This window comes from Nyctibius grandis, chromosome 10 (assembly GCF_013368605.1).
Source record: "Nyctibius grandis isolate bNycGra1 chromosome 10, bNycGra1.pri, whole genome shotgun sequence".
NCBI lineage: Eukaryota > Metazoa > Chordata > Aves > Nyctibiiformes > Nyctibiidae > Nyctibius > Nyctibius grandis.
This window is the reverse complement of record NC_090667.1, coordinates 33,942,720-34,231,077: the sequence shown is the minus strand read 5'-3', so window position 1 is coordinate 34,231,077 and position 288,358 is coordinate 33,942,720. Positions and strand designations below refer to the sequence as shown.

The 288,358-nt window shown below is 44.2% G+C and overlaps 1 protein-coding gene across 1 annotated transcript; it reads right to left on the bottom strand.

Moving 5' to 3' along the window:
- Positions 1 to 52,621: 52,621 nt before the first annotated feature.
- On the bottom strand, positions 52,622 to 282,280 carry GRM7 (glutamate metabotropic receptor 7). Its single transcript, XM_068408860.1, has 10 exons — positions 281,708 to 282,280; positions 194,848 to 195,064; positions 147,036 to 147,177; positions 145,999 to 146,153; positions 123,741 to 123,881; positions 111,490 to 111,690; positions 105,506 to 105,645; positions 85,510 to 86,445; positions 57,507 to 57,753; positions 52,622 to 52,692 (listed from the first exon to the last, which is right to left on the bottom strand). The coding sequence occupies exons 1-10, from the start codon at positions 282,278 to 282,280 to the stop codon at positions 52,622 to 52,624; spliced, it is 2,823 nt and encodes a 940-aa protein (XP_068264961.1).
- Between the last annotated feature and the right edge of the window lie 6,078 nt (positions 282,281 to 288,358).

The following is a 288,358-nucleotide window of genomic DNA, read 5'->3' as shown; positions in this document are numbered from 1 at the left end:
GTTTGCTGGGGTTAGTGCTCTCCCGTGCCCTTGCTCTGCTGGGGGTAACGCTGGCCCTTGAGACTTGGGGGTACGAACAGACAGGGGCAAGCTGGAAGTGTTTCCTTTGTGCTGTGAATTATAGAATGTCCTTTCTTTATTTGTTTGAATTAGCATGCTCCAGGCTGGCTGCCACATGGCTTGGTGTCGGAGAAAGAGCCCCAGGCTGCTGGAAGGAGCACTGAGTAAGTCCTGAGTAGTACTGGGATGCAGTGAAATTCATTGCGCTCCCTTTCGCCTGACACCGAGCAGGACCACGCTGCTGCTGGGGAGGCAGTGGGGAAACAAGGTCTCGCCTGCATCTTGCAATTACAAACCACACAGCACTTTTCACACCGTGTTAAAGATGTTAATTGGGGTGTTCTGGCCGACGTCCAGCTGGCTGGTGGGAGCCTCTGTGCTTCCCTGTGCCCTCCAAGGGCTGCTCTGCCTTGCCACCTCAGAGTGGCTTTGGCACGGAGAGCGGCTGCCCGTGTCCTCCCCGGCAGCTGAGCTCGGGTGTGGGCTGAGCAAACATCACTGCCTACACTGCAGTTAGTGTTCCTCTCAGCCTGGTGTTACAAATATTAATTGCACAAGACCCTGAGAAAGAAAGAAGGGGTGATATTGCAAAGCACCGTCCCTCCAGGGCTCGGTCTGAGGAGGCAGCACTGAACACGGGGTCACACGCCGGGTACCTCTGGGGATCAGGGAATGACACCATCTTCCCCTTGCTGTGCTGAGAACTTCGGGGTGACTTTTTAATTGCTGCCTTTTACTTTCTGAACCTTTAGACTCTTTCTAAGCTTTCCTCGAAAACCTGGAGGAATAGAAACGTTTCTTTTCATGGGCAATGTTGACGTTCTTAAATATACCCCGCAACTCTATAAGGTGGAGATTAATAAAACACAATTGCAAAGTCATCTTTTAATTTTTTAACATTATTTTGCTGTACATACCACTTTATACTTATATTCGTTATGTTCAGTTGAAGGTTAATAACCCCTAATTTCTAGATAACAAAAATCCCCAAAACCCTGTATGACTTTGTTAGGGCTGATTATTATATTTTAAATACATGCTTTGGAATTGCAGCGTTTCCATCCATGTGAGTCCCTCCTGCTCCTCCGCCCAGTGAGGGCACAGATCCAGGATGACTCCCAAGTCCTGCTCTGTGGAGGGGCCGCTGGGGGTGCAGACCTGGGGATGTTCCAGCTGCTTCTTGCTCGGGCTCTGTGGCTGCAACCCGGGGCAACTCCTCACTCCTCTTAGCTTAACGTTTGCAAATGTAGTAAAAGGTAATACTTGATGTCTATACTTTATTTTTCATTTAGGTTTTTATTCCCAAAGCAATTCTATTCTTCTGCAATTTAAAGTTATTGCGTTGCTTTGAAGATCTTTTAGCCAGTTTTGTTTTAATAAATTTTAATTAATTCTACCTTCTCTTGTAGGTCTCTCCTCAGGAGCTAATCTTCCTGTGCTTAATGCGTGCTCAAATGAGGTGTTTGCAATAACATGCAGAGCGCGTAGTAACCAAAGGTGGTATCGTGCTTGCTAAAGATCTTGCTGTGCTGGGGATGAGGCGGCTGGTTTGTCCATGGATTTATACTGCTGATGTTGCTGTGTGGAGCAAACCAAACCTTCTCACAGGTTTAGTTTTTGGGGACGCAGCAGCTGTGGGGCTCCCGTGACGCCTCGCCCTGAGCCGGCCCCTGCACTCGGGTGGGTGTATTGGTGGGCTTTGCTTGGTTAGACAGCAGAAAACCTTCCACACTCACAGGCGTGGGCTCTTCCCAATCCCATTTCCAGAAGAACAGGGTAGTTGTTGCCGGACACGAGTGCTGCTCGTTGAACAGCAGCTTTCTGCACTTCTTTTAGAACCTAACCTGCATAGATGCAGAGGTATTTAGCCCTTTAGCTCTCTTTTCCTTGGAGGATCATTGGGATCCTTCCCGAGGATCATCTGTTCCTCTCTCTGTTGCCATCACCCATCTGTGGTGCCACCTTCGCTCTCATCAAGAAGGCAGTAAAGGACCCCGAGCAGCTTCCCTGCTGTCCCAGAACTAACCTGTGTGTGGGTTCCCATCATGATCTAGGCCAGCTCTGGGCATGTTGCGAGGGAAATGGTATTGAAACGCCCGTTCCTTCAGTTTTAGGGAACACACACGCTAACGTTGTGCCTTTGTGATACTCAGTCCCTTTGGCTTTCAATCAAACTCTCCAGATCAAGGAGGTCTTTGTGTTAAAGTGGGCCATTTGTCCAGCGCTGCGGTATTGATTGCTGCCCCGCAGATATGTGTGAGGAATTTCTTTAGGTCTGAGAATTGACTCTAATTAACTAGACTGCATTTATGAATCCCCCTTTCTGCCAGAGAATGTGTGCCTGAATTGCCTTTTTTTCTTTTTTCCTTCCACTTCTGTCAATTTGTAAGTAAAGCTCATCATTATTTTAAGATCTCTTGGCTTTTCAGGCAAAAGACTATGTACTGGGTCAGTCTTGTCCTCTTGATTGGTGGCTCAAATATTGGGTGGTTGTAGGTGATATAGCGCTTGTATGAGTCGTGGCACTTGCACCTCCCTTACTCCTTGAGATGCTCGCTGGCTTTAATAGGCTGTGCTTGCTCCTGGCTGGGTTAATAACAGGATTAACTTCTCCTCAGTGTAAAATTTTTCTTCTGAATGATGATGCACGGACCCACAAAAAGGAGACCGCTTGCCCTCAGGTTCCCTGGCGTGTTTGTGCCTACCACAGGGTGCACCATCCCGTATTTAATCTCGATGAGAAGCAAGGAGTCCCAAAGTGAAGAGTCAAATGTTTACACCAGGTTAACTTGCTCTTTTTTTTCTACACTTTTTGATAATCATGGATCCGTACCTGTTGGCTTACCTGGTAACTTCTGGTGGAATGAATGTTACTCTTTGGGTTTTGTGGAGTCATAGAATCATAAATGGGTTGGGTTGGAAGGGACCAATTGAAAGTGAAAGGTGGAGACAACATGAGACAGTTCATTTTCACATAATTATTTACTTTTGAGGTCATGTTACTGTGCCAGCATTGCTCCCTGCGACAAGACACAACAGAGGACGGCTGTTTGCCTGGGTGGGCTTGATCTAAGGGATCTCCTGCATTGTATATGGGCATCACTCAGTACACCACCAAAACCCCAGTTACAAATTAACCTGTAAACAGCCTCAAAAATGGGCCTTATTAAAATAATGATTTGTCTGTAATTTGTGTAACAATAATAATAGAAAATTTCAGCAAGTAAATAACTGGGCTGGTCTGGGGGGGTTTGTTGCCTGTCCCTGGGGTCACCTGGCCATCGCTGACGGAGCAGGTGGCCTTCCCTGAGGAAGATGCTCGTGTTGGCCATGAGGCCTGAAGCTGGAGGGGACAGGCAGGGCTGCCCGGCCCTGGGAGCATCCCGCTCCTGAACCCAAACAGCTTCTTGGGAGCACACGGGACGTTGTGGCCAAACCCAGGGATGTTGTAGCCAAACGCTCAGCAGTGGGCACCCATGAGATGGGTACCAGGCCCAGGGGTGGCAACAGGGATGCAGGGCAAGAAAAACCTGGGGGGAATTGCAGGTGGAGCCTGTGCTTTTCAAACGAGCTCTTGCAAAGCAGTGCAAGTATTTTAATATTATTATAAATATTGAAATGTGTTAAATGAAAGCGTATGTGGGTGTTGGTTCATTGAGCATCTTTGAAATGAAAATAATGAAACAAATGACCTCTGCTAAATAAAATAGCGTCTCCAAAGGCTTTGCAGTGCACGGTTCAGCTGTGGAGCCTTTTGATAGTTAACACTAGCCGAAGGAGTGAGCAGCAGGGTCAGGGCTAATCCTTGGGCACACGGAGCCCTCGGAGTTTGAAAGTGCATTTGGTTGCTTCAAAGGCAGCTCTTGAAGTTAAAAAAAAATAGCCCTCCTCCTCCCTCCACTGTCTTTAAATGTATTTTTCAGACTCAGTGTTGCTGCCCCCAGCAGCTCTGCTGCAGCCCGGGGGGAGGCAGGTGGAGGGTGCTCCAGAGCCCAGCACCTGGGGAGGGATGGAGGGATGGAGAGATGCTGGGAGGGAGGGAGGGATGGAGGGATGGAGTGAGGGAGGGATGGAGGGATGGAGAGATGCTGGGAGGGATGGAGGGATGCCAGGATGGAGCGAGGGATGCTCTGCTGTCCCATGGCCCCTCCAGACCCAAAGTGGTGGGACAATCCTGAGGTTTTCATAGCTGTTAGTCATTTGTTGGGCAAAATCACTAATGCCACCAGCTCCTGTCACGCACGGTGAGATCTGCGTTTGTGCCGCCGTAGCCGGGGTCTGTCCCAGTGGCCCCCAGCCCTGGGCTCCCCTCTCTGCAGCCCCTCGCCTGCCACCCTGACGGAGGGCATGAGTTAGGAGGGACACAAGGAGCTGCTTTAACGGCCTCGGCTCTGCTGTCGCTGGTGGTTTTGCCTCTGATCGTGGAGCTCGTATTGGTTCAAGCTTGTTTCATCTCAGCTGTCTTCCCCTGATCCAATTACGTTCGATGTGTAACTTGTACCATTTAAAAATTACCTCTGTGTCCTCCCCAGACTTCACTAACCAGTAATGAATTATAATTTTATTGTACTTTGGACCATAAAAGTGTATTGTATCTTGCCATGAAGGATCTTTATAAGCCTCAGCAGCTGTTTCATGTCCCCTTTTTGCTTTATTTTATTTCGTTTCAGCTCCAATCCGTACAGAACGGGCACACCGAGGAGGCAGCACAAAGCTGTTTTGTCTTTCACCGGTAAATACTTCTTAACTATTACTTTGATTCCTCCTGGAATTGTAAAGCAATAACAGAAATTAAAACAAAAGCCTGATTAATTAGAGGATAAATGGCAGCGAGCCGCGAGGAGGCAGCGAGGAGGGGAGAGGGCTGCTGGCAACTGCCACGGACCAGCCTGCTTTGGTCAGTACAGGTGCTCTAGCCCCTTCTTTGTTCTTTAAGTGCACCTTAGAATTATCACACAGTCGTTTTGGTTGGAAAGGACCTTTAAGATCAAGTCCAACTATTAACCTGGTACTGCTGAGTCAAGACTATTCCTTAGACTTGTGCCTTTCCTAACTTGCTGCAGAGTGTACCTATCTCCTCTCTCGCTCATTTAAAGCAGTCTTCCCAAACTCAAATGTCTAGATTTAAATGTAAACGCACTGTAGATCAATTAAAAGATAAACCCACCTTTTATGTGGGAGTACAGAAGGAATAAGCTCAATAAAATGTAGTTCTCACATCCTGATCTTTGTATACAGTGATGAGAAAGCAATTAATCAGGTTATTTTTATCCCCCAATAATAATTTCCCACTTTCTGGTCATTTTTTGTCTATAATTTGTAGCTATAAAATATACAGGGGGGACGTGGGGGCGGGGGACTTCATTTGCAGTTATTAGGATGCCTGGGCTGTAGCCAGCGAATTGCCTTTGCTTTTCAGGGGTGGTGTGGGTTTGTGCTGTACTGAAATAACATCGGAAATAAAAAAAATCCATATCTCATCACAGTATAATCACACAACTACCTCTTCTTGTGATGAGGAGTCCTACAGGCACGATAAACTTTTCATTATCCTTGAACTTTACATGTGCCACACGTCCCAGAATTCAACTTTGGCCGAGAGGTGCAGCCTAACCTTGGCTTTCTGTAAGTGCCAGGGGGTTTAATGCCATAGCACAGGGGTCACCTAGTCTGTATGTAGCAGCAGCATTTGAATAAAGGTCTCCCAGGTTGGGTCCCATCAGGCAAGTCGACATATCTTAAAAATAATATAGGTATTAACATCTGGTGTGCTTGAAATAAGGCGCTGGCTCTCCGGGTAATTGGCAGACCTGAAAGAGTGCCTCATCCCAGGCTGTGCACCCACCTGCAAGGGACAGGGGGGGGACTTCATGGGTACAGCTCGTACTTCCCTGGGCAGGTAAGAAATCAACGGAGAAGAGAAGGACACGGTGTATAAATGAAAAATAAGCAGCAGCAAAGAAAAGGCTGGTAAGGCAACATTTCCCGGGAGGACAGGGAAGAAGAGGAACTCACGTGGCCAGTACTTAATTTAGGCATCTGGGGGACTTCTCTCGCACACATTTAGATCTTTGTGAGTGTTGGCTGGAGGATTTTTGCCAGGTTCTTGCCAAGTCGCCATGGCAACGGCTGTATTGCAGACGCTGCGGCCGCTGCCCGGACGGTGCAGCCGCCTGCCCGGAGAGACAGGGATCCGCTCAGGTTTTGTTGTTCTGCTTTGTAGCTTGAAGGGTTGGAAATATTTGCTAGTTCTACCCCTGAGCCCCGCGTGGTTCCCAGGGGGTTTGTGGACGCCTCTGCAGCAGTCCCCTTCCATCTGGGGCAGGGCAGCTGCCCGAGGGGAGCAGGACCCGCTCCGTACCCCGCGCACCTGAGCCTGGCAAAGGGCGACAAATAATAGAGACCTGGGAAAGGGAATTTTCAGTGTGAAAGCTGAAATAGCATTCATTTTATAAACCCTAATGACAGGCATTTGGGGGAATCAAAGGGTTATATAGATTTTTTTTCCCCTCCTTTAAAGCGGGGGGCACAGAGGTGGTGTGTGATTTTTCACGTGCTCCATAGAGGAGCAGAAGCGGCCAGCCGGGTGCTTGTGCTCCCTGTCCATTTCCCAGGTGCTTTGCTGTGCCAAGCAGGGGTGTTCCCAGGCCTGAGAAAAAGGTGATATGGACACAAAATGTGAGACTGAGATCTGTGATGTCTTGAGAAGCTGCATTTGCAGGGGTGGCCCCGAGAGGAGCGAGGGGTAGGTTGCCAGCAGGTGCCTGAAGACAGCCAGCTCAGGCCTTGCCTTCTGCACGGTCTGGCCATCAGGGCTGGAGGTCCCCTTTGCTGGCCGGGGTCGAGAGGAGAAGTGTGGCAGGGTTGGCCTCGGCCCCCAGCTCCGGGAGGAATGGCCAGGAGCGCCGGGGCAGCTTCAGCTCTTCCACCCACCCTCGTGTCCTTTGCAGAACCACTGAGGCTGCTGCAAGGACTCCGACACTGTTAGACTTTGGGTAAGGCTCTGAATTACTACATCAGCCCAGTTTTCCTTCCCTTCCTCTGCAAAATAGCCAAATACACCTGGAGGGGGATGTCCAAGATGTCCAAGTTCTCATCTAATAGCAGCTGCGGGAACAACCCCACAAATTCCCCAAACCCGCTGTTGTTTAGGTGTTGGACTGTGAGGGCGAGAAATGTTCCTCTTGGCTTCAAAGGTGTTGGAGCTTTTTGATCCCCACTCTTGATTTGTATTTCAATTTTCAGAAAAGTCCACTTCAGCTACTTATTTTAATGCAGAAAAAATTGCTAAATGTTCATTTTTAGTTTCTTCTTATCTGCTTCAAAAGGCATTTTTTAGTACTTTTAAAATGTGCAGTTTGTGGAAGTTGTAAATAATTTTTATGGTGGTCGTTAAAAATAGGTTTTTGCTTTAGTTTTCAAATCACCACATACATATCTTGTATTGGTATGCAAAAAACCCCCAAACCCCTATTTTTGAGGAGTTGTTTTGGAACTCAATAAAACCACATACATCAAACAACTACGTACAGATGGTGGTTCATTTGCTTTCCTTTCATTCCGTATCAATCAAACCCACAGAAGTATCTCGGGTGTTAGGAACGCAGCGTGTTCAACTGTAGAAACACATTTTCAATTAGATCATGGCTATTGATCAAAACTCAGTAATGTGTATCTCAGAAGATATTAAGAGTTCAATCTGAAGATGAATCAATTTTCTTAATCTTAATTGCTCACCGTAGCAAAGGGGTTCACTTTGAGCACACTACGAACGTTGGTCTAAACCTGGCAGCAGTGCTGCCGGCCGGGGTGTGGAGGGCAGGCGAGCTCAGGAGAGCCTGTGGGCCAAAAAGTTACTGGTTTGTCCCGTTTTTTGGTTGGACATCTTAAAAAATGCTGAGTGATGCTTCATGCAGGTGGCCGAGCTGGCCCTTGAGGTGTGCCCTGTCCTTATCGGTCTACTGATGGGTTCATTTTTGTTGTGAACTGTGGTGATGGCATTTTGGCCAGGAGCATATCCCTCTGAAGGTGTTGGAGATGTTTAGTCTGGAGAAAAGGAGGCTCAAGGGAGACCTTACTGCTCTCTACAGCTACCTGAAAGGAGGGTGTAGCGAGGCGGCTGTTTGTCTTCTCCCAGGTAACAAGCGATGGGATGAGAGGAAACGGCCTCAAGTTGCACCAGGGGAGGGTTAGATTGGAGATCAGGAACAATTTCTTCCCCGAAAGGGTTGTCAAGCGCTGGCACAGGCTGCCCAGGGCAGTGGTGGAGTCCCCATCCCTGGGGGGATTTAAAAGCCGTGTAGATGTGGTGCTGAGGGCCATGGGTTAGTGGTGGGCTTGGAGGGCTGGGTTAAGGGTTGGGCTCTGATCTTAAAGGTCCTTTCCAACCAAAATGATTCTGATCTTATGATTCTATGTTTACAAAAGCAACTGTAACTCCGGAGTTGCTCCAGATCGCTTAAGACTTGCGCTAACGCGTATCAACGTTTTGAGCTTCATCTTTACTCAGGCGTTAGGCAATAACTTACAAACCTGAGTCACAGCTTGTGTCTTTGTTTTAACCATGAAGCATCTAGAAGGGCACTTGAATCAATTTCCTCTAGAATTGCCTTCACAGGGTACTGTGTATTCAAGGCTTTGTGTGTGTGTGTGTGTGTGCTGTGGGATGGGGTTGTTGGCCCCATCCATCACGTGCCTTCTCAAGGCTCCCTTGGCCCTGCTGGGTGCATTGTGGTGGGTAAAGCCATTAAAATTGAATGTCAGGGACGTCTCTTTGTAGAATATAAATTTGCAGCGCTCAGGGAAAGCCTACGTCGCTGGTCCTTTAGGATCAGGAGGATTGCAGAAAGGACCTCTTTGATCATTGAATAGTTTTTCGGGCAGCCATAGCAGACAGACATAAACTTCTCCAAAATCCCATTGGTTTTGCTCTGTAAGACCATTCCAGTCCCACCCAGCAACTCCTGCTCTGAACTTGTGCTCGGCGGTGTTCCCCGTGCCCTCTCCTCTCGCTGCTTTGCTCCCAGCAACGGGAGCTGCCCACCAGAGCAAGATGAAGTTGTGCTACGGCAGCTTCTGAGTTCTGGCTCATCACATGGTGACCTGGATATAACAGACCAGCACGTAACAGAGTTGTCTGTGCAGCCTCCAGCCCTGCCTTGGTGCGGGGGCGTTGCTTCGCTCCCCTTCTCAAGCAGTTTGGTTTAGAGCTCATTGGTATTCCCAGGGACGGCGGCAGGAAAGCGTTCATTTATCATGAGTTGTGCCTCTAATGAAATATCCATTTCCCAAATCAACTGCTCGAATCTCCTGTCACTTGAATGACTCGGTGCAGCACTGGAAGGATTGCTGTCGAGTGCTAACCGCCGCTGAGCACTGCTGCGCAGAGGAGAGGCTCGGAGCCTCGAAACGCTGAGGCTTCTTGACAAAGCAAAGCACACGACTGGCAGGAGGGGTTTTTCTGAAATCTGTGCGCTCTGAATGGTGTCACCTCTGTGATTGTGCTTGTAGGTTAGTACTCTCCTGCCATAATTTTTGCTTGAGAGGAGATCTAAGTATGGGAAGTGCAATGTTGGCTCATGCTGTTGATGAAAGGAGTCCCTTCCACCTTCTCTCCTGGCTTTTCCACCCCGGGCTGCCTGTCCCTGCCCTTTCCCCTGTGCTGACATTAACCTTTTCCTCGGCTTGTTTGTACTCTGGTTTCCCCTCTGCCTGCTGTCCTCTGTGCTACCGGAGCCAGAGCCTTCTGATGAGCGCTCAGTAGCGTTGAACCACTGTAATGGTCATGGACTTCTTCCGTTGCCTTCCTAGAGCTACTGTGTTGGCAGTGTTGTCTTAAAACCCTGTGAAACGATGCGTCATCCCTCTGACCTGATGCTCAAACGCGATATTTTCAGGATTTTATTTAAAATGTGGGGCTTTAAGCCACGTCTCATTCTGTCTGGTCGTTGGCTTAGTTACGTTGAGCTCACTTTAGATGGTGATTGCAGGTTGTGCCATCGTGGGCAGGGCTGGCCATGAGCTGGGAGCGGCGTCAGGGCGGTGGCTGTGGCCCAGGAAAACCTCTGGCAACGGGTATCAAAGGTGTTTTATAAGAGCAATATCAGTTCATGATGAGGATGCAAAGCCTAACGAGGTATGTGGGCAAGCTACGGAAACCAAAAATCAGGTAAGATGCATTCGGTTTGGAGGTTGGAGGCGGTGGAGAAGTAGAAGAGATGGTTGGTAAGGGTTGAGTTCTAAATGATGGAGGAGGAGAGGAAGAATAAAGCTTTACCTTGAAGAGATATGTAAGAGAAACGGGAGGAACTGCTGTGCAGCATGCTTCCTTGTGGTTCCTAGCAGTGATAATATTACTAAGAATATGAAAAAATAATAATTATTATTAAATAAATAATTTACTATTGTGATTTATGTTGTTAATTTAAACTACATTTTTCTTGGGTGTGAGACTGCAGTAGATTATCACGTTGGCAGTGCCAAAGGCTGTGTTATGTCTTTTACAGAAGACAAAGTCCTGGCCTATGTGTTTTGTTATTCAAGTCCCAAATTACATTATTCACCTCTGCGGTTTGATACCGTATTCAGGATGTGTGCTAATGGTGTGTTCGTGTATGCCAAGAAGATGTTTTGTTTTTTTTTTATCTGTGTGAATGACCACATTATTTATTTGGAATCCACCAAACGCCAACAAGCACTCATGCAAGCAGAACCTCACAGCAAACAGTGTGACACTAATCTGTTGTTTGTGCTAAAATACAGAAAGGAAATTACTGCTTGGCTGTCAGGAAGCTCATAAAGAAAAAAAGAAAAATGCCACCAAAAAAGAATAAGCTTCAAAAGAAAGTTCCATTATCAGTTTGTTTCATGCCTTGTAGCTCCAGCTGCAAACAATCCCTTTCATAAATACACCCTCAAGATAAATGGCAGCACAATTGTGGTGGTGGCAGGGAGATAAAACCCCGAGTCTTCTCCGGTTGGGGGAGGGAAGATCTGCCGAGACTACTGCTTTATTTTGTTACATCTCCTCACCATCTTGGGGGAGAAAATGAATATGTATCATCTGTTATCTTGTCGGTTTTGAGCCAAACATCTTAAAATACATTTTCTGTGAAATAACCCTGGGGATTTCAAGACCAGAATAAATTATGAGAACAATTTGAGCTCGGAGTCCCTGCACTTGCTTTAAGCACGGCAAAAGCTCTTCCCAGTGTACGAGACTTGCTTTTGCTTAGTAACCAAAGGAAAGGAAAAAAGAGGAGAAACAAATGCTGAAGCATCCTTAGCCCTAGGTGCTTCTGCCAGAGCAGGTGACTGTGGGCACTTGAAATGTCCCAGCTGGTGAGAGCATCTAGCGAAGCTGAGGGCTTGGACCGCACATCGAGGAGGTGTGGTGGGCAGCTCGGGGGCCGAACGCCCCTGCAGACTGCAGCACTAATCCTCCGTTTAATAATTGGTGCTGGAATTTGTTAACGCTTTCTCTGGTTTATGTTTTCCTTAGGCTCAGTCACAACTTCACAAGGTGTCTCCCAGGGAGGGGCAGCGGATGCCCCTGCCCAGCCGAAGGATGCCCTGGCCACCTCCAGCAAGTGGTTCTGGGTGCAGCTCGTTATAAAAACCCATTTTGGAGAGATCCATTGTTCACCACTGCATTGTCTCATTGCTGAGAGACAGTTTCCATTCTGAAAGCACTTAATGACATAATTTGCAGTGAGCTTTAACGAGTTCCAGTCATCTGTTGGCTCACTCCCACCACCACAGCGCTGACTCCCTGCAGCCGCTTTCACAGGTAGAATTTGGTCCTAAAAATGGCATGTTTTTTTTTCAAAGCGCTGCAGTCTAAATCGTGTCATATTCTCAGTGAAACATTCAAGAGAGTAAATGTAGAGTCCTGGAGAGAAAAATGTTATTCTCAATTTTCACATAATGGAGCTGCAGCATAGAAATGCCCTGTGCTGAGTAACTCTGAAAGCAGAGCCAAAAATAAAACCCGGGTTCTTTTCCCACAGTGAATTTCAGTCTCCCATGTCCTCAGCAAGAATAAAAGTTTAATTTCCATCAATATAAAAGGATTTCAGCTTAGATTTGCATGGATTGTCATACTGCTTGGTGACACCCGCTGAAGCTCCCGGGTCCCGCCGCGGTGCAGGTTAGCCTGTGCAGGCAGCTGTAACAGCGTGAAAGGGTAAAATCTAAAAAAACCACTTTTTTTTCATTTGTTTTGTCCTCCAATGTGCACATTTAGTGTCATTTTAGATAGAAATTACAGGTTTATTAAAGGATTTCTTTCTTTTTCTTCCAGTGGCAGTGAAAGAGATAAATCTTAGACCAGAGCTGCTCCGAGGGAGCTCCCTGGCCATGATCCAGCTGGGAGATGCCTCCTCTGACCCCCTGCTCCATGGTTCATGGGTACGTTACTGGCCTCAGGGCTGGGGTGACTGTCTGTACATGCAAACTCTTCAAGATATATAAATTATATAGGATGAGAGATGCTAATGGTACAAGGTCCTTTGATCAGAATCTACCCATGGCATCGGAGCACAAATAAAGGTGACTACTGAGGGGCATTGCACCAGCCAAGGCTGCTGTAACCCCACGCCAAGAGGTTTGAAATGCTTTTAAAACGCACTTAAGTGACTGATGTTTATGTATCTCCCCAGTAGCAAATGAAATGTTCTCATAGCAACTATTGAGCGTTAGTCATAAACCGTCCTTAGCTGAGATGTGCAGTTCAAGGGTGTTACAGTAATGGGTGACATTCAGATTTATTTGGAAAAAAAATCCTTGTTTCTAGGAAAGCTCCTGAATTTAGAGGGGGCTGTGAGTGCTGGGAAGTAAAATATCTTTTTTTTTTTTGTGTGTGTAGGTTATTATATCTTAGGTACAGGTCTCAAAGCCAATGGTATTTATTCTGGAGGACTTTTGGGGATGTTTGCTGTGAGTGGCTGGGACACGGACAGGATGGGGGCTGGAGAAGAACTAAAATTCATTTATTCTGAAGTGTCCCAGTGACACTGCTGCCTCCGCAGCATCCCTGCTTGCCCTCTGGGCAGTCAGCCACCGCGGCCCTGCTCCTCCCCAGAGATATTTTTCACCCCTCTATTTAGGAGTGACTTTCTGAATAATGTAGTGCATTGGAAATCTTTGTTCTGTACCTCCAGACTGATGTGGAAATTTGTCTCAAACTTGAAGGCTATCTGAAATCAATAATATCATCAACTTTACCCGCATTTACAAAGATAACATTTCCATAATATTGCTGATTTCAAAGGGGAGAAGAAAGGCTGTGCAGTAGAAAAAGTCATAAAAAGTATTGCGGTGAAGCAGCATTAAATTTTAGAAAACTTTTCCAAGACCATTAATTGAACTCTGTTACAAGATTTAAATGAGATATTGAAAATCAAACACTCTGGCCTAGTTTTAATTGCCTGCTCTCCGGTAGAGTGTAATCTTAGAGATGTAGTTTCTGGTTTGTATCTGTAAAGAAAGATTCAGTGACCCCTCGGAGAGCCAGTGTCTCTGTTTACTGCTTCAGAGATCAACACAGCATTTAAAGTTATTTATCTTATATAAATAACTTTATTATTAACACTGGTTTCTCAGCCAACCTCCCGTGTGCCAGCACACTTTGGGGAGCATTTGTTGTTGGTACTTAAATCCGGTTCCATGGTGCTGCTGAAAGCAGGTCTTAATGTAAACATCATTAGGAGTGTCTTAAAACTATTGCTTGTCGCTGCTCTGGTTCAGCCCTGCCATCTCCCTCCCAGTAGCTTCCAGCCTCTCGGTGTGTGCCTGCCCCTCGGGTCTCTCTCACCTCAGGAACTGGGGCAAGGCTGGGATTTCTGCAGCTCCAGAGCTTTGGGTATGTAAAAGCAGCTTCACCTCCCAGCCTGGTCCTGTCCCAGGCCACTGTTTCTTGTCGTGAACGCGGTGTTTAATGTTATTGAGTTTTTTATTATTCTTGTGCTACGTGACAGGCAGATACCAATAATAAATATATTCTAAAAATGCACTTGTTTAATGGTATTACTGCCACAAAACCTTGGATGAGGCGGCTGCCAGCTCAGCTGTGTGTCTGCAGGGCTGCCCTGCTGTGTGCTGGTGCACCCGTGTCCCCCCCAGAGACCCCCACCCGGAGCCTGGGGCTAACCCGGGGTACGGGGGTGCCCAGGCAGAGAGCCAGGTGCTACCCTCTACCCGCATGAGAACGGACTCTCTTTCAGCAAGGAGGTGTATCGTTTGCTGGTACTCACTGTCTTTAAAGAAATCTTTAAAACCAGAGGATGGGGATATTCCCAGTGCTTGGGCTGAGCTGGCAGTAAGGGGAGTTGCAGCGATCTGGTGGGCATCCAGCCCCGTGAACACGCTGGCACATGCAGACAGGGCTTGTTGGAGGAGGGCAGAGGCTGGATCCAAGTCAGCACCAAACTACAGTGGGGAAACGCTTAACCTGGTATGTTCTGTGTCCAGAAACTCCGCTTCTTGCCACCTTACACACACTACACTGCATTTCTGTGTCAGTCTGTTTATTCAGACAATAACTTCTGAGTATTTTATCGTCCAGTATCTGGCTGGTCCACCAGGAAATATAATGAAACCAAGCGTTAACATGAGAAATTTTTTCTTGGTTATTTTCATGTTTTAATCCAACACCTTGTAGCAAAGGAGGAAAACATGAACTTCATAATGTTCATGTTGTAGAAGGAAATAATGGTAGGAACCATCCTGACCTGAAGCACAGTCGGTGTGTTGCACCATGACAGCAATCCCACCCCCTGGAGCACGTGGGAATGTGGCAAATTGGGAAGGGAGTGGAGTATTTTGCTCAGCTGGGTAGTTCTGTGCTCGGTGGCTGCACTGCTGCTTGTCCCCTTCCTCACACAAATAATTGTGGCCGTGTAGCCGGGTGTTTTGAGACAAGGACAATCCAAGTGATAAAAATATACTCTGTATATAAGCTTCCACTGTTTCCCCATGTGTTCAGCAGCTAGTTTCTCAGCTTGGTCGCTGACACTTCAGAGCAATTCCATGATAAATGTTCAAAATTGTTTCACTGAAGCAAAAATCGCTGCAATTTCCCGCTGTGGCATCTGCTGGGAGGACGGCTGCTGCGTGGTGAGAGCCCGTGTCCCTCCCTCGGCTGCTGCAGCAGCGCTGAGCACCCTCCCCTACGGGCTGGGGAGGGGTGAAGGTAAGTTTTACTGTATAATTGGCCCAAGTTTTACTGTCTAATCGGCCTCACATCAGTAGGACAGTTTTCTTCTGCATGTGTTGTCTCCCACTGGTGACAGAAGGTGCGTCTTTGTAGATATGTTGTAGACAGTATGTTTGAAGCAACTGAAAACTGTACTTTTATATTGTGAAATAGTAGCAGGGAAGTGGTAAACACAGCTTTAACTTCTTATTAATGAGAGTTAGTGGCTGGCAAGAGGGGGGAAAAGCAGCTTTCTGTGTCTGCACAACCAACTGTGCTGTCTTCTCCTGGGCTGCTGGTCTGACTACGGGGAGCTGCTCACCCTGGAGGTCCGGTAAGGTGTGCGCAGTGCAGGATTCAAGGCTTGTGCTTAGGAAAGTTATACCCTCAGACATTTTTCTATTTTAAATTTTCATAAACTCTTGAATATTTGATGAAAACAAAACCAGTCCTTTCTGTGCGTATCAGTGAACGGCTTGCTTTGGGGTCTTGGGGTTTCCTTACAGGTCTGCATTTAGTGTTTATTTGAAAATAAATGCACCTAAAGAATGCACTTAATCCTATTTTTAAGTATTGTAGAAGAAACTCCCAATATTGGGAATGTGGTTCATGGTAGAGAAGGTTTAAGGCAACTCGGTAGAAGTGAATTTTTGATGCAGCCACAATCCAGTAACAGCCATAATGTTTCGCTTAATGGGGAAGTAAACAACTCCGGAGAAATTAAAATAATCCACTGTATTAATGCTGCAGGTTGAGCAGTAAACAGGACACGTATTCATGAAAAAGAGAGCAGTTTAAATCCAAAGGGTGTTAACTCTGTCCCTTCAGGCAGGTGTACAGCTCCTTGTCTTTGCAGCTCCGGTGGAGGGGACCCTCCGCGCCGGCACGGCAGGGCAGGCGCGATTTCCATCTGCTTTCTGTTCCCTGCAGAAGCAGGAGCTGCTTATTTTTCCTCCTGGAGTCAGTTCAACACCACGGCAGTATTCATTGCCTCCGCTGCGCATCGGTGTTCATCACGGCTGGAGAACAGGCTGATACACATCCCCGTCACTCTTGAGGAACTGAAACACACCCTGGGGAGACTCAGCTCTCAATTTATGGGGCACATGCACGGGGCTTCGTATTGACTTCTCTAAATCTGTTATCTCTGCATGAATCACATCCATACAGAAACGGGAACTTCTGACCCAAACTTAAACACACACTTGAAAGCCCCAACCAGATGAGAGCGATAAATTGGCTGGCTGAACGCTGTGTGTGTTGGAAATGGCAGATGCACAGATGGCAGGAGAGGCAAAACGTATATAAATCAGACAGCTTGGAGAGCTGTGATATTTACACCTGGTGAATGCGTAAAGAGAGCGGCTGTAACGATACATCGATGTTCCTCACTGCTGATGCCTTTTCTTCTTTTTAGGTGGGAGAATGCATTTACAGAGAAATGATAAACCTGGACTGCTTCCCTAGAGCCTTGCTGCTGGGGAGCCGCAGCTTCGTTCCCAGGGGATGAATATGTGAACACACAGTTTCAGAGGTTGCGTTGCCTGTAATATAGAATTTGCCACATTCGCTCGAGGATGGATGAGTGACGTGTCCCCTGGTTGTGTTTCACCCCGGACAGTGTTTTCTCTGTACCTTAACTTCATCGTACTGGAATTTTTGTCTCCTTACATATTTATTGATGTACCAGAACGTGTGTACTTATGCTTGAAGTTTCCTCACTTCATAGAGGGTGGAAAAGAGCTTGCATAGTCATAAAGACTGGAGAAAATTCACAACAAGGTGGGTACTCATGCCTGAAGTACGAGTAGAGAAGGGTCTTCTCTGCTGAAGTGCCCAGGCATGTGTGCCCCACACTCAGTTCGGGTGGTGTGGTGGTGCCTTTGTCCTCAGAGTGGGTCCTTGCCAGCCCCAGCCCCACCAGCCCCGGCTGTGGAGGGGGTTTGCTGCCAGGGCAGGTGCTGAACCGCCCTCGTTGCATCCCGCAGGTTGCGGTTCAGGGGAGGATGGACAGTTATTGCTGTCCTACGCTGTAGGTAACTCTATGAATAATTACAATTATCCAGCCCGCTGCTGTACACCAAAGGCTGTCAGATAAGGGCTGTTTCTGGTGTGTGTTCTTTTGAAAGCTGTGTGTGATGTATCTCTCCTGCACCGAAGGCTGTAGCTCCTGCGCAGGATAACAACTCCATCGGCACAGCCACGAGCTCCTCGTTCAGGCCGTGTCCAGTGAAATTACTGCTTAATGTGCATCAGCCTAAAACTTAGCTACCACAGTAGAAATCCGGAGTGACCAAAATAATCTGGTCTCGGAGAGTGATTTCTCCAATGAGAAAATATTTTACTGTGAAATTGCATTAGATGCATGAAGGATCAGGGTCTTTATCGGAGGCTGTGTTATCTCTTCCACCGTACGCTGAGCCCAAGAAGCTACAAACAGTTCTTTTACAGACTTCTAATGGCCTCTGGGCTTTTACTACCTTGAAAACATTGAAAAAAAAAAACCCAATGGGAGTTTTGAAGTGTGCTGTCTGACTGGTGACCCCGCATTCATAGCCCAGAACCGTGAGGCCAGCGCTGTGCGCAGAGCAGGAGCATCCTGAACAACTTTAATACTGAGTTAGCCTTTTCTTCTGATTAATTAAGTCGTTGTTTGAATACTAATCCCTATTCATTGCTCACCAGCGTTGCCATAATTTTGTCTCCTGAGTTATAGAAGATTAAAATGCTCAGGAAGCAGCCTGAACCATTGGAGATACCAGTGGGAACTGAGTTACTCTGTAAGCATAATGTGAGTCAAAACACTTGTCTTCCCCCCTGATTAATAATAAATCAGGCCTTTTATGACTCCTACTTTAGGTTTTAATTTTAAACAATCTGTTGAATACAGTCTGTGTGCAAGAAAGGGTTCATAACAGGCTTTGTTTGGATTGAAAACAGAAGTTTTGTACTGTCTTGGAAATTAAAAAAAAATGCAGCTCTATAAAAGTTCAGCCTCGTGTAATAACATATGGTCGCTTTCTGGATTTGTTGAAGAGGAAAACTTCTGTCTGCAATCACGCTGTGACTCTTAACGAATGTACAGAGATGAGAAACATACTGTATGGATAAGAGTGCCCCAGTCAACAGGGCTTGCAGATTTCTGCTTGAATGGGACAATATTTTACTTTCTGAAAAAAAAAATATATATATATATATATATACACACACATATATATATATATTTTCAGGCTGTTGGTCAAGGTGTTTCCATGGTAACTGATACAGTTTCGTTTTAGTGATGGATTACAGAGGAAAACTCCAGGAGGTTTGAGATGACGGAGTTTCCCTGACAGAGCCCAGCAGACTCTTAATTGTTCCGTGTTCCTGGCTTAAAGGTGTTCCAGTCGTGGATATATTCTCATCTAAGGTAATTTTTTTTTTTTCTTTCCTTCCTACTCCTAGTTTCAGTGAGGGAAGTAGGAACTTTGATATACTTTTTTCTTGTGATCTGCCAGATCTTGTTTTCACTCAGTACTGGGGTCTGTGGAGTTGCTCCAGGCTTGTACCTGGGAGCAGAGTTTGCCCATAAAATGTGTCTGTGGTGATTTTTGAGTTTTGAGCCATTTTCAGGCTCAAAAACGCAGGACTGATGGCGTTGGTTTTGTAAAGAATCAGCCAGCAACAACACCAGAGATCTTTGTTTTCAAAGGTTAGCTACTTCTCCTGCAGGTAGAAAATACAGGTACAGATGTAGCAGAGAGAAGAAAGCTAATTTTCTTTTTTTTTTTTGAGGGGATCAATAATCCACGGTAGGGAAAGATACCTATTCCCAGCTATAGTTCTGTACACATTTCATTATGCCTATTATCATAACAGCCCTTTTTATCTTCTCTGTCAATATTTGGCTCTATCGGGCAATGTCTTATCTTTAAAGTGAAAAATCCATCATTGTGGCAAAAGGCAAAAAATACATTAACAGCCCACCTGCTAATTTATATTTGAAGCTTGAGGCACGATAGTGTTTCAAAGAGCTCCTATATTTTTATTCCATTTTGACACTGTACACACACTTAGATACTGCAGTGGTAACTGAGCCCCCAAAATTGCACATAATGTGTGTAACACCTGGTGTTAGAAGAGAAATAATTATAGTGCTTAAACTCTGTGGCAGGTGTCAGGGATAAATATGAAAAAATTAATTGAAATCAAGAAAAATGTCTTTAAAACAATCCGTGTCAGTACATAGCTCATCGACGCAGCGCATGGGCAAACTGTGTCCTTTTAAACAGGTCAACACCTTGGCAGAGGTAATCGCTGTTCTTCCTCCAAATTCCAGTGTAATTTCTGATTTCTTACTCTGTTGTTTATCTTTCAGCTAAGTAGATTTTAAGTAAAACAAATATTTATGCCAGTAAAGCACCATAGCTTAAATATTTAAGGGAAGCTAAGCAATCAAAACATACTAGCACAAATATTTAAGGAACGCAAAGCAAACAAACCCAGAAGCCCACAAGGCTGAAGGAAACTGCCTTAAAAACCTGAGGAAGAAAACATCATAACCAAAAAATTGTAAGTTATTTAATCACCCAGTTGAGTGATTTTGTGCATTAAAATTTTCCCTTCGGATGTTGGGGTTCTTTGTCCTCGCTTTCTGCTGTCGCCTCCCTCTGTGTTTTCCTCCTGTGCACGTACAGAGTGGATTCTGAAACCCAGGATTTTCCCTCGGGAGTGTGAGATATTCGTACATCCTTGCAGAGTGTCGTGTCTCTCTAATATTTATGGTACAAGATCCATCTAATACATGCTCTATACGCAGGTAATGTGGTATTTATCATCCCGGCAGTCCCAGTGTCCTCCTCCCTCAGGTGCAGAGCTGTGCTGGTGTGACAATATCCCCCGGGTCAGAAATGTCACCTTACATCCACGGCACCCCACGGTGCAGATCAGAGGCTGAGGCAGCCCGGCCGTGTGTGTTCAGCAGTTGAGGTACAAACCGATGGTGATGTGGTCGGTGCCCCCGCGTGGTTCAGAGACACACGGTGATTTACAGCTCTCAGTGCTCTTTTCCTCCTGGTTGTGTGGAGGAGGCTGGAAATACGCAGGGCTCTGCCTCTTGGCCGTGAACACACATCCCTTCCCACATCACTTCTTTATTCTTATTCCATTTACATTTGCTTTTGCTGGGCGGAATCATGAAGGCAAGCTCAACCACTTTGAAGGAGCATACTTGGGGGAAAATCATCTGCTTTTCATCTTGCCTCGTTTCTCCATGAGCCTTGACAGGCTTTAAAGTCCTGGACTTCAGGCGCTTTCCTCGTGGCACATCTTCCTCCTGGCGCGTTTTCCCCATGTGAACGAAACCTGAGGGTTTTTTGTTGTAAATAAAAACAACCTCCGTCGAGTTTGAAGTGCGTTGGCTTTGAAGTTATAGTTGTGTTAAGCAGGGTATTGTGGAGGAAGCACTGTCACGTTACCTTCGGGGTGGTGAGAACAAATGAGTATCTGTTCCTGCAGTTGGAGTGATTCTTGGAGAGATGTAGCGATAATCAGTTTGGGAGAGGGGAAGGACACTCATCTTTCTAACGCTGCTCTAATCAAACAGAGAAAGAACTACAGGAGAGGTAGTTCAACCTCGACTTCATCGAGTCCAACCATTGCCCTGACACCACCATGCCAACTAGACCAGGGCACTGAGATGTTTGGTGTAGTTACGTGTGTGGCAGCCCCACACATTACTACTTACTGTTGTTGTTAACAAAACAAACCCTTGTTTTCTGTTACAGCTGTACAGTGTCAGCAGTTTCTCCTGTCGTGCTGGAGCAGCTGTTACATCTCTGCCCTTAGATTCTGTTCCAAGATGACTCTTTTAGAACTTCTCCTTAGTTTTTTTTGCCTCGTGTATGTCGTATTTATCTTTTTTTGGCCAGATAGAAGCAATTCATCAGCCTCAGTTACTTTATCTTTGTAAGGGAAGCTTTTTTTATTTTTAATGGATTTACTTTATAGCTCTCCTCTACTCATCTTGTGAGTACCGTGGCTGCTCTGATCCCTCCCGATTCCTTCTCCTGGGCAGGTATGAAAAGGCACCAGCTGTGAAAATTGTTACCTGCAGCTTTGCAGACAACAGATTTCTGTGTGTTAGGTGTACCGATCGCACGTGCCTGCATTTCAGACAGGGATTTTCTCGGGGGCAGCGAGGGGAGGGCTCCCCAGCAGCCAGCCCTCACCTGTGCCAGCAGATCGGGTCACGTACCTCCGCTGTGTTCTCCTCCACGTAACCCCTGTGCGCATGGAAAAAGAGTCTTAACTGTCTACTGCTGCGTTAAAGAGGCTCATTTGTCCCGTTGGGGTGATGGGCAGCTTTTCCAAGGCAAAGAAGGGACCCTACTGCTGTGTGTAAAACACTCAAACTAGAACAAAGAACACTGAAATGCTTGAAGAGGAAGTTAATAGTTTTATATGAGTTATTTAGTAGTGTATTAGGTAGTTAGTTATTAGGTAGTGTATTATATTATATGGATGGTTATATTCAGAGGAGGTTTTGTGCAGGTCACAGCAAATAAGGCCTGGGGCTCATGCTGGATGACTAAAATGAAATGTGGGAAGCTTGCTAATTAAGTAATATTGCCCTGCTAGAGTCCCCTGGGGAAAAAAGAGTATACTAACATCTAATGGAAATTAAAGGATGTCTAATACTGTATTAAGGGGCCACATTAAGGTTGTACAACCAGCCTTCAGCCACTTCCAAAGCTCAGTGTGATTCCTTCACAATATTAGCATCCAGGGGTGAGGTGGGATGGGCGTCTCTGAGCGTGTGTGTGTCACTCCCAGGGTCAAGGACTGACGGCTCTGTGTAAGGCTGGTGTTCCACCTTATCCCAGGGGCAGTGCCCAAGGTCTGTGCCCTCCTCAATAAATGTGTATACATCCTTGCCCTCTAGTGTCTGCGTTTTGTACGTCACCCTTGCTTAGCCTGAGTAAACATTCCTGTCTTGGTGTGTGTGTGAGGAAACAACAGTTCTGGATTGTTTCATTGCTCGGTGTGCTGCTTGTTCCCAAATAAGCAGATAAGGACCACACAATGGTACAGTGATGAAAAATAATGGAGAAGTTTCTGAAAAATTCTCCTGTCTGAATTTATTCCTAAATTACACTTTGTTTTGCTTTCTCAGTCTCTCATAGCTGACCTTTTGGTTTCTGTGTGTCACTACAGGCAGATGTTACTGGACAGGTAACTCCATGTACAGCTTCTCCAAGAAAGTATGTGTGGCATGGTCCTCCTTGGAGGCAAATAGCATTGGTGGTGACCTCTGAACCGTGAAAGACTTGAAGCTTAAAGGCTGCAGTCCTTTTCCTTACCAACTGTGCTGTAAACGTCATCGGTCATACATGGATGTGGAAGACCTTGTCATCTGAACGGTGCCTGTGAATTTAACTCCAGATGTGGTGTGGATCCCTGTCTTGGGGATGCTCAGTACTGTTGGATTGACACTGGCCTGTATTTGAGAAGAACAAAGATTCCTTTCAGGTTGTAATTAACCCCTTGAAAAGGCTGCAGAATACTTCTGACATCAGAACTTTGCTGCAGAGAGGAAAAGCAGGTCTTTCCAAAACCAGACCTCCATAGAACAGGAGGACTTAGAGAGTTGTAATATCGCCTTTGGAAGAGTCAAAATTTCCCTCCTTGCTGGCTTGTCAGCTCTATCTATGGAATTTCACCTTCTGATCTAAAGAAGTAGGTATGTTTGTAGAAGAAAAGGGTGTAAAAAGGGCAAGAGAGGGATGAATTGGTCTGGGTGGAGAAACTGAAAAGCTGTGTGTGTAGGAAGTGGGTTTTGTTCTGACGTAGATCCCCCCAAGCAAGTGCTTCATTGTTAAGAAATCCAGAATGTTTGTGAAGAGTAAAGGTAAATAAAACCCTTGCAGCTGCTCGGTGTGATTTACTCTGTAAACAGATTGATCAGTGTATTTTCCTCCAATGACATAAACCAGGTAAATTTGGATATCATTGCAGGGCTTCCTGTTGGTTTTACTTCCTCATCTATGCAAGGTCCCAAGAGCAGCAGAAGTGTTTTCCAGTGACTTCTAGCATGAGAGGGCACCAACCCAAGCAAACCCTTCCTTGGACGTCTTGCCCTGTCATTCAGTTTTCCCTCCTCCACCATGTGAATATCGTAGATCTTAATCTTCTTTGCTGCAGTTTCGAATCATGTTTGCTTGACAGCACATCATCATTTGCTTAATCAGCAGACACCGTCTTCCAGCCTTCACACAAGAGATGAAACTGAGGAGTATTTTTAGGACAAGGAATGCTTCTGAAGCAGCACTTAGAGTGTTGGGATCAACTTCACAAAATAAACGAGTGAGCAGATTGTTACATGAAGGCAAATACACTTGTGAAGAAATACATTTGTGCTTTACATGCTTCTGTGTCTCAGAGTCGTTCCGTGTCTACAATGAGATTCAACACACGAAACAAATCTCCATCATAGAGTGATACATGAGGAGAACGTGTCAGACATCCCAGTGGCTCTGGCAGTCCTCTTGTACCCAGACAAAGCTTTGGCCTGATGAAGTCCCAGTAATTCACTGTATTGTTTACAGCCGTTTCGGTTGTCTTTTATTTGTGTGTCGTTCCAGTTTTCCTCTGTAAATAATGTCTTAAGCTGATGCAGGGCTAAGAAGGCTTAGCCTGGCTGTGGGGAATTCTGGCCACTCACCCTTGTACTGATGGGGTCCCAAAAGGGTACGGCAGCACCAACCAGGCGACATGATGAGGTCAGAAATCCTCCCCCTGTTCCTCCGCAGTGCTCTCCTGCCTGGCTTTTCACATCCAATAATCTCTACCAATTCACTAACCCTCTTTTCTGGGCACTGGGAACACACAGTATAGTTTGTCTGCTCCAAAGCCACACGTGAGAGAGCAGCTGCAGGATTGTACCAGCTGAGAAGTTAGAGCACGCCTCTCTTATCATGATTTAATATAGTAGGAAACAGTCATTTTTATAAGTTTAAAAGCAATAGATTGAGATACATTCAGCACAGCTTCACTGAATTCCTTCCTTGAAGGGGCTCATTGAAATGTATGTGATGTTCAGTTGTGTGAGATGCTGTTTAAAACTTTTAACAACAAGATAAAAGGTGGTGACTAGGTGAAAGAACTGCTGTCAGTGCTGGGTATCATAAATCTTTGGCTGGGACAATAAGCCCGTGATAAAGCCAGAAAAAAACTATTGCTTAGTTTTTAGAGACAACAAAATAGTTGTCATCTTTTTTTAGTCTTCCCATGCCCAGCAAAACTGTGCATTCTTCAAAAGAGAAATCATATTTTTTTATAAATAAACTGGGTTGCTTCAGACACCATCTCACTGGTTTATCCTCTAATGCTGACAATCTAGCCACATACATCAAAAAAGTTGTAACAATATTTATCCACCTGATAAACTAAAAGCTCACAGATGATGTAATTTGAAGGTGAAAGAACCTGAAGTTTCTGGAATCTAAGCATTTAGGTGGAGCATTTCATGATCAGGTAAAATTCTTAAACTTTTAAGTGCCATCAAAAATCTCCAGTTTGCATTGAGACTGTTAGATACAGAGAGTTAAGAGCTGATATTAAATTGAGATCATGAGTTGTTCAGGAACGTTTCTGATTTGTCTTCAGTCCCACTGCAGCTCTGAGGTGGAGCTGTGCAAGAGGATGGCTCAGGTAGTGCTTTAGCACTGATTGTGAATTGCACCTTATTGTAGCACAGTAGCTGTGCCAGGAGTTTGGGACACAGCGTTGGGCCTGATTTTAAGACCTTTCCCATGCTGATTAATACTTCACAAATCATCTGTTTTCAATTTTATAGGACGTCCTATCGGTCAGATAAGATGTTGAGATTCGCCTCTTCCAATAGTTAAGAATTAGGGAAGAAAATTGGTGTTTGGCAGAACATCTGTACCTGCACATGAGTTGTAAAGAGGCCACTGAAGGACATCCTTGCTCATTGTCCATGCGTCAAGTGCAAAGGGAATTAAAAATGGTATAAACTTTTCTTTAGGTGAGGGTTGAAAATAAGAACTAGGAGCTGCTGAAGTCCACGGGACAGAGTAGGTGACACTTTATGATGGATGGAGTCATAAGATGAGGTTAAATAAAGATTTTCATAGCAGCTAATGGGTTCAGAAAAATAGCTAAAGCTGCTCAAATACATTTTGCACAGACCATTAGGCTCCAAGAAAACCCATTTGCTCGCTGGATAGTGTCAACAGTCCACGTGTGAGTCACGTTGTATGAGTACTATGAGATGAATTATATATAAAATTAATTTCAGTGCTGAAGAAGGAACTGGGACAAGAAGTCACACTTGGTAAGTTATTTCAGTAAGTTATTGCTTGTATTTGTAAATGGAAGATAACAGACAAATACATTTTCTACTGTAAATGAAACAGTTCTTCAAAGAAGCTCGCCTCCTTAATAAAGGCAGCTTGGCTGGATGAAGAGTTCTAGCTCATTGGAAAGCAATTAGACAAGACACCAACAAAGTGCTATTTTGGAGGAGTTTTATATTTTACGTACAAGTGTTAGAGTGGTGAGTTCCTGCTAACGCTTGGGTGTGATGAATGGGGAAGATTATTGCATTTGCCTTCTGTACTTCCTACTGTTCTATTTTATTCTATTCATAGGAATTAGTTGGTAAGCGTCCTCAGGATCCTCCCATCTTAAAATTTTGTAAACAGAATAAAAGTTACCACTGAGTCACTTATCCATGAGTTTATGCTTTTCCGTGTGTTATTGCTGTGCACAAATTTGTGCTTCCCTAAGCCCTACGCACTCATCCCCCAAGGGTTCATTGTTCCTCTTTCACTAACACGTGCTCAACAGCTTGGGTCAACATGGAAAAAAATGTATAAAAGAAGCTGTGGTCTAAAAACCCCAGTTGTTAATGATAGACCTTTAATTTATTGTTGCTGAATTGATGCATCTTTGTCAGCGGGGACTGAACCTGGCGCTTTGGAGCTGAAACTGCCAACACAGCCAGCAAGTGCTCTGTCTCCCAGTGTGGTGAAACTGGGACCTGGTGCAAACACTTAGCTCTACATTGCTGTGGCATCACTAGGTCGGTGCGTGGTGGAGCAGCATCGTTTGTCTCCCCATCACCACGTCAGGGAGAAGCAAGGATTTGGTGTGCAGGGAGCTGGCGTGCGCCGCCTCGGTCCCTGACCCCACATTCGTATGTGGTGGAGTCCCACAGTGGCCTGAAATAAATGATCTGTGCTTAGGAGAATTCCTGCTGGCTGTAAGTAAACATTTACTATTTTAGCTTTAAATAATGCCAGAGTAAAGTCACGGTCATTAATATTCGCTATATGATTTTGCTGTCTACAAAATGAATAAAATGAGTATAATAATCCAGGCAAAAAAGGGGTATAGATCATTTTTATGAATTATTTTCAAAAGGCAAGCTTTTATGTCAGCATCCTATTAAGGAGAGGGCTGTGTATGGAAGCATATAGTCCTTTATGTTACACACTTAGTGGTGAAGGTACAGGAAAGAGGTGGGCAGCATTTAAGACATCCTGGCATCCAGAGAAGAACAGACAGAGCTGTTTAAGTCTTAAAGCTGAAGACCAGGATCTCTGGCTCCCATGACAGGGAAATTACTCCCAGACAGATCTTGCACCCTTCTTTTATAGCACAAGTCTTCCACGCTGTCCCACTTACGCCATGGAGAAGACCACTGAGGCCAGAGGACGCTCATGTCTGCAGCACTGTCTGACGCTGGTTGGCCACACTGATTTCATGGGCCATTTGTACTTGTGGTTCTGCTATGGAGACCCTGAGAAAGGACAGTGTCAACCCCAGGAGTTAGTTTAGCAGCTCTGCAGACCAGATTTTTGTCTCCGTGGGCAGGAGGGAGCAGAACCTGCTGTCTTCCACAGCCACAGGGTTTTGATGTTCTCCTGCCATCACCAGTGTAGGATCTTGGCTCTCCGTGTGAGCTCCTTCCAGAAGGGTGTCATCTGACCCACAGCTACCAAAGGGCACGTGATACTTTCCTTTCTCTTCTTTCTTTTGCAGTTATAACAATTCTTAACACAAGCAGGGCTCAGATGCACCTTGTAATGCATGCACTTTTTACCCCCTATTTCTAATGAGCCCTCGGCTACCCCACCAGGGAGCCCCAGGGTCAGGACCAGCCGTTTAAAGCTGCTCTTTGATGACGGAGTGGCAGTGGAGCAGCAGTAAGAGCCGTGCCAAGCAAGGGGCTCGGGACTGGGGAAGGGCTGATAGCACTGAGATTTCACACCGTGTTGGCAGAACAGCCCTGCTGTGCTCCTGTGTGCTGTTGGCAGGTTTCTGGAATCCAGCAAGATTTTGCAGGGAGCAGTCACTTCATCTCAAGAAGACTTTGGCTTAAAATGATTCCCCTGTGCCCATGGAATAAAGCTAAGATCTGCTCAAGGTTCAGTCAAAACCTAAAGATATAAAATAAAGGAATGACCAGAGATAGACAAGAGACCACAGAAAACCCTGGGGTTTATGCCATGATGTTCTAGCAGTTTTATGCTACGGTATTGCAGAGCCTGAGCATTTTTTTTGCATCCTTGCTGAAAATGGCTCATTTATAATTTCATTATATTGCTTCATAGTATTTAAGGGCTACCAAATCTGATACATGCAAGCAGTATTGTATGCAGATTATTACCTGTTCAGCCATCTGTCCACAGACATCCAATCCTCTGGTCCTGTCTACCACTCACCTCCCTACATCACTTGTGTCTGTCCAGACTGACAAATGATGTCTTTTTTTCTTACCTGCTGCCATTGCTCCAGTTCTTTTACACCCACGTTGCATAGTGTGAAAATGATGGCAGGAACATGTACTTGTTTTCTCTCCTGATCCCAAGAAGCAGAATTGGACCTTATGTTTCATGGATTTCAGGGACTGTGTGAGTGTGGGACTAATAAAATGATGGCGAGGGAGACAGAGGAGACAAAGAGAGATGTAACAGACTGGTGACTAAGTATTAATCTACAATGAGATATTAATGAACTGCCACAAGTCCCTCTGCTTTCCAGGGAGAGGAATAACGCTGGCTCTGTGTCCCCTCTACCCCACATCCCCACCGCTCAGGTGCCTGTGCCTGCAGCACCTGAGGGTCTTTTGAAGCCTCTTTCCTTACAGCACCTAACAGCTTAAATTGGGACTTTTTTCCCTTGGTCCTGATGACCAAGAGAGGATTAAAGGCCTTGCTGTATGCTGCTCGTCGGCTCTTCTGCTGAGCAGTGTGACACGCAGCCCAGCTCTTCTGAGTGAGGGAAAGCTGACGCTGTTCCCTGTAGGTCCATTTTCTACACAGGGACTATTTTTGGGTTTGTACGTTATATGCAGCCAAATTTACAAATATAGGCATCAAAAATCTAGAGAAAAAATAAAGTTGAGATCATTCCCAAGGGGGGAAAAAGAGAGTAGTCTCCTTGGGCAGTAAAAAGTGAAAAAATAAAACAGTTACTGAAAATAAATGTGTGATACAAACACAAAGCTTGGTGGCTACATTGAGACCGAACAGCAAACAGACGCTTGGAAAATAAATGCACTCCTGTGCACAAGGAATTAACAACAGGAGTTAAGGCAGCACAACCCCTGCCCCGGCTGCAGCTCTTGGATTTCCTGACCATGACGTAGGGTGACAAAACTCACAGACATGAATAACTAATCAACACGAGCCCATAGGGCAGAGGGCAAACCTGGGGGGACGCAGCTTTGTACCCCCAACAGAGTCAACATTCGCCTTTTTGAAACAGTTTTGGGCCAGGGGAGGGATGCTGACAGCTGGGGGTGCAATTCTGTCTCCACGGGAGTCAAAGGCAAAGCATCCACCGAGCTGGAGGGAAGCAGCGTCTCACCCTTCAGCTTTTATTAATTTGTTATAAATAATATTAATTATGCCTGTAGCACAAAAAGCAATTATCAAAATATTTTGCTAAACATCTTATCAAAAAGACTGTTTACCAAAAAACACTCAACTGTATCAAAGCCTTTACAAAAAGCTCTCAGAAATTAATAAATATGTTTGATGAGCACTTTCATGGATGCACAGATTCTCTATGTGGAAGCATTAAAGTGCATTTAATTATATATAAAGGCAATTAATGTCACAAATGAAGACTAAGCTCTGACTCAGCCTAAATAATTGTCATTATCTATCATATAGCATGCCCAGAAAGCTTAATTTTTGCAATGATATTTATGAACAATAAACTTGGCATTAACGTACCAAAACAATTTGGGTAGAATTCAGGCTAAATAATAAATGGCAACAAAAAAAAAAAAAAAAAAAATCACTTTAATTCTTCATGATTTTTTTCCTGGCATAATCACACAGGCATTTTTCACAGTATGTTCATCATGATGAGAAGCAAGTGGAAAAAAATTTATTCTCTTGAGCATGTGCTATAGATGGGAGATATCAAATGTGAGTATATGTGCGAGTAGCTGCTCTCCCTCCCCGTGTCGGCAGCACCTCGGGGAGGTTATTCCTGTGACTTGGGTGGCTGAATCTCTTCCAGCTGAAGGAGAGCTTGCCATGGGCTTCTCTTACTCCACACACACTTACCTCAAGTAATCATCTCTCTGCTCTGTACACCCTGAGCTCTCCGTGCTTTAGTTTTACACTTTTTTTTCAGCATGTACTAAGACAAGCTCATGTTTCTTTTTTGGGGGGCAAAAATCCCACCAGCTGTCCTTGTCCAAGCTACGTCCTTCTTACTCATGCAACGCCCCATCATTGACAGCTGCCATTTACCTGACACAAAACTCGTCGTCTTTAATGCAAAGGACCAGCTACATTTGCATCTGTTCACGTCACAGGTGTAGCAACACCCTGACAGGGACCAAAACCAGTATTGTAACACCACTGGGTAGTCAGTGGGTTGTAAGATGATGTTATGAAAGCAATGGTAACAGTGCACTGATGCCAAGTACCTGCAGTTGTAAAATAAAGGACTCTAAATGCAGCTAAAATGGCTCACTGGTTTTTGTTTGAAAATGTGCTGTGTGGGCATAACAGCATGGTGTAGTTTGTGGACTCAAAAAAAATATGATCACCAGTCTACAGTGCAACATCTCCTTGTAGCGTTGCTCAGTGACTCGTTTTAATACATTGATATAGAGAGGTGGAGGTGATTCAAACATTTACTATTGCACTTATATTATTAAGTATAAAAAAAAAAATCCATAAATATTTTACTACAACCATGAGTGCATATTGTATGATTATAAATTACGTTTATATATATGTATATAACATACAGTAGCTCTCTATATATGGAGATCCAGCTATAGAGCGAGCTATTAATGTACTCTATCATATAGTTAAGGTATACTACAGCTGTACGAGTACAGGTCTGACCTATTTAATTCTACACTGAGTGGAGAAGCCGGTCCTGTGCTGCACTTCTGTACCCACAGGCCCTTGCCTGCACCACCTTCACCAGTGATCTGGCTGTGGGAGACACCAGTGCATGACACAAATCAAAGCGAGCATATTCCATGTCGTACTTTGATATATGGAAATATTTTTCAGGGTTTTCCTGCCTCCTCCATTTACTTACTTTCTCAAGCAGTGATCAAACTAGAAAGCCGTTCAGGATGGCTAAATCATTTAAGACTGCCTCTGTGTTAACCTGAAGTAAACGAGTCGAGAACTTTGATGTCGAGGCTGTGCATGTTCAGAGGAAATTCAGCCCCGACTGTAGTCAGATGTATAAAACATCAGCCAGCTCCAACGACCAATGCACATCATGAACCGGAGGCTTGTGGGTGCTGTACATACTCTGTGTGTGTGTGTGTGTGTGTGCCCACGTGTGTGTGTCCATACACACCTATAAAAAATAAAATAAGCAGGAAAATGAAAGGCTCAGGTTTTATTCTCGTTGGATCTAATACAACATGACCTGGGAGAAGAAATTAAAAATACAAACCCCTCACATCACTGCCTCCCAGCAGCACTCTCCTCCTTCCGCTTCATTGCCCCCTTCTCCAAAAATGTGAAAAGGAAACAAACCAACAAACTGGGTTTTTGCCCATTAAGAAAAAAAAATAAGGTCTTTGAGCAAGAATCGCTGTTAGATGGTAACATACTGATTTAGCCCAACGCTGGCTCTGTTGTGTTTATGGACAGTGTAGAGAATGATGTTGCAGAGCCTCTGTCTTCATTATTTGTAGGGCTGATAATTCGTTTCTTGCTGACAAAGCCATTACTTGGTTAGAATTTCATCTTTGACTGCTGTAATTCATTATTATATCTATGAATATTAAAACAACAACGAGAAGGCCTTGCAAACGTCTATCCAGCCCCCATGCTTGCACGCATAAAGAGTCAATCAAGGTCTGACACGGAGGTCTTCATCACTATGCACTGTGGCCCATGTTGCAGCTGTCAAATTTTCTTTTGACGCTGATTAACTTCATCAGTGTAATTGATCAAGTAGTCTAGAGAAAATGGGAGGCTAAATACCTTCCAAAGTAATCGTCACATTGCACCCAAACCGCTGCTACTGTGCCGAAGGCAGCACACAGGTGCTGTGCTGCAACTGCAATGAGTTTCCTCTCACCTCTTGCCTAAACTTTTCCCTTTTCCCCCCAGCTCACCCAGCAGATTGACTTTGATGAGTTGTTCATTTAATTGCGTTCTGGTGTGCTGTTGAACACAACATCCTTCAAAGTCATAAAGAAGCCTCAACAGTTGATGACCGCTTTGGAGACCATCAAACGCAGACAGGAGGGCTTTCTCTGCGTGACTGTAACTGGGCTTTTGGGGGTTGTTAGAGTGCTTGAAAAGGCACTTTGTTTTAGTTGCACTCAGCTGCCAGCTCCCCCAAGACCTCTTCCAGACGGGCTCTTTGTGCACAAAGCCTGCAGTACCTCTGTGTCGGCTTTTTGGATGTCCACGTCTGACAACGTCAGGAAATAAACTTTAGTCACAAGGGGGGAGGGGGAGGGAACAACTGAAAAAATATATTTATTGGAATAAATAAAAAAAAGTTAACCAAAATCCTTTATTGATACATTCTTGGATAATATCACAGGATCGAGAGAATGGAAAGGAAGGGAGGAGTCTGCGGCAAAGATTGGTTTCACTAAATTGGCACATAAGCAGCAAGATTAACGAAATTACTTATTACAAACAGTATAAAACATACATGCTTTTTTTAAGTCCTTATCACACTGGTCAATCATGGTGGGGCATCAACAAAGAAAAAAAAAACAAACCTCAAGACATGTAAAAGCCATATTCTTTCCTCCAAATATCATAAGAATTATTGAAATTATTGCAAAATAGTCATATACCTTAAATAAAATAACAAAATAGAACACAAATACAAATATCAAACATAAATTATTAACATGTACCATAAAATACATTACTGGCATGCATTCCAAATATCAAGACCTCTACTAAAACTCAGCAAAAAATCCTTTCTGCTTCCTCTGCAGCCCATCAGAGTTGTGAAGAGGGGGGACTAACCTCGCCAGCACAGTTTTTGGTCTTTAAATTCTTTTTTTTTGTTTGTTTAGTTAAAAAAAATAACGTCTATGGATTGCGGTGATACAATAGTAATCATACAAGGCATGTACACAGGTCTTGTAAATCCTTAGTTGGTGGGTTTTGTTAGATGTGCTAAGGCTGGGAGAACAGGGCCTCAATGAAACTGTGCATTCAGAAAACAAACAGTGAACTCAAAACGTGGATGGCCATATGCAAAAATCCTCACAAACTGTACAGAAAGTTCAAAAACTTGCGGTCTGGAAGTACACAGAAAGACAGAATTAGCCCCTTGAAGTCCTTGCAGCTGAAGGCAGCCCGCCCCGGGGAGCCGGGCCTCCCGCGCCGCGGCCGGAGCAGGCCCAAGGCCGCGGCCGACGGCAGCGACGTCCCAGGCCGAGCGCGATGGGGGTGTTTCGGGGCGCGGGGGCTCCTCGCGCTCTCCCGCAGCGTCGCCGTGCCCCGAGGCCCCCCGGGGGGGGGTCTGTGCCCGCGGCGGATGGACGTCCTCACCCGGCCTCCGCCCCGCCAGCCAAAACGGACTAGATAACCAGGTTGTTATAACTGACGTACTTCTTTTTTGCAGCAGGGCCTGAAAGAAAACCGGAGAGCGGTGAGAAGGGCCGGCAGCCGAGAGCCCTCGGGCAGGGCTGGCACGGCGTGGGGGCTGCGCGCCCGCGGACCCGACCCCAGGCTGGGGGATCAGCCGACGCGGTGCCTCAGCTCCAGCTATCACTATAAACAAAATTACCACTGATCGATTTTGTTATACTCTTGCTGTCTGTATGACCTCACTGCTGAGGCACCGTGACTAGTTCCTATTAAGATTTATTTTTTTTTAAATAAAAACAGCAACATTCTCTCCAACTTCTTAAATCTTCCGGGCTACACTTGGTTTTCCTCATGGATTGTGATTCTTATTCAAGTTTTATGACTTCTGAGAATTCTTCACTGTGGGGATCAAGGTACCAGCTTTCCTAATTATGACCTTCATATTAAATCTGTTTGCAAGCAGAAATAAATACAACCAGTCAGTAACCACTTTGTGAGCGATGCTACACGCTCCTGTCAGTAAAAATTGCAAATATTTGCAGCTGAATACAAAGCAAAATATTCTGCAACACTGACAGATGAGGGACATAGCAACTGATAACGTTCTCCATCAGGCATGTTAACAAAAACGTCACTATTTGTATGCAAATTCTGTAACTAGCACGTAACTACTTGTACTGGGCTTATGAGATTTTATATTGAACTGTGTTCCAATGGATACAGAAAAGGCCTTTCTCCCCTTATTCACTTAAAAAGCGAGTGTATGAAGTATGTATGCTCTCGCATTAGGATTAAAATCCAACATTCTGAGTTATCACGAGAGCAGTCTAAGCTAACAGATATTCTCAACAGGTTAAAATGACCAAGCATTGCTGTTATTATCAACCAATTCTCATTCAGCATTTGTAGTTTTTTGAGTAACTTGGATTCAACAAAATACACTAATGTGAATCCTAGCCAGCCACGCACAGAAAAATTCAGAATATTTTGAGAGTACAATGCATTAGAGTGCAGTCGAATGTAAATATTTTTCATGGTGCTCACTATCTTTTTTACTCACAAAGAAACAATTCTACTCCTAGGTATTTCCAAGACTGTCATTTAAGACCCCCCTGTGTAACTCCAGCGCTTTGCAGTATCATTCTGAACCCCTAATTCAGCTGTTTCACCACGATCCATACAAGAGTCAGAGCTGTCTGTTCAGTCAAGCCCTGATCCTACAAAATGCTGATCATCTTCAGTTCCCATTAACTTCCCTTGGACACGAAGGTGTTCAACACATGGCAGGATAAAACTCATTATCCTTCAAGGCTAGACTGCAAATATTCAATAAACTGGTACGCTATTAAATGCTGAACAGAGGTAAAATGCAGCTGGAAAAAAAAATATCATCATGAAATAGGTTGTGAGTAATTATGTGTATTACTTTGTGATCTACTTCAGCTTTATCCATTACATGCTCCAATTTCACACAGCAGCAGAGCTCCTATGACAGAGAAGAGATGTTGATACTCTCCAGTGCTGGCTCATACCATGTCAACCCCTCTAACGCTTACAGAGGTTTTACTCTGGGTTTCACACCAAACCTGTGTTCTGCTTGATGATTTTTCTCACCAAGTCAACCACAGTAGCTCATTTCTCATTTTTAATATGACAATGAAGCCCCAGTGCCAAATGAATTCAGCCCAGAAATACTGTTGATATTCTTCTGTAACCTCTCTGGGAAAAGACGGGCTCCACGCATCTGAGCCTGAGACAGCAAAGTTCTCTTTGGCAGTGCTCTGCTTCACAAGGATAATGTAGTTGACAAAAGCATCATCCATAATTTAGATAAAATGATCAATAAAAGCCTCGTGGTTATTTGAGGAGAGGAAAGAGAATCATCCCTGGTTCTAAAGGCTGTTAGGCAGAGAAGATCATGTCTCGTTATGTTGCTGTGCATTTCACAGCTCTGTTCCTGCACTAACCCAGGGACCTGGAGCTCGGCTGATGTGTAACTCCCAGAAGTGCTCCAGTCTTGATCTGAAGACTTCAGGAGGGAGTCTACCTCGATAATGAATCTTTACTGAGTCTCCTCTCATCGTTAGCATTGGCAATTAGCACAGGTATGGATTTGATTTTCCTCAAAGAAATTAATTGACATGAAAATGGGGAATGCTAATGAGACACCAGCATTACCAGAGTTCATCGTGCTTTAATCCAGGATACACGAGCATTCCCTGTTCTTTAAATGGAAAATAGACACAGATCTCATACGCTCTGTTGCTGTTAGTGTTAACGGATGACAGCTTCCCGACAGTGAAAACAGATTGTCCTCTTGCAAATAACATATACATGTTAATTAATATACATACAATTATGAGAACCTCAGCTGGCCATTGACTTGGGCGTATTGGAGGCGAGCCAACAGCTGTGGTGTGCAGAACCCGAAATGCTGGGCTGTACCTTCTGTACAGATATACAGACCAGCTGCAATCTGCTCCCTGAGGTCAGTGCAAAGAAACAAGCAAACTGTGGGGTACGTGTGGGCTGCCAGATATTTTTAAATCCAGAATACAGATACTGACTGCCTGCATATTGGCAAAGAAATGTGCTCTTGAAGATGTGCATTGAATAACTTGTTTGAGAAAAGGGGACCTTTCTATTTAAAAACAGGCTACATATCACCGTTAGTGACAAGTGCCCTTTTCCACTAATTAGCGGTGAATAGCAACATTGTTAGCAGGAGAAGAAATTAGCGTGAGGAATACCTGGATACAATTTCACACCTACAGACAGAAGCACTGTACTGGAAACAATCAGCAGCGATAGTCTACGCCTGTCCCCTGCCAGGAGTGAGTACCAGGGTTTGAAACAACCGCATCCCTGTGCCAACAACATATTGAAGACAAACACACAAAGCAAAAATCCTCTTTAGATATGTAAGTTTCATCACTTGACTGGTTTTCATTATCTTGAGCACGGGCCACAAAGAAAGAGGTTCCCACAGCATCCAGCAGCAAGGCAAGATCTGTCAATACTTGCTCAGAGTGCGATTTAATCACTTTCGCTTCAATTTTATGCACATTTGTAACCTCTTCCATGCTTAAAGAGAAAAGATTTACAGGGCAAGAAATGAATTTTATCACAGCCCACAGGCAGCTCGAGCTATCAAATGTATGAAAGATGACCTGAGTATTCCCAGCACTGAGCAAGAACTGACATCGTAATGGCTACGAGTCCACAACTTCTGCTCTGCTTTCCTTCGCAGCCACTCTGGCACGTTATGCTTACCTCCCCTCTTTCATTTTCTTAATTCTTGCTTAGGAACCTGTATCGTTCATGCCAGGCAAAGCAGAGGCTCATTATTAATCCTGCTTCTAGTCCATCTAAAAGGGGAATGGATGCACGTGGCTCCCCGCCTGAAAGCCAAAGCTATCCACATGCTCTGTTGCCCTTAAATTGGGGAATATATCTGAGAAAGAGATGAAAGCCACAGTCCTAAATGATCCTACATTTTTGCCCAAAACCTGACAAGTGGAATGAAGCTTGGAGAAAATAATATAATTTTAAATTTAGTATCTAAATGTAAATAGATTGTTCTATCACATTTTCATCTCTCTCCTGTTGTGCTCCTCACTGGAGTATATTGGCAACTTATCTTGTCTATAAATGCCTACAGTTGTATAAAAGTATTTAATTTTATTGCAGGTGTTGGTGGGAGGTTGCCTGTCTCTGAGCTGCAGCCTGAACTGCATGACTCTTATGCAGATTAGCACACAGAACCTCATGTTTTAATAACAGAATATGAATATATTAAATTACAAATATAACATTAGTAGAAAGTGTGTTCCTCCATAATTGCTCTACAGCCTTCTCTTCTCATAAATTATACCATCTTCAGCTGTCACATTTCCTTGCCACTCTCCGTAAAGCAGCAACAATTAGCGCCTCAGCGCCGAGGACACCCATAAATATGCCTGAACCACACTCGTGCTGAAGCACTGAGGAATGAACTACCCAGATAAACTCCTCTGATCATCCCTGCACCACTCCTATGGGCATGGCCCTCGGGATTCTCCCCGTGGGATAACGGGATTGATTGTCCTTAGCAATTACTGAAGAACCTGGTGGAGGGGGAGCCGGGGGGCAAGGGCTGCTTATAAAGAGTAAACACGCTTCGAAAACAAATACAAAACCAATTATGTAATAGAATTGTATAGATTTACACAGTCATCACTCACACTTCTTTAGCTACTCTTGTGACACACGGTGTATTATGGCATGTATTAGTAATATGCTGCTTGTAATCTCCATGAAATGCTAGAAAAATCCAAACCAGAATGAAAGTGGGTGGTGTCAGTTATATTTTAAGTTTGTCTTTTCCTTACCTTTTTTTTTAACATATGTTTCAAATTCCTCGACAAGATTTCATCCCTCTGCTTTGCTATTGTAAATTCCTCCTTATTTTTGTCCACTACTGAGAGGGATGTCACCACAGAACCCTGATAGGCATAAGGGCAAAAACTATTTCCAGACAAGCGCTAGCCCATGGCAAGGATCTTCTTGGGGGGTCATCCAGAAGAAACTCAGGACACCTGGAAACCCCACCCTGTCACAATCTCTTTGTGAGTGATGCAAATGTTTGTCTTTATAAAAAAAATAAGTTTTCTCTAATTCAGTTGGGTATCACACCTTGTCAGTGCTACCAATTTCATATCCTCCTTTTGCGATTGCCTCATCCCTCCCACCCCGCTCTGCCCCATCGGTAATTTCACCTGACCAATACTTGGAAAATCTGGGTTCAGATGTTGAAGGACGTTCTGCTACAACAGCAGCAAAAACACATGGAGAGAGAGAGAGGCCCAAGGCTGGTTAATTCTCTAGAAAAGCCAGAATCTGTGACCAGTGTAATTAATCCACTCAATGCCATCAGAGAGCACTACAGGAGGATGGAGGGCACGTGAGGGGAGATGACACGTTAGGATGGTACAGCACGGGCTTGGGAACGCCTCTCCGACACAAAACAAACCCAAGTTTCCATTTCAGTTTCACCAGCTCCAAACCCAAATGTGATTTTCAAGTGTGACGACTGGTACATTCTGTGTGAATTGGTATCCAAGGCACAAGACCCTAAATTGTCACTGCAAACAGGATCAAATTAAGCAGCCCCAGACACAGAACATAAAGCTGAGATGGAACTAAAACGGCATAAAGAGAGAACGGGGCCGCGTCGCTTAGCAACCACCACCTCTTCGGGTGGATCGTGCGAGCCCGGACACGTTTGCACCGTTGACAGTCGTTGCTTGTAATGTAAAGGAGCTTTTCCATATCGCCGTGTGACACGTGCAGTAGGTGCTGTGGTGGTGAGGACCACGAGACCGTGTCAGGCGAGCACCAGCCTGAGCATGACCAACATCTTGGTTCTGGCAGGGGTGACCTGCTCCAGCACAGATCGGCTCCAGAGCTGGGTTTGCAAGAGGACTGAGGCTGCTTCCCTGAGGTTTCTGATTCATTCTCCCAGAACTAGTGCAGCTCACGGGACTAGGCTGTTCCCCTCTGGAGGAAAGTCACAAGAAAAGCCGAACGCTGTGGAAGCCTTAGTCATAGCTGGAGGCTATGTCCTCTTGTCCTATCGCTAGATGCCTGGGAGAAGATATCGTGCTTAAGGTCAGAAGTCTAATGAGCTGTGACAAAAAATGCCAAATGTTGCAAAAGAGAAAACCAAAAAAGAACCTCCCCCACATGTGCACACACGCTAATTTAGGAAGACCAGGCCAGACTCTCTATTGGCTCAACCCTGCTAACGTGAACACGGCGGCTGGAAGCCAGACGTCCAACCAATCTATCTAGTCCCATCACTGAATGCCACTCAGATGTCTTTGCTTCCAATCTGCAAAACGCCGATAATGTTCATAAGCTCCTACCTCAGAGGGAGATCACAAGGTCCCAGAAACCTTGAGTAAGTGATTAACGCCAGGAGAAAACCAGCCTAAGCAATCCTGCACTTCAGTGCTGCTTTAGATACACTTGATAACCTGCATTCACCTGGTTCACCTCTGTTGCGTTCAGAATGCAATTAATAATGAAACGATTACTTCAAATTATTAGAACAATTATGCTTATGCATATGCATGCAAATGTACTGTTCAGAGCAGGGCTGGGCAAATGCTGCAGGTGTAATTCTACCTAAAGAGCGTTCACGCCTGTCACTACCCAGCTTCCACTCCTAAATTCCTCATATTCTGACCAGGGCTACATTTTACCTTTAGGGTTTTCTTAGTATTATCCCTTTTAGAAATGGATATTTACCCTGTCTACCATGCAGCCCCTAAGCAAAGGCAGCCCGCACAGCTCGTGACGTGAATGAACTACACTGGAGAGCCTTGAACGCAGGGCACTGGCAAAATATCACACAGAGGAGGGCCAGGGCCATAAGTAACAATTACAAATATCCAGTATAATGGGTTCTTTTAACGAGGATTGCTTTGAAGTTCCCAGAAGGATTTAATAGGAGGCAAGAGTGCGACCTTGCCAGTTCCCCAGGCACCCTAGGATTTGAAGTAGGTTTTTCTTTAAACAAAAGTCCATTTTAGCTTATAAGGCTTTCAAGCAGTAGCTGCTATCAGAAGTGTATGTTTTCTATTCATCAGGTTTTTTTTACGATGCACTTTTTGTGAGAACAGAGATTGTATCCGATAGGCAGAATAATAAAAGCAGTTCTTAGGTCAGATAACGGCATAATGCTAGAAATCAGTTCAGGTCAAAGTGGCAGCGACATGACATTCTTACAGCCGAAGATAGATAGTTAGGGCTTGAGTACATAAAGTATGTGTTTGCTTTGTCTTTCTGCAAATATATTAGATTGAGACCAATCTGCTGTTGAACTTTTATCTCGACAGGGATGAAGAAGCTCTAAGCTCAGACAACGCAGGGAAAGCGATTGTATTAGACAGATACTTGCACTACAGTACAAAGCTAGAAAATCCTGACTTCGAGTAGAATGATACCCATTAATTTCAGTGAAGCAGGCTTTCCCACAATGGATCCAGAAAGGATGGGAAGCTTATCATACCGATCACCCTAAACCCCACAAAATGATGTACAGATTATTCTGCAAAGTCAGTGTGCACCATTGCACGTGGCACTTACCTCTCTGGAGAAAGAAACAAAGAATGAATTGCTCATGTGAAAGCTGGGCACGTTTTCGTACAGTGTACGAGATAAATCATGAACTCTAGGTCATGCACTGACTTCAAAGCCACACTTCTCTAGCACAAGAGGAAAGAAATACAGCTGTATGTGGTTGGAAGTTTTGCCTGATGGCACAGGGTAACCAATACACTTCTCTAACGCTGCTCTGTGGACAGCAAATTTAAGCTGTCTTTGTAAAGATAAGGAAAAACCCTACAGAATGTAGCACAAAACATACACTTCCCATTTTTAAGCCAGTGTAATGGTGAACTCCCCAGTTAAGCTCCAGCTCTACAGACCGGAGTGATGCTGCGCCCTGTGGCTGAAATCCCACTGCCATAAAATGGCCTCTGACAGGAGACATGCCCATGGGAAGGGCAAAACTGAGTGTCGGAGGAAATTCACTCCTCTGAAGAATATATAAAGATATGTACCTGTATTAATTCTTACAAGCTCTAAAAATAAGGCACAGATGGGGTGTGTGATACATGCTTCCCCTTCGCAACGGCGAGCTATGGCCTTCATCATTTATGAATATTTACCAAAGAAAGTGATAGTTTTCTGTAAACAAACAAAAAGTGTGTCATTTATTTCTCTGCCTCTGAACTGCTTACGCTGATAACTCTTGTCAGCATCAATAAACTCCTTTTGCTAAGCTGGAAAGATGATCTAAGCCACCTGCGGTGACAGACACTGCTTTCAGCCTCCTCAGGACTGAGCTAGAAGATAATTTTTATCAGCCACACCTCGGACTGCTTTGCAACGTGTTATTAAGGTAGGTGCCTTCAGAGACAAATTCAGAGGTTGTTGTCAACATGAATTTTCCCATCTCAGCCAGTAAAAGAAAATGTGACTTTGAGTCAAACAACAGAGCCAGACACATACTGCTGAGGGCCTGAAAAAACATCATGTTTTTGCCTGAAAGATAACTATAAGATTGAGATTTTGAGTCAGGTAATGAGATTGCAATAGCAAAGGATTAGTTTTGCCCTCCTAAATAAAAGCTAAAATCAACCAAGTATTGTACTGCTGGAGAACACCAATCTGAGCACGTTTGGCTGCATCTTTCCCCTATCTCCTCCTGTCTGCTTTGCAGATAAAAACTTCTGGGTCAGGTGGAAGTCTCTGCAGCACTGGGATCACAGGATAAACAGCAGAAAGTCTTATCAGTGTTTCCAGCAAACGCCAGATTGCAGAGAGGCTTCAAGGAGAGCTGGCACGAGGAGCAGCCGTGTCGCTGGCGGGGCGGTTGTGCACTTTGGGGTGAGATGCAGGGAGGGGATCGGCAGAAATCCCCGCACCGAGCTGGGCAGAGCCCATCCTCAGCGGGCAGCGGGCGCTGCACGGACCTTCCCATCAGCTAAACTCACGGTGCTTCGCTGCGGGCAGAAGCGCGCGAGAGAAGTGCACAGGATCTCAGGAAGTGTGTTTCCAAATCTTTATGAGATTATGGCAGGGAAGAACCAAAACCAACTCACATTACTCCTTAATTGGAGCCAACAGTACAGAAAGCACACCAATTTAAACTACTTTTAAAATGTTTCCATTTGAATGCTGTGGACTGGGAGTCGGCGTCTTCTCCCAGGCAACTAGCAACAGGACAAGAGGACACAGCCTCAAGCTTGGCCAGGGGAGGTTCAGGTTGGACATTAGGAAGCATTTCTTCTCAGCAAGGGTCATTAGCCATTGGAAGGGGCTGCCCAGGGAGGTGGTGGAGTCACCATCTCTGGAGGGGTTTAAGAAAAGCCTGGACATGGCACTTAGTGCCCTGGTCTAGTTGCCATGGTGGTGTCAGGGCAATGGTTGGACTCGATGATCCCAGAGGGCTCTTCCAACCTGACTGATTCTGTGGTTCTGTGTGACTGGAAAGATAACAAATAGTAGCAAATTATCTTCACCTGCTTAAAACAAAGCAATTAATAGCATTTTGGTTATCTTACCTGGGAAGCCAGGCTCTGTTGAGAGCTGTTAAAGCCAAGTGTGAAAACAGTTTGCATGAAACATTAATTAAAATTATGACCTGAGTGATCTTCCAAAACATCCCAAAGGAGTCCTGAAGTCAGAGCTGTAAGAAAATGATTCCTCTCCACCTCCTGACTTTGTTTCTGAACTGGCTCCTCGATGTCCCCCACGGCCTTGTACTGCTGCCCGTTCCACACCGCTGCTGCCCCGTGCCCTCCCTGCTGCCACCACAGCTCTCCAGCATTTCTCCTGGAATCCTCCATGTGTTATTCCCATCTCTCCAGCTGCTGAGGACTAATACAAATCTCCCCCCCAAACCCATTGCTGGCACTGCCCACCCAGCACCTTCTTCCCTCAGTCCCTGTCCTAGCAGTACCCCTCACTTCTCCATGCAGATCCCCAGGTTTTGACCCAAGCAGACCTACAAGTAACACATGGTTATCAAGCAATCACGCAAGTCAACATTTTCTTACTTACTCCCACATTCAGTAAATACAGCTCTACATGTCTAGCTGGTTTATCCATTCAGTTATCAAAGATCCTGATCAAACTTCAGGAAGGAGGTTTTGGTGCAGTGTAAGTACAAGCCAGAAGGAGACCTAGCGTGGGTTGGGCCCCAGTGAGAAACGTGCTTCACAGAGGACAGTCACTGCCCGGATCAGTCGGGATGTGCTGGGGTATGCAAAAAGTCTCCATAAAAACTGTACCATAAAAACTGTACCAAATGCAGCTCTGTACCCAGTGTTTGTCAAGGCAAATGCACCTCTTCAGAGGAGAGGATGTACCGAGTAGAAACCAGGATGTTGAAGTGTTTGTGCAGTCTTTTCTATCGTTATGTTTTCCTGGAAAGAACAAATGAAGCCATAAATGTGTCACTTATTGTTATTTAAAATAAAACCATGACCTGTTTCTCTAACACGGGGAGGTTGTATTGGGTGTAACCTTGTCATTCATGGCCGATGATGGCTTCGGATGAGCAGTCCTTGGGCGAGAGGTTGTTTTTCTCCCCGTTGCCTGGTTCCCTGTCATGCATGTCGGAAGCAGAGCTGTGGGTTGCCCAGAAACATGACTGATGGCGTGAACAGGCTGTTTATGGACGGGGAGATTGACTCAGACACATCCAAATCCTGCAGAAGTTTTCTCTCCAGGTGTCATCTCGGTTTCTGTTTTCTATTGAAGAATAGTGTGTGTTTCCAAACTGAGAAATCTGAATCTGGCTCTGACTCTGTGAGTGCTTTATTTCAGTTGAAACAGAGGGATTTGTTTGAGCCCAGGTCCTAGCAAGGCGTTTGGTTTGGCACTGCTCAGAGATACAGGGGCTGTTTGGAGGGTAAGGGGCCAGCTTGTAGGGGAAAAAATGGAAGTAGAGTAAATAATGGAATTGCTTGTAATTCATTAAATGAGTAAACAGAAAATACCTTTGTAATGTAACTCAGGGGGAAACCCATAACTGAATAAAGTTGGGAGAAAAAAAAAAACAGAAAAAAAAGTTGTTCAATCCTATGTCCCTGTTGTTCAGCAACTGCACAGGATTTTCATTTCCTTGTTTTTTTTATGAAGTACAATGATGAATTAGAAAATGTCTAATGACCCTTGCTGAGAAGAAATGCTTCCTAATGTCCAACCTGAACCTCCCCTGGCGAAGCCTGAGGGTCATCAGAGAGCAGTGAAGATGCTCTTTCAACATTAGACGCTGCTGCACATGTAAAAAAAACATTTTAAACTGTATTCCCCTAACACTTTATAACTTGGCACACCAGCTTAAAACAAGAATAATACAGCATAATACGGTTCCTCGCCTGAAAGGAACTCCCCTCCTTCTCTTCAAGTTGGCCCGCTCGAACTAGTTGGCAATGAGTTGCAAGTAACAAACATCTTAACAGGAAAATCAAGAATGTTCATGAAGTGCAAAGAGGCTAAATTCACTGGAAAATTTATTCACGGTGTGTAATTCTGTAATACAGCATCTCACAGAATCACGCTCTGAGCTGCGTGTTAAACAGCACAATTTTGCTGCAATCAACATTTATTTTTTTTGCAGAAAGTCTTGATTTCAAATATCCTGGAAATATTTAACAGCTGATATTAATAAGAGTACAGATTTAATATGAGCCTCTTTATTCCACAGGCATGATAAGCATCATGACAAGTGGTGTAACTATGGCAACTATATATTTTTTCTTCCTTTTTCCACTGAAAAGCAAGAGCAGACACCTCGCTGGGTGCAGTGCCAGACTCTTCTCCCAGGTAAGACTCAGTGCTCTGAGCTACAGAGCAGTAACCAAGCCAAGCACCAGAACCCGGGACTGGAACGCCTGCCTCTCCTGTTATGTGTGGCCATTGTGTTTCAGGGGCATTTACATGTATTTAGCCATTAACCTAATTCCCTTCCTTTTTTTTTGCACTATGGCTAGAAAATACAAACATGCCTTTGCTCCTTGCTGTCAGACAGAGTTCAAACACAGCAATCTCACCCCAAAGTCAAAAATCCTATTTTCATGAACAAAAGGATGCTCTCCTCTTTAATGTATCACCATAGGTCACTGGAAGAGATGCCCACATTGCCTTTCCTGAAGCCAATAAAGAGAAAAAACAAACAAAACAAACCAACCCCGTAGTGTTTTCCAGAGATGCTGGCTGTGAAAGTGGTGCCTATTTACAATAAGAGAGAAACACTAATTTCCTATGTACCACGGGCAGCTGCGAGAGGGTGTTTGGTTTTGGGACAGGCACCACTCTTTGCTGACCCTGGGGACTGTAGCACACCTCAGCACACCGTGATTTTGTACCACCGAGGGTTTTTCTCTGTTCTTATCGACAGTGTCTTTGAAGAGTTTCCTTCATGCTTGTAATCACGCACGCAGAAAACTGCATGGATCCACGCCTTAGTTTTGAGAACTTCATTCACCTGTAATATTGCTTATTTTGAGTTTTCCTGGCCTTTTCACTCCATTATTACTATGATTAGCATCATTTGGAACTCACTTACCAAATTTTCAATAGCTTTGGGAACAAATACGCTTTCAGTAACCCATTGCCACTGGTTCTGCCCGCTGGAGGAAACACTTTGTACCCACTTGCCTGTGGGCTGTTCCACTAAAGACCGGCCTCCAATGATTGCAAATATCATTAACCTCAGAAAAACACACAACAGCAAAAAAGAAAATAAAAGATCTTTTGTTCTGAGTGAAAACGCAGCAAAGTCACCAGGTCAAACACAGCACTGAAATCCCAACAGACAAATCCAAGAGGAGGGGGCTGCGCTTATTATTAGATATAAGAAGCAATTCTTTGCTGTGAGGGTGGTGAGAGCCTGGCCCAGGTTGCCCAGAGCAGCTGTGGCTGCCCCCTCCCTGGCAGTGTTCAAGGCCAGGTTGGATGGGGCTGGGAGCAACCTGGTCTGGTGGAAGGTGTCCCTGCCCGTGGCAGGGGGTTGGAGCTGGATGGGCTTTAAGGTCCCTTCTGACCCAAACCCTTCTATTCCCAGCAAGCCACGGTTCCCTTTTTCTGCAGGGAAAGGGAGAAAGGGAGCATTCCCCTTCTGATCTGGGGGGGGGGGTGCTGTTGACTGAACTTCACTGCCCAGTATGTTCAATCTTGGTACTTCAGTGGCAGCTATAGATAGACCTCCTTTATACCCAAGGGGAAAAACATTTAAGTCACTCATTTCATACAGGTTTTGCACCTAACCTTATCACCTGTATAGATTTCATCACAAATGTAAGCTGCTCACTTCTAAATCAGATGTTAGATGTCCTTAAAATAATTCCTTTCGCTGTCCTTTGCTCCCTGCAGTGTGACAGCTGTCATGGTGCTGATGGCTGCAAAACCACTGCACGGGAACCAAAGCAGAGCTTCCTCAGAGATGTTTTAACTCAGCACAGAATTTTTATTTTTTTTTTTAAATTAAAAAAAAAGAAAAATTATACCTTGCTTTGACAAACAGCAAAATAAAATGTGTATCTGAAGGCATGTGTTACCAGCTGCTGCTGGGCAGAGCTGAGCAGGACGATGGGTGTAAGCAAAGAAATCCCCCCCTGCTCTCACTGAGCTGAAGGTACCTGGATTACAGCAGGGAACATCCACCGAGCAGCCCATTTAAGCACAACCACTGCACTTCACAGCCCATTAGAAATATTTTCTTTCCCAGAATATTGCGTCTCAAGCATGCACCGAAGGTCTTTCTCTTCTGTCCTGGCTGCATATCAAACCCGAATATTTAACTGCCCTGGGGCCTTTCTGCAGAGGCAGTGTAGTGAGATGGGGAGGACTCAGGGCTTACACCACATGCACTGCCTTGAAAAATCAATCTGCAGCATCAGGGGGTGACAGCTGCTTGTCTAGCTTAATAATTTAATAAATTCAATTAATAGATCGTAATCACAGAATCAACCAGGTTGGAAGAGCCCTCTGGGATCATCGAGTCCAACCATTGCCCTGACACCACCATGGCAACTAGACCAGGGCACTAAGTGCCATGTCCAGGCTTTTCTTAAACCCCTCCAGAGATGGTAATAACCACAGGCAAACTAAACTGGCTGCAAAACAACTTTCTAGCAGTCAAAAAATCACCAATTGTGAACAAGAGGAAGAAAATCTGCCAAGACTCTAAATTGTAAAACCTTCAGTTCAGCTTCTGTACTTCCTCAGAGGCCAAAACGTGGTGCAAAGGTTCACGTAGCTTCCTTCGGTCTTTGACTTAAAGGCCATTAGTTGTTCCCTCCTAAAACCCCTCTTCTAGCTGCTTCCAGTCCAACTGCCCACACGTTCAACCTCAGTGGCCAGACAACGCTGTGCATCTGAGTTTGTTGGGCTTGGAAGATTCCTGACTATATCAGGTCAGGTTTGGCACCTGAGGTTACAGCTCACGGCTGCCCTTGGGGACGCTTTCGTTATAATTCTAGCAGCAATAACAATTAAAAGAGCACAAAATGCCACTGTAATGCTTCCTGTTGCTTGGGCAGAAACACCAAACATTGCCATGTCCCAGCCTGGGGCGATTCCAGCGATCTCAGTGAAATTAAGCTGAGAATGTCAGGTCTGGTTTCATAATCCTACAACTCTTTATCTGCACCACCTCATTAACAGAGAGGAGGATGTGAGCGCACGTAAGAGACTACAGCGAGTTACCGCGTGTGAGCAGCACCAAGTGAGTCCTGTCAAGGTGACATTTACGCTGCTTGGGAAGAAGAGAGTCATTATAAATATATGGAAGACAAGCGAGCCAAAAGTCTTTGTCTTCTCCTCGGTATTACAATTTATGAATTTGACAGATTCTCCCTGAGAGGATGTAAGGACTGATAAATTAGTCAGAGGGAGAACTCAGCGCTACTAAGAGTTTATTAGGCAAAAAAAGTGAGAGAGGGGCTGGTCGATGAGGTATAACAATATATGCAAAATTAACAGCTCACTCTTTTTCCAAATTTCCTAGGAAAAAATATCACATCAAAAGTAAAAGAGAAGCAATGGAAGAAAAGAGGAATACTAATATTAATATATTAATTAATACTCATTTGTGCCTCCAAGACTTCTCTCTAGCTACCTAGCTTTTAATATCCAAAGCACTTGCAGCCATGAACAAGGTGTTTTAACCAGCATTGTTCAAACCTCGGACTATAAGGTGATCGTTTAAGTGCATAAAGAATTCCAGTTTTTAAGTCAGTCTGACACTTTCCTGCATATTTACAAGTCTCGTATCATGTAAGTCATGAAAGATACGACAGTCTGAAAAATAATGAATATGGGAGCATGCAGTTACGTGAATGTATTAAAGTGTATCTAGTTATTTTGAGATGTAAAAGGAAAGTAAGCCAATCCCCAAACGTTCAGGCAGGAGGGGACCTGGCACAGGCTCCAGGAGGAGCCGTGCTGCATCTGGAGCTGTGGGCTCCCCAGGCTCTCATGGCATCTCCTGCCTTGTTACTGGCACACTTAAAGAGTTTTTCCAGCAAAATTTCCTGGCCATATAATATTTAAAAAATAATAATAATAATCTCTTAATCAGCTGGAGTCCAGCTATGCTTAACAAAGTCAAAAGGACGAAGACTTGGCTTCCCGTGACCTACCTTTAGGTCTCATTTAAGCAACACTTGCAAAATACTTATTTCTGAGAGGGTTTGAATGAAGCTTTTAAACAACACATATTGCTCTGAACCATACAAAGTGCTGTCACAGTTTAAAAAAATGTATATCCATTGGGAGGGATATATCCTTCACAGTTTGACATGTCATGAGAAGAGTCTCACCTTGCACTGCCACCTCTCTGGGCAACCTGCTCATGGTCCTTTGCACCATGTCCAAAACAACTGGAAAAAGCAGTTTAAGTGTCACTTGAGAACAGGGAAGATGCTCAGTCACCCCCAGCGTGACTCATCCCATGATCAGCCAAACAAAGTGGTATCTACTGTGTCAATAAAATCATTTACAATTTGGGAAAGAGAAAAAATATGTATTAGGGACTAATTTGGGGTGTTGCACAGGCTTATTTGGATATATCTCTGTGCAAGACTTTTAAAATAAGCATATCATCATTTCTAGAATAAAAACAGATGCAGTGAAGACCTGTCGAAGCCTTTTGCTTACCAATTTTGACTGCAAATTCTCATTTCTTAGCAGTCTCCACTGAACAGAAAATCCTTCAAGTGAGGTTAAACACAGAGCACTTCCTCAGGATGAAACTAGCCAGATTTAAAATGAAAATGACGCTTCAATCCAGAAAATAATTATTCTACACCACATACTCTAAGGCATGAGGAGCTACAGAACGTCACACCCAAAGCCTTCAAAGAGCTGCCGCTGCTGGGTGGCGCAGGTGGCCCTGGGGGGTGCGCAGGAGTAGGGCAGGCACAGAAAATCCTTGGCACTAGAGGGTAACTCCAACGATTTCTCTCTTTCCACATAAGCCCAAGATCAGTTTGAAACCATGTCACGATTCATATCGCAACAGCTTCATTATAGCATAACCTAAGTAATTGCACATATATTCTAGGAGAGATATGACCAAGAAACGTAACGACTTCCCACAACACGGTGCTGCACATACCTTACAAATGATCCCAACACCTTGCAATCACCACGGCAATTCCTCTGCATCCAGATCAAGTGAAAAAATGACTTGTAAAGCAACGAAACCCTTTTGGAAGCAGCACAGTGTGCGCAAGCCCTGGGAGGATAACCCCTGCCTCGGACGGTGGCTGAGCTACCCTCACCCCTAATAGGGCTCTAATTGTTTAACAGCCTCCGTGGCGTTAATGACCTGCTCTGTGCAAGAGCCAACCCTCCCAGCTCTGCCCTCGCACAGAGGTAGTGACTGGCATTTTCAGATTAATTCAGTCAGTACTGGAGATCTGCTCATCGCCCAAAGCAGCGCACAGGACCAGCTTCAGGGAAGCCCGACGTGGGTTCAAGAGGAAAGCCAAGTTCAAGGATGTGCCGGCTGCAGTACAAAGCTCAGAGAACATTTCTGCTGAGGAGGTAGCAGCTCCTCTTTGTGCTCTTAATCCCTCGCAGCCGAGCACTGCGAGCAGCTGAAGTGGAAAGGTTAGCTGCTGCTCAACAATCTGAGGCCAGAGCCTCAGCGAGTATCAACGGACGTTTCTTCTTCAAAGCAATGGGACCACTGTGGTTTAGACATGCTCAGTGTCTGGCCCAGACTGACTTGAAGTACAGCAGAAAAGACAGACAAATGATAAAAGGTTGCTGATGAATTGCCATGTTTCACCATTACCCCTGCCAAAACTGCTTTAAGGGTTGGAGGACCATCAGTACCATCTTGTTGCAAAAAACAACCGAAATAGTAATGTTCAGTAATAATAATCCAACCCAAAAAGCAAGGGGACACTCTCCATTTAGCCTCTCCTTGGCTGCTTTCATAAATGTTATGACAGACTGCAGAGCACACAAGCTCATGGGCATCGCTCAGGTCCTTCCCAGAGCAAAAAAGTAACCCATGCCATGGTTTTCTTTGGCCTCTTACACTGAAGGGAATCCCTGATAAACAGCATGGATTGCTGGAGGGTGGATCAGGAGAAAAGGGCTGCAGACATTTCCACAGTACCAACCGTGAGTCTACAGCTCTACAAAAGCACTTGATGTTTCTTCGTCCTGTTCAGGTGACGGACAATATTTTCCCCTGACCCAGATACCACGTAGAGTTTTTCAAGCCTTGTATTTTCATCAGTCTCAACAGTAAAGAAGTCCTGTTTGTCACTCACAGGAAACAATTTCAAAGCTTTATAAACCCACCTCTCCGTGCATCACACAGCAGAAACTGATACAGTCGAGTAATGGCTTAAGCGCTGTGTTCAAACCTACATACAAATATGTTACTAGCAAAACAAGTGTCAATTTACAACTAAGTTGATGTTTTCTTGATACCATTACTTTACTTTTAATACAGTATATTGTTTCTTGCTGGTTTTTGTTTTGTATTCCTGGAAGAACAAATCAAAACACGGCAACCAGAGCTACAGCAATCAGCCCAGCTGGAACAGAAACACTCAACACTACCTGATGCACAAGAGCACTGGCATGGGCGAGACCATCGCAAGCCCAAACCAGCCTTGACTGCAGCATTTTTCATGGCTTTGTGTGGCCCAAATTTTAAAATCTGCTTAAACAATCTGAATGGCCAATTGCTTTTTATAGGACTTGGATGACAACATTACTGTATGCCTTTGCAGGCAGCAATTCCTTACATTATACAATAACATGACATGGAAAAAATAATTTTTAGGTATCTGTGTGAGCTCCTACTTCTTTAAATTTTAAATCTTTTAAAAATTTTATAAAAAAAGTGATTTCTCCTGAGATTTAGGGTCTCTTCTATCTCCCTCCTATTCTTCTCATCTCCTTCCTTTAGCAATTCCATCATCACGGAGCTGCCCTTTACTCTTTCACATTTGATTTGCAATAATACCTTGAGTGGCCCCTTCTCTCCAACTACTTCGTTGTATTTCCCTTGACACCAGCCACCGCCAACTTTTCTGCCTCTGGCCCTCCAGCGAGGCAGGTCACCCTGACGCTCGTGAAGAGCTTCACACCTTACAGAAGGCTTTCTGCCTGAGCTGTGCCAGTTAGGATAACGGGCATGATTCGATACAATAAAAAGCAATTTGAACACTTCACAAGAACTTGAGTTGAATTGAAACTGGAGCTGGGGCAACTTACATCAGCTAAAGATACTAGTATTTTTTTTTCCTATGACTTGGAGACTCAATTCAAGCAACATTCCTCCCTTCGCTGCTGTAAGCTCTCACCTATGAGGCATCAGCTAACCATTCTGCAGGCTGTATACAGCAATTTCTTCTAGCACCCACTGCACAGAACCAGCACCCTTCGCACCTGGGCAAAGCCCCACAGGAGAGGGCAAAGCCACCTGAGCACACACACGGAATTGCAGATAGGAGAAATACTTATTAACAGTTGTTAGTTATTTGTCTCGAATATCAAACGCCTTCTCGTTCCTCTGATTTCTCTAGAAAAGCAGTAATTCCTGGCTGATGAAGTCACAAATACGAAATTAGCTCACAAGATCACCACGTAGGCAGCCACAACACTCAGAAAAAGCCAGCCCTCAAAAATTGTTCACTCGTGGTTATTCAGGAGTGGTCACTAGGATCACCCATGGGGAAAAAAGTATTTCGCAAACTTTTTTTGAGCCATTTATAATTTTAGAGTGAAAAAGATTGCTCAGACGTTAGCAAAGGTTATTTTTATGGTTGCTGGTTGCTGCCAGGCAACCCCACTGGTAAAGCTGCTAGAAATGACTCAGAAAACATTTCGTTAGTTCTTAGATCTGATTGCCATAATTAACTTTTGATCATTTGTTTGTTCCTTTTTTGAATTGTTACCAAATATCTACATCTCCAAAGGCTTTACTGGGATCCACGTCCGCTGGTGGGAAGTAGAAGACCACCAGTCCCTTATTTTGCTGGGACACAGGACTAAAATCACCCAAGTCCTGGCTCTCCCCTTTTCAAAGCAAACCCTTCACATGGGAAGCTTTTGGTAATGGATGTGTGAACAATTTTTAAGTTAGATACTTGCTGTAGCATAGCTGCACTAATGCACATTCCTCATTTATTTATGTATACAATAATAATGATTTGAGAATAAATAAGAAGCTGGATTTTTCCTTACCTTTTTGGACAGCAGGCAAAAGCTATACAGTAGGTGGAAGAGTGTACCAAGTAACAGATTTTTGAACACTCTTTCTTACTGGTGGTATGCAGTCTACAGGAAAAGTAAATACATTGGTATGTATAATACGTCCGTTCACAATCAACTCTTCAAATTTTGCCCTGTCACGGAGGCCATGACATTAATCCAGCTGAAGGGCTCAGATTAGAGCAGCGATAGTGGAAAGCTGAGAGGCGCCACTATATCAAATTAACTCTGGGTTAGAAATAAATGAACCAGTTCACAGAAGTTCAGGTACCTCTGAACATGGGAGCAGCTGCTCACAAAAGAGCCGGTCTGGTTGATTTTTTTTTTTTCCTCTCCCTGAACAAACTCTGCAACATTTTGGCTTTAGTTTCAGACTCCCCTTCCTCACCCGTGCAGTCACCCTCAGGTTCCTCGACATCACCAACAGCCATTTTAGCTTTTTTCCTCAGACAGATGGACTAGGCAACGTCATGTCCGGGATGATGGGGATGAACAGGAAAGAACACACAAACACACCAGAGCACAGCGTGGGAGCACCTGCACAGGAGGTGCTCGTGTTCCACATACGCTATCCACAGCCTGCTGATGGGAACCCACAAAGTCTATGTCCATTCTTGATGCGTGGAGAACAATGAGGATGGATGCCCACTACTCTGGCTGCCGTTGAGATAGAGAGGAGCTGACAGCGCACAGGAAAGCTCGGTTTGAAAATGGAAAGATGCAAACTCTGCCTGGTCTGTTTGGGGACAACGGGCAACGATTGCACTTCACTACTGAAAACCAAATCAACCGCCACGTAAGTTCTACTTAATGATAAATAAAGGAGAAAGAGACAAAATAGCCTTGAATACATCTGCACACGTACTGAACCCTCAAAGCACCTGCTTAACTTAAAAGTCCACAAATTTATAACCCCACTGAAAACTAGACTGAAAATTTTAAGTTTTTAGACCTTCAAGCCTTCTGGCTAGTCCATGGTGACATCTTTTCTTTGCCACTTCTCAGCAAATCTCAACTAAACTCCTCGGGGAAAGTGGTCTCCTCCCATGAGCTGTTCTGTCTTTCCAACAGCTGTTTGTCGCTTTGCCGCACTCGGTCCTCGTCACAGCGATGCTGCATGCCTCCTGTTCAATACTGTGTACTACTGGGCTACTCTGCACTACTCATCTTGCTCAAGAGCTTTATTGGAATAGCAGAGGAAAAAAAGGGGGGGGAGTGAACTTGACCACAACTATTCTCACAGACTGTGAGATTTTTCCCATGAGATTTGAACTGGGGACACTGGAAGACCAACACTCCCTGTGCTGCCAAGTCCTGAAAGACTCTACCCCAATTCCTGCATAAAGCACCTTCCCAGAAGCACCGCTCCCAGGAGGCACTGGGCAGCTCAGCTTCCTTCTCACGCCTGCCCCAAGGAAATGCAGGAAAGCAAATGCCCTTCCAGCAAGGTCTGCTTGTCCAGCCAGCAAGAAGCACAACCTCCTCATTACCAAACAACCCAGACGCTGATTGCCCTGTCGCTTTGTTTGGTAAAGCCATGAATTAAAACAAGTTGCGAGGGAAAAGGAGTAATTATATGTAAATCCCAATAGAAGTTGGATAAGGTTGGAGGTTCAAATGTTTTTCTCATCGTCTGGCACTCTGCTCTTGCAGCAGAAACACCAGCACACAACCGAGCAGAAGCACTCACTATCTGTTCAACTTCGGACTTGATGAGAAGCCGCTTCTCAAAGAGTGTGAAATTCGACCAAAGACACATGAGAGCAGAATGAACTCGTTACGTGGATGGAAGCTGCTGTGCACCCAGTTCTGCTCACCTGAACCTGCCCCGAACATGTATTAGCAGGAAAAAGCTGTTGAATGAGTAGAAGCATGCACATGCCAGATGGCAAACTGGAATGATTAAGAGAGTTTTCATCAGTAACACAGTTCTAGATTGAAAAGCTTGGCCTTAATATATCCCCTTCAGCATGAAAGCCCTGCCAGGCCATGGCTGGGGAGCTCAGCTTGTGAAACTTCTTGCTTCCCACATATCCTAACAAAAAGCTGCAACACCGAGTCCCTGTTCCTCCTGACGGGTGGGATATAAGGTCACTGCGTTTCAAGTGATTTACCTCCCACGTTAATACAGTGTCTTCTTTTACACTCACAATAAAACCCCCGTGCTTCAGCCCAGCTCTCCTAAGTGCTCTGCACATTTTTTCCAGGCTCAGATTCCTGCAGATCACCAGGGAGTTGTGTGCAGCGTTCCCACACGATGCTCAGCGCCGCTGCTGAGGACCACCTGCTCTTAGGAAGCCACTCGGGTCATTTACAGGCCTTCCATGCACACCTTCAGTTCATTACACATTCTTTTCAAGTTAATACTAAAACATGGAGGTTTTGTTCAAGGCTGTTTTTCTGTAAAGCATCCACATTTTGCTTTTGGTTTTGACTCTGGACATGGGGCATATAAGCAGGACAGGCCATAAATGTGGGCTTAGTCCCCAAATTCCCCAATGTTTGGAGGTACATGAATCCCATGCTCGTGGCTCAGTGTTAATGATTTCTTAGGAGATAGGAAATATTGGTGTATTTTCAATAGAAATGGCAACTCCAGTCTCCAGTACCTGAGCAAGCCATGAACAGCAGCATCCCCAGGAAATACAACAGAAAATCAAACTGGAAAACCCAACTGTCCTTTTGCACTTGGTAGCTAAGCCAGATCTGCATCTAAGCTAGCTCTGCACAGTGCTGATGAGTCTCAGACTTATCCTTTAATCCCTTGCAACTAATTTACTTTCAGCCTAATGCAGTGAGTTTCAGAGGAGCCTGGCACAGAACTAACAAGCAGGACTTCCCATCCCTGTGCTCCTCAGTTAGATTGCTATGAAAACATCAAAACCTTATTTAGGTTTTGGAGACTATTTTAAAAATTTCATTGAAAATGTGGAGAGTTTTGCTTGGATAACACTGCTTTTTTTTATCTCATTACTATTGTTTTCAATTTTTCCACCTAAAAATAGAACTGCAGACTTTTTTTTAAACAAAATATTATTTTTTTTTTTAAAAAAAGAGACTCAAGTATTCAATTAATTACTTGTATAGACGTCCTTGCTAAATGTTGCCTGATTAGGGGGGTGACTGACAACCTATTGAACGCTGTAGGAAAGCTCCCATTAACTGTAGTAGTAGCTTATGCTGGGGCTAAATGTACCCAAAAACTTTAAGTACAGCAGTAGTTTATTTCGTTTGATTTTCTAATAAACTTACTCTAGTATATAGTCCTGGATGAAAAAATGTTGTATTTTACCAGAAACAGGGGGGTTTAAGTGAGCAATATTTCTTTTTAATAAACATATCTCCTTCCCAGGGAAAAAAATCTGACTGTTCTTTGGCAGTGGGGAAATAGTCTCAGAAGCCTGAAAATGGCAGCAAGATGCAGCACAGGAGAATGAGCCCAGGAGGGGAAGCCCAGAGCAGGACACCTCCCAGAGGTTCCCACAGGGGTCTGCCTCTGTTTCTACATTGAACATTTCATCATCAGAACTTTTATATTTTTCTTGTTGTTGAAGTCTTTGAGTGGAAATTTTTAGATTCTGATTTTTTCTGGACGAGAAACTAATCCCAACCCATCTGACCAGAACAGCAATTAGTGAAATGCAGTTCAGCGACACACACTCACCTGCCCTTTCCCAGCTGTCCTCCTCAACCCCCTTCCCTCCTCCTTCTTTCTCTCCTGCCATCCTCAACCTGAACCTGCCCTGAGCAGCAACGCTCCCCAGACACACTCTTGCTGGGTTATACCCCAATAATAGATTTATTTCCTCGTGCAGCGAGGGCTCTGTTCAGTTTGACGGGAGGAGACACACTGTGGTCCTTAGTTTATGAGAAGCATTTCCTTACTCTCTTATGTCAGAATCATAGTTCAGACAGTTCAGTTCCTGAAGACAAATTTTGTTTTTCCAGTTAGGATATATTTTGTATACCTGCATGATAAGACATCAGAGAAAAATACTCAAGGGGTGAATAAAGGGAGGAAAAGTGCTGTGTCAATAATTTGCTGGCTGTCCCCACTTTGCTTTGACAGCAGAGTTTCTGCTTTGAGGCAGCTATTCAGGCGGCAGTTAATAGACAAGAAGTGGCAGGGATTTCAGCAGCAAATGGATGAACGGATCACGGGCGAGGAAAGGGCATTTCTCCACATTCAGATCTGGTTTTCATAAAAACTGCAGACATGCCTAAACCTTCCCAATATGCTACAAAGTTGTGCAGCTGTCTCCTTCCTCAACTCCCTCCAGATTCAAATGCAAATCACATTTGATGGCCTCAGTATGTAATTTTGTGCTGCAATATACCATGCTATGCACATCAAAGAAACTGGAAGCATCTATTCCATCTATTTTGGTTTTAAATCAGTGGCAAGTTTTGCATTCGCTTTTATAGGACTGGATAAAATCCTGAACTGGGAATCTTCAAGGATTATGAGATTCTTGCAAAGAAACTTTGCAAGAAACAAAATTATAACTCCGGTTAGCAGAGTTATCAATGAGTTTGGTACTTGACCCTCCATTCATCCTGGAAACTGTACCTGCCAGGGTTAGGAAGGCAGGAGTTTGACACAGGCTGAAGGGTCTGGTACTCAAGGATGCTGCTGATCTCTCACTCACAGAGGAGGGAAAGGAGGAGGAGTTACTCACAGCTACCAAACATTTTGCGAGGAGTTGCTGCCAACTGGCACAACTCAAAAATCAAGGTGGAAATAGAGAATGTAAAAAATGAGAGGCAGCAAAATCTTTAACTTAGAAGACCAAAGAATACAAAGATCCTAAAACTCACATATTGGTCAACACCTCCAACCCCCCCAGCCAGCCAACGAACAGAAGATCAGCAGTACTCACTGTTTGGGTCTATGTTCTCACACAGCTCTGTTTTGGCTTCGCCGTTGGGTCTGTCGCTGGGTTTGTGCGAGAGCCGTGACGACATGGTCGCTGCTGTGACCACAGCCTTGAAGCTGCGTTTCCGTTTCTGGACGTTTAGCTCCGGGTGGAAGATGATGATGTACACCTTCGGCATGTAAAGCATCCCCAGGGCCACTGAAGCACTTAAGTTCATGGATATTGTAAGCGTGGTAGTTTGTATGTAGAGCTAGGAGACACAACACATGAGACACTATTACAAATAAGATGGCTGGGAAGCAGGCTATAGTACTTCAAACATTAAGTAGCCATTTAAAAGCATTTTTTAATGAGTTTGCAACCAAAGATGTGTGAGCTGAGACCTTTGCACTGCCAACCACCGCTAGGTCCAGCACACATCAGCTACCTGCTGTATCAACAGCCTCTTCGGAGGCTCAGTGCTAGAAACTTCAGTGACCTTAACAACACAATTTCTGCTGTATGCTTATGGTGTAGCTTTAAAGAGTGAAGACCAGATTTGGATTTCAATAATGCTGGTAGAAATTTAAATTTAGGTCTACTGTAAGTTATAGAAGAGGAACTATAATAATACAGGTTAGTAAAACAATCTTACCTTTTTAAAACATTTGAGGAAGGTGGGATTTTTTTGGTTTTACTAAACTTTAGTTTTCTACAATTCATTGAAATAACATTGCAGAGAATACACAACGATTTCTGTGCTTGTGACATTCAGCTATGAGTATTATAAACACGCAGTATATATACAAGTCAGAGGACAGGTACTGTCATGGGATGAGTACTCAAAGAAACCACAAGGATTCAAAAACCTGCTCTGCAAATACACAGGGGTAGAAAAGCCTTTTCTTTTTCTTTTTTTTTTTAAATCATCTTCTCAGAGGACACACTTAATAGATAAACTAGAACAATTCTTGTGCCTTAAGAGGATTAGGCACAGTTAAAAGGCACAGAGAGCACAATACAGGTGTGAGGGAGCTGAAGAGGGCGCAAAGTCTCTGCGGATCCTCTTCAAAAGTTAAATACACAGTAAATCCATATAGATGGGAAAACCATTACACACTGAGGGTGATTTCTTCAGAACACTATTTCCTCTTCTCCTATTCAGTGCTAATCAGTCTGAATTTCTGATGGAAAAAACTCCATGAATAAATACAATGGCAGAGTAAAACGCTGACGCTGCCCAGGTATTTCCAAATTCCCATGTTTAGAAAAATATGAATGTCTCCAGACTTGTTAGTTATATCTACACAACAGTTGCTATTATCGGGATTAAGACCACCACTGGAAGCAATAAAATGTCTTACAGAAAACATAACAACCATCCTGTGCACAGGTGTGTATCCATACAGATGCAGACAAGCAGAAACTCAAGTGCTTTCTCAGTTTCTATTTACTCATTACCAGAAGGAAATGACACTGATGTTGTCAGAAATTTTGCCAAAGTCAGGACATTGGGACATAACCCATCTCAGCTGGTGAAAAGATACGCTGGGCCAAGTTACACCATTTGGGGCTGGGCGGGAGCCCGGGGGTCACCTCATCTCAACCCCTGCCCAAGAAGAAGCCATTCACACCAGAACTACTTGGGACAGACCACCCTGTCTACCCATGTCCTAAAACCACCCTCTGATGGAGGTTTCACAGCCTCCTAACCAAACTCTTGCAGAGTGCTCAGGTCTCCAAAACTCTCGGTCTGTACCTGAACGAAGCTGCTAATTGTCCTCTCCTGGTGGCACGGACAGCAGGAGGCCATCACACCCTCTGTTACCTTCTTTTATATATTTAAATAGTTATTGTCTTTTGGAGAGCTTTTAAAGACCAGCATAGCGCCATGTTGCCCCTTGGTCTTTGACAGATAACGGGGTAATTTCTCCCAACTTCAGCCACGTAGAAGACCTCAGGCCCTTCTGTCTCCCCCTAACCTGGACACTGCCGTTGACCCGTTGCTTCATCGAGATGCAACGCTCCAAAGCGAGCGCGGTGCTCTGCTGAGGGCCTCCTTGCTGGAGGATTAATTCTGAATTTACCTTACAGCACTGCTGTGAAACACGATGTTTATTTTTCGCAGTCAGGTCATGGTGTTGCCTGCTGCTCTTCACTGCAGAGTTACCACCTGGCTGGTTATTCCTCACCTTATACCTTGCAGTTGAATGCTGTTACACTACAGATATATATTCTATCCCTTTATTCCTATGTACATAAGCACTATATCTATTTATCTTGTAAGAACATTAAAAGAGAAGACAGTTTGCAATGCATTTGCTTCCTTGGAGCTGATCCTCCTTTCAGTCATGTTCCCACAAATCAGCTGTAACTCAGTCAGGGTCAAGTGCGTTGCATTGATATAAATAACACAGACTTAAATATTTATCAAATAAATTTAATAACTAGAAGTGAAATATATAAAATATAACATTTGAGGGCTGAAGGATAAACAGGAAGATACCCTCCTTATCTTCAAAGTGTTTGTAACTTACTACCAGTGTTTATCCTTGCTAAGTTAGGCAATCATTATTTCTATTTTAGGAAAAGCTCCTGCAATTGTTAGAGGAGCTGCAGGTACCACCACCTCTAAAGGCCAGGAAGAGGCTGTGACTGCATACTTGACAAATTACCTTACACCTAGAGACTGTCTGGGTCCCAGCTCTGCATTCAGACCACACATCTCTGCTAGTATTCGGGAAGAAAGTTTGCTTAAATAATGCCTGCAGCCCTGGTTTGGTCTGGAAAGGATGCGGCTCTGTAACGTGGTTAATAAGAATTACCTCTGTTTCTGTACACAAGATATGTAACTCAACCCGACAGGCACTGAGTATCTACTAAGCACTATTCCTGAACGAGATCGACATTTCCACAAGGTTAGCAAAGATCTGTGTCAGTGAAGAGCCCTGTCCCCAGCACAGGAGATGTATCGGTACTCCAAAGCGGTGCGTTGTGCAGCAGTTATCTCAAACGACCTGAACTCGCAGAGGGTCTGTTCAAGTAGCCATATGGTGAAAAATGCACGGTAATGTTTTGCAACTAATTCTTGATTCATTTTCCTAGAGAACATAAAAACCTTTATACAGAAAGCAGGAATTTGGACCACAGGGCAAAAAATTTAAAAAAAAAAAAAATAAGGAAAAAAAAGCTAATGGCACTGCATTGCCAGCGTGACACACTAATTAGTGTTTATGTTCCACGGACAGAAATAGCACATTCATGTTTGATTACAGATTTTCTCCACCCAAATCCCACTTCTTCAGCACAGAAAACAACAGCTCCCCATAGGAATGTTGACGAACTTGGCAGTTAAGCAAACAAACGTCATATCGCCACACTCATAGACACATACATCATAGACACTGTGTGTGACAGCAACAAAAACCCCCAGAAAAGCAGTTTTCCAGGGCTGGATCCCCATGGGCTACACCAGTGGGTAGTAGCCTTACTGGGAGGTGACTTACCCTGGGGATGGTTTGACCCAACATTTTCCCCTTCCTCCTGGGCTGCTGTGATTGCAAAAGCTGCAACCAGCAGAGTGCCAGTAACATTGTTATCTAGGTGCACACAGGTATTAATTTTTATTTCCTTCTGCTATTATTTAATAAATGATTATTTAGTCAACAGGGTCTTCTGCAGCACCACACCAGCGAAGTCTCCTACCTTGCAAATGCTGATGGGAGATAACAGGAAAGGGAGAGAAGCGCTTTTGTAGAACAAGGCAAGATGAGTGACACCCCACGCTTCTCATGACAAATGGGAGCTTTATAAAGATAAGGGAAACTAATAGATACGCTTATTATGCAGAGCCTTAGTTTTATGTATTTTATCTCCGCTTTGTGGTTTTACCAGTCAAACATAAAAATGCAGTTTACATGAAACTATTTCATTTCTTATTTCACTTCTTCTGATAAACTCTCTGAAAGCATTTTAGATGAATGCAAATGGGTGACTTACAATACAAAGGATACGATTTAACTGACAATGGGAGTCTAATAATTCATGCATGCCTTTTACAGCTGGCTGCTGAAACCTGGTAGTTTCCAAACCTGAGATCAAATTAAGAAATTAAGATGCAGATTTAGTGAGAGATGCTCGAACTTGACATGAATGAGAACTGGGACTGAGCTGAGTATTGCCAGTGGAAACAAAAGCTTTCTATAAACAAGGCTGTGTTGGTCTCTGCAAGCCCACTCCCACGGAGGGTTTGAAGCCACATTTGCTATGACATAAGGACAAAGTAATTCTGGGGGTCATCCTCACTCATGTCTCTCTCTTTCTCTCAAGCAGACTCTGAATTTTGACAAATTTTAACTTAAACTTAACACACCGTCATTACAAATGCATCACTTTGAAGCAGGGCATTGGAGAAAACTCATCCCTAAGGATATAATTCACATGCAAAGGCACCTAGATTTTATCATTTATTTTACATAGAGGATTTCCATTTGAATTTTAGATTTCTATGTTTTCCAGATTCTTGCTTTATTCATGCAAATGACAAAAATTACCTTCAAAACCTTGAGAGGAAATTAGACTGGTCTTGAATGCACACGTCTGAGAACCAGCAATTTTTATACAACAAATTATATCAACGGACAATTTTGCATGAGCTCGGATTACTCTCAGAAGTAAAGCACTGCAGGATCGGGCCTTTTGGTCACTGCTAACCCCGTTACTGGCCCCTAATAACTAAACTTATAGCTGCAGATCTTAAAAAAGTCTTTTTAGGAGTCAGAAATACTTTTTGTAGGCTAATGCTTTGCATTCACAGTCTCATCAGGAGCAACTGCTCCTTTTATCTAATTCAGCTTTCTAATTACGCAGGGAAATGTGTTATTTTGCAATATGGAAATAAAGTGGTAACTTGAGATATTTTCGGGCTTGTGTTATCACAAACCAATTTATCTCACTTTTATATGGGAATTAAAACAAATGTTCTTACATATGAAGCAGACAGTTTATAAATCTCCCAGAAGACTCTTCCAGGTCATCTGAAGATTTCGTCTCATTCTCTACATTATGTTGTGCAAACATAAGAATGAGAAAGATTTTTTTATAAAAATTAAAATTAGCTCCCACTGCATTATATATTTGCAAAAATATGGAGAGTAAAAAGACTTGAATATAAATGTGTTCCCAGACATTTCAGTGTCTGCTGCCCCTACCCACCGAAGTTACCACATCATTTTAAAGGCAAATAAAAAAAGGAAAATATCAGTTTTCCAGTGAAACCTGTGCTGCTTGTACTCTGACTTTAACAGGCTTTGCTTGGGAAGAACCACCGCCCTTCTGTGTCCAGCAAAGGCTTGCATCCTTCTCGGGACCCCTTCTGCCCCTCCGGCGAGGCCTGGGCAGGGAGGAGAGGCTGCGGCCAAGCCCCTGCGTGGGCTACGCGGGGGGTGAAGGTCCCCCATGAGACCCCCTCCTTTTTGTCCTCAAGTGGAAAAAAAACCATCTGTAAAAGCAAATTCCATTCGCATTTCCTTAGACAGCTTGATTTATGGGAGTTTCAGGCAACAGCAACTTTATCCAGGCAACCATGTCCTTCCACAAGGATTGTGCACTTCTGTTGTCTGAGAAATATCAAGTATTCTGTGTGAAGCAGCCCTGTCAGCTCTCTCCACTGACCTGGCTCGCTAATCCTCTTTTCAGGCCCCACAGAGGCTCTCCAGCAGCCCATGCACATCCCGGGCTCCCGCTGGCCCCCACGGGTACAGACACACACTCGCTTTCTGCACTTGGATGGGACCAGTTCAGCTGCAGATAATACCCCACCGCCCTGAAGCTTATCTGCTGGCGACTTCCAGGACCCCCGCCTCCACCCCCATCCTTTTAAGCACCGTAATCTGCTCAAGCTGTCATTTAGCAGTGCCCTTTGGAGAATAGAGCAGTCTGAAAAAAAACCCAAACTCTTTTCCTACATTAGAAGGTTTTAGCAGTGCTCTGGGAAAGCGGTTTCCCTTCCTTCTAAGCTAACAGTATTTTGGAAAGAAAAAAAAAGCCCCCGTGGACACCAGGCTCCAACATTTTGGACAAAAGGGGCAAACATCTGGCAAATGATCCAGAAGACAGAGATTTCCAGTTGCAGGAGGTCACTTAACAGCTAAGTGACTACACCACTTACCCGCTGTCCTGACCTACTGGTATAATATAATCCACACTGTATCAGCAGCTCATCATACTTTTATAGCATTTGAATATTTTATAGGCAAAAAATACCCGTGCCTGCCAACGCACACACTCTATAGTTATGACAAACACTAAAGGTTGCAACGTCAAGCAGTTAAGTGCCATAATGTCAAACCAGGGTTTCCTGCGCTGCTTTAATTCCGTCTCCTGGTACACAGACACCACGATACAGCCATCAACCCCATGACCACACGTGCTTGCTCCTCAGGACTCTCTTCCTCCAAGGGTACAAATGGATGATTATTTAATATCCTCTTTTCTCCTCACTTTTCAACCTGTTAATTCTATTGCTCAATAAATACACCCTTTGAACCCTCTTGTGAAGACATAACGCCTACTTTCTTTGTGAGATTTTTACAGAATTTTGCCTATTTGTGCAGTTGCACCGTTCGGTGTGTGCTGTTCACAGCATGTGGAAGACCACCGTGTTCCTCTGCAGAGGTGAACATCAGCGGTGCTTCAGGAACAGAACTCAACAGCAGCGTGAGACAGGCGGTGGTATGTAAATCGCGATGCTCATGAAGTTCTACAAATGACAACGGATGCTACCCAAGGGACGTGTGATAAACAAATCATAGTAGTTATGCTGATTGCAGTTATTACTGTACAAAATAGCTGGCACGCAAATAGCCTTTGTGAAACGTCTACGGGAATGTCACAGAATCAGTCATACCATTTAATTACAAATTCTGTGCTTAGTAATTACAGGAAAGGTGACACTGAAGGAACTGATGGGATTCAGGTTTCAGAAAATTTCCCCGTAATGGCTGGTTGTTTTGCAGGCTGACAGCACCAGGGCGGCTTATCAAACACTCACTGCTCACAACACCCATCTGAGCTGCTCCCGGGGCAGAGGCCAGGCTCGGCGATGGGCTGCGCAGCCCCGGCACACGGGGTACACACGGCATGGGGCACACGTACGCTTTGGGGTGTGTCTGCAGCCTCACGGCATTTTTTTTTTCCCAAACTGATTTTCAAGCTAACCCCATGTTTGTTCGACAGCTCAACAAGGAGCTTTGCGTGCCTGAGAGGAGTCATTTTACTGCTGGTTGCAGCAGACCTGAGGCTGGATGGCTTTCATCAGTGAAAATAGTTGGTCTATTAAGTTAGCGTCCTTTGGAAATTCTCACAGTATTACAGCTGGTAGGTCACAAAAACCTGCAGGTTAACTTTGTGGGTACATTTCAGTGTAATGGAAAAACAAAAATAGTTCCACGGGAACAGCAAGTACCCACAGAGTAACATCACAGTTCCCTCAGAGATATGAAAGTAAAGAAGATTAAAGTTGGGAAGTAGCTCCCCAAATTACTTTTCTTTTACACCCTGTAATAACAATCACATCTCACACTTTCAAGAGGTCATCAGCTATCTGCTGGCCCTCAGGAAGCAAGAGCTCGTATCAGCACGGCGCTGAAATCCAGCGACAGGAGCAAAAATACGAATCCTGTGGTGGCAGCTGGGCAGGAACGAGGGGATGCAGGACCCCCGGCCACGCACCCTACCACCGGCCTGGTACATCAGAAGTGGGACAGTGGAGAATATGGTAAGCCCAGAAGAAAACCTTCTCACACAGGCAGGGATATTTTGACTTTATTTTTTTTGTCAGGGCAGTTTAAGACAACTCTTTCTTCCAACAGGCTCAAATGCCTTTGAAGGCTTTTTTTTTTTTTTTTAAATTTGCTAATAATAAAATGACTAAATTTCACAGACTGTTCTGTGCTTTTTTTTAGATGGGATCTCTGTGCTTGTCCTTACTAAACAGAAATTTAGAGTTCCAAAAAAAACTACAGAAGTAATAACTAATAGATCATCACAAAAACACTGTGTGCCCTGGTGAGTTTCTTTCACGCATCTAACTGGAGACAATTATTATTCCTACTAAGAGAACAAGGAGGGAGTTGAGAAAAGATTCAGGTTTAAAGAGTTGCCACCACTGAAGCAGAAAACAAAACGTCATTAATCTCTTCAGGAAACTAGCCAAGCCTTGCATGTTCTATACACTGCAACAGGGACTCCTCAGCTAAGTTTCCACAATTTCATCTCCAAAGGTGACCAAAAGCAAAAGGAAGGATTACATTTAACGACAATCAATCAATCAGGTTGGAAAAGCCCTCTGGGATCATCGAGTCCAACCATTGCCCTGACACCACCATGGCAACTAGACCAGGGCACTAAGTGCCATGGCCAGGCTTTTCTTAAACCCCTCCAGAGATGGTGATTCCACCACCTCCCTGGGCAGCCCCTTCCAATGGCTAATGACCCTTGCTGAGAAGAAATGCTTCCTAATGTCCAACCTGACCCTCCCCTGGCGAAGCTTGAGGCATTTCTAAACAGAAGTGTAACCCACCCCCCAGTGACCTTAATTATTGAGTTGTGAAGGGTCCATGTTCACGTCCAGCACTCTGCACGCCTGTGCCCCATGGCCCTGCGCACCCACCACCTCCACCTCCATCCCCTCTCCAGCACGTGTTGCTGCAGAGGGGGGGATGGCTCTCGCCCCAGCTCACAGCGTCGAGGACGGCCACTTCTCGGGTGCACCCAAGAAGCACCAGCATCGCTCGCAGGATGCCGCACGCTGCCAACAGCAAAGGTGACCCGCAGAGTAACCGCGGCTGCCTCAGGAACGGGGGCTGCTGCCCTGCCCAAAGAAACCGCTGGCGGTCAGCAAACGCTGAAGCGAGCTTTGATGTCGGATCTGGGATTTCTGGCTGCCTGACGACAGCCTGTGATGTTCTGAAAAGTTGCTCTAAGTCACATCACGAAGCGCAGAGGTTTGGGAGAAGAACACGCCCAGAGCTGTGAAATTCCCCTTGTCACAAACACGCCAGATGGGATCTCGCTCCCTCCTTATGATATGGTAAAACACGACAGAGACCGATGCACAGGTATCACGCTGGGGGAAGGAGCGGGCGCGTGATAATGCTGATAAACCCTCAGACGTGCTTACCAACGCCGTCACGTTTGCTGCTCCTGGTTCTGACAACATCATACACCAGAGTTATGCAGGTAATGGGTGTGATGAATTATGTCTCAATATGCTTCGAGCAGCAGGAGGCTTAGCGTACTAAAGGGAAAATTGGGGTCATATTCTGAAAGATTACCACCTGCAGAGGCGAAATGCAAAGGCAGACAGTACAGCAGCAAACAGCTCTGAAAGGACTAATTTCTAATTCCCTCTGCCTGCACAATAAAACTGTTCCTTCTAATGTCACACTGCCAAAGCCAACTTATATTTTCATGTCCTAAGAGCACCCGACACATAGTTTTTCAGTTTGCATTTCACAGGCAAACGTGCAGAGTAAAGATGAAGTAAATGTATGTATTTTAAATATATTTTAGCTATTTGAGCTAAATATTTTATACAGCGTGTTCCCTTACAATAGAAACTCCCTCATGCAAGAAATTTGTGTACATTAAAAAAAAATATTTATGGATAATATCCACAACTTGTATGATAATTCAAAATACCAAATGTTAAAGCACTTACTCTGAGAGTTATGATTCAGATGCGGAAGGAGGAGGAATTTTGTCTCTCCAGCCTTTGAGAGAAACTCTAGCAGCTTATCTAGAAGGAAATTAAATTATTCAGATAATTGGACAGAGCAGCGATGGAAAAGCACGTTGCTGCTTTCAAAGGGTATCAAATGGCTAAAAGAGAAATGGAAGCAGTATCAAAGACAATCCCAGAAGTCAAATGCTTTATACAGACTATATTCGGCAGAGATCCCACATCCTCTGGAAAAAAAGAGCCGTCATCACTTCCCGTATCAGTTACAGAGGCAAGAAAGATGCCCATGAACGACTTAGAACGAATCGGGAGTTGCTCAGCCAAGAAATGAACAGTGATGGCCCTGGTTTAGGTCAACAAAAGATTGAAGTTGTTTTGAATTGGTGACTCCCTGGCCCTGACTTGATGAGGGTTTCTGAATTCTGTTGTCTCTTTGAAGTAGAAACGTGGCACAGAAGGATGTGCCAGCGAAACAATCTCGCAAGGACAGTAATGTTTGAAGCGAAGTCCGCCACTAAAACAAGACCTGCAACAGAAGTAATGTACATCCTCGACTTCTATTATTAAAATAATGGCTGTTCCCTCTCTCACTGGCTGCGCACTTCGCTTTTGTGAGCTAGAAATAATTCTTCATCTGCCATTTTTCCCAAAGATTACATCATTGGAGAAAGCCTTCATTTCATTCCTCGCCTTCACCGCTGCACTGCTAAATTGACTGACATACAACCTCGGCATTTTAGGGTATTCAGTGCCAGACTTCAGCTGCTGTTATAAATCATATTTCTCCACACTTACTGCGTTTTATTCATTTTATACATGACCAGAGATTAGAGTTCAAATGAAATAGATTTTGCTCTCCTTCTTATATTCCAAACGTCACTAGTCTAGAAATCTTTAATTTTACTCACTTCAACTACTGAATAATTCAATGTAAAAGGAGAAAAAAAACCCCTGCAATACTACTATCTTCTCTCCTCAGTTTTCAAGAGAAAAAGTGTGGAAGTGTTAAGAAGCACCCCATTAAAGAACCACTGGCCACGTGGTGGGAAGCCAGCGCAGCAGCAATGGCCACTGCGAGGCCCTGAACTTCTCAGAAGTATCTCGTGGATCAACCCTTGCTCGTAACAGGAGAGACCAGACAGCCTTACCACCACACTTCCAATTTTTCCAAATAGTTGCTGAGTGAACATGAGGCAAAGCTATCGCACAAATTTTCTTAAATTATTAAACACATTCTAGCATAGAAAATAAACTTAGATCAAGTGATTTCAAGACAATTCCTTTTATGTTAGATGAGGAATATGCAAGAGTGAATACCCAGTGAAAGGTATTGATTATAAAATTACAAAGAAACTGCAAGCTAATGTGTGTATAAGTAAATATATAGATGGGCAAGTAGAAGGGGAACTAAAAATATTATGGCCCTCATAAACAGTCATGAATAATAAAACAATTTTAAAGAAATTTTCGCTCAGAGAAGCCATCTAGCTTTCTAGAATTTTACTTTGCATTCAGGATACAAGGTGCTAATTAAGAGTTCAAGAAAAAGGAAAAAAAAAGGTGTTATTTTTTTTAAAAAAAAAACAACTTAGATGCTTAATCTTATGCTGATAGCACGTTAAGGTAAACCTCTCTGATCACCGGTCTAAGAAATTAAACGTTCTTACAAGAGGTCTCTGTCAGACCAAAAGAGGTGCTGGCATTTATTACTCATGACAGGAAAACCTGAAGTAACGTTTAGGTTTATCTGCCTTCCCACACTGGTTATGCCTTTCCTTGGAGTAAAAAATTCAAAGTTCTAAGAAAATGAAGAGAAAGCATCTAAGCATGGCCACGGTGGAGACTGTCCTACACTGCCAGTCAGGATCTGTCCAACCTTCATCACTGCACTTAAACACAGAGCAAACCTCTTAAGAAACTTGCACTACAAAGTGGTGCTTGCACATCCCATGATGTACTAAGTGCAAAGACTTTTGACAAACAGAAATACAGATGTGCAAAGCATCAGTTGCCTGAGGCTACACAATGTCCTGCTGAAAGAGTGCATCAGACTGAGAGCCGAAGCCCAGAGCATTATTTTGTGATGACAGCACGGCCCATGAGCTACAGCTTCCATGGCTGGGTTCTCTGGGGAACACAAAATGACTGAAACGAGAAATTACCTGGAAGAACCACTGAAGCATGCTAATAACACATGCTAATTCCTCAAATTCTAAAAATTTAACCTGCAGAATAATAATTAGCAAGTAAATCTCATTTGCATTTCTTCTTAAATGTTACTTTTCTCTGGTGAAGCAAAAATGTTTATGTCCACGCACCACTGGCTTGGGTTAAGGTTACACAGATGCCATATTGGCATTGAAATACACGTATTTCAGCATTGCTGTGATAGTGCAGCCCCTGGGACCAACACACAGACCGTTGGTTACGTGTGGTCGGACTAGAGACGTGAGGTGCTGCAGGTCCCTCCTACCTACGGCCAGAGGAGACAGCAATCAGAGCACCACATGCCCAACTTCTCCCCTGTGGCGGACGAGCTAGCTAACTTGATTTGCCTCCATAGAAGATCTTCTTGCACCATTTCTTTCTCTACGCAGAAAGCACAAATAAATGCAGAAACGGAGCTGCATGACCTTTCTCTTCATCTAGAAGCAGATCATCTCAGTTGGGAGTAAACTTTCTATCAGCGCTGAAGTATGCATTTATTCAGCAAAACTACTGACCTCTTCAGCGAATTTAAACACGCAACTTACAGCATCAAAAAAGTGATCAGTGATCCTGTATTTTTGGGCATACAGCTTAACCTCCCCTCCCCACAGGCCACCTGCCTTCCACATCACAGCCTTAGGGCTTTCAGAAAGTCACGGCCCTTCAGAGGTGCCACACGTTGGGCACTCAGAAGCACAGAAGGACTAAAAAGCTGCAGGCACACCCCAGTGTGCACCTTCCCATGGATCTTGTGTGCTTAGGATGAAACAGACCTGCCAAGGTAAACATATTCCGACCTCATTGCAATAACTTATCACGATACACATGCCAGAAGGATCAAACGTTTCTCTTGCATCCTTTGCGTGGAGCTTCACGGAGCCTTTTGGAAGCTGCATGAGAAAGGCAAGGTATGAAGCACCTCAAAATGTGAAGAACTGTCCTCTAAGGAAAAGCAGGATGGAAAACCAGAGACAGCAGGAGCTCCTGAAACTCCCTTTAGTTCACAGGTTGGCTCTTGACACTCAGCACGCTTCTATCTGTGTGGGCAAATGAGATAACACGGTACGTATTATGCAGGTAGGCTCCTTTGTCAAGCTGCAGGTCACAACTGACGACAGGCTTGACAATGGAGAGCAGCTCATGTATCTGCACGAGGTTGTCATGGCAATGAAATGTCTGCGACTGCAGCTGATACGAACTGCTGCTTTGCCTTGACAGCGCTGGAAAGTATTGCCAAAATTATTCATAGCCTGGAAATAAGAGAGGCGCAAATGCCCTAATGGTTTTCTCCCCGCTATATGCTGTTAACCATTCTGGGTTTTGCAATTTTCCTAATTTTTATTGCACAGTAGATCAGCCAGCCTTACATTACGATGGCAAGCAGCCCTTCCATTTAATGTACTCAGGTCTTGCAGAATTAAATTTATAATCCAAAATAAATATAAGCATTTTAATAGTTTTATAATCACACCAGCAGCCTAGTAAGCTGATACTGGAAAAAAAAAGCAAAAGAAAAAAGTCAAGCCCCAACCCACGCCGAGAAGAGGGGCCAGTCTCTGCCAGCCCTGCAGAGCAGCTCTCCGTGAGAGCATTTCTCCAGGTGGGACTGGGGCTTCAGATGGAGCTGGAAAGGACAACGTGCACGCACGGTGCCCATGCTGATCCTGCTCCGTGGAGGCTAGGCTTCCCTGAGCTGTCAAGTTGGAGTCTTAACAAGGAACAAAAAGAAGGTATTTCAGCCCATGCTATGCTCCTAATGAAAAGCAGGGCTCCATGCAGAAGACTCATTTTACAGAGCAAGCTTCACATTTTTTTTCTGTCCTTTCACCTTCAATTCTGTCTGCCCCGATCCAGCCATATGAATGTTTTATTTATAGCCAGTCACTTTCACCCGGTTGGAAGGCATTCTCTGAAATAAAATTGCTCTTTTTCTGAGACAGTCCAGTTAATAGATTCCCTTCGCGTCCGCGCTCTTCAGCAACTGAACCTCCTTGATCTACCAACACACCAGGCTTACAAAAAACCCTCCCCAAACCATCCCCGCTCCTAACAAAAGTCCTCTGGCCCTCCCAGAAGAGCAAGACTTATTCTTCTCCGCAGCTGGATGTAATATCTTTAATAATTACATAATTCTGAACATACCCATTGGTTTTGATTTCTCAGAGAGATTTCTATGAGGTTGCCCCCAAATAAGACTGGAGTAACCTGCTGCCATGCTACACGACCACTGGATAGTTATTTCACCTGCATCACCAGGTCTGGTAACATTTGCTGGAGAACGTATTCGATTTCCTCATAATTCTACCAGCTTCTTGCTCGTTAACTCCTCTGCCAGCGTATTAATCCCTGGGAGCATCTATTTCATGTCCGCACTCGTTCTGTCCCTGCTTCACCTTCTACCTCAGAGCAGACCCCGCCTGGCTGGCAGAGAAGGAGGGTTCCACCTAACGCTTTCACGTGGGGTGTTGAAGCAACCAAGTATTCTACACGGGAACCACCAGTGTGCAACACCCCAAACCAATCCCAGAAAAAATACCTTGCTCAGCTAACACATCGAAGAACTGACCGATGCCAACAGCCCTGCCCGTTCCCATGCTAATTACGGTCATCTCGTTTCCTTCATCACTGTGGCCCTGCTATAAACCCCAGAAAAGTCAATGGGAATCTTTAATGTCAGTGAAGTTTGACCCAGGCCTATACTGAGAATATGTTCCATATATTTGCATACAAAGTAAGATCTAATTCTGCTTGGAGACTTCCAGGGGAATTCAAAGTGCAAGCTGGTGTCAGCAGAGGAGTGGAGAAGAAAAAGGCTAATCCTACACATATTCTCTTCAAAGACCTTTAGAGTAGAACACTGGTTATTAAAAAGGACCGACAAATATATATAAAAAGCAGCTTTTCACTGACTTTTAAAATTATAATATAATTATTATTTAAACCACAGCATTGACATATTGCTTTTGCTACTTAGAAACAAACTTGTTACTGCTGGAAGTGTTCTTTCCATTAAACAACGCTATCACAGTGCTGCACAGAGTGTATGGGACTACGCAGTTTGGATGGGCTTTGGGATCTAGAGGTTGCATCCGAGTACAAAGATCTCTCTGCACTTCTAGCCAGTCAGTTACTTTTACTGGGTTCTGACATTTATTAGCACTATATTCCTCTGTAGCTGCAGAATGGTCAAAGTGTACTGTTTTAGCAGTGGAAGCAGTGTACTGAAACCTTCCCATCCTCAAAAAAAGCCCCCAAAACCAAAACTCCAACATTCCCCCCCCCCAAAAAAAAGCGCCAACCGAAAAAAAAAAGGATTTCAGACAGGGGATGTGGGCAGCACACAAAGCCCCACTCAGGCTTCGTCCATGCGTGGCTGCTGACAACAGCTCCAGCCAATTGTGCCTGCAAGAACGATGAACCCACGATATCACAGAGCTTTCAGTCATCATAGAATCACAGAAGGGTTTGGGTTGGAAGGGACCTTAAAGCCCATCCAGTTCCAACCCCCTGCCACGGGCAGGGACACCTTCCACCAGACCAGGTTGCTCCCAGCCCCATCCAACCTGCCCTTGAACACTGCCAGGGAGGAAAGGCAGTGTTTGCTCTATTATTCCTTCAGAAATATCTAAGTTTGCATTTAATTAACTAAATGACTTGAGCCATCCGATTGTTGCTGTTACTAATGTATCACAATTAGCACAAACTGTTGTCATGGCAACTGCTCAATCTATCATAATTCATAAACTGGAGTGAGCTTGTTTTGTGGCTTACGCAATCCTTGGGCCTCTGTGGCATGCAGATGGGCGTTCATTGTTATGCTAAATTGGGAACGGGTAATCCCAGAATACAAGATGATTTAGGTGCTCGTTTAAATGAGAGTTAATTACAAAAAGTCTCTCATTTCAGGACCAGTCATTCCACTATCCCTGTGCTGTCAGGAGGTATCCACACATATCAACGCTAATCCGGAGCACGAGGAAAGAGCTTCCTCCTTTAATTATCAAGCATTGCTTTTATTTTATTGTAAGAATAAACTGAATCTCCATCTCAAATTTGATGCTGCGATGACAATTTACAGCAACATCCAAACCATTTTCCAATATGGTCCAACGAGGTGATACTGTGTCCTGCAGCACCGTATGACAGCTCACAATTCCTCATTACCAGCTTCAAGTTAACTCGGAAATTAACTCCTACGTGTCGTACCTCAGAGATAACATTACAAATCGCTATGAATTATTTAGAGCTCCTTATCAGCAGTTTCATCTGGGGTACTTATACAGAAAGCAATCTGGAATATTACAGGATGAGAAAATCCTGAGTTTTAAGCCAAGCCTGCTCACATGTTTAATTAATCCATGACCTGGCAAAAGTTAATGACCCACAGACCCTATTCTGCATCTATATCTTATTAAATATATTTTTGACAGGATAAAACAAACACACACTGTTTATTGCTGTCTTCATAGTTGCACAGATTTACTTACTGTCTTCTATCCCTTATTATGTATCAAGAAGTAAGTGTTGAGTACCTAATAGTTCCCTCAGCTCTGCGGGAGGAAGCCACAAGGAAGCTTGTAAATACAAGGCTGAATTTGTGAAAAACTAAACCTGCTGTCAGCGAACGCAAGCCCTGGGCCTCGGGGGAGAAAAAGCGTCCAAAGGAGGGATTTTTCTGTGCGTATGATTGCAATCAAATCAAGCCAGTGCTGCTCCCACAGGGAAGTTTAATAAAGGCTGTCTTACACGTTACCTTCCAAGCCCAGTGACACGGCCCTGCGCACCGAGCACCCCGCCGTGCTCCGCGGACGCTGCCTGGGCACGCAGCCAGAAGATGAGTTTATTTTTTCCCCACCAAGTCCTTGCTCAGGTCCAAGTTAGGCTCAGTCTGGTGCTGGCGCTGGGCTGGAGCACAGGGCTCTGCCGGCAGTGCCGGGCACATGGAGCAATTAGCAGCAGGGACGCTTAGGGGCCCTGACCTACCTTTCTTATCTTCAGTCATTAAGAGATTCATCTTCCAGTCAATAAAATATGCTAAAACAACATTGATTTTGAAGTTCTGAACAATCAAATCACTTGATCTTTCTGCTTAAACTTCACTGGTTCTCCAATTAAGGCACCAGAATAAATCTTAACTACTCCCTAATATCAGTTTTCACAAGCCTTTCTCTCCAGCTGTAATCATGTTTTGAGCACCTTGGCTAAACTAATTGATTTTCATTCCTTTCTGCTAGCATCACCTAACACAATCTACTGCTAAGCTTTTAAATGCATTGTAGTCTTAAACTTGCTGGTGAATTATTGTTGCTAGTTAAGTTTGTTAGCAGGATCTGTTCCACTACTAAAAAGAGCTATCTTGTCTTCAAATTATATTTAATTATCTCCATTAAACATTACAGGTCGCTCTGATGTTGAAAATGTAAATCACAGGAACAAGAGGCAGATGATGGCATATTGTTCATCACATATTTTGTCCTCCTACTCCCTCTGCATTCTTTTAAATAAGTCTCTCCTCTAACCATGAGTTCAATGAAGATCCTGTGAACGCTCAAGATACTCAATTTACAATATATACATTATTTTGTAGTTGTGATAAACACAAGAGCATTACTTAACTCATGAAACCAAATGACTCAGGGGCATGGGCAGGGTTAAACCTCAGGTTTCCCTATGGCAGAGGCAGTTAAGGGCTGAACGGATGGCATTTAATGGGCAATTAGCAGTGTAAGAAAAGTGGTTACTGCTGATGGAGTAAGGTGTTCCTCAACAATCTCTTGGTGAAGCACCTGACATCAGTAAGGGAAAAGCCTAAACCTGAAAAACCCTTCACAAAGCCTTGACAACTGAAGAGGTCAACAAGGCTCTGCTGCCCACTGCAGGTGACCCCACCAAGAGAGCCTTGGCTGGGAAACGCCTGCCAGGGCAGGGAGCTTGGCTCCTCAAACACTCTCTAGTACCACCAGAGCTCGCTGGGTACATTTCCACCTGCTGCTTAATCCTCTCCCAGCCCCACTGCTCAGTTTGGGAAAGAAAACATGGATCTTCAGTCTCTGCTGCTGAGGGAATAGAGAGATGGACACATCAGCAACAGGAAAGACAAAGTTTAAGATGGAAACGATGTCAAACCACCAAACTGCAGAAGGAAAAGGTCTTCCTTGTTTTTCTTTTCCCTCCCTGGACAGGGCATCACACTCACCTGGCAACGACCTCGGGGGTGGCTGTGCCACAGCTACGGGCAAAGGCCAGGCCTGGCTCGTGCGCCCGCACCCCTCGGCGTGGCGTTACGGATGCTTCAGGACAGCTCCAGCTCCGCTTTGCCTCCCGCAGCTCCCCTCAGGCGCGTCGAGCAGGGCGCTTCCCCAGCGAGACGCCTTCTTTAACAGGAGGGAGAAACAGTAACGAAACAACTGCTCTCTGATCTCTTCCCCTAGGTTCCCTTTTCTCTTCCAATTTGTCTCCTCGCCCGTGCATCAGAGCCGTTCCTCTTGTATACGCTTGTAGGCATCTTTGTTTGGCGCTCGCAGGCTAACCTCCTTCTCTTTGAGATGCTTTTCATTTGTCATAAGGTATCGATTCTCTGACAATACTTCTCAGCTGCTTCCTGCCCTATGAACAACGTTACGGATCTCTCAAGCTGCCTGGAAGGCAGGGCAGAGCAGGGACCGGTGACATCTCCGGCTGTTGAACTCCTCGGTCCCTCCTCAACCAGGTTAAATGGTGTCAGGGCAGCTCAGCCGCTGTGGGGTGAGCTGGCTGGGGACCACGGGACGTGTCCTGCTGGTGGCCATGACCTGCTGGTGGCCGTGGTCCTTCCCCAGCGCCCGACACCCGCAGAGCGACAGAGACCCTGCGCTGGCACAGCACAACTGGGTCTGCAGGAGCCCCCAGCTCTGTGGCGTGGTGAGGAACGATCCTCGACGGCTTTTTTGGCTGACTCCTTTTTGATGAATACGAGCACAGATTTTTAAAGAGCCGTTATTTCAAAATGCAGAAGTATAAACATGCCCCAAATCACTTTTGACGGGCTACACTTGGGACGCAAAATTTTTGCTTCAGTCTACAAGAATTCATCTTTGTTTCTTTTTAACCTTCTGGCTAAGTTTATGCCTCAAAGACAAAATACAGGCAATTTCTTTGATTGAGTATGATTGTTTCTACTTTTATTATTATTATATGCCTGCTTAAACCATTTAAAAGAAAAAATAAATCCTTCAGGTCAATATTTTTGCGTTCATCTCTGACGTATAGTGAAACCTACTTTTGCTTTGCATTAATTGGCCTTGCTAGACTGAAAATGCGCTTTCAAGAAGAGCTGTTTTCTTCCTCTTCAAATCCAGCTATATTTAGCTCACTGGCATGCACAGAGGGGCTGGCATTTTTGTGTTAGAAGTTTGTAGGCACAGGGTATGCACAGAGGACCTGACATTTTTGTCTTAGAAGATCTTATTCAGAGCAAACTGCAACCATCCCCATGCTCAACAGAGGTTTTGCTTTGCGATGGGGGAGATTTCCTTACCAGCCCCCCCAACTTTGGATTTTTCCTGATTTTGTACAAAAGTCATAGCTTGGGTAAAACTCCAGCTGAATTGCTAGCTCCAAAGCCGCACGTTCTCTCTTCTTCCCACGCTGGCTTGGTGCAGGGTAATACAATTGTACTACACGTAGGAAGTCACTGCTCTGTGGCGCCCGTCCCGCAAGCTCACTCTGACCGAATCAATGGCAATCACTTGACTGACTCTCTCCTAGCAGGTTTGTTTGCTGCTTCCATTTTATTTCTGTTTATTGTAAAATGAACAGAAGAAAAAATTAGCTCTGACTGTGTGACCCAAGCACGGGCAATAAAGGATGCTCCTTCCGTGTCGGGCTGACAAGGGTACTTGATGTGGTGCCCTCTCGCAGGCTGCTCTCGTAAGCCATTCACACGCGATGACAAAAGTGCTTAAGGACCCATTCTTTCTGCTGAAATGGTTTGATCAAATGAAACCCTGACTCCAGAATACAAGTTCAGCAAGAAAATGGAGAAACATCTGCATAACTTACATTGTATTGAACAAGCCCTTCCTGGCTCTCTCTTTGTTCCTGGATAAGCTTAGAATCAGCAGCCATTATTTCTTACTCAAAATAACATTATTATGTTTCTACAATACCCGTGGGGTTCAGAAACGGGCTGTGATCTGCTCTCACAAAATGCTACTTCAGTTCCTAGCATTTGGCTCATGTTAGCCATGATCTACAGGATTTTTCTGAAAAGATAATTAACTCTTGCTCAAACAAAGGAGCATTAATGGGAACTGAGGTTTTCTGCAGCAAAAATCAAACTGCTTTATGCATCGCACAGACCTAGCAGAGCACACCGTCCTCTGGCCACCTGCTGTGGAAAAATCCTGCGGAGTTTAGCACAGGGAATGATCCTTCAGTACAGCCCCAAATCATCCCACCTGAATCCTCAAAACAGAACTCCCCCCAAAATGCATGCTAGAGGGGAATCAGGGTTGCAGGAACATATCAGTACCTCTGGAGAGCCACATCATCTTTGTAATGTGCTTATTTCAAGCCTCACACACACAGGAAATTCAAAATAACCATTAAAATAGATTATCACCAATTGAAACTACCTGCAAAGATGTTCAAATAAACTCACCCTCCCCTGTCCTGAGCAAATGAGATAATTTTATGATTACTTCCTTGTAAACTAACTTTGAAGAGCTATTTTATGATGGCACAGTCACCCTTTATTCATGTGTAGATGGAACAGGGCTTTGCAAGGCTGAGTTTTACTGTTGCTAGCACTGAAATACAGCGAGCTTGGAAACATCCCCCACGAACACCCAACAGCGGTTGCATGGTCGGTGCAACAGCTCCGCTGGAGAAATGATGTTGTCAGCTCCAGTGAGTTTGACATTGCAGAGATACCAAAACACAAGCAAAGAGAAAAGTTTCATCAACAAAGTAATTACGATTCTGGACGCAACGGAACCGCAATTATTTCATGAGGTGTTGTCAGATAAGAACTGTTAGGTAACGCTGACGGCGCCTCTGCAGAGATCGCTTTTCAGATGTAAAACTCTCCCGGCAGCTCTACATTTTCTAAAAAAAAAAAATGAACTAAAAAAAGTACATGTCAACACCATGCATTAGACACCCCCACATTGCTCCCTTTAAAAATCACATCGCTGCTCAGCCAGAGACAGTTGGGTACGCACCAGAAACCAGAGCACAAAGCTGCCCTTCGCCCACACTTCCCTGGGCATCTTTTTGGAGTCAGTTCGGTGCCCGTGTGTGCTCCCAGGACAGGGGCGGTTGTGCACCAACCAAAGGCCAATGAAAAATTGTTAATTTATGGTTTTGCCCCAGAATATCCCCTTGAATATCCCCTTCCTCCCCCCCAGGGTGGTACCTGCAGCAGCACGCCCTGCCGTGACATGTTCTCAGAGACCTGCGGTTTCTCTTCAAGGGCGGTATTTTCAGTTATACCTTTTGGGTCTGATGGAGTGGTCCAAGAGGGAGAGCACAGGACAGAGCAGGGAATTCGGCAGCCCTGTCGCATCACGCCCCGGTCACAGAACCAGTGACTCTGTGAGGTTTGGGTGGGTGTATTTTCCCCTCTATAATGCATGCTCCTTTCTGGGTTCCATTTAATTTTCCATCTTCTGAATCGTTTTTTTCTCTCTCCTCGACACAGAAGGGAATGGAAAAGGCTAGAATTATCACAGCAACGAGATCCCTCACGTTCTGCATCAGACATCAAAGCAGCACGCTCACAGGCTTCAAAGAGTCCCTCGGAGACTGCAGACCTACCGTGGGGTTGCTAACTTAGAATAATTTCTACCTAAACGAATGCATCTCTGTTATGAGACAGCCACATACAAATTTTAACGTAGTATTATTACTCCATTATGAAGATACCGGCTTCAATAATTGAAAATTTCACAAAATGAATTGATTGTTAATTATCTTTTAGCTTTCACCTATACCTTCCTGTAAGGCTTTTACTGTATAAGCATGAAGACAATGACTGCGCCGCTTATACCTGCCTAACGGCTGGTGGCATCCCTTCCTTGGGAATGTGCACCCTCCTCCTCAGGTAATTATGTGCAACAAGATTGTGGCCTTGGGCTCTGCCTGCTCAGTGTTTTCAATTAGATTTTACTACAAAAGCACATATTAACATTAAAGGAGCATTACAATGCAGCAAATGTGATAAAACAGGTCAGTGTTAGAGGTACCTTATGCTTCTGTTGTTTCAAGAATCATAATCACCATTAATTTATGGTCTTCTGAGAAGTATCTAATTACTCTAATCATCTCTTCTTTCACCCAGAGTATGCACTTTTCCCTGTTACTTAGCTTTAAATGCCTGCCTTGACAACAGAGACCTGCAATTGCAGAGGTCCTGCTGCCTTTTACTGGCTTGGCTGAACTTTGAAGGTGCTGAACACAGCCATCTCCCAGACAGGTCAAGTGCAGGTAGAAATCCCTCTTCCAGCAGAGTCCTGCCTCGGAAATGGTATCAGCGCCGTGGGTATGGTGTGCACTTTTGAATATATTTATCACCAAAATGTCTTCATTCTTCCAGTCATTAAAGATGCCTCTTTGAGGAGCACAGGTGTCAAGTCCCACACGCTGCCCAGATCCTGGGGGATGATTTTCTGCCCCGTTGGAATCGCCCAGTCTGCCCCACCTGCTGATGCTGGTATGGATGGGGTTAACGCAGTCCTGGAGGGCACTCTGCATACCCCAGGGATGAACCCAGCCTGAGGACACACACAGAACGACACACACCTGCCCGCCTCAAACTATTTCCGAGTGCTGCTAAATTGCTACGTGCCAGCTGATACAATGCTTCTAACTTGTATTTTCTAAATCCATCTGTAAAATGCTTTAGGTTTCTTCTGCACGCAAGGAACTGTTATTACTGTTATTACTGTATTCATATCTGAAACACTCCAGCCTTTGCCTGGCTGAACATTATGCAAATTAGTGGTGGATAAAAATCCAGAATCATTATATAGTTCCAGAAATAAGTTAAAATTAAAGCTTTTAAAACACATTGAAATACACAGAGATATTTTCCCACCACTCATTGTTTTCTACCCAGTGTAGAAATGCAATTACAAGAAATTTCATGGCAACACGTATTAATATACAATTTTAGTCTCACTGCAGAGAGTAGCAAAACTTCAGGAAATATTTAATGCTTTACAAAAGCGACTCAAAAGTGCTTTTGAAATAGTGAGGGTCAGATCTGGTGTACAGAAATGCAGCTCCATCCATGAATGCAGAAGGTAATGAAATAAATCTTACTGAGAACTTTAGTGAGAAGTTATATGTTTAAGATTTTTGACTAGATCTACAGAAATTAACATTGAAACTCTATAGATGCTTAAAGGTATTCACGTGGCTTTTTATATACTTTTATGGTAGTGCTCTTATATATCCTGACAAAAATACATGCCACCGGGATCATTTTTGTAACTAAGGTTATCACAAAAAAAGAAGTCCACTGATTATTTAATTTCTGGATTTCAAAGCACATTTAATTTTCTCTCAGTTAAAATGAAACACTATGTTCTCACTGTCAATAGCCCAATACTCCACAAAAGTGGACTTCATTGTATCCCCTGTTCTCGGAGGATCTCCAGACCTTACAGCTCCAGCCTGGAATGCCTTCAGTGAAATTCAGTGAAGCTGCTTTTCAGTTCAGGCTCATCTCAGGACAACTCTAATGTCAGGTCGTTCTACTCCATGGTTTTCTCAGGGATACAACCCTGAGGCGGGATGAAATTAAGAACTCCAGCATCTGAACATGCAGATCCCTAAGATAATGAAGTGATGGGCAAACTGAAAGCATATCAGTGAGAGAAATTAATATTTATACTTAATGAGTTTCACGCAGGTGCTATTACTAGAATGCTTCTTTAAACGAAAGCTGTCCTTGTATGAGCCCCAAATTACGGCAGATTCAAAGTCACATTCCCCGTGAGCCTCAAAGCCTGATTTCCTCCACCATCCAACAGTATAAAGCTCCAACAAATGTTGCATTAAAATCCTCATAACTCCCAAATCCACATATGTAGAGTTGCTATAGCAACTGTCAGCTCAGGCCTTCCCAGGGGAGAAAATAACTGCATGTCCTACCTGGTTAATCGGTATTTGTGTTACAGAGAATTGAAGGGTAACTTAGTTTCACCAAAAAAAGAGAACATATACTGAAGTGCTACGGTGTTAATGTGACATTATTTAATCTGAATAAGAATCCACTTTGCATGTGCTTTCAAATTATAGTATTTTGTAACATTCAACACAATAAAAATGTTGCTGCCAAATATACCCGACTTGCCCTGCTTATTGACTTGAATAAAATGGGCGTTAAAAAAAAACAGAGAATCAGGAAGGGAGGTGGAAGAGTAGATGGGATTAAGGACTTCAGCCTTCATAGTGGTTGTATTACAATTAAAAAAAAACAAAACAAAGGGTCGTGCGATCTGGATGCAGAAATAAGCTGATGGCAAACAATGACTGCATGGTCAACCTGTCCCCACTTCTCTTCACTCCAGGACGAACAAAGCTCCCGAGGAGGAAGGCCACAGTGGCTGAGAAACCATCACCGCTCACTAGGAGTCAGGATTATAATGTTTTTAACTTGAAAAAAGTCTTGAAAATACCTCAAGAAAAAAATCCCATTTGGAGAATATATTCAGGAGCATGTTGACAGTTATTAGTAGCTTGTAGACGTATCCAGAAATGTATTATTTTAATCTTAGCAATTCCTAAATAAAAGTAATCACAGCTACGAGGCAATAAAATCTCTGTGAAATATAAAACTATAATGATGACATATCCCACTATATTAGTTCGGAGCAGAGGGGCAGAATCCCCTCCCTCGACCTGCTGGCCATGCTGCTGGGATGCAGCGGAGGATACGGTTGGCTTTCTGGGCTGCGAACACACATTGCCGGCTCACGTCCAGCTTTTCATCCACCAGCACCCCCAAGTCCTTCTCCGCAAGGCTGCTCTCAATAGAGTATATACTAATAGTTACAGGAAAACACAAAAAAAACCCCACTCTGAGACACATCCCCAAAACCCAGACAACAGCAGCGATTCCCAGGTGTGGAGCAATGGCTACATGACCATTGCATCAAAGCCAAAGAAACTCAAAGCACGGTGAAACACGGTAAGGAGAGCCACATGCCATGCCCACTAGGAAACAAGCCTAGAAGTTACAACTGACCATGTATTTTCTGAATTTCTAGATAGCAGACAAAGAAACTGAGCAAATGCAAGCAGTAAAAAGGTCAGGAATTTGCTTTTTCCATGTGCCACCTCCCACACACTGAATGTTTTCTCTCCATCCTCTAGCACAAACTCTGCTCTCTAGCTTTCCTCAAACCACACCGCCTCCCTCCAGTCTGCTGCAAATGCCACTGCTGGAGTTATTTGCCTTTTATGAATTACTTGCAGCATACTTCTAGTTCTTCTGTTGTTATTTTCTACACTGAACAAGGCAGGTATTTTCAATATGCTTTCTCCCAAGCAACATTATGCTTGTATTTATTGATAAAATAAAATAAATCCATACAATGAAAATCACAACATTATATATAACGCCATTTCTCAGTTTAAAAGATTGTGCTGCATGAGATTTTCAGCAGGTTGCAATTTCCATTTCAGCAAAGACCCGCGTGGCTAAGCTTAAGCACAATATTTCCAAGAGAAAACATCTGACAGGAAATCACTGGCAATCACAAAAAAGTACAATCCCCTCACCCCCACTCAAAAAAAAAGAGAGACGGAAAAGAAAGCGAAGCAACAAAGCTACTGCAGCTCGATCGCTGCGTAGTGCAGAAGGGGGGGCAAAGCTCCGGGTATCGCGCTCGGATCTGGCACAGCCGCTGGTGAGACGCGCTCCAGCCCGCGTGTGCCAGCGCCCAGGGGCTGGGGGAGCCAGATGGACCATCTACAGGGACGCCACGTAAGCAGTCACGCGCGTTGGAGGCATGTCCATCGCACAGATCCCATCGCACTGGGCAGCTGTCAGTCCACGGAGCTGCAACGAGCCCCAGCAGCACGCGAGGCATTCGGGCTGCGGCAGGCAGGGATGTCCCCTGTCCCCAACGCCGCCTTTGGGTCTTTCTATCACCTGGTTAAGTCTTTGCAGACAACAGTTTAAAGCACGTTGTCTTGGTCACCCGCGGGCCCAAAGCACTGCCAGGCAGGGAGCGCAGGAGCTGCGCTGTACTCCCTGCATCACACCGCAGCCACAAACGGGCCCAACTGGGTTTAGAGCCGCTTCTGCTGTTTCTTATCTCTCCCTCGACAGGGAGAGCAGAGGTGTCTGAAGCATTTGTAAGGCTTGGCAGACCTCCTTTCCAGTCGAAATTAATTCCCTTTTGGGATGCAAGGTAAAGCCCATCGCAGAGGTGAGATGATACGTGAAAACCTCCGTAATCTCGGCTTCCTCCTGGGCAATCCCCTCTCCCACTGGTGAACCAAGGCCAAAACCATCGCAAACCTCTGTACGACCAACCTCTGGAGCTGCAAGGCACAAAGCTCTGGTGCAGGCACCTTCCGATGGGAGAGACTTGCAGCCAAAGCTGGACCTGCCCAAACGGCACTGCTGTCCTCCTGCAATCTTACTTCAATAACCCACGGGTTTAACAACTGCAAATTTGGAAACTATATCCCTGGCCTAAAATGAGATGTGTTAGCTGGGATCTGAAAGTGGGTCACTCATTTAAAAGGTGCAGTAATTTTATCCACAGCAGTGAGCTTGCCCGAGTCTTGTGTTAAAGAACAAACATTAAATGAAGACAGAGGGGGGAAAAAACCAGCCAGATGCCAAAGCTCTTTCCTGCACAGGGAAGTTTGGGTTCAGTTAAGTGGGGATAACTGACAGCACGCTACTAAATCCACGCAAGATCCATGGGAGAACATCTGAGGTGAGGTAGATGATGCCTAGATTCAGCTGGAGTATGCTGGGGAAGGAGATGGGGTCAGGGCCGGGGAGGGTAAAACAGTCCGACAGCAGTTCAGGACAGCCTAATATTTTCATTCCTCCTTAAAGATTAGGCTTGCAGGTATCTGCCAAATCACGCTGAAATTACAGCTATCTCCAAACAAGATTCAGCGAGAAGTAAAACCTGATCTCTGTCACCAAGCATTAGCTGGAGCCACTTGGGCAGCAACAGGAATGTGCAGAAGGGCCCGAGACCCAGGAGGTAACTGGAGTTGCAATGCTCAGTCACTCACAGTCCAATTTAGCCCTACACATTCCAATAGCAGATCGATTTTTCACCTCTTGAATCCTGTATACTCAAACACACAGAGCATCTAATGTTCTCCCTTTTTAAATACTTTTAAGTGCAAATCTGAAAAGGGTTTTTCTGGCCCATAGACCTTCCGACAATATTTTGGAAAATGAATCACACTGTCCTCTGGCTCTTTATTCCCTTCTTTCTCCAGGGCCACCACCCTCACCAACACCTATAATGGGAAGAAGGGAGTGACTTTCTCCTTGTTACCTTGTGTGAGATACAAGAGAGGCTGTTAACGTTGGTACCATCCCGGCATCAGCTGCAACTAGTGTCCATCTAGTCTCAGCAGCTGGAGCTCAGGACAGCCTATATACCCTGTGGTGTAAATGTGCCCTGAGGCACTCACAGACTAAGCACTGTCCTCGCTGCTGAACTCCAGAGCGCAGGAGTCTACTTGACTATTTTTTGACAGTTTTTTTGCTTACATCTTGTATTGAAGATGATTTAGTTAAGAGATGCCTCCTTCTGGACAACATGACAGCTAATTCCCACTTATCCTACTGAACAGATATGATTGAAATGGATGCAACAATAAAACTAATGGCTAATATGTTTGTTATTGACTATTTGCCAGTTTATCAAATGAATTGCCCACCAGCTAAACGGAGAAGGAAAACAGTGCTATATATTGTATATGTCTCAGTAACGAGCCAACTGGATAGCTCATTTTAAAATCTGCATAAAGCTGAACATCAGCATGTAATTTATAACTGCAATGAATCCTGATACATCAGATGCACATTTGTTCATTTTCACCTACCTTTTCGGCTGACTGGGCAGTGCCAAAAAATATTGGAATGAAGGCAAGCCATACTATACAGGTAGTGTACATAGTGAATCCAATGGGTTTAGCTTCATTAAAATTCTCTGGGACACCCCGAGTCTTGATGGCATACACAGTACACGTAACCATTAGTAGAATGCTATAACCCAAGGAACAAATGATTTGTAGATCCGTAATGTCACATTTGAGAACTCCTCTGGCTTGATCAGGGTTCATAGTTTTCTGCTCATCATAGTCTATGATGATGTTGGGTGGGTCAACCGCAAACCAAATAAAGACACCTAGAAGCTGAACAGATATCAAACTCGACGTGATCGCCAGCTGCGACGTGGGGCTTATAAGCCTAGGTGCTGTCACTGACTTTTTGCCCTGTTCAAATATGCGGTAGATGCGGTTTGTTTTAGTTAACAGGGCTGCATAGCTGATGCACATCCCCAAGCCCAAGAAGATACGCCGGAAGGAGCACACGGCAACGTTTGGTTTGGCGATCATCAGAAACGTGATGATGTAGCACAGAAATATCCCTGTTAACAGGACGTAGCTGAGTTCCCTCCCAGAAGCCCGGACAATGGGAGTGTCGTTATATCTGATGAACGTGGCCATGACAAAAATGGTGGCAATAATTCCCAGCATAGCCAAGAAGACGGGTATCACAGCCCAGGGCGAGTGCCACTCCAGCTTGATGATGGGTATCGAACGGCATCCCGTTCGGTTCTCGTTGGGCCGCTCGTTGTATGAGCAGAGCAGACAAGTCACCTCGTCAGCCTGGTACTGATAGCCATCGCAGAGCTCGCAGTGCCAGCAGCACGGCATCCCCTTCACCATCTTCTTCCTCTCTCCTGGCTTGCAAGGCAGGCTGCAGACCGAGGACGGGACTTCACGCACTCCTTTGCCCCACTGCATTTCATCGATCTACAAGACACGTGAAATAGAAAGAGGCTGGTTACTTAGACATCACTGTCAGACAACCAGGGTGGGAATGGAGGGGGGAAGGACCAAGGGGGAACCTACAACAGAGAAAAACCAAACGGATAAACTTTATATGTGGTGGACTCCTGGAAAAGCACCAGGAACCACACAGCTAGTGTCTCGCATGGGACTCTAATGCATGACTGTATTTACTGCCTTAATTTTTATTAGTAGTTAATTCTGGTGGAACGACGCACAACATCATGTGTAAACCTCTTCCTTGTTTCATGAAAATTAGTAAGAACACTGCAATGGCTTGAGGGAAGGCAGGAGTTACATTCACAAAACTCCTTTCCATGCATCGAGAGCTTGGGGCTTCTTACCAAGACCAGAACATGAGATCTCCCCCTTGGAACTACTGCTGACCAGGTTAATATTTTAAATGAGGTGGAAATGTGTCTTATAGAGGGTACGGAATCAGTGAGAACGTGGCAAGATCTGCAAGATGAGCCATGTGAGAAATATGAAGGACAAAGAAAATAGTCATCAATGAAAAATGCAGCAATTAGATATTTCATTTCAAAGTCACATTCCCCTTTCGAAATACCATACGTGCTTCTGGGAATGCAAATTATAAATTATTATATTAAATAAGTGGAAAGTCTCACTTGTTCTGTAGTCTTAAGAAACATAAACTCCAAAGTATGTGCACAAAGGTTCCCAAGCACTGCAGAAAATCAGACTCACAAATAATTTCAAACTATTCCAGACTAAAGCCACTAACCAGTTTCCAAGCACAAGGGAGGTTTAGCATTGGAGCCCCCCTGAAACAGTCCAGACTGGAACCACTGGGAAGGTCCTGACGTTCTCAGCACCAATTCATTGCACCAACTACCAACTCAGCTGCCCAGCAAAATTTCAGTAGCTCCAATAGCTGCTCTGTGGGTGTATGCATGTATGGCTTTTCCAAATATAAAACCTGATCTCCTGGGATGGATGTGAATAAGTGTTATTAAAAAAAAAAATCAGCTATTTTTACTAAATGCTCACAAGCTCCACTATTTTTCCTACAAGTAAAAAATTGTAAGATGAGTTTCTTGAATCAGCTGCCTTGATTATTAATGTATACAGGAAGACTGGGGCTTGCAAGTCTTAAATTGAAGGATTAAGTTGCACTTTCCTAATTTAATTCAAAATAGATCCTGTATCAACTTCATTTCATATATGTGAAATAAACCCCTGAAGTCATACATGGCTCAAATCCTGTACTACCGAGAGTCTCTGCTGAGAACATTATACAAATAATCCCTCAATAACAGATATTCTAGAGGTCTGCCACTGCTTGAGAAACTTCATTAACCTTCAATATTCACAACTTATTCTGAAAAAAAAAAAAAAAATCCATGAACTCTTCTTTCATACTGCACCGAGCTGAAGGCAAGTAGCTTACAGAAGCCAAAGGAATACTGATGATAAAGGAGAATACAAACACTCATTACTTGCACTGGCAGTTTGGCCTTACTGGAAGCTCTTACGTGGAGCCAGGCATTTCTGTGCCCAACTCTGTCACTGCTCCAGCTAGGAAAGGCCAGCAAGCCCTTCCCAAAGCTGGAGTTGAATTCCTAGATCGTGCGTATGCCTTGCAAGAGAGCTGGAGTAAGCTGGGATGTGTGAGTGTAACTTGCTGCAGAGGCACGACAAAAGACATTAGCAGGAAAGAGAGTGAAAGAGAGAGTGAGCGAAGAGAACCAGGGCCAGGATTTCTGACCCATAAAGCAGGTGTGAAAAATTTCATGACAATTCCTTAAAAAAAAAAAAAAAAATCAACTGACCGACAGTTTGCATCTTCTTTTACACTTCTTAATTGCTGATTTGTATCTTGCCCTTTTAAAAAGTAGGCTGAGACAGGGTAATTATAACTTACCTGCACAGCTAGGAAGTGAGCCACATCGATCCAGTCTGGAGCCTCCGTTTTCTGTTGTAACTATTAAACATAGAAGTTACTTGACGCTGTTTTTACAGCATGGATTGGTAAGAAATGAGAAAGGCATCCTAACTGCGTGGATTTGGACCCAGTGATGAAAGGATTCTCACCGATATCTCACAGAACCACAGAATTATTAATGTGTTATCATATCCCCACCCCCTTATGACTATAAAAGGATGAATTTCCATACTCTCAAATGTATTCCATGGCACTGCCGGGTAGCTGGGACAGCCTAAAGGTACTTTCTTCTGCACAGATACCGTGTGTAAAGAGATAAACAGAAGATCAGGCAAAATTATGGAAAGTCCTTTTTCTGGTCTCCTGGGACGACACCACAATAACTCTGTACCACTGGCCTCAAAGATGTGCAGCGCTCTGCTGCTTCTGGCGAGAAAATTAACGATGGAAACTGCCTGTCAGATAAACCAGCGGGCACCAGAGCCTGGCGCTGGGAGATGGGAATCTGAGTCAAGTTAGAGACACTTTTCCCACTCAGAAAAGAATATTCTTGAAACTTTTTGTTGTGTTTGAAATTAATTATTGTTTCATAGCTCCTTTCAGAAACGCAAACGAAAGCAATAAAATGTTCACCTGTGTATCTGGCTGCTTTAGGATCTGACAATTGTGCCTGATGTACTTTTTTTTTCTGTCCCCCTTTTCCCCTCCCTTCTTCTTCCAGCTTCTTCTGCAGTTTCTTTGAAATAATTTAGCTTTTGAAAACCTGAACCTAAAAAAAACTTCTATTGTGGCAAGTAATTGTTATACTCAGCCATTTCTTGCATTTACTTAAATCTACACCTGCTTATATTCAATGACTTTTTCCCGATGCTTTTAGTCACTATGAACTGGAAACTGCTTGCTTCAAGATTTTGAGTTGAGGAGTTTCAGGATCAGGATCATAAAATCCTGACAGAACAGCAAGGATAACTTTTGTCCCCAACTACTGCAGGAGGACCTTCAGCAAAAGCTGCTCTTTTGCTGACCCTGCCCCCAGGCCAGTTTGAGCAACCTGGGCAAGGCATTTCATGTATTTTTTTTTTTCCATTTCCCCACCTATAAGCTATATTTATGACAAAGACCTACAAAACCTTTGAGATCCATGGAAGAGTGCTATATACTTACAAATCCATCTGGGAAGGATGCAAACCCCACTAGAGGCTGTAGGCACATGTGTCTCACTCTTGAATAATCACGTATCTACCTATCTACCCATCATCCACTTATCACCATGTTAATTGGCACATCTTCAACAGTACGATGTGCAGACTGATGCTATTATAGTTCACCCGTTGATGATTTGACCCGATAAATGGGAAACAACCCCCACACCTGGTTCATTGTAGGACATTCAAAACAACTGATGAAAAATGAACTTCCAAATCGGCCGTGCTCCGTGGTTCTTGGATCCAGTAGAGCCACTATGTTACAGTAGGACACTGTTTTGCCCTACCACCACAGTACAGAGGGAAAAAAACAAAACCCAAAAGCAAAGAAACAAACAAAACCCACAAAAAAGACAAGACAAAGCTCCCTCCCAGATCCAGCGCCTTCCCCACCACCACAGGGCAATGCAGCACCCATTTATTTCCCCAACTCCTACGTATCACCCAGTTCATAAATGCTCGAGCTAGAGGGATGGGATCCATTTCCAATACAAATCCTCATTATGTTCACTACAGAACAAACATTAACAAGAAATGCTTAGTCTGTCTCATAAGGCCTAACATAATTGTTCATTTTAATGAATAAAGTAACTCAATATATGTGTATAATTTAAACGTCGCTGCTTTTTTTTCTCTCACTACCACAAACATTTCTGTAATAAGCTATTTGTTCTGAACTAAATCGTTTCATGCAATGTTTGATTAAAATAAAAATCAGTACAAAAATAATTACATTAGTGATAATTAACCTACTCGGGGAAAAAAATAGCCACGTTCTCTGATACGACTTTCATAACAACGGTGCCATTAATTTCACGGACACATTAGAAAACAATTGCAGAGGATTGTGCTCAGATTTATTGCCACCTTTACAAATTGCTTTTAGACTCCAGTTACTAAGTCAGCAGTTCAAACAGTTTTTGTATATTCAACTTTACAGATAGCAATATTTGCATGACTTAGCTCTTAGGGCTTAGCTATTAATGTCTTCTAATTAGTTTCTAAATCCAGGGCTTTAACATGGTAGTGGTTTTAAGCTAAGAATATGTCAATAACACACAGTCAACAGAGCCTTCCGCAAAATATCAACCGAAATCCCTTCAACAGATAACAGCAACGATATGCCAAACTACCAGAGAAAGATGCAAGGCTACTCCAGTGACTTGCCCAGACACTGCAAATAAGGTGTTTCACCCCACACTGTAACTTATTTTAATTTCACTGCCTGCAGGGGATTGACAGAAAAGCCTTAACACGAGCGCGAAGCCTGCGAGGTGACGGAGGCAAAAAATCCCGATGGTTTTTGCTTGTGATGAACAAATCGCTGCATTCCGAGCAGCGCAGGACTAATACGTGTTCAGGATAGTGCAGAAAACCCCCAGAAACTACAAACCCTTTATTTAAACAGAATCCTTGCTTTGGCAGGACAACGTACCAGCTCTGGGAAGCCACCGGTCCCTTCCCCTCCCCGCGGGGACTGAAACCATGGTCCCACGCCAGCCCGCCCGCAGGACCCGGCTTGGGAGTCATCCCCTTCACCTGGGTGCCCTCAGCACCAGTTTGAGCCCAGTTACACCAGGACAGGGACACGCAGGGACTGTCACATTTCTGGCTATGAATCCAGTCCCCGTGGCTGAACGGAGCTCAGTAATTAACCAAACTGGTTTGACCTTCATTACCATTAGCCTTGTTACAGAGCTGCATCAAACTCCACACACACTGGCCTCGTTAGAGAGCTCGTGTCATACGGCATTTACAGGACGAAGGAGATGTGAGCAATACCCTCTGCACGCTGATGGCAAGAGATTATTTTACTTCTTTAAAATGATTGATCTGCCAGCTACAGATTTCTGAGAAAAAGTAATTGTAGGATGTGGGTCAAACCCAGTGAAGTGTTGACACAGGTTTTATCCCTGAAGAGAGGCGGGTACATTTCTTCCTGGCTAATGACTGCACGAACTCTGAGTAGGAACGAGGATTTCGATCAGAGGTATTTAGAGCAGACATGCCTACGCACATTCACAGGAATTAAAGTAAAGCAGCCCATTAAACAATAGCAAGCCCTTTTAAAAAGCTGTATGTTTTTAGCAGGCAGGACCAGGATGGCTGTGCCACCTGGCAAAGCTCAGAGGAGGTGGCACTGGCAGAACACGTAAACCACAATTCCAGCCTGAAAAATCATCCGCGCATCTCACTGCTCATAACCTTTTGCCAGCTCCTGATGTTTCTCCTGTCATATATAAGGGGATACAATTCTGCTTAATTAAAGGAGCAATTTACAGCTTGTCTGGCTAGTAACCGGGACAATGAAAGCAGGCCTATGGAAACAGCAGCCTGGACACTCCTCTCAAGCATTTAATGCTTTTTGGCATAAACTGGCTTGTCCTTTAGTGTCACAATCTTGAGTGAATTAGCTAAAAACATAGCCTGGCACCTCTCATCAGCAAGAACAGTGAGGAATGTGCTCCTTCACACCAACAACAGTCACCGTGCCCGAACGACCATGGCACTGCCACTTCACCTGCCTCTGGGTCTGCCCAGCGCTCAGGATCTGTTACCAGAGAGATGAAGCACAAGCCTGCATTGTGTCCCCAGCCACCCCATGCACACCAACCACCTCGATCTCAACAGGAGCAGTCTGACCGCAACAGGCTTCACATACACTGCCACGCGAAACAAAAAGGGAGAAGATGAAAGATTTCAGTTCAAAGTGCAGTGGCCCAGTTACATACTTACATAAGAAAAACTTCAATATTTTACTATTCTGGTGGAAAAAGCCTTAACAAAGTTCCCTTCAAATAAAGGTATTTCAGATCTTTACTGTCTTCTGCTTTTTAGGTTCGTTGGTGTCACGGTTTAAAGCTGGGCCGGCTATTAAACCTGTGGCAGACGCTCTCTGTTAACCCTCCTCCCCCCACCCGAAGGGAAAGGGAAAAGGGAGAGAGACTTAACGGTTGGAAAGTTAAAACAGTTTTAATAAACCATAATAATGAAAAAGAGTATAATAATAATATTGGAATAATCAAATATATACAAATACATACAAAACCAAGATCGAGCTCCCCCGATGTTGGCCCTGTCACCACCGGCACTGCAGGGCAGGCTCTGGGAAGGCCCAGGCTGGGCCCAGCGACGGTCGAGAACTGGATTCAGGGATGCTCGGATCAGGATCGGGGGCAGCAGGAAAACAGAGTCCTCCTTGGACACCGGCCATACCAGAAAGGCGAGAAGGGAGAAGAAAGGGCCGAGGGCTCAAGCAGGCCCAAAGGCTCAAGCGGGCCCCGAGGGCTCAAGCACCAGAAGCCCGAGACCCTCGTGATCCCCCCGCTTTCTACTGAGAATGACGTGGATGGGATGGAATACCTTCGTTGGTCAATTTTGGGTCACCTGCCCTGCCTGCTCCTCCCTGCAGGTGCGACCCCCCTTTGGCTCTTCACTCATAAGCAGTGAGGAAGTTAGCAGTGACCTTGGTTTCTCTAAGAATAAGTACAGCAAGAGCCTTTCTGCACAACATCCCTACCAGTGCCTCAGCGATAACTACAAACTTTGAGCGTTATCAGTCCTGGAAGCAGACACTGTCTGCAAAACATGCAGTCAGTTTCAGAAAGTGCAGTTACTTAGAAGAGACTGAGCTGAAAGTAAAAATCACTGAAAGGAAAATGGGCCTGGTTTAGGCCAAAGCAGGACAGTTGGGTATATAGCCACCTGCACGCAGTTCTCAGTATGTGCCCACTGACCCCACCAGAACCTCCCACGTGTCTGTAGTTCTGTACCTGCTCAGTGTCCGTCCTTGCTCAGTCTCGATACAGCATCAAGACTGAAGGGTTTCGTTGTGCAGGATGACGAGAAACCCTCAATCCAAAGTACCAAAGCACCTAAAATATGGCTTAACGTTAGGGCAAAGCAATTGCTCACACATTTAAGCAAACAAAATCAAATATTCAAGTGTTTGCTTCTAACGTGACCATAACGCTCAGCAATTGGCAAGTTTAAGCCCTAAATAACAAGACCCGATGACAATGCCACGTCTAGAAGCAAATCCAGAAATTCTGCTTTTCTCCTGAAAACTCCTTTTCTGAGTTATTTTTCACAGTATAGCCATGAATTGACCTTACCCAAGTTTTGAGAAAAGCATTAGCCCTTTATGTTTCTCTCTGCTTATGAGCTAATAACTTCTTTTTTTTCCCATTATTTATGATTGTGCAAAAGGAATGAATCTGCTAAATCTGATATACTACTTTCAAAAAGGAAAGGGTAATAACTAGAGGTGTCCCAAATGGCATGTGTGTAATTTGGATAGCATTTATCTTGAAGTGCCTGCCAACTCAAAATGATTTAGTTTATTTATCCTACTAATTCTCAAGCTGATTCAAAGACCAGTATTTGCCAGTCAAATTATTTGGTCCCAGTTTTCCCTTTTTAAAGAATCAGCATCAATGGTACAGTAATTTTCTCATCACGCCTAGCGTGCACGGCATAATGACACGCAGGCCGGGGAGGCAAGATGAAAGAAATACAAAATTCTGAGTGAAACTCAGTACCTAACTCATTTAGGCCCTAATTGGATTGCTGCAGCGTTATTAATCCTATTAAATTATCTTGCTCAGGTTATACTCAGTCAATCGGTCCCTAAAAGAACAGTAGATGGTGCACAGAAAATTAGGGTTGGCTAATGGGACTTTAATTATACTGCACTCGGGGCCACTCTTCCATCAACGCTGCAGTCACGTCGCACTGAAACAGAGCGGGGAGAGGGAGCGATGTGGCTGTGAGGGAAGGTGGCCAAGGGCTGGGGCTGGCAGCTGGCTGGGGCTGGGACACTGGTCTGGTCTGCACAGAACCAGGTGGACCGAGACAGCATGGAAAAAACAGGCAACATAGGTTAAAAATGAACACCATTCCGTTGATTTAATATCTAAATTAATAAGAATAAAAATACTGGCCCTCCAGTCACACCCTGCCTTAAAGGATAATGGTATTGGTCTAGTTGAAATACCACTAAAATTCTGGAAAAAAAAAACAAAACAGAGGGTTTTGGGTTTTTTTGGGGGGGGCAGGGGTTAAATTAACCTTGCAAAGCAAAGGAATTTTGTGCCTCATCACATTTTTTCATACTAAAGCAATAACAAAAAACCTCCTTACTTTCCCCCCTGCCCTCACTATCCCTTTCCATCTCTTCGAAAACTAATAGAAGGACTGGAGCTGGTAACTAATTCCCTCCGGTCAAACACCCTAAGTATTTAACTGTAAGACAGTCCCAGCTGTGCACTCCCCTTCCAGCACAGTGAATTTTCCTTCCCATGAACAGGTCAATGCACTCATTAAAATCATGGAGAGCATCCTGGCGCGCTCCCCTCTCCCAGGGAACGGCTGGATTCACCCTAGGTGAGGGGGGACCACGTGCAAAGATCCTCAGACCTCACGTAATGGTGATGGAGGAGAAAAGCCTGTACCACCTTTTCCAGTTGTATTTTTGAAAGGAAAAGGCATCCAAGCTCTGCTTTTGCGAAGAGGTTTAAGTCTGTACTGCCCTTCACCAGCCAGTCTAAAGGACAGGCACTGCCAGAACGGAATAAAATATCTCATGAGAGTCACCATGGGGAGGCAGATGCTTGTGTGCCACTGTAAACACCCAAACATCTATCCTCTGCACCATTAAAAGGTGCAATCTACAAGTAAACAAGGTTGTTTCATGGGAAATATTTAACGTAGCATTTTCATATAAAATGTACATTTTCAGATCAGTGGAAGAAGAAACAAATAAAAAAGGAAAACAAAGCAAATAAAGGCTTCCCCTCAAATTTTAAGAGCAGGCTAAAGACCCTTTCCAGCTGTTTATTTGGGGCTGTTATTGCCTATCCTGTGAACGATTAGCTTGAGACACATTAAAATGCAAACTATATATCCGATATTATAGTCTTGCAGCAAACCACGTCAATTTTCTATGGAAATCAGCATTCAGGGACATTTAAAAAACGATTATTTTTGACCTACTCAATACATGTACTCTGTCAGGAACCTTTATGCTTTGCTTAACTGTTGGAAACTCTAAGGACTGTTCACATGGTCCTGATGTGTGCAGAGCTTTTTAAATAGCCTTTATGGGATTTCTTTCTCCCCTCTAAAGCAAACAAGAGCAATATTATGCAATCATCATAATTTCTACTTCACTATCCTTGGCACTCGCATCTGTATGGTAGCAAAATTTCATTTCACAAAACACAGCTGGATTATGTTTTAGACCTACAAAAATAGCTTTAAACCAACAGTTCCCACATCTGTTAATACAAAACCTTAAAAAATTTTACAGGCAAATTCAATAAATAAAAATGGAGGCAAACGAGCAAGCCTTGGGGCTGCTGTTAATTGTCCCAGGACTGCTGGTGTGACTGGAGGATGCCAGCCCACACCTCCTGAGAATTTGCCAACCTCAAATCACAGGCAGCGAAAGTCCAACAGCCCGTAATCCTGCTCACTGCTCGACTTCCAGGTTTTGCACGTGGAAAGCACGCCCCAGTTCTCGAAACATGAGCATCTCAACAGAAACCACTGCGTCTTTCATTCGTCCTCTGCATACAAGTGTAATAATAAAAACACCAGAACAGCAGCTTTGCAGCACATATGTGGTGTTTTTCTCTACGTAGCTGCGTGAACTCCAAACGCAACCAAACACATCTGTCATTGAAAGGCATCTTTCCATTTTCGGGTATTAAAAGAAGAATATTACACCCTCCATAACACACAAACTGACATTATTACTCCCACCAAAAGCAACCAAACCTGTTAATTTTCCATAGAATATCCCAGCAAAGTATTTGCTCTTGAATGTATTTGCTGACAAAAGTATATTAGACTTGCAAAAAAGGATTTAAGCAGTGACGTGTAGGAGCAAAACCATCACCTGTTTTAAAAACCTAGTGATTTTTTTTTTGACCATCTATTTCTTACATTACTCATTCTCAGAGCAGAAGTCTGCCTGCCTACAGGCTCATGGATATTTAAGACAACACCACATGATAAGCAAATTCTGAAGTCACCAAGTCTTCTGCTACGTAATTTTTTTCCATTATAGCTTTTATGAGCTCCTTACCTTTCTGGTTTTCCCTGCCTTTGAAAAGGTAAGTAATACATCTCAGACATTCTCTCAGCCTGCTTTCTCTTAGCATTTATATCCCTACAAACATTTTACCTTGTGACATTCTCAGACCTGGAGGTAAATTATACCAAGGCTCAGAGCTGCCAAAAGCTGACATAGCTTAATTCACTCCGCTTTGCTCACACGGTGTACGTTACTGCCTAGGCAAAATGGGTCAATAACAAAGAGGAAATGGCATTTCACGTCTTTAATTCCAAGTCCGAGCTAGTTTTCAGAGTGAGGTGTAAGATTTAACTATTGCCTTCCTATTTTGATATAGTAAAAGTCTATATAGAAAGCTCAACTCACTGAATAACCTTTTTTTAAAAAAAATAGTTTCCATGATTTTCACATATGGCAAGTAACAGAGAGCAAAGGGGTCCACACTGGTCCACACCATATATTTTGAGGTTCTGCCCTTATCTGAATAAAAATTATTTACAGCAGCCGTTTTTAAACCTAATGCATCAAAACCATCTGCGGTGCTACAAACCACACCGGTTTTATTCTAGGAGCCTTTACCAAGTGAGGCTGTAATCACAGCTTGTGAGCAGGACCTACATGGTTCCAGTCCCGCTGCCTGTTAGGATGCATTTTGGAGACCTGCTGGAGGACTAAGGAACTAGCATATGGTCATCCAGCGGCCCAGTGGTTTGAAAAATTCCCTTCCAGTTGGCCGAAAGTTAATTCTGCAAGTCAAGATAATTAAAGGTGTTCATGCCGGTCATGGTTGACACGAGCAATGAAAGATTACAGAATCTAATGACAGAACAAAATTAACAACGTCTGTTACTACAGAATACATTGCAGCTATTGACATGTTGGGCATGGTAACTTGCTAGCCAAAACATGTAACTGGGAGGTGTTCTAGTACCACTGATGTAATTATTCACCTTTAAATTTCTAACCTGCGTACAATCTGGCTGACGGTGTAATGGAGACCGAGCTCAGAAATGCCCAGCTATGGCGAAGGGCTTTGCAAACAGGCTGTAGATGTTTCTGGAAGGACTTTGCATTTAGTGGTGCTTGTGCTGCGCGATAATTCCCAGAGAGCCAGGCACCCGTGGCCCCCTGAGCGAGACTGTTGCCGTGTGCCACCCCATGACTGTTTGATGTGACACTGAAAAGCAGGTGGAGATACAGGACCAGGGTTGGGGGAGCAGAAGATGCAGCGTCAGTAACAGTGCCACGGGGGAGAGGGGCTTCGGGCAGGTTTACCTCATCTCCACAGGGTGTAAATGGCTGAAGAAGCAACCCAGAACTTTTTTATGTAACATAAAACTAGTTATTTTGGAGCAGAATAACACTTCCAAAGAGTGCCTTGAGAAGATACGGCATGCCACCGCACTTGGCCATAGCCCCAGTTAGGACCAGGGTCAGCAGCAGTTGCAGCACACCAGGAGCAGCACAGGCTGAGCAGAATTCCCGTGGGAAAAAATAGCCTGGATTAAGTTACTTTCCAAAAATGTCAATGAGGCAACAGTGGCTAAAATAATTCATATTTTTGCAGCTATCAGAAACCACAGAATCACAGAATCAATGAGGTTGGAAGAGCCCTCTGGGATCATCGAGTCCAACCATTGCCCTGACACCACCATGGCAACTAGACCAGGGCACTAAGTGCCATGTCCCGGCTTTTCTTAAACCCAGTTCCTTCTGCATACAACTGTACCTCCATGCATGCCAACATGCTGTAATGTACAGCTAATTAGACCTAAGGGTTTAGCCAACTTCGTTAAGAATGTAAACGGTGGTAATTTTCAGCAAGTGGCTGCATCAGCTGAAAGCTCAAGGTTCTGCACTGATACATGAAAGCAAAAATCTTGCTTAATACTTAAAACCTTAATTTTAAATAACGCCCTGACCTCATTTACTGAAGTTCTTTAATGACACTGTAACACCTGAATAACGCATACCGCCTGTCAGCCCACCAGCTCCCAAGATTTCAGGCTCCAGGCTGTAACACAGATGTATTATCTTTGTACTGGCTTCTCATTACAGCCTGCAACAGGAATAGGAAATGACACTACAAGGGCCAGTTTATGGGACAATAACTGCAATGAGAAAGGAAATTGATACCAATTTTTATCTGTCTTGACAATCTTTGAACCACGATTTTGAGCTTACTCAGATGTTGCAAACCAACAGAAATCTTAAGAATTATATATTGCAAAGGTCTGTGCATGTATATACATCCATCCGTCCATGTATACACATATAAGGTGAAATTGTTTATGCTGAAGTTTTCTACATTGGGAAATGTAAAATTTCTATTTTTAAATTTCAGATAAAATACTTGCAAATACCACATCAAATAAGTTCTTTTAAAAGAAGTGTCTAAAAATCCCCAAAACAATCCCATGGTCCTTGTGGTGAAATTCTCTCACCCCTTGCTATTTGAAGCAAAAACTTCTAACTGGCCAGATACTCGCCCTTTTCCCCTCCTCCTACCAGAACTGGGGAAATCCCAGGCTTTCAATACACTGAAATTTGCACACGCTGTGGAAAGATTTACCTTTTGCTACAAAATATTCTGAAAAAATAATCCAGCTGCTCTGAACATGCTCTACCCCCAAGAAAAAACAAACCAAAATGAATAGAAATAAATTTGAAGACATTATTTTAGAAAAATACCATCTGTTGGCAGAAATTCCTGAGCATCAAACTTCGCGGAAGAGTTGCTTGGATCTAATTGCCATTCTGAGTCTTTTACCAAAAAAGTCAGGTACGTGGAGGTCTCTTGTCAGAAGGTTACACTTTTAATTACTCTTTTCATTAGCTTGCTGTTCATAACACTTATTGCCAGATTCTGTAACAGAGATGTTTATGGCATGTAGATAGATGAGCCTGAGCCCAAACAGCTTCAGTAGGTGTTGAAGCGTGCAGGATCTGCATAAATTGCAGAGACAATTACACAGTTTTGAATATATTTCTATTCGTGGACAAAAAAGACCTGCAGCATGGAAGTCACATCATTCCCTTCGTCAATGAGTCGCTTTGAACCCGTCCCTCCCTGCTGGCAGGGCCAGCGGTGGCTCCCATCCGTAGGGTGAAGGCTGACCCCCAAGCTACACGCACCCCCTGTCTGCTCTAGGACCAGATGCTCTGAGGTACAGGGATGGAACTTGCTTTAAAGTAAGACTTTTTTTCCATTTTTCATGCTCCTCTAAAATACTGGCCTGAACCCACAGCGAAGAAAACAACATAATACAGCTATTTCCCCAAGGAGGAGAGAGTTAGTAAGTACACAGCGATTTCCTTTGCACCGTATAACACGAGTCAGGATTTATAAGGGGAGTTAGATCTATAACGTACGTGTTTATGGAACCATATTGATAATTATCAATACTACTAATCTTCTAAGCGCTTGTTTATAAAGATTGCAGCAATACATCAGTTATTGCTGGAGGAAATTAATAAAAGCGTGAGGAGTTGTAAGCAGCCAGCCTTCCAGCTGCAGGCAGAAGAGCCCATGTAACCAGCAGTCGTGTTTCAAGCTGCACACTGCTTCATGGGACTAAACAATTTACAATTCAAGGCCACATCTATAAAACAATACAGATGTTTTTGTTTATCTCTGCACACAGTATATTTAGGCATCTTTAATACGTATTTGTTTCTGTTTGCAAACAAATTAATTAGAGAAATGTTTTAATTTTATCTGGAGCTTGCAGTTAACCCTGTCGGATGCTTTGGAAGTGAAACACATTTCAAGTAAGAGCTACTTGAAATCTCTACAGCACAATAGTGGACAGGACATCATGTTTTCCATCATTGCTCTTTATCAGTCAAGGATACACCTTCTTCAGCCATCCTGAAAATGTGCTGCAGTGTTTGATCAGCACCCGAGTGCCCAGTGGCACCTTTATGAGCCATAACATGGAGCTGGAACAGCGCATTTGTCAAGCTGGAGCTGCCAATGCAATTAAAACATGACGCACCCTATGAGGACACTAACAGGCTAGAAGTACAGCATTAATTAGACAATCAAAATGAAAAAAAAAAAAACAAACAACAAAAACATTAGCTTGCTCTAGGAAGATCTCCCTCTCTAATGGCAAACAAATAGGTCTCCTGTAACCATTTAACTGCCCCTGAAGATGAAAGTGAAACAGGGCGTCACGTCCGCCACCACGCTGCAAGTTGCAGAGGGATGGCACGAGATGAACACAACATCTCAGCTGGGTGCGCCACCACGCAACAGAGGTGAGAGCACTTCCCCCACGGAGAGCTTCCTTCTTGGTATTCAGCCAAGGTCTCTAGTCCATCGTGCAGGATCTCCATACCCCAACAGCTCAGTCGTTGCCAGATCAGAAAGTACAAGCAGATGCTTCTGAAGGATGTGTCTGCAGGACTGGTAAAACTCAGTGGACGGGTAGAAGAAAGATCCACCAACACTGAGCACCTCTCTTTCGGTTTGGCCAGCCAGCCAACCAGTTGTAATTCAACGACAGCCACGACACAGGCTGTAGCTTGCACAGCAAATGACATAGGGGTGTGGGAGGGAGTTCAGGCACTGCAGGGAAATTGTGGAGACAACTATGGGAAGGAGTCACAGCGAACGTGATGGAGAACGCTGCTGTGATAGGGTATGCAGAAGACAAATCCCTGGAAAAATAAGATTCAACAGTTTCACAGGGATTGTTTTCTTTATTTTTTGATTTTGACAGTTCAGGGATGCTTGCAGAGGTTTGGATGTAAAAACATAAAAAACCTGGAACCTGCTGAGTTAACTCTATATAGAGAAAGAACCAATATCACCAAATTTCCCATGAGAACCTGCAGTTCCTGTAGGAGTGATCCATTTCCCCCTCCTCCAGGCACATCAGTTCCTCCAGGAGAGATAAGCTTCTGGTTTTGTCAGGCACCTCAAAGCCTTGGAAGCTTCATTCACAGAAGCCAGCCACATATCAGAGCTTGTCAGCCAGTTCCTTGCGTTCCTACAGTGCCTCCTACTGAGCAACCTCAAAGTTCTTTACAGAGACCAACAAATAAAGGCACACATGTTAAGACAATAACTATTGTTATTGGATCTATGGTATACATGGGGTAAAACAGAGCACAAAGAGTTAATTATCTTTCTAAAATTCAAAGTGAAACATAAGGCATGAAAGCAGAACCTATGTCTCCTGGCCACTCTGCCTTCATGCTTAACCCACAGTCATCCTCACTGTTTCCTATTGCTTGAACAGCACAAGTGTTAAAGAGATCTAATTATTGCTAAAATAAAAAAAAAAAAGTTACCCATTTGAAAAATAAACCAACCAAAACCAGCTGGTACATCACACACCTCCTTCTCCCCATGGCAGATTTCCTCCTTTTCACCACCAGCACTTTGTGCTTTTGAAACACACCATTAAAGCTAAATACAGTCAAAATAGTTCTCCCTGTAATGATGCAACTGCCTTGTAATACATGAGCGTACCCTCAACACTCACACAGTAAAACCCAGTCCTGGTTTCAGATGCCAACATTACCGTGGTCAACAGTTTCATGGCCTAATTGCATTAGCTGTATCTTTGCTGAGGGGGTCATGACACTGGATTGCAATGGGGATGCAGCTGGCCAAATTTCTGATCCTAACATTCAGGGTAAAGAGTTTCAAACTGCAGGAGGACGTGAACTACAAATATTGCACGCTAAATCTGCACGCAGGGGGCCAAAAGGGGCTGACAGAGCTTGACATCATCTTCATAAAAGAGAGAAGCAAGAGGTGCTCTTCCATGACCTCTTATGGGAGGTGGGTGGGCAGCTTGTAATCACAACTTCGCTGCAGGGAGAACAAAGCACTGCAACAGCTTTTCACGGAGTGCTGGCCAAGCCATTTAAAATTAGACATCTGCTCATTTTATCCTCGTGTAGATATCTGCGAAAGACAGCCAAAATTGTCACTAAATCATCACTGAGTACCAGGCAGAGCTGCGCTAGGTTGACATCAAGCAAGCAAAAGAAAATTTGGGGATTATATTGTCCTTATATAAAAACTACATTACATCCCAAGTTTGCTGCAGTGAAAAGTCATAAAACATTGCCTTGGTTATTGACCACATCCTGACCTCCGATGCAGAAATGCAAACCCCAGGGTGAGCCACCTGCACTCAGAGGAGACACTTCACACACAAACATGCTAAGGGGCGAGCAGAGTCTGGCTCCCGTGCACGTACGGAGCAGTCACCTGCCTTTACCCAACAGTTCTGGCAGACATAAAAAGCAAAGGTGATACAAAGATGTGGAGAAGCAACCAGGACCGAGAGAAATATACAGTCTCAGACGTTTTGTAAAACCAGGTTTATAAACTCATGACAACACAAAGAAAACAAACTGATGTAGCATATTTTAAGACTTGCAAACGTGTTGTTAAAGATCTCTTCAGTCTATCTACTGTCACGCAACAGAAAGGGAAATGCAAGGAGAAGTTATTCTGCAATTTTACATAAAAAATCTGGTACAGCTATCAAGGCTAATCAGCCCTGTGCCCCCCTGCTTCTGCCTCTCACTCCAAAATACTGTGAAAGGGAAGGTGCCATATACTGTGTAGCCTCGACTGACGATAGACTGAACAGGAAAATCAAATGGCAAAATGTTCTTGCTCCATATTTTAATGAGAAAAATGATAAAGAAGAAAGTATTTACTTACCTAAGATGTTCTTCAGCACTTATTTACCTCCGCCTTTGAGATCTGGAGTGTCCTTACCATTAAGGCCTGCATAATGGGGCAGAGCAACTTTTCTCTTTGTAAGTGAGGAGATGCAGACACAGAGCTAAACCAGACTGCCCAGGATGACAAGCCTCTGGGAGAACAACGCACCGCTTCAGCATTTGCCAAATTAAAATTAGCACTCTCACCAAACGTCCTTTTGTTTCCCCTCTTGTGTTGGTATTAAAGAAAAGAATTGGGGAAATATACCCTGAAGTGTTATCTCCACAATAATTACTGAAGATAAATTGTAGCCTTTGGTAGTTTTTCCTGGGATATATTTAATAGTAGCTATTATTTTGGCTGCTTATTTTAGGGAATCCTTGACTTCTCTAAACTCCACAATTTTCTTTATTATTGTAAAAAAATACAAACAGGGACTATCATAGCAATGCTAATCCTGTGTGAGGAACTACGACCTGTAAGTGAGTAGAAGGGAAGTTACTGAGAGAATCCCAACTACTGACATAAGCCCGTGGCCATGAGGATAGGAGGGTGAGGAAAGCGTGCTTTTTATGGAAACATTTAACACAACAACAGGAATACAAATCAAGCTCCACTAATTTAGCTTTAAATATTAATGAATCAGGATGTGTAGTTTATATAAAGAAGGATTTACTTAATAAAATATTCATATTTTTGCTAAAAGAACTATAAATTGCAAGTTAATGTATTTTTCCTTAAATAGAACATCAAAAGTTGAAAACCACTGAAATAGCACATCAAAATGAGTCAAAATTCAAGAGGAGCAAAATATTCTCGTCGGTCTCAAAGACTGGATCATTGGTAACCCACATTAATTACTTTATTTAAAAAAGGTGTGTAAACATTAAAAATAGGAAGAGAAAGGGTCCTGCATTCGGTTACACTCCAAACGATGGTGCTCTGACCTACCTCGGTAGCCCACTGCTTGCGTCCCAGCTGAAGAGCTGCATCGCCAGAGCAGCAGCTCAGATCTCCCCACATTTAATGGGTCTCATCCTCCAAGTGCAGCAAGCATCATGCCAGGTTCACACACAGAGACCAAGGCACGAGCCATAGCTGCTGTGACCAGGACACGGCCACCTCTGGAGTGTGCATCGTGGCCAGACCATGCTCACACCACCTTCCCTTTCACCCTGCACACTATTTTCAAAGGAAATCCAGGGAGGAGGCAGGGAAGGAGCCATAACACACCAAGGATGGATGATGTTAGCAGAGGGAGCTGGCGTAACCTCAGGTGGGAGCTTTGAGAAAGGAAAACCCTTTTGTAGCAACTGGCGCTTCACTGCAGGAACACCTTGGGTTTATTCAGGCTCTGTTGCTGAGGAGCAAACTGAACTGAAAACACTTTGTGCTTCAATAACAACCTACAAGGAGTCAAATAACTAAGGTTAAACTGGCACCACTTCTCCATGAATCTGAGGCTCAAGCAACTTGCACAAAGTCAAGCAGGAAGCCTGAACCCAGGTCTCCAGAGACCTGTCACAGACCATCCTTGTATGGACAAGGCTGACACAAGAGTCTCCAGCTTCCTCAGCCACCAGTTGTGTTTTTTTCAACTGGGAAACATCCAAGTATCTTGGGAGTCTTTGATCACCTGCTCTTACGTGCTTGTTTTTCTTTAGGCGTCATTATGAAAAGGCCATCTCGTTCATATGGATATCGTTGCTATGTGCTTAAAAGTAACACCGGAAAAGTGAGTCACTCAAAAAACATTTAGTTACAGCTTTCCTAAAACTAGGAACAGCTGAAGAGTATGACTAGAAAAACTGAAGTGTCTGCAAATGAAAGCCCATTGGTTTCAAACTCCAACACGCTATTGCTTCATTTTCCAAGTTGGCAACTAAGGACTTCAGACACACACAAGTAATAAAATTTGCATGATCACCTAATGTCTCTATTAGTATGAGGAGATTTGGTAGTCATGGTACACAGAAAAGGTTGAAGGATAGAGCAAAGGAAGATAACATGCAAAAAAAAATACATTATGTAGCTGTGAAGAAATAGTAAAGATCCCAATTAATTTTTGCAGGATAAAAAAAACCATTTAGTGACAATACCCAACAAAAAAGAGCAAGCAAAGAATAAAACAGACTCACGTTGAGTTGGAGGTCATCTGTCCACTGGCCGATGAGGCGGTAGCCTGGGGTGCTGGTGTTGGTGGTGTGATACTGGAAGATGTCGTAGCGCCCTGGGGCATCCCCATTTTTGTTGAACATCACTGGAGTGCCAGCACTGCCTGGAGGAAGGAAACAAGACAAAATCCAACCAACGCCAAATCTTTACAATATCTATTTTACTTAGTCACAGTTGAGAGCTTTCAGACTGGCAACTGTGTTTCAGGCAAAGGGCATCTATCACCCCAGCCTCCTAAAACAGACACTTCAGGACACAGTGGCATCATCCTAGCCTTCTTTCAGAGGTTAATTATCACCGCCCAACCTACTAACTAAAAATAAAACAAAGCAAAACTAGATCAGCCTTACTTCACTCCAGCTTTGCACAACGCAAGAAATATCAGAAGGCTTTTCCTCCTGCCCTCCAGCCTCCCTCCCATCTCTTTCCTCAGGGAGTTCTTTAGTGAAAATCGCTCCTGTGAATGGAGCCTCTAAATGTTTTTTTTTTTCACCCAGAAAATGTTCCATCTGCTTCTGAGAGATACTGCTGTCAGAAGTCAGCCCAGGTCTAGTGAATCTTCACTAGCATCCAGAAATAGCTTCCTCCTCCACAATATGTTCTTATTCCCATAATCATCATGCAGTTGGGATGGAAAAGAACAGACTAAGCTATGGGAAGACTGTTGCTTGTGTACTCCCTTATTTAGGCTCTATGACACTGACACAGGCTGAAAAGTATTCTCAGTCAGGAATAATTCAGGATCAGGACCCTGAATTTGAAAACTTTATTTGCCATGTACTAAGGTGGCTAACATGGGCAAGGAAGTGCAGGGCAAGCAGCAAGGCAAGGGTACCCCCACACCCCTTCCTTTGTGCCTGGTGCTGAGCAAAGCCAGCCGGCAGCCTGGAGGTGCACCGACAGCTGAGCGACGGGACAGACGAGTCCCAATCCTCAGGTGAGTTCTCACCAGAGCATCTGCATTTCAATTACCACAGCATTAGATATGAACCCTTTCTTAGATGAGAATCCAAAGCAGCGTCGCATTTCCTCAGATCTCTAGGTGAAAACTTCAAGGGTGACATTTACTTCAAGATACATTTAAATGGGTTTCCGTAGGGTAGAGTAATATTGTGTCAAGACTGAAGATTATGACAATACTCCAGCATATCTATATTCAAAGCTTCCTCCTCCTGCGTAACTTTTATTTTCCCTAAAGCAATGAAAAATCTCTCCTGTTGTAGCACTGAACTTTAAGATTATGGTTTTCTTCATGATTCCCATTCTTCATTGAATTCCAGTGAGTGAAAAAAAGATTTGAAGGAGTGAATTAGCATAGTTTCCATCCTAGCCCTGGTAAATTATTTCCCATCTATCCTACAATCCTCTGAGATCAGATAGAGATTCAGTTCAAAGGCTGGTACAGAAAATCTTCCACTGAAATCTCCCCTCACTGGTTCCTTATGAGCACTAGGCAGATATTTAATTGTCATTACAGATTAATGTAGCCAGAATACATTTAGAGTGAAAACACTTAAAGTGAATAAGGAGAAATGGCTGTAATTCCTGGGCTCCGTCGGAAAGTCAGCACAAACGGTAAATGGGATTTAGCTCATCACGACTCTTAAAGGCTGTATATTAGCAGTTAAGCTCGGTTTTGTCAGAGCTGACAAAAAAGTACAATTCAAAGTATAGGAGCTCAAGTGAGGCTCCCAAAATGAAACGCAGACATTTGTGGATTCCCCACACCCTGACAAAACCCCAGCACGGGCATGAAGAAGGGTCCATGTCTGTAGGGCAGGAGGCAGACTGAGAGCGGACGCCGTCATCACGGCCATGCCAAAGTCAACAGTGCCGAGACAAACTCTGCTGCCTCAAAGTCTTCTATAGGCTGCAGGGAAGCAGCCAAGAGCACAGCTACTGTCACCTTCATGGGCCATCAGGAACGCCACCCAGAACCCTCCTAGCTACGCCACGGCCACCCCAGCATGGTGCATGAAGTAGAGCCAAGCGTCTCCATCCCCTGGCTGGGCACCCAGAGCAGGTTGCCCGCCTGCCTGCAGATGGTTCTGGCATTAAAAATTTAAGATCAGTGGATGCACTTGGATGCTACAGGGCTGCAGGCTCCACAGCAACGCGGCACGATAGAGCATTGTCTGCTTGGTCACCTCCAGAGGCCCCTAAAGGCCCAGTCCCTTGGGACATTGACCTCATGCATGGATATGGGTACTTGATAGTAGCAAACACCTGTTGCTATTTTCAGGTACATCGCCATTTACACGTTAAAATTACACAGGAAAAAAGCTGTAAAAAGAGTGGGATCTGCAGGGAAGGCAAATATCTACAGAAACGCAAAGAACCGATAATCTCGGGTCATAAGTCAAGCAGAAGTATCCCATGTCCTGACTTTGAAGTTGGAGTAATTGGATTCCTGGCCAAGGATTTGCTTAGTAAGTGCAAGCCTTCCTTAACCTCTGTGTGGGCTCTGGTGCATGCTTTGGTGCTCTTTTTGTACCATCGGTCTGTAGAGACCTGTCAGTCCTGGTTTAGATTGCTCCAGCATTTCAATCTCCACTTGCAATCCAAGTTCCTTTGTGCACTTATGAAAATAATAAAAGTAATGCATGAAAACATCATTACAGAGAAGAAACAGTATTGTCCTATTTGTTATTTGACTTCTTGATTATTAAAACACTTGGTGGTTTAGATGTTTTTTGATAATTTAGGATTTATTTTCCTTCTATTAAATCTGCAAGAATTTTTCTCAGCCCCACGAGCACTTCAGAAACCGAGTATTAGCCTCTAGACTGCAGCTTCTTGCTCATTCAGAGGCTATGACAATTGAATTCATCTTCAGTTCCCAACAAATAAGCTGCCTGCTCACTACACAGACACAGGGTACATGACGCCCTGTCACCTGCAGGATGTGTTCAGAGACATGATCTGACTGAATTCGTAGGATTTCAATCTCTTCACCACCACAAGATGCGAAATGAATTAACAGGAGAAGGACAGGGTGCTAGACACGTGTAACCAGCTGAGGTGCTGCTTTATTATTCAGTTCACATTTACTGCAGTTTGAGGACCTGAAGGGCTCGTACAAACAGAGCCTTTAGCTTTTTCACTGGCAAAAATACAACCACTTTGCACTTTGAGATTTTCAGAATCTCACTGCATAAGCACTTGGGGTTTTAAGTTTTCCATATCTTGGGCCTTTTTTTCCTCAAGGTAGTGTGATGATATCAAAATTCATACTCAGCTCCTAGTACAAATCCGGTCTCTCTTCATTAAAGTGTTGCTTGAGCTCTTTCTGCATGAAAGCAATTACCTTTGCAAGGAAGAAAAGACTCCAAAAGCAGGTACAGACAGGATGATTTCAGCTGCACAGTGACAAGGAGATCTGTTACACGCAAAGAGGATCCCAAGCTTACGGGTTCAGGATGCTTGAAAATGGGCGACATTTCTTCTCTCTGGCACACAGTTCGGACAAAGCACTCCCACTGCTCTGCTTCCTGATTTTACTACAAATTTAGGTAGAGTTCTCAGAGAACAGGATTTTAAGCATAGACTAAATATTGCTTTCCAGGTCCTAACCTTCACGAGATGGAGTTGCACGGCTGCACCGGCGCCTCAGGGAAGAGCAGGTTAGGATCAAGGCTAAAACCAAGACAGTTGACGCAAGCCCAGCAGTGCATTCCTCTGCCCCTGCCCTCCCAGCCATGACGTGATGGCTGAGGAACACGTAGGCACCAGCACCCGTGTCCCAGGGGCTCCCAGGCTTTATCACCAGGAATACAGCACCCAGACCAGCCAAAGCCTCTCTCGTTGCTTCTTCCATTCCCTCATCCCTCTGCATTTTTCAGCTGGCCTCATCCATTTGGTGAGTTATGTGATTGTTATTCACCCTGTGCCACTAGGAAGACTGAACCAATCCACAGCAATTCTGGGAATTTACTTTTACAGAATACTGAGAAGAAACTGGCTTCAGAGCATCTTTGCACAGCTCGAGGAATGAGCCCCAGGAGGGTCGCAGCGGAACATGGAGCCTGGGCACACAAACACATGTGCAGTTATGCACCATGATTATTACAAGAAAAAGCTAAACTCTGCCCCTGGATAATGAACCTTAAAGAGAGTTGGTTCTTTTCCCATGGAAAACGCCTACACCCAGACAGCCAAGAGAAACTGAAGAGGTTTAAAGCTGTCTCAGTTTTGCCACCGCTCTCCTTCCCATGCTCAAAAGCAAACCACTCCTTCAGTCCCTGTGCTGGACAGGAGTTCCATGGCTATAAGCAAAGAAAACCACCATATGGCCATGAAAAGCAATCACAAAGGGAGGGGAAAAAGTCATCTTTTAAAAGCCTGACCAAGGAAGCCCTAGTAAGGAAACCAAAGTTGGTGCAAAGCAATTCTTGGAGCTGGACAGTAGGCAGCATTAGCTGGACACCCAATTTCTCATAAATTATTTCCCAGCTCTATTAAAATGATTAAATGCCCGCTCACCATCTTTATATGCAAGAACTGCCAGAAGGTGACCATGTATGAGCTGCTTTCCAGCACTAAAAGGCCCAAGTGCAACACTGCACATGAATGCTGCACCACTTCTGCAGGAGCTTTGTCCTTTATAATTAACCTCCCAAAGTGAGGAAAGTAGAACTCTTCAGACCTTCTCAGATCATTCATCTCAAAATGTGCTCCTGGCAGTAGTTAACACTGCTTCAAGGAAAGAAATTACAATCTCCTCATATTCACCTTGCTGTTTATAAGATGATTTATACAGGAAGGAAAAATATTCTTGGCACAAACGACCAAGCTTGACCATGAAACACCATCTGTGTTCCTACCTTTAAATCTCTCAGGTCCTATTGGCTATGTGTGGGGTTTGTTAAGTTTATTAATAACAATGTTTATTAGCAGATCGCAGCAGGGAACGCCTCCCAGGCTGCCCACCGAGGCCGTGCCGCTTACACAAACCTCTTCCCAGGCAGCGACAGCCCTGGCTGCCTCGTACATTGCACAAGGATATTTTTTCAGTACTTCCCCAAATCTGTTCTAAATATGGATTTGGAGGTCTACCTCCTGGTTAAATCTCGGATCTCTATCGTACACACAGCTAGGGCAAGAGCAGTAAGACCTCCTGGTAAGTACATTAGCAAGGTTTATGAAGGGGAATATTATGCTGTAATATTACCTGCTGTAAGTGATCTGCTCTGGTGCCTCTGGGCTGGCTGCAGATGAATGTTTGTTAATGAAACTAATAAAATCAGAGTAAAACATATATAGGCAAGGAAATTTTGCTGATATTCACACACTGCAGTGAAGAGAAAAATACACGAATGCCCGTTGTACTGTATGAAACAGAGGGCTGGTATTGCAGCCATCACTGCCACACTTGGGAAGTGCAGGTGGGTAAACGATAAGCAAAGAGATAAAATTCTCCCATCCACATTCTCAGGATGTTCCATCTCCCCTGAAGTCCCACTAGAGGAATCAAGGTTGGAGTAACTGCTCTGCCTAAACCACTTGGTTCTGCCCTTTAGCTGTCCTCAGGGTACCAGCGCTGCAGGCAGTCAGTTTTCACCAAGTTCAGGAAACAATATAAACAAAGAGGAAAAATCATGTGTTATGCTAACAAACTTCTGGGGTTTCAACAGGCATATTTAGGCAGAGACAAGCTCAGGCTTTTACCCAGCTCTTTCTCCCATAGGAAATCAGTCTTCTGGAAGGTGTCCTAAAATAGCAGCAGCGATTGCTGTCTTTGGACAGTAGTAGCCTATTTGCCTTGGCTAAAACATGGTGTTTTCAAATAGATACTAAACAAACATGGTCTTCTGTTTAGCAAACTAACTCTAGCAAAACAATAAAAAAAGTCTTGATCTGCATTGAATGGAAAAAAGTATAAAGTGAAATTAACTGGAAAAAAAGCCACAGGGGTAAATATGCTGGCGAAGCAGCAGGCTGAGCTCACCGTTGAAGTTAACGCTGCGTATGTACTTGAGCAGCTTTTTGCCTCCCGCGTGCTCCATCTCGGGGCAGACCCCCGGGTAGTCGGCGCAGAGGTCCTTGCTCATGTGGTGGAGCGCGTGCGCCATGGCGTACACAGCGTCGATGACGAACTGCACCTTCCCCTCCTGCTCGTAGTGGGAGTCCTTGCCGATTCTCTCCTGTCCTGCACATCAAAAACAAACGCACACACATACACACACACAGAGGACAGTAAGGAAGAGTATTTTCCTGATATCAAATACAGATGAATCCTCTCGGAGCACATTTAAAGAACTGCATGTTTTAGTCAACACAACAAAACATTTCCATTATGGTTTTACCAATTAAACCAAACCCAAACCTTCTTTCTTGATAGTAGAATCACCAAAACTTCTTCTTGCAAGTTATTCTGCCGTAATCCAGAGAAACAAATCCTACCACAATCACAAACTTGAAACTCTAACCTACAGGGACCACCTTAGAGAGAGCAAACACCAGGCTCCGCATGCTCCCAAAGCACGCCTTCGGAAGAAGAAAGCAGTTAAAATAAAGCACAGCTGGTATTTTAAAGTCTGATGTTTTGTTCTGTTGCAAATCCCAGTCTCTAAGTGAAAGACAGAGCCAGACTGAGGGAAGAACGAACCACTTCAGATGGGTGCTCCAGAGAATCACGCGAACATGCCTGCTATTAACGGCACCTCGGGAAGCTCACGATGTTTGTGTTAACTGCGCACCCCCCCTTCTCCCCAACCTGCAGGGACTCAGACGTCCTTCAGAATCTGCTGATTGCCTTTAAAATATTTTAGCAGGCGAGAACTTAAGGAATCCAAACGCTTAATGTCATCCCAACTGCAACGGGGGGGAAAGCAGCGCTTTGAAAGTCATTCCTTGACTGCCGCAGCACCCAGCGTGTTCGTGGCTACAGACCCTCGGAGCTCCCCTCATCCCACAGGCCAAGGCATGAAACGCCTGAGAGAAGGGAGGCACTTTGCAGATGGAAAATCGAAACACAGAAATCAAACCACAAAGAGCCAAAATAACTCAAAAGCAGTGACAAAGGAGGTGAATCTAAATATTTTATGTGTCAGGCTCGTGCCTTAACCATTTTCTCCCTCTCAGACTTGAGAGGAAAATTGTCTCTGTTCAGCCCGCACCCAGGGCTAAACAATAACCAGTTGTTCTCTCACCCAATCTCCCCTTTCCAACCGAGGAAGGGAACTGGGAAAAGGAGGGAGACTCACGGGCTGAAATTTAAACAGATTTAATAAAATAAGAGAACCAATATCAATGCTAACACAAAACACACAAAATTATACTTAGCTCATAGAGTGGTGGCAAGTCCCTCCAGGGATAGTAACCGTTGAGAAGAGAGGAGGAAGGAGGGAGAGGAGAACAGAGCAAAGAGCCCCCCATCCCCAGCAGCTTTCCCATTTATAGTGAACATGACATTAATATTATAGAATACACCTGTGGGCCAGCCTGGGGCAGCTGCCCTGGGTTTAACTGCTCATGGCCTTGATCACCAGCCCACAGCTGGCCACACACTGAAACAGGGTGGAACAGAAAAGGGATGCTATAATTTTATCCCCATAAACCAGGACAAATATGTAACCTGGTAACGTGACTGCAAACCCAAGCAACAAGGTGGCCTTCTTGCTTTTATGGTTGCATGAACTGATAACTGGGTGCCTCTGCAATTAAGCAGCAAACCAAACAGTATTTTCAGAGCCTCAAGCAAGGCACACCAGGTGAAGAGTCAGGAATCTTTGATTGATTTTTTTTTCCTGAAATTGTCCACGAACGTCTTGTTTTACCTTGGCCAAGTAACACCTGCATGATTCAATCTGGCCAGCTGCAGAATGTCTGATTACACCTACCTATCTCAGCAGGGTTTCATGAAATGTAATTACTGCTTGTGAAGTGCTCTGAGCTGCACGATGAAAGCAGCAGAAGTGCAATCTATTATTTTCCAAGAGCAACACCACTTGCTCCACCTGCAGCATCACACCTTTCTAACATAGCATCGGTCTTGATCACCTTCCTGCAGTACCTGCAGGTCTGGGTACTGCCAGGAGCTGCAAGAAACCAGCCCTCAGAGTCATCTCTTGCAAATATTTTAGAGACCTTCAATCAAAGCAAATGCTCGGTTGGAGGATACAAGTGGGGAAAATTCCTTTGTTAACATCCTTAATTAGAAACAGGGATGAGTGAATTTAAATTAGCTGGTTGATACCAATAAGGAAAGGAAATGAAGTTGTTAATGACTGTGAGAACTAGTGATTTTCAAGAGAGGCAAGAAGGGCATTTTCCCATTGCTGCCCAGCGAACATGTTTGTACCTCTCCCTCCTGCACTAACGAACAGCAGACTTGCAGGCACCAGCCCCCCTTGTCCAGGGCCAGCCCAGGTCTCCTCCAGCCTGGCTTCCCCTGGGGCACTGTCTATCAGGCTGAATCATTTTCTAGCCAGCCTATGAGCAAAGTTTTCCAAGTTTTTTGCAGCTCGTAAAAGAAAGGCACAGTGGAGCTGCAGGCCTCTCCCGCAAGTCACACTCGGCATGGAGATCCAGACAGTTTGCAATAAATTCTGCTCATATGTCTCACCCCTTCTCCTACCCTCAAGGTGACTTCATCTAGAAAGTTTACACAGTTCTGGTGCTGGCAGCCCTTTCTATAAATACAGACACATCATGCTTTCTCTCTCAATAAATGTATAATTACATACAAATATTTATTAAATGTATATTTAAAGTATGATTATTAAATATATTACAATTAATATATTTATATAACTATAGGATTTAGTTATAAATATACGTAAAATATATACACACTTTTGTGTACATAAACAGTGTGTGTATATATACACACACAGTGTACAGTCCAACAATGTGGCTCCCAATCCACCAGTGAGGGTGTAGTTACCACCCAATGACTTCAATTAACTTGTTACAAGTCAACAAGGTCTAGGAAAAATCCCACTTTCTGTGACTTCTGCACTATAGCAGCTTATTTTCTATGTTTCATTAGACACCCACAAGAGGAACTGACCTACATCACCAAATACCCACCAGTCCCAAACAATCCTTCACCTTTGAGTTGAGAGGTGGTGGGCCAGAATTACGAATAAGCACGGAGAGATCACCACCTTCTTATGGAAATTCTACAAGCACAAAGAATGTCTAAATGTGTCTACAAGTGATTTGCTTGAAGATAAGCAAATATCTAATCCCCCTAGGTAAGCATATTTAATTATCTACACTTTTCCCCCTTTGTTTCTCTCCCTAATTACCAAACTGCACCATTGAGGTCTGATCCACTCACCCTATGAATTATGTTTGAGATATCCTCTACCAACACACCCCAATTTTAAATCTCAGCTACACTGGAAATGTTGAAATCCTGCAAATAATTCAGCAGGGTAAGAGAGCTTCCAGACGGTGAAGATCTGTGTACAGTCCTTTTCATTATTTCACTCCCCCCCTCATTAATTACAGACCTTATTACATTTCCAGGCCCTGACAGGGAAAAGGCTTTTAAGTGGTTTCAGCCCAGCTCCATAACCAAATTAGCAATGCAGCAGAGAGGCGTGCCAAGGGAAGTGGATCTGGGATTGAAATGCTGCACGCAAACAGTACTAATTAGGCATATTAAATTCCAGAAGTATGGTTGGCCAAATGCACAGCAGAAAGAAAACCTTTAGCAGTGAAGATGTCTGTGAAAGGAACACGAGCAAAATCCCCTTAAAAAACCAAGAGCAATGTTAACAGTGTCCAAGTATGAAAATAATAAAAATCTGAAAAACTTAATAGAATTTCCAGTGACAAGAATCCTTTCCCCTACTGAAAACAGCCATTTAGTTGAGCACTAAACATCGAGAACTTGTGTACAGGCAAGTCCAGGTACGGAGTCAAAAGTAGCTACCCACCCAGAAACCATGCAAGGACTTACACAAGGACAAGAGTGTGCAATCCTTCACAGAAACACAGCCTGAGTTACCTTCTAAAGAGACTATGGCAATTAGAAGTTTAGCCCAAATTTGAACTGGCAAAGAACCTGCGAAGACCTCAACACTGAAAATAAAATAAAAATATCCAAACGAATGGGCCTGACTGAACAGTGTTCCCTCTAGTTTACATCAAACTACCATTGCAGTAACTCAGTGATCAGCAAATCAGGCCTGAAGTCCATCTTCAGACAGGGGTAAACCTCAGCGATGGGCACAATTTTAATTCCAACTTCAACATTGGTGCGGCACATATTGTGCCCTCTTAGGTTTAGCTGAAGAAGCCAAGCAGAAAGTCTCACCACGTGCTTCAGGAACAGCTCCTGTATATATGCATATACACAAATTCAATTATTAATTATTCCTGGAAGAGAAGGAAACCCACCGAAGTCATGAGCTTCTCACAGATAAAAGCAGCAACACGGTGCTGCGTGCACCTCCCAGCAAAGGGGCAGCCTTGATCCTCCAGCCCAGCTGCGTTAGGACACGGTGGAGGCCTCAGCTTGGTGCAAGAGAAAGGACCAACAGGTGAACTCAGGTGCAGCAAGAAACCATGCGACCCTCCATGCTGTCAGAAGACACCAAAAGGCAGAGAAGGCAAACACAAACCCCATTTCCACTGTGACGCGTGAATCTTCTGTTCTTCTCACATGCCCCTGTTCTTTAAAGGTTGCCTTTTTTTTTTGGTGATCCTCCGGAGCCACGCAATAACATTATTTTCTGCAGCGATGAAGTAGCTGACATCTGAGAGACATGCACACAAAGAGATTTCAAGAGAATGCACTTTTGTACCGTGGGTTTGAAACGGAGTACCTTCGGATGGCAGGAGAGGATGAAACACAAAAGCAATTTATTGACATGAGCATTTTTTTTTGCTTCCAAAAGATCTGTTTGAAGGTGATGACAAATAATTTAACCTCGCTTCCTACTAGAGTCTCAAGTGCTCATCATCATGATCCCCAAGAGACTGAGCAGCTAGGTCTCTTGCTTCAGGCAAATCTTCACAAGAGAAAAATACTACAACAAAGAGAGGGAAAAAAGCCCCAAACGCAGAGCAGTGAGAATACAGAGAGAAAGAAGTCCTCTTGTGCAGGCTCCTTCAGGTGACATAGAAATGAAATGCAAGTTTAAGAACTCCTGGTCACTTTTTGCACCTCCATAAAGGCAACGTTTAACACCTCCTTGTAAGGAAAAGGAGCTGACATCATCATTTTTCACATGACATTTTCTCAACATCTCTCCTTCAGCTGATTTTTCTGGACTCGTTGATCATCACATAATATAGGGGATATGATGTATAAGTAGTGTTGCAAGGACAATTTTTATGGAATATAATCCAGACAGACATCAAAATTCCACTTCATTGGTGCTTACATTAGATGAATTCAGACATTGGTTCAGTTTCTGAAGGATTAAACACATTTTCAAAGGAACTTACATAATAGTACTGCTGAGAAGCCAGTGATAGTCATCATTAACAAGAGATTTAATTTAAAGATTGCAGAATGCCCATAGTATCAAACAAGTAGCTATTATTTGTACAAGTTAGAATTCAGCAGCTGGTTAAGTGCTGACACAAAAAGATAGACTCTTCATCCACCTCCAGCACATTTAGCATCATTAGAAGCCTGATGCCTGTGAGCAGAGAGACATCCACGATGCAACAGCTACAATTATCAGCCTATAAGTGTGTAAGTGCCCATATATCCTATTTCATAACGACACTGAAGCTTCCTCCAGCTCCATGCAGCGCAGAGAGCTCAGCCAGTGCAGCTGCAACGGCCCCACTCATGGCACTCCAGAAACATGCACAACAGCACAAAACAAATGGATCCATCTTTAACAGACACGTACGGACGTCCAGGGCTCTCCAAACTAAGATCAGAGCTATTACTCCTCGGGTATTCACTCATGGTACAGACCCTACTGTGCACACAGGAGGTGTAGTCTGAAGGCTTTCCAAATAAGCTCTTTATTTGAAAGTAGCTGAGTACCAGAGCTTGAGAAAAACTAACAATATGCCAGAGTAAATATTGTAATTTAAGCAAGCAGAGTATGACAATCAGGCCTCTTTGCGATATAATCCACGTATTGTCATTTTACAAAGAAATACAAGATCCAATAATACAGCTCTGTAGTTACAGTCATCTATCCAGCCCATCCTAATTCAGCAGATCTCGTTACAGACAAAAGCTTTTATCTCAAGACCATCAATCCAATCCCCATGGACGTTCTTGGGGAAAGCAGATGAACTTCCAAGTTTCTACTGCTAACCACACAAGAACATCCTTTTGCGCTAGGATAAAATTTCAGCCTATACATCATCTCCTTCAGGCTATGGCGAGCTGGCAGAGCCAGGGCAGCAGCACAGCCCAGGATGGGCAGAGCCCCACCGCCCTAACACTGGTGCATGCCGTCTCTGCCTCAGTTCTGATGGCCAGAGGAACCTCTCCCTGATCTCCTCTGCAGCTTTCAGTGTCAGCATAGCTCCACAGCCTCCTGCAGCTCTGATGAAGAGCGATAACTTCATATTGCACAACAAATTCAGAAATCAGACCAATTGTTCTATGCCAATAACAAGCAGGGAAGCCTTTTTTAACCAGAAATGCTTTTTCTTCTTGAGTTGGTACACACTTGACCCGCAGTCAGACATCTGCAACAGCAGACATACAGACACAGAGATACAGCTATACTGAGTGGCTCTAGTAACACCACCAAAACCCCCAGACAGCAGATGTAGTCAGCTTTAACCACATCTAACCAGCTAACACTCTAATCAAACCTCGGAAACCAGGGTCTCACAATGCTTCACAACATACTCCTCATCTAGGGGAGCAAAAAAATCCCTGTACTGTAACTGGTCTTCACTCATAAGTATTGAAGTAAAAACCTAAGGGAGCATAGTGCAGCAGAAAGTCCTCCTGAAAATTCGTTATTCCAATGCCAGAAATAACAATATTACATAGCAAGGATCATAACAATAATAATAATTCAGCGGTTTACAAAAGCCTTGATGTAATGAGCTCTGTGATGCTACATCCACTTCCATCTGTCAGACAATGTTGTTTTGTCTCAGTTACACTGATTCAATGCTCCGTAACAGGTTCTGTTCTCAGGTGTGTATGTTTATCTAAGGAAATAGATTTTAGATCAGAAAACTGACCTAATTTTCTCACCTGAGGTGTTTTCTGTGCATTCAACATTCCTATTAAAACATACGTAGTAGGTCTCATTTATATTCCAGTGCTGAAGTACTACAGCCATAAACCATCGGCACCAGGCTGGCCGCCACCGCTGTAAATCAGACACTTCACAGCTTTATAATGCTGCCGTGCAAATGGAGAAAGCTCCCTGCAGCAATAATTGCCAGCGAAGCCAGTGATGAAGCAAATGTACAGAAGCAGCACTTTTTAACGACTAGAAGGCCTAAATTGGAGCTATCTTTACATTTGAGCACTTGGGTAAATATGAGGAATATGTATGTAAATAGCAAGAAGATAGTAGTTGAATCACGGGGCTTTGTTGGCAAATCACCTTGGCCATCTAGAGATATAAGTGACTCTAAGAAATATATTTCTGAAAGATAAGAGAGTGTAGAAATCCATACAGCTGGTTTACCTTAAGAATAAACTCTTCAAGGTTGGTTTAGTGTTGGCTGAACCAACCGTTGCAGGGTTCTTTTAGGAATTTCAGGTGTACATATTTTGAAGTACTACAACGCTAAATGAAATTAACTTTTTGAAATGGAAGCATAGAGGTCATTAAGCTACAGTGCATACTTGGACAATTTGATATTACATGGAAAATATTTTGTTTAGGAAGAGTTGCACACAGCCAGTCAACTTGCAAGCTAGTGCATAACACGCTTCGTTTGCTCCTAAATGTGTGCACATCACATTTTTTCAGGAAAAAAAGTCAACTTTTCTCTCTCACGGGTGTTGTCATTGATATGTTTAGGCAGCCTGAAGATCATTGCAGTATTTACAAAATAAGATGCAATACAATCTAGTAAAAGAACAGAGAACTGAAATCCTGGGTTTCAAATTTAAGTCAGACATGGGCTAACCATGCATCCTCACGTAAGTCTTAGTGTCTCTGAGCTACAGCTGTAGCTGTATGGGCCCAGAGAAGGTAGAGGAGTCACCCAAAGATGGGCTGGACTCAGTCTAATGCAGTTTATTGAGAGCATATTGTTTCATTCATGAGATGTGCCTGGGATTTTTTTTTTCCCCCCTTGAACATTGCAATTTGAGAGGGAGCCTATAACCAAGATCATGGAAAGACAATCACCATCAGAAAGAAAAGAAAAAGCAGAAGTTGTCAACAGAAACATGCCACAAAAATACAGATCACCCACTCACTAGCAGGGAAACACTACGTAGGTGTCCTGAGAAAGGGAGGCAGAGGCAGGGCATACCACCAAAGCAGGAGAACAACTACCTAGACCACTTCTTTACCTGCATCAGAGCATGGGATGTAATCGAGAAGATAAGTTTCCCACCCTGGTCCGCCCTTTAACCTTATTCATAGCTTGCAGGGCAAGCAAAATAAGATAAATTTTAGCCCTTACCCTCTCCGCACGGAAATATTGTATACCTTCACACCACACATTAATACATATTTCATACCTTGGAGCCGGGAGGAGAAAATGCACAGAGCAATCTCTGTAACGAGAGCTAACCAAAGGCTGTTTTGCTCCTGCCTGTGTCATCAGTTGTACACCACAAAATCCTGGGTGAAAACTGCCCCGAGTCACTGGCACGGAAATCCTGCTGTGTCCAGTGGCAGCCAAGAAAGGGTATCCGAGCTGAGGATTTGACCTGAAGCAAATTATTTTACAATTTGCATACAGGATTCATGACAGCCACCATTCTGTTAAGTATTTCTGTATGTCAGCACCTTGACTAGCCACTGCTTAGGACAGGACTACAGTTTAGGACGACTGCCTAGGCAGGACTGCTTACAGATGATGAGAGTGGGCATTAACAAAAGGACTTGGTTGGGTAGAAAGATCTAATATCACTGGCCAAGATTTGGGGGGAAAAAAAAAAACTCAAACAAAAAAAACCTGCTTATCTTTTTTAAAACTTGTTGGGTAAAAAAAAAAAATAGTAAGAGGGAGAGCAACAAAGCCTGGACCTCCACAGTCTGATGGAGCTCTGGTTTCGCCCTGGCATCGTTTGTGTGAACCTGCCACCCCGAAGCCTGAGCAGCGCTGGAGCTGGAGCACCTTCTGCGCCCACAGCCCTCAACACCGCCAGCAGGAACCAGGCTAAATTTAGCCCCTCTTCCTGACGTGATTTATATGGCACTGGGAACAGTTAAGGTCTTCCGACACCCTCAAGCCCAACAGATATTCATCCTAATGAACACCCTAAAGCTGTTCTCATAAAGAGTGAATCACACACACCATGGCTCCTGGCACTTGTTTAAAAAAATGCTTTAGATATCGGCCATCTGCCATTAAGTTGCTTGAAACATCTCAGACAATTTATTTTTTCCTGAGATGAGGGATTTTGATAGCATTTTGAAAACTATTTTTCTTGCCATACGAAATTGCACTTTGCTAATCTATTAATGCACTAGATCACTTTTTGTAGTCAAATTATAAATAATATTCTGATATCCACAAGCTCTGCTATTTGCTGCGTCTTTTGTTTCTCATTATTTTTCCTTCCCTAACATATGGCTTCGTAGTACAAGCCATCTCGACTGCTGGTGAAAAAAAAGACAAGATATTGCTGTTAGCTTCCTTACACAGAATCACAGAGTCAATGAGGTTGGAAGAGCCCTCTGGGATCATCGAGTCCAACCATTGCCCTGACACCACCATGGCAACTAGACCATGGCCCTAAGGGCCATGTCCAGTCTTTTCTTAAACCCCTCCAGAGATGGTGACTCCACCACCTCCCTGGGCAGCCCCTTCCAATGGATAATGACCCTTGCTGAGAAGAAATGCTTCCTCATGTCCAACCTGACCCTCCCCTGGCCAAGCTTGAGGCTGTGTCCTCTTTGCCTGGGAGAAGAGGCTAAACGTATTTTCATTTCCTCATTCGACATCTTAATCATATCAATCAGGGAAAATTTCCCATGCTTAAATAAGTGACATTAATGTAGAAGTTCTGCGTATAGAAATCCATCAGGAAGTTGTGACGTGACAAGGTAAGGTGCCCACAGGGTGCCTTCCCAGAGCAGCCTTCCTCCTGGACGGCAGCCTGCGGCCGCGAGCACCGAGCTGCTCCCTGCTACGTGTGAGCATCTCGATTTGCAGCACGAGCCTCCCACACCTCACGCCGGTGCTCAGGAGCACTATTGCTGCCAGAAACCGATGGCCTGTAGCCTACTACCTCGCTGCATTACAAATTACCAATCAAATTTTAAAATAACGCTGATGATCACTCATAATATTATTACATCAGTGGGACATTACGACTCTCCTACTAGCAATATAACTCAAAGCTAATGCTTTTTCTGATGCACAATTTACTCCAGTTTGTAGAAGAGGGAAGGAAGATGTCGGGGCATGTCATTTGGTACAATATCGAGCCATAATGGGGCATTTCAGCTCGACAGGGTAAGTTAGCCATCGAAAACAAACGCTCCTGCTGACTCTGCGCCATGGTAGAACACCGTGTTTGTGTTCGCATCAGAACGCACGGGCTGTGAGCAACTGTGACAAAATGATGGCATAAACAACACGGGTGATAAGACACTTTTAGAAATTATCCTAAAGATCTTTTAGCAATTTTCAGTCAAATTCCAGCCTTTGGGGGAGATTCCAAACGCCAGATTTAACAGCAGCGTATTCCCAGCGGGAGCTGCACCGTTTCTAGGCACAACACTCCTACTCCATCCATGAACGGAAACCAGAAGCAGCTGATATGAAATATGGAAAGTTTTCAATCAAAGTAAAACATATCCTCCCATGAACTAATTTCCTTCCATCAAAATTCAAGGCAATTATTCAACATAACGCATTTAAACTGCTGCTGGGAAAGATGACAAGGAGAGGGAAGGAAAGGCAAAGGGAGGCAAGGGCAAGGCGGGCGTCAGACGGCGTTTTGGCTTTGCCATCTGTCACAGGAGACACGCTCTGGCCGGAGCTTCTCCACGGCGTTTTAAGCCCTGAGTAAATGCCCCAACCCCACACCACAGACGGTCACACCACACACAGCGGGAGCTGGCAGTCTGAGGGCAGAATCCCTATATTTCTGAATTTTAGAGATCCTTTTCTGGCCAAGTACCCTCAATTCAGCACAAGATCACTGAACTGGCAACGCTGCTGTTGTCCCCGTGGATCATCCGGTAGCGCTTGGTCAGGTCGGAGTAACTCCAAGAACACGCGTCTCTCCCATCGTTTCCTTTCAAAACAAACACTTCAAAGAACTGTATCACCCCATGTCATTAAGAGGGTTGAGCTGAGAAGTGCATAACTCGGTTGAAAATGAAACTGTCCCCACTATTACTTGGGCATCTCTAACTATAAATAATTCCTTGAATCTCCATGCGATCTGAAACAGGAATTCCTGGAGAATATCATATTTCAGATGGTGGGTGGTACCTCATAAAAGGAAAAAGAGGAGGAATCTGTCAGCCACCAGAAAATAACAGAGGTCAAACAAGATGCTACTAAAGGTCATCAGCCTCAGCCACAAATACAGGGTGTTTTCTGTGTTGCTGAGCTGAGGCTGCAAAAATTGATTTAACTCTAATTTTTAAACTAACGTTAGTGAGAACAAAAATCTGATCAACAACTTTATGCTGTGCTAATACTTTCCTACAGGTGCATTTCCTTCAAAAGGTAAATTCCAGCACACATGGACAGCGTGTGACCGGGAGCGGACGGTGCTTTGACACAGTAGTGGCCAAGTTGTGATTTGCAGCCGGGTGATGAAGCACAAGCTGTGGAAATATTCTGCATCTAAAACGAACCAACAAAAGGCCCCCAAGCCACCCTGCACTCAAACAAACGTACTTCTGGGTCCCATGGAAAATCCTGATTATCCTGCTGGATGGACAGCCAGAAAAAGCAAGACATAGAATAATGTATTTTTGACTCCTTCCATCTACTTCTCTTGTCCTGCAAGGCTGATGTTCCATTTTCTCTATAACCTACAAAAATTCAATTTATTTTTCAATGTCTCTGGCCAAGCTTCCTTACACCAGCTGTGCAGCCATCCCACCGCAGCCCACACCAGCAGCACGAGGAGGGTGAAGTGAACGCAGTTACCTGTGCATTTACGGTCCGTGTCTTCCTTCTTGGACCCACTGATGGTCAACTTGCAGTTGAAGTTCTCCTCCCAGTACTCTGCAAACCACACGTTCCTTCTGTTGTTCTCCAGGGTGCGGGAGGTAAAATAGGCATCGAACCCTGGAGAAGGAGACAGGCAGAGAGCTGAAGTCTGGCTCGTACTGCATGGGGGTACTGCAGCCTGGAACAGACACTCTTGGTATCTGCTTCAACACCCAGCACACGTTCACATCTCCATCCACACGAGGTGACCGGGGAAGGAAGGAAGTCTGCTGCATCTTGTATCTAATCAGCTGCATCTTGAAAGCAAATTACGCTGCTACTAATTGCGAGGTATAAAGCTAGGTAAGGTTTACGTAAAACAGGGATTAATATAAAAGAGAGTTATAAGCAAAAAGCATGGATTAGATATACACCAATACGGAATGAAAATAAATGAGATGGTGCAGCTGATATTAGGCTGAGCTCAATACAACCAATTCTGTAATTAGCCTCTCCAGACCTCCAGAGCAAGCAGCTTCATCTGACTGAACTGCCCACTATCAGTGCACATTATTGTTATGCTAGCATGTATTTTTCCCCTTAATTTCCTTTCACAACGGTACAGATAAACTCAGAGAGCAAAACTTCTGCGAGGTAACTGCGGATCACCACGATTTACCAGACGCTTGGATTAGACATCCTGCAGTGTGGGGGGAGGTTTCCTTCCTTGGACCTGAGAGATGCAGTTTGTTACTGAAGCCTTGTAGCCACAGACAGCTTAATGGCTCTTAACCATATTCTCTCTCTCTTTAGCACCTCACCCATTTGCCAGAAGAGAAACACACTTCGCTTTGGCTTTATTTTTTTTCAGAAATGTATACCTACACACAAGTGTGTGTGTACATACATATACATTTGTATATATACAGTGATTAAAGAAAAGGTATATCTGAAGGCTTACAAACCAGGAGGGCAAATAAAAGGAGTAAAAACTGTACTACAAAATTATACAGTTTATTGAATTCTGATAACAAATTAGACCTGCCATAGTACAGGGATTTTCTCTATCAAGTTTTCAAATTCTATCGTTTACAACCAAGCCACATACCCTTTACCAGCTCAGACAACACTCCTTCAAAGATCATGCTCATTTTAATGGATTTTTCTCACAATACAACACAGAACTCTAAAACAAATACTCACTTTCCCTACAAGCAATGGTAACGTCAGACCAAGGGGAACACCACATTACTAACTGCGGCGATCACCACCCTCCCACAACAACATTGCTATTTTATTACTATCCCAGTAGACTTTTGGTTTTGCTTGGGAAACAAAAGGTTTGCATGAGGACAAACGCGTTAGTGCACGTTACCTGTCTTCAGCCTGCAAAGAGCAACATCAGAGCTTCTGCTTGCAGAGACCGTTTACATTCAGTATTTCTCATGTAACCTTCCATAACTGCAATCCCAGGTCAAGTTCAGTTACAAAAGAGTTTTTCCTTTTACTACGAAGGCTGTTGAGGTATTCAAACTATGCAAATCTGAGACTTGGATAAAGCAGATCAGTCCTAAAGAGGACCTGAAAATGCTGGCTGCACACAGAGGCTCTACCTGGCATCCTGAAAGTGCAAATCCATTGAAGATACAAATCTCAGAATATCTGTTTTGTCCCTTTGCTTGGCTTTACAGCTTGTACCAGCACTGCAGAGGGTGGCAACACAGAAGCAACAAGCTCTTAGAGATACCAAACCATCTCTCTATATTGCATGATCACACGGTTCCTTTTGAATTTGCAGTTAGAAATGACAGTAAATACATATTCCATTGAAAGAGAGAAAAAAGTTCCTTGCACCACAGCCAACAATTTCTCTCGCTGAAATAGGTGGGTAAATTGTCTCAATCTGGCACTCCACACACTGAAATTGAGTCAGAGGCAAACCATATGGCATCGTTAAATTAGCAGAGCAATCCATCCACCGTGGGATAAAAATAGACAGCGTGTAAACAGATGTTTTCAAATAAGAAAGAAGATTAGGAGTGGGGTCAATCTGTCTCCTTGTATTAGCTCTGTGTACTATTGACCTAGCTATAATATATATTTTCCTAATTCTGAGTCTGCAGTTCATGACTCGCATCCAAAGCCCACTGCTCATAACCACAGCGTACACCACCTCCAGAAATCAAACCAGAAAAATAAGCGTTGGCATCTTCCAGAAACGGGCTGAAAGCAAATTAAAATTTTACCTGCAGCCTCACTAGAAAATACGTGTAGGTGTCTCCTGCAACAAACACATCGTGGTGCTTCAGAACGATGGCAAACCCTACGCAACGAGCCATCCCAACGCCACGCCGTGCTGCCTGGCTGGCAGCCAGCACCCGACGGACGGCAACCAAACCATGGAGACCTGCCAGCAGAGCCCCAAAACGGGATGGGAACCATCACCAGCCACCCACCAGCCCTTAACATGGTTTTTGCAGCTTGAAATGAAAACTTTCCAGAATAAAAGTGCATGAAGTTACAGGAAAAGAACAGACCCCTGATCTCCTGCTGCTGTTATTTATGCTAAGGCAGGGACTTAACCTGGGTTTCCCACATTTTAGGGAAGTAATTTAGTAAAACTCTCCTGCCACAAACGACAAATTAGTGACTTATGAATGTTTCTGTGCATGGCCTTCAGAAGAGACAGCACAATTTCTGCACTTCTGGGATGAAATTTCCTAAGGAAATATATTCGTGTGGATGGGTCAGAAGAAAATTTAGAAAATACTCTTAGATTTTAGGTACACACAAGCTAAATCTGTTTTCCTGTAAACCCATGTGTATTAGTTTTACTCATAATTAAAAGAGCATTTCAAAGGGGATATTAAGTCATAAGATCCGCAATATATATATGGCTCAGAAAGAGGAACACTATACCTTATCAACGTGCCAAACTAACTGACCTCTGGGAAAAGTGCTCTATAACTTAATAAGATAAAATCAATAAGTCTTGATAAAACTGTAATAGAATTCCATAAGAATTACTGTAAACCTTTACAGACTTAATAACAAATAATAACATTCTCATTGATTTTTTTTAATGATCCCTCCACATTCTCAAGAAGGAATATAGATCCCTATTAAAGAGTGTACATTCTTTATCATTATTTTCTACTGATCAAGACAAGCTGGCAAGTGTCTGACTGACAGAGGGACGCAGCGAAGCAGCCGGACAAGTTTCTGTGAATTCCTTACTGGGTGGAAGCACCGTGCACCCACTCGCTGCTTCTGGCTGCGCTGCAGACCACAGCACTGCTGCTCCCACGCAGCCAAAACCCTGGAGAAGACCTCTAGAAGGCATCACCTTGGCGAACTGCCCTCCTGCCCAACGTGCTCAGGACCAAGGAAGGTCCCCCATAGCCAGGACCAAGTGGAAGGGGTCCTGCGCCAGTTCACAGTGGATGAGATTTTCATCCAACTTAAAGGTTAGGAAAGAACGCTCAGTGGAATCCCACTGCTCCTAGAATGGGTTTTATCCTGTTTTTTCCCCTATATCATTCCTGAGAACACTGTCAGAGAAGTTATTACGATTGTCTGAAATACCCTGAGCTGAACACACACCACGCTTGTTGCTCTGGGATTGGAGCCAACAAATCACTACCACTTCATTTTTTTTCACCATTATTTTCAGAAGGGTAATTGTGCTAGATGTACTTTAAAGTAACTTTATTAAAAAAAAAGAAAACTGGAGGAAAAATATTTTTCAATTAAGAGAAAATAGTATCAATTTAAAGATCTTATTATTTTTAAACTTCATATTAGATGCATGGCTAATAAGTAAAGCAAACCCCAAATATTCAGCTCTCAGCAAATGCTGATTATTTGCTAGTGTGGCGATATTGCTGCCACACAACCAGCCCTGTCAGCAGACTAGGAAATCCCATGAGGAGTTTCATGATTTAAACTCCTCTTCAAGAACAGTTTGTCCAGGAAAGCTGTTACGTGTCTATACGATTGTATTTTGAACACTACCTGTAAAGGCTACGATGTACCTCAAATCTCACACCAGCCAGGACTATTTCTGTGCTACCCACGCACCACGGAGCTGCCCGGCAAACACAAGCCATCCTACCAAAGGTGGTTGGTGTGAGTCAGAGGGACAGCTGAAATGTAGATCTAATTTGAGATACTTTTTTTTAATTAATATGATTCATAAATATTAAAGTCGAAATACAGGCAAACGTGTTCTCTACAATGACAGACTTAAGCGTGTGCTTAAGTTTAATGTTTTTGAACCGCAGACATTAGGACGACTTACACACATAGTGCTAAACATGAGAGTTTTGGGTGAAGGGGTCAGGGAATCAGATGACCCAAACAAAAAAGCTGGATGTTGCAATGTAAAAGTAAAATAATCACCTCTCACCCTTGTGCATGGCCAAGTACCACACTTAGGTGACAAGATTTAGCCATTTCCCAGTGTTCCCCATATATCATACTTAAGAAAATTACTTTTTCCAAATACCTCTAAGAGATATAGATAGCTATTTTATGAGATTTTACAAATTAAAATAAATCTCTTATTACTTTAAATCACTGTGATTTGATTAAATCATTATTCTTACACATAGAGAGATGATACTACCTAATGGGTTCATTTATTTTCCACCCCAGGATAAATATATAAATTAACTACACAGAGATGAAACAGATTTAACAAAAAAAAAAAAAAAAAAGGCAGGTGATGGCGGGGGGGGAGTAGGGGAAAGGGACCCAATGTCATGTCGCCTGGTGACAGCCAGGCGAGGGACAACTCCCAGTACCCAGGAGGTGACCGGCGGGCGTGAAGATCCCCGATGGCGACGTGCTGCTGGCGTGAATGACCCAGGTGCTTTTTAAGAGAGACTTCTGCCACCTCTCGTTTACCAAATCACTGGCACACGCTGTGAAGTGTGTGTTTCACGTGTCAGCAGCGACTTTGAGGGCTCTGGGGTTATTTAACAAGGAAAATAATTAAGCCTAATTAAACCACAAAGTTGTTGACCTACAGCATGTCTCATGTGCCTGGAGTGCTCATTCTCAGCCCGTGTGGCTTGTGAGCAAATACAACACACTGACCCCACTCCGTACGAGCAGTGATTTTATCAGTTTAGGATATTTTTATCCTCTTTATTTTGTCCAAAGTACGTCCACACTAATGACTGCGAGTTCCACAGCTTCTGTTTACCCAGCTAGTAAATCATCACTTACTATGATTACTGATGCCAAGTGAGTTGAAAGCAGCTACTTAAATAATTTTCTGATTTTCTTATCCTTCAAGCCAAAGCAGTTTAATTTATTGATATTAAATTTGGGATAAAAGCATTAGGTGTGCAATGGTAAGATCAATTTAAGGCAGCTAGTCTTTTTTCAGATTATGTTGCTCAAGCCACCCACTACGTAGTATTACGGAGCTCTTAAGACAGGCTACAGATATTTTCTTGACCTTCTGACTCAATAAAAAGGCCACAATATTAAGTGATTTTATTAACTTCCTTCATGCCATAAAAATGCTTTGCAGCTGTTTTTTTTAATGGTTGCCAATAAGAACAGTGAAAAAGGGTATTTTAGTTAATGTCACATTTGACTTTTTTTTTTATATACATGACACAAAGCACATACAAAGGAAACTCAGCTTGCCATACTTGGGGCAAACCTGGGATTTTAAGCTGTAAAACTTCTACTATGGAAAGAGAGGTACATTGGCAAAGTATCACTGTTATCACTTCTATAAAATTATACAGCTGCCACGGCAATGGGATCACGACCTAGGTGGTGTCACCAGTGCTGCAATAGAAAGGTTAATACAGAAGTATATTCCTATTCATTATTCTACATTTTATTGCCCTCGGGCACGTCTCACTTTCACAGAGCTCCCATTCGTGTCAATATAAACAGTTAGTAGAAAACCCTGAATTTATTTCTCCGATTTGTCATTTTTATTGCCATACCAGGCAGAGGCCTCAGCCAAGGATGAGATTTTCCTGTACTGGCCACACACATCACGGAGCCCGTCCCCATCTCCAGTTTCTCTTGCTGCTGTGGTCTCCTGGATGGCCTCAGGCACATCCTCCTACCCGAGCAGGAGGCTGATGTTCTAACCCAGAGGGACCCACCGTTTCCTTTATGAACAACAAACAGACCCAATCTGTGCCTCAGAGCATCGAGAGGGTTGTTATGGGGCAGAAGATGAAGGTGGCTTGTGCTCCTCTTCCCCCGAACAGCTGCAGACTTCCTAGTGCACAAGGTTTTTGCTTTTTCAGCCAGAGGGAATTCTGAAGCTGACACCAGTACAAGTCACTTCTGATTCAAACGACTCCTGCTGCTGGAATGAATGATTTTTTTATGAGTCGCAATATGCAGAGTCCCAGCCAAGGGGGAACGCTGCTCACATAAGCCTACTCCTGTGAGCGAGGATCTGTATCTGCTGTAAAGATGATCACCAGAATCAGGCCAAACAGACCAGATTTAAAAATACATCCAGGAGCAGAACGTTTCTCCCAGTAATTCATCCTTTCCTGCTACCCAGTTACTGGAAATGGACTATTTGCCTTGCCAGGACCTCAGCCATGAAGTACTCTTTTTTTCCCTTCAGACCTGAAGATCAGCAAAAAGCTGCTTTTTTTTAAATACTTATCACAAGGCAACTTAGTCAACAGCTTGCTTTCCCTCACTTGCTTACCCAATCTTCTTGACATTATCTGTTGCTTTCTGCTTTACTCAAAAAGAGATCAGCTTCTGCATTAATCTGTCTGGCAGCAGTAAAACTCAAGCAGAGTTAAACAGTGTCACCCAGGGACACGGAGCAAACCGGTGGCAAGTCAGGAACACGGGTCAGGATGCAGATTGCTCTTCCCTATTAGTAACCTCAGATTCTGAGCTGTTATTTCAGTTTTTCATTTGCAATTAACTATTTAACTAAATCCTTTGTATGCATTGATGTCTTCCTCCCACCAGTATTCCGAGTTCTTCCTTCACACCCTTTTTGACTAAGCAGGAGAAGCTGCTCCACAGATGGGCTGTTTCATTTTAATCACAGAATCAATGAGGTTGGAAGAGACCTCTGGGATCATCGAGTCCAACCATTGCCCTGACACCACCATGGCAACTAGACCATGGCACTAAGTGCCATGTCCAGTCTTTTCTTAAACCCCTCCAGAGATGGTGACTCCACTGCCTCCCTGGTGGGAGGGTGATAATAATGCAGAGCAGTAAAATCAGAGATACAGAAGGTCTAAACGCAGAGCATGAGAGTGGTTTTCTTCCCTTTGATAGCAGCAGCAGACAAAATGCACGTTGCGTATCATTAAAAGCATTTACGCTCAAGTCACCTGCTTGCGTAATTTAAAACGAGGTTGAAAACACAGAAATCCCACTACATTGTAATGCAGCAACTGGAGTAACCCCTGAAGATGTTCAACAGGTTAAAATTAGCAATAATAGAAAAAATATAAGCCAACCAGCACACCTAATGAACATGCCAAGGTAACCTGAACGGAAGGTCAGAGTTGCCCGTGGAGGAGACCACCATGACCACTGCCACGTGCCAACCACCACCATGAGCCAACCAACCACCGCTGCACAGAGTTCAGCAGACAAGTCAAGCGCAGGACCGACAGCCGTGCTACACAAAGGTAGTTTTCCATCACCCTGCGATGCACGACCTCAATCCTGAGCCGTGAAGTCCTCACCAGCCCCGCGGCGGTCAGCGCACCCCCGGGCTGGGCTGCTCTGGCACACGCACTGAAAATCAACTTGCAAAACCCAAATCAATGCTCTCTCGCAGTGTTGTACCTTCCCAGCAAACAAAACATGAAAGGAAATCAAAGCCCGTCCTCCTCCTGCCTGCAGCGGGAGAACAGGCCGAGACACGTACCGATGGAGGCCGAGACGTACCTGGCTCCTGCCACGCAGGCCCGAGGCCCCGGCTGCACCGTCCGCTGGGTTTCAAATACTATTTCCTTGCATTCAATTCCTTCAATACACAGAGTTAATTTTCTTTCTTTCTCTGTACACATTTGTGTGTGCCTCGCTGAAGTGTTACCATGTCAACAGGAATAATCACAGCGCGTGTAAATATATTTGTGTATCCTAAAATTTGTATGCACGCTCACAGCCCCACGCTGGAACACACACAGCCCCCCCCGCAAACCAGACATCCAGAGTCGCCACCTTTTTTACTGTTGACATGGTAACACCGGCTCGATGAAGGTAACAACACTCTTCCAAAATGCTCCTTAATGTGATGCTGCTTTTCTGCAGGGCCATCATTTCAGCAGCACACGCGGCAGAGAGCTGCCAGCCGGAGCTGTGAACCGTAGTGAGGTGGAGCCACATCAACTGGCACAACAGAGGCCATCCGTGCCACTGAGCTGATAGAATTGGACGTGCACAGCAGTGCCACGTCTCAGTTTAAACTATTATATATGCTATCAATCATATTTTCAAATTCCCCTTGAGATAACACCCCTAAGAAAATATTACCTGCAAACTCCATTACATTTTTCCCTTTGTTTTTTTTTTTTAAAGATTTTAAGAAAAAAAGGAAGTTACTGCCTTGATTTTTGACAAGTGACTTCTTGATTATAAGGCAGCTTTATCAACGCCAGCCAGCCAGAGCGTGCTGGGAGGTGAGACAGAGCGATGTAATCACTGTTCTCCCCCTCCCTCTTACAGCCGATGCTGCTAACACAAAGTTTCAGCATCCACTCCACCCGTGAGCATTAATCACACCAAACCTCGAGGTGCTCGGACTCGTATGTGGAAAGAAGAACACAAGATAAGGGGGATGGCTCCTGAGGCTGGGGGATACGGTGCCATCACTCGGGCCCTGAGCCCCGCACAGGAACGCCCGCATCACCCCAAGCGCCTGTCAGTGAAATACCCTGCAGCTGTTAGGGAAGGCAAAAAAGCTTTCCAAGTTGATTTAAATATTTCAGGAGCAGCATATCCTCTAGGCACCCATTCCTCATCCCCTCACCACCTCTATTTTTTTTCCTCTCCATTTTGCAGGGCTACCCCACCCCCAGTTCAGCATCCCCCGTGGGACCCTGGCCAGCCTTAAGGACCACCAGGTGAGTGCCCCCGGCCACCTCCTGGCTTGGATCCTCTCCTTATTTTTCGATGTTTCAACGTGCACCCAAGAAGCCAGGAGGCTGCAACCACAGCACTCGGCAGAGAAACTCAAGCCTCGTCCCCAGGCAGGAGCACGTGGATCTTTTGAGAAGATAAATACCAACAATATGTCCCCTGGATGGCGAGCACCAGCCAGGGCAGAGCTGCTGGAACTGGGACAGCGGGGCCCCAGCTGAGCTGGCAACTGGCAGAGCTGCTGCCAAACCTGGCAGGTTCAGGGGACCTCTCTCATTAGCGATGCCTTAGCAGGGATGAACAAGGCCGTCTAAACACAAGGAAACTTTTAAATGGCTCTCAAGTTGCAAGATAATTTGTATTCCCCTCTCTTCATACCAACACATTAACCAAATACATTATTTCCATAATGAGGAGATGAACATCTGTGTGGCTTCCCAAAATTTCAAGTGGCAACACTCGAGACAAGTATTCTCTCTTTAGGGATTGACACATCAGCGCTTTAAGTAATTGCCAAAGCTAAAAACGTAACTTAAATTCTAAGGAGACATTAAAGAAAGAGTTCAGGTGTGAATTAGATTTTTTTTTTTTTAAATAAAGCACATCAATTTAATTCCACAAATTAAAGTTGCTGCAGTATGGTATTAAACTTTGCATTGGCCCCATGCAAGTGAACTGCTTAATGCAAACTTGAACAGAGTACACGAAACATGAGTATCTGGAGTAGATGCTGTCACTGAAAATTACCCTAAGCCAGAGCTGGGTCTCTGAAGTGCTCTAGCCCACACACCTGTGACACAGCAGAGCTGAGCGTGGCCCCTGTGAGCCAGGTGCCATCTCGCCAGGCAGAAAGCCCATGCCACCAGCCAGGCGCAGAGATGCGCTCCCAGCTCACCTGGCTTCATTTCTTCCTCGCTTTTGTCCAATAGATCCACTAGATCTCCAGGAATAAAAAAAACCAAAACCAACAAACTTTGCAAAGAGGCTATTTCACTACTTAGTTTCTGACTTAAGTAACTGCTTATGGCACCTGGAAAGTCCCAGAGGCCGTTTCCAGACACAAACAACACACATTCACGAGTGCCCATCGCGTGGGAAGGGGCCAGCAGCCACCCCACAGATCTGGGTTCCCTTTAACCCAATGTCTCAGCTGTGCATCACTGCTCACACTAACACAGAGAAGTAGCTTCAACATCTTTCTTTCCACAATACCTCCGTCATTCTGTTGTCCTTGACTCCTTTACACAGCAGCAGGCTGTAACCATCACGGAACCATAAACACCAAGGGATGAAGCCAGAGAACAAACAGGTTCTTTCCATGCAAATATCTTTAGCAACAAAGCCTACGTGGCAGCCTCAGCACACCTACGTTGAAGAACAGAAGGGATGTCAACAACTAACAGATGCCATTAGCAACTCTTTCCATGAGATCCTAAAATATTTTTCTTTGGAAATTTATGCTATGTGAAGTGGTAAATAAACTGAGAAACACAGACTAAACCTGAAAACAAAGATTAAAAGTATTTCCTCATTACAAGGGTAACTGGAGGCTATTTGGAATAGGCTAACCACTGTAAGCACCCCAGGAAAGAACTGAGAGAGAGAAATAGAAATAAAAGCTCAGTTTCATTTCAGAAGTAGCTGTGGGAGCTTACTGCGTCGCAGGTGCTCACGTACATGCCATGCTGGAAGAGAGCCAAGAACCTCATCCACTCTCTCAGTGCAGAGAAGCAAAGATGCTGGTACCATACCTGCTCGTGGAGAATATATTGAAGCCCAGGCACTACAGGTGGCTATTATTAGTGTAATAGCAAAACACTGACTCTAATTAGGCTTATTCATTATTCACAAGCAATTACACCGTTCTCTTTTCAGTAGGAATAATCCATTTGAGGCCACTCACTTGCTTCCTACTTCGTTCTTACAAATTCTAACACAGTTACTTTTTGGAAGGTGAGATATATCAGGACCGTGCACAACGAGCGACTGCTGAACCACAAGCAGAGCTGAGAGAGCAACAGGAGATAGTAGAAACCTTTAGTTTCCTAAATTAATTGAAACAAAGACTGAACTGCACTTTCAAGACATATTTCCTTAAACTGCACAGAGGGATATCTTGACTTGCAAACACATAGTTCTTCACCATCCTACAATTACATTTTAACTATGAGACAAAAGGGTTGTGTTTATCCACCTTACCAGGAGATCAAGGTCATCGATCCATGGGCTTTGCTTCACTTTACTAAAGAGCTAGCATATGTGATTACATGGAGGATTTTTTTCTAAAATATTTTCCGTTTCCTTTGGTCATTAGAGTGTTGTCACGCAGTCAGTCAACAAAATGAAAACACGTCCCCAAATCAGATCTGCAAACCCAGCATGAGTGAAGAGGGCACTTCAGCATTCATTGTACCATCTTTAAGGAAATGATGTGTATTATTATGTGTATTATTTCCTAAACTATTACTTTCAAAAGCCTATAATCATTCAAGCATTAACAACATAAACTAAAAGGAAAACAAACCAAGCAACCCTTTCAAATCTCAGTTGGCTTCCTAAAATCAGCACACTTAGCTTTGAGTCTGAACCTATCTCACCTGGTGGGGCTCAGCCTGTCTCAGAAACACACAATTCACGTGTGTTGGTGTGGATGGAGCCCCAGCACTGGTGAAGCTGGAGCCCATGAGATCTTTCCTGGGATGCTCCAGATCCCCACGGCGAGAACTAGGAGGGTAATCAATAGCTACTCATGCAGGAAAACAGACACTAATAAACACATAATAGTGACAGTGAATACATTTGGAATGGATAATGTAGGCACCCCTGCAAAGAGCGATGCCATACTTGCATTTTACTCTAATAAAAGCCTCAAACTTCTTTATTTTTGCTTTGCTTGAGACATTGTGAAGTAGTCTTTCTTTTCCGGCTTGCTAATAAAGAGAAAGAACAAGTAAGTCTCAGAGGATTTCAGAGACTAATTTTAAGTGGCCTAGAGAGAGAATCTCTTTAGTTTGTAGTGACAGAATCAGAAATACCATAAGAGAAAAATTTCTTGTGAGAATTTAGGAACTTTTGTTCTCAATTTCTTTCAAAGACAGAGAAAACCTGACTCCAAAGAGGAAGGGAAATATTAAACAAGTTAATACTTATTATCATTTGTAAAGAGTAATGGAAAAGCTGCTGAGATAAAGGATGTTGAGATGTATGAATTTCATAGAATCACAGAATCAGAGGATGGTTTGGGTTGGAAGGGACCTTAAAGCCCATCCAGTCCCAACCCCCTGCCATGGGCAGGGACACCTTCCACCAGACCAGGTTGCTCCCAGCCCCATCCAGCCTGGCCTTGAACACTGCCAGGGAGGGGGCAGCCACAGCTTCTCTGGGCAACCTGGGCCAGGGTCTCACCACCCTCACAGGGAAGGATTTCCTCCTCATATCTCATCGAAATCTCCCCTCTTTCAGTTTAAATTTAAACAAAGCAGAGTGGAAATAATGTGTTCCTGCAAATACGTTAGACTCAAAGTTATCTTGGTAGAGGATTTAATACACTTGAATGAATTACCCATGAGATGTAATGGACATTTCTGATAAAACCCATGCCCTTTCTCAGAGGAGCAGAAGCGGTGCGTGCTGAACACCCTGGCTTCTCCCTCCCTGGCAGGCAGCTGGGTGTTGAGGGGCACAGGAGCACTCTGCGTCCTGGCTGCTGCCTCTCCCTGCACAGATGCTCCTCCAACGGGCTACACTGGTATTTACTTAGCAGATGGCAGGGGATCTTCTTTCTTTCATTTTAATTTCTAATATATTAATGTTATTTTAATTTTTTATTGCAAAAAATAACCCCTGTGGAAAAGACTGATGACTGAACCTTTTATTTCTTGCATCACCTTACAGTACAAGCAGATTGTATTTATATTCTGTGTTTCACTGCCCCCAACTTCAGTGTCTGAAGCTTCACAAATTAAAACGCTGTCATAATTGTAAAGGAAAATGAATGGTCATCTAGTATCCATGGACCTAATCACAAAGTCCTTACTCAGAGCCCTTTCTTGAGCCCAAATTTGTCACAAACATGAACAAACATCAAGAGAGACCATCGGTCCCTTCTGCTCAAGTGTGTGTCACTCTTCATTGCCTCTTTCGCAACATCCACAGACAGTCCACCAGCACTGCACTGGAAATGCTACATACTATATTAAACTCTTTCTGCTTTGCCAAGGCAGTATGTCAGAGATGAAAAATTATCTGTTCCATTAGGAACAACCTGTGGTTCTCAGCCCTCCTGCAGAATGGCATTTCTAAAACTAGATATTTGGGACCATTCATGGCTATTTTTACCTAAAACAGGAACGGTTTATTTCAGAAAACTCCTGCAATTGCTTTTTTATATGAAAAATACATGAAATATAAATGGCAAAACAAATACTCCGCCAATATACTTCCTGTGAATTTGCGTTAACCTCTTAAATTATAGTAAGAAATATCAGGAGAGATGTAACTCTCACACAAAGAGGAGAGGGGAGCTCCTGCCTCTCCCTCCCCATCCCCACAGAAGCAGCCCCAGATCCAGACCCTGCTGTGCTGGCAGACGTGGGGTATGATGCTTGAGATGGACTATGGGCACAGCTCGGTCCCGTAACACCCTCTCAGCTCCCTGCATCGGCTGCGCTGAGTCCTGGAGGCAAACACAACACGAGTGCTCTGCTTGGCGTGGGGTCGGGGCCAGTACTGCTCTCAGGGAGTGGGAGAAGGGGGTAAAATCTTTTCTTGACTCCTGTTTCTATGCCTAAACAGAACACCAAACTAAAACATTATTATTTATAATCCTCCATGAGCCAGCTCTGCCTGCAGGGTCCGGTGAGGTCCCTGAGCTTCCTCACTCCCCAGACCCTGGAAACCCTGCCAATTTTAGTAATGAACAGAAAATTAATTCCTATCAACAAACAAGGCTTGAAACTCTGCACAGCAGCAAAGACTAACAGCACTAGAAGACACTAGGATCTCCTGCTCGGGGGGGGTTGTACAGGAGACAGCCATTTGCCTTCCTCACGTGCTTGCTGTGTGCTACCCCCGTGCTGCTGAACACCCCTCGCGAGGAGGGGAAGGCTGGGTGCCAGCCTAAGGTGCCCTTGGCTCTGCTGCCTTGCAAGGAGGCTGGAAAGCAGCACGTGGCTGGCTGCTCTGCGGAGGGAGAAGCTCCCCCGTGAAGCCACTCTGATCCCCAGTACCCAGTAATGCCTTCTGCAGAGGAGGCTTGGGGTGCCTACCAGATCCCATGGAGATCAGGAGCTGGCACACAAAGACAGCAGGCTTTCTAAAAATAAACCCCTTCCTTTCTGGGTGGAAATACTCTGCCCAAATGTGTCCAACAGACAACTCGGACAACTTCAGCGTTAGATCATTGGGAGGAAAATTGTTCTGCAGAATCACAGAATCAATCAGGTTGGAAGAGACCTCAGGGATCATCGAGTCCAACCGTTGCCCTGACACCAGCATGGCAACTAGACCATGGCACTGAGTGCCATGTCCAGTCTTGTCTTAAACACATCCAGAGAAGATACAATTCAGGGCATTTCAAGCCAAAGACCACTGATGGAACATCTGAACAGTGATCAATAGCTGAATATTATCCTGTGAATTACCTCTTCTTACAGCACCAACCATTCTAGTTTGTGTGTCTGTGTACACATGTCTTTCTCTCAAAACAACCACCCACACAATCTCCAGTGTCCTGAAATAACAGTTGAACATGAACATCAAAGAGAAAATGCCAACACAAGCCCTGGGAGCAATCCACAAACCACAGAGGTACAGAGGCACACACACATATACCCCCAGAATGAGTAACAGCTGGCTCGGATCAGAGAATACCTCGATTTGGAGCAAGCCAGCTCTGCCGTAGGCTGGGTGAGTTTATTGCACTTGGAGGGGCGAAAGAGAACGCTCCCTAAATCTTTGTTTTACAGCTGTTCTTTATGGTTCAATTAGAGCTTTCGCCCTTATTTCTGAAGCAGCAACGCCATTTGAAAAGGTACCGGTTCAATCCCTGTTTGAGACAACATTTCTTGCTAATGCTGCTGTGGTTATGGGCTGTGTCTGGCACCAAGCAGTGGCAGATAACTCTCTAATGCTCTAAAGAGCTCACACCTTCAGACTATCTAAGAAACTCCAAAAGAACTCTGATAACTGAACGCAACAAAACAGCCAGGTGTGAAACTTGGCAAAATACCGCACTAAACTGATGTAGAATTTACATTTTTAGTCACAAAAACAGCTGGGTTTGTTGCATGCCTCCCAGGAGCTCAGGTTTGGAGTGCTGGGGGGCATTTCCTTGGAGTCTGGAGTCAGGAGGAATCAAAGCTCATCGTAACTCCCAGAGTGACTTTTCAACAGGCTGGAATCGATACGCAATAAACCTTTCATGGCTGCAAGTGCGTCCTGGATTCCCAAGTAACCACAGTATTAATTTAAATGCAATTAATGCCTTCATCAGCATTGGGAAGGATGCATTCCCAACAAGTTTGTGGGTAGAATGACTTTAAACACTGTGTGATTGATACAGAAGAACAAAAAGGTAAATTCTCCCTTCACCCGTGCTTGGCCAGCTAACAGGTTTTCTATAAGGAATACGAAGTGCCATTTGAAAGCATCTTTTTGACAAAAAGTACAGGGTGAAATAACAAACCTCTCTTAACAGACGATGCTTTTCTGTATTTACTTACTTTATAAGGTGAGTACACAACAACCATTGTCCAGGTTTAATACTGCCCAAACAAAAACGAAGCAAATCAGCTCTTGTTGGAAATAAAAAGAAACATTAAAAACATGATTCACCATCTATCTGGAAGACAAACAACTGAAAAATTCAAGGACAGTTATGTCGGTTTACAGCACTTGCAACACTTCTATTTTTTTTAACTAGCTAAGCACTTCCTCGTGCTGAATTTGAGCCACCCTTTAACCTCAGAGCTGAGCGCTTCACGAGACTGCAAACCTCAGCCACATCCACAGAATTGAATCATTAATCTTAAATCCAGTTGAATCTCATTGTTTAGTTGCATCAAATTCTGAACTCAGACCATGAACAATTTTTTTTTAATCATTGGCAAATCTTTTTGCCAGACTTCAAAATAATTACCATCATATATATATATATATATTAGCCTCTGTATTTCTCTTACAGCTGTTCCTCTCCTTGGTTTCATTTCACTGTGAGCTGATGTCCATGAAAACAGATCACATACAAGTAAGAAAGATAAGGAAGGCTATTTTAAAAGAAAAAAAGTTAGAGGAAGAACTGGATATCTGAAAGCGCTAAGTCAGTAGCACGGATGTTAACAACACGGACCACAGGGTAACAGCCCAATTAGAAACTATTTGCACAGAAAGAGGCACAGGAACAACAGAAAGCAAGAGGTGAGCAGATAGTTGTTCATCCACTTTACAGTTGAGGTTAAGAGGAAAACAATTTCTAAGATATCCCCGAATAGAGAGACATTTTTAATTCATGGAAAGTATATCTATTTATTTTTGAAACTTTGTAAGAGCTACTGGAGGCATTTGGACTCCTTAAAAATATGGCCATGATTTTCAGAAATCACTTCTCTCTGTTCTAGTCCTATCTCTAGGTCTTTTGAATGATTCATAGTTCCTAAAAAAAAAGGTGTTCAAAATTTTCTGCAGATCCTGCAAACCTCAGTGTATCAGATTGGGTAGAGCATCCAAAATTACTACTATCTCTTGAAAACACTAGTTTTCATTACTTCACATGTGGAGCTTAACAGGATACTAACAGGTATTAATCAGGGCTTACCAGGTATTAGTTCTTCCTGTGCTAAGCCTTGAGGGAGAGGCTGGAGGGGAAGCCCAGGGATGTCACCTCCACTGTGACACCCGGGCAAGCTCTGAGCACCTCACCCAAGGTCTGCACGGACCAATGGTGAAAGGATAAATCTTGGAGTTGCACAATAGGAATATTTTTGCAGGAATAAAGCTGCTTATTTCCTCATTTCAGCTGTGACACTGCATTTGATAAAAATATATTGCTGGGCTGCCATGCAGAGAGTTGTAGTCACCTTCCGAAGGTCCAACCAACATCCTGAATGTTATTGTTCTACCTACTCCTGAAGGAGTTTAATCTGAATAGATACTACAGACTGATATAAGCAAATCTAAAATCTGAAGTGTAGATATTGCTTAGACTAGAAGAAAAAATGGGAAAGAAGAAAACAAAAAGGGTAAAGACACTTATTCTGAAACCCAAGCCCATCTGCCTGACTCCATTCCTCGGACTTGAGTATCTTCTGGACATTCACTGTCTAACAGCTTTCTGTATCGAATTCAGCAAGTGCTGCACAAAAAGATCACGCTTTGCCATCTCTCATGCCATAGGTATCTTCTTATCACTGGCAGAAAGATCTGCTTTTCCTCCAGGGAAAGAATTCAGGAACTTGACTTTGAGTCAGGAGTCTGCTAGGAGAACTTTAATTGACGTTGGGACCAGTAGTATTATCACCTTTAATCAGAGGGTCATCCAGGTAACACTTACATACATCTACATGGTGTAATAAAGAGAGCCACCCCAGGCAGTTAAAATGTATAATTAGATTTGGGTACAGAAGTGATAACAAGAGGAGCAAATGCTCTGAAGTTTATTAAATCTACTGAAACACAAAGAGGTGAAGTGGCAGTGGAATACTTAAAGGTCAGCTTGTGATTAAAGAGATTAGTCTGGAAGAAGTTCATTTCCACCTACAAAGGGTTGCAGTTCATCCCAGCCATCACCTGCGGAAGTCTGCGGCTGGAGGGATGGTCCAACCCACGGGAATTCAGGGAGGGTTTCTGTATTTTGTTTCTTGCTGGTTTGGATGGTCTACAAAGCTTCTGGGACTTCAAATGGAAAATGCAGCAAACGAACAACTGTCTCCAGACTATCACTGCCTCAGGAAAAGACAACCCCGTACGGGAATTGGCTAGTCTGAAGGACAGTAGCTCAGCTGAACTGCAAAGCCAAAACACTTGTTTTTTGAAGTCTCAACCTTTCTTTTAATTTTTCATTCTGCTTCCATTTTCCCTCTGGCACTTGAAATTTTGGGAACTTGTTCTACTTGCCGCAACATCTCCCGTTTTTACCACGATCCCGATCCCATCGTTACTCCATAACAGCTGCTTTTGCTTGCCCCAAATCCTCCTGTAGCTCACACTTGCTCCTCTTCGCAGCATCTCACCGTTCCCGTGAGTAGCCGGGCACTCTTTCTGTTCTCCAACACCAACCTGAGACAGGAATCTCCCCCATGGGCAAAGTTTATCTTTCTGTTCAGGTGAATGAAGAAGAATAAAGGCTTCTGGGGAACAAAGCAGCAGCAGGTAAAATCCCACCAAATGCATTTTGGAGAAGAAAGATTTTCTGCAAGTTTTTTTCTCTCATGTTGCTGTTTTAATGAATGTCAAATGCATGCAGAGCCACGGACGTTCATCGTTTCTGTATTGTGAAATTAATATAATAGTAATAATAATAATAATACATCTCACTAAAACTTCAGTTAGAAAATATATCTTTTGTCTGTTGTTTAAACTGTTTAATTTTTCTCATCTTCCAGCACTAACACTCTGTGGTTATATTACACCTTGTCACAAAAATGTTACAAGGATATCCTCTGAGTAAAAGCCTACTCAAAACAAGGCATACGACTGCAAGCCCTTACATCCGTGAGCACAGGTACGTGCAGTTCTGCCATGCAACACATTGTGCTTACTCCTCTGAGCATCCGCTGAGTTCCAGGACTGCACTGAAGTTTTATTAATCTTGTGTGAGCACGAGGCCACACCATCACAACCTTGGCTTGGAAGAGTTCGAAGTGACAATAACCAGAATACAATATATGAAAAGCCTTTCAGCTTGGTTGATACGTGGTTAAGTTGGCTACAGAGCTTGTTTCTAACACACGTTTTAAGTGTGCACTTCCCCTGGCTCCCTGTCTACTGCAATTATGCAAACAAGATGCAACTTTATCCTTTCAGCATAATTACATCAAACACAATCGGGCTATATTAAGACTGACTTAAGATGAATGAATGCAGTTCATGTAATGATTTCCTAAATCACCCCATGGGACTATGGCACAGAAAATTTTGTCCCAAGAGTGCCATCAAGTATCAAGACAAATAACTGCGTATCTGGGGGGTGATTCTAGAAGAAACCGAGCGCTTTAGACTCTCTGTGGAGTCGGAGGCTGCTGGGATATTCTCACTGTTACTAAAAATAGGAGCTTCACATGGCACATATGTAGATAGGTGCAAATACACCAACACACCCGCATTTCACGTCTGTATTTTGCACGGAAGAGTCACGGCTGGGGCAGAAGTGTTAGCTGAAAAATGTCTTTTTCTATATAATGACTGTTTCAGTTTATGAGTTATGTGACCAATAGCTTCACAGATGTCAAAAATCTGATAATCCAAAGTGTACCATATGCACTGGAACATGCAGGCACACTAATTTTTAATGCAATTTAACATCTCCTGGCTTATTAGCCTAACATTTTTCCCCGAAGCGTGAGAAGAGGCTAGCAGCATCACGTATTTCAGGTTAAGGTATGGGAGCTGCACTGCTCTCTGTTTCCAGTGAAGTTTGTTAGGAACCTTTTTCTGACATGTTACAAATACTACTTAACACAGTGATAAAAGGAAAGAAAAAAAATGAAGATGCTCTTGAGGAGGAAAATAATTATTCATCCAAAGTTCTCATCAAATCCAGTGGGAATTAAGCTGGTGCTTAACTGCTGCCTTGACCTGGAGCCCGTGAGCCGCAGGGGCAGGCGGCAGCACCGCTGCACAAAAGGAGACTGCTAGGCGGGGATGCTGCTCCAGACACGGTCCTTCAGGGCAAATCGAGTTCCATTCTGCTCATTTAGTTTGTTTCCATCAATTTATAGGGAAAATAAAGGCTTCTTATTTCATTTACTTTATGTATTCATCAAAAGAAAAGCATTACTAAATTTTAAGCAGCAGATGCTCGTTGCTGGATGATAAAAGAGTAACGTGAAAATGTCTCTTCCCAGTTCTCTTGGATTCAGAGCCAAATGAAATTACTACAACAGAAGGAAAAACAAAACAACATACAGCAGCCTAAATGCAAGAAAGGCAGACAATCCATATGGATAACAGCCTCACTATGCAAAGAAATGCTAATACCTAAGGACTACTTGTTGCTGTAAGTAACAGATTTCACTGGATGTTTCTCTTCGTGGATGGAACAGAAACAAAACCAGTGTGAAAGGGGAAATGTTGAGTTCTGGCAAACTGCTTCAGGAGAATGGGAATTTGCTCTGTGCTCTTAACCACCCCTTTACTCTTCCTCCTAACAGGGCCAAGCAGATGGCAGATACAGATGGCAATTAGGGATGGATGAACGGGACTGAAAAAGGTAAGAACCAGCCTGAACCTTCCTGAGCGGTCACAGAGCAGCCAGGAAACTTTTGCTATTGAGAGCACAACTGTTGCTCTGGGACGCTTGGCTCTGCCTCCCCTTTCACACCAAGCTCAGTACCTACTTCTGGCTGCGTGTTTTGCCCTTTCCGGAAAGCAACATGCAACTCTCAGACCTCAAAATCTGTATCTGCTCTGTGGCACCCGCTCCTGAAGAATGAACACAACTATACGCACAGGCAAAATGTCATTTAAGCATCACAAACAATCATGCAATCTACATGACTACAAGTGCAAAACACAACTCGCCAACTTTTAGGCAATAGTCAAATATATTCACTGAATAAGATGACATTTGCGGGCTCAATGGACGTATTTTTTTTGCAGATACACTAAATACACTGATATTTGTAACTGTTAAATATTTAACTGACTTTCTATACCTGAACCCTTCCACTCTATTTTTGTAACTTACTGTGTCCAAAAGCAAACATCATGTTTCCCATTATGTCCAATGTGTATTATACAAGGAAAACATTTTAAAACAAACAAACTTGGAAAGTTTTTATTCCTGTGTACTGTTGGCAGACTTTTCGTTTCTGTGTCAGACACCCTCAGGGATGAACACAGACAGTGCGAAAAAGATTATTAAAATATCCTGGTTTTCAGAAACAAAACACTTCATTGTCTATCAACTTTACCTATTTATGGAGAAATAACCTGCGAAAATGCCTCCAGGGAAGGAGAAAGCATATTACATACCTGAGAAGAATAACTAATGAGGTGGCAGTGTAGACATAGGAAAAGTGAATGGAAATATTTGGTTTTCCAATAAGGGAAGACACCAGAACCTATTTTAATATGGGCAATGTGTTCAAGGACTCTTCGGAGACCCTGCCCGACACAAAGCCACGTGCCAACCAAGGAGTGTGTTTTCTTTACTCAGCGACTCCCTAGTAAAGAACTTTTCATATTATAGAGAACACAGACTCTAATCGGCGAGTTTGGTTTGCCCAGAGGAAGCCATTCGGATAGTCAAGCATCTATACAGACAGAAGGGACAATAAATTGAGGAAAGATCAGACACAGACAGTCCAGAACACAAAGAAATGTTGAGGAACAAAGGGATTACGTAAAAAAAGTTTCCCATAATTTTTATATACACACGCATATGTACAAGTACATATATTTATGAAGCACACAAGCAATAGGTATAAACACATATAGTGCTTGGTCTGAATGAAATAGAAGTTAAGCTAAGTTTAAATGGAAACTGCTGATTTAAAAATGAACTTTTCCTTCTTTAGTAGAAAACTTATCCACTGCTTCAGAGAGGACACAAGAACTGCAAAAGATTTTCTCTTCCTATGTACATACATGATATGTTAAGATTATTTTGGTTTACTTTCTTCTAAGTGATAAAGGCCCTGTCATATCACCACAGCTTAACATAAGCTCTGAAATCGTGCCTGTAATAAATAACTGCTGGTAGCTTCTCAACTGTGGAAATAATGTAGTTTTCCGATGAGGAACACAGACATTTAGGAAAATTTCAGGAGATGAAGACTTACTCAATGGACTTTATACTCTGTATCATACATAAATAAATACACATTTATTCATAAAACACATATGAGAAAAAATTATGGGTGATCACTGTTGTACAACCAGCGTTGCAGGAAGCAGGAGAGAGAGTCAAGCAGAAGGGAGCTCTTACCCTCTATGGTGGCTCGCTTGGGCAGGATGGTGATGGCTCCCTCGGCGACATCCTCCTGCTGCAGTAACGGGCTCACCTTGGAGCCCCACGTGTCCGAGCCCACCCAGAGGAAATGGCCAACTTGATCCGCCCTCTTAGCGGCCGCGAGGATTTGCCTGAGGGAGAGAACATTTTGTTCACTAATTAATTTCATTTAAACACACAATTGCTTGGGGGAAATGGTGTGTTGCAACTGCAGAATGAACAGAAATAGCACATTCCTGTAACCAACAGAGCTCAGGAGTTTCACAACACACCAGATCATGATCCATGCAGCACAGATTGGACCCCTCTTTTCCTTCCCCTGACATCCTAAGACTGACATACTGATTCCACTAAAACTTACGGTTTTGCTATTGACTTTACTGAAACTTTATCCTATCTTCTTTGTGTCTCATTTTGTTTAATTGAGCCTCTCAGCAATTCACAATGCCATCACAATTATAAGCTAATTTAATTCTGGAGACAGAATATGGAACACGGGCCAGTGAGAAATGAGAGTCACGCTTTTAAAATATTCGTTATATTATTTTATGAGCAAGTTGTACGTGGTTAAACCCTGAGCACCTTATGTGGGTAGTCCTTGAGCATCCAAGCCATTTTATCACTAGTAACCATCACTTGCCATAAAATAGACTCTGAATTAATGATAGCAGTATGAGCTTGGAGAGAGGGGCATCTTCTTAACGTCTCTTTGGGAGGCAAGGCCAGGTCTGCCTTCCAATGCATGAGTAACCCTATGACAGGAAAAGCTTTCAGACCTTGGTGAACATTCCCGTCCCCCCACCACAGCGATGCACAGCCTGGGGCACCACGTGGGCCAGGGCAGCAAGAGCGGCACCGCCGTGCCCGGTGCTGCCCTCCCCAGGGTGAACTCCCCCTCCCCACATTGCTCTTACCAACAGACATTTCCACTTCATTACTCGTATTCTTACTTGCTTTCTCTTTTCTGCATAGCTATCAAGCACAAACAAATTAATTCCCCCAGTCATCCTTACTTTATGTCCTCGTCATTGGCAAAAATAACGATGGCCCTGGCATTGGGAGTTTCTAGGAGCTGCTTGATAATTTTATCAAAGTCGATGGTCTTGTCCTTGCGATCCTGGGGGATTTTCAGGGACTGAGCAATGCAGAGCCCACCTGTGTAACAAAGAAGAAAGAAGAAAAGGGCTTTGTCACTGGTGAGCACAGGAAAGGCAGTGGGAAATACACACGGCTGGAAGGGGAGCCCGGGAAGAAGAGAAACTCTCCGATCAGATCGCTGCCCTTACGGAGCACTTAATCTTCACGTCAAGCTTTCTGAGGGATTCGTACAATTTTGTTGGTTTTTTTTGTACAGATCACTTATTGGGGTACACACAGTCTGCATGCCTGGGTAGGGTCACGGAATAAACAGATGGGCAAAACCAGTATCATAGAATAGCAAAATAAACAAATATTATTTATATTATGTAGTAGAGGGATTAAAAAAACAACAACAAACAAACAACAACTTGAACAAGCTTAAACTGATTTAGAAAATAATAACAACAGGCTGAAAGGCAACTGATCTTGACAATGTATTAGACAAACTTTATCTCAGTGAAGAGCTGAGATTCTTTTTAATTTTGCAAGCTGCAGCATATTGAAGGAAAATGCTTCCACTGAAAAAACTTATCTGGAACAAGAACAGTAAAGGAGTTGAAATATTGGCAAAGCAAAGGTTGTCCAAGAAAATCCTTACTCATTCAAATGTCCACCACCAAACGGGATGGAGCGGCCCAAGCAATTGAGGCCTCAAGATAAATTACAGGTCTGTGAACTGAACTTCTCATAAATACACAGGTTACACTGAAAAAAAATAGTATCAGCACAGTAATAGTGATAAATACATCCGTACCAAAAAAATACTCAGTTTTAGCACAGTTCACATATGACAGTTATTTAGCTTGTTCTAGGGAAAAAAAAAAAAAACAACGAAAAAAATGATGTCTCCAGTGACGTTCTGCTTGTCATTGCTGGCAGATGAAAACACACTTTTGCCTTCATTATTTTGTTTCTCGGTGATAAACACTTTCATCTTTTATAGCATCTTAGATACCAGCTTCCTCAGTATAGTGCACAGTGCGTTAATTAATGAAGTATCAGAGATGCATAATAAGGAACAGCAGTGGGGACGAGGTAATTAAAAGACAGCAGGACAAAGGAGATATTCACAGATAGGCGTTAAAATACAGATTTAAAAGTGCCGTTAAATGAAGTAATAGAGAAGGTGTTCGATGGGAAAGAACACAGAGGAGGAGGAGGCGGCTTCTCCACCGCCAGCACACGCTGCCTGCAGCCTGCCGAAGGAGAGCATCACCATCCTGAGCCAGGGCGAAGCAGACACAGACACCTGGAGGAAAACCTCTGGCCACTCATAAAGACCCAACACATGGGTTTAAATTGCAAACGTGGCTCTTCGGCAGATCCCTGAGCGCTTTACAAAGTAGGTCAGGATCATTTTTCCTTATTTTAGACACAGAGAAGCAGAGGTTGCCTGAAGTTAGGCCAGCTCTGTTGGTACTAGCTGACCCAGAAACTCCAGGGAAAAAAGATTGGTTTCGGTGGGAAGAAATAAATTGGAGAAAAGGAATGGCTGAGAAAGAATAAAACAGAATTATAACCCCCAAGTTTTTCTCTGACTCACACAGAACGTTTCCTTTTGTTTTACAATTACTACAACCTGAAATTATTGCAACCTGATGTTTTTCTTTAAAAGAAAACAATACTGATATTTAAACATAAACTTAATTTTTAAATGAAGAAAGTCTCATTGCTAGTTAAGTTCCAAAAGTTTAAACATTTCCTAAATGCTCTTTCTCTTTAATTTCCCCAGTCAAAATGAGACAGAATCAACTCAAACCCATGAGCAGTTACCCAGCCTTCCTCAAACGCCCCATTTGGCCCGGGTTACACGCTGGTTCAAAGCGCCTCCCGCCAGCTCTGGTTTTGAGCCCACGATTTCTGCTCCCCAAGCAGAGCCAAGGCACCTCCCAAGCGCAGGGCGCCCGCAGACGGCTGGAAATCGAGGGAAAGCCACCAGCGTGTCTCTGTTGATGAAAAATCTCTCCGTCCTGGCATCATGCCTAAGGAGAATTTACAGTTATGAGCTGTTCCTGGAAAGCACCCGCGCCCTCCCTGGCACTCCATCACTCCAAGCCAAGCTACTTTGAATCTCCCACGAGAGACTCCACTTTCCCTCGTTAAAGAAGGATGTGGCAACTTTGGAAAATTCATTGAGAGAAGAGGAAAAAAAACCAACCCAACCCACAGACTGGCACAAAGCTCCACGATTAGTCACTTGGCAATTTATGCATTCCCTCCACGGCGTCCTTTCAAGAGGCTCCCACTTTGACACAGCAGAAGAGGAGAGGATATATTTTACAGTGCTGAGACCAAAGGGCTTGTGCATTCTGGATGGAGCTGTTATTGAGACACACGTGAAGCTGCTGCGAAGATCCTTGGCAATCCCTCCTAGCCCTCCATCGCCTTCATGCAGAAAAAGCAGGGTCTCTCATGAGAGGATTGGAACTACAGCCCCAGACAGACCCCAGCAGACAGGCACGCAGAGCAATATTCCCCAACACCCTCTGATTTCTAACCACTGCACCAGTAAGTAACTTTAAGAGCCTTTTAGGTCAGGGTAGAAGAATGCTCACCGGTGCTCTTCCCCAGACACCAGAGAGGGGAAGACCTCTGCTCCACCACAGAGGACAACCACCCCACCAGGCATGCAGAGAGAAATGGGGGCACAAGGGTCTCAGACGTGGCACCCATGACAGCAATATTTCAGTAGTTGAGACCCTCTCTACATTAAAGAATCACTGTATCCAGGGATAAAAGGGGGAAAAAAACCCCTATATCAGGTGATACATTGTTGTTGTAAAACTATTATTAAAAAAAACAGTATTTAATATCAAGTAATTGTGACTTACATGATTTAAGTGCTTGAAAAAAAGGCTAGAATCATTGGGAAGGCTGCTAGCTCAGCAACCCCCCGACAATAATCCCCCCTATTGTGTGGGTCATGCAACCTCCACCACCTGGCTGGAGGAGCCAACAATCTTCTTAGAGTCGATAATGATTAGAGCTGAACTGAGCATCTTTGGCCAGAGAGACAGCTGTGGCCAGGCTCCCAACAGCGAGGAAAAAGGTCTCTAATGCAATGTGCAGCTTCAAAGTAGGTAATTTCCACAGGTTTTTTTAAAGAAAAGAGGAGCCAGGGTGGAGAAAGGAAACTGCATGGAATCTGGGAGGGCAGATTTCAGGTCCGTTTGGTGATAGAGGTTTTTTCACTCCCTTTGGGAGGCTAGCTCTCAGTTTCTCTGCTGTCCATGGGAGAAGGGAGGTAACAGAGCTCCTTTTTTAGCATTCCCGTTCAGGTGGGGTACGGCGGTCAGACCCTGGGCATTCAGCCCGAGCTAGAGGGGAGCTGCTCTTACAGCCAGGATGGCACAAGAGCTTTCCCAAACGGAGTGGCTGGCGCGATACCCTGTTATCCTTTGTGCCACCTCCAGCACAAAGCAATTATGGATAAATGGCAAGCAGGAATTATGGATAAATGGCAAATATCAATGCTTAAATCCCAAATATTTTATTTACAGTATGGTAGCTATAATGCTTTCAATACAACAGCAGCAGGAAAGCCAAGCACGAGGAAGCACTCTCTGAAGCAACATCAGGAACCAGAACAGCTAGAGCCATACCAGGCAGATCAAGGGCAAATAAAAAAGGCAGAGAAGCAAGATGCAAGAGGGCCAAGTCCCAGATAACACAATTCAGACACATTGATGGATATTCTGATTTTAAACTGCTAGTGTCTCATCCAGGAAAGTGATACTATTACAAATTGACTAATACGTGCTCCCAGTCACCAAAATGGGTCAAGGCGTATTATTTTATTTGCTTTGTTTTGCTCAAGTCCGCGTCAGGCAGCATCTGACATCAGAGTACAAGCCCTTATTGTAGCAGCAGGGTGATCCATCCCAGCCACCCGCCTGTACCAGCCACACTGGCTCCTGCCTACAACATCCCAGCTTACGAGCTTGAACAAAAGCGTTTCAATCTGCCATTTTTCATTCCCTAGCAATAAGAGATGCGGAAGGAACTGGGTGTATATTGTCCAAAAGGCACATATAGAATAAGTTTAACTTTCATATTCTCCTCCTGCATTCTTCTTATAACAGGAAACATGTGCGTAGTTATTTAAACTCTCAGGTTAATTCACAGTGGTCCTGAGGTAAAAACCTCCAAGGGAATTAAGTGGTAAAAACCTGAAAGTTGTAAATTAAGGACTTTGTCATTGGATTTCTGCAGCAATATATTACCCTTGACGGACTGGAGGAGTGGCAAATGCTCTAACTAGCCACAAACTGCTACAGCAATTAATGGCAGTCTGGGAGCCGACCCCATGCCGTGCCCTGCAACCCAGATGGGGCAGCCGTGGTCTGTGTGGCACCACAGCCCCCCCCCGATGTCCCAGGACTGGCCCCACGAGCAGTACCACGCTTTAAACCAGCCCGTGACAAAGAGGGCTCCCGTTTGCTACGGTTATTTCTGCCTAGGGAGCGAAGAGAGCAGGTAACCAGGATCCTGCAGCCAAATGCACAGACTGCTATGAAAACAATGGATACTGGAGATGCTAAGAGAGATGTGAACGGCAGTGTGCAGGAGATACATCACTCAGGCAATCCTGCAAGCGAACCTTTAACTCCTCTAACGACGGAGCTTTACAAATTCACAGGAATCAGTATATGAAAGATGGTCATGACAACGATGAGGCAGTCACTTCTGTACCACCCCACCCTTGAAACAATATCCTTTCTCTTCCAGGCTACGGATAGAAATGTAACTTTGGCACCTTTTTCATCCTTCCCTGCTGCCAGCAAATGTTTCTGTAATAACATCAAATCGAGGATGGGAACACCAGGAACAGACCTGGTAGGTTCAGCCTTTCCAGATGCGCCTTTGTCCAGATATAAGCCGTGAAAACGCACAATGATCTATGAAAGGGATGAAACAACAAGGCAAACCATTTCCTCTAATAACCCAAAAATTATTTGGTTTTACAGCTTCTAGTTTCCCCAGTGGTTTGTGCTGCTTTGGCAAACTGACCCGATCATTTGGGATTGTTCCCAGTATTAAAATTCCCCACACTGCAACCCCTGGCAGCACCCTGAGGAAGCACAGAAATGCCAATATTTCCACCAAAATTAGCAGCAGCACCAGATTTTTTTTTTTTTGGCAAACAAACAAAATGCAAAGTGAAGTCGGGTCCTTTCTCCCTGGCTGGTGAGAAACAGTATTGTATTGAGACATTCAAGGAAGTTGGTTTTGAACTTTGATAATATAAAAGATATTTTGTGAGTACAGAAAAAAAGAAGAAAAAAAAAATAACAAACCAACTAATCTTTGCAAAAGATGAAAAAATGACACATTTCTGCTCACACTTCCCCTATCCTCAACCTCTTGAATCACGTGGCATTTTCACAACCGAGAAGGACCCAGTGTTGCATGGATGGTCAAGTGCAGGCACCAAGCCCGGCCCCACCACGCTCCAGGAGTGGAAGCAGACACCGAAATACCCACCTTGTGCTGCCTGCTCAGGTGTCCTCCCGAGAAGGAGCTGGAGGCCCTGCTATAAAGTCATGGTTAAGCAATCACACTCCCACGGCTCATTATCAAAGCGCTTTTCAAATGCCCATATTACTTCTTCCCTTTTGCATTTTATTTTCTCACTACCAAGCCCAGGAAAGAGGTCTGGATCCTCTCATGCAACAGGAAGGGAAGAGCCGAGCTGGCGGCAGGGGACCCTGCTCAGACCACACGACTAAGAGCCCCACGTGCCCCTCTCCTGGGCTGCCTTCAGGACCCACAACAGCTTCTCTGCAGAGGAGGCTTTTTTCCAGGGTTCCCATTCCGGCTCTGCAAAACAAATGGAGAAGTCAAAGCTCTGAGGGAGAAATCGTGGCTTCAACCTCATGATGGATCCTGCGCCGTGAGATAACCAACGTGCTCGTCTTGCCGTGACAAAAGGCCTGGTGCTGCAGAAGCACAACGTCGAGCCCATCCATTCTGCATGGAGCGAGTCCCAACAGCACGAGCACTGTAGAAGATTATCAGGTGACTCTTTTCATGGGATTCCCACTCATATGTCACAGGCGTGGGACAGAGATGGGGCCACATCACATAACGCTCCCGTGCCCAGGCAGCTCGAGGACGGGCGGGCGAATTGAGCCATCTGGGTGGCAGCAGTTGCAATGCACACAGGAATGTGGAAGAAGACAGAGAGTCTTAAAACTACAATCGCTGCCTTCCTCTCGCCTGCTGACAGGTTCTGTGCTGTGCCTCCGAGAGGCAAAACCCCAGGGGAATTCTCTGTGCCAGTTCAGGCAGTCAGGCAGTAAATTGTTCAGGGCATTAAACACCTAACTCTGGTATTTAAGGGTAATGGATGTATCTAGTAATCAAAGCGTTGCTTCAGTATCCATGGATACCCGTGATTATGTGATATTTTGATTCTGGTACAACACTAAGTACATTATTCTGCTTCCCTGAAATTCTCCAAGAGCTATTTTTCTTATCACCACTTAATTGGATTATCAGGTAGCAAAAGAGACAATTTAACACTTTTTCAGATGATTTATCTACAGAGATACTCTTTTTGGGGGAATCACTTTTAGCAATACTGAAAACATCACTTCAGAAAGTTCTGTTTGCTGTTGCTAATTATTAAAAGGAACTCTCAATTAATTTGATTAATATGTTACTTTAAAATTAGCAGCTGAAAGTGGCCTCCTGGATGTTTATTACAATTACGGGAACAACACACAAAGCAATGGGCTCCCACACCTCCCTTTGGAAAGAAAGCAGCTGATTGCTCTTAAAGACTTTTCTCCCCCCCATGGATTTACCAGCTCACAAGGCTGCTCCAGGGTAATTACAAGGTCTGACATTTGTTCGGGTTTGTACTGAAGAAACCATAAGTTTGGGATAGCCCAAAGGGGAGGAATTAATTGGGAAAGAAACAAAATAAACATCAAAGGCATACAGTATTTTTTTTCTTTTTGTGGACATTTTATTATATATGTCACTGCTGGGTTTTGGCATATACTTATATATCCCACATATATATTTATTAGCTGCAATGAATTTTACTTCTGAACCTCATATATTCTGTAGAAGAAAAAGAAACCAGTGGCAGTAACACTGAAGGCTGAGTTTAAAGAAGTCGGTATTCTCCCCATGTGAAAACTTTGATACCTCAATGGAAGATATCTCCCTGATAAAGCAGAATTACGCCCCAAAGGAACTGGAATGAGAAAGATTATTTCATATTCCTGAAATACAGCCGAGCCTGCCAGCTTCCGTGCCGTCAAACTCCTCACTGGTAAAAGAGTTATTCAAACAACTGACACAAAAGGCACAAAATTTTCAAAGAATGATCCTTGGAAAGTCAACACATGACTCATGTTTGCTTTAGAGAAGAGTGAACGCAGCAGGAGCCTGTGTGTCAGGTAGGGGTTTTAAGGTGATTCTGTGTTGTATGTGGAAATTCCCATGTATTGTTTGAAATAAAAACCAGAATAAACCCCCCAATGCCCACTTCACAGAACTTGTCATCAGCCTCACGCGAGAAATAATAATATTTTCAGTAGAGTTAATCTAGTGTAGGAAATTTTCCAGTCCCATTCGTGAACCTGTAAATTTACAGTAAACCAAACTAGCAAAATAAATCCCAACCACATTCCTGAACCTCTAATATTCCCCTGTCCCATCAAGGCAAGAAAGTTTGCCAGGAAGTGATCTGAGGCCACCAGTACACATATACCAGCTCTCAAGCACTCATGCACCAGCAAAGGTTGGACTCCAGTACTGATCCATCTCCTCTTTAAAGCAGGGACACACAGCCCAAAGGAGATGCCCCTGGGCGACCCCTTCCAGCACCAGCTCTGGCAGATGCAGCACAAAGGAACTTTAATCTGTTGAAATTAGCTCACTGTTAAAAAAGTTCCTGCCAGCCAGAAATGGAAAGAAATTAATTTATTCCGACCCTCCAAATTAAAATAGACTCAGGCATATTCAGAAAGAACTGTCTGAACTTCAGTTTGACTGCATTTGCTGGGCTAACGTAGCCACAGCTCCACCCAGAACAAATACACATCCATAGAATGGAAAATTCAGGAGCATGAAGTTATCACATTTCAAGGAAAAAAAAAAAATGAGGAGGCTAAATCAGCATTGAGTATGCAGAATCCTCAAGAAAAAAGAACTTTAAGTCAAAAAAACCTGACTCTCAGAGAGATCCATAAATAACAGTCGGGTCCTTATGTCAAAAATCAATGTTCTAATGAGGCTCTGGATCAGGCTTTTCTTTCTTTACTAGAAATAGTTAATATCCTACTTACCAAGAGTTATGGAGTTCTTGTGCATGCCAGTAAAAGAAGTTTACAACCGCACTGGTGTGCAGATAGGCTACAACATAAATTCCATCTCCATAGTATCATAATTCAATTGTAAAAATAAGATGTGCATCAATAGTAAAATTACATTAAAACATGAAACTGCAGCAATTCATCCCAGGGAAAGCATCCTTGTGGACATGCAACAGCTTCAACTCAGAAACTTTCTATATATTAAGATTCTACTAAATCATATTAAAATTTGATTTTTGCTAAGCTGCTTTATTGGCTCATTTTTTCATGTTAGACCTCATCATAACCAAAGAACAGAAGACCTAAACTGATACAGCAGACTAATATTTCTAGTATGTTATTCATTAATGCTTAATTCTATCGTGTCGTAGCTTTGCTGCATATTTAATGACATTCCTAGTGCATTTTATCACCTCAAAAATTGTCCTTTATTATGGCAATTAAACTCCAGCAATATACAAAAAATTAAGACTCTCTCTGGAACACCAAATTAGATAATAAGAATGATATAAGATCATCATTTTCAAAGATTTAGAAAAGTCTGTTTGCTAGACAGAAAATAAAGAAAATGAGGATATGTTCTTAGATCAACAGCCATCCATGCTCCTGGACCCACGTTTGCTCCACAGCCTTGGAGAACACACTCGGCCAGGCCGGGTATTTGCAGCAGAAGGGACTAGAGATTTATGGGCTTCCTAAAACCTGTACTACAAAAAGTACATTGGAGCCATACAGTGCGACCATGTAGAAAAAAGCAACATAAAATAAAAGTTCCACTTCTGCTTCAAACAGTTAAAACACTTTTGTGGGTTTTTTTTTTTTGTCTTTTAAGTCTGATTTAGTCAGACTAGGACCGGCTCTACTGCATTGTGAATAAAAATAGCAAAGGCAAAGTTCTCAGCAATAATGTCAGAACACTTCATAAAACACCGTTCCTTTAGGAACAACCGTAGGCGATACAACCTCTGGCTGCAGGTAGAGACACAAAGCCCCAAAATACCACGTTTAAAAGCACAATGTACAGCCAAGCGATGATACAAACGAGAACTACGCTCAACACAACACACCTGCTCAGCATCTTAGTCTTGCAGCTGGCTCGTAAATCCTCCAAACTGGCAAATTCAAAGTCCTGGACTGAAATTTGCAGGTTGAACCCAAGGCAGCAGTCCGTGGCGATGGCCTCGCTCGGGCTGCGGAGGCAGCCCCTGGCCCCGCCAAGCACCTCGGCGCTACAGAGGGTTTTGTGAACCCAGCCAGTGCCAGAACCCAGAGAGGGGGCAACCCAGCGAGGCCACCTCCTGAAAACCCCCAGTGACCGCTTTGAAAGGACACTGGGTTCCAGGGAGTCGGTAAGAAATGAACAAACTGATATTTCCAGGCAGACAGGGAGTGTTTTAAGTGCTACGATGAAGACACACACAGTCAAACCCGAGTTTCTCCCGCTGAGGCTCTGAGCCATTAAGGCAACTGAAAGCCAGACCTGTTACCTGCCACGGAGTGTCCCGGCTGGCTGTGTCCACCACGCCGGGGCTGGGGGCAGCGAGGCTCACCCCCTCCCAGCCTCCAGCTATTCACCTCCCAAATGCCCGCACGCCCAACCGCTCACAACCAACACCTTGGGAGGCCGCTTCGGCTCCCTCGCAAAAAGCCATTTCCTGCAACCTTCACCCCCACCAGAGAGCCCTGTGCTCCGTGACATGGCTTTAGTCGCCTGAGCTGCCTCTTGGAGCTCCACGCTGTAATTTAGGAGACTGCTCAGCGCTGTGCTGTTCTTGCAGGGATAGTTCCCCCCCAGTAATAACGATGCCACCTCTGGGTAGTGAGTCATTATAAACCGCAAGCACAAAATGATCTCTAATGATGAAGCTTTTCTAACTACACTTCGGAGTGTTCCCATGTTCCTAATTCAGTTTTTCTTGGAGAGGTAACATAGCATTTTAGCCTTCTCTCAGTTAATGGTATTTTCTTGGTTGTTATATATCTGTTAGGGCAAGTAAAGACTTGTCAGTTCTTCAAAGAATGAGAAATCCAGAGAGAAGCAATTCACAGTGATGAACCTTGGTGGGAAGGGAGGGAGGATTAGAAACCTTTTAAGTAGACTTTTGGAAGGAAACCTGTTTTCTAATTTTTCCACCTGAGACTAACATTTACAACATGAAAAAAATTCTTTCAAGAACCCAGTGTTGGGCTTGCAAAGGCTCCGCAATAGAGAAGATACATGAAAAGAGACTGGTAGGAGCTCCTGGGCTTTGAGCTAGTGGGAACAAAAAGCGAGGCATGGGGACAGAACACAGAACTTCTAAGGTAAGCACCCAAAAGCAAACAGGATTTGGCATTCACTTATCCTAGCTAGAAAGATCAGCTCATGTTTTGGTAGGAAAACAAAAGAAAACAGGACATGAGGCTGGGGGACATAGAGGGTCAGAGGAAAGGAAGGTGGCTTCTGTAACAGAATGTTTTGCCTCTGGTTCCTTGTGTCTCACCCAAAGGCAGAAGAGATGCGCTCATTACTCCTGTATACTTCTAGCAGGATGAAGGTCTCGTCGTGGTGTGATTCAGGAACCATCCCCAACCCTCTTCTGGGGAACTGCTCTCTAATTAGCACACGCTATTCTGCTTGTTGCTTCCCAAGTTTAATTGACCTCTAAGTGATGCTTCTCATAGGGTACTAACCCTCAGCTCTGCAGGTCCCTTCCATACGGAGGTCAGAACAGAAGCAAACTACGTGGGGTCTAATTTTACCGAGAGAAAATTTCATTAAGTATAATTAGTGAACTGGCATTATATTATGTATGTTCATATTTCATAGCACTGTGGTGAAAGCTGAAGAAAGCTCTGATTTACACCCGTTTGTTAAAAGCATAGGTAAGCACAGCCTTCTGCAAAGCCTCAAAAGGAAATCATGCCTATGATGGGATGGGCAGATGACAGCTGGCATGACTGAAATATCAAAAGATAGTTTTTCTGTCAGGTCCTACCTGGGTTTCTGATGAGTCCTGAGTCTTGCTGCAGCATATTTTCTCTCAAAAGATTTACACACAAGGTCATTACCACCTGCTTGTGCACTGACCGCTGCCTTCTGGGACTCAATACCCACAAATTCAGCAAAGCTGCGAATTATTTAAATAGAATCATAGAATTGCTAAGGTTGGGAAAGACCTAAAAGATCATCAAGTCCAACTATCGACCCAATGCCACCATGCCCACTAAACCATGTCCTGAGGCGCCACATCTAGACATTTTTTGAACACCTCCAGGGATGGTGACTCCACCACCTCCCTGGGCAGCCTGTTCCAATGCCTAATGACTCTTTCAGTGAAGAAATGCTTCCCAAGATCCAGCCTGAACCTCCCCTGGCATAACTTGAGGCCATTTCCTGTTTTCAGGATGGGGGAAATAAAAAATAGAAACAAAACTCTTTAAATTCCTTGGTCTTTTCTTGTCTTTCTCATAACCTCCTCTCTTTCACATTGGAGTAATGTTCTTAATGTACAACACTGTGCTTTAATAACCCTCTCTCAAATGAGTCCTAAAAATGCAATATAGTTCAATAAAATCACTATCACAGCACTGCATAAACCACCCCCCACCCACTGCCTGGGGATAATCGGTTCAATTTAACGGAGTTCTGCACCAAAACGTTGTAACAGGCACAGAAGTTAGGAGCAAGCCCTAAAGGACACAAAGGACACGGCGCAAAGATCACCCTCTACCTTGGAAAGCAAGGTGTTGCTCCACAGGCTTTGAACTGCAGGCAGGGTCTAGTTCCTGGAACATCTGAATACATTCACTCTCAGGTGAAAGTTTGCCAGATCTCAAATAGGGACCTTAATACAGCTTGTAGCAGACCCGAGACCTGCCCTCTGCCCAGCAAGTGCATTTCTTCTCTGCAAGTCACCTGTAATCCCATCAGGGCAAGCCACAAATACGGGCATGCAGGTTTAGGAGCATGAAAAACTTAATAAGCAAAAAAAGTGCTTGACCCAGCAAGCGGGAACCACCACAGCTCTACGGCCACTTGCATTCGCTCCACATGGGAGAGGGAATGAATATGGTTACACCCGAGTTATTTCAGCACACAGCTCTTCATTGACTGTTTTTTAAAAAGGCTTTTCCACAAACAGCCCATTAAAGACAATGTGATTCTCTTAATTTGACACTGAATTCAAAAGGTATATGAAATATTTGTCAATATTTGCGCTACCTGATGCGTTTAACGGAAAGAAAAGTGACTGCTGCAGAAATCATTCCTCCAGTAAAGCCCACACTGCCCTACAAAGCAGCCAAAGCCATTAGGAGCCTTTAAATACTAAATAGTATTTAAACCTAAAATACTTTATTCATTTTCCTTTCCACAAAAGGAGTTACGGCAATAGCACTCCTGGAGCTTTGGCAAGCCAATTTCTAAGAAAACATCCTTTTCTTTCACAGAAGGAAGAACAAGGGAAAAATAGACTTTTGTTTTCCCTTTTGCTGCATACAACTGAAAGCCCAAACCCAAGTCTTGGGAATCAAACACACACCTTTCAGGCTGTGGTGGAGGGACCCTGAGAGGTGCTGGAACCACATACCCAAAAGGGTCACTGGTGAGAAGGGCAGGGAGGACTTTACAGCGCATGGTCTTAAAACTTGTTACTTGCTGACTCAAAAATGGGACTTATTAAAAAGAGTGAAACCAAATGAAAATGTACATAAAAATAGCAGTAAACACACAAACCAAAGTTTTCAGGGTTTTGGGGTAATACTTCATTTCCAGAGAACATTTCTTAAGCACCAGCGTCAAGCGACGGAAAAAAGCTCATATTTTCATAAATTGAATGTGTAGGGGAGAACATCCACCACCACCAGCTTGTCATGGTTTACTCCTCATCCCATATGTTTTAAAGACCCCACAAAGCTCACGCTACTACAGCAAATATCCCACGGCAGGAGGGCAGGAGCACTGCAACAGGCATCTGCCAACGCTCAGAACTCGTACGCTCTTACGGAGATTGGCTTTGCTGAGGCAAACCTACAGACTCTGACAGATCTTTTTTCACTGTGTGAGCAGGAGAAGGATTGAGTGTCAAGTTTGTCTGAGATCTGTCTCCTGCGGTCCCGACTCAATGAACTGTGCATCCAGCATGGGACAAGCTGTACCAGTTCCCTGTGCTACCCTAAGAGAGAATAAAAGCAAGGAAATTTACAGCAAGAACTTGGGAGAGTCAAAATACTTTAATCTTCTGATCTTTGGTACTTAAGGTAGCAAGAAATGAGGTCACACCCGCAAATCAATACATAAATAAATAGTTAAACAAACTTCATGCTGCAAAAAAGTTTTATCACTAGACATTTTGTGGAAACTTGATATGGCAAGGAAACATCAGCACATCTGGAATTCAGAAGACCAAAGAGACACACAAAAAAGATAAGAAAAAATTAATATGCTGAATATGCCCCTTTCCTTTACTGTCAGGGCACTCATCATATTAGTCTAAATTTAATTAAATTTTCTTATATTATTTGCAGATCAGATTTCACACTCTTACACCTACATCTCATGACACGCACCTACAGCTACGCTGCTGAGCAGCCCATTATTTCAATTGTCATTTATTACATCTCAAGGGAATTTAAGAGATAAAAAGCTCAACTTGGAAGCTGAAAACATACATGTGTAACTAATTAGTATGAGCAGGAAATTTTGCTTGTATTATAAATCCCTGTGCTTCAGGATGTGACTACACCACTGAATTCTCCCGTGCAAAACCACCCCAACTCCAGCATTCTGAGTACTACATAAATTAAAAATGAGTAAAACTTCTAAGAAAAGAGATGTTAACTTTTACTTCACATAAAACATCCACTTCCTTTATTTTTAATTCATTTTGTGACCAGAAAGATGACCAAAGTTATCTTTATTTGGCATCAACTACTGCCACACATGTAGGAGGAATTAACAGTGAACAGTAATCTCAAATATTCCTCTGTTTCAAAGGGTTTAAATTAATCATTCTTGCCAATATTTTGGCATATTGGAAGAACTTGATTAGATTGATTCCAAAACAATGACTGAAGTGACAGCTCACCAATTTTATTAAATTTCTCTCTGGCATTTCGTGCCTACCTACTCACTCAAAGCTTGCGCTACCACCCCAGAAAAGCTGCTTTACTATCAAACCTATTTGAATAGAGCGCACTGAATTTCCTATTTAAAATTCCATTTCCCAAAGCTGCCACACACACATCAGTTCATTTCACGGCTCATCTCTCTGTGTTACAACATTTATAGATAGTTTGCAAACTCTGTACATCAAAGTCAAGGTAAGCCATTATAGCCGTTTGCTAACCACACCAAACCCCCCCGTCACTCACGCAGGAATGTATAACCCTATACAGGACCATCAAAAGGGATAAATTCAGGATAGCAGGTGCTACCTCACACTGCTGAATAAACTACATCAGTTGCTTTACAGATAATTTCACTCATCTCTTGGATAACACGTAAAAGTAAGGCACTAGCACTTGCAATTCTTAGAGGTACCACGGCCCTGAAGGCCTCAGGGCTGGCAACTCACTCGACCGTTCACAGAATCAATCAGGTTGGAAGAGCCCTCTGGGATCATCGAGTCCAACCATTGCTCTGACACCACCATGGCAACTAGACCACGGCACTAAGTGCCATGTCCAGTCTTTTCTTAAACTCCTCCAGAGATGGTGACTCCACCACCTCCCTGGGCAGCCCCTTCCAATGGCTAATGACCCTTGCTGAGAAGAAATGCTTCCTAATGTCCAACCTGAACCTCCCCTGGCCAAGCTTGAGGCTGTGTCCTCTTGTCCTATCGCTGGTTGCCTGGGAGAAGAGGCCGACTCCCACTGCGCTACAACCTCCCTTCAGGTAGTTATAGACTGCACTAAGGTCACCTCTGAGCCTCCTCTTCTCCAGGCTAAACACCCCCAGCTCCCTCAGCCGTTCCTCATAAGTCAGACCCTCCAGACCCTTCCCCACCTTGGTCGCCCTCCTCTGGACTCGCTCCAACACCTCAACATCTTTCTTGAAGTGCGGGGCCCAGAACTGGACACAGGATTCAAGATGCAGCCTCACCAGTGCCGAGTACAGAGGGATGATCACTTCCCTAGACCGGCTGGCTGCACTATTCTTGATAGAGGCCAGGATGCCATTGGCCTTCTTGGCCACCTGGGCACACTGCTGGCCCATGTTCAGTCAGCTGTCGATCAGCACCCCCAGGGCTCTTTCTAACCACTCTTCCCCCAGCCTGTAGTGCTGCAGGGGGTTGTTGTGGCCGAAGTGTAAGACCCGGCACTTGTTCTTGTTGAACCTCATGCCGTTGGTCTCGGCCGATCTCTCTAACCTGTTCAGCAGCAGCACTCCACTGTCTTTCATTCCCATTTATTTTGTTTCTTTTAAAAACTTCCAGAAGAAGTTTCTTTAGCCACACTGACCCCAGCAGGGACACGATGTGTGCGCCAGTGGCGGGGCCGTAGTAGCATCTGTGTCTGTGTAAGACCATACCCAGACAGACGCAGGCATCCGATCCTGCCAGAACACCCTTCCTTTTGCACGTCTCATTGAGCAATGTTCAGCTGCTGACAGGTTTTATTCATATTTGTACAAAAGCATCAGGTTTTGACGTAGGCGGCGCAGCGATCAGGACCGCAAGGCACCGTCCTTGAAGCAACTTTGCTACCTGTGACAAATGCCCAGGAACGGTCTGAGTCTCAGTTTTGCTCTTTCTGCTGCTCGTCAGAGGCTGCTCCGGGCCAGGAACGGACCCTGCGGCCGGCGGGGAGCTCCCCAGAAAAGCAGCCTACTTCTGCATGCCTTTGTCTCAGAGCAAGGCAATGTTCTCTGCATAAAAAAAAAGGATAAAAGAAGAATATATACATAATTTCAGCGAGTCTTTAATCTGCTTGGTTTCATTTGTTCTACAGACTTCTTATTTTGGGGAAATAAATGTTTTTAATTAAGTCAACTGCATAGTTACTTGGGTAGTATCTGTCTAATATTTTGAACAGTTCCACTTTACCCAAGCTGCACATCCGCACCAATAGCTTCGGTTTATTGTGATAAAGCAATTTGTTGAGTCATGCTCTTTTTCCCTCTACATCCAATCTTGATTCCCCAGACAGTGTCAGTTCTCCATTTGTTAATCCATATTTAATTTTTAAATCACAAAACACCATGGTTTTAAAGATAAGCTTTTAAAACGCCCTCCTACACAGTCTTTCTCGCTGTCTCCCGGGATACTGCTGATAACAAGCAGAAATCATACGCTTCAAATATTAATGAAGAAGCTGCTACTGAAAACTGGGAATTTAGAGGCCAGGTGATTATCGCATGGAGATGTGATGTAAAATCAAACCTGGAAAGAAATGAGGCTAAGGGAAAAAGAGTCCTAAAGGCAAGAAGGCAGTTTGCAAGGGTCCGATAAGGATCTATAAAAATATCAACCCCCGGGAGCAGGGGAAGGAGCTCCGCTCTCACGGGTGGGGATGGGAACCCTGCGGCACGGGGCATGAAAGGTCCCCAAATTCCTCCTTTTTGGGAATACAGAAGATGCAAAAATCATCACCAAGCTGTTGGTTTCTCTTGCTTGGAGAGTCCTTGGGACACATAAACAACTTACAACATGAGACAAAAACCTTTCATCCACAAGCTGCCCCACCGAAATCCAGGCACTTATTAAAAAAACCTTGAAAAATATTTACCACAGAGCTATTTGTCTGCTTTTGTTTTCAGTGAAATATCATTTGTATGGTCATTTCCCGACCACTTCAAATAAAGCCCGAGAGCTGCTGTACCTGGAATGAGAGCTGCTCCAGGTCTGTGCCAGCAGCTCCTGGTCCCAACTTCTGGCCGCGGGATGCTGGTGTGGGTGTTGCGCTGGCAGCTGGAGACACCGGGGCTGTCCAGCGGCTGCCACAGCACCTCACCAAGCATTTCCAACACCCCTCAAATTCCCAGAGAGTAATACAGTCCTTATTGTATGGCAGAAGACTCTTATTTCATATCTTTCAAATCTGGAGGAGTTCCTTCAGCCTTTCATTCAAGATTTTTAATTTTTCTTACAAAAGTTACACTGCCTAGGAGACCTTTTCCATTTTGGTAGCTCCTTTTTAATTACTAGTGCTGGCTGATTTGCATATACCTTGCATACCTTACATACATTAACTGCTGTATCTATCTTCTCCGTATACTGGCCAGACAAACCCCAAAGCCATGTGCTGTTCAGGTAACCACTCCTTCTGCCTGTCACCCTTCAGGTGCGTGTCCATTAAGACCTTCTCCATAAGGACGGTAGGACAGCAGGAAATGTGACTGATAAGATGATGGCCAAAGGCAAGGCAGATCGTCCCGCCCCATCCCGCCGTAGAACTTGGTGGCACTGTCAGATGGCGCTCATCACCCACTCTCAACACAGAATCACAGAATCAATCAGGTTGGAAGAGACCTCTGGGATCATCGAGTCCAACCATTGCCCTGATACCACCAGGTCAACTAGACCATGGCACTAAGTGCCATGTCCAGTCACATCCAGAGATGGTGACTCCACCACCTCCCTGGGCAGCCCCTTCCAATGGCTAATGACCCTTGCTGAGAAGAAATGCTTCCTAATGTCCAACCTGACCCTCCCCTGGCGAAGCTTGAGGCTGTGTCCTCTTGTCCTATCACCGGTTGCCTGGGAGAAGAGGCCGACTCCCACTGCGCTACAACCTCCCTTCAGGTAGTTGTAGACTGCACTAAGGTCACCTCTGAGCCTCCTCTTCTCCAGGCTAAACACCCCCAGCTCCCTCAGCCGTTCCTCATAAGTCAGACCCTCCAGACGCTCAACACAAGACCATCACCTTGACAAAGTCAAGGAAATAATTCCCAAACACACCATTTTTTAAAACTGCCTTATGATCTCTCAAGATCGTTGACATTCTAGCCTTTCCCTCCCCACAGACTCTTAGAAAAAAGTCTGTTTCATTCTATTATCATTATTTTAGCTTTATTCAGTAGTTTAGAAACATGATGTACTGTTTGCTTTATCCAGCAAATGCAGAGTTCAAAGATTTTCACGTCCTCTGACTGGGTTTAGAGAATACTAATGCAATCTCTGTTTCAGGGCACTGAGCTTGTGTGGCAGGGGATGGTGTAGAAAAAGAAATTTTTTTTTTGCCACATTTCAACTACATAATGAACGTTCCCACGGTTTTTAAAATAAGTATAAGGGCTTTCTTTTAAGACAACTCTTGTGAGCTGAGTGCACAGTATGCAATATGTTTAAGATACGCTTTCATTCCTAAAAAAGCACATGGATGCTGCTGAAAACAGGAGAAGAAAAACTAACATTCAGAATCCCATTTCTGAACCCTCACGTCGTCATCTCCCCATCACACGGTAAAGCATAAGATATCCTCATGAATTTGACATAGTGTTGTGTCAGCACAAGGAAAGGACACGGGAGGTTTAATCCTCTACACGGGTTTATGTCCCATTCTGCTTTGTCATCAGAGATAACTTCTACTGGAGCATGAGTTCCCATCCACCCTGCAGCAGGAAAGTGCTTCAAATGTTTACTCCTTTTTAAATAACTAAATGGAATTCTTAACATGATGGTTCAAATGACTCCCTTCAAGGCAGTAAAATGGAGCATCAGAAAAAGGATATTACGCTGTAACACTCAGTCTCATATTTCTTAATATCCCCTGGTAAAAACATGTCTTAAAGCTTCATCAAATCTCGCTTATCAGATGTCCTCAGTAATTTCATCCTAGTTCATTAAAAAAATATTGCTGTTCATGATAGCGTTCGAATTCAAAGCACGAGCTACTTAAGCCCTCTTACATGTACGCTGACAGAATTGGAAATGCACTTGGAGAAGATAAACAAGTGTATATTCATACACAATTTATAACGCTACTGCTATTGGCACCACCATGGCTATGGCGTGGCAGCATTTAAACCATAAAAACCTTTAAATCCCAGCTCCTAACAATCTGCTGCAGCTAAAACGTTTCACATGGCAGGAGGTTTCTTGTTTTCTCTTGTAATTGAAGGAGAAAAAAGCAGAGTAGTGGGAGGACTTTCTGGTTTTAATAGAAGGCACGTCGGTGTGTGAACATGGAACTCCTGCACGCAGCCAGAACGGAAGGGATCCAAAATGAATCATTTGTATGTGCCTTTTAGATCAACAAATAAAGTGATTTTGCACAAAAGTCTTGAGCATGTGTGTCTAGCAGTGTATCAGACAAGGATATCGAATCTAGTGAGGACATATTTATTAAGTCTTTTTCTTAAAATTCAGATGAAAATAAAAACAGATTCTCTGTCTTGATATAAACTTCACAAAACTGCCTATAAAATCCCGTGATAACAATAAGAGACCTCCCCAGGCAAAGCTTGAGGCTATGTCCTCTTGTCGATCTACATCCTATAAACAGATAAACTTTGAGTTTATGACTTTAGCATCTCGTATCCAAAACCCAAGTAGCTTTAGGGTAGAAACCGGATCCTATCCCCAGTCCAGAGCCAAGTTCAAGATAGCTGTGCATACATGTGCCATTTGCTGCCCGTGTCCTGCCCAGCTGTGGCAACGGTGCTATGCCCTGGGGAGAGGCTGGGGTTCCTCAGACGGTTCAGGAGCATGTCCACACACCCTAGACCAGTTTTCCCACTTGCCCTCTTAGCACACACTCCAGGCTCTTCACGCTGCTACAGAGCAACCAGCCAACATACAGATTACAGATGTTAATGCACAGTAAGCTGCAATTTATTGGGGCTACATCATATGAATACTCATCATATTCATATGATTTTTTTTAAATCTTAATAATAGCATTTCATCAACGGTTGAAAGAGAAATGGAAACACTTTTTACCTACCAAAACATGGAGTTCACTGTTCTGTGTTTCCCCTGCCACAGCTGAAGACATCACTAACACCTAAAACAGAGCAAAGAGCTGCACTTGCATATTAAATGTCTAACGACAAGATGCACAAATAAGGGCCGTTTCTATCCTCTCTCTTTCATGGTACATATTCCAAAGCAAGTATAAAGCTTAAACCTAAGGAAAATACCCTTTTCCATAACTGCTAAATAAGCGCAGGGCAAAGGTTGTTTTCTAATGTGCATTTACTGGGGAGAAGTGGAACCAAACCCCCCTGGGCAGCGGGGGCACGGTGGGGCTCTGCCTGCTTGGCCCCAGTGGCCAGAGCACACCCGTGCAGCAAAGCTGCCGGAGCCAGGGGCTCCCGAGCGGCGTCAGAAGCGTGCCCTGAGCTTAGCAGGCGTCCTCCTGGGGCCTCGCCATCCCGCTGCTCCAGCTCAAGCACTTCAACGGATGGTCCATCAAAACTTTTGGTGCTCGTGCCACAGAGGATGCCGAGATCCTGGGCGCACTCTCTACTGTGCCAGAAACTCACATTTCCCCAGTATTTTTACCCAAACCAGACAAAATTAAAGCTGTTCAACAACAGCTGCAATATGACTATAGATAAAATGATGGGGTGAGCCCGCGCCTTCCAATAACTCCTCTCCAGACCCAGGCGGAGAAGGGGGCTGCATGGCAGCTTTTATGCATGCCTAATAATTTTCTTTATCAGCCCTACCTTCTGAGTGAGTTGGATATTTGCAAATAGAATCAGATTTCAAAAGTAGATGATATAATATCTGCTTTAAAACAGATTGTTTGACACGTTTTTTTCCAACCAGACACTCGGAACAGCTTGGAATTTCTATCAGAACTAGATAGGAAAACAAATCAAGAGAGATAGCAGCGTTCAGGTGAAAAACAGTACAAGCAAGGCTTGTTCAAGGCCATAGCTTTGCCTTGAAGTTGGCCAGGCAAAAACACGTACCAACTGATCCTTTTCCAGACAGGTTGTATCTCGATAGTATCTCCCAGGTCATTTGCTGCCTTTTCTACCTTTCCTCCCAACAACTCCGTATCCTTTGCAAATGAAAGCTACCTGTGGTAAGAATAACGCCCAGAGAATTTTCCTAGTACTCAGGCATAAGGCAAATGCAACCCAGTGCCACTGCAGACTGCAGCACAACGCTGTTTTCTGCACCACCTTCCCGGTTCAAGGAGCCCCGAGGCAGCCCCGTGGATTGCTGACTGCTACCCGTGGCATCGCTCTAACGCTGCCCCGGGACGTCTGTGCATGAAACGCAATGCTAAAGAAATTAAAAAATAATAATAAACAGAGCCGTTCCCCTTTGTGGTTGATTTTTATTTAGCTGTACCTGCCCATAAAAGAGCTATCAAAGAAAGCTATCTGTTATTTGGCAATTCAAAATGACTCCAGAAAGCAGTCCCCAAGCTTCCCGTGATGGACGTCCAACAAAACAACCTCCTAATCTCTGTAAATTGTTGGCAAGAGCTACATTAAACCAGCCTGCCATCAATCTTTGTTCTCTTTGCTGTAACTCAACTGGATGTACTACCTGTAAGTACTTGGAAAAAACAACTGCAGTAAGCTGCTGTGGTAAAAGCAAAGCTAGCAACACAAATGAGAGCTTTGCTTTCAGAAATTCAGCATTCTCCTGCTGCCATGCCAAGGGGAAATGTAAGGAAGGAAAGACAATGAATACTGACAGTGGTTTCTTCTCATCATCATTTCAAGATTCACTGCTACACAGTGTTTTCTCCATTCTTGCATCCAGCATAATTTCCTTGGATAAAATTGTAAAAGCTTTTTTTAAAATGATAAATTAATTAAAATAACTAAAACACAAAGCCCCACCTACTGTGCTGCTCTGGTTCCAGGCTAGCTCAGTGCCTGAATTACTGTGGAATCACATCCAATTTATCACAAGTTCGTCAAAGGTGAAAAGGTTAAAGAAGTCAGTGGCACTGACCATGACTTCCAAATTCGAGTGAATGTATTTGGATTTTTGCCTGCCAGCTGGGATACGAGCTCAAGTGAATTTATAGCCCTCCTGCCAAGAGCTAAAAATGACTCCCAGGAGCTGGTGCAGTGCTATCGGAATGGTCTGGTGGGTTAACTTCACTTAGTTTGCGCCGTGAATGCCCACTTATGCCTATTTATCTCATGGGAGGATTTCATCTTTGCTGCACCGTATTTTCTCCAGACAGATTTTCTGTCTGGCCTTTTCTTCCTTTATTTGGCAGAAACAGAATTCAAAATTAAATAGCAAAATACCCACGATTTTGCATCAAGTTTCTCCAGTCATCTTAAAAGCGGTGACTGATCTGGCCAGTTCAAACTCTGTCAGCCAGTTTGGTCAGAAGATGTACTAGAGAGATAACTCAGGGATCTCCTGTTTCCATGGTAAATCAGGATGAACAACACGGAAGCTGAGGGAGATAAATCTATGGAAAGGAAAAAACATTATGGAGAAAGGAACAGGAACTGGCACAGGATTCGGCTCATTAAGCTATGAATGTGTATAAAAATAATCAAATTATCTAGCTGTGACTGAATGCGCAGGGGGGCACTGGGAGGGTGGGCTGGCTGGCCTCCTCCCTCCAGCGTTACCTGGAGGAGATGCTGACTTGGAGCAGGTATGTGCACATCAACAATGCTCCTCATTAGCTTCTTATGAACTGCTGAATTGTTGCAACTCTGAACTTCCCAATCCCTCAAACTCACCCTCAAAGCCAGCGTTCTGGCAGGAAGACTCACCTAGAAACTGTGGTTAACTGAGACCACAGCGGGGTATAGTATGGAATAGTTTGGCTGATCATACAGGTCCAAGCTCGATTTTCAAGTAGAAGATACCTTCTTCATCACAGACAACTCATGGAGGTCTGTCAGACAGGGAGAGCAAGAGAAGAAAACTTCCCTGATCAAGGCCACGATTAATACCTTCACACAAGGCCCTTCTGCTTTTTTAGACAATTATTCAGCTGCCTTGACAGAAACTGTCTTCACTCAGAGATCATTTTGCAAAGATTTAGGAGATTACAGTACTCTGGCTCTGGTCAGCACATCTGTTCCACAACTAAGTAAGCAGAGATGTGGCCCGTGGAGCCAAACCAATCTGCACACGGGTGAAGGTTACAGGCTGTTCACTGAGGGAAGGATGCCGAGAGCTCTTAAAGAACGAAGGCTCTTTACGACGTTATGCTGTTAAAACTCAGGAGGGGACATTTTAAGTAGGATACTGCAAACATATAGGCTGTCATTACGTTTGTTCTATAAATTTTATAACTACCAGTCATCCTAACAAGTTAGCGAGTTGGGCCTTCCAGTTCATGAGTCACCATACGCTGGAGCTAACAGCAGCGGGAGGGCCGCGTGCGCCCAGGCCAGCTGCAGCTAACGTACGAGCGGCGTGATCGCTTCAGCTTTACAGCCCTGGCACCAGCAGACCTCACAGAAGACAAATAAAAGGTTTACTCTGCTCCACAGGAACTTGGCGCTCATTAGAAACCTCTCCCTTAAGTCCTACTGCATAATGATGACACAGAGTAAAACTTTTTAAAGTTAAAAATTAGGAGCCTTTAAAAGAACGTTCTAGTCCTTGCAGGAGAGTTTAAAAGCTCTGCAGATAGGACTGACTCTGTCATGCACAACAATACCTTTACAAGCAGCAGAATGGGTCATACTACACAAACTGGCATTTGATAGAAGTTTTCATCTACTCCAAGAACTGTTTTTTCCAAATCTCAAGAGAACATAAGAAATAATATTCAGGACAAAGGACTATGAGGCCACAGTCAGCTTTCAAATTTGGTTAAATCCAAATGCAAGCGAATCTGTTCATTAACACAAAAGCTATTTGAGACTTTACTGAAGTTATCCCAACAGTATTTTCCCCCAAAGGAAAAGCAGAATAGGCCCATGCACAACAGAAACAAGAAAACAGACATTTCTGTTGCTTCATGAACGAGCTCTACTCCTGCATTCTTGAAATGGTGGCTGATTGCACCTGGTATGTTGAAAAAAACCTAGAAAAACATTCAAAATCATTTGAAAAGACAAACATCGAGGAGGTTCCACCTGTGTCTCTGAAGAAGCCAAGAGCTGGCATTAGTAGAAAATGGGGACCAAGAGAAACAGTTTGTTTTCCAGTAAGGTTAAAACTTATTCTGACTGTGTTAAATACTCTTGGTGTTTGCATCTGAAATCCAATTCTAGAAACATGTTATTCCTGTCTCTCACCTCACGGAGGCCTGAGGCACCACCAGCTGAGCAACTCCCCAAGTGCCCAAATCCCAGCTGCAAAGGACAGGCCAAGACAGACCACTTTTTCCTGTCTCAGGAACAGACTATGCAGGCGAAGCAGAGTGGCAGCAAAGCACGCAAGCACTCACTAGATTCAAAACACGATATGCTGAAAGAGATAAGAATTTTTGGCAATTCCTTTAACATTTCAGTCATTTTCTTAGTCACTTTTTCTTCAAATAACTCATTTTGCCAGATGTTAGCATATCTTATATGGCAAACTAGCTGCTCCATCCTTTCCAGGCGCAACCCTACGAACCCTCCGATTGCCCTCACGGCATCTCCTAAGATTGCGTACCACCAGCTTTGTCCCCTGACTCAAAGGGGAGCAGGTACCAGGTCCTTTCAGAGCTCCACCATGTCTCCAATTTCTTGATCGCTTTCAGAAAAGGCAGATCGTTTTCCAAACGTATCAAAGGACTTCCAAGCCCAACCACTCAGGCAAAATGAGAGGCAATCTAAAAAAAAAATCACACTGAATTTCCCGTAAATTACCAGCATTATAGCAGTTATCTATTTTTATACTACTTTAACACATCTATTTGTTTCAGGTGAATGATGGTATTTTTACCACCATTATTTGGTAGCGAGTCGGGAGGTGAGGTGAGGAAAATATAGTGCTGATCAGTGCCTAAAGAATCATTTCTGGATTAAACATAGAGTCGGTACCTATGATATTCTTATTCAAAGCCACTGTTATTTTCTGTTGATTTTTCTTTGGCAATGCCACTTGTGATAACGGATCCAGATCCTAGTTGACCTACATAATAATACTTCTAGTACAGAAAGCACACCCTGCCTTTCACTGTTTTTGTAGAACATAAATGTAAATGTATATTGTTTGCTTGCTCATCGTGCCACTCTTGAGCTATAAAAATCAAATTTGAACAAATGTTCCAGACTTGCCCAATTCACATCTATTCTGTTTTCAACAGAAGGACACAACAATGAAAAATAGTCTTATTATTTCATATTGAGGCATAAATCTTACTGCTTTTACACTCATATGACAGTGAAGAGCTCCAGCCTACAGGGCCAGCCATCGCTGACCTACGGGGAGGAGGAGACAGAACTTCTCCTTCAGTCCCTGTCAACGTTTATCAGTTTCACACAAGAAGCAAACACGGTAAGATAGGAAGACAGATGCATCAAAGTGATTTCAAGCCTCTTTCCAATTATTCTGTTACCCTCTAATTATCATAAATTAATCCTGCAAAACGACAGACCTCTTGTTTTCCTTTCTGGCTGTCTCACTGCCTCTTTCCATAACACTCACCCGCAGCATCACCTGCCTGCCACCTCCCAAACAGCACAGAGCCACTGCTTTCAGGTCCATGCTTCAAATCAGCGTAATAAGTAGAATAACTGTGGTTATTTGGTTGAATCATGGCTGATTTTAAAAAAGGTCCAAAAGATGTACGTGTAACTCAGCGGGCAAGCCTAGAACACGCTATTTGCAAAACAGTCATTTTCACAGCTTTATTTTGCAACATCCTTCCCACAGACCCCCATTTCCATAGCGACACACGACGCCTGTCGCATCACGCCGAGGAGGACACGAGTGAAGCCTCCTCTTGGGCTGGGAAGGGCCAGGTAACAGCAGCACATCCCTGAACAAGACGCACCCGCAGAGGCACGGGCTGAGCAAAGCCAGGGTGAACGGGGGTCTGCAGCCCTGGTAGGAGAGCAATGTACTCCCGAGAAATTATCCCAAATTGCAGTGCTCATGGGCCAGCCTCAAAACATCTCTCTTTTAAGAGTGGAAAAAAGCAGGGAGCTGCAGCAGGAGCAGGCAGAGGGGCAGTGTGGGGCTACCAGCCTCTCCTGGGAGAGCAGGAGCGGTTTGAAATAAGAAGGCACGTCACAAAGAAGGTCATCTGCCCATGGATGAGCCACAGCGGTGTCCCCCAAAGCCTGCCCCAGTCATCTGTATCCCTTTTGCTGTCCCCGCTCCAAGAGCAGAAAAGAGATTAAAATGTCACAGGAGATAAAGCTACAGACTTACAAGCACAAGATCTGAACGACGAGCCCGCAGCTCATTCCCGGCTTCCAGCGCTCTGGCTGTGTCCAAGTTATTGACATTCAGTTCACGACTGAATGGACCTTTGGTAAGTTCAGAAGTTTACGTGTTTACAGGTGTTAAGGAAAAGGCTTTTCTCAAATGAACTAAGAACTAAAAACTGGCCATGCAGCTAACTACCCGAGAGGTATGACACAACAGCAACAGAAATCCTGAAAAATAAAACACTGAAAGCTTAAAAACTGGTATTCTGCATATATCCTGATCTGTTACAGAACTGGAGGCTGTAGCCAGTAAATGTATTTCATCACTGGGGGAGCAGGCAATGGCACCAGATACCAAACTACGGCTGAGCAGACTCAAAGAGTTAAGAAAACAGGAGAAAACTATTACCTGCCACCACCCAACCGCTCTGCTGTTTGGGGCAGAGAAGCCAAAGGGGATAAAACAATTTGGAAACAAACATTGCAAAAGGATATGCCTGCCAAGATAACATGTATACCTATCCCAGCGCAGAAACTTTAATCCATCTCTGTTCATCTCTGTTTCCTCACCTTGCCACTTCCCATCCTTCCTTTCAATACCTACAGAGAAAACATTTCTCCCTGTCAGTAATCTTATTTTAATAAAGTCACCAACTAAAACAAAATCCTGTGAATCAACTGTTGATTCAGAACTGAAGAGAAACTCCCATAGGCAAAGCGCTTTAGTATTCTGTAAGCATGACTAATTCAATTAACACCTGCCAGAAGAAGATTATGTAAAGCTACAAAGTTATACATATATATATGTATGCAATAAATAAAAATTATACGTTAAGGAACACTTTGTTCCAGGTAAGAGCTGTGTATTTTGTATTTCAGTTACTGGTTTAAAAAATCTGACTTTTCCAAACACCTCAAAGTTTCACGAACCCCAAATCACGCACGCTCCACAGGTGCAACTTTACCTAAAAAAGTTGTTAGTGTTTTTACACAAATTCCAGCTGCCAACTGGAACACAGCCATTGCCATCAGCCACACGACCCACCACGGCCGCACCAGCTGATGGCAGCTTTGGGGAAGGAGCATGAAGTAGGAAAAAAACCCCTTTTGCTCCAGTTTCGGCGGACAAATAAGCACTTGTCATGTGAAACATTATGAGAGCTCAAGATGATGATGAAGGCAATGACCTCTTAATTTTTGCATCTTATCTGCAGCTCCTATTGGGTCAAAAATTTCCTAGCCAGTAAGTATATAGCATGTACTGCATGGAGCATGGCTAGGGGAAATGCAGCACGAGAGAGTGGGGCACGCTGACTGATTTCTCCCAGGGGTATGGGCAGTGCTTGGTGGAGAAAGGTGTCCATAATAAGGCCCAAGAGGGCAAAACCCCAAAGCCTGCACGACAGAAAATACACTAGCCAGCCCACCAAAGTGAACAGCACTGTTTGGTGCTTAAATGCTTTATGAGTTTGAGTTAATGAGTTCGATGTCTCACAGGACCACTATTTCCCTGTGCTGTCGTTGTTATTGCCAGTTGACTCCTGAACACATTTACAAACTTCAAGACACACGTGAAAACAAATTTTTAGAATCCTGTGCTTTTAATTACTTTGCCTTTATTTAAATCATTACTAGAAGTCGTTATGGCAGAGTTATCTTTGTCTGTTAATTAGTAACCATGTACACGAAAAAAAAATAGTGTGAAAATAAAATTCACGTCTAATTTTAAAACCTAACACAGTAACACCCTTTACCCTTGTTTGTCCTCTGTACTAACTAAAACTCTTCATAAAGCACATGAAAAGAAAACCACTAGAAAACCAAGGAAGTAGAAAGAAGCTTGTCTTGTGGATCACCCATGCAAGGAGAGAATTTAGGACTGCCCTAGAAAGACTTTTCCAAAGACTTCACAAACCCAGAGCACAATTAAGCCAACTGTGGAGTCTGAAAGTTCTTGTAACAGAAAACATCTTGTACTTTTTCTTTGGCTCAAAAAATAGAGGTTAAAAAACCCAAACCACCAAAGAAAATCCTTGGTCATTTGGACATTAATTACAAGTTGAAAATGTGCATGGAAATGAAATTAATGTGAATTCTTGGGTTACCCAGTCCAGCTAATCTGGCTGGTTTTGTTTCAGAACCCAAAGACATCAGGGCAACCTGGGTACCAGGGTGCCTCTTTTTAGCCCGCACCCAGGGCTAAACAATAACCAGTTGTTCTCTCACCCAGTGACCCCTCCACAGCCGAGAAAGAAAATTGGGAAAAGTAAGGAGACTCGTGGGTTGAAATTGAAACAGACTTAATAAACTAAGAAAACCACTATCAATACTAATACAAAATACACAAAGTTATACTTAGCTCATAGAGTGGTGGTGAAACCCTCCAGGGACGGCAACCATTGATGGGAGAGAGGGGAGAGCCAGAGCCGTCCCCAGCAAACCTTCCCATTTATAGTGGAGTTGAGGTTTATGGTATAGAACACACCTGGGGGCCAGCCTGGGTCAGCTGCCCTGGCTTTCGTTCCTCAGAGCTTCAGCACCTGGCTAACTCAAACCTGCTAATGGCCTTGATCTCCAAGGAAACCTGCAGCCCATGGCTGGCCACAAACTACGAACAAAACATAACAGAAAATTGATTCTATGATTTCATCCCAGCGAAACCAGGACACAGAGGCAGCATAACTTCACCTAACTGGATAGGTCTAAGAATATGGAAAGTTTTCAGAATAAGTCTCGTCTTTTCTTCCCTGTAAAAACCATATAAATTTACTGCCTTAGGTTTTCCTTCAGGCTAATTTAAAAGCTAAAGCTAAACTTTTCCATCGACATGCACTGCGATAAGATGAAGCTCTACATTCACATCATTTTTGCCTGAAAAATGAACTTACAGTAAAAATGATATACTTTTTATAAATGTGTGAATTAGGGCTAACTAAAACTTAAAACTCAAAATAAAATGCTAGTTAAGCAGCCATATGGACAGATCCTGAAATGCAAGGCGAGGACCAGCGCATCTCCCAGCGCAGTGATTTTGGAGACTCACTATATTCGACCACATCTCATGTCTAACAGTCCCAACACCACCTGTACTGCCCTGCAGCCTCTGCCAAGATGATCTCAAAGGCATTAACACAAAACATTTACAAGCCTAGACAAGAAGTAAACGTACCTCACTCTGCTGTTGCCCTCAGGGAAGCTGAAACAGCGCAGTGAAAAATTTCATTGGCTTCTTTTGACCTCAACCAGCCTCAGAATATGCCACAAACCCCTTGGCCAAAGCCCTGGCTCTGCCCGTGGCAGAGCTGCAGGTTGAGCCTCCAGCTCTCGCCAGCACTGGGTGTTTGACCGTTCGCTGCGGCTGGTGGATTGGAGCAAGCCCAGGGATGTTCTGAACATCACAGTCATTTTAAAAATAATAAAGCAGAGGCTGGAGGAGTTGCCTTTTTTTTTGGTTTTGTTTTAATTATTTTAACCATAAGGGTAACATCTGCTGCAGGCAGCCTGCCAGGCAGCAGGCTGAGCCAGCGGGGTGGGCTGCACACGAGCTTGGCCAGTGGGTATGTAATTTCGCTGGAGTTACGGCATATTCTTACTGCTCACGTACATCCTTACTCAGCAGCTCGTTTCTAAAGATTTCATACACCAAACAAATTGGTTACGGCAGCGCAGTAACGAGCATCCACTCAACCTGCTGCCTTTCATGTCCACAGGCGCTCGGCTGCTCGGCATCCCTTACCCCAGCTCGTGGGGCTCGTTTCAGTGGTGACACCTCCACCGCGCCGACCTGCGCTCGGCGAGGGGACGACAGGCTGAGGTCAGCAAAAGGCACCACTTTGGCTTCGTGCATGATTCACAGAGGAAAATACCAACTCTGGGGCATTGCACGCGCTTGGATGTGACAGTGGCGCTGGGTTTCACAGCACGCTGCAACGAACTTGGCTCCCCGGGCGTTCCTGGCCACCCGCCACCCCACTGCCCCACGCGCCGGAGCAATGACCCTCGTCCTGGTCCTCCCCCTCCTGGGGCCAGGCACACGTCTGGTGCAACAACACCATTAATCTACGTGAGGTTTAAGAAACGCGGATGAGCAGTGATCAAGCTGAAGATGCTGATCTTCAAGTTACATCCTGTAACTATAAATATATATAAAAATATATATAAATATATAAAAATATATAAAAATATATAAAAATATATAAAAATATATAAAAATATATAAAAATATATAAAAATATATATATAGAGAGAGATACAGCCCTGTGTATAGACACAAACACACACAAACTGCGAGGCAAAGCAGAGGATGGGAAGTCACTGCCCATCCCTGCACAGCCCGTCCCTGCAGCGGGCCGAAGCTCAGCCCGCTGAGGAACACCTCCGCCCCGATGATGTTGTTTATGTCTGGGTTCTGCTAGAGCAAAGGTGAATTTCTAGAGGGTTTTTTTATTCGCATCCTTGAAGGAATAATGAGTACATAAATCTGCAGAGGGGAACAGCAATCCGTACAGCCTAACGTAAGTGAGAGAGTGTCTTATGCAACGGTCAGTAATAAGAGCCTACAGAAAACCAGCATTTTCAGTGCCTTGAGATAAACACTCTGCATCTCTGTGCGACTTACTTGCACAATATCCAGGGCAAACACAAGGATTCGCCGCCCCAGACTCACTGTGCAGAGCTGCAAGCTGTCCAAGAGAAAGCCAGAGCCCTTATGGCAGATCTGGGTTTTATCTGGTCCTTTTTCGACCGCTGCTTCCTCCCACCAAGATGCAATCTGTATGGCCGCTCTGCCCTTTGTCTTCCCAATACCTTTGATTTGGTTTAGAGTAAATCATTTATGGTAGATTTAATTTCTTGGAGCTGATAATGAGTGTAGCTAGATATGGATCCTTTCATTTAAAAGTCTGCTGTGCAATTTAATCAGCCTTCTCAGCCTCATCACTAGCTTGAAAGTAACGTGGGATGGTTGTAATGGCAAATAAAGAACAAAAAAAAACCAGACAAAAATTAGATTAATGATTTTATCAGAAATACTGAGCTGCTCTCTATAATCAAGCGTTACTGTAATGCGCTCTCTCAACACACTTGTACTTCTCTGGGGAGGATTACGTCTCTGTAAGCAACCTCGGGGTTTGGCCAGTGCTCAATACTTACACCCCCTCCCTCCCCTGACCAGGCCGGTTTCCATCCCACAGCACAGGGGCTCCCTACCCGTACGCAGGAATTCGGGAACAAAACACCACTATTTGCATGGATTTCCCCATTCCGAAGCTTCTTAAGAAACATTTTTATGAATGATGTGACCTGACAGTCAGGGCTACTCCAACGATCGCAGGACTCGTCCTCCCTGCCACCTCGCATCTGCCTCCGTTAACATATTTCCACATTTGACCAAGTTCCATTTGCCAATGTATTTCCTTGGTTTATCTTCACAGAAAACATGAGTCCTTGAAGGTTTGCATAAAAATTATTGAAAGAATGCATCAATGCAAAGGAGAATAGTATAATAATATTTTATTTAAATAATATGGAAATGAATACTGTATAGTATCTTAACTGATGACCTAACAGCTTCCCTTTAAACCTATTTGATTTGGGGCTGGAAGCTCAGAAAACAAACTGACAGAATCAAATGGCTTCTCTCCCTGAAAGTATGTCATTTTTATAGAAGAGTTAATATTTCCAGAAAATCATCAGCTGCCAAAGCAATGAGACATTTACACTTAATAAGGATGTTTAAAGTCTCGCAAAGAAAACTTTCACCACTCCACTGTAATAGGATTAGAAATCTCTCGAACGGCTTCAAGTGCTGGAATTTTGCCCTGAACAAAAAAGATATAACCCCAGACCACGTGGGAGAGAAACTGGGCTGGATTTCCACAGTGAAGTTTCTCAGGTGTGTGAGAGCCATTTAAAACATACCTTACAGTAAGTGAGCAGGACGGGGCACCCTGTCTCTAACACGGCTATACCAGTACCCATCCACACCCCAGAGGAAGGGAGGCATCGGGAAGTCATGAATGAGGTCCTACATACACGTATATACATGCATAAAAGTATATGCATAGAAAGAAGGATCACTTTGATTTAAATGGTATCAGTTCTTTCCTCCTTACACTTGATTAAAAAAAAATACACGCGTGACTGGAAGGGAAGAAATTGCTCTGTCTTTCACATGGGAATGTTCCTATCAAAAATAGCAGGAGCTTTCTAACAGAGATCTGAGTTCAGACATTGGTTTTTGTCTGCCATAATTCCTCGCAATCATGCAAATAAAATCACTATTCCTGAATGTCACTAATGAGGCCTTAAGAATTGTTATGCATAATCTCAGCAGCCTTATTTATTTGAATCTATTCTGAGAATCATTTGGTCTTCCTTAATGGTAGTCAGCATGTAAGTATAAGAATATATGTTTCTGTTGACTGAAGAAGAGCTAACGCTACGATGGAATGAATTATGCTCACAGCAAACAATCCAAATTAAAATGATCATGAGATCAATGACTGTGCTGCAGGTTTAGTCCAAGCAGGAATAAGAAGAGAAAACCACGGAGTGGCAAACGCCTGTTAATGATGCTCTGGAAACGATGCAGAAGAGGGGCCATTATCCCTGGTGTCAGCATTGCTCCTCGCTCAGCCCCCTCCAGGTAAATTGGAAGGCCATCATTAAATAACCTGACTCACTGACTGAATCAATCCGTGCAGTTGCTTCATTTCCAATTTGCTTTAGCTTCAAGCTCTCTTTCTCTGTTAAGGATCTGGCCCCAGCGCTCCTCTGATGAGGGGAAGCCCCGAATCACACCCACCTTTCTTCCTCAAGCATCTCTGTATTATCCCTGGTTTTGGCTAGAAGGATCCTTTCTGACGACGCTTCCTCTCTTCCTAAAACCCTCTTTAAACTGCGTTAAGAAACAGTGCTTGGCAAGAGCGATGGGAGGTAACACCATGCACTGCTCTGCGTAAAATCCAGCCAGACTCAGGGCTTTGCACGTCGCCGCCTACCACCTCCCCCTCCATCCCCCTGACTAATGTACCTCCTACCTTTAATAAAGTTCAAAGGTTATTCACGGAACTGAAAGACGTTTTTCCCAAGTCTGATATATGCTTTGACAACTGCAGACTTCCTCACGTGCTAGGGTGCCAGTGATCACATCTATGAGCACTTACTGCCAATTACCCTTCATGCTTTTCCTCTAATTAATTTAGCCTGGCAACCCTTCCGATTCCAGCCACAGTGCCCAACACTTTACAGTAAGTCATATTGATGTAATGACAGTGCTGGTCTTTGTTCTAAAACCATTTCCCCAACTCCATATGTTGGATCACGAAAAGCAGAGGTTGAGAAGGTAACTCATTTTTCTCACTTAGGCAGACTCAGCTACCCAGCAAATGTTCTCCCAGGCTGCTCTAATTACGGCTCTCAGTTAAAATAGTGTGACTCTTTGTCTGATCACGTCATTGTCATATACTTTGCCTTTGAATATTTAAGATTTTGCACTTCTCTGATCCTGTCTCCAGATCTTTGGTTTCCTCTATATGACTTTATTTGCATATTTGGAGCTGTCAACCAGACTTTTGCTACATTAATTCCCTCATAATGCTCTTCCCTGTAATTCAGCACACAACACCACTCTGTACCACAGTAAAGCCTACAGATGAAGCATACCTGTTAACCTTGAAGAAGCTGGTAACCATCTGTGTTTCAGTAATAAAGAGAACCAGGCACAAGTGTGAATTACTTCCTTTTTCCATCTACTCCACACCACTCGTTCTACAGACAAGGCCAAGGTACTCATTACTTTGTGAACCCCAGCTGTCCTCTCTGTCCCACACAAGCAGCACATTTAGGGTCTCCTGCAGGAACACCAAGCCACACGTAATACATATTACATTGCAGAGATGCTCCTGAAGTACAGGATAACGTAATTCATTTCAGAAGACATCCTTACTTCTGGAGAAGAGGGAGGGAAGCTTTAAATCTACGTAATTGTATGCTTTCTACTTGCAATTGAAAGCTAAATTGGAGGCAAAACCCTTAAAGAGACTCTGAAGACCACGGCCAATATCACTAAGCCAGCGCCAGACCTACTGGAGCAGTAGAAACGGAGACCACTGATTTACACCCGCTGGTGTGGGTCCCACGTCCACGTCGGGGTCCCCCGCAGCCCCCCTGCCCTCGGCTGTTCGGTCAGCACCGTGCAGCCGACAGCCCGGGGATGCAGTCCTCTGCGCGCTGCCCACGGCGGGACCAAGACCTCAGCTAGGAAAGGATTTTCTTATATGGATTTGCCATCGCAAGCAACATTATATACCTATAGATTGGCTGGTTAAAAAAGAGAGAAAGAGAGAGCTCCTCTTGGATGGAGATCAATTCCTGACACAACTGCTTAGATGAGCAAAGGAGGCATCTGCAAATAGGTTTTCAATACCAGACACGTTCAACTGTTTTTGATATAGGATGGGACAGGAAAAATCCTATATTCAAACCCAGCTGCTAATACACCTGTGCACATTCATGTACTAAAGAGAAAAGCAGCTTAAGTACTAATGACATCCAAATTACATCTTTCCTGTCTTTACTGTTTATGATTCTTGGCTCCTGTTTAAGAAAAAGATGTCATTAGAGCCTAATCAATAGCATTCTGCTTTAAGAAAGGCTTTCTGAAGCTGACAAAACTGCATGGGTTTTGCTTTGAAACCTGCTTGAATTTAAAAAATGACAAAAAGAACGTGTTTTGTCTTTCATGCTAGGCAGGTTGTTGAAATTTCTCAGGAAAATCAAACAGCAAGTACAAAACACGATGTTATCTTGCTTTGTTTACGAGCCATGCAGGGTTGAAACCAGGGAGAAGAAATCTCCTCAGAAATCTGAGGAAATGGCTATGATGGCCTAGAAGATCTATTTGTGCTGATGTTAAATGAATGACATTTTTGGACACTGAAGTTCCTGATGCCCTTAATCTCAGAGGCAGTAACACAAAGGCAAGGGGAGGAAGAAGAGGGAAGCAGAGAAGAACATGGTGTGGCTTTAAAAACAAGTGGTGCTTTTAATGAGTTTTGAAGTTCTCAAGAAGTAGGATGGTAAATTGCTGGATTGACTGCACTGTAACACCAGCTCCTGTATTTGCTCTTGGAAAAGACTGAGAAAAAAACCCTCATCAAAGAAACCTCGAGTGAAACAGCGTTATTTGCCAGAGCCTCAAGAGGCAGAAGACACATAAAATTCTGCAAAGCACTCAAAACGTGCTAATTGTTTTTCAGTGCATCTTACAGAGCGGTGGCATCATAGGGCATCTGAGTGGGAAGATGGCCCATACTGTCTGCGAGCTTCTGCAGAGGTTTTTCAAAAGATGTTTATTCCAAGGAACACCTTGTGTACTACAGACTTTAGCTGCAATATTGTGATGCTGCTTCTCTGTCTTCCTTCCTGATGTTAATAAATGAAAGTTATTTGATTACAGCAATTGGAGGTTTGAGGTGAGCTCTGGCTGCAGTGACTATTCTGTGCTTTCCTAAGAATGAAGAACACAAGAAATGAACTGGTTCAGGGAATTACTAACAGGTAAAAACTCAAACCCAGGAATATCCAAGCTGAAATTAATCCTGGCTCAGGGTAAACAGGACACTGTTCTTATCCCTCACTTTGAGCTGGCAAAATAAGACCAATTTTGATGCACAAGTGTCCAAAGAAAACACCCCTTATCCCAACCTCTAAATAAATGCTCTTTGATAAGCCAGCTGGCTCAGACCAGAGATGAGTTATTTATCAAAGCGAACGCCGTTACCTCTGGGAGCACGACTCCTCCAGCGATTTTGCCTCTGATAAGACACAGCACCAGGTTACTGCACGACGGCGCCAGAGCTGGATTTTGCAGGGCTGTCAGTCTCCCACCTTACATGAATGCTGAGGCCACAACGTTGAGACGCGACTATTTAAGGCTGGATTGATTTCTGCACGTACAGAGCAATTGCATCTCCAATCAATTTGAATGGAAACCACAAACGCTCAGTACCTGGGGAAAAAAATCAAGACACTCAGGTTCCTTCATATCGATTCAGATGTCCAAATGTAAGCCTTCAAGTGGCGTTTGGTTTTGACATTGGAATAGTCAGATATGAAAAAAGCCCTCCTGAGGAACAATAAAAGAAAGCTCAGCAAAAGGCACATGCTGCAAAAATGAAGGCCATTTCTTAACCAGAGTCCACACGTTATCCAGCAGTGATATACCAGCAGTATAATCTTAATTAGCCAATAGAATTTTTTAGATAATCTGTCTAGACATTCTTTTGCCTGAATATAAAATTGGCTTTAAAAGAAATATATAAACAGCAATGAAAATTCAATGAAAAGCTGTCGAAACAAGCTTCCTGCTGTTTCACATCTGCACCCTGCACTCTTCTTAAAACATGACCATTTAAGTGAAATCCTTCATTCTTTAAGCAGAAAAGCTGCTGTATTTGGGATTACTGCATTGCAAGCTCACGGTCAGCTTCCCGACTTGCCGGTGTAGAACTTAACCAGAGGACACCTCTCCTAGAAAGCTCTGATCAACACAGCTCAACACGGGCCTTCGTCTTGAGGAATCAAAGTCATTAGAAATAACCATAACTGAGTATAGGCAAGTCCTGAGAGCACACTGGGCTTGGTCGGAACGGCTGAGGGAGCTGGGGGTGTTTAGCCTGGAGAGAGGAGGCTCAGAGGTGACCTTAGTGCAGTCTACAACTACCTGAAGGGAGGTTGTAGCACAGTGGGAGTCGGCCTCTTCTCCCAGGCAAATAGCGATAGGGCAAGAGGACACAGCCTCAAGCTTGGCCAGGGGAGGTTCAGGCTGGACATTAGGAAGCATTTCTTCTCAGCAAGGGTCATTAGCCATTGGAAGGGGCTGCCCAGGGAGGTGGTGGAGTCACCATCTCTGGAGGTGTTTAAGAAAAGCCTGGACATGGCACTTAGTGCCCTGGTCTAGTTGCCATGGTGGTGTCAGGGCAATGGTTGGACTCGATGATCCCAGAGGGCTCTTCCAACCTCATTGATTCTGCGGTCCCACTGCCTTTGAAATGGTCTTTTCACTGACACTGTGACACGATGCCACAATGCAGGGGTTTAGGTCGAGAAGACACCATTTTACAGCAGAGACAGAATTTCACCAGCTGAAGAAAACTACTTTTGACTGGCCCCAGACGGGCAGAGCCAGCAGAGAAGACCTCCTTGTCCTCTGGGCTGATGTGGCATCAGCCATGGTAGAGCCCTGCCGAAGCTGCAGAGCAGACGGGCAGGAGCATCAGCCCGAATGCCAGTCCTGTCTGGGGGGCTCCCAAACTGGCACAACAGGCGAGGGACCAAAGGACAGCTCTGCGGAGACTTGTGAAGAAAGAGGACAAAGTGATCTGAGGAAAAAAAGATAGGCTGGAAAAGGACAAGATATAGATATAAGATAAACCGAGAATTAATTAAAAGGTTGATGAGACATACGGATTAGTGAAATTAAGGGGAGAAACAAAATACATTCAGGGAATTAAATTACAATTTATCTTTAACCAATGCTTAAAGAGAGGATTTTCTTGATCGTAGCCTGAGATAACCACTTCCAGACTTCTTACATCTGGATAAAATCTTCCATCACAAAGCAGCTACCTGAAACACTTCTACTATTTATTTTCCACAGGAAGCCACCTTCCCTCATCCCAGAGCCGGGCCATGGGCAGGAACGTGCTGGCACCCAGAGAACCGGCTCACCGAGCCCCATCACCGTGAGGACATGGCACTCGCTCTCCAAAGCAGCGCCAGGATGCACCGACACACCAGAGCTCAAGCACAGACACGGGGAGCGGTTGATCAGAGCGGCTCCCTGCCTCAGGCAGGTGAGCAGAGCAGCACGAAGCTGCTCTTCATGGGCTCTTCTACATCCTACACCAGGCTGCGTTTGCCCAGAGGCAGGCAGCAAGCTGGGGAGAGGAGCCGGAGCCCCGCGGGACCCACGCTGCAGCCCCGGGTCCTGCGAGCGATACGTGTTTCTCAGGCTGCAAAGACAACGCGTGTCTAACCTCAGCAGAACTCTCTGTCATACCTGGGCTCTCCCAAACACACAGCAACCCAGGGAAGTGTTGCTGTTTATTATGGGTGAGGAGAGAGCGTCGGTGCGTATTGCAGCATCCAGCGTCAGCACAAAACCCAGCTTGAATTTCAAATGAACATCTGCATGTTTGAGTTCCCTTTCTATTACCCACAGTTTAATCTGTTTCATCTCCGCTTTTACACAATGAAATACATGTTAAATCTTCCTTTGATAATAAACTAATTGAATAATTTGCCTTTTTATCAACTTTGTGCTATTAACAGGCCAGAAGCGATGTGAGCAGGGCACACTGAAAGCACCGGCGACGTGCTGCTGGCACGTCAGGTTACGCGTGCTGATGTGACCACCCGCAGCACCGCGTGATACAGGACCAGCGAGGCACCTGCCTGGGAAGAGGGAGGGGTATCGTCAGCACGAGGCTTTTGGTTAAATAACGAACATCAGCAAAGTGTTGAAATAATACAATAATCTCCACTATGCGAGCAAGCGAGATGGCCTCCTGCTTCCTTATAGACTGAAAAACACATGAATCTTGAAACACCAAAGGGAAAGGAAAGGGAGCAGCCTGCAACATAAACTGTGCGTATATATCTTCCCAACGTCCTGGCTATATGTCTAAATCACTTAAAATTCACATTTTCAGCTCAGATATCTTGTTGAATATACTAGAGCGAACAGTGTGGGTATTTCAAACACTGCCTTGATAAATAACTTCCCTAAGAACGCGTAAGAAAAGAGCACAAACTCCATTGATCATCGTTTACTACCTGCTACGATTTTGCAAATCGGGGTACGTACACCCAGTTAGAGTGACTTTCTCCTCTCATTGATCTTTTTTTCTACCCAAGGAAGCTGGGCTGTGGATGGCTTAAACAGCTTCAGAGACAGACCAGGGCGTATTTTTGGCGTGCCCGGAAGATCGCTAGCAATGCATGAAAGCCATCTTCCCCGGGTGTGAAGGGTTCAGGACGTTTGTCATCCTCTGTTGTCTGAGGAAGGATAAGGAATGAAGAAGGCAGGGGAGGGCGCATGATGGAAGAGGCATCTTAGAATTATTTATGTGCCGTTACTCCCCCACGGCTCTGGAAGCTGTTCTTTGCATAAGCACAAAGTGAAAAGGGACCGTGAAGTATGGAAGGTACAAGACAAGGCAATATTTTGTATTTCCACCTGGGATGCAGGATCTCAGTGACAGAAACTGGAATAACTTACTGCATCCGATTATATATTACCCTTCAGATGCAGAAATGCATTTAGAGCCGGTCCCAAATGATGTTCCAACAAATCCATCCTACTTTGCAAAACAGACATATCCCATGCGAAGATCTCAGTGTAATCACAGTATTTCTATTTCCCACGGGGAAAGTCAAAATGACAGCAGGGGCTTCCTCTGCAGAAGGTTCTTATGAAATTCACTTTATTCCTTCAGGAAAACTGCCAAGACGCCTCGCACCATACGCAGGAACAGGCACTGTAGGCGGAGGCGAAATGGGAGCCAGGATTCCCAGGCTCCACCTTCTCCCCCCGGGTAGGCTGGGAAGCAGGAGAAAAAGCGTAGTGAGGAGCAAAGGCACTCAGATGCAATTGTCTAGGAAGCCTGGTTTCATTGACCTCCAGCAGAAAAAAATGGACGTTGGAAGGAATTTCTGTTTTATCTTCCAGAAGTTTAAAGTTTTCACAAACTCAATTCTGTTTCTGAAATCATAATTTTTTTTTTTTTTGGTGAAACAAACGTCATATTCTAGCCCTCTCTCTACAGCAAGTCTTCCTTATCCATAGATTTTTTTTCCCTGACGTGGCTTAATCTTTCCGACTCCAGCCGCTTCTATGAACTTCCATTTTATGGCTTTTCATCTCTCCTCCTCCTAATCTTCACACCTGTCTTGCTGTTTCCACGGACTTGTTCCTTCCTTTTACTGTTTGGTGAATCTGAACTCCCTCCTTTCCCCCTACTCCTCCCCAAAACAACATCAGCTTTTGCACTTCACTAGGACCTTCTCCTCAAGCTTTCTAATGCACACTGACATACTTTTTGTTCCTTCCTCTAATATTTCCACCACTATTTTTTAGCAAATTTCTGTTCTTCCCAGCAGAAGATGGATGCAGAACAAAGACGAATGCTTTGCTTCTCCGATTCTGCTCCACACCAAGAGGAACGTATTACCCTTGAGATACAGAAAACCTTCCACAGAACAAATAAAAACACTGCATTGGGATGAATAACTTCCTGAATCTGCATCAAACCAACTTCTTCACTCACAGAATCACAGAATCAACCAGGTTGGAAGAGCCCTCTGGGATCATCGAGTCCAACCATTGCCCTGACACCACGTCAACTAGACCAGGGCACTAAGTGCCATGTCCAGGCTTTTCTTAAACATGCACACTGCAAACTGTGGGAGCATTCCCAGGGTGTCCAACTTTCCTGGTAAAAATAAAGGCTCAGCAATACATTTCTCTGCTTTGAAATAATGGGGCTCTGCTTTGGGCTTAACCAATCACTTGTTTTCAGCTGATCCACATGATGCATTTCCCATAACCATAAAGCAATGTTTTATTAAATTTGGGGTAACACTTTTAAAGGGTGATGGCAGTTATTTGTTTAGTAACAAGAATTGCCTATTTCATTTTTATTCTGTCCTTGAAATGCAATCTCCAAAGGTTCAATAAATGCCATAAAAAGGCAGATACTTATCATTAAAGTGACTTATGCTCTAGCTGTGACAGCAGCCCGTTACAGCTGTCCAATAATACTTCACCAAGGAACCAGCTGTGTGAGATCACTCAGGAGGACAGTGCAAGCTTCTGCGTGTGCCAGCGTGGAGCTGGGCTCAGATTCCACATAAGGAGACACGAAGGTAGTCATCACGTCATATCTTTACCTCTTTCCTTCTCCCTGAACTCTATTATACTATAGATATAGCATATTATACTCAGAAGTATACTATGAAGCTCTAAATGCAGTCCAAAACACCCTGGAGAATAAGTCCAGTGCATCTTCTACTAGATCAGTTACAATTAAAACAAAATCCTATTAAAGCTGACAGACTGCAGCACACAACACAAGCTGGTACAACTTCAGAAAGCAATTTTCCTTGACTTTTTTCTGAGATGACAAAACATTTGTTATTTGGCAAAACACAGGAAGGAAAATAATAGATTTCCTAACATTGTTATTTAACATAACACCACCAAACACCAAAAGGGACAGGTGCATAGATATTTGAGAAAATAGAAAGAAAAATGGAAACCACTTAAAGTGCTCAGATATAAATGAATTTAGGAATTCAGGAAGCCCTGAACCCTCAAACTCCACAAAAGCACGGGGCTCTGTGACCCTCCTGAGAGCTGCTGGTCCCTGAAGCGATGGCACCTGGATACACGCGAAACACCACTGGGACAATGTCTGCTTTTCTTAGGATGGTTTTTGGGCTGCACTTCAAAAACATATTTATAGACGAATTTGTCAACACGTGAGCTCTAGTGTTTGCTCTGAAACGTTACAGAGGGTTGCTGCCCCTTGGGTTACTGTCTCACCGGTGTCAGCAGGACTGAGATTTCAGCCCCAGGGTTCTGACAGAACGGCTGGGTGACATCACTAAATTTTTGCACCTTCCTTTCCCAGTTTTGGGTGACTGCTCCTTGTAATGAGTATTCTAAACCCATTCAGTAGGGCTTTAATGGATCAAGAGAGAAAAAAAAAAGAGATGTTTCATTAACATCAGAATGTAAGACAAAAAAAAAAATCAGGATTTTCTACTTGGCGCTAGGAATCAGTACTTTATTTGAGATATACAGACAGAATAGTCTCCTCTCCCTTCTTAAAACACTGTTGTACAACTCCCTCGTAGCAATGATTGAACTTTCATGTTATCCAGCACTAATTTGTGCTAATGGAATTCCCAATAGACAGCATAAAAATTAAGTTCTGTTACAAAAATGCAGATTCAGGATCATTGCAGGCAGCTGAACAGACCTACACGAGCCTACAAAAAACGCTGCGTGAATCACTGAGGGATGATATAGCAGCTCTTGGCTTTTAACAGGCAGCTCCCAGAGAAGGTAAGCACTGAATTAGAGCAGCAAACCATGATATACGACACTGAAGATTTCACAGAAAGTACCATGAGATGACTCAGATCACCAAAAACCCAAATCAAAAGATTCAGATCTTTCTAAAAACACAAGTCAGGGTAGAAAACAAACATCAAGGCTTTAGGAAAAGCTCTCATATTTTCACATTTAGGTGGCTAAAGAGGTTTAAAACAGTCTTTGCTACCAATAACAAACCATAGAAAATATTTTCTGGAGGAGGTAATTAATCATATGTAGCTAATTTGTAAATACACCAACTCATTAGGAGACTATACCAGTTAATGCACAGATTATAACAGCAGGCAAAAGAAGTCGTTCATCTGATTTAGGTGGAGTGACAATTAGACGTAAGGGCAATGTGTCTCATATAGATATGTATATGTGTGTATATATATGGGTTTTACTAGCAAATATAAAGCTGGGAAAAACAAGATAAAGAGGAAATTCAAGTTTAAATGGGGGCATAGAAAAGAAACACTTCAGTATCACTGCTGGAAAAAACTCGTACTTATGAGGGTAAGGAGAAGGTTCAGAATTTCAGGGGTCTCTTCTTTGCCCCGACAGTGAATGTTTTTTGATGTTTCTTCTGTCTCTGAGGAAATCCAGCCCCTGCAGCAGGCACATCTAGGCTGTCCCTGCTGCATGCAGATATTCTCAACCTCATGTAACAGAGGCTTGCGCAGCACTCGAGGATCACGGAGACAGAAGAACTAAAGAAATGAATATTTCAAAAAAGTCTTCAGCAAAAAAAGGGGAAAAGAAGATAAAGAGACTGTTGCAAGTGTTGTGCTCCCTATGTTAAAGTGGATTTTCTGCTTTTTTGTTCTGTCAAGGTGATGATAGCTTTGTAACAAATATGACACCGCAGCTAAAAGTCTTCAGAAGAAACTGCAGTATATATAATCATATCAGCACACTGGTACAAGAGCTTTAATCCTTTTTTTTTCATGTCTTTAGTACACAGAGAAAGAAGACATGCTTTTCCAGAATTCTGCTTCTCCAGTCCTTCCAAATGGTTGAGAACATCATCTAGACTAATTAATTCTTAGTTTGTAGATGAAGATACTCTCACGCTGCTCTGTACAACACAACAGGCCTAGTTTGTGCAAACAAGCAGAACGGTGCTCACAATCAGCCTTGCTGCGTGGAAATACTTATTTCTGAGATGGAGCTGGACAAGGGAGCTATGGAAAGGCAGGAGAGAGGTAACAGCAGCAGACGTGGGGGCTGGTGGGGCCGGGCAGCCCCCTCCTGACACCATTTGGGCTGCAGCCCGTGGAGTGAGCACCAAAGTCTCCACAAGCAAAGCAGCCAGCGTACTCATCTGTGAAAATGGGTGATTTTTGGAGAGAAAAAGATGAATAAATGCATACTAGATCTTTCATTTATCTGTTAGGAGGCATTCAAGTGGTCTTTTGCTAACGACTTCCATATATATATTTCTAACAGATAGCAATTAACCTTCTGGTACAGATTAATCTTTAAAAAAAAAAATCAAAGATGAATTAATCTTTGAAATTCAAGTATTCTGTAGTTTCATTAATAATCTGAAATTGTCCTTTAGATTTTCCATAATTAGACCATTCCTCTAATTTATTAATCCCACAGACTGCAGAGCATGTTTCAAATCTTCATCTCCTGCCACAATGACATATTCAAACTCGCTTGAAGTACTCATAATAAAAGTCACTTTGTGAAGAATTATGAACTCAAAGGATCAAGCCGAGTCTTTACAGACTAAAGCATATTTGAAAACTAAGCAAGGAGAGCACTTTCTACTCATCCTTACAATTCCTAAGATCTTGGCTGAATCAGAAACAAGTTTGGATAAAACACTGAATTTAGGATAATTAGCTGCTACAGATTTGAGGCCAAAGACAATAAACGTGCTGGTACCTATGGACTAAATCTTCTTTTCTGCCAAAAGACACTGATTATGAGATACAAGGCAATTGTCAGAGAGCTAATAATGACTGCTGATTGCTGGTGTGCCTCAAACTTTGACTAATTACCTGCACTCCAGGGTTGTTCCTGCTCCTGGCAGATGCGCCTGGTCCTAAGGGACCACACAGGGGAGAACCCACACAGGGACCGTGCTCTGACCTCTCCCAGCTCTTTTCTGCTGCTCGTTAAAAGGGGGTCACGGGGGGCAGGACTCACGCCAGCTCTGAAATCCCTACAGCCAGGAAAGCTCTCAAACAGTGAACTGCAGCCAGTGCCACAGCGTCTTGTCATGGCCCAGGCAGCATGAAGGAGCCAGGACTGAAAAAACCTGGAGCTATACGTGCACCTATTGCATTGCCCCATTTGCCCCAGGCTGCAGAGCTTATTGTGCCACGACTTTGTTTACTTGTGTGCTGGGCTCCCGGGTTTGAGCGCAGGGGAGTAGCAGGCCTGCCTGCACACAGCCGTGGTGTTGCTGCAAAGTCTTGCTGCAGCCTTGCTGGGTTCTGATGTCTGCTCTGAGGTGGCCGCTGTGACAATCAATCCACACAGCATCCAGCGCTGAACGGGACCAAAGCCGAAACACAGAAACTAAATGGCCAATGCTTTAAGCATAGCACAACTCCTCCTGAAAAACATCACGTGCTTTAGCTAACTGAAAAATGAGGCAAACCGTGCCTTACCGCTTGAACCCCTCTCCTCATCCTCCCCACACCCCTGCAGGTGTGCTGAGCACACCCTCCAAGTTGGGAAGAGCAGGTAATCCACAGCCTCCCTCATTTCCAGGAGAATCAAATCTTTTAACTAAGGAAAAAACTTCCTCCCGCTGCTGTTGCATTGCTGTTGCTTCTGGCATGAGTTTCTAATTAGCGTGAGTTTTGATTGGCACCCCAAGCACCACGTTAAACTACTCGAACCGTAGCAGTGGGATCATCACGAGTGTGCTCGCCCATCCCACCCTCCCGGTCCCCGCAGCGTTCACTGTGCCTGACTGCTTTTGTGAAGATACTGCAGAATTACACACCACAGTCAGGCCACATACATTTGGACCCATTTAAATATATTTAATACTCAAAGTGCACTGATCTTGGTAGTACTTCCCTATCGTGTGAAACCTCCTGTCCCTTCTGTTCCTCATCAGAGAGGACTGTTCACTTCATAGACTCAGACACACGTCTCCTGACCACTCAAATGTTTTTAAGTAGATCAAGGAGCTTGTAACTACACCACAGCCATGAGTCAGTAAAATTATTGCTGCTTACTGCTTCTTCAGGGGGCTCTTTCCAAACCCTGATATTACAGCAATCACCTGACAGCCTGGTCAATAATTTCTTTTGCATAAGATGTCCCCAAGCAGACACAGCCGCATGAGACACCAGGAAAGCAACCCCAAAAGTGCTGCACCCTCCAGGGCACGTCCCCAGAGCACAGGCAGGTCCCACGGCAACAAGACCCCCCAGAACAGCACCTGAGAGATGGTCACAGCCGATCCCCGAAGCTGATGGACAAGGTGCCATCTCCCCGTGGGGGATCAAGGTCAGGACCCCTCTCCAGGGCTGCCTGAGAGCATGGCCGGTGCTCCAGTAAATATCTAGACAACAGGACTGTCTTACACTTCCCAGGGTTATAAAAAGCCAGGGAACTTGTTGACAGGTATCAAATCCCTTCAGAACTTCACCTAAGCTTTATCTGTGTAACACACAAAAAATTCAGCCCAGCCCTAAGAAGAAAAAGCAGCTGTAGTGGGTCGGGGGCAGCACCAGGGACTGGGTTATCCCAGTTCCCAGCCAAGGCAGGCTGTGTATATGACAGAAAGTTTATGCACTACCCCTGTTAGTGTCTTAACCTTGTAGGTGTGACCTATATCACCCTGCATGCAAAGCTGTTTCAAGCAGGGCATTCTTTTGGGTTTATGCTTTATTTTTTAACAAAGGACATTGAATTACGTGTTGACTACATGAACAGCTCCTATCATTCATTTAATTCTACAGAATGTCATAAAATGATACAGTATTATTCAACTAGAGTTTGTCCTTGACATAGAGAACACATTTCTAGTATGATTTTGCAACAGTGGATATTTGCAAATAAAGTAAATTTTAAATTATAATGAACACTGGCATTTGTCATTTCCTGCAGTTTTAAATCCAAAGCCTTTTTCTTTAATACCACATAAATATGCATTCGAATGAACAGACAAATTTATGCAAGTATAGGTTCCTTCTGTGAGAGCAAAATAATGAAATAATTCCGGATTCCCCTCTCTAAAGCCCACGTTTTGTACCAGAAGAGGAAAGCAAGCTGTAAAGGCAGAGATTTCTGTCAACAAAATTATGATGGCTCGACTCGATACCATAAGCCTGACCCAGCGCAAGACACGGCATCTCCCTGTCCTCTTGGAACATCTCTCACTGATAGTGACATTGTCCACCACAGTCTGGCCTTCTTAGGACACCATTAAACGAAACCAGCAACATGAAAAACATGATGCATCACACCAAAGGTCTGACGTGCCTCACGCCATACCGCTGAGTTTGTTGCCTCTGTATCCCAGGCCGGTAAACTCTGAGCCTTCAAGTAAAAGATTATGAATTTTCTCAACTGAATCGGTCAAGAGAAATGCTAAAGAAAAGCAATACAAATGAGGCAGTGATCTGAAAGGTGAACAGCAATAGTACGACACAAGTCAATGTCTGGTAACAAGCAGTCTTCACAGAATTTCTAGCTGTGGAGAGATAAAAGCTCAGCATTTTAAAACCTGTCTGCTACCCATGTCAACATCATATAATGCCGTCCAGTGGAACAGTAGGAGCTTGATAAGACTCAGGGTTTTCTATTTTCTCCAGAAATGATTGAAAACCACTAAGGTTTCAAACTCTCTGAAGTTCCATAAGCAATTTAGGAATGAGAGTATCTAGGAGCCATTACAGAGGCATTGCAAAGAACGGGAGCAACTTTAGAATCAAACATATGTCCTAGAAAAATAATGTAACATTTGGTACAAAATAACATTCATTACTTCTATAGCGTTTGCTGGAGGGAGGATGGGCATTGCCTACCTGCCTCTCTGGAAATTTGCATGAAGGACTCGACTCCTTTTTCTCCATAATTCCCTTCAGATGCCAAAGTGGACACATAATTCCATCCCAAAGCTTTCACAATGTCCACCATTGCTTGTGCTTGGAAGGAATCTGGAGGAACCACACGTGAGAAGAAATCATAGCGCCTGTCATCACTCAACTCTGGTGCAGTTGAGGCATAACTGATTTGTGGGATCTGTAGAAAAAAATAATTTCTGATAAATATACATATTCATATACTTATTGCACTTCTTGCAGCAGTTAGCTAAAGCAGTAAGCTTCAGCTGAGCCTCAGTTCATCTTCGTTGCATCCATCTATACTTCTTCATCATGTTCCTTTACAACGTACAAGTCAAAGAAATAATCTTTTAATTGACTTCAATTTACACAAAAAAATCATTAATCAATTGAAAACAACTGTATATGTGCACATTCATAATTTCTTCCCTTCAGGCAATCTCAATCAAATACAGCACACACAACCCATTTTTCTCACTATGTCCTTTTTATTGGTGTTCTGGTTTTATTAGCATCAGGTTATTTTGGGATCCTAAATGCAACCGAGTTTACATCTGTACCTGTCATCGCTGGCTGAAAGCCAGAAGGACCCTTCATCAGTTTTTGGAGGATGAAGAAGCTCTTAAACGTTAAACTGTGACTCCAGATTTAAACAAAAGAATGTTTATTTTTGATTCTTTCTGGTGAAGAACAGCCGTGAAGATTGCTGAGCACGGACATCTCTGTCCCACAAAGACAACCTGGTCACAATTCAGCTGAGTCCTAAAACTCTGCCTGCCAATGACAAACCAGCTCCTGCTTCTCCTTCTCCCGGCAGAGTGCGAAGGAGACTGATGGTTAGTTTGTACAACAGAGAGACCAGAGTACTGTTCAGGGCTATTTTCTCCTTGATAACAAAGGTCCCTGAGCAGTTATCAAGCTGACAGTATGTTAATCCCCAAACACATTATGCAATTGTTTGAGTAACAGTCTGGGACTGTTCCTTAAATTAAGGAACCTGCCATAATTCTCACTTGAGATGCCAAGGAGGGACAGAAAAGATTTGCAATATACACAAACATGATCATATATAATGATTTGAGACTTCTACACTGCTGAAAGGTCAGTATTTCATGCCTCAGTACAAGCATCTTCTGCATTCTCATTTTCTGTCTCTGCACAACATTCCTACAAGTATTTATTAGCTCTCTTGCCTTCTCAGAAGCATAAACATTATATTTCCCCAGGCTCAACACTGCAAAGGGCTCAGCGCCTTCGGTTCCCACAGGGGTCAGCAGCAGATGAGAGCAAAGGCAGCATTTCCACAGAACACACACGATATCTGCACGTCTGAGTGTCCGTTAACAACTACTACAGCAGAGCAAAAGCAGATCCGCAAAGCAAAATTGATGCTGAAGACCCAGCAGACAAGTGAATTTATCCAAACCGTCCAAAATTATTTAATACCCCAACATTTGTTGAGATGCGTTCCTGTTTGTAAAGGTAATATCTCCTGTCTTATTACAAACCACCCCAAACCATAACACATGAGTTCTTTAAGATCTGTTTAGCTTCATTCAGCACCAGCCCAGAGCGAAACACGGCTCGCGGCCCTTACCCAAAGCCCTGCACCGGCAGGACCCCCGCGCAGGGAGCTGGCTGACTCAGGGTGTGGGTGTAGGACCACTCTCATTTCTATGCATTATTAAACCTAAACAAACACTGGAGCTTTCAGCGGGTGCTCAAGCTGTCACCATGGATGCTGGAGAACTGAATCCCCCGTCACCTGGCACGGTCGTTCCTTGGGACGCGCCGCACCTTGAATACTGCGTCCAGTTCTGGGCCCCGCACTTCAAGAAAGATGTTGAGGTGTTGGAGCGAGTCCAGAGGAGGGCGACCAAGCTGGGGAAGGGTCTGGAGGGTCTGACCTCCGAGGAACGGCTGAGGGAGCTGGGGGTGTTTACCCTGGAGAAGAGGAGGCTCAGAGGTGACCTTAGTGCAGTCTACAACTACCTGAAGGGAGGTTGTAGCAGAGTGGAAGTCGGCCTCTTCTCCCAGGCAACCAGCAATAGGACAAGAGGACACAGCCTCAAGCTTGGCCAGGGGAGGTTCAGGTTGGACATCAGGAAGCATTTCTTCTCAGCAAGGGTCATTAGCCATTGGAAGGGGCTGCCCAGGGAGGTGGTGGAGTCACCATCTCTGAAGGTGTTTATGAAAAGACTGGCCATGGCACTTAGTGCCATGGTCTAGTTGCCATGGTGGTGTCAGGGCAATGGTTGGACTCGATGATCCCAGAGGGCTCTTCCAGCCTCATTGGTTCTGTGATTCCGTGTCACTCCTTCGCATGTCTGATGGTTTTACAAGCGGAGAGGTGGCTAATCAAGCTGAAAGCTGGGATGCTTTCGATTTTTAATGCAAGACAGCAGTCGTCTACAAAGCCTTGCCAGATTTATTTTAGATCTGTGGCTTGTGGACAGCATGTTGCCAGCAAGCCCTTCCAGTGTTCCAGTCAGAGAAAATTAAAAAAGCTAAAATTGAGGCTGCCGGGAAGAACCCAGCATGGCGTTGACCGCTGGTACATGATTTACTTGCTCAGTATTTCGCCTAGGGGCCAGCCAAGCTTGGGGACCACTCTCAAAGACAAACAGATCGATTACACTTGTTTATCAGGGTTCTTTATTTTTAATCTACCTTAGGGATGGCTTTCAGCTAGCACCAACTACTGTGTTTGCACAGAAAATGCGGGGCAACCTGGCCACCAAAAATAATTGAAATTCCTAATTTGTCTGTGCCTCCAACTGCTGCTGTAATAAATGATTGGTGACATTTTGGGATCACTCTCTTCTCATTTGTACAGAGCAGTTAACGGAGCTTGCTCAGCTGCTTATCAGCTTAATTCATCTATTTGTTGGATGATATTTTATTAACTGGAACAGTCAACCAGGCTAACGTTATGGGTGCCTTTTACCCATTATTAATTAGACAAGCATCCAGCACACAACATACCAGTCCCACACACAGAGCCGTAATGAGATAACCGAGTGCTCTTTTTTTAATTATAAATAAAAGAAAGGATGAAATATGAATTTTTATCTGTGGCAAGTGTTTGTATTCCAACTTGCCAACAACTGCTTTTTTCAACTAAAAATCAAAAGGAGCATATTCTGCCCTTGTACAAGCAAAGCTTCTACAGAATTTGCTCTATTGCTTATATTGCTTAGGAGACTTCTTGGTTTTTTAGTCTTTTTCCTCTGTCCATAAAATATTAACCACTTTTGGCTCTTTCAATCACTTGCAGTATAGAAAGCATATATTATTTTTTTTCACCAATGTTTCTTGCAGGATATTTAAAAGCAACATGAAGGAGTAGAATTCTCATAAGTTTGTCTGAATATGGGGAGAAAAGTCCTTAAATGAATACAATATAGACTGCAGCCATTAGGGTTCAACGCTGTCCAGTATGTCAGAGCATGTCACACCAAGGAAAGGCGTTTTCCCTTCCCACACATCTTCCCATGAATGCAAGTGGCATCCCAAATGTCCAAACTGAACATCTCTTTGCATCAGCTAAAATTTAACAATTCAGCATTTCTTCTTCTCTTCCTAACATTCACAGCCCATGGGATGTGGACAAACCTCCCACGGACACGTTCTCTCCCGTGTTTCACACCATATGTTCCTCCATGTTACTGTTTTGTTTTTACTGAGAGTCACTTTAGTTTGAAAATCACCACATCACACTAACTCCAGTGAAACCTCAGTGGCCAGACAGCCTCTCCTCTCCGAGATGTCTTCACAGGGCTTACGCTAATCAGACCAACATCCAAAAAGCCAACACACAGTGCCGCTACATGCTGACGGCTGCTCACCAGGTACGCTCACAGACATGCCCCTTCAGCTCCTGTGAACACTGAAGTGCACTTGAAAATAAAAACGGATTCTCCCAGTTCATCAAGACCCAACCCCAAGCTGGCCAAACTTCACAGCTTTTCGTTCCCAAAGATGATGAAGATGGTCTCACCATGCAAGGGGGGTGAGAGGGGGCCAAGGGAGAACAAGAAGGGCTATAATTCGATTAATCACTCTGATCATTAAATTCATCCCCTTGGTCCACTTCTCTCGAGTACACGCTGGTGCCTCTCAAGAGTGGCCCAAGCCTCCTCTCGGGGCAGGAGGCTGGAGCCTCCTGGCTCACATCACTCAAGCAAACCTCCTGCCCCAGGCGCCAGGAAGGCAGTGGCTGCACGCACACAGTTGTGAAGGTGCAGAAGAAGCCTTAGTAAAGCCAGCCATGTAAAACCACCATTAAATGGCTGGGCATTTAATAACCACCTCTTCTCCACCCTGACCAGTTTGGAAAACCATGGTGCAGCACTGCCGAAAGGTGCTGGAGGACCAGCCCTGTACTGGGAAGTCGCCCGTTCATGCAGACACACGATGAATGAGCGAAAGGCAGAACAAGCTGCAGGACGCTGCCAGGGATGCCTGAGCACTAAAGCTGATCTTAACTGTAGTCCTACTGCTAACCTAGCGTGTCCCCTAAATGTCCCCTCAGGTGTACCAATCGCTGACAGTTTTCTTTCTGTTTTGGTTTTGAAAGCTGCCAATATGGTTCAGGCTTGCAAAGAAAAGCCATCTGACAGTCCTGGATAGCCTGCGCCACGCTCTAGCTTTTAAACACATCACTCTTCTTCCCTCAAGCCATACTCATCCTCCTTTTGGTCCTGCAAAGGTCCAGTTTCAGACATCGTGTCCTGCTGTCACGGGAACAACTGGGCAGTCAACAAACCCACCAAGCAGTACAATGCCTCCATGTCAGGATCACAGCACAGAGTATTTTAAATGAGGTTGGTTTTTTTAATTAATCAGATAAATATTTTCTGATTAATTAAATCAGAAAATGATTCAATTTAACTGATTCAGTTTTCCTTCATTCTGGTAAAATCTGCTATTTGTCATCGATATCTCACATTCAAAACTTTAGTTTAGAACAGCCAGCTTTCTCTTCCATCACATTTTTCTATTTTCTGTTCTGAAACATGTTTGAAACATCAAAAAGCTCGAGGGAATTATAGTCTGCTTTCCAAATGGCTCTAACACCTTGGCAGAAGAGTTGCAATCGATAAAGCACAGGGGATGAAAATCCCCCGGGCCCTTACACAGCAAGGCTGTGAGTAAGAAAAGCCTGTGGTCCTCCTCACGTACTGCACAGCAGCCAGCGTTAGCCGAAGAGAGGTCCTGCCTGAGCCTTCACCACCACAGCGAGACACGGGGGTAGCTGAGGCTTTCTGAAGGACACTCGGGTGTCAGCAGGTGGGTAAGCAGATCGCTGATGTGGGAGGCAGATTGTCCTGAAGGCAGTCTTTGTATTTACAGGACTACGGCAAACACCACACCCAGGAGTTCTACATGTCTCAGAAAGGACCATTAGCCATTGGAAGGGGCTGCCCAGGGAGGTGGTGGAGTCACCATCTCTGGAGGGGTTTAAGAAAAGCCTGGACATGGCACTTAGTGCCACGGTCTAGTTGCCATGGTGGTGTCAGGGCAATGGTTGGACTCGATGATCCCAGAGGGCTCTTCCAACCTCATTGATTCTGTGTGATATGTCGCTTGCCTGGCTGATGTTCTGATTACAGCAAGAGTGACTGATTAATGCTGGGAACATTGCATTAGTCAGTGGTTAATTAATGTTAATTTATTTCTAACATTGAACATTATTCTTCATTTATTTCCTTTTCTTTTGTTAATGAAAAGCTCTCTCTGGATGACACTTGGTTGTCTTGCTTGAAAAGCAGGGCCTGTTTGTGAGGAGCTGCACCTAAAGCCACAGCAGAAAACACGCCAAGGATCAACACGTCTCTCTGATGGCCTTCCAAGTCACTCTTTGCAACATCAAACATCTTCCAACATCAGGTTTGGAACTGCATGTTTCAGAGTAAAAAAGCAACTGAAATACAAACTTGTTGTTCCAATTCTTCATTTCAAACTTATTTTGTACTAACACCTCACCCCGCATCCTCCTCCTCCTCCTCTCACTGTTGAGCAGACCCTTCTATTGACGCAAACCGACAGAAAGTGGCGCGCTCCTCGCTACCAGCCCAGCGGCTCAACTGGAGACACGCAGGAGACCCCGTGCCAGGAGACAAACCAACTCTCTCCAAAGCTGCAGAACTGCCAGAAGCGTTGGGCTCGCTGCCCACACCCTCATCACCTCTGCCTAGCTCTGCCGGCAAATCCACTGGCACGGCCAAGAACCTCGTAAATCAGTGGAACCATAAAAATAATTATTGCTACTATGCTACTTCAGATGTGATTGAGTTGCGCTACATCTCCTCAGTAACTTATTAAAAGATTAATAAAACGGCGCACCTGAACCCAGCTCACCAAATGACAGTAGTCAGAAAACTTCAGAAAAGGCAATTTCCCTGAGGACCATGTGCAATTAAGATAATGCATGAGCGTACCTGTTGAGATATTAATGAGCTCCCACCAGGGTAATATTAAGTTCACAGTTTGCTGCATTTTTACTTTCAACTTCCTATTAAGTTTTATTGATATGATTTCCTGACAACAGGGAAAAAAAAAAAAATACCCTACTTTGATAAAGCCTCTTGAACTCATCTCATCTGGCAGCGCAGTGTCAGTCGACACAAATTGCAAAATCCTGCCAATAACTTAACTTTACAAAAATAAGATGCCTGAAGACTTTTTGCTTGGCTGCAAAACTCTTTGGTGTGAACTGATGGATGACTAACAATCTCGGATCTGTTTCGGTCTCAGATTTTATTCATGTAGAAATTTATCATGTCAGGATTTAATCATCAGTTAGTACAACCGCTCTTTGTTCACCATTTATATCTCAAATTGCATAACAAACAGCTTCAGCGTTTTCATTGCCTTGAATTAAACTTATTTGAAGTTTCTAACTAGCTGTTTTCTCTGGGCAGAACTCCTCTACGCTTTCTTCATTTTCACTTTGTTCCGAATAGGAAGAAAATTTTACCTGAGATACAAAATAAGATCAGACTATGACTCAAAGCTTGCAAAGATAATAGGAACGAATCTTCCTGCTGATTTCTGCTCGGCTGGAGGGGGAATTCGAGTTCACTCCGGTTCATCAGGGGCTGACATCCGTGGGGTGCTGCAGCGGCCCCGGCTCTGCCTGCCCGGCAGCAGGCGGTGGCACGGCAGCCAGCAACTCAACGGGGGGGCACATGTAACAAACAATCTCCCTGCCTTTTGTTCCCCTCCTCGCCAGCCCTTCCGAAAACCAAACACTGCGAAATCGGTAGCTTTGGGTAGATTTTCTCGAGGTGTCAATCTAGCAGCATGTGCCCTATTTCTGTCCTGAAAGGTGCATATGAAAACAAATATTACTGCAATTCTTGCTCCAGGGCTCTTAAAAGACTAAGGAATAATATTCCCAACAGTCTTAGGTAATGATGAGAATAAATCCTTCTAAATTACTTTGATAATCCCTCCTTATTCTGTTTTATGATGAAATTTTAGAAGCAGTGCATTTCCAGCTGCTCAAGAATCAAATGTTTACAATGAGAAAATGAGGTAAAACAATTAACAAGAAAAAGTTTTCATGTAAATCAATTTTAAGAGCAATAGAAAGTATTTCTATACAGCTCTGCCATAGTCCATAAGGTGTTTACAGAATCACAGAATCAATGAGGTTGGAAGAGCCCTCTGGGATCATCGAGTCCAACCATTGCCCTGACACCACCATGGCAACTAGACCAGGGCACTAAGTGCCATGTCCAGGCTTTTCTTAAACCCCTCCAGAGATGGTGACTCCGCCACCTCCCTGGGCAGCCCCTTCCAATGCCTAATGACCCTTGCTGAGAAGAAATGCTTCCTAATGTCCAATCTGACCCTCCCCTGGCGAAGCCTGAGGCTGTGTCCTCTTGTCCTACCGCTGGTTGCCTGGGAGAAGGCATATGGCAAACCTGTTGCTGCTTGCAAAAGTTTCACAAGAGCAAATTCTGTGCAGTGAACAAAAGCAGGACATCTGAAGAAGGGCATTTGTACAACAGAAAAAATTCAAACCCATTAATCTCAGTTCACCTCAGTTTCTCTCACTCTGTTTACCAATTACTAAAGGTACCGGTGTTCAAACAAGGTCCTGTTTGCTCACATCACCACCTCGCTTGGGTTATCCCACAGTGAATTCTTAATGATGTATTAGAGCTCAACACAATCGCCCACGAGGGAATAGGGTAGATATTTCATAAGGTACAGAAATACAAATATAAACAACATCAAATACAAATGAGAAGCTGAGCCTGGAGGAGAAGTGCATTTAATAAAACAGAAATATCTTCAAGAGCAACAAAAGAAACACTAACAAAATAAAACAATAAATGATTCTTGTACACGAATTTTGCCTATATCCAAGTTGGCCCATTCCACCAAACCTCACCACGGTGTGTGAGTTCCATCTTGCACTACTTGTCCTGTACTATGACTTCAGCTAATAGGTGAATGGGTCTTCTCTCAACTTGACCTTATAGACCACAAGGACTATTAACATATCAGTCAAACAGAGTAAATCCCACTTTCCAAAGCACTTTAAAGGATATGTTTTCAAAGTGCTCAGCATCTGCAACTGAGGACCTACGTCAGAGGTCCCAAGCCTCATGCAAGTTCTTTATTTTTGTGGGAGTTTTCAAGTGGGATGGCAAAATACCATACTTATGCCGAACTACAGGTGTTCTTGACAAACCGTCAATGAAAAACTGGATGAGGTCAGTGCTTTGTGGACCGCTCAGTATCAGATAATTCAAGAATGACAGTGATAGAAGAATAAAGTAGTGTCAGGAAGGGTAATGGTCTGACAAAACACCGGGAAGTACAGGGAGAAGTCATCTGCAATTTCATTTCACTGAATTGTCTTGCTGTGCAGCATAGACTTCAGTTTCAATACATAATGAGTAAACATTAGACGCTCCATGCAGATTGTTGGGTGGAAATTAAGAGGTAAGGCCAGTCCTATTAAAGGACTTTCTGTAATTGAACAGTGCAGTAACAGACCTTAATGGAGCTGTTGTGAGAGAGTGATGCACCACTGCTCCGACGTCCCGACAATGTGGAGCAACGCAGTGTACCGTCGTGCTTCCAGAGCGATGGCTCTGGTTAATAGGACCTTTCAAAATTCACAACTCCTTGATTACCAATATTATAATGGATGCAATCCATTACTGAAACAAACACCTCCAATGCTACTTCGGTTTTCTCAAATAACTGGCCTGCTAATTGAATGCATTTATTTTTTTTTTAAATTCATTTCTAACCTGAAAAGAGCATATGAAAGAGCCCATTTCCAGGCACATAAATCAACCTTTGTCCTTAGCATAACTGTCATGGCACTAAAGTGGAAAGACATCCTGAATAATATTGGCAAGCTGGGAGCTTTTTCCATATCTACAAGGTCTCTCCCGCTTCCTTTTCTAGAATAAGAAAGTACTCGTATGAATTACTACAGAAAAAATAATTGTAGCAATTAAGGGAACAATAATTACAGCAATTAGTACTGTCCACATGGCTCATGGGAGCACTTCATTGACTCAGACAGGAAGCAGGAAGAAAAAAAAAATATAAAGACATAGTAAAATGAGAGGTGTCCATAAATCTGAAATATTTAATCTTCACGACCTGTGCCTAGAACTAGGTCTACTTGTGACAACAATGGGCTTATGGCATAGCTTAGGCTTTTATAGCTGCAAACCAGGAGGTGATCTCTCAGCTTTTAAACACTGGAAGATCTTTGGATAGATGACTTGAAACCAGGATCCACAATTTTAAGGAAAATGAGTGTTAGCACGAAAATAAGCATCTTCTCTCCTTATAAGGCTGTAAATAATACTGTCCTTCTAATAAATAAGGACATAAGACCTGTCTCAACAAGTTTGCATATTGTGGATTAAGAATCGCCCATTTATACTTTATTCATTAATACTTTCATTTGTCTAATCTGTGCATGAGGGTGCTCAGGCACACGCTGACAGATACCTGTCTCTCACTAAACGTATCCCGAGTGGCTAGGATCTGCAAATTCTTGCACTGAGACAATTTATAATGAACCTACAGGCTCACATCTTTCCTACACAGGCATAAATGAAATTTAAAAGAAAAAAATTCTCTCTTCCATGGCACTGCCTTCCTCTCAGAGCAATGTTCTCCCACTCCTTGTGCCTGCAGGCACGTCCCAGCTCTTCCAGACCGCCACAAGACAGAAAAAACACTTGAATCAAACTAGAGAAACAAAAAGTTGCATCCGTCATGCTTAGCTATTGTCCCACAGGAGGAGGTGCCAGAGAGAAGTGGGCAGTATAAAGCATGGGCTGCAATCCCAGGTTTTGGTCCCCAAGGCAAGGCCACCGACGTTACCTTCATAGGAAACACGTAGCCACCAAAGACCTGCTCACAGACCTACCGCAGATGGAGAAGCAAAGGCATGAAGCAGCAATACAGATATAACCTCCTTTGCTGAATGTTTGGAGATTTACAGCTCCAGTAAGTGCCTTTTTTGCAGTTAACAGTCTAATAACCTTTTCCACGGGCAAAGCGCATTCTTTATAATCAAGCTCCTTTGAGCAGGGTCTATGAACCAATTCAAAACGTTTCTGATACTTAAAAATAATTCATTCAAACCACTGGACCAAGCTGTGCCAGAAAGCACAGTTCCCACAGCACTGCTACTACAAAAATAGAACACCTTGGAGGAAGGCAGAACAGGATTCCAACACCGCCGTCAATATTGCACATTGTTTTAGAAATAGGTGGGAGCAGAACAGTGGAATTCAACTGTTCTTTCACTTTGTGTCCTTCAGAGAATTACTTAAATAAAAATCTCTGTCTATGCTGAAGCTTGGCACAAAAGCTTCATACATATTGAAGACTACTCCTTTAAGAGACAGAAATATGTTCTGTGTATCAAAAGGCATCATGTTCTTTAAGGTTTCTTAGCTGTTGTGTTACAGCACGCACGCAATAACGATAAAGCTCTACTGGTTTGCAGATCTTGAGGATGAGACATGACCAGCACAGCACACTTATATATACTAGTGCATATGCATTGATTTTTACAATATTAACTAGAATATTCCTCCTAGGATACATCAGTTAAAATATCAGTGGTGATTGCCCATCCATTGCAATGCAAGAATGCACAGCTCTTCATATTTTAACTCCAGCCCTGATAGAATGAAAGCTTGAGAGCAGCATGAAAATAATAGATGGCACTCTGCTAGAGGTAATTTGAAATCTTAACAAAGCATCAAAGGATCTTGTCTATTATGAGCTAATACTTCAAGCCAATTTTTAGCTGAACTCACATAAGGTGATGGGAGTACAGGGACCCTATAACCTTTCTAATGGCCACATTTTTGGAATCGCGTGGTACAACGAAGCTGCTTATGTAGCAATAGTCTTTTCAACCTCATGCTGTGATTTAAATTCAGCCTACAAACAACATATATGGACGTTCTGCCACGCTTTTATCCCATGACACACCACAATGTCTAAAACATAATTACGAAGATACTGTATGAAAGAGAGAGTGAACAAGTTTAAGAGACACATATGCTGTATTCTTTGAGTTTGTGCTAAGACTGAATCTGCTTTTGGGGTGGTTTACTTCTAGCACAGCCTAAGAAAGCACAAGTGATATCTCCAGCAGATAAAACAGGCAACGGTATTTCAAAGGGAAGAAACGAAGGTCTGTCCATTAAATGCTACAGATAACAAAATAACTTGTGTCAAAAACGCAACTGTATTTGTACCACACTGGTAAGAATAAGATTAATGGTGGCCTAACCCCTCAGGCACTTGGGAGTGGGAAAGGATGCTCTCTGGCTTAGCTGGCTTCCCACTCTGGAGACACTGACATCAAGACTTTCCAAGTCTTGCACAATGAAGCAGAGGGAGACAGAAGGCACCGCTGCCTCTTACACGGTCTGATCACGGCTTCAAGGTCTTCTAGATGCCAAAAAATAACCCCTGGAGGACTGAGGCCTACTTCCTACAGCATGCAGGTTTACGTCAAGTAAGAGGTGCTGAGCAGAGAACCAGAGTCCGTATGTGCCCTACGCTCACGGGGCATGATAGCAGCAGGGAGATTTGTTTTCTTCTCCTTTTACATACGCTGTTCCCATATATTGTCTGCACTTCCAAAAACTGAGAAACAGTCACTGTGAACACATAGAGAAGTGATGTATGTACACCAAATATATATGTATAAATATGCTTGCAGTGGTTGGAGCTCACACATCCAAACATGGACCTACAAATTTAATTATTTTGAAAATAAATCAGAACTAGAAGATAAACACAGCAAAGAAGCTTTTATGTTTTATTTATGTGTACACATTGCTCCATTCATCGCAAACATGTAATTGAACCTTATATTGTCTATGCATATTTTAAAAGGTTCTTAATCTGCAAGTATAAATCTCATTGATTCTGAAAGTAGCCTGATAGAGACAACAACAGTAAAGACTTACTCAGCAGACAGGCTGAAATATCGAAAAGCTCAACAGCATAATAGTTTTCTGAAAGTAACACCCAAACAGACACACGAACCCACTGTAGTGGAAACAAACTGCAGTGTGGTACAAGGGGAAACGCTCATCCTTCAAAACTTCCTTACCACACTAACCCAAAGCTGTGGGGTTAGTATGTGAACTCACCTCATAATCGCATTTCTAGACGAGCATCCATGTTTATGTTGTGGAAAATAAGGCTGTGATTTGAATATTTATTCCTAAATTTTCAATATTGTCAAGTGAAATATTTCAATTTTCAAGTGTCTTATAGTCAAGGGGAATAAACCCTATGGCCGCCTTGTCTTTACAGAATAACGCCTCTAAAATCTGTCAATACAAATTTATCTATATTAAGTGCTTATTTTTACAATTTCACTGTAAAGTTAAACTTTCGGCAAGCAGCTGAATATCATCATGAGCAAAACTGAATTTCTGTGAATGACTTTCACTGATCAGACATTGCGAAATTAAGAACCTAAACTCATAAAAATGTCTCCAAGTGGTCTTAATTTTAACAGAGAGTCTTGCAGGGTGAGACTTCCCCCAGCTCCCCTCCCCTAGATCCTCCACCAAAACCCCCACAGTGTTGAACAGGAAATTCCTATATTCATTTTTAGCAAAGATACGATACAAATGCATTCTCAATTTCAGATACCTGGATCAAGGTCTCCATTTAAGAAGCCTTCTGTTCAGATGTGTTCAGCAGTGCTAAAGCAGTGCTCCAGGATACTGGAGTTTGCCCCGGTGTAACAAAATCCTTCATCAATTATTTGCATCTCTTTATTAAGAGTTGTCAAGCTCTCTGTCAAAAGTCATCAACCTGCTGCAGCAATGGCAACTCCACTAGAGGAAATATCTTGCTGTTAACGCACAGCAAGAAAAATTTAATGTAAAAAAGTTTACTGTAAACCAATGAGCTACATAAACCACAGCCAGGACCAACCTTGAACTCCGAACTACAGATTGCAGGAGAATGACACAAGTATGATGCCAGTCCCCGGACCTCCCACTGAAACGTGACATTTATTTCAGAGCTCTGAAATATAATCAGGTGAGGGATGATGATTTCAAGCCAGCTTGCCCTTATTTTCAGCTTTCACGGTTTTAGGGTTTTTCAAACAAAATAGCTGGAGCGGGATGTGGCCGGAGGGGCTGGGAGGCAGGTGGATGGGAAGCAGAGAGGGTGCTGCTCCCCGCAGCCCCAGGCAGCCCACCCAGCACGGCTGGGTGGCTTCCTAAAGGGTACGCTCCTGGGGAGCTACAGCTTTCCAGCACCCGCTGCCACAGGCGGTATCAGGTAGGAAACCAGATCTGATCACGAGGACCACAATCCTTCCCTTGGGAATCTGTCATCTCGCAGCATCTGTGCTCAGACCTCCACCTGGTTTTCCTCCTCCCTGGCCCCGGGAGCTTTACCCTTAGCTGCCTTGGAAGCGCTCACAGGACTGCTCTCCACTTTGGTTTTCCTTGAACTTGTCATCTTCAAACTCACCCCAAACACTCGGGGTCGCACGCCCCAGCAGCGCTGCCTGCCCCGCGGTCCCTGAGCACACATGACATCCTCCCCACCAAGGTGCAGCCAACACATTGACCTTGGTGGTCACCACCTTCTCCTCTGAGCATCTCCTCGGTGCTGCCTGCGACTGTTCCCCTTGGCTTTCCACCCATCGCCGCCTGTTCGCCCCCAAGGACGAGCCCCGTGGCGGAGGCAGAGGCAGGGACCACCGAGACGAGCGCTCAGACAGCACGACATGCTCCGCGTCCCCCTCATCGCCCACGAGGGTGAAAATTTACTCCTCGGAAATGAGACTGTCATGGGCAGCAATTAATATTCCTGTGGAAAGCCGAAGAGGCGCTTCTGTAGGGACCCTGTGCTGACCTGGGGGTGCGTCTCAGCAGGGAGGCGGCGCGATTATACTTAGACTGCCTTTGATTTCACATTTTCTTTAATCCAAAATAAACATTATCATGAGCAAAAAGGCCTGTTGTGTCCTCCGAGCGCAAGAAACCAAACAAGGTCCTTCAGGACACAGGCTTTAGGCATAACGGAGAGCGAGGAAATGTGGCAAGAAGAGATGTAAGTGAGAATGGATTATGATTATGGGAGAAATCTGCATTTGACATTTTTTCGACTACATATACAAGAATTATAGGGCATAGTGAAATTGCAATGAGTATCTATACCTTTCATTTCCTTATATTTCATCTCTGGCCTTTTACAAAGTGCATCATCACCATGTAATTCTACATATATATAAATATTTATGTATTATTACAGGAAAAACACAAGGCAATCACACTTTTACCTTCACTGGTTTTCTTCAACTCAACATTAAGCTTGCCAGCTAAATAATTACATTTCTTCTTATCTAACTTGTGGGAAAACAAATTTAATAACAGAAATACAGCTAGAAAGACAAATACTTAGGGGAGAATAATTTTCAGACTTAAACTTCACAAGCTCGATAGATTATTCTGGACACTGGATAATTACTCGGCATGTCTTTATCGCAAAAGTGCCCGGACATTCTAATTAATCCAAATTGCTTTCTAAGGGCCATGTTATTAGACACGTGCAGAAGCAACCAGATATGGAAAGATATTATTTTTTTTAAAGGTCTCGAACAGCTTTCGGCGCTCCAAAGGAAACCACACCACAGGGGCCACCAACTCCTTCCCTCGCCTTGCCGCAAGCCCAGAGCCACAGAAAGGAAAGGAGCCCAACAGAATACTTTTCTTTTTCAACGACCTCTTATTTATTTCTTTTTATCTATCTATTTATTTTGCATTCCTCCTCATGGGAAATTATAAATTTCTAGCTCTTGTTTCACCTTCACCTGAAAATAATTTTGACGTATTCTCATATGCAACCCCTCCCAGGGCTCCTTTCTGAGCTGCTGGTGCTTCAGCCTGCATCTCAGCAGGATGCCCCAGCTCTGACCGCCGCGACCCGAACCACTGGGGCTGGTGACGTGCTGGGTGGTGGAATAGATGTAACTCTCATCCTCATCTCTCACGTGGCAATACATCACAGACAGGGACTAAGCCCTCGAGTTAAAGGAGCACTGGTAAACTGAGTCGCTTAAGGGATTACTGCAGGTATCTCCTGTGTTCTTCATGCGATTATTTTTACCATCACTCATCCTCTTTAACAGCCTCATTAAGTATGATTTTCCTTGAACCAAATACAAACTTTCAATTACTTAAAGATTCTCGTTAAAAGAAAGCACTACATACAACTTGGGGCAGCAATTTGCCACAACAGAAACATTTCTCCCCCAAGCAATTTTAGGCATTCCTATAAAATCATGTAGATTACATTTACAGGTGCATGGTCCTATAAAATCACACAGATGACAAACATTTATAGATGCACGGACCAACAAAACGGTACAGAAAATTTCTCATCCTTCAAGAAAATGCTTATCCATGTCTACGATGAAACTAATCCTAAGTAAAATGTACCAATAGCCATTTTCAAAGAATAAAACAACCTTTCCTAGTCCTCATCTGCCTTTCCCTTACCTTTGCTGAACTGGCCAATGTTAGTCCATCATTAACATAATTTTCAGTCACTAAAAAAAGGATCACAGTTCTCTACCAAGTGTCCTTTTGAAGTTTCATGTGTGCAAATTTGGTGTAAATTGGTGTCAGTATTCAATATACGGCATATTACACGCAATCGTTAATCAAAGAAAATGTCTATGCAAAGTGCACGCCTCAAGTAAATTAGGTCTAGCTTGTTTTCTCTCCTGATAGCAGCATTGTTACAACAGACTTGACCTGTTACACGCTGTCATAGCTGCATATAGCTGGGCTTGTTTATACTTTGAAATGAAAGGAGAGGAAAAACAAGTGCAAATAAAGCCACTTTTCCCCAGATACCAAAATAGTTTCAGAACAAACTCGTTTTCTTCCTGCAATTCCTTTAGCAGGAAAGACACAGGTACTCCAGAAATCCAACTGGCACCTGGAGGACCCACGTGGCAAAATTTGGAACACCTTTTTCTTCAACAAACTATCAGCTTGGGCTCCCCTGGCACTGGACGGGCTTCTTGGCTGGTTCACTGCTGTGCCTACAAGCTGGCTCTAAGCTCTCAGAGATCAAACTAATGGGCTCCCTGGGCAGTCTTGTATTTTTGTAACCTTTCTTTCCATGTTTGACCTTCTTTCAGTTGCGGGGATTTTGCTGGCAGTTATGTCTTGAAGTTTTGCATAAGATTTTTTAGCTGATCCATGCACAGGGCAAGCGAGCTTCGTCAAGATGAAAGAGATCGCTCTGACCCTGAAAAGCTCCCAAGAGAAAAGGTACAGAACCCATTTCTGGAAAGCACTAAATATTTCAAATCCCTGTTCTATGTAACAGGCTGCTAATGCTGGAAGTCCTTGTGCTCATCCTTATTTAGGGTTTGATCCTGCAAGCTGCTAATGCACCAAGCGAAGGGAGCAGAGCAACCTGTTTACTTTCAGGAACCACATGAAGTAAGTGAACTATGGAGGCAGAGCAGAGCAAGAGCTGCAGGCAAGAAGGAATGATACGATACCATATATTTTCCCTTTTATGAAATAAAAATCGTACGTAGAGCATCACATCCTCAGCTGGTGAAAATTGCCATTGGCTTCAACCGAGCTGTGGCACGTTACACAGCGTGAAGACCTGATGTGCAAAATTAACGCTGCAATGAATGGTGCTCTGCAAATAATCGTGCATCTGTATTTATCCTATTGAAATGAGCATCGGGGCTTTGGAGATCACCTCATGTTTATGCATGTGCAGTTTATACCCTAAATCACTGTATTTTTTTACTTCTCATTGAATAGATATTTCTAAAAGAAAGTTTATGCAAAATGTCGGGTGTCAGATCACTTGGAACAACTGACTGTAACAGGTCCTCATCAGCTGTCACCAGAACAAACTCAGCAGGGCCGGAAGGTCTGTAGGAAGAAGAGCTCGTTTTGATGGTGGTGATGGGATGCGATTTTCCTTATTGGTCCCCGATCAGCAGGGCAGTGCTCAGCACATCATCCTCGCTGACAGAAATTAGACAAGCTCCATGACCCATGTTTACAGAAGCCTAAAGCCATCACAGTGGTGGAGCTCACTGCAAGAACGGATTGGCCCTTCCAGCCCCAATTCCGCAGAATGAGGAGAGGGGAAAGGAGGGGGAAAAGCAGGGGAAGGGGAGAGGAGCAAGTATGGGGAGGGGAAGGGGTCTTCACTCTCCACTTGAAAAGATTTTGAGAATTTTGTATGAAAAAAGTATCTACATGAATGCTAAATGTCAGCGCTCACAGTGTGAGCTTTCCCAGACAAGAAGCAAACTGCGACTGTCTTATTTCGGTGTGATAAGCTGTAATAAAACATGAATGACAAATAAAAACCCAGCTATTTTTTTCAAACGCTCAGCATATGACTCCTGTTCCTTTGTTGCACCTCCTGCTCTGACTCCCTGGCACAACAGCATTTTTATCAGGATGCTGGTAGCTTTTTAAATGCCGCCTCTTTACACTTAGATCTTGCAAGTGTCTATCAGATTCCTAGGTGTCAGCTTTTGAAACGAGCACAGGGCTTTTATTTCCTTCTTCATTACTTTTTTTTTCAATTCCCTTCCCTCCAGTTATTTATTCCTCTGGAGGGTAAAAGAACAGCGCAAAGGAACAAGCCCCTTGTGCATATTTCATCAAGATCTGTAGACTCGCTACTAATTACCGCAGTCACAGTTATCAACCTTACAAGCGGTTCACGAGGATGGAGGCAGCGCTCCGCCGCCGCAGCTCAGCGGGTTACGCCAACCCTGCAGCTCACCGAGGCACTGCACCACGCCACGTTCTCAGAGCCCACAAGCACGGGAATTTTTGAAACGCTGCGTTTCTGGTATCACAGGCAACCAACAGGAAAATTAGCATTGTAAAATGGCAACCTCATTTAGATAAGCACTATGTGAATCCATCTAATTTGTATACAGAGTCATTATACGGTCACAACTGAGTGACTCAAGCCTCTTTTCTTCTTTTTTTCTCCCCCCCCCCCTCCTAAATAACAGTGCTCTGGGAGTATCCTTAGTTAGTTCTGCATTGCTGCTAGCTGACAGTTCACTGGCAGGCATGAAATGGCAGGAACATTATTGGTAACAGCTCGGGACTGACAGCTGTCAGCTCGCCCTGCGCTGGGGCTCCCCAGCACCCTGCTCCCCTTGCCGAGGATGCTGGCCACCTCCCTGCGCCTGGAGACCTCAGTGATCCCCCAAAACTCCCTCTGCGTTGCTTACCAAGCTGCTTACAGAGTTTTTCTGTGATTTTCAGGAGCTGCTGAGCAGCTTCCCAAAATGGTTGGCAGCCGCTCCCCACTAGTACAATACCTACTACTCAGATGTTCTCGTTATTACACATTTGGGCACCAGTGCCCCCCACTCACTGGGGCTGCTGGGCAAGCCCTCAGCGCTTGGAAACACGTGCGTGGAGCTGCTTTATTTGCAAGCTTTGTCTTCCTGAGGACTTCTTCATAGCCAGAAATGCCAGAAGATTTTAACATCCATGCTGACAGCTTGGAAATCACCATGTTTAACAACAGAAAGCTGAAGGGAAACTAGATAAACAGAAATACTTTCCACTTGCATCCTGTCCTGGTCCATTTACATTATTCCAGACATGCAGGAGATTTGTGTCTATCTAGGTGCTTACCACTGATTCCATCACCATGGTATCCAAGCAGCTCGCAAGTCTGTAAAAATAGAACTAATAGCATTTTCTCCTTATTTCTTCCTTTCAAGCTTTCAAGAGAAATGCTCAAATCGTTTATGGCTTTATTTTATTTATTCATTTGTTTGTGAAAGAGGTTGAGTAAAGCCTATACCTTCCCCTTCATGTCAAAAAAAAAAAAAGAATAATAAAGAACTGTCTGTGTAGATGTACGAGTCCCAGTACCTGTGGGTGCTGATCCCTGAGGACTCTGCCTCCCCAGCCTGATCCCAGTTCCAGAGCAAGCCCTGACTGCTGCACCTTACCCGGGTGGGATGGGAAAATCTACCTACAGCCTCCTGAAGGTACCCCAGACACGGCCCCAGCCATGAGGAACATGGATGTGACCGAGGGGAGCGCGTTCCCACCCGTGCCGAGGACATGGCTGGGCTGTCCCGGGAGGTGTGAGATGAGGCACTGTTGCATGGGTTCCTCAAGAGGGGAGACCATTTGAACCTCCCCTAGGGGCCTACAGGTTTGGGGTACAAGATACCACTCTTCCCCAGCAATGTGTCCCCAAACCCTCCGCTTCACAGCTCCCACCTACAGATACTTTACCCAAAATACTGAAACAAAGCAACGAAATACTAAGCAATGCTGTAAGTGATGGCTCTGTCCCCTTTCTGGTGTCCCCTGACAGAAGGAAGCAACTTCACTGTGTTCATTTTACAGCTCTCAATGAGAAGAAAAAAAAATATTACAGCAAACCTCATTAAACCAGGCAGGAGAATTTCAGTTCTTTCATTGGTATCTTCTAGGACTATGGAAATTAGAGACAGAAAAAAAAAATCTTTCAGACCACCTTTTCCATATCTAGGCCAATGCGGAGGAGTATTCCCTGCAGATTCCCGGCCGCTCTCTCCTGCTTACTGCGGAATAATTACAGGGAACAACGTGACTTCACGTTTCCCCAGGAGCCAACTTCCCCATCCTTCTCACCCGGCTCCCCCGGACAGCCTCCCCTGCCCTCGGATGCCTCCGCAAGTCTCGTTTCCAGTAACGAGGTGGCTTCAGCACGCGCTGCCCAAACCATTCTGCACCTCAGACTTGTGACCACGTTCAACACCGAAGTTAACCTCCGAGATCTATTCTGTCCCATTTTGCCACCGTAACAGAGAAGGAAGAGATACTAATTACCTCAGTGCTGGTGCAGGAATGCATGAATATTAATGCAACCATCCAAACTAATTTCACCAATTACTACTGTTACAGCAGCTCTATTACAATTCATAAACTGGGGATTGATATGGAGATCATGCTGATTAAGAGAGCAAGAACAACTGTTAGTAGAGCTCTGTCAAGCCTCCGGTGACACTAACAAGGCTAGAAACTTTTTTCTGTATAAAAATAATAATAAAAATCTGTAAATATTTCAAGAATAAAAAAAAAAGTCTGCATGATTCACTAGGAAAAAATATCCCACCCAGTTTTCAGAGATGCTTTCATAGCCTCTAATCAGAATGGTACAATCTATGACCTGATATTTTATTCCAGTTTAAACAGCACGGGTCATCACCTTTCTGCTCGTGTCCATCGGGTACACCAGCTCTGTACCCAAACCAGTACTGCAGGCTGCCTTTGTGGTATAAAATATACACAGAGCCTCCTTCCCCACGGACTGAACGCAGGGAAGTTTGTCACCTCCTGTTCCTAAATTCTCAAGCATGGAGCATTTACCACTGAGAAAGACAGAAAGACCCATTAAACCAACGAACTGATTCCTGATTTGGGATCTTTTTTCTCCTCCTAGATTTCACATTGATACTCCCCTTTAAACAGTTTGATCTCAGAAAAACATCACTATATGAAATGGGTGATTGATTATACGGCATGTTAAAGCTTACATGCACTTTTATTATGCACGTAGCGTTACATTTTTGTATTTATTTCCTTTTGTAATGCTTTTTTTTCTACCCTCTCTGCAAACACTGCCAATACTTGGAAATTATAAAGCTAAAATCTACTGAAATTACAAATGAATTAAACCATTTCATGGGAAAAAGAATAACGATGTACATTTAGATTGTATTACCAAGTTATACAGCAGGGAGCAGGGGACAGGACAAGGCAGCAGCACTTCCTAGCCAACGCGTATCCATTTAATAAAAAAACAGCTCTAAGAGATATCAGGGTCCTAAACAAGTAAATCTGGTCTTGATACTCCCAACTTTGTTACCACAGAGGACTTGACTAAGTATTGAACCTACGTAACTAACATTGTGCCAGCTGCTTAACAAAGGTGTTTTACATTTCAGGGAAAGGGCAACTCAATTTGATAAATAGCAGCACAAAACATAGGGTCTAAGCACAAATTTGCTTTATGACGCATAAAAGTAGGGAAAAACAAAACAAAGAAAAAACCCCACTGGTAACGACCAACGACAGAGGAAGCCGTTCTAAAAACCACCCAGATCAGGCTGTTCTGGCCCAGATGCAAGACTCACCGAAATTATACGGTATTTTATATCCCCTAATGGTTGGCAATTTCGGAAGCAAACAGCTTCTCTGTGAACAGCATGGAAACACGCAAGAGCCTTCGAGAGGTTTTTTTTCTCTGCTTCCACCTGCTGGTCAGACCACAATAATTTCCCATCGCCATGAGCGAAACACACTCCTGAACTGACCACGGATGGGTGGCTCGTGTGGCCAAAGACCAGTCGCTGCTTGAAGCTTTGCTGACCATCCCCGAGCAGCACGACGGGGCATCAAGTTGCTCTTCCCTCTCTGTAAACCCAGCCACAATATCAAGTTGTGCAGTTATTGTCTGAATCACATTTATTCCCTTGGTGGTGTTGACAAATTCATGTGCAAATGCTGGACACACTATTACACACAATAGAAAAAGAAGGTAAAAATGACAATGTAATCTCTACTGCAGCGCCATGATTTCTGTGGTAATACCAACAAAGAGGAATTTAGCAAATAATAATTATTTGGGTGAAAACTGGGCTCAATAGATTTCAGAAGGAGTTGTTTTTTCCAGAAGGGACGCTCACTGAAAACTGGAACAGCTTCATGAAAACTGTTCCTAGAGATAATTACTATTAACGACTTTCATCCAGGATGAATATCAAATTAGAGCCAAATTCTGTTGTGATGTGCACTCGAGTACATAATTCAGGATTTTAATGTAAATCTACTGCACTTGCTAAAAATCAGATTTATCTATTACAGTAACCATCACGTTAAACATTTCTATGAAGTATTCTGCTCTTGGATAACAACCCCTGTGGATGCTGCCCAAAACGTAGGTACAGAAGCAATGCTGATGAGATGAGACCATCTTGTTCATCTCAAATAAATGCAAACCTCATTTTCAGAGTTTACAATGCTATTTCAAACGGCATTTGCTGTATCATATTGAACTTCAATAAACATAAAGTATATCCTAAAATATATCTGAAGTTTGGTATTGGAAAAGGACAAGGAAAGCTCTCTAACACTGGAAACCCAAGAAACAAGGACCTAGGCACATGGCAGCTCTCTGCCTCGTGGCCACACAGTCACTTTTTGACCCCCTTGACACGAAGTGACTGACTTCACTGAGAGCTATGAACTATTTATACAGGTTCTTTGCCAAATGTGTTTCTGTACAAGATTGGAAAGCATCAAAAACAAGTAGGTGATGTACTTCAGCTATTCACACGGGCCTTTCTCATCCTCTGCATCAATAATTTAATGAAATTGTGGCATGCCACATACATATATAGTCCAAAAGGAGCAAAAAATACTGCAAAGGGTTATTTCAAAACAAAGTAAGCGTGGTAATGGGCAAAGACCACTTCAGAACGAGCCCAGTTGTACCCTTCAAGCAGCAGCTTTTATTTGCTTCCTGCTTTTTCTTTTTTTTAAAATAAAATGCCTCTCACAAATATTGTTTATGCCACCCCAAATCCAAAGGACATCAGTTCCAGCAGAAATGGCATGATGCAGAAGCATCGTAGGAGGCGGCGTCAGTGGTAGCCAAGGATGAGGATGAGATGGAGCTCCAGTTCCTCTCGTTTTGGTGAACCCAACCAAGATCCCCAAGAAGCTGCTATTTATAAATATATCATCAACTGCACCCATCTCAGGGTGGGCATGGGCATACCCCCAGCTACGACGTGCATCGCAGGTTCAATTCACAATAGCTAACAAAGAACAAGGATGGTCTTTCACAGAAATTGCAATTTTCTTGTCACCCAACGAGACAAAATCATTTGCACCTTCTCATTAAGGAATTATATCTAAATACCGATTTTCAAAGGGAAATTGCCAGCCCAGCAGCTGGAGCACGAGGTGAAATACTGGAGAGATGCCCCAGTCCCTAAGCCATGGGGTTTGGAACAAGCAGGGAGGAGCAGCTCGGGGTACATGAAGGCGAGAGGACAAGGCACAGAGCTTCCCAGGCCAGGGCCATGGCTGAGGCACAAAAATGAATTTGTTTCTCTCTTCTCATTCACCAAAGCTGCAGCAGTACTAATAGGATAAAATAGAACAAAAGTGTTCAACAACAGTAACCCAGCCATATTTAGACCAAAAAACAGGACTGGAAGTGTTCTGACCTGCTTTATAGCTAACTGTATCCTTTGTCATGGCTCCTTTTATGTCTCTCTTTCCCACCAAGGACCAGGTCCTTGGTTTCTTCCCCTCAAGGCCTGCTAAGCTTTGCTTTTTGTGGGTTTATCTTTAAAGATATTGCTGCATTTCCAAGCCTTTCATACTTCTCTGTTACATATCCCTGCTCCATCTGGCACTTGCAACACCTTCCAATTTAGATTCATCTGGAATGAATCCAGCAACAGCTTCAGAAATACTGAAACAGATGCTTTAAACAACAACTCTTCCACCTTTTGCACCGATGGAGAAGGAGGGAGCTGCCAGACCTTCCTGCCCTCTCCTCCACACAGCATCACTTCAGGCTCCTGAGCCTGCAGCGTTCACCAGGATCGCTGGAGGAAGGAGCACTTGGCTTTCAGGCTGGTATGGCCATTTGGGTGGCTCTGGGCACCGAGCGAGGTCCTGGGCAGCTCTTGGTCACGTAGACTCCCAGCTCCACGTTCACAACTACCTACTCAGTACATACGCCACCTATTTATTTAACTGTCTCCATTTTCTTCCTTGTTTTCTTTTCATCTCTGTGATTATTGCCTATCATCCAGTAGGAAGTTACATCTATAATTCAAAACAGAGCTTCAAAACTGGCTCCTGTTTATAATGAGGGTGTAGTGTAGCATTGATCCAGCTTCTTGTATGCTGTAATAAATATAAATCAAACTCGTAATCCTTCCCATTTTTAAATGCAAACCTATCACCAAATAGCCAAGCTTATTTTCAGTTTTTTTCAAGTGTTGCTAGTTTTGCAAGTACTTATACAAACTAATTCTTTATCCCCCCTACACCTTAAACACAAGCTGAACTTAATCTGTAACTGGTTTCAGACTTCACCTCGGATGCTGAGGAGGATGAAATTAGCCACGTAACTGGTTTCAGACTTCACCTCGGATGCTGAGGAAGATGAAATTAGCCACCCTCACACAGAGCATCTTTGGGAGTGCATTTTGGGGAGCTAAAGCATGAAATAAGCAGGAAAATGAACAGTGCTCATAAACCCCAGGAAGATCCCATTCTGCCCCCAAGGGATGCAGGAGCTGCATGTCCCTGGTGGGATGCTCTGGAGCACCAGGAGGTCACACCTTTGTTCCCTTCAGCATCTACCCTGACCTGAAAAATCACCCCCATGCCCTACCACCAGCCCATCGCAGCCACTGGAGTAATTCCCATTAGATAAATGATTATTTATCATCGTGTTTTAGTGGCCACAGGACCCTGGAGCATTCGTTGGCCACGGGAGCCGTGCCACCCTGGCCCCTGCAGCCTGGGCTGGTGCTGGCATTGACGCCCTGTCCTCAAAAGAGCTAGGTGACAACTGACAAGTCGCACCGGGCAGATCCCAGCCCTGCTCCTGATCCTCACCTCATGCCGGGGAGGCCGGGGATTGACCCCCCCTTGCAGGGCAGAGTCATACCCATCTGAGAACAGCGCAGAAATTTATTCTGTCTCTTGCAGAGCCGTCAATTCCCATGTTTACGAGTCACTAACAGCGGTTTGTTCAGCAAACAAAGTGAAATCCAGCATCTATAACAAAACATTGCCATTTCGGGGTGTGGGGAGGGGGGCACGGCTGATCTATCCCTGCGAGGAGAAAGCCAGGAACCAGCAACAGAAAACAACGTCCCTTAGGCCAGCAGCACCAATGTGCCCGAAGGTACGCGGATGCCTGCCCTATAAAATCAGAGGCTTTATGCAGCAGCTAACTGTGAACGAGGCATTGTGCATTTAAATGCTGAATTAAACTTTGAGGACAGAAAATCATATTTCGTTTACAGTACGAGACAAATCTGCTGTAAAAACCCTCCTTCACAAAAGTTCTATCGGAAAATGCCTTACACATAATTAAATGATACAGTTAATAAAACCCAAGTATCAAAGGGAAGGGAAAATAAAAGGTTTGAAGGCAAGGAAAAAGATGTTTTCAGATCTGATTTCAAAATGATGTTGCATAAATGAGAAAGCAAATTTAACAATATTATCGTACTCTATCATTAGGAGAAAAATGAGAACAATCTACTTATCACTAAACTGCATTTTTTGAACAAAAAAGCCACTTAAAACTAAGTACGTGGTTGATATAAAGAGTATAAAAGCAGAGGTTTTATCCACAGCAAATCCCGTGGCCAAAGGCATAAGGTCCCACGGGAGCTCACCGAGCAGTGGCACCGCTGCCATCCTGCTGCAGCCCCAGGTTAAACCCAGCCCCAGGTGCTGGGACATCCCAGAGCAGGCTCAGGTCTCGCCTGGTAGCTCACGTGCTTCAGGACACAGTGATGGAAACAAGTTGATGTTCATCGTAAAATTTTACGGTTTCAATATAAGGAATGTGCAAGTCAGCTTTTGCTGTCCGCAAACTTGCACCATGACTGTGATCTGTACCATGTTCTACCCTGATATAATGCACTGTCTCCTGGGAAATAAACAAAGTGCATAAAATAAACACCTTCTGCTCCTCAGGATCTGAGTGCACGGCTCCCTAACCAGATCTGTGGATCAAGGACAATCTGTCCCTAAATTCTCATTGCAGGGTAAGAAATGAGATGCATTTGCAAACACATAATTTGCTCTTGTACAAACAAAGGAATAAAAAAAAGTTAGCAAGGTGAGTTGCCAAAAACCTCCATTTGGTACCAATTCTCTCTGCTCAATAAATTTAATAATCCAATAAACCTCTTTTATTACAATCTCACACTGCAGCCTCCCTCAAAACTCAGTGAGGTATGAGCACTACTAGACGCCAGCTTCAGGTTCAGTCATTCCCAGCCCAGATTTAGATTTAGTAGGAATTTAAAAATAGTTCAAATATAAAAATTATTAAGTTATCAAAATGATTCTGTTCATATGGTGGCTGAATTATTCTTTCAAAAGTTACCATTACCAGTGAAGTACCAGAAACACAACTATACTTAGACACACTTGAAGCACCTTGAGAAATCAGGGTTTAAACACATAAGAATCACGCTGAAGTTCACTGCAACAAATCACGCAAAAATAAACAAGTGCTTAGCTACTCGACTGAACCAAACCCATCGCTACGATTATATCAAGGGTTTGGTTACTCTGCCCCTCTGGGATTTAAAGAAAACCAGCGGCTGTCCCTGACTGAGATTCTGTTTGAGGCAGGGGAAAGCTAAGCAAAAAATAGAAATGCAATTTGAAAAACTAACAGCACCCCCAGCGCAGAACACCACTATCCTGTTATTCCTGGGGGGAAACACGAGAGCACGGAGCAGTGAGTTGGGAACGGACACGGAGCTCCCTGGGCTGGCAGTGCCCAGGGCCGGCAGCCAGGCTCCCTGCTCTGCCCATCAGTTGCTTTCACCTGGTTTATTCCAGGGACAGGGACAAATCCCACGCGTCCCACAGGAACAGGGCTGTGGCTGTCATGTTTAAGTCACTATCCGCGCTCCTCATCCCTTACGCTTGCGTGCAGAGCTGGTCACTGATGCTGAAAACTGCAGAAGGTACATTATGGATGTTCTGCAGCTGGGAGAGCGACGCACGCAAAGCCAACCACTGAATCACCTACAAAACCAGCAGCTTACCTGTGCCAGGGAAAGCAGGGATGCTTCAACACACAGGGTTTAAGACACATCAGAATAAGAAGAGGCTTTTGATATATATTTAATTGCAAAACTCAAAGAAAATCCAAAAGCAACCTGAGGTGAATAACTGAGATGAGAGATTCAGCTAGGAGAGCTCAGGGAAATGCAAAGAATTGCACATTTTTCCCCAGCTGAATCCTTTAGACAACACTTCAAACAAGGAACAGAAATCGAGGAGTGCAAGGGGCTGCTCAGTACCCTGACAGTCCTGGGCAAGGCGTGCAGCCTGAAAAATTCAGTGCCTTAACAACGGGGAAAAGGGTATTATGTATTATCATGTATGTTTTCAAAGCAGACCAAGATGAAGAAAAAAAAAAAAAAAGAGAGAAGCAAAGCCAAGCCTTAAGAAGGTAATGTTCTTCCCAGGTCTAATTGTGGGAAGGCTGAAAATTTATGTGCTACCTCACTTTTAGCATCCAGCAAAGAGGTAGGCTCTGGTAGCCATAGCCAGTGGTAGAGCAAGCAGTAAAACTGCTAAAAAAAGAATATGTGCTACAGATTTCTGGCACCGGTGAATGGACTGGATGGATTCACAAATCTGGGAGGCCTTTCTCATCAGCTTTTCCCTGAAAATTGTGGCAATGTTGGTTTTTTCTCCTTCTGAGCATTTTCTTATTTTTTTTAATCTGTAACTCAGGAAAGGAGGAGTAATTTTTTTCCTCCAACAGGCAGACTTGATACAGGCCATCTCTATCTTCATTAAACCCACTAGCTAAACACCATCACGGGTGAGCCACTCCGACATGGCCAGCTGAAAACAGGGATGGCACCTCCACACTGCAGCTGAGCCCCGCAGAGCTGTAAAACACGCCGTCATTATTTTTCTCCCTTGAAGCAGCACCCTCATCATGACCTCTAGTTTATCAACAAGGATGCTGTGCAATGGAAAAACGAAGGCACTAGTTACACAAGCGCTTCTGCGATTTTACACTCGTGTGATGTGTTTTCCACTGACGCTTATCGGGACAGGCACTGTCTTCCCCATTCGTGCTCAAGAGATCACCCCGCAGAGCGGCTCGCTCCAGTCCCGCTGCAGTTCGGAATAAATGATGCCTTATTCCTCCACCGCGAACAGGAGGGAATGTGGAAGACACTGAAGTTGAGTAGCTGGTGTGGTAAATGGAAAACTTGGGAAAATTTTGCCTTAAAGCAGCCTGAGAGGCACAAAGTGCTGAGTGCAGGTACCCAGCACCGGGAGCTGGCATGGCTGAAGACTGCCCTGAATTAAGAACAAAAGCAACACACTGAGCGATCTCCTGCTAAGGGGCTGCCCTGTCCTGATGAATGGAAACGGGGAGTTTCTACAGCACACGCACGTGTGCTCACCTAACTGCAGAACATCGCACATTTAGGAAAAGAAAACAGAAATAAAACAAGAAACCGTTTAGGAAGAGGCTCCCTCACTGCGTTTTCAAGCCATGAAATGTGATTTCGTTTGTAACGGCAGGGAGACAGGACTGCAGCCGGCGCCAGGCGAATACGACGAAGAGCCGACTTGGGCGACCATGAGAGGAGAGCAGAGCAGAGCTGCTGTGCTGGGTTTTACCCCAGCTCCCGCGCTCCCAAAAGATAAAACATTGAAAATACATTGACACATAACATGACTGTCACAGTTTAAGGCCGGGCCAGCTATTAAACCTGTGGCAGATGCTCTCTGTTACCCCCCCGCCCCCGAAAGGAAAGGGAAAGGGAAAAGGGAGAGAGACTTATGGGTTGGAAAGTTAAAACAGTTTTAATAAACTATAATAATGAGAAAGAGTATAATAATAATATTGGAATAATCAAATATATACAAATACATACAAAACCAAGATCGAGCTCCCCTGATGTCGGCCATGTCACCACCGGCACTGCAGGGCAGGCTCCGGGAAGGCCCAGGCTGGGCCTAGTGACGGTCGAGAGCTGGATTCAGGGATGCACGGATCGGGATCGGGGGGAGCAGGAAAACAGACGGAGTCTTCCTTGGACACCGGCCATAGCAGAAGGGCGAGAAGGGAGAAGAAAGGGCCGAGGGCTCAAGCAGGCCCCGAGGGCTCAAGCACCAGAAGCCCGAGGCCCTCGTGATCCCCCCGCTTTCTACTGAGAATGACGTGTATGGGATGGAATACCTTCGTTGGTCAATTTTGGGTCACCTGCCCTGTCCGCTCCTCCCTGCAGGTGCGACCCCCCTTCGGCTCTTCACCCGTAAGCAGTGAGGAATTTAGCAGTGACGTTGGTTTCTCTAAGAATAAGTACAGCAAGAGCCTTTCTGCATAACATCCCTACCGGTGCCTCAGTGATAACTACAAACTTCGCGCGTTATCAGTCCTAGAAGCAGACACTGTCTGCAAAACATGCAGTTAGTTTCAGAAAGTGCAGTTACTTAGAAGAGACTGAGCTGAAAGTAAAAATCACTGAAAGGAAAATGGGCCTGGTTTAGGCCAAACCAGGACAATGACCGAGATCTTTGCTCTCTCCTCACTGATTCACAACAAACCCACCCAAATCTCCATCGAAGGATAAATAATGTCACAGTTGAGAACAGATGCTTGACTGTACAGTGACAAAAACTATAAATACATTATGGCTGCGTATTATATAAACACACACACTTGTGAGCATTGTGCACCGCAAGACACCGCTCAGCCTGAAGCCACAAAACACAGAAAATAAGGACTAATGACTCCGAGGGCTCAGAAAGCACCGCAGCATCGCGTCTCCCCGTCCCTTTGAACACCTTGACTGCACACAGCTGACGGGAGGCTGTCGGAACAGCATCTCTCACAGCATTTTATACTCCCTCCTTTCATTTACCTTGTGGCAGTCAGGGATTAGCTGGGCAGCTGCAATTCCCTGGAAGCTCTCAGGCCTTAGGAAGGGTGAAGCAACTCAATGCTCTATAAGAGAGGAAAACCCGTGGCTCTTCCCAGAAAGACCTGACCTGCTGATGCTTTCCAAAGTATTTTCCAACAACAAAAAAGCATTTTGAATAAACTCCCACAAACCCCAAACAAGCAGGATCAAACAAGAACAGGAATTCATGCATGAGAGCAAATGACAAAGGAGGAAAAATTAACAGATTGAGGGGACCATCATCTCCCTCTAGTCTCGACCCTGGCATCACACAGGTGGCAGAGCCCACAGCTGGCCACAAACTGAAACATCATGGAACAGAAAACTGAGTCTATAAATTTTATCCCCACGAAACCAGGACACCCCCAAAAATTATTTTTGAGTTTTGGGGCAAGCAAACAGGAGATGCAATCTTTGTTTAAGAGAGAAGCAACTTTACCTTGCCTTCAGGGGATGCATATTAAAATTTAATTCTCATAAATATCTTTTACAGCTTACAGAGTTAATTAGATTGAATCCATTTAGTTTTCAAACCATTAAATAAAGTTTTTCATTGATTTACAGATTATAGGTTGATCTATCACAGCAAAGCTCCTTCCTGTTTTATGAGCCCCTTGAATCCTTTCTAAAAAATGTTATTCAGTTTCAAATCAATAGCTGCCCTTGCAAAGGAAAAAAAAAAAAAGATACGAAAAGGTTCCCAAATGCAAGTTTTAAATCTGTGGGTAAATCTTACCCAAAGTACTAAGAAAGTATGTTGAGGAAGGGCTGTGCTGCCTCTCCCGAGCCCCCGCGGCTGCCAGCACCACGGCACGGCAGCAGTGCCTCAGCAGAACAAATATCCACAGCTACAGTCATGAAAATGGGACATTTTGGCTTCAAAACTTTTGGCCAAAAGCTTCTCTTTAATTTGCACTCTCTCCTAACTTCACTTCCCACAATAACTTCTTTTCAATATAAAAAAAAAAGATGATAAATAACTACAAGCCTTTTTCATTTACAAAGCAGAACGCACCCAAGACTTTTGGCCACTGTTTTTTGTATCCATTTTGATTACATTTTTATATGGTTTTCAAATAAGATTGGATTAGTTTAGAAAGGCATGACATTTTCCACAGAAAGTGGAAAATATATCAAACATGATAATTATGTTGAAAAAGAATGTATTTTGAAAATCATTCCTCAACAGGCATATTTTTTTCCAAAAGCTTTAACCAGTTCAATGTCTGATGAGTCATCAGTCTGCTTGATGATGTTGAAGAATGACTAATTTAAATTTTAAAATTAACAACACGAGGGTTACATGCTCTGAGATGCAGGCCACATTCATCACTGATGAGATCTCTTAGATGAGAGTGAAATATGAAAACAATCTCTGATACAAATTAGACGGCAGGTATTTTTCCTCACTGCTGGGAAGGTCCCTGGGCCACACGAGGGGTGAGAGCATCCCACAGTCTGTGTGTGATGCTGGAGGTCCGGGGGCACAAGGACGAGGTGAAGATGTGATCATGGGGTTAGCACATAAAATGCACATTTTTCTCCATCAAGGACAAAGTTAGTTAATAAAATCAGCAGATCCGTTATTAGATTCAGTTCCAGTCACTCTGACTGTGTTCAGGCAGTGATACTCCTACTGGGAGTATGCAGGGTGGAGGGAATAAATAAATAGCTAATTTTTTAGCCACTTAGCTCCCATACCTGGCAATGTCTGCCTAACGAGTCAGAGAATATTGAAATATATGAACCTGTGGCAGAGCTCGTCTAATATTCCCAGAGCTGAGCTCAGGAGATCTCCTCCTGGGATGGCAGGTTCATCATAGGCAACAAAATGCAACTTAAATACAGCAGAAAAATTATACAGTAAAAAACTTCAGTATATCTGGTCTACCCTTTCTTAATCACATCTTTATAGCTGTGAAGAAAGAACATTTGTGTTATTATTCTAAATCTGAAAGACTGAGACAAGCCATTGGCATAACTGAAGATCCACACTAGAGGAGGACAGCTTTGCTGGAGCCTCGCGGGCCCCTTCCTCCCTCACAGCAGGGTCCTGTGCCATCACCCATCCCCTAATAAATCACTTTTCTCCAGCTGTTTTATGCTGTTTTTAATAACAACTACCTCCAACCTTTGTTATAGTGATGTAAGACTGGCTGGAATTGCCTAACACCACAGGAAGGCATCAGAGATGAGGGACCCGATTCATGAAAACCTACATATAAATATACATTTTAAGATAAAATTGGAAAAACTCTACCCCCGATGAGCCAGCTGTACACTGCCGGTTACCAGGCGTATTCCTTTATGCTGTTATATGCAGCAGTACCAGGATTAAGATGGTTACTACTGGTTTACCCAGCTGTTACACCTCTTGCTCACACGTAAAACCCCGATTTCACTGGCCTTTGCCGGACTGGGTGCCCAGTGCCCCTGCAGGGATGGGTTATTGTAATGCACAATATGCCGCATTGACAGATATTCTCCTGAACCAGAGCAACTCCACCGATCTCAGCGCTGTCCCTTGCTGGCCTGGAAAGTCCCGTTTAGTCACACACGTTTGTCCTTTAGGAGATGAACTCACCTCCATGGCTTCTGTCTGTCTCCTCCGTGCATGACACTTGCCTATTGACGCTGACACTCAGTGGCTCAGCTCTGGTCCTGATCTTGTCCATTTACTGTTTGCAGTTAATCATTATTTTTTTCTATATTCTCCATGAATTTGTGCAGGTTTTACATAAAACTTTTATGTGCCTGCTTTTATTTAAACAAGTCTAAAATTGTCTGTCCTGCTTTTCCCCCAAACGTACGCCAGTGAGCCCTTTTTATTCCCCGTCGTAGCTGCCTGTTTCATCTTTTCATTCACCTTAGTGCCTTTGCTTTGCTGGTTTCCTCCAGCTTCAGAGCCCTTCATCACTCCTTTTCACACGGTGCCTAATACATTTAATTTCCCATTTTACTTTCAGTGTCCTCTCACACACACACACTTTGATCATAAATTTCTTCTGGCTGATTCTGTTTCGGCAAATGGATGCACTTCAGAGAAAGCATCTCCAAAAGACCTTTTTTCTCTTACGTTTATCTTCCAGGATGGTTTTCTGTCCTGCTTTGCCTCATCAGTGTCAGCGCTTAAACCGCTGCCCCCCAAGCAGCCGCTGTTGCCTCAAATAAACAAGTAACTTGTGCATCACATCTGGGTTTCGAATCACAGAATCACAGCATCAATCAGGTTGGAAGAGACCTCTGGGATCATCAAGTCCAACCACTGCCCTGACACCACCATGTCAACTAGACCAGTTGGTTCAGGTTGGACATTAGGAAGCATTTCTTCTCAGCAAGGGTCATTAGCCATTGGAAGGGGCTGCCCAGGGAGGTGGTGGAGTCACCATCTCTGGAGGGGTTTAAGAAAAGCCTGGCCATGGCACTTAGTGCCCTGGTCTAGTTGCCATGGTGGTGTCAGGGCAATGGTTGGACTCGATGATCCCAGAGGGCTCTTCCAACCTCATTGATGCTGTGATTCTGTGAACAACTGTGAGTTATTTCCATTTGCTTCCGCAGATTATTTAATCCCACTGAAAGAAGCAGTTACATGGTGGGGAGGGGGGAAGAAGAGGAGCTGATTTCATTTCATGGTAGTGGGCTGGATCCTGTCCCTCTGGTTATTGTTTCTGCAACTGAGAAACATGTTTTAAGAAACTAATAAACCCCGGTTCCTTGCCTGCATGCGCTGGCAGTGGAAGAGATGACTCCAGATGAAAGGCAGTGCAGAAATGTGTGGTGGCAGAAACCATCTTCAATGCTCGTAAATATGTAATATGAATATGTAATATGTACAGATTAGGAGATACATCCAAGATACATTGCACTGCCCACAGTTACTATAGAAAATACTAGTGTGGGTGCAAAGACCTGAAAATATTAGCATGGGTGCAAAGACTTGAGTGTAACTATATGCAGTTACGGCGCACAACGGAGAAATAATAGGGGATGATATAACACCCAGCTACCTCAACAGCATCCTCGAGGGAAAAAAGTTTATAACTTCACCATCTAATAGTCTTTGAAACTTCCTACTGAATCATTTCCCTCTGAAGTTTCTACAGCTACTCTTCCTTTTACTGTGGTGAAAATTTCAAAGCAGACGTTATGCTTTTATTTCAATTATTCTCTTTTTTCCCCCCATGTTTTTCAGGGAATGTCAGTTTTCTCCTCAGAATAGTTTATTTTTTATTTTCAGACAAGCATTTAAAGAGATATTCTATGGATCCTAGTCTGTAGCAAGCTCGTCACACTCCCTCCAGTGTTTGATGCTGTCCTACTTTAAGGATCCCCCACACGATGCTGTGTTACGCAGAGACTATATTAAGCACACACATGCACAACCGCTCTCTGTAATGTCTGGGTGTCTTTGAATTAAACAAGTGGCAAAACAAAGCAAAAAAGGGCACACATTTCAGACTGACAAAATTATCCACATCAGCTGGGGCAAGAAACCTCAAATTATCTCATTGATTAAAATCATATCCTTCTTCATGCGGATCAAACAGATAATGCATCTTATTTATTTAAAAAACAACTACACTAAGTTGTACCTGCTGAAAGTGAGGCTTCATGATGAAGCTAATGCCGTTTACTGTTTGAAACGGAAGGTGCATGTGAAATATCTGCCTGGGGATCCAGAAGAAACATTTAATTTGGAATTCATAACTCCCTGATACCATTAAACTCAATACCAAGTTCTTGTTAAATTCCAGGCTAAATCCTTTAAAAAAAAAAAACAAAACAAAACTTCAGTGGTATTTAGGGTTTCACCCCCGAGTCTCAGCATTAGCTGTGGCACACTGAGCTCTAAAACGCCTGAGACCTTCCTTGGATCCAGTACACGGAGCAAAGCTGCTCTCGTGCTGAGTGCCCTGATGGATCGCAGCCAAAGCAACCTCCCTCGTGAGCCAGAGCCCACTAGAAAGGGTGAGGATCATTTTATTCACTTCAGTCAGTCGTGAACCAGATTATTTCTTTTCTCATGAAGAAGGTAGAATTCACTAAGTAAAACTATAATCATCATGAGCTTTTTTCATCATTTATACGCTTCAATACCTGCTACCACCATTGGTAAACACAGGTAGTCCAGGAACAGATCCCTGTCTCCTGAGAACCAGGATCAATATTTCTTCCCCTGAGCAGAGCAGCATAAATGACATAAACCAACTTCATCTTTAGAAGAATGAAGAGTTATCTAGACTTGGCTGCTAAAGTAGACCTACACACAATATTTAAGTCTCCCTCTCAAGCTCAAGTGTAGAAGAAGAAGGATTTTGCTCTACAGTCATTCTAAAAGTCAAGAACACCGAAAGTTTCTAAGAGACAAGCAATTTAGTACACCAGTTTAATGGAGGAAACAAGGGGGGGAAAGGGGAAAAAACAACGACTGGTGGCCATAAAATTCTGTAGATCAAATGTCAAAGAGTAATTAAAAAGAAAGGAGGATTTCTATGGACCTGAATGTATAATTAGGAAGGGAGTTACTGTTGACGTGACACTGCTTAATAATCTCATTGTAAAAACCCACAAAAGTTGCATTCAGGGGAATGATTCTTTAATTGTTTAGAATTGGTAGTTTGAAAACGAAATGGAAAATGGGTGCTCGTACTATTAAATGCTGCTAATGTACAAGTCTCCTGAACAAAAAAGCTTCTCAATTAAAATATTTGCAACACAGTGCCACTACTTATGAGTTGAAATGCATTTTGTACTGCCATTCTCTTCGGGAACGCAATCCTTCACCGAACTGGGAAATGAACAGCCAAAGCCAGTGAAGTGCTGTGCTCTCTCCTCCTACAAAGCAAACTCCCAGGGCTTCACTGGGCTTTGCGTAACGCTCCTAACAGAGCTGTATTATTAATCCAGAGCACGATATATATCCTCTGCCCCACCCATATTATCTGAAAAGAAGAAACAGTTGGTGGGAAATCAAAGGATATTGTTATTTTTATAGTATACAGTTTTCAGAACAGGGATCAAGTGCAACAGTGGACCTCAGCATGCGGCCAGAAAGGGTTTTACCCCCAGCAAGTTTACAAGGCAACCAAATTGCAAGTAAAAGCCACCCTTCTAACAAATTCCCGTGGACTGCAGAGGTGCTGCAGACTGCATTGCTGTCTTGTCTGTTTACAGGCAGAGGGAAAGGCTTGGGGCACATGTTGCCACTTCCACGTCTCGAAGAGAAAGCAAATTACTTTAAACACTTAAAACAGCTGCTAGGAGATGCAGAAATACAGACAGGGAATGGGACAGGCTTTATCGTGACTAGGGTTAGACCTGACTAGTGAAGACACCAGTGGGTGAGCAAGGTTCCTTCAACAGTCAGGGGAAAAAATGAGGTGGGTGAGGGGCACATCTCTTAGATATCTACTTGAGGATGAAATGCCTGCACCCTACAAAGGCCTGGAGAAATCCACCCACTCTAGATGATGAACATCGTCCTTTTAAACTCAGATAAATGAAACAACAGGAAGAGTAAGTCCTTGTTCTTTCCTGATCCTTGGTGCTAAAGCATTGGGAAGGTGATGGACTATGACCTTGGCTCGCCCCACCACCTGCAGCAGGAGCCTGGGTCCTCAGTCCACCTGGGAAAGATTAAATGGAGAAGGATAGAGCTGGACACAAGACGTAGCAAGAGTCTGCCCAATGGCAGTGCTGTGATTTTTGCAGGGGAAGAGGTACCTTAACCTGTGCTTCGTTTTAAATCCACATTTAATTCAGGTCACGCAACCTGTGCTTAAATTCTGCTGGCATTACGCACAGAGGTAGCGCAGCTCGGACTGGGTTTCTCCTCATCTGGCACCTAAATGCACATCGCATGCAAACGCACTCTATTTTACTTAACAACGTAGGGCAAAACGTCAGATGTGACTCTGCAAGTAACCAGGAAAACCTCTCCGAGTCGGTGACTGCACCGTGGAGCCCAGTCACTTCAGTTCACATCCAGGGAGCCGCCTGCTCCCAGCCCAGGGACGAGCAGCTCAGATCTGTATTTTCTCAGCAGACTGCACACCTGAAATCCAGAACTGAGCCTCCTTCACTGTCAGACATACTTCTTCCCCTTGCACTAAATTATAGATGTTAGACGATTCTGAGATAGGAGTGTTAATTATTAATAGGAATTATCTGAATTGATTTTCAATTACAGAATATTATTTTCTATTACATTGCAATAAGACTGCAGGAATTCCATTAAATTCAAAATGAGGATCATCAATTTCCATTAAGACACATGTAAACTAAATACATTATATCTCTGTTGAAGCCAACGATTTCCATTATCCCTTTCCATTCATTTCCATTCATTTGAAGTGACTCCATTTGAAATGGGCTTTAACGACTTGATGGCTTATCAGTATTCTGGGCTCTCTAATTTGACAGGGACAGAACCTAGCTGCCATCACCTGCTCCTGCACATCCACGAGCTGAAAACCTCTATGAAACTTCATGACTGAGTGCAGCAGGCAGCCAACTCCTTCAGACAGTTGTCCAAAGACAACCACCACTTTTGCCCCTGCATTGAATCTGTCAGGGTAGACATTAGGAAGCATTTCTTCTCAGCAAGGGTCATTAGCCATTGGAAGGGGCTGCCCAGGGAGGTGGTGGAGTCACCATCTCTGGAGGGGTTTAAGAAAAGCCTGGACATGGCACTTAGTGCCCTGGTCTAGTTGCCATGGTGGTGTCAGGGCAATGGTTGGACTCGATGATCCCAGAGGGCTCTTCCAACCTGGTTGATTCTGGGATTCTGTATGCCGAAACCTGACACATCAAAATTGACAAGTCGGGTTTCTTTCTCCTGATGAAAAAGGAGGCGGGGGGGAAATGCCCGTTTTGGGGTTTTTTTTCCAAAGCTGATTTGTCTTTTGACCATTTCTGGGGCTGAGCTAAACCCACTGACACCAGCACCGTTCCACTGCTTGAGACAACTCAAATTTTCCCTGAAATTTGCATAACATCATGTATGTCTGTAATGCTGCTGAAAGGGAGGTATAACACAGGGAAGCTGTTTGCTGACCAAATGCCAGCCAAATGATTCTTTACTTTCTATATAATATGACGTGGAAAGTTAAAAACAGAGTCTGCCTTTAAAGAGGAGGAAATATCTTCTCTGCATATGATTTGGTAAATAAGGTATTTTCTCTACAAACCTGCCCACACTTGTATCCTTACAAGAGCATGGGTACACGTGTAATGCTGTTCTAACTAAGTACCATAATTTCCAAGCATTACCCACCAGTAACCACATAAGACATCTCCCTTGTGAAGGACTGCAGCAATGACAAGGTTTCTGGTAAATCTTAATCACGCTTCATTAATACTAGAGAAAATCACAGGCTGGACTCCTTATTGGTGCCGAGTCCCATCACGGTGGATATACATTCTTGCCAGTTTAAATGAAAATACTTTTGGAATAGGTCAGATAGGGAAGGAAATCAAAGTCTGAGAAGATGAAAATGTGGGTTTTTTCTTTTTTTTGTGACTTCACTTCAATTACATGCTTTTAAATATAGCGTATATGGCCTGACTGCTGGCCCATCCCCAGATTAGAGTACAAACACCAAAACCTGACATGGGATGCTTTAAATCTCAGCTTCCCCCTTCCTTCCTAGCCCTTCTCCCACCTTGCTTTCTCTTGCTCTTTCACCATGCAATCATAGAGAGCAAAACTATATATGGAGAAATTTTTTTTTTAATGGAAAACATGACCTATCTGGTGCATTTCCATACGCTTCTCACATCAGAGACGCTCTAACAGATGCTCAGTACAACTCAGTCATTCCCCTACATGGATGTTTCCTTCTTTGGGATTATGAGACACAGAGCATTTGATGCACGAACACTAAAACAGTAATTTATTTCTAAGCTTTGTGCAGTAAAACAAGCGTTGGATTTAAACAGGTTTTTACCACCGTCTTGAAGTGGGGAAAGACAGAAGCAGGTTCTTTCTCTAATGAACAGGCCATATAAACCGTACACAGGTGGTAGAGCCAAAACATCCAGATGGCTACTGGTTTTTGGTAGCATTCTTTCTTCTTTCTACTGCTTCTGATACTCATTTTTTAAATGGTATTTTAATTTTTAACGGGCTCTCCCAACATAAAATGAATAGAATATACAGGCCCACATTCTAAAGACAAAGTCAATAAATTAAAGCCCAAATAAAGTAAAAATTCTCCCCCCAAAATGTAGTGTAAGCAACCTCTAGTGTGGCTACGGAAAGCAGCTTTTCAATAAACAAACAACATTATTATTGCTGATAAAAATATGCGTCCCTGCTTTCATCTGCCATGGAGAGGTGACCGAGGCGCTGCCCCGCCGCACCATGAGCTGGGGGGGGAACTAGTTCATAGTTGTGCTGCTGGTTTCTAAAGCGATCAATTAGTCCTTCTCTTCATAAAGGCTCAACATACGACCAGCATGAGACCTTCTCCTGGTGCTGTGTCCGTGGGCGAGACAAGCACCAAAGCCACTGACCCGCCTGCAGAGCACTCACGCTCAGGGCTCTTTTCCTTCCTTTATAATTTTTATCATTTATCCTTTTATCCTTTTTTTTTCATTTTTATAATTTTTATCCTTTATCATTGTTTAGTGGTTCACTTGGTAGCGTTAGGTTAACGGTTGGACTGGATGATCTTAAAGGTCCTTTCCAACCAAAATGATTCTGTGATTTTTTCTTCTTCTCCCTGTGTAGGAGGAAGAGTTTTATAATGACTTGGAGCAGATGGATGGGATCTGCGTGTCCTATTCCGAGCTCCACTCCCTGGTATTTGTCTGTGCAGACGGGTAGAAAACAGGCAGATATTATAAGAAACAGAAAGCTCTATGCTGACCTGAATGTTATTCCCCTGCTCTCATTACTGCCTCTTTTTCTCTTCTTATCACCCTGTTGTCTCATCAGACAGAGCAGTTCCTTGTAAAGGCATGTAAAACTGTGATTTAAATACCTTTTGTGACTTTTAATAATTACTAATAATTTTGGATGGTGGTTTCTTGAACTTAAAAAAATCTCGATTTGCACCCCCTTTGATTTGGCATTGCTTGGCACGATCACAGCAAGGGTGGGAGGAGGAGAAAACCAGAGGGAACAGACAGACACTCTTAAATGGGGCGCTGGAGGGAAGAGAGGGAAAGGGGAAACTGAAAGGAGCCACGAACAGGCCACAGTTAAACTGAGAAGTACCTTGAAGGCCAAAACCAATGTAAAGATAATATAGGAAATAAGGAAAGGTCGTTGAATGGCTTTGAGCAGGGGACAGACGGTCAGATTTGCTGGAGCAACTGCTTTGGGATGTTTGGCTCTTGTTCTGTTAAATCTGGCAGTTATTCACAAACAAAAGCTGACGGGGCAGATAAAAACGAAACACTGAATACACACCGAGAGGTCACGGCTGAACAGGCAGAGTCAAGACTCTTCCCCCAGGAGAAGTTACTAACACTAAAACATAATTAAATTGCCCAATGATATCACCAAGTAACAAACCAGGAGTGGCCCGAGGACACAGCTTTAGTGCCAGAGGCAGAGACTGGAAGGGAAGGGGGAAGACACCAGGAGAGCTGGCCCCAGGAGGAGCATCACCACTAGTAAGTGCAAAACCTGGAAAATTTAAAGGGATGTAGTTGCTAAAAAACCCCTTTTATTCCATGTATTATTCTAAAATATTATCCTAAAGCCCCACAGACTTGGAATTCTTTAGAGAGAGCGGGTACTACGCACAAGTTAGAAGATTCACTTACAGATCTAAGATCTCTATTAAATATTACAGAAATTCATCACATTTCCCTACAACGCATTAAACACAGTGAATTTTAAAATCCCTTAGAAAAAGATCATTTTCTGCTACAAAAAATTTGAGTCAAGTCAGGCCTTAATGATCGCCTAACCTTGAGAAATTGCATCCTTTTTTTTTTGTGTGTGGACTGTAATAACTTCCGAATGACATGTCTGATCCACTCAGAAATGCCTGGGAATTAAGCAGGCATCAGTAGGCAGAGTCCAATTGATTTTGGAGAAAGCCAGGAAAAGAGAAGAGTAAATGAGCCACATATTACTCTCTTTATCTGGCTAGCAGATTAATTTCCTCCAGCATCTATATAATCATTTATAAATAGTTGATGGCAGCTTTACGAAAAAAAAAAAAAAATAGAAAAAAAATCAGTTTAAACTGCCATCTCTGCTGCCTGCCTTCCCATGCAGGAGGGAAATATAATGGGATAAGAACAAGGTGAAGGGAGGCAGCGGGAGGTGCAGGGCCAGGGGACACACAACGGTGGCACAGAGGCTGTTTGGGGGGAACCAGGCTCCCTGGGGCACCTTCCTGGGAAACCCACGAGCTGTTTTCCCAGCGTTGCAACACAGAGACCCCGAGACAACTATATTATTTCTAAATTGCTATTTGGAAGAACTTCAAGTACAATCTTAAATATGTAGCGTCCACTCTATCGCTGTTTTACTCATAAAATCAGCATTGCCCAGTGTATTTTTACAGTTTGCCTGCCTTTGTTTTGGCATAGTTGTTTTTTGGGCAGTTTTATTCCTTGCCCAAAAGAAATAATTATAAAATCCTCTTCTTTGGTTGTTCGATGTGAATTAACCCTTGAGATACGGCATCTGTTTATACAAAATTAAAGTTCTGTTGAACATAAAACACTTCTTTCCTTTGAGTGAATAAGTATAAGGAGCTTTCCCACTCCCCACTGTCAAAAAAACATTAAGTAGGCAGCGCTTGTATCCTTTATGTCATCCCAAAGACGTTTTTCCACCAGAGGAATATGTTATTCTGAAGGGGCACTAACTTGCCTGAAAATTTACTATATTACAGCAATATCGCAATGGATGCCACAGTATCACATAAATATGCTATATTTCACTTTTTGAGATTTCTAGCCCTGCCTACACCTTTCCTCCTGCCTAATGCTGATCATTACTTACTTTGTTATTTACTCGTTGCCCATATGAAGCCACCTTCTCCAAGCAACCTGAAGCCAATCTTGCTGGCTTCTACCGGCAAAAGCATCTCTCCCAAAACCCAGATGTCTCTTAAATACTAAGAATGATCTACTAATGGTTTTATGGGGTTAATTAACTGTTTCTTTTTAGAGATAATAGAATTTGCGATGAGGAACATCAGCATTATCTTTAGTGCTACCTCTGCAAATGGAGAATACAGGATAATTGGTACTGCCATGTATTGCCCATTATGCACAAAATTAAGGCAGGGAATTTACACATAGTGATTACCATTGGTATTTTATTACCTTCAATTCTTATAATAGATTGGAATTCACACCATAGATGTGCAAAAGCCTTGTTTCTGTCTTTTACTAAGGACTATATAAGCTGCTAAGAGTGCCCCCACCTTTATTCCTCTAGGGTTGTTTTCCCCTATAAGGAACCCACATCCCTCCCAAACCCAGTGAAAGCATTTAAATGCATTCTACATCACATCCTAAATACTAAAGGAACATTCATTAGGATATAAAGTGATGCTCCAGCACTTTAGGAGATTCAAAAGGTTATGAAATTTCTTACACTTCAGGGAAGATAAAACCCTTGCAAGGGACTATAATGCTCCAGTCCCAAGATGTTCACGAGCAAGGCACATCACAGCAAAGAAAACATAAGTGAGAGGAAACGAGGAATGAAGTTGTTTCCTCGCTAAGTGCAGGTAGTAAGTGCATGAGCACCTGTATGGTACTGGTGGGAACCTGGCGCTGGGCGTGCAGCTTCTGGCATCCCTCTGAAGGCCCTGGGCTTCTGTACAAATCCAAGTTTCCTTACAAAAAATATAAGCTTAGCTCTCGCTCAGCAAATCCTGCAAATCCAAATCATCACTACAAAAAAAAAAAAAAATAAAAAAAAAATATCAAGGCACTACTCTAACGAAAGACAATCGCCCGTTTTACAACGGGCAGAGGAGGTTTGGGGAAGAATGAGTCACACAGGCAGAAACCTCAGTGCTTTCCAGGAAAGAAACCTCAGCGACACGCACACTCTGTGTGCAACAACCTCCCTGCCTCATGGCATCCCTGCGCTCCCTGGCTGTAAGCACCCCAAGGGCCCCCCAGACTGTCCCCAGCACAGGGGGAAGACGTGGGGCCGGTTGTGATGTCCCCCCTGGCTGTGCTCCCCTCGCCACGGGCCGTGCCAGCGCTGCCTTTGCCCGTGGCCCCCGCGGGGGCAGAGCCTCAGCCCTTCATCTCCGCAAGGCTCAACTCTTCTCCTGCCAAAGAGCATCACTCTGCATCAATCCAAATAAAAGTAGCCTGAAGATGCTGCCTGCTCCGGGAATACATCTAGATTTATGGACTTCTTTTTCCATAAAAAGCCATAACATGAAGCTTGAATGTGATTTTTTTTTCCTCTGGAAAGCTGAGTTTTCACACTTGCTCTAATACAATGGGGTGTTACATCAATATCCATTCCTGCAGCGGAAGCCTTGCCGTGGGTACGGCAACCTGCAGCCGTAATGCACGGCGTGACGACAGCCACGGTTAACGCTGCTGCTGCTCTGATTGCGGCACTGGCCCACCTTAAATCCAAACAGCATCCTGACCCAAGAGTTTGCCTTTATGTCTGGGACCTAGAAAGGCGGTTTGGATAGCGAGTGAAATGGACTGGGTAGGAGATTCCTCCGTTGGGACACACAGTCCAAGCCCCGGGAGCGGGCGGCTGTCCCAAACTGAGCACTAGGCAGATGACGCAGGTATCTTCTCTCCTCCCTCCCCTCAATTAAAAGTGAATATTGAGTACACTTAGATGCTGTCAGCAGACATTGTATTCACCAGAGAAATCTAGGAAAGATGTCTTCCTATTTTCAGCATTATCTGGAATTTAAGAAAACACCATTTCCAGTGTGATGGTGCAAACCAATCGAAAACGCAACGGCCCGATTCCAGCAGTTACCACGGACCCTGCAGAAGGAGCTGCACCTCCCAGGAGACATCTTGGCCTCAGCTCTCCACCCTTTTCATCAAACAGGAGCGTTCCCAGTAATTTCGAGGCATGGCCCATGTCGACACTGAGACTTTTTAGCTAACGGCTCTCACCACGCGTGTGCGGTGTCAAAGAGCCTGGGCTTGCCCAGCCGTTTGTCACTGCCTCGTAAAACAACATAACACAATAAAACACACATCATCTGCTTTGCCTCACACCGACCTTTCCCTTGCAACGAGCAGAAGTTCTCTATGGCACGGGGAAAAGACACTTATTCCACGTGCAGTGGTGGTTACAGCGCAGATTTTAAAAATGCCCTGGAAGTCTTCAACACGCAGAGCAGGACAGAATGATTGCTCCTCACTGAACCAGGCATTCACAAACAGGGCATTAAGAAAACAGAGCAGACAAATGCCTTCCTCTGTATTTAAAACCCCTGAGCAGATGCCACCACCTCCTCCCGTTATCCTCACAAAGAGAGCGAAGGAGAGAAAGCGAGCGCGCGTGTGTGAGACAGGCACACGTAACGTTTCTTTGGAGTAAATTCTGTTCACAACCACAACATGCTGCAAAATTATTATAAACAATTTCTAAGCAAAACTGAATCAAATATATGCAATTTGTTGTACTCCTCCCTTCATTTAAAGCTGTATATACTCTTCTCATCTTTGTCCCTCGATGACAGGGATGGCAACGAAGCTACAAAATAGCGTTGAGTGCACTGTAACTAAAACTAAAGGGTCCCAAATTAAATACTAGTGGTGTGCAATTTAATCTTTTTTTTTTTTTCCCCTACAACTTGTAAAAACTCTTAAATTGTGCTTCTGCAGCTTAGGACATCAGCAAATTCTCTAATTGCTTTACAGCACCATTGTTATTTTATGAAGAGAATCTCCATCCTACACGTTCTACAGCTGGCTAATTAAATTACTCCTTTACACAAGTGAGGCACGCAGGAACCACAGCCACATTTCCAGTACAACCAGCCACAGCTGCTAAAGCAGGAAAAGAGAACCTAAAGGCATCAGGAGGTGCAAGGATCAGCCTCCAGCCACACCAAATCCCCCCCTGGGCCATTGCACCAGGATGAAGGGATAGATAAATTCATCCAACCTTTTGCTTTTTCAAACGAATAATTTATCGCCATTTTCTCTGCTCTCCCTCACGAATTGTTAATTTTTAGAAGTCTGCCCCATGCTTTTTGCACTTTGTCCCTCTTGTTTGCCCCGGTAAGGCTGCTACTGCCTTAAAAAAGATCTTTTTTCTGCCTCCTAGCTGGTTTTGCCCCTTATGAGGACTGGCAATACATCAAGTCTCTGGACTTTCCTAGAGCTATGTGGTTTTGCTAGCCTCTACTTTTTCATCATTGTTTATTTCCTTTCTTAGGCATCTGCTATTTTTTCTCAAACTCTTTTATGTTTTTAATCATATATCAAAGTCTCCCTTGATGATCTCTCATTCTTGAAAGACACCCTCCTTCTGCCATTGTGCATAATTAACTCCCTGGTGCCAACTGCCTATTGGACAGATTTCTGTATTCTTTGAGTTTGCCTAACAGATAGCTACAGTTACAGTTGGCTTTAATTAATATAGCTGGCCTTATTAATTTACTGAAAAGTGCTGCACCATTCTTAAGTTTGGATTCCATAATATTAGTATTACAACATCCTTCACAGGATTATGATGCAATAACTGTCAATTAATTTATATAATTTTTATTTTTAAACAGAAGCTTAGGGAAATATGCACAAACTTAAGTGTGTCATTGCAAATCTTCCCAGAAAATTCCTTGATCAGATCCTTATAAATCCTCATCTGTGCTGCCACTTGCAGTAGATTCATTTGGGGTTTGTGCTAATTCACTGGAGAGTCCTGTAATCCCTTGTCATAAATATGAAGGATTTCACCCAGCCTATTAACAAGTAGAATTATAGATCGTCAGGGAGTAAATCATCCACCCTTTTCTAGTCATATCAACAATGGATTGAGAAAAATTACTCATTCATTTTTATAATCCTTTAATTCTTGAAGATGTTCCTTTGAAAATTGATTTAAATCGATGAATCATAGGGCAAGATTGGTGTAAATTTTTCAAGCTGAAGACATTGCCTTCGATAGAGCCATCATAGTATACACCCTATACCCACCATAACTCATCACTTTTGAACGTTTAACACACTCAAAACTCTGGAGTCAGCTCCTGAGGCTGGAAGAGCAAATGGGTTTTAATTAGATGAAGCCCAGCCTGTTCTGATACTTTTTTTTTCTATTTCTCAGATGGAAGAGAAGGGCAAGACAGAGTCAGAAATTCACCTTCTTCAGGTGTTAATGACTGACTCATTTAATGTCTGTCCTCGGACAACACAAACGAGACCACAGAGCCCTCGCCTCGTGTCCTGAGCTCCCAGCAATGCCTCGTTGGTGGATACAGGTAGAACGTGACCCATGGCCACATCTCGGAGCTTGGCAGGTGGAGTTTGCCCCTGTGCCGGCCTCAGCAGACACTCTGCACCCATTAAACACCTCAGGGACAACGTGAGGTGTCATCGCACACAACATGGTACCACGTAACCATGCACAGCATGATGTCAGCAGAAAGAGCCACAAAGCTCACACCAGAATTAACCATCTGAAAGGATCTGGCACTAGCCACAGAAGTAAAGCACTTTCCAATTCTTTACAGAGTCTGTTCTGTAAAAATAATCATGAGAGAGTTTAACCTACTTTGGGTTATTGCTGGTCAGCTGCTTCACAAGAGATATTTGCCTGATACAGTTTGCACAAGGATAAACCAAACCCCTGACTTGATCATAATTACTCTTGTCCTTGTTTTGTGACTACAGAGGATCTAAATTTCAGAAAAAGATGGTGCAAAGCTACCAGCTAAGCCTGGAAAACCTCTCTTTTACAGAACTAGAAGAATGTTAAAAGTAATTTAATTGTCAGTACAACATGAAGTTACTACCCTCTACTGATGAGAATGGACTTATAGTCCATGCAATGGTGAATGGCAACAGAAAAAAACACAAACATTTACATTTATCTATAGAAAGGTTTAAAAAGTGCCTCAAATCTTATTTGGCCAAGTTTTACAATTTAGCTTGGTTATATCCACACAGCAGCACTAGAGCGTACGGTTTCCATGGAGTGGGCAAGGATGCTCTTTGCATCCCTGAGGAGAGAGTGACCAGTAGCAAAAGAAGATAATCACAGCTCACTACGAGCAGATAAGCCAAATCACGTGTGAGTTTTGGTGCTGTTGGATGCAGGACACTTATCCCCTGCAAGCTTTACTGTTATTTTTGACCACTGCACATGAAGGTGCACATGAAGGATTTCAAGTGAAACTTGCACATCCAAGGAAGCCTGACATTGAAACTCTGCGCTGTGCAAGTGTCCCACCAGTCCTGGGCCCGCACTCAAAGGTAATTAAATAAAACCAGCAGAGACTGTGCACTCTTCCACGTTGACCAGAGGATGCCCTTGCTCTCGGTGTGCGCGGCACCTGCGCGGCTCCTTCCCTTACTGGCCACAGCGTGATACCAAGTAATTATTTTGCAATGCAATTTGAACAGAGAAAATAGGAGCTTGTGTCTGGGTAAACAGCAGCCACTGGCTGTACACAATTATTTAGAAATGGAATTTGAGGATCCTTTCAGAGGAGCAATTTAAACTGGTCGGAACGGCGCGGGAGAGATCGCGTTGCTCCGCTGGCAGTATCATGGTCACATTCAGGAAACTTTTCCTGCATAATCCCTTAAGTGCATTAGCTTTCCACCGGAGTGCTACGGCTGAGAAAGGAGACCAGGAGGAAGCGAGCGGTGCTCTGCCTGGATGATGTAATTACCAATTGAATTATACTCCAAAAGAAGGCAGCTTTCATACACTTAATTTAATTCAAGGCTGGAAATCATTCCTGTTATTGTTTCAAATATATGTTCAATTATTCATTAATAAAAGACAGAAAATTTCTCAGGTGGGGGGGAAAGGATTTTTTAAAATTAATTGCAGAGGAAAGTGCATGTGTCACCATCTCCACCTTCCAGCATGCTTTAGTCTTCTTCAGGTCCTGGGACCTTGACCAAAAAAAACTTGACAGAAACAAATTCCAATATGAGAAGGAAGAAACCCTGATCCTGTCCATGTTGATGCTTTTAAGGGGTCTCTGTGTTTGAACACAACAGACTGGGCGGGTGGGGAGTGTTCAAGGGGTTTGACTTTCATGATGGGAGAGCAGAACGGTCAACTGCCCGCACAGTAACAGCAATTTATTGCTCCCTCAGCCCTAAGTCACTTCTGGATGTGGACTGAGGCCATGTCAGAGCGTCAGAGCATTTCTTTCTTGAAAGAGAAGTTGAGGCTGTGACTGCAGCAGCAGCGGGTCTTTGGTAGCCACGCACGTTCAGCCAGTGCCTGCCCTGTGCAGCCCTTCCAATTCATCTGACGTGTGTTTTAAGGAATAATCTATGAACCTCACCACCACGCTGACCTAGCCTGGAAAACAAGCCCCGGCTCCTTGAAATTAAAGAGAAACAAAGAGGTTGGAAAAGCTTTTAAGCCCAGAGGGAAAGCCAGAGTGACTTTTCAGAAGCAGGAGGCACCAGTTTGGGGCGGCCCCACCTACCCACCACCACAGGTCCCCTCCGGGCCACGGGCACACACGTACATCCCACCACGGCCTCGCACCCCCCCTGCCCAGCCTGCTTCGTTCCCACCCCGGAGGCTGCCGCGAGGGGAAGGCACCTAACTTTGTGCTTCTATAGGAACAACATTACTGCTGAGTTTTAGCTGTGCTTGTTCTCCAAGGAAGGCCGCCTGGGCTGCTTGAGTGTGCTATAATATCTATCCTGCAGTAATTGTTTCTTTTCTGGGGGTTAGAAAAACTACATTATTCTTGCAGATGATAACGCCTTTAGTGTAAGGATGTACTGCAATTCCCAGACACGGGGAGCTCTGTCAAAGCAATGAATGATTACTCTTTTCAGCGCTTCTCTTTCCCTGCAATTGTTTTTTTAATAAGTAAAAAGTTCCTAGGGGACTGTTTTTTTCTTCTCCCTGCAGAGTGTGGGCTATTGTGTTGGAGTAGCAGTAACAGAAAAGCTTCTCATCCATCTGAGAAGAACAACATGACATCAAGGGCTCATTCAGCAATGAGATTTAACAAACAAATACAGCGAGATTGGATCTGGACCAACACCAAACTCAAGTGAAAGATGGTCATTCCTGAGGGAGAAGAGAGGACAGGGATTTGAACCAAGAGAAGCAGCACCAAAATCCAGATGCTTTCCTTGGGCTCCTCGCTTTTCCCTTCCACATTTGAGTATAGGACAGTAAGAACAAGCTGCACCTTCATCTTCCCAAACAGATGAATTACATGACTATGAGAACCCAGGCAGTCCCTAGAGTTTTACCTCTCTATAGCCTTTTTGTCATCAACATGCCCGCTGCTGAGCTGGGAAACAGAAAGGGCATCATCCAGACACCACTAGGAAAATCTGGTCCCTCCAAACACACCGGGTTAAATTTTTGTATGTATGGAAAGCAAGAAAGGAGCTTTCTGGAAAAATCAGCTAATTTCAAACAAAAAAAGACAACAAATTGAAACTGCATACAAAGAGATGTATAATTCGCATTCATATTACCAAAATTTTTATTCCAGATGTTGCCTGAATAGTCAGACCACTGGCATTAAGCTCTTTGTGAACAGCTGTCTGTGCTTAAGGTTCAGGTTATGTCAGTTGCTTCAGCACAGATTCCTGTGGCTGCATCTGCTACAAAACCCACAGCACCAAGAGCCAAGCAAAGCCCTTCTCCACCACCCACCTGGCTGCAGATAGGGCAGCCGGTCCTTCCAAACCCCAGAGCGTCCCCCCGTGATGTCCGCTGAGGACAGTGACACACTCTCCCAACACCTCCAGGCGCTGACCATGACGATTTTCTAGTCAAAGCCCTGTAAAACCCTGGGAACCCCTGAGGTCCAGAAATTAACTCAGGGCTCTTTCTCTGACCATACAAAACACTTTTACCAAGCTATGCGCTTGGAAACACAGTTCAAACAGCCTATAACTACCATTAGCAATAACTGGGCTCTGCAAGAGAATCTTTTCTATTTTTAATTTTTGCTTGTGCTGAAGACCAGCCCATTATCAGAGGGACAAGAGCAGCGAAATTCCAATTAAATATGCAATAAATTTCATGTTATTATTTCAGCATAATTTTAGTAAAGGGAGCTGCCACAAGTCTTGACAGCCAGAGCAAGCTGTGTTTCAAGGTGGAAGGTCTCTCCCAGTCTTAGGAAATGACATTACTAAATCAAATATATGTGAAAGCCTGGTCTCTTCTCACTGAAGTCAATAAACAAGTAAAAATCCCATGGTCTTCCAGAGCACACATTGAAGTCCTCCTCCATGCCTGTCTGTTCCTGTTTCTCTGCTCTCACAGCAAGCCCTGCAGTAAGATTTTTTTACTCACAGCCTCAGGTACATCAAAGGATGAGCTTACTACAGAAGGCTTGCTTAAGCCACATCAGGTCATGGGCTTCTTAACCCAACGCTGAGTGCCAAGACTGGGAATGGAGGAATGATGAGGAAAAAGAAACCAAGTAGCACATGAAGAGTTTACAAAATGAAATATGCACCTGAACAAACACCTAACACTGTTGTTCTGGTCATTCACACAGCCTGGCACTCAGGTACCCAGCCCAGGCTCCCTGTTAGTGTTTGACACTAGATTTTGGACACCTTGAGAAGTAAGCTTGGAAGAGTACGGAGTTCATGGTGATGACGAGTTTATTGTGAGACAAAGCACATATATGAAAAATATAGGACACCAACCCAACTGGAACATTAGAGTACTTGATGTGAAAGCCACTGACAGCCTCACCACACATTTAGCTGGAGCTATTTGGTCATAGACCCCAGAAAGCTGTCGGAGGAAGAAACACGAGCTGTACATCAGCAAGAAAGCAGCAAAGTTGTTTCCAACAGAGTACTCCAGCGCAGCCAGGAGCGAGGAGGGGCTGATGGAGCACCTGGGGCAGCTTTGCAGCCCTTCAACGCGTTGACATAGGTAAAAGCCGCCGAGAACATGCATTTTGTACAGGATTACTGACAAACGGACAACCACTGATCCAGCTTATCTTTCTTCCCCTCAATGCCTTGCCCACACGTATCGCAAGGCGCTCTGACATTTCGAAAGAAACAAACAGGAGAGATTTCAAACCCCCAGTACAACGTACAGCTGACTTAGCAAACCCTTCCATTAAAGAGTCCAAAGGAGTGGGAAGTAGTATTTCATGAAACCTAAAGCACTCTGCATATTAATTCACTGTGGAAACAACAAGCACTGAAAATGAATGGAAGTGACACACGGACTTGCATGAGATCAGGACATATTACACAACAGCTACTGTCAGCTTTCCTGGAGAATCAATGCTCCTGTCCTGCAACCTTCATTCTCCCTGCAATCTCTGGCTGCAGTGGACATAATTGCCTGACAGCAAGGGGAAGAATCAACATCAACCCAACCGTTAGTCCTTTCTGTTACTTCAGAAATCAGCCAGTCCTCCTAAATTTTCTGATAATTGACAATAACTAAATTAGTAACATGCCCTAATATTTTAATAGCTCCTAGCCAGCTTCTAGGGGAAAAAGCCAGCCAATGCTCTCCACTGCTCTTTATTTTCTACATTTTGATTTCATGTACAAAGAAAAGATATTCCAAAGTATACAATGTTGATCGATTAGAGTATAATGTAAACAAGTCATTCTGGAAACACAGAAGTCACTTTTTCATAACATTACTTTAAATCAATAAAGTTCTTTTCAAAAATTATCTTTCAAAACAGCATGGTCTAAATTAAATCTAATCTGAAATCCTATGAATGCAATATAGAAGGAGTATATTGTGGGTTTGATATCATGACTCTTAGATGTAACACCAGCACACTATAGACATAATTATAAAGTTCCTGACTAAAATTAAAATTGCCTGCCTACAATCCTTCTCACAAAGACCACCTGACAGCGTTACAGCTGAAAGCTGATTTTGAAATTGGTGCATGTGGTAAAAACATTCCCAGGATCCGAAACCAGCTGGTAAGACCCAACCACTAGTCAATGGCTGCCCACTATAAACAGAAACAATAATTCTCCTTTTGAAGAATAAGATCTATTTAATGAGGCTGATTTGAGACAGAGTAAGCACTCAAGAGGCAGAAAAATGAGGAGGAACAAAAAGAGACTCCAGTGCTGGACTGACTCCTTGCTGGAGCATTGCTCCTCAAGCGAAACTCTCCCATCCTGCAGCAGCTTCATCAACACGTTAAATTTCCAATCATTTGGAAAGCAAACAGAGCTTACAAAGAGCACACAGACACATTACAAATGCTCATGTTTGGATCCATTTGATTCACATCAACAACAACAAAACCTTTTTAACTCAAGAAAGGGAGCTGTTCACAACTCCAGGCAGCAGAGGACCTCCAGTTCATCTCAGCCTCCAGGAGATTGCTTTTACAGGCAATGCAGATCTATGTAGCACTCAGCCTGCGGTAATGATAACGCAAACAGATATTTGGCCTACGGACTTCATTGCTGGAAATGACTTACTAGTAGGACACACAGCAATTTTCAATAAATCTAATATTTCAAAATGCTCTTTCAGCCAAAGTAGCACTTTATATTTCTATCGTTTACAGAAGTGAGCGATAATGTGTTTTAGATCTAATAGTCTCTTCAGCAGAGGGATCTCAAAGTGCTTTGCCAACACTAAATAACTACAATGCAAGATATAAGGAAATTCACATGTAAAGATTGCTTCCCCCCAAATTAAAAAAAATGTAGCTACCTCCATACTGAAGTCCAAGAGAGAACAGTTTACAACACCCACCTTACACACGCACATAGCAAAATATATGATTCAGAGGGAAAGTTCTGCAGAAGATAACTTTAACTCCTTTGAGCTGAGATTTAGCAGGAGACACTCCAGTAAATACATCTGTTCTTCAGAGAGCAGCCAAGGAGCCTTGAACGACTACTGTGATCATGGGAAAGATAACAGCAAAAACTTCAGAGTCTAAAATACTTTCTTGCTATATTGGTTTGCTGTCGATGGAAATATGAAGTCACTAAAACTACAACTGTTGGCATTTAAATACTCCTTCCAAAGCTGAAGCAGCCTGGCTTAACAGAGATGACAAAGATAACAAAAGCTGCATCACTTCGGAGCAGCCCCCTTCTTCCACAGAGCATGTAGATGTTATTGGATTGGAACCACCTAAACCATGCATCGTTAGCTGTTAACAGAGACAGGCATACACCTCTGGCATATTAAAATACATAATTACTTGGTTTGTACTTTGTTAATTTCAAATACCCAGAATTACTTTTCTTAAATCAAGGAGTTTTAGAGCAAGGGGCATCCAGCCTTGCAAAATGCAGAGACCCTACACATGCAGGGAGGGTATCTGACGAGGGAATGAAAATCTGATCCACAAAACGTGAGTGAGGAGCGACCATTCAACCTCTCACGTGCTGGCTGGCTGTGCAACTTTCTGGACTTCTGTATTACAAAGAATGATGCATTGGATGAATCTATGACTGTTGCCTAAAGCACTTGACAACTGGGAAAAAAATTATGTGACAGTTTATCATCAGTATGGATGTCTACAGTGCAAGAAATTCAAGATGGCCAAAAAATAATCTCCAGTTCATCAGCGAGCATTTCAAGAACCAGAGCAGCCAGGAAGAATACAATGATTTTTGATATTCATTGACTCTCATGCAGCTTTTCAGTTAGAAGGGAGAATGGATTCTTATTCTTTCTGATTTCTAGATCAGAAACATCCTTACTTATAAACTTCTCCTTTAAGAGCTGCATCTTTTGCTGTCTTCCGCTTCATTTGACTTTCCCCTGATTTTAAAGTGTAAAAGATTTTTTTTTCCATCTGTAAAAAAGTATTGGCAAAAATATTTGACCAGAGAGCTTGTCTGCTTTTCCTTGCAGAGGTTTCTGTGAGCATCTACCTGACGTAAGGGTGCTTGTGCGGAACCAGCTTTGTCCAACTTCTCTAACAAAAAAAAAACAAAACAAAAACCAAAAAACTGGAAGTTCAGAATTAGCATAACCTTAGAAGCGAGTCCAAAGAGGAGAAGGGCATTGAAACCAAAGTCTCTATGAACTTTTCTAAAATAAGCTGAGTGTCTTATACAGGGAGGACACCTGCACTGTGACTTGACACCCTGCGTGCTGGTTCAAGGACTACGTAGAGAGCATCAGTCCTTATTTTTAAAAAAAAAAAAAAATCTTTAAAGCATTCCTATAAGTTTCTTGCTTTCAATTGCCCTCCAACATAAGCAGAATCTAAGATTTTTCTACAGCACTGAAAACACAGGATGAAAATTAGCTTGGTTAGGAAGGGAAATCTTCAAAGAGAGAAGCGCAATAAAATGGGCTTTGATGAATTTCTGTCAAAAAAAAGATAATTTAACTACCCCTTTTCTCCCCACTGATCCCACATAGATAATTTACATTAGACTTCAGTTTTCTTGCTACAACAGTAAAACATTTTTTCCACAGTGTGTCTTTTCTGCTAATCACCATAGACTAACGATATCTTCTGCAAGAAGTTAGGATATACATCATTAGACGATGCATGACAGACTGTTTTAGCGCTGTTTCAGGTTTTATAACTTCAGCTAGCAGGTTACAGACCTGCAACACGTGGTTGTGCAAAGCTTTGCAATACTGGGACTGACAAATGTCAGCATCCAGATAACTCAGCTGCCTTTTCTCTCCCGGGCTCACCTGTCTCCATACCACTCCAAAACCCAATACAAACCCCAAGGCAGTGGAAAGCCTCCCTTAGCATGAAGCCCTGCTTAACCTGTAGTATACACAAGTATTTGGCCACACTGATGCCAAGATGTAATTCAGCACAAGGACAATGAGGCCATTGGTGGGTATTGTTGTCCAGAAACATTCAAACTGCACCAAAATTGAAGTATTTTAACTAAAACTCAGTGATCTATATACATCAGTGAAGTTTTCTTAATGAAAGGTATTACAGGCTTCATAGAGAAAAGATGCAAAAATAAACAAGCGTACTCATACAGCAACAGTTTCTATAATAATTAAATCTATTTCTTTTCCTCTACAGTTAACCTTGGAAATGTACTACTCCAACTGGCTGATGAGTGCGAAAGAGAAGGACACAGTTTAAAATGGAATGATTATGCTTGAAAATAATTATTTCCTTGCACTATTAAGGTGTCAAGATTTCCGATTGCTTAAAGGAAAGGATAATTGACAATTCTCATTAGTACGCCAACGCAGAAAGGTTGCAGTTACTGGAGAGGGCCTTGATGACTGGAAGAGATGTCATGCCCACCTTTAAAAAGGGCAAGGAGAAGGATTTGGGGATCTACAGGCTGGCCTGTCTCACCTAAGTCCTGGTAAGACTGTAGAGCAAACCCTCCTGAAGAACCTTTCCTGAAGCCTGAAGGACAAGCAGCAGAGTGGGAACCCCCAGCAGGGATTTACCAAAAGGAAACTGGGTTCCCTCCACGTTCTCTTCTCATTAATGGGCTTCTGAAGGATTGCTGTCAATTATGGAACTCTGCACCACAAGTTTAAAGAAACACCCCTAGAAATGCAAAATAAAGGATGGATCTTCACGTCAAGCACAAGAGAAATTATCTGTCTAGGTGCCCATTTTCAGCCCCTCAGCGCATTTCTGGGTTTTTTTAGCTTACATTTCCTACCATTTGGAGAAACTAGGTGCCTACCACCAGTTGAACTCTCCTATATTGCCTCAAGAAATGGATTTAGAAAGTGTACAGGATTTGCTGCATTGTTTGCATTGGCTACAAGTCAGCTGAGCGTTGGGAGCACTCTGCCCATTCCTCGTTAGTGTACGTTACAGACACCACCAGACAGCTGTTGTAACTGCATCCAACGTCAGGAAAAACCTCCTCTGCTTGGAGCATTCGCTTGTCAGGACACGACAGACACCTTTACAAAATTTCAAGTTCACTTGATGGGTGTGGGGGCATCAATCAAAACCTCATATTGAAAACGTGAATCCCACTTTTTGTAATTCCACAGAAATATAATATACACGGGAAGCTGTGCCTGGTGTGAGACTGGTAAACACAGCCCTGAGAGGCTGGGAGCAGCTTTGATCGCTGGTTACTATCATCCTTCCATCTAGTATTAAAGGCTTAGCTACTTACGGGGAGCTTTTTCACTGCCCTGCATGCTGGAAGAGCTGCCCCGGGTCTTAAAGAAAGGTTTAATCTTTAGGCCCATGAGAAAGGCACTGCCACTTTCCCTCTGCCTTGCTTCAGAAGGCAGAATCCTGGAGAATAAAACGACTGCACTTTTCTGAGCTGCACAGGCGTTATCCTGGGCTCGTCGGGAAAAGCTTCTGCTCTGGGAGCGGTGCAAGTAATTTATTTCCACTGCTACTGTCATAACGGCAGATCTTCCTGTTATTAATTTAAACCAACTAGAGTAATTAGTTGCTGAAATCTGCAAACTCTTTCCCCTCAAAAATTAAATACTTGCATAAAAGCCTTTTCCAAGCTTCAAATCCGATCGCATGGCTGGCAAAGCGCAGTTACAGCTGAGAAATGCAGAGACTTCTCATATCCACACGGATGGAAGGGTGAGTCACACACAGACTTCAAGAGAGGCCCTGGTATATTTATATTAAATAAGTTTGCTGCTGAGATAAGCACTGATTTGGGGCTCATTTCAGAGCAGGGCATTTGAGACAGTTAAAGTTTGCAGCGAGTTAGGCTAATTAGATAATACATTACAATGGGGTTAATATTTCACTCCTGACGCTTTATTTTCCGCTATCAACAGCCACATTTCCCTCACTCCCGAATATCACTCACCATTTTGAAGGGCAATTTGATGCCAAGGAAATCAGAGAAGTGAGAGAGGAACATAAAGCACAAGGAGGTGCATTAGGAGAAGGGAGAGACTATTTCTTGACAGTCCCTCCCTCATCACCTTGCTAATGACATTAGATTGGACAGAGGGGGACATAAAACATCTAATAAACAATTAGGCGCACCAAAGACTTTCTTAGCCTTACGTCTAGAGTCTTGTCCTAGATGCCTACAGCAACGTACACCGAGAACAGGGTCCATTGTACATTTCAGGGTCCATGTATACAGGACTCATTAGAATGAACAATTACATAACGAAAATAAATCCAGCTGTAACTGCCCACACATACTAAAGAAACTCTGAAATTACATGGGAAGAGCCTTAACTGCATTAGTACTTGACAAATACTTTTGAAGACACAATTTATATATAATGGTATTTTTTCTTAACTACCAGTGTCCCACTCTGGTGTTTCTCAACAGGTAAGAACAGGACCACAACACACACACCAGATGAACACCACCACGAGGTTTTAGCTGAGCAGCCCAGAGGATGCCCACACCCTCAGCACCTGCAGACCAGCACATCTCCACAACTGGTAAACATTTAAAGGTATCACGATGGCAAAGCCATGAGACAAAGCAACGAGCTTTTGAACAAGGATGCCAACAGGAACTTGAAGAAAGGGCAAAACAATTGCACCCCAGCAATTTAATTACACTGTGAGCAAATTTAGCATATTCAGAAGGCTCAGAAATGGCTGGCAGTTGCATTAAGTTTGTGTTATGTGGAGAAATGTTGAGGGCTAGGTCAGACTTTTCTCATTATCTTAATGGGGATACCACTCACCCAGAGAGATACGATGCCTGTCTAACTGTCACAGTGGCTCTAATGAATTGTGCTAGAAATACAGAGACGAGGGGGAGGAGATACATACTGAAACCGCCAAAGCTGAAAGTTGTTACCACAAGATGATGATAGGAAATCAAATGTCATTGCAAAGCAAGATTTTTACATCAATCCATCAGTGTAAATTCCATCAAACCTTAGTTTGTCCCCCTGATGCACTGCTTGAAGCAGCGGCCCCTCATACACCTGGGACCACCCAGCTCCAGACATGAGCTGCTGGCTTTATCTTAAGGCAGCTGAGCTCGGTGTGACTTTCTGCAGGATATCTGAATGACTAAGTACACAAAAGCAGCTGAAATCAAATTATCATCCACTTGGATTCCTGCCAACCTCCAGATTAAGTTGCCAAATTACTTTCCATTAACTTTTATTTTTCCCCACAGCCATTCAGTTTTCCTCTATACTTTAGCCCTTTGCCAGTAAGTATTTTAATTGCCAGCTCTTTCTTCCAGCTATCTCAGGCTGGAAGTGGCCCTGCAACCCTGTTTGTCCTCTGGACATTGACATACTGTCATATATAGTAAAGAAATTAACTAATGCCTATAGGCTTGATGCAAAATCCACCTAAGCCTAAAAATAACTCGTCCATCAGCTCTCACAATTGAAGGGAAAAGCTGTAAATCAGACTAAGCCATAGAAACGCTATATCACAGAATCACAGAATCGATGAGGTTGGAAGAGCCCTCTGGGCTCATCGAGTCCAACCATTGCCCTCACACCACCATGGCAACTAGACCAGGGCACTAAGTGCCATGTCCAGGCTTTTCTTAAACACCTCCAGAGATGGTGACTCCACCACCTCCCTGGGCAGCCCCTTCCAATGGCTAATGACCCTTGCTGAGAAGAAATGCTTCCTAATGTCCAACCTGACCCTCCCCTGGCCAAGCTTGAGGCTGTGTCCTCTTGTCCTATCTCTAGTTGCCTGGGAGAAGAGGCCGACTCCCACTCCGCTACAACCTCCCTTCAGGTAGTTGTAGACTGTATGTATGTACACCTATAAAGCTACACAGAGCCTGTATTTAGCCATTAAGGAAAACCTTTCCTCCAGGACAGCCGAGCCGTGGAACAGGCTGCTCAGAGCTGCTGTGCAGGCTCCATCCTTGGAGGTTTTCAGGACTGGGCTGGATAAATCCCTGAGCAACCTGGCCAGGCCCAGAGCGCCGCTGGGAGCAGAGGCTGGACCAGAGACCTCCTGACCTTCCCACCCAAGTTTCTCTGGGATTACAGCTATTCCTTTTGCAGCTCCACTCTCTTTTCTTTCTTCCCCAAATACACATCATATTTACCAAGCATTAGTACATATTCTGTCTCATGGGGTGTCCAGTTTAGTACGCTTTTATACACTATACAGTGAGATTCAATATCAGTTTAACTGAGAAAAAGAGTGAGGAAGATGAAGTGAGAGTGATGAAAAATGCCAGAGGTTTCCAACCCAGCCACTAAGGGAATTGGAGTGGTCTGATGTCAAACCATCACCATTTCCATAAGCAAGAAGCTGTCAGCTGATGGATGAGGACGTACAGGCGTCTCTATTTTGCAGGCAGAAGTGGGACTAAGGGTAGAAATATTACCGTGTTTGGGGTGACATTCTCACTTGAAATCACTGGGTTTTTAAATATTTTACTTTAGGAGGCTTGTCCCACAGAAACCATTTCAGTTATTCAGCCTGGAAAACTGCCTTTCAGTCATTCTGCTGGGACTGATTAATTATGCTGCTTCTAGTGAAAACATCTGAGAAACAAAGATCTAACATCAGATTTACTCGCTCTGGGTAGAGTGACCTACCCCCTCGTTGGCACTTGTGCTTCGGTTAAGAGCTCTCCACGTGAGAAAGCGGAGGGCAGCGCAAGCAACACCGAGATGAGTGAAATCCTGCTGCTGGGCACCACAGAAACATGGCAAGAAACAAAGGTTTCACCATGTCATTTCAGTCCCATTAAAGTCAGATTTTTTTTCCTGGGGGACATTTCAACCACATTAGTAGCACATTTCCAACATACAAAAAGGCCTATTGGGAAAAAAAAAAATAAATAAATCACAATCCTATTACTGAATCTTCATTTACCTGCAAATTTTCTGCTTAGTACTTTGTCTGCCTCGTGTTTATCACCACGGTGGCCAAGGCTTGTGGTGCGAGTGGGATGCAGACCAACGCACTCATTCAGATAATACTTGTGAATCTATAAATACGATTTTGAAATATCCTCTTGGATAACATCAGGCCAGATTTCATAACTTATTTACTCTGAACAGCAGCTAACTCCACAAATAATCCTGCCGACCGCAGAAGGATTACTTCCACAACAAACCCAGGTGTAGGATGGGTCCAGAGTCAGGCTCGGGAGGTGATTTAGGTTCAGTACCACGGTACAATTTATTCGGTTCACCGGAGATTTTTCACAGCATCTTGGGTGAATTTCATACCTGTAGCACGAGGAACTAACCTGCCAAAGGCTTTTAGAACCAAGAGGAGGAGCCTGCCCGCATCCCCCACTGCCCGTTTGCTGGAGCCTCGCTGGTTTGATGCTCACCCAAACCAACCCGTGACACTCACATGGGAGAGATGGAGAAACGTGAGGTGTGTGTTACCATCCACCTCTGAAACAGCTTAAAACCACCACGGGGCGAGTGCCCGCTCTCGCCACTGACACCCATGCTGACGGGCAGCGGTCTGGCCCCACCATCCCCCACCAGCATCCCGTTTCTCGCCTAAAGCCCACCTTCTCAGCTAGCCTGGTGCACAAGCTGGGGGGTTTCTAATCAATCAATCAGGTTGGAAAAGCCCTCTGGGATCATCGAGTCCAACCATTGCCCTGACACCACCATGGCAACTAGACCAGGGCACTAAGTGCCATGTCCAGGCTTTTCTTAAACCCCTCCAGAGATGGTGACTCCACCACCTCCCTGGGCAGCCCCTTCCAATGGCTAATGACCCTTGCTGAGAAGAAATGCTTCCTAATGTCCAACCTGACCCTCCCCTGGCCAAGCTTGAGGCTGTGTCCTCTTGTCCTAGCGCTAGTTGCCTGGGAGAAGAGGCCGACTCCCACTGCGCTAGAACCTCCCTTCAGGTAATGTTGCCTCCCCACCAGCGAGTATCCATGTGCTTACGCCATCATCGTGCTATTAATAAACGATGCACCAGCATCAAGCCCAGAGGTTGTTCTAGCACAGTGGATGCCAAATCCCTTCCCTACCATCAGCCCTTGGTACAGGAGGGTTAGGATGTGTGGAAGAGGCAGACACTGCTCCCGCACTCCAGAGCCCCCCACGCTGAGCTCATCCTCAGCTGAAAGCGGGGCGCCCTCCTGGTGACACCAGGACCAAAGACGTAGCCCACAGAAAGCAATTTAAAAAAAGACACGTTACCCATTCCTGTTTTGTAATATTGGTCATCTACTACTAAACACCCCCTACTCCATCCTCAAACAGCGTGCTAATAACCCAGAAGAGGTCCCCTGATGTAGCACCAGAGCCATCAAAAAATTTCCAATCCAAAAAAAAAATAAAAAAATTAACATTGAAACGTACAGTAACCCAGATTTCGATACTCAGGAGCTCTGCAATTTGCAACGCTCACTTTGATTCCATTTACAGCGCGCTCTGCTCCTGCCCAAAATAACCGCTCCTCTCCGTGCGTTGGTCCTGGAGGATGCCCGCCTAGCAAGAGTTTCAGGTCAGGTACAGCGGGGCCCTTCAAGTGCCGAAGGGACTAATCCTTGCTGCAAATATCACCACTTCTACTCCTACACTCATCTCACGGACTCGGCAGTTACAACCACGTGAGCCGCTCGTGCACGCAGACACACGCACACACACACGCAGAAGCCTCAGCGGGGACCGTGCTCTGAAATGCAAAATTCATAAAGCTCCTCCAGGAGAGAGGAATGTCACTGCTCCCGTAATGTCACTGCCTTCTGTAATCACGTTGACAATTTCTCCTCTTTGATGTTGCTTTTCTTGTAAAAAGAGGAGAGGGTGGAGTTTTATTTCTGTTGTTTGTGCTTGAGAAAGACTCATTAAAATGTGCTTTGGGATGTAGATGTTTTGGGTTGTTTTTTTTTAAAGTACTTTTCATAATTTTTCAGATTAATTTATTTGAAGTATCATCGGGGGAATAACACACATATACATTTTATGCTATATCATTTGTTTTTCAACCATAAGCAAGATTTTAAACAACACGGAGTAATTTATACTATGCTGAGACACGTTAATAGATGCAGCAGGCGAGGGTTGGGTCCCAAGTCAACCACAGATCTTCTTCAAGCCAAAGCCAGCAGCAATTCCTCTTGCAGACACAGAGCCACGATTAAGTTATTTTATCAGAAAAACAGCTTGGGACTCAGGTCTACTCTCCGAAACACCAAGTCGTAGGGAAGATCAGAGTTAAATTGCAAAGCCTGATGTGGTGCACAGGGGCACGGCTGGTGGCTGCAATCTGCATGTGCTGGAGATAAGAGAAAACCACACGTATCTGCAAGCAGGACGGGGCAGGAAGACGGACTGTTTAGTGACTGATACGCTGGAGCCGCAGCTGTACAAAGAAATTGGTCCCTTTAGTCTGTGTTGGTTTCTCCTCGCTGAGAAGGCCTTTCAGGACATTTTGGATAAATAAGCAGGACATTAAGGACATAACTGACCTACATACCATCTTATGAGGTGGGGTAGCTCATCTGCAAGTATTCACATGTAGGTTTAACGGCTCTTTTAGCTTTTGCTCCCTTACAGTGTTGATTTGCATAGTCAATATAAAACTCTTTCCATATAAACTGCCTGCAAGTATGATACCATCAACCCTCAGCTCTATTCACAATATTATTTTTTTCAATTTAAGAGATATCATTGTAGGATTACACAGTTGCTGATGAGCATTTCCCAGGCAACCAGCAATAGGACAAGAGGACACAGCCTCAAGCTTCGCCAGGGGAGGGTCAGGTTGGACATTAGGAAGCATTTCTTCTCAGCAAGGGTCATTAGCCATTGGAAGGGGCTGCCCAGGGAGGTGGTGGAGTCACCATCTCTGGAGGGGTTTAAGAAAAGACTGGACATGGCACTTAGTGCCATGGTCTAGTTGCCATGGTGGTGTCAGGGCAACGGTTGGACTCGATGATCCCAGAGGGCTCTTCCAACCTGATTGATTCTGTGATTCCGTGATTTCTATTTACGTTTATAGCAAGCAAAATACATGTCCTAATTTTTTTTTGTCATTTACACAAATATGAAAGAGGGAAGAAAAAATAAAATCAGCGTGAATACACTCCTGAATGCTTGCAGATCATGTTCTGCAACTTATCCTTCCTACAGACAATATTGGAAATCAGTCAGCATCTGTAATACATCAGTAGCACGAGCTTGATCATAAGAAAGAATTAAAGGATATTATCGAGACAGTTCTTAATCTTATGTGGCTGTGAAACCACACACTCATATATGTTAATTTAAATGAGATGCAAAAGGCATCCAGTTGTGTTTCCGTGACATTGCATCAGACATCAGAAATCCATACCCCTATGTATTAAACAAGTGTATTAACTCCCAGAAACGGATTCACCCCTATAGACATGTCAGGTTTCATGAAAAACAGGACTGTGAAGATTAAGGGAAGAAGAAACAGAGTTTCAGGAGATATTACATTTATCTAGTCTGACCTGTTGAGCAGCACGAAGCCTGTAATGCAGCAGATTTCACCAAGTAAGTCTTTTCACAGAATCAATCAGGTTGGAAGACCTCTGGGATCATCGAGTCCAACCATTGCCCTAAAGAAGAACCGGCTAGCAGAGGATGGTTTTGACATAAATCTCACAGGATGTGGAAAAAAACCCAGGGATGCATCACAAAACCAGCTGAACTCTGGTTTCCCAGGTAACTTGGGAAAAAAAGGTAACTTAGCTGTGATACTCTACATCACCCACAGAAGTTGTTCATAAAAGTTACGGCTTCTCTGAAAAGGATGGCTGAGTGTGAAATGATCCAAACAGAAGCTGAGTGCTAAGTCCTGCCTTGGAAAACTAAAGCAAAATCGTTTTCCAGGACAAGGGCAGGAGAAATGCTACGTCTGCATTGCCCCCTGTTAGGAGACGGATGTTCCTCAGAGGGCTGGCGTGACCACACCAGGAGTCTCCTGCCTGGACCTGCCAACACCAGCACCGCCACCTTCCACAGCAAGTATGGGCGATTTCCATCGATCTCCAAAAGCCCCAAAGTGACAGCTGATAAGGTCACTTAAATTCATGTGCAAAGCACGAAAAGCACTAACACACACCAAAGATCGTTAAAGCAGAACAGCAATCTGTGCACAAACCTCCCAGCTCTCGTTTGGATATATCTGAGCCTGAAACGGTGCCATCTTGGGATCAAGGCTTCATTTTATTTTCCTGAATTATCACCTCCAGAAGATAACACATACTGGAATGATTGCTCAATGAATTCATCAATCACTACACGATTGGTAGAGATGAAAGAAGCCTTCTCACTTCAAACTTGCTCAAACCAATATGAACATTGGCCTCTCATTAAAGGTCTTAGATAAGTGAAACACATGCAAATGTGCCCTCCTCTCATTCAGCTGGTTTGTCTGTAGTATTTTCCACCGTATTTTCTTTTCCACTTACCTGTAGTTATTAAGAGCGTTATAATTTGCACATGGAACACCACACCAGCCAGCTGAACTGTCACCCAAGAGAATGGGTGTTCATCACAAAAAGTCCAGCTCTATCAGCTCCTGCCGTCTGTATTTTGTCGTTGTAACAGATGATGAGGGCATGAATCGAAGCCCAGCGGAGGAGTCTGACAGTTACTGGTTTCACTGGCATCTGCATCAGACCCTTCAGCCTGATCTAAACTCACTGACTTCAGCCAAGTATAAGCACAACCCTAGACTTAATTCATCAACCACTTATCCCTTCCTACCTGGTTTAGGCTGCTTGAATCGGAGGCAGTGATACAGATCCAAACTGAGGAACATCCAACCTCTTATTCTACAAGACAGGTTTGCCCTCGGCAGCTTTGGTGCAGAATGACAGTAAGCTAGTAATGCAAAATAAAGACCACAATACTCAGTCAGGCAGAGTGAAATTCAAGCCAAGGAGGTCCAATCCTCTTATTTTTGTAGCTCAGTTTGAAGTCTGAATCTGCGTCCTGCTCAGTGCCAAGACACAGCTACTGTCTATCACTCACGTCCGTTGAACACTACAGCCATGTCTTCCAAATAACATGTGGTACTGCATTATTAATGCATTAATAGCAAAAAAAAGAATATGTGGGTTTCTTTTTATATATATGTATATATATCTGTTGTTGCTTTTTAATCAGAGTAATATTTGTCTTCAAAATTACTTTTAATTGGGTGTACATTTGTAATCAAGGAACTGCAAAAATCTCTCTTGCAGGGTGTGAGCAGCACGCAAATTTCTTAGGTAGATGCCCACAGATTTGTTTATATGGACTGTGCAAGGGTTTACAACCAATCCAGACTGGCACGAAGTTATTCAAAGATGAGTCAGAAAGAAAAATAGTGCCCAGCAGATTAAACCAGCCACTGTGAATCCCGATCTGTTCAGAAACCACTGACACAACTGCCTGCGAAGGCTGCCAAGGCGGCAGATGTTGCTGAAGCTCCTACATCATCTCATCTGGATCGGGCGCTTGTTATTTAAACGAGAAGCAAAACAAGAGAGCGGAGTGCTCTCGGTGCCCAGGGAAGGCACTGCCCGCGGCATGTCTCACCCGCTAACCCTGCGCTGTGCCAGCAGCCTGGCAGCCCTGTGGCATGGTCGTACAAGCCAGGAAAATGAGAGACCGGGTAATTCCATGCTCTCCGAGCACATACCGGTACAACTTGGGTGCAAACTCTGTAGTTTGCCACTAAGCGCCAACATCACCTTAGCTATTCAGATGCATTAGTTTTTATCATAGAATCATTTTGTTTGGAAAGGACCTTTAAGATCATCACAGAATCAATGAGGTTGGAAGAGCCCTCTGGGGTCATCGAGTCCAACCATTGCCCTGACACCACCATGGCAACTAGACCATGGCACTAAGTGCCATGTCCAGGCTTTTCTTAAACCCCTCCAGAGATGGTGACTCCACCACCTCCCTGGGCAGCCCCTTCCAATGGCTAATGACCCTTGCTGAGAAGAAATGCTTCCTAATGTCCAACCTGAACCTCCCCTGGCCAAGCTTGAGGCTGTGTCCTCTTGCCCTATCGCTAGCTGCCTGGGAGAAGAGGCCGACTCCCACTGTGCTACAACCTCCCTTCAGGTAGTTGTAGACTGCACTAAGGTCACCTCTGAGCCTCCTCTTCTCCAGGCTAAACACCCCCAGCTCCCTCAGCCGTTCCTCGTAGGTCAGACCCTCCAGACCCTTCACCAGCTTGGTCGCCCTCCTCTGGACTCGCTCCAACACCTCAACATCTTTCTTGAAGCGCGGGGCCCAGAACTGGACACGGTATTCAAGGTGCGGCCTCACCAGTGCCGAGTACAACCATTAACCTAACACTACCAAATCCACCACTAAACCACATCCCTAAGCATCACATCATTTTACGCCACTTCCTATTGAAAAACAGCTGTACTTGATCCAAAGTACATGTTTTCATCACAAGACTTCCAAGCACCTGGGATGAGGTGTGGAAGCCAGTCACCATTTATCCTGTTTCACAGTAAAAGAAGCTAAAGAATAAATAAAGGAGGAATTGTCTAACACGTCACTAGGGAGGTGGGACAACATTCGATGGGAAAAGAATGGACTGTGGCAATAAATTTTGTCAAGATTACGAACAAGACCTCCACGAGTAGATAACGCTCCCGTAAAGATGCACCTATAGATCCCAGCCCAGCTGCTGTGCGCCCCGGGAAGGCAACGCTCCCTGGGCAGCACACCCGAGCACCCAACAGCGCCTCACCACCGCCGGCGTCGGGGCTTCTGCGGTTAGCACAGGTTAAGAAGTGCAGCAACCTGGGATCTGTGCCCAGCCTTGCTTCAGGGAAAGCATTATTTCTGATTTGTGTGTCTGTAAAAACAGATTAAATACTGCTTAGTCATTTTCAAAAGCAATTGGAGCAATGACCCAGAAATTAGTTGGAAAACATGACATGTACTCATCATTGCTTCTATGACTAGACATGGGTGAAACAGCCACCAGTAAAGAAATATACAGATTATTTGCTCTCCTTCACCTCCTTTGCTCTCCTTCACCTCTTAACGTGAATTTCTTTCACATTTTAAGATATTAGCACTATCTTGCAAAGCTTAAAAACACACACACATATCAGCAATTCTTCTGCTGTGATCTGGAAGTCAGTAAAACGATCTAGGACTTGCCCACATGGCAACAATTCAAAGACTAATTCTGTCAGAAACACCTCAACGCTTGCTCAGAATAAGGCTGAAGTAGGCTTAATCCACATCCAGAGGGAATTACACCAAACCAAACTACCGCCAGTTCTGCAGGAGGCTTCCACACAAAGAGCCAACGCAGCTTTAATCATCTGAGCCAGAATTAACTGATCCCCTTTAGTCTGAGCCCATCCCCACTGGCACAGGCCGCCTCCACGCCAAAGGGGAGAAGTGCCTGAGAACATCCAACAGCATAAGTTTAGGTAAGAACATTTAATCCAATAAAGTTCACAAGATTTTTTATTTTTTAATAAAAACAGTGACAAGAAACTCAGCCAAGACACCAAGTTATCATTAAAAAAAAAAAAAGAAATAAAAGAAAACCCATGGAATATCCAACTCATTTCATTTTAACATTTCTTCATTTGGTTATATTTCCAGACAGAAAGACCCAGTAGGAGCATATTTATTTTGAGCAGCATCTTGTGATGATTTATGATAATTGATATTTAATGGCATAATTTTAGACTGGTGCAGTTAGCTTTGAAACCTGAGAGATTTGAAAAATCTTCCAGTGGAGGTTCGCTGTATACGAGGGAAAGTGCCTTCTTGTGAAGCCAGAAAAGCCTGAAGTCTCTAGAAAACATTTAGCCACAGTCATCTTCAAAGTGGATAAAAGATATCCTTAAGAGACAACATTTTAGTGATCTTTCCTTATTGCAATGGAATGATGGGGGAAAAAAAAGTGGCAGAAGTACGTCTGTGGGATCTGGAAAGCAAGTGTGGGCACCAGGGCTGGAGAGGACACCAGGGAAGGGAGTGAGCACAGGTGAGCACAGGAACGGGAGGGGAGAAGAAATCTAAGCTGTATAAAGGGGTGAGGATTAGGGGTGAGCATAGGAACTGTAACGCTGAGGAAGTCTCAGCATCACAGAAGCCTGAGAACTAAACAAAGCTGGAAATGCTGAAATTGGATTTTTAACTTTTTTCTCCCTTAGAGCAAGAGAAATGAGTAAACCAGATGCTACAGGTGCTACGAGCCTGGGAGGACATTCCCCTTAGCCCAACACCACCTCCCGAGCAGGAGCCTCTCTGCTCTCCAGCCCTTGGTGAGACCCTCTCACCGTTGCCTTCCCTCGCAGGGGGCTGCCCTGGACTCATGAGCGTGACGTGGGTAAGGTTTTGTCCTACTGTTACCTGTAAGCCATGACATTTCTGATCCATTTCTTTTACTTAATATATCCCTTTCATTAAAACTTTCTTCCTGTCTTCAGCTGCTTGTTTCTCAAACCCCAGCGCCCTAGGCAGATAACACACCGAAAGCATCACCAACCCCTCCTCCCTTTGGTTCTCCACAATCCAGTTACATAACAGCATCCTCAGACACGCTGTGACGGTGCCTTTTCAGCGACCATTTCCTCGCTCTCTCCAAGATTACAGTTTTAACTTCACAAAAACCAACCCCACGCCAGCCTAGCAGCCGAGTCCTCCTCGCAGGCTGCGTCGTTGCAGTGGGGACAGCTGAACCTGAGTCATTCGGCTCATCCTCCCTCTCTTCACTCCCCTCTGGATGAGGAAGACCAAGCATTTCTCCTCTTCCTCTCTCACACACCCACATGCAAGCAGAGCCTGGAACACGTGCCAGAGCACGGCTGGGGACATCCCAGGTGACCACGCAGCTTTGCCCCCGAATACATCCCTTCTCTCCCCTTCAACTGACGAGAACGCATTCCTCCCTAAGCACGCAGCTCATTTAATTTGCCTTCGTTCCCCTGAATCTTCCAAATTCACGTCTAAACCCAGCGAGGTGATGCCTAGCATGAAGTCAGCAACCGTCTCCCACCCCAGCATCCCCCCTGGAGCCACCCACAGACCACCCCGATGGGACAGCCTGCACCCCCGAGGCAGGAGGGGACAGTCCCCAGCTCGCTGCCTCCCCCTCGAGCAGCACGAGCTCCCCACGACACGTGGAAAGAAATCAGGAAACCTTACACACACATACCCATCTGCACTTGCCGTTATCTCGGGTTTTTAAGAATCCCCCGTTACCTGGATAATTATTTCTCTTTCACGCTGTTTTAAAATACAGCTTAGAGCTCGGTAACCCCATCTCTCAGCGCTGACTAAAAGCCAGCTTGAGGCGTGTTTTTCTGCCGTGCAGGTCTGTGACTGCTCTGGGTCTGGAACAGCCAACAGGGAAAGAGGAGTTTACTGCAGCCTTTGGCTCCTTATTTTCCCCTATTACATGTAAAGATCACCTCGATCTTTTGTATGGCATAAGGACAAGCCCTTCCCTTCACACCAGCCTCTAACAAGGGTGGTTATTTACAACACTTTTAAGCATACCCCTTTGATTTGTACGTTAATATTCACTAGGCAGAAAAAAAAAATAAGGACAAAAATAGGATTTGCTCTAATGCGGTCTCATTTTCTTGTTTATTTCTTATTATTTCCACCCTGTGTAACTATGTAGGTCAAACAGATCAAATTAATTTCAGCGCATCTGTCCTTACACCAGTAACATGTAGGTTAAATGGCACTGATACCGAGCTCTCGGAAGGGGAATGTGTCTGCGTTGTCTCCCTGAGCTGGAAGAAGTTCGACCCATTTATTAAACTTCAGTTTTACAGTCAACATTTCATAATCTGCTTATAACTGCAGACATGATCTCGTCAGAATTCTCTTGATGCTCCTAATTCCAGGCCTCCAGCACGCTCAGACAATGCAGAAGACAGCCTACAACAGCGGGGTGCGAAAACCAGTCAACACAGACAAGGAGGTGGCAACACGCGCTGCTTTGGCATCGCTGTGGCTGCAGCTATCACAGCGCAGTCTGGAAATCTGTCCTTGCTGGGGGACACGCAGTTCCAACAATATTTAGATAATTTCACAGAACTTTCACAGAATCACAGAATCAATGAGGTTGGAAGAGCCCTCTGGGCTCATCGAGTCCAACCATTGCCCTGACACCACCCTGGCAACTAGACCATGGCACTGAGTGCCACGTCCAGGCTTTTCTTAAACACATCCAGAAACACATTTGCTGCTAAAGGCAATGGATCTCTAAGTGCTCCCTTAGGGCAGTCTAGCCAAAAATGTGGCTGGCAGCAATGCCCAGAAGCCAGGGCATCCCATGGTCACCTGCTGTCTTTGGAAGCTGCCAATTCAACACAACCCCGACCCACGCTGGCTGACACAGGCAATCCCAAGCCCATTCCCCACGCATCTTGCCAAAAAAAGATGAATATTCTGGGAAACAACAACCCAATACTGTTTATTAAGCATACTTAAGTGGTTTTCAACAAAATATTAATCAAACTCACTTTGAAGACAGAAATCCCCCAAACCTGCAAGGATGCAAGTCCCTTCCTTCCCCTGCTGCCACTTGGATGTGCTTGAGCAAGAAACCACCCGTCTCCTGGACCACCTCCGTGCATTTTTAAAGCATGTGGGAAGATTTCTCCTCTGCCCACACAGCACCCACCAGACAGACCCTTATTCATCAGGGAGAAGCCAGGAGCCAGCTGTCAGACCTGTTTACCTCTCCCCTCTGAACAGGCTGGAAATTCATTACGTGTCACACACAATTCATTTCTATTTTTCCTCAATGAGCGCAGATTTATCTGAATTATTGCATCATTTGCAGAAAACAAAGATATTATTATGAAACACAGTTTTGAAGGAGAAAGGCTTTCTGTGGATGAGCGAGAAATTCATGACCTGACAGAACTCTGAATTCAATGGCCTCCTTGTAGGGAAAAACTCAATGCATCATTTTTGATCAATTGTACTTTCAAGTCATTTTCTTATTTACGGGTGACTGAGAAGACACTTGAGCTAGCAAAATAATTCATGTTTGTTTGCACAGACAAACCCAAATTTAATAATGCAGCCTTTTTTAAAATAAAGTCCTGCATTACAGAAAGTGCCTTTAAAATCATTCTTTGTAGAAAATTCACAGCATGAACTCTGAAGTGCTCATTTCTTCCCCTTAAGTGAAAACCTTCTCTAAGGCACATGTGATACACTTCATACTCCACTAAAAAAAGAACCAGCACCTGAATTTCTGTTGCAAGTCAGGAGATTCTCCTACTCACTTAGGTTCATTAATGCCAAAACTTCCATCCAGTTCCTGAGGCTCAGCACAAGGTCCTAGCAAAGCTGCACATCTGACTACTGTATTGAATAAAAGTTTCTCCTGCCCATCCAAGGGGCTGCTTAACAGACAGATTTGTGGGGTCTTAAGAGACAGGAGACGGCAGGTGGGAATTACTGGAGAGAAATTCGGGTCTCAGATACTTCATGGTAAGAGAGGAATTTTCTTTGGGAACTTTCAACCTCTTGTATCTCTGGAGAGGAAAGCTAAAGAGCCTTTTTCACTGACATTATCTTCTGATATTCCTTTCAAAGAACACATCCTCTAGGTACAGTATATTACAGTGCCTGAATATTCATCTTGCAACAACAGCAGTTACCCCACGTAGTCTGGATTATCACTCACCTGGTAAGAACGTGCTCTTTCCCCCGTGCTGCTCTTCATGTCCCTTCTGCTGATCTCCTGCCACTCTCCCTTCCCCACAGCCAGCTCCTCTCTCATTTATCATCTTCCTCATTTCCTCCTGATTGATCCCATCTGTGTCACTGTCTCCTTAATTCATCTCCATTTCCCATCTGCTTTGCCCTTGCTCCCTCCCTGGACACGCTGCATTGCTGCTCTGGGGCATTATGGTTTTTTCCCTTCCCTTTTTCTCTTCTAAAGAGAATGGCATTAGCTTTCTCCTGAATTGATATTTTGATCCTTTCAGTTTTATACCAAATTTTATCAGTAAACAGCAACAGGTGCTTAAGAACTGTCCTTCTCACCCACTGTCAATCTTTATTACCTGGCTTACTGCCAACACGTTCACCTGACCATAAGAGATCTCAACACGCTGGGAAAACAAACCAGAGTTGTCACAACCCACTAGTCCTCCAAAGGGAAGACTTTTGCCTTAGAGATGCTAGGAGCAGCGTGGAGGATGCCAAGGAAAACAGGGCGTGAATATCCAGCCCTACAAGCAAGGAAGAAGGAACAGAAATTGTGTCCCATTGGAGAACCCTCCCTTGTGCCCCACCGTCTGGGTGGGGAAGGGTGATGTTGTGCCCACGGCTCTCGAGGGGACACGTTATGGAAGTTCACTGCACAGCTCTCACAGATTGTCTGAAATGATCAGAGGCAATTCACTTAATCTGTTATGCCTCTCAGTATTCCATCTGCAAGAGGGAGATAATACATCTTTCCTCCAGTCCCTTTGTTTTATTCTGCTTAGATGGTAAATTCTTCAGAGCGGGGACTGTCTCGTTGTGTCTTTAAACAAAGCCTTGAAGAATGGGTTTGGTTAGGGTCTTTCAGGTTGATGATAAACCCCCCCTAAACAATCCCACCCACAGGAAAATAAACAAACTGGCACCAAACCAGGATTCTGACAGTTCTTAGGAGTAAAAGCATTCAGATGCTTTTGTTTACCTTCCCTGTGGTCTTAGAAATTGCTTTCAGAATTATTTTTGTACTTTCTTATGACTTTAAATGAAAAAAAAATTATGACAATGTTGAAAACATATATATATACATATATATATATATATATATAAAATTTTTTATATTTCATGTGTGTCCTGAATTCAATTTTGCCCCAAAACGCTCTTAGGGGATTTGCGTAGTTATTTTAATAGTCCTACTTTTAAATCCATTTAAATGTATTTATGCACCTTTAGACCAAACTCATTCAGGCATTTACCCCACAGTAATGAATTGTATGACAGCAATGTATACACAGAAAGAAGTCTTTTCCTTTTGTAGAGCATATATTAGCACGGGTTTATAAATTCAATAGTTAAGTTCATTGGCATGCATAGAGTCCAGGCACCTTTGTTAAACTAGGACATTCGACGATAAATATTTTGAGAAGATGCACATTGAGAAAGTCTTTCCTATTTTAATGTCAGGAAATTAGAAATACTATAATGAATTCCAATTCTTCACATCTTTCATCAAAGCCTTTGAAAAAGGTCAGTATCTGAAGTTGTTATTTTAAAACGCCTACTGCAATTGGCCTTGCTGTGGTAATTACAAGGCAAGCTCCCATAGCGTAACACCAAAACAATCCTGGGGGACTCTTCTGATTTCTGATTGTCAACAAATTTCAGCGTCCGAGGGGAAAAAATGATGCATTTCACAGGCATAATGAGTATGATGGTCACAGTGAGCATTATATAAAGTACTTACATTTCATGCTTTCTCTGAACTGGGAGCTCCCTAAAGTCTGGGGTAGCCTGAATATGCTAAAACGAAATTTTTTTTAAAATACATTTTCAAACTATTCCTCTACTCTTTTTTTTTAAACAAAACTATTTCAAAACTATTTGCTGATTTTGACCCACATTTCAAAGAGGTTACGCTCTGCTGCCTCTGCTTTGCTTGCCGCGGCGACTCCCAGCTGCAAGAGCTCGCTCAGATCCAAGCTTTTAATCTCTTTATGGCTTATTCAGATTCCATCCCAGCCCCAAGAAATCCAGAGCTGTTGCCGTCCCAGGGATGTTTGATGGCTATGAATAATACTGAGTTCACGCAGAATAATAATTAGCATCCCACCTCCAGTACTCCAGCCTGTCCTCGTCAAGGAGCACGAACAGGGTGATGGGTCCGACAGCTCTGCCTGCGGAGCATCTCACTCCCCACCCAAAAGTAAGTGGTTTGTACTTACTACAAAGAGAATCCACCTCTAGGTCTTTTTGAAGCGTCTCTTCCCATGCCACTACCAAAAGGCTTCATCCCTGCTAGGGTCCTGTGGCAGCCCTGAGAAATAACAGTCCCTCAAAACCAACCACCAGGTATTCAATCTACATTTAAAACTCAGGCTCAATCCTCCCTCATTACAGTTGCAAAACCCCTTGCCATCTAATGCAGATAAAGTAACAAAGCTGCACTTCCAATGATTGCAACTAAATGCAGTTAACCTTAAAAAGCCACCTTTACAAACAGAGCAGATTTATCTGGATTTACATTTTAGCTCTTGTACAACGACTTAAGAACAGGTTCCTCCCCATTATTCAATTTAACAATAATAATAAAAACCTCCATGACAACTATAACAAAAAGACTCTGATAAAGCCTCGAACCTTTTTGATAATGAAACATACAATTTCCCTGTTTGAAGCATAATTCCCCAGAGAACATTTTAAAAAAGATATAGAAGAACTGTCATTTAGAAACTGTTAATGTAAAGAACTGTGTACGAGAACAGCCCATGTGAAAAAATAGACTTTCAGAAAAGCCAGAGAAAAAATAGTGGGTGGGAGAGACTAGACAACTTAAATGCAGTGTCTCATTAGGACAATTACAGGAGTCAATAAAAACTGGCAAAACTGCAAAAGATTCATGAGGCTGCTCAGTTCAATTTCCATTTAATTCAGAGAGGGAGAGGTCAGCTCCAGCCAGCAGATGACTTAACCGTACTGGTAACTACTGTTTTCTCCTGCCATCTAAGGACACCTTTTGTTGGATCATGACAGCTACTCACCACCTCATCGCTTTTTTAAATAAGTCTATAATCACGTATCTATAATGTACTTTGAATAACATTAATTAAGAGCAGATAAACTGTCATATAAGAAACAGTAACACGCATTAATTACGGTTAGTCCTACTCTTACTCAAGTCTTAATCTTTCAAGTTTCCTCATCGATACCTTATCACCATAATGCCAGCGAGGAATTAAGGCACTGAGAGGATGTCAACTCTTTGAAGAGGATCAAGCACTTGGGATGCCAAAATAACCAGCCGAAGCGCTGGATTAGTGAACTAAATACGAGAGGGAGGGTGGGAAAGTGCAAAGCCATCAACGCGACAGCTCCGCACGGCTCCTCCACAGCTGGGGTCACCGATGGGACGCCAGCGCACAGGAGTTACCTTTATGCACGCTGTTTCATACACCACAGGAGTACAGTTTTTTACCATGTAAGATTTTAATCAAATTCCAACAGCTTTTTGTACTAGTGAGTATTTTTCAATTGGAGAGCATGAGAGCTCTTTATTTTTAACATGTCTACCTTTACTTGTCAAAGTGCCGAAATCTACTGAATGAAAATTTAAAAATTGCCTATAAACATATATTTTTTTTTCACATTTAGGTTCTTTCCCATACTCTGTCTTGAGAAACGTCCTGAACAACTTACAGCATATTTACAGCTTTGTAATTTTACTGCCATTGCAACTGTATTTGCATGACTTTTCCATAACCCTACCTCCTCTAGCCATGAGTTACTGTGCAAACCTACACTTCCATTAAAATAATTGTGTTAAAACTTCACACTGTTTTTGAGTTTTGAGCTTTCCAGGCAGGCTTATGTCTGCAAGTTTTTTTAAAAAAACTGAAGTTTTAAGTGTTTTTTCTTACTGGGTAGGGATTTTTTTTTACAAAAACTGCCAGTCCCCAAAATCTGAAGAGTGTGATCACGTCTTAAATAAAGCATATGATCACATTTCTCCTTTTATCTCGATAGCTCTCGTTGTGGCTTTTTCCAGCACAGTGCTCCTGTCTCACCAGGACCTCACAGATGCTGTTGGTTAGACACATTACCAGCAAAGCTGTGATCCCTGCTCCCCAGAATAACGTTCTTGTCAACAAGGTGTGAATTTACAAACTCATTTGGAGATACATAATGATAAAGTGCAAAGTGTGTGTGTGGGGGGCATCAACTAATTAACCTGAGAAGTTCATTTTAACACAAAGAAAAAAAAATGTAATAGTAGAACACATCTGCCTCCTCTTTGGATCCATCCTAGCAATACCCAACACCTCGGTGGGCTGGACTTTCCCAGTGCTCAGTGCTCGCCAGTTCAAACTGGCATCAGTGAGCTGGTCCTAACAGAGCTCCACTGACAGCCACCTGCATTTGTGGAGCTGCAGAAGCAAGGTTTTACTTCTGACACTGCAGGGGTAAGGTTTCTTACACAGAAGTTAAAGATCTCATTGATTCCCTTTGTACTGCCAAGAGAAAGGCACTAATCCTCTTATTCAAATGTGCATTATATGGGTACGTGTACGATGAATGCACGTGTGAAACAAAGCCCGTGGTTGTTTCTGAGTGTGCATCTATGCCATGCTGCAACCCTGCACTTAACACCTCAACGTGTAACGACTCCTTCCTCGTTATCCTATGGTCTGACGGTTGATCCTGATCTCCAGGGTGAATTTTAGATATGATAAACTGTGAAGGGCTTTAAATCCATGAAGAAATGAAAGAAATCACAGACATATTTTTTTCCCACTTGTGATAAACGTATTTTTCTAGAGAATCAAATTGTTATTAAAGAAGCCTCCAAACCCTGTGCCTGTTTTCTCAGGAAGAGACAGCCAGAATACGTGTTACAGCACAAGAGAGGTGGTTAGGGACCTGAGTGACAAAGAAAATCCAGATGCTGAAGGCTGGGGCGTCAATGGAGAATGTAACACTCAATACTAAACTCTGTGTTGGCCTTGACATATACAAGATGCAGGTTGATATGTGGGATTCGATCACGTTGCCTTTGATTTATTTATTTTTTTAACACTGGAATTAAGTACTGAGGTACCTGGGATACACTGTCACAACTCCAGATGAGCATCAGAGATCTATCAAACACCTATGGCCAGCTGAGCTCATCCAGAAAAAAAAAATATATTATCCTTGTTTCACTTTTAAATTAGAGAGTATATGCTTGTATCTGTCCTCAGTGTTCAAGGTAAGCATGTTACATCGAGTCTTGTGTTACCAGGACTAAACATTAGTGGTCTCCAATATCACGATTGAAAACAAAAATGTTGATTAAGCTTACCAAGTTGCATTTATCAAAGAGATGCTTAGTAAGCAGCAAATGCACAGCTCTCCCAGGATAACGGGCCATATTCACAGGGAAAAAGGAATTTGCCATCAAACTTGTCATCAGTCTAGTCAACCCTTCTTTGGCAACAGAGCTTTCAGTACTAACTTGGCTGTGTTTACCTCAAGATGTCTGAAAACACATCTGTGTTGAACAAATAGTATAGATTTATCACAAAAATAATTTATAAATTTATTTCAAAAGTAAATTTGTGTCAATCTTGGCAGTGTTTTGACAGCCCAGCAAGCAGTGGTGGCTGTCGAGGTGTGCACAAAGGGGGCTCCCGGAGTGCCCCCCCAAGCCTGCGTGGTTTTGGCACCATCACATCAGCTGTGGCACAGCTGGCACCTCTGCATCTCACAATCTGCATTTTATCTGTGTATTAAGGAGCTCATTTGTTGTTGCTGCTGGAAATGGAAGCCCGCTGCAGTTCCTAAGGCCCAGACTCTCCATTCTCCTAGAAGGATATGTCCTGCTGTCCTGTTCTTGGTGTATTGAACATGCCAAGAGCTGGGGATGACAATCCTGCAGAGATGTAAATTCCTCCCGTGTCGCCAAGTGCTGCAACACATTTACCAAGCAACTGCATTCAGTTTGCACTGTGTGCAAAAATACCACGCATATAATTATGAGGCTGAATTTAATGACACTGAAACAAATCTCCATTCTGATGAATGCATAATTACTGTTATTAAAATATTTATGAAATAATAAATTTATTAGAAAATCTTCTGCATATGAGCTTGCAGAATGTTACTCTACACAAATTCTAAAATGGCAGCAGGGAAAACAAACTTGCAAGGCACCAACCCTGAGACAATGCAGGCACAGAGGTCTCCTGAGATCCTGAACCCTCTGTCCCCTCCGTCAAAGATACTGAATAGAGAGAATTGGGATTTTTTTTATTTTCTTCATTTGGAAAATTTTCAGTTCTTTAAACAAGGGCTGTTGTGGAAGCAAACTCCTTGTGGGGTTTTTGTTTGGCTGGTTTTTAATACAGGTAGTCTAGGCTGGAAATGCATCACTGGGATGAGACAGAATTTAAAATAACCATGAGTACCCATCCAGACCACTGGAAATTTGGGCTAATATGTCGAGCCTGAATCAGACAGAGACAGAGTTTCACAAGTCCCAGCTGAGTGTATGTTCATCTTGCGGATAAATCTCTCCCACTAAAGCATTCAAAACCTCCACTTTTTGTACCTAACTTCCAGCACAGAAGGGACAGTAAAAGTCTTGCTTTAGTAAGATACTTACTGCACCCTGTGTTGCACTTAAGCCTCACGGCCTGCTGTGAAAGCACAGCCAAAACAAAACCAGGATAATTTCCAGCAAAGAGGATAAAAGCTGACTGTTAAGAGAGGAAAAAATAGTCTTTCATGAAGGTCATAGAATATTCTTCAGTGAAGTTTATAAAAGAACTTAGTCAAGCACCTGCTAGGGCCAGTCTGGCCATATGGGTCCCATCTCAGATCAGGGACTCACAAGAGCACAGAGAATCACTGGGGAGGGCGGCAGTGGGAGCCATGGACTGATAGTCCTGTTTAGGTGTGGGCACTCTTCAAAGAAAAGTTAGGATTAGGGCCTTTGTGTAGGGTAGTGATAAACGGCTGCTATAAAAAAATCCCATGCAGGGAGCTACATTGACTTTTACACCATCATTTCTATACCTGAAATTGGGTTTATGAACTGAAAGGATGACTCTTCCAGCCTGTATCAACCCAGGTCTGTATCAACCCACCTGAGGAGCACCTGGATCAGAGTCATTTTGCAGGACAACTACGGCCTAAGGTTTTGGCTTTGTCAGCAGTTGTTACACCTGCGAGTGAAGAGCCAGAACCAGTTGTAAATCTGTACGAGCAAGATCTAAGGGCATATCTGCAGCAGGCAGGGGAGCACAGGGACCACACCAAAGCCAGGTCCACGTTATCTGGCTTTTGAACTGGAAGCAGTAAAGCAGCTCCAGCAAGGCTTTGCCCCTGGGCTAAGGCAAGCAGCCCCATGCCAGTTACCCGCCGTGTGACATGCTGACAGGGCTGTGTCCTCCTTCCAGCATCCTCCTTCCAGCACCCTCTCACCCTGCACCAGCCACACACCAACCTCTCCAGGCTCTTCCCAGTTTGCCATCATGGTTTCTGCCCGTCCTCCCTTCACTCACTTCCCAGGTAGGAGTAGCCAAGCCTGAACCCAACCCATTGACTGTACTCCTGAACGCCTTTGAGGTAGCTCTGTATTACTAAAACACGTCTTTTCTTCATTAATCACACATCATTGATTCTTCTGAGTCCTAACATCATAATAACGTGAGACAGAATCGAAAAGCCAAACAAGCAGGTGACATGACTGTTGGCAGCGGCAGTCCATGGAAGCGGAGGCGTGCTCCATCCTGTCCTCACCCACCATGGCCCGGCACTGGTGCCTGCCCTCCCCTTCCCAGCCTTATCCCTGAGCAAGACGTTAAAAGACAGGTCACTTATGTTTACGGCATAAATAGCTACCAAAAAAAATTATATATACATATATGCAAGTGTATATATATTTATATATCTATAAACCACCTACATACACAAACATATTCATAGGCTTTAAGCAGAACCATCACCAGAATGAAAACTTGCAACTTTTTACAAGGGCTTTTTACAAGGGCAAGTAGTGACAGGACGAGGGGGAACGGTTTTAAACTTAAAGAGGGGAGATTGACATTAGATATTAGGAAGAAATTCTTTGCTGTGAGGGTGGTGAGACCCTGGCCCAGGTTGCCCAGAGAAGCTGTGGCTGCCCCCTCCCTGGCAGTGTTCAAGGCCAGGTTGGACGGGGCAAAAGCATCGCTTACCACAAGAGACTAAGTTAGAGGGAAGTTCCTCCAGCAAGATACAACGCGTGGTGGCTGTGCACGAGTGACCGGGGGCCTGGGGCAGGGCAGGGCTACCATATTTCAGTGGTCCATAACAGGACCATGCTTTATTCTCAGCTAAACTGGTGATGATTCAGAATACCTCTCCTGCCTTCAGCAGAAGGGCTTTATAGGGCCTTGTGAATCATCAGGAACGAGGAAGGCTTTCAAAATACTTGTTTTTCCTTCAGATTTCTCTCTGCCTGGGTACCCACTCCACCACACTAATGACCTGACTATATTGGATTCCATGCTCTCCAAACAGCCTTAATTACATGCTTCGTATCTTCCAATATTATGATAAAATTCATCATAGTCCTCTGTCTGGGACAGTTAGCATTGTCACTCAGTGAGATTAATTTGAATATGACTATAAATAGAAATAACAACATCCGATATTAAGATGCAGAGTATTGTGTTGGATGGTCTTAATGCCTCCAAGCAAAACTCATTTAACAGAATAAAATACATAATACAGCACATGTAGTTTTACACAGTATCAGTGTTACGAGATTCAAAACCAGATCAATATTTCTTTCATAACAACTAATGCCTTGAAATGATCCCTCCATTTGTCATCCCAAAGAGGTCACCTTATTTCATATCAAAGAGTAAATTGGGAATTGCACAAATGTACTTGATGAATATATGCTCTCACCGTACAAGCTGACGTGTCCCAGCACCCCCCCGTGCTGCCCCCACACCAGCCCCCATATCTGCCAGCCCCTGCTCACACGAGCACCACCAGCCCCTCCATCTATCTACCTCCATGGGCGAGCATCCCTCTCCTAGCAGGGCCAGCCTTCATCCACATGACTCTTTGCAGTCCCTTCTACCTCACGTCTACAGAGAGATGCTCAAAAATAGATTAAGAGCTGAGATTATTGCTGATATTGAATTTTGCCTTGTCAAGAAAACAAATTTTACCTCCAAAACACTACGGTCCAGAAAAATATATTCACAGCACCACCAACCTCCCATTAGTAACTCCACACGGAAGCATGTGAATGCTTGCAACAAGGATCTTCCTTTACTTTTGATTCATAGAGAGGAAATAAGATTGCACATCTATTAACTAGAGCCCAATATTTCAACATCAATAGAGTAGAACGGCGTGGCTCAGCTTGTTGACATGTATTAGGTGCCTCAGTAACAACAAGGACAAGTATTGAGAGGCTGATGAAAATGAAAGCTTGCTGAGAAACACAAAAGCCATTTCTCATAAAGAGACAAAGAATTGAAGTTTACTGTTTCCTACTTTTAGCTTCTTGTTAAATTCTCCATATGAGTCTCACTGAAAAATGTAGTTTTCCTGAAATATCTTTTATAAAATGAATCATTACTCCACTTCCCCAAACCAGTGTTGTCTTATTGAGTTAGGAGAATGCAATAAACTGGCAGTGAGTTCAAAATACATTAGCATGTAGAGAAAAATAGTGCTAAAGTATGTTAGTTTTCTTCCCCAGTACCAGTGATAACCCAAGAGTCCCCCCACAGCAGGTACACTGCAGCCCATTAATTGGCCATTTACTACCATCTCATTAAGGCGACTCAGCAGGAGGGGGTCAACATGAGCCTGTGGCTTTGCACCCCGAACCTGCCCAGATGGAAACCTTTGGGCCTGTATCCCATATTCCTGCGGGAAACTTAAACAAGGGGGAGAGATGGAGGAACAATCAGTTTGCAAATGCTTTTGCTGCAGAGTGAAGGAGTTTATAGGAAGCGATCAGATGAGCAGCACAAAATTAATTAAAAAACAAACACTTAAGAAGCATCTCTTGAAATCATGGGATCGAAATCATGGGATCACACGTTCTGCAGAGCGATTCTCATCCAGCCCTTATCCTTCTTCCCCGTGACCATGCTGCAAACCCAGCAGGAACAGGCACCGATGGCTGCCGAGAGCCAGAGTTAATTCCCTCAAGCCAGAAGCTGAGACAGAGCCATGATCTCCATCGACCGCCGCGGCTCGGCCAGCCACAGCCTGTTGATGCACCTCGGCAAGGAGGATGGCCTCACCCGGAGAGCTTGGAGAACACACACCCTCTTCGAGGAAAAAAGCAGCATCCAACTCAGAGCTGTGCTTTTCAGCTGCATTCCTTCCCGAATAATCATATTTCTACTGGCTTCACGGTGTCCAGAGCAGAAGGCAGGGCTGCAACTTGCACCCTTCTCACTTAGTACCAAGGTGCCCACAGAAGGAAACACAGCCAACAGCCCCAGGGACAGCAGAGACGTTTCAATTTACTCTCCCAACCTCATTGTACCGCTTTATCCCACGCTGGTTTCTAAAAAGTTCCCTGAAGGGGCTTGGTAACGCACCCCAGGGGCCACAAGAACCGTCACTGACAAAAGCAAAAAGGTATTTAGACAAGACAGACCATTGTTGATTGGCTATTTAAAATTACATCCACTGAGGACAGAAACCTGAAGCAGTAATTAGTTCGTTATTAAAGCTTGTAATGAGAAGTCTGTAGTTCTAAGGGAGTCCAAAAATTAGTTTTCCAGTATAAAAAAAAGAATCGGCGCACTCATATTCCCCCTATTGCATGGTTCTACTCCCAGAAAATACGGAACAGATGAAACAGTTGGCAGTTTTTTTCAGCACAGTTATTGAATTTCATGGAGTTCAATTTGCAAGGAAAGCCATGACACTGTGAAGTAACAGCATTTTTTACAATGCAAAACTAGCAGCCTAAAAACATATTGCCTTGAACTCCCCGATGCATTTGGAAACAGCTTTCCAAATTGTTTCTGGTTTATTTTTAGCACAGATATTTAATTTACAATCGGCATACTATTTATTGGCATGCTCTAATAGAATTGGAGGTTGAAAAAGTCTCTGTATTTGACACGAATGTTTATGCATTGATATCTCCATGGTCCACCACACGTCTTATTACCTGAGGCCCTTGGTGCTGGGCAGCCCCCTGCACACCCTGCTCCCACAGCCACCGCCTAACGGTCCCTCCCCACGCAGCACAGGGATGGGGCACACGCCCTGGAGAACAGGAGGTCTCGTCCAGAGGGATGTCATCTGAAGGGGCTGTCTCACGTTAACTCACATCCCTGCTTCTGAAGACCCCTTCCAAGGCGCCATTGCCAGCTGGAGAGAGCTCATCTGCCTCATCTTCCAAAGTGAGTCAAACACCCAACTGTGCTTCAGGACATCTCAGGCGTGGGGTCTAACTCGCTGCTGAAGATGGAGCCTTGGTGCACAGCTGGGATGCTCGACAACATTTCACCTGAAGTAACTCACAGAAGGTCCCACACAAAGTTCATGGCCATGACAGATATTGAGCTCGGGTGTAAAGCCCTCCTCCTCCTCTAAACCCTGCGCTTCTGCGGGCAGTTGCATCTCTCACTAGTTGTAATTTTGGAAGAGAAATCCTCACGTACTTGGCCTCAGGAGACGTGCTGCCCTCGTTGGCAATCCCTGTGCCCATCTCCAACGCATCGACACATCCTGTGGGACTCCAAGAGCGCAATGACCCACCGACTACGCCCGAGTCTCAGCAGCCCCGACAGCTTCGCTCCGTCAGCATGAGTGCATCAGCCAAAGGCAGGCAGGGTTACGGCTTCCCCTTGCTCTGGCAGGGGACTCGGTGCCATCCCACAGCTCCAGGAAAAGCCCTCCCACCCCGACTAGTCCCATCATCTCTTCTCAAAGGTGCAACGCAGGGACAAGTGGAGAGAAGGGACTTTTCCTTTTATCACACAGGAAAAAGCCCAAGTCTAATGTAGATCCTTCACCCCATCTTTTTACCAAAGGAAAGCTTCTACAGAACTTCAAACAGTAATTCCACGGGTGAATGCAAACCAGAGGACCTCAGTACTGTTCTCCCCTGCTGATCCACCTCTTGGCACCAGCCGAAGATGCTCCCAGGCCTCTGTGCTCGACTGGGAACAAAGAGGTGAGCTGCATGGAGAGATACCGTAACTTCACATGCAGAGAGGAAGATGAAGAGCCTAAATCTCAGCCATCCTGGAGACACAGCCCCTTAAGTATCAGCAGCTGGCTGAGGAAACCCCACTGTGCTCTGTATAGGTTACATACACATTTGCTCCCCACAGTAAGGCAGAGCACAAATACTTCTCTTCCAAGACACTATCAGAGAAATGTAAACACTAAGATTTCTTTGCAGAGGCCTCCACAGATGGAAGGAGTTTTCATCTACAAGATGTTAGGGAAAAGCCAGTTTGGGCATGAAAATAAGCGTTGAAGAGCCATTCACCCACCCCTCACCGCACTGCCACGGTCAGCAAAACCTGTAGCGACCCACGACACGCACGCTGCTCAGCCATTTGAGAACAGATTTAGGTTAACAAGTTTGTTGTTTAATTTATTGGAAAGAAAAACCCAACCACTTACCCCTTCTCATCCACCCCCACACAACATATTTAGTTGTCCAGCTCTCCTCCTCTCTCAAAATAGATCGTTCTTTCTTATTTCTCTCTGGCTGGGACATGTTCCGAACTGTGTTTTGAAGGAGGAGAGGACAACAGGGAACAGTTTTATTGCACGAAAAATCTGCTTAAAGAAGGCAAAACCAAGCTGTAGAATATTCAGTAAAATCTCTCTCAGCATGTACCAGTTCCTGCTTTCTGGATGATTTGGTTAAAAAGCAGGTTTGAACAGACGCTTAGCCACAATACATTAAAATGTTTAGATTTATCTAAATATCTCTACACGTAGAAAGTGCCCAAATGTCTTATTTTCTGCAAGCTCCATTATGTAACACGTCACCAAAGATTTTGTAGGTATCGTGGCATTATACAAAAGGCTCACAGCGCCCAGGATTTCCTTCTGAGCGAGATCTCAGTAGAGAGCACCCAGGATTTGCTCTTGAATGAGCTTCAATATAAAACAGTTGGCTAATCCCGATCTACTGGCTGGTGGAAGATCAGCGTCTGCTGAACCAGTACTTGAGCAGAACTTCACCGCTCGCATCCCTCCAAGCTTCTCGGCTCCAGCTCAAGCAGAACATGAGATCATCTGTTTTGCAGCCCAGGAAGGGGTGTTTGTAATGCACGAAGTCTCGAACAGAAATAGTACAGCGTGCCCAGCGATGCCAAGCTCGCTCGCACACCGCAGCGGGGCTGCTTCCTCGGAGGCAGCATTTCAATAGGAAGACCCGCATGTAAAAGCCACGCAAATTGTTACAGATTCAGTACAGCACTGAATCCAGAAGCGGTACAAGCCACATTTTAATTTGCCAAGAGGTGGAGGCGAGCAAGGAAAACAAAACCAGATCCTTAGTGTTCTCTCAGGAAAATTGAGAGCACCGAGTCCGGCTGGGCAGTGCAAAGGGCAGTGATGGAAAAGGTGCATCACTCAGTTTGTCTTACATGTGACGGCCGTACCTGGCACCGGCAGCCAGCTGGGAATAAAGAGTAACGGCGACTGCTGACAGCACAGAGTGGATTTGCCATGAAAACCTCACAAGTTTCCAGCTGGGAGAAGCGAGGGATCTCTCCGCCCGCTGCACAAAAATAAAAATAAACCCACCACCACCACCTTCCGCATGCGAAGGCGTAGGATGGGAAGCGAGAAACTCTGCTGCTCACCATGCATCTGGTGGCGGTTCTGTCACTGCCACTGAACCCGCGATCGCTGCCCAGGAGCACCCGGTGCTCGCTGCCGGGGCCGGTGGCTTCACCCAGCGCCCCGGGGGGACACCCCCACCCCCGGGGAACCGCACCGCGGCTCAGCCCCGGCCAGATGCCCTCTCCCGGACTCGGGGCGCCGGAGAAGGACAGGTCTCCGTGCCCCGACAGCCAGCGAGGCTGAGCCCCGGCGCCGAGAGGGGCACGATGGCTGCGCGCCCCGGTTGGGGGGGGTGGGCAGCGGAGCGGGCGGGCGCTGCAGCGCATCTTCCCCGCACACGCACACACACACACACCCCACGCACGGTTCTTGGATCCACCGGCTCTGCTCATGCCCCGGCGCTTGCGAGAGCCGCCGGAGCCGGCGGAGCAGCAGCCGGCGCCCGGCCCGCCGCCCCCAGCCCCCGGACGGCCGCGCTCCCCTTCCCCTCCGCCGGCTGCGCTGGCTCCGCACCCCCCGGGAGGGCAGAGGGAGCCCGGCCCCAGCCGGCCCCGGAAAGCTGCTGGGTGCCTGGAGTTGCCCAGCGCAGCCGGGAAAAGCCCCCCCGAACCCCGCGACCCCCGGGCCGGGGGGGCTGCGGCGCTCCCAGCTCCCTGCGCTCCGCACCGCGCGGAAACTGCGTGCGCGAAGCCCGCTCCCGGCCGTGCCCCCGCTGCCTGGCGCCCGCGGCTCTGCCGAGCCATATTTCTCTCTAACGCAAACCCATCTCAATCATCGCCTTTTTTTTTTCCCCTCCCTCCTTTCCCTTCACGGATTGCTTCTTGCAAATGGGGCGATAAATCCAGAAAGTGCCACGTACCGTGGAGAAGAGAGACGGGGGAGGATGCTGAAACAGAGCGGGTGGCTGGGAGGGAGACAAGATGCTCCGGAGGGGAGGCGAAGGAAGCACCCGAAGGGGCACGAAGGGAGTTCGAAGCGGCGGGCAGCCGCGGCGCCTCCACCGCCCGTCCCCGGCGGGCAGAGCCCCGCGACCCGCCCGGCCCGGCGCGGCGCAGCCCTACCTGGAAAAGCCGGAGGATGTTGGCCACCATAATGGACACCGAACTTCCCGACGCCCCGATCACTCCAACTACTTTTTCCGGCTTGACGAACACGGGCGGCTCGCCGTTGGTGCACCTCACGTCGGAGGTGTCCTTCTGGATGAGAGCCTGCACGAAGGTGAGGGACTGCTCCAGCGCGTAGGTGTCTCGGGAGCAGGTGTCCAGGATGCGTGCGCCCAGCGTGACATTGGGCAGCAGGTCCGGGTCGCTGTTGATCTGGTCCAGGGCGTAGAGCATCGCCTCCAGCCTGTGGATGCCGTTCTCCTTCTTGATGTCCCCGCAGGGCACGCCCGGCTGGCCCTTGGCGTGGACGGGGAAGAGGCCGCCCAGGGTGATGTCCCCCTCCAGGCGGATGGAGTGGGGCGCGTACATCTCCTGGCCCTGGGCCGCCGCCGAGAGCAGGAACTCCAGGAGGCAGCAGGGCAACTTCAGCAGGGTCAGGAGCCGCAGGAGCCTGCCCAGGCGGACCATGGTGCCGCCGCCGCCGCCCGGGCGATGCCCCCGGCGATGCCCCGCGCTCCCCTGCGCCTTCATGCAGCCCGGAGGGGCCGGGGGCGCGGTGGGCGGCGGGGCTCGGCCGCTCGCTCCCCCCCCACCCCCCCGCCCGCCCTGCCCGCGGCTGCCTCCGCCGCGCTCCGCGGCAGCACGGCACTGGGGAGCCGCGCCGCGCCGCTACCGCTTTAAATGGTGGCCGGTGCTCCCGCCTCCCGCCCCCGCCGCCGCCCCGCCCGCCGCCGCTGCGCACGGTGCGGCCGCGCAGCCCCAGCCCGGGCCGGGCATGGAGCCGGGCGGCGGCGGCGCCTCCACCGATCCGGCCCCGGCGGAGGGGTGGGGGCTACAGGTGACGCGGGGGGCGGCCGAACCCCGACGGCGCCGGGGAAGGGGAGAGCCGAGGCCGCCCCCCTTCCCGGGGCCGGGCCCGGAGCGCGGGGGCAGCGGCCGGGGGTCGCCGCCGGTAGCCGGACGCGGGGGTGCGCGGCTGCCCGCGGCGCGGAAGCACCCGCGGAAGGCGCCTCCGTGGGGGGACGAGCGGCGGCCGCTCAGCCCCCCGCTGGTAGAGCATCCTCCTCCTCCTCCTCCTCCTCCTCCTCCTCCCGGCGCCGCGGGCGCCCCCAGCTAGCGGGGACCGGCGGTGCCCCCACGGGGGTCCCAGCGGGGTGCGGGGACCGGCGGTGCCCCCACGGGGGTCCCAGCGGGGTGCGGCGGGCGCCCCAAAGCCCGCACCCCAACGCCCGCAGCCCGAGCGCAGGAGCATCCCAGCGAGCCTATAGCATCAAACCAGCCATGCGGATTTTGGCATAGAAAGGAGATCCTCCTCCCCACCAAGGTGGATACCAGTGGAGCCAGTGGGGAGGAGGAGGAGTTTGGTGTAACCCCATGCTCCCAAAACCAAAGTAATAGAGCCGGTCTCGTTCTATTTTAATATCTCCAGACCCATTTTTGTTTGGCACACCCAGATCTCGAGGATGCTGGAACATCCCGGTTTTGTTCCCTTCACCCCAAAACTGTAGCATCCGGAGACCTGTTGCCGTTCCCTGCGGACCAGCAAATCCCTGCCCTGTCACATGCCTGATTCAAGAGTAATGCAAAGTACATCTCTGACACCTGGTTCCCGCCAGACCAAGCACATTTTTTGAAGACAACCTTTAATTCCTCCTTCATAAACACCAGACCAAGCATGGCTGCTGCTCATTTGGCCCCAACACGCGCTGGACCAGCAGCGCTCGGTGCGTAGCAGCTCAGCCTGCCTAGTCCAGCTACAACCAAGAGAGCTACAGCGATTGCTTAATTTCCAACACGTCATATTTCAGTGAAGCCAGAGTAACACAACTGTTACTGTCGTAACAGTAAAAATCACCAGTAAAACCTGATGGTTTTTATCTGTTTCGGCCCGGCCAAATTCAATCTCACAACACTGAAATGTTGCAGCACGGCTGGTCTGGCAGACACAAGCGAGCGGCTTTGCTGGTCAGGTCTTGACTGCGATGGAGCTGGCTAGGGGTTAGTGACACATCTTCCAATAATTATTAAGGTATTTTAACACCTTAAAATCTCTGTATTTTTTTTTAAATGTGTCCTTACCATATTTTTCAGCTTTTTAAAATTTCCCTCGTACGTTAGTTCTCTGTGTCCGCTTGTATTTGGCAGAACTTACTACAACCAAGGTTTCCAAACTGATGCTATTCAAATCCCACCACGACCAGAGAAGGCATGTGCACGTTCCTTGGTCAAAGGGGACGTTTGGAAAGCGGCAGCAGCACTGGCCAGGCATAGCAGGTCAGAGGAATTTGCAGTAGGGCCAGGATACAACAAGCATAAACAACAATAAAAGCAGCTGCGGTTCTCCACTAGAAATTATAATTTTGGGGCTTGGGACCAAAATTTAGTTTTTCCATAGACTGAAAACATCAGAAGGGATTATTTCATTGTAATTTGGGTATTGTGGTCCAGCTTGTGCCACCAGCCAGGCCTTGGTGTTTATCCTTTTTGTTCACCCCTGACAAAAGCACAGCCATACTTCCCTGACAAACCTGCACTTGTCCACCACCATCATCCTCCTGAGAGTGGGAAGTTCACGTGTGGGACAGGGCACACACGTGCTGGGGGGGGCGGTTCACAGATGCTGGTGACCTGGCTGCTGCCTCCCCACTCCTCTTCCAGCCTCTGCCCCTCGAGCTGCAGCTTAACCAGCGCCCATCCACCACCCCTCCATGCCCACGCGTGTCTTAACTCTACGTCAGCTCATCTGCTGCACAGTGTGGTTTCCTTCTCAGCTCTTCCTTGGTAACATCAGCTCCAGCCCCTTTTACATCTGAATGTGCGCAGTTAAAGTGTAAACTCTTCAGCGTTTATTTACCTCTTGCCCACTTAAAGCTCCTCTTGGAGAATCTGAGCTGTATTTATTATTATTTAAAGAGTCTGGCTGGTGGTTGTAGAGAAGAGTTTGCAAGCGTGACTCAAGTTTGCCTTAAGTGCTCGAGATTCAGAAAGGATGCAAATATAAGTCATCTTTTCTAACAAACCTCCTTGTTTTGCAGGAAGCTACCTCATGATTTTGAAAGCTTCCTCTCTTTTTTTTTTTTTATTTTTTTCCTTTGGGCAAATCTGCAGTTACATTCAACATGTTCATCCTCTCAAAATTACAGAAAACCCATCTGCTGTCTACTTCATCCTCCTTTTCCTCACACCCTGGTTTACCTAAAAAATTAGTCTGCATATTCCACTCCAGATTCCCTAAGGGAACATAGAAATGACACAGCTGATCAAGCGGACACAGGGTCCAGCCCAGCCCAGTATCTCGTCTCGGAATAGCAGCAGATGTGTCAGAAGCAAAGGCAGGAGCTCTGCGGTATGCAGATGTCTTTAATCTGTTCCTACCATAAGTCTCATCCTGGCCTCTCTTATATAGAAATTGGTTTAAGCCCTGAAGCATGAAAAATTATTCTAATTACATTGCAAAAATTGATATAGTTAATCATTACTCTGGATATTCTTGATATCCATAAAAGTGCCCAGTCCCCCTTCCACTCTTGCTAAGTACTTGGCTCCAGTGGCCCCCCGTGGTAATGAGCATCACCGTTTAATTGGCCATCGCTTGAATAAAAAAAACCTGTTTATCAGTTTTCAATTTCCTGCTTTTTAAGTTTAACTCTTAAAATAGGCAGTAATCTCCCTTTCATCCTACCTGATCTCCGCATCCACTCTGTGCAGTCAGCTACCTACACCCAATCTGGCCCTCTCAGACAAGGAACTAAATATAATAGCCTGTGCATCTGTCACTGCCATATTTCACTTTGAAAAAGCATTTCATTTTGGTTGGGATTACCGAATACCTGGCTGTGAGACAATGCTGACTAACTACCACCAGGAGCACATCACACCTGCGCTGCCTGACAGCCCGTATCCCGCTGCATCTAAAGACACCCTCTCCTCCCTCACGGCCCACCGGAGTAGCTACACTGAGTGGATTCAACAAGCAGTTCCTAAGCAAAAATTAGATTACGTCCACTCGAAACTGAACTCACCCACTCTTAAAGCCATCAGTGAGAATTCTGAGTTACGACACACTAAATCATGTTAAAGCTGGAGCCCTCATCTGAAATGACTCTCCAAAAGCAATGTTATTACAGTAAAACAGCGTTTTGTGTGTTTAATGGGAATATTGACAGAGGCGTATGGGAACGGTGGGGAAGTCATTTCAATGGGACGTTTTGTGTTTCACTTCACAATGAGTCGTTCGTGTATTATATCAAATTCCCAGCCCAAGGCACTCGCTGAGGTCCCAGAGCCCAGCGAACGCTTTGGTCCTGGCTGGGCCAGGCTGTAGCCCTCCTGTGATGGGAATGAAGCTATCCTCTTCTTCTCACCCAAGGAACGACATGCAGGGGAGGCTGGCAGTGGGTTTTGACACACGTGAGCACTATTAATTACCACTCCAGTTAGGACAAGCACCCAGAAGCCCACCCCTGGCTCTACTACCTAAGGGCACACTCCCCCCACCTGCACGCTGCCCACGCTCCATCTCCCCCAGTGAAGGTTTGCTTCACAAAAAAAAAAAAACCCAAAATAAAATCAAGCTTCACCAAAAAAAAGAAGAAAAAAAAGCCAAAAGCCTTGCCTGATCTTTTTAGCAAGAGAATTTGTTTAGAAGTAAACAGTGGTTAAACACATCCAAAAAGTGTATTCAAAAATGTTTCTTAACTTGTCTGTCAAATAAGATCGTGGATTCAGCCAAATTGCTACTGGATAAGCAAAGGCTTTGCCAGGAAGAACCCGGCATCATAGCTGGCATCCTTCAGGGGAGCTACGCGATTTCCACCACAGGAGGGTCTTACCCGCATCTACTTTCAAAGCTGCTGTATAATTAAACATTGCTTTTATGTGGGCAGTTGGCAGGGTGAACACAAAATCGTGTTACGACAGACCGGTGGAAGCAAAACAAAGAGCGACGGACTAGCAGAAAGGAGAAATAAAACAATATTTCAGATTTTGGTAATGGAGCACGACGCTGCCGTGCACAGTTGGAGGTCATCTTCAACAAGTGTAATGGACATGGTACAAGCAATTAATTTGTTGGGTGAAGTCAGTGTTGGGACAGCAGCCAGAGCTCCTGCTTGTCTGGCAGTCAGAAAATAATGAATTTTTGGAGTGGAGGCCACTGAAAAACTGTGATCCTTAACTCGGTGCTTTGCTGTTGCTGTTTACAAAGAGAAGGTGTCAGTGTGGCTCTGGTTTCCAGGGAGGACAGGGGACAGCAAATCCTCTTCAAGGATATAGTAGCTTGGAAATCTTGCTAGATCTTACTTTATATAAGATAAAAATTATTCTTATATTTATATTTTATTATAGATTATGAAATGATACCTTATTAAAATATATTCTAAATGCTAAATAAATTGTAATATATATGAAGTTAGGAAATATAAAATGTGTTATGCATTGCTTCCAAGTCTATGAAAAAAAATACAATGAATAACTGTGCTAAAACACAACGTACCTGGGCCTAATTCTCTGTTGCAACACGCTGGTGTGATCCCCTATAAGACCAAAGCAGTGCAGCTCTGGAGAGAAACATTTCTCTTTTTTTTTTTTTTGAAAAGACCCACAGCTCTACACATACACAGTTATTTTCCAGTGTCACTTCCAATCGCTAAATTCCCCCGCGGGGAGGGACGTGCCTGGGCACAGGGACAGAGGAGCCCTCGCCGAGCTCACAGGAGAGCTCCAGGCACTGCCTCCCAAGGTATAAACCCTTCAGGAGTTATCGTCTGCGCTAGGAAAGCGGCTCGTTGCTAAAAGAGCAGCGAGAACAGAAGGTGCCAGCGCGCGGTAACAGCGACTGCTCTTATTTTTATCGTAGCTTACACTGTGATATATCATATCCTGCATATTAGGAGCTCAGCGTACTTGGAAAGATAATTTTTGATAATACTATTAAAAAAAAATAACCACACTGTAAGTTTTTACAAGTGCAGAGATTTGTAATTGTCATCAGTATAGGTGATTTATGTAAAATACCACCAGACTAATATGTAGAACCTGCAGGATAACCAGGGCAAAACATTGTCAACAAGCCTTGGGTCCTTTATTTGAATTTGTTTGGTTTTTCAAACCACAATTGTTCCCATCAGGAAGACAGTTTCAGAAATAACCAAAACTGAAATGAGTGTTTTTCTAAACACCAGCACACACCCAGTCTTAAAACCAAACTTGCTGTAGTTTGGAACACAAAATATTATGAAACAATCCCATCTTTGTAGCGCATGTTTAGAAACAGGAGTCCCAGTGCAAGGGCCAGGTACCACCTGTCCCACCACCCGGGGAAGGCGGCGGCAGAGGGAAGCCTTTGCTCCTTCCGAGAACAAGTTTTGGGTCAGGTCTGAGTAATTCCCACTTTCTAAAGGGGAACTCCCTCAGTTTAGTCACCTCTGCCTCTGCCCTCGGTACAGGAGGAGGCTTGAGGCATTTTTTTCCCACCAGACCATGTAAAACAAACACACATCCCCCTCGAAGCCCCATCAATACCTGTCCCCTGGCTTTGAAAGCCATCCAAGCATTTGAGAGGAATGGATCAATCAATTACACGGGAGACACTTTAAAACTGCTCCTTTG

Bases quoted from the DNA above. Each gene is read 5' to 3' on its own strand.
- GRM7 (XM_068408860.1), bottom strand. From the start codon at position 282,280: ATGAAGGCGCAGGGGAGCGCGGGGCATCGCCGGGGGCATCGCCCGGGC. The intron at 147,178-194,847 runs GTAGGCAATGCC...TTTGTTACACAG, and splicing joins GCAAATTTCCAGAGAGGCAG to GTGGGCTCTGCATTGCTCAG. The intron at 52,693-57,506 runs GTGAGTACTGCT...CTTTTCCTGTAG, and splicing joins TGAGAACATAGACCCAAACA to ACTGCATACCACCAGTAAGA.